At 38.6% G+C, this 288,358-nt stretch overlaps 7 protein-coding genes and 2 pseudogenes across 14 annotated transcripts; 5 read left to right on the top strand and 4 right to left on the bottom strand.

Annotated features, from left to right (window-relative positions):
- Window positions 1-2,912: 2,912 nt before the first annotated feature.
- LOC107652067 (olfactory receptor 7A10) lies at window positions 2,913-5,028 on the bottom strand. Of its 2 annotated transcripts, XM_056822357.1 has the most exons (2): window positions 4,127-5,028; window positions 2,913-3,007 (listed from the first exon to the last, which is right to left on the bottom strand). In XM_056822357.1, exons 1-2 carry the CDS (start codon window positions 5,026-5,028, stop codon window positions 2,980-2,982), a joined length of 930 nt encoding a protein of 309 aa, XP_056678335.1. In that variant the 3' UTR covers window positions 2,913-2,979. The 2 variants fall into 2 exon arrangements, with proteins under 2 accessions (XP_056678335.1, XP_016288187.1); XM_016432701.2 differs by lacking the exon at window positions 2,913-3,007 and having other exon boundaries at window positions 4,054-5,028.
- A 28,722-nt stretch (window positions 5,029-33,750) lies between these two features.
- On the top strand, window positions 33,751-34,745 carry LOC103096843 (olfactory receptor 7G3-like; annotated as a pseudogene).
- A 26,885-nt stretch (window positions 34,746-61,630) lies between these two features.
- On the bottom strand, window positions 61,631-63,286 carry LOC100011822 (olfactory receptor 7A10). Its single transcript, XM_007489776.2, has one exon. It carries the CDS (start codon window positions 63,284-63,286, stop codon window positions 62,348-62,350), a length of 939 nt encoding a protein of 312 aa, XP_007489838.1. The 3' UTR covers window positions 61,631-62,347.
- A 23,495-nt stretch (window positions 63,287-86,781) lies between these two features.
- On the bottom strand, window positions 86,782-87,729 carry LOC100617849 (olfactory receptor 7D4). Its single transcript, XM_007489777.1, has one exon. It carries the CDS (start codon window positions 87,718-87,720, stop codon window positions 86,782-86,784), a length of 939 nt encoding a protein of 312 aa, XP_007489839.1. The 5' UTR covers window positions 87,721-87,729.
- Window positions 87,730-135,322: 47,593 nt separating this feature from the next.
- On the top strand, window positions 135,323-186,868 carry LOC100012003 (olfactory receptor 7A10-like). Its single transcript, XM_056822355.1, has 2 exons — window positions 135,323-135,843; window positions 181,880-186,868. Exons 1-2 carry the CDS (start codon window positions 135,339-135,341, stop codon window positions 182,824-182,826), a joined length of 1,452 nt encoding a protein of 483 aa, XP_056678333.1. The 5' UTR covers window positions 135,323-135,338; the 3' UTR covers window positions 182,827-186,868.
- On the top strand, window positions 165,039-174,764 carry LOC100011956 (transcription factor E2F5-like; annotated as a pseudogene).
- On the bottom strand, window positions 186,364-239,606 carry SLC1A6 (solute carrier family 1 member 6). 6 transcript variants are annotated; one of them, XM_056822352.1, is made up of 12 exons: window positions 239,373-239,606; window positions 237,862-238,008; window positions 223,255-236,728; window positions 201,725-201,995; window positions 201,305-201,442; window positions 199,827-200,031; window positions 195,207-195,249; window positions 194,529-194,872; window positions 191,325-191,558; window positions 189,891-190,085; window positions 188,268-188,402; window positions 186,364-187,369 (listed from the first exon to the last, which is right to left on the bottom strand). In XM_056822352.1, exons 4-12 carry the CDS (start codon window positions 201,930-201,932, stop codon window positions 187,177-187,179), a joined length of 1,695 nt encoding a protein of 564 aa, XP_056678330.1. In that variant the 5' UTR covers window positions 201,933-201,995; window positions 223,255-236,728; window positions 237,862-238,008; window positions 239,373-239,606; the 3' UTR covers window positions 186,364-187,176. The 6 variants fall into 6 exon arrangements, with proteins under 6 accessions (XP_056678330.1, XP_056678331.1, XP_016287823.1 ...); XM_056822353.1 differs by lacking the exon at window positions 239,373-239,606 and having other exon boundaries at window positions 223,255-223,369; window positions 237,862-238,347; XM_016432337.2 differs by lacking the exons at window positions 223,255-236,728; window positions 239,373-239,606 and having other exon boundaries at window positions 237,862-238,347.
- On the top strand, window positions 216,673-239,736 carry TEKTL1 (tektin like 1). Its single transcript, XM_007489677.3, has 7 exons — window positions 216,673-221,069; window positions 221,781-221,885; window positions 224,839-225,037; window positions 228,563-228,729; window positions 229,934-230,029; window positions 230,148-230,261; window positions 239,446-239,736. Exons 1-7 carry the CDS (start codon window positions 220,500-220,502, stop codon window positions 239,644-239,646), a joined length of 1,452 nt encoding a protein of 483 aa, XP_007489739.1. The 5' UTR covers window positions 216,673-220,499; the 3' UTR covers window positions 239,647-239,736.
- A 19,152-nt stretch (window positions 239,737-258,888) lies between these two features.
- On the top strand, window positions 258,889-269,618 carry CASP14 (caspase 14). Of its 2 annotated transcripts, XM_007489669.3 has the most exons (7): window positions 258,889-259,171; window positions 262,615-262,684; window positions 262,904-263,053; window positions 263,252-263,477; window positions 263,907-264,032; window positions 264,282-264,385; window positions 266,576-269,618. In XM_007489669.3, the coding sequence occupies exons 2-7, from the start codon at window positions 262,652-262,654 to the stop codon at window positions 266,678-266,680; spliced, it is 744 nt and encodes a 247-aa protein (XP_007489731.1). In that variant the 5' UTR covers window positions 258,889-259,171; window positions 262,615-262,651; the 3' UTR covers window positions 266,681-269,618. The 2 variants fall into 2 exon arrangements, with proteins under 2 accessions (XP_007489731.1, NP_001087242.1); NM_001093773.1 differs by lacking the exon at window positions 258,889-259,171 and having other exon boundaries at window positions 262,652-262,684; window positions 266,576-266,680.
- The last annotated feature ends 18,740 nt before the right edge of the window (window positions 269,619-288,358 follow it).

The raw sequence follows: 288,358 nt of genomic DNA, 5'->3' as shown, positions 1-288,358 counted from the left end.
ACTGTTATTTCCTAACCTTCAAACCTATATTGCAATCATACATTTCATTGAATCAGTGATACTTAAGAGGTTAAATTTGACTCCTTGCCTTATTATCTCTATTTGATCTTGATTGTTAGCTATACTTTGTTCATTTCTGCACTAATTGACATAAGTGTATATAATTCTTTTTTTAAATCCTTACCTTCAGTCTTAGAATCAATGTTGTATATTGTTTCCAAGGCACAAGAGCTGTAAGGACTAGGCAATGGGGCTAATGATAGGTCATATAGGTAAGAAATGTTTAAGGCCAGATTTGAATACAGGACCTCCCATCTCAACAACTGGCTCTCAATTCACTAAGCCAATTAGCTGCTTCTGAGCATTCTTTTTGATAAGACTGTGAACTTCTGAGTTTTCCATGACTATTCTTCTTTCTACATTATAATACCACTTTATCATGTCTATCTCTGTTGATAAATTTATAAGCACATCCTCTTCCTGCTTTTTCCATTCTTCTGTGTAGCTCTGAGGGTACTGCTAAAGACTAGTGAGTGGCAGGTTCAGGGAGAGAGATTTTGACTAAATCTGATAAAGACTTTTCTCACTCTCTGAGTGGTCAAACAATGGGAATGAGCACTATGTTCTTTTATCATGGACGCTTTAGGAATTCTTTCATGATGTAGGGAGGCTGTAATGGAGAACCTCTAAGGTCACTTTCAATTCTATGCTTCTATGATTTGGGGATTCATAGAAAAAAGAGGGCTAACATTTAAGCATTGACTAGGTTCCAATTGCATATGAAGTATTGTGTTAGGTGCTTGAGATAGAAAACCAACAATAAAATAGTCTCTGCCTTCAAGGAGTGGAAAGGAGAGTATTAAAATGTGTTCAGATAATAAGTTGCAGAATTTTTGGTGGGGGAAGCACAAGGAACTGGGGAAATTAGAAAAAGACTTCATTGTAAAACACTTTAAGAGAGCCATGAATGAATTCGAAGAATGAGAGGTTAGATAGATTCAACTTTTGTTTACATAGGAGATTGCCTTTGTTAAGATACAGAGGGAAGAAATGGAATGGGATTAGAAGAAACAACAAATTATTAACTTTATTGGAATGTAGAGTATATTGGGAGATTAACATGAAATCAGAATAGAAACATATGTTGGATCTACATCATCTAAGGCATTAAATGACAAAGAAAATGAAATTATATCCTAGCTAAAAGAAAAAAGTCCTTACTCAAGAGCAGAGGAATGACATAGTAAGGACTATGTTTGAAAATGATAACAACAATGATGGTCCCAATAAAAGGAATTGTATGTTCCACGGATAGATCCATTTAGTGCCTCATTGTCAAAGGGAGTTGACTCAAGGCTATTTAATTAAGAGTTCCAACTTTTCCAGGTCTAGTCAAAGAAGAAACATTAACTCTGGTCCCAAGCAAAGTACAGAGTGACATAATGAGATGGTTGGCCACCAGGTCATATTTTTACAACAGCAACTGCTGGTGACCATTTACTAGGGCAAGGAGGAGTTAGGACTTTGCTTCTTGGAGGTATGATTCATAATGAGGAAATCCTAAATAAATTCTCTCTGATTTCATCTTTCTTTACTAAAGACATTAAACACTTTGAAGTTTACAGATCATTTTAATTTATTTATTTATTTTTGTTTAGAGTAATTTTATTTTTATTTCCATATTATTCAATTTTGTAAGTCAATAATCTTATAAAACCCCAAACCCCAAAAATATACCCAAATAAACAAGTAATAAATAATGTTTTCATCTGCATTCTGCTCCAACAGTTCTTTCTCTGGATGTGGACAGCATTCTTTTTCATAAATACCTCAGAATTCTCCTGGATCATTGCATTAGTAGCAAAGCCTATCTCATTTGATTGTTCCATAATATTGCAGCTATTGTGTATAATGTTCTCCTGGTTCTGCTTATTTCACTCTACATCCATTCACATAGGTCTTTCCAGCTCTTTCTGAAATCATTCTATTCATCATTCCTTATAGCACAGTAGTTTCCCATCACCATCATATGCTACATTCTCTTCAGCCATTTCCCAATTGACAGACATTCCTTTATTTTCCAATTCTTTGCCAACACAATAAAGAGTATCTATCAATACTTTATACAAACAAGTCCTTTCTCATTTTTTTTATCTCTTTGGTATATGGACTTAGTAGTGGCTTTACCAGATCAAAAGGTACACATTCTTTTATAGATTTTTGGGGGATAATTCCAAATTGCCCTATAGAATGGTTGGATCACTTCACAACTCCACCAGTAATGCATTGGTGTCCCAATTTTCCCCCATTCCCTCCATTATTTATCATTTCCCTTTATTGTCATATTGGCCAGTCTAATAGGTGGGAGGTAGTGCCTCAGAGTTATTTTAATGTGCATTTTTCAAATCAAGAGAGATTTAGGGAACATTTTTTTCATATGATTATTGATAACTTTGATTTCTTCACCTAAAAATTGCCTATACATATATTTTGATCATTTATCAATTAGGGAATAACTTGGGTTCTTATAAATTTGACTTGGTTCTTTATATATTTGAGAAATGAGACCTTTTTCAGAGAAATTTGTTATAAGAATCTTTTCCCAGTTGTTTTCCTTCTAATCTTAGTTGCATTGGTTTTATTTGTTCAAAACCTTTTTAATGTAATATAATCAAAATTATTCGTTTTATATCTTATAATATTCTCTATCTCTTATTTGGTTATAAAGTCTTCCCTTCTCCATACATCTGAAAGGTAAATTATTCTGTGGTCCCCTAATTTACTTGTAATTTCACTCTTTCTGTTGAAATCATATACCCATTTTTCAATCAAGTTCAAGAAAAGTTGAAAGAAGTTCAATAAAAGACCTTATCCTTGTATAGTGCAGTGATGATGAAGCTTTTAGAGGGGTGGGTGATATCCTCAGGCATGTGTGGAGAGGAAGAGAGGTTCAGCCAAACCCCATGTCCCTCTGGCTTTCTAGAAATTAACTCTGAAGAACTCTGTGCTGAGGAGATGGCATGCATGCCCACAAGAGAGAGCTTTGAGTACCCCCTCTAGCACATTTGTCATAGATTCATCACCATGGACATAGGGTATGAGATACAGATCTAAACCTAATATTTACTAGACCATTTTCCAATTTTCCCAGCAGTTTTTGTCAAATAGTAACTTCTTGTCCAAAAAGCTGTGGTCTTTGGGTTTATCAAACACTAGCTTGCTGAGGTCATTTACCTCTAGTCTATTCCATTGATCCACTCTTCTGTCTCTTAGCCAGTACCATATTGTTTTGATGGCCTCTGCTTTACCGTACAATTTAAGATCTGGTACTGCTAGGCTACCTTCCTCCACATTTCTTTCATTAGCTCCCTTGATATTTTAGACCTTTTGTTCTCCCAGATGAATTTTATTATTTTTTTTTCTAATTCAGTAAAAATGTTTCTTGGTAGCTTGATAGGTATGGCACTGAGTAAGCAAATTAATTTAGGTAGGATTGTAATTTTTATTATATTAGCTCGGCCCACCCAAAATCAATTAATTTTTTTCTAATTGCTTAGATGTAACTTTATTTGTGTTAAAAGTATGTTGTAATTCTGTTCATATAATTCCCATATTTATCTTGGCAAATAGAATCAAAACTATTTTATATTGTCTAGTACATTGCATTTTAATTTCCATCATTTTGTTTGATATGAAGAAAAATAAATGTCAGGTAGTCAGAGCAGATTTTTCAATTCCTCTTTTGGAAATGAAAATATTAAGGCACAAAAGCATGAAGTGACATGGCCAATGCATACAGCTTATAAGTGGTAGAGAGAAGACTAAAAACCCTGGGCTTGTCACTCTGTATCCTACAATATTGTGGGCTGGAAGATGTTTGGAGGAAGTCATAGGTCTTATTACAAAAATTAATGTTGGGGAATATCTAGGAACAGAAGCCATGAAGAATAAGATCATGTTCACTTACAGTAAGTAGGTCCACAGAGAGAGATGTGGGTAGGAAACTCATGTTTTCTGAGGAATTTAGTGTTTTTGCTTTCCAATGTTTTCCCACAAATACCTCAACCACCTTGCCAGGACTAGATTCTATCACGGAGATGAGGATATTCTGCTAATGAGTCTCCACAGGGCACCTTTTATATCTTTGTTCCTAAGACAATAGATGAAGGGGTTCAGCATGGGGGTGACCACAGCATACATTGCTGAGGCAACTGTACTCTTCCAGGAAGACTGGGTCACTGAGGAGCTCAAACACACTCCCAGCCCTGTGCCATAGAATAAGGAAACAACAGAGAGATGAGATCCACAGGTAGAAAAGGCTTTGTACTTACCCCCAGCAGATGGGACTTTTAAAATGGAAGAAAAGATCTGACTGTATGAGAAGAGAATCCCTGTGAGGGGGAGAACACCAAGCAGACCAGCTACAATATATAGCAAGACATAATTGATAAGGGTGTCAGAAGACGAGAGTTTTAGAATTTTATCAAGATCACAATAGAAGTGCTGGATTTCATGGACTGTACAGAAGGAGAGTCTTGTCACCATCAGACTGTGAAGGAGGGTGTTGAGAAGACTTAGTATCCAGGAGAGCAGCACCATCAGGCAGCACAGCTCAGGACTCATGATGGATGTATAGCGCAGAGGGTGACAGATAGCCACAAAACGGTCATAGGCCATTGCAGTGAGAAGGAAATTGTCCAAACCACCAAAAAACATAAATAGGGACATCTGGGCAAGACAGCCAGCATAGGAGATGGCCTTGTTTTGTGTCAAGATACTTACTAACATCTTGGGTACCGTGGTAGATACCACACAGAGATCTACAAAGGACAGGTTAGAAAGGAAAAAGTACATGGGCGTGTGGAGGTGAGAATCAGAGCCAACAGCCAACATTATGAGTATGTTTCCAAATACAGTGACCAAGTACATGCCCAAGAACAACCCAAAGATGGTCCTTTGTTGCTCTGGTGTCTCAGAAAATCCCAGGAGGATAAATTCAGTGAATTTTGTTTGGTTTCCTGGTGCCATGGGGCTAGCTTTTCTGCTGGAAAATAAAAGTGAAAACATAATATGAAATTTTGAAATTGTGAAAAAATGTGAAATAGAATTATTCTTTCATAAGAAATGAAAGAATACCAGGCTATGATTTAGAATTTCTAGATTCAGTTTTTATTGCTATCATTTATTATATTTGTGATCTTGGACAAGTCACTGTTTCCTCATTCAGCCTCAATGGAAGAGGGGTAATTTGGACCTAATGAAATCCAAGATTCCTTCAAATTCAAACCTTCTTTAAAATAGAACCAACTCCATTTAGAAATCAACAACTTGACTTCCGGTCAAGATGGCGGCTTAGAGAAAACTAAAGTTCAGATCTCCTGAAACCCTTCCTTACCAATCTCAAATGGAATGTTCCTAGGGCACCAAAATTCAAAACGATCAACAGCATAGACCCCTGGAGTCCTCCTCCTGGACCTGGACCTGGAACAAAAGGTACGGCCCCCCCAAAAACCAGAACCGGAGACCACTCAGACCTAAGAGGTAGGCAGAAGGAAGGTCCTAGCACCCATCCCCCCCCCCAACCCAGAGCGCCGAGTCTGAGTCCAAGGCAGCAGAGGCAACCTCAGAGCCCCACGGCCTGCTATTCTGAAGGCCACATCCTGAAAACAACCTGACCCAGTCGAGGGGGCACCCAGACAGCAGGGAAACAGAGAAGGATGGGGGAGCTCTTAACCCCCTCAGAGAGCAGGGTCTTCGGAAACAACAGTAACCGGCAGGGCTGGCAAAAGGACCCCAGGGCCGGCTATTCTGAAGGCCAAATCCTGAAAACAACCTGACCCAGTCAAGGGGGCACCCAGACAGCAGGGAAACGGGGGGGGGGGCTTGTAACCCCCTGGCTGGATACTTCCATCAGAGTCTCACGAAAAAAGTCCCTACCTCAAGGCATACTATTCATCCCAGGGAAAGCTAATCTCATTAGGAGCTCTCAGAGCTCCAGGAAGCCGCGGCCCCTCCCCCCACAGAGTGCTGCAGCTGCCCGGCTAAGGCACAGGAACAAGGGCCAAGTTAGGCTTAGAGCATGGAAGTAAGGCAATGGAGAAGCATCAGGAGGGTGCTGAGGAGAGGAGGGCAGTAACAGGGACACACCAGCAACTCCTGGCTTCCGGGGAAGACAGAACAACAACTGCATAGAACGGACAATCTGCCTAGGGATAAAACCTCTGAACACCAGACAGAGATAAGAAAAGCTAACCCCCCCCCCCACTCAGATAGAAATGGCAAACTCCACAGAAGCACAAAAGTCCCCAAATTAAAAAAAAAAAAAACAAGAAGAAGGGGGCAACTTTGGACACATTTTATGGAACAAAAATACAAAACACAGAGGAGATAGAAGAGGAAACACAAGCAAATGCTCCGATATCTTCCAAAGGAAATGGAAACTCTCCATAAACCCATGAAGAATTTGAATCTGAAATGAGCAAAAAGATGGAAGCCTTCTGGGAGGAAAAGTGGGAAATAATGCAAAAGAAATTCACGCATCTACAAAACCACTTTGACCAAACTGTAAAAGAAAAGCAGGCTTTAAAGCAAGAACTAATAATGCAAAGCCAAAAGACCAAGAAATTAGAAGAGAACATAAAATATCTCACTGACAAAGCAACAGATTTGGAAAATAGAGGGAGAGGAGATAATTTAAGAATAATTGGACTTCCAGAAAAGCCAGAAATAAACAGCAAGCTCGACATCGTAATACAAGAGATAATCAAAGAAAATTGCCCAGAGATTCTAGAACAAGGGGGCAATACAGCCACTGACAGAGCTCACAGAACACCTTCTACACTAAACCCCCAAAAGACAACTCCCAGGAATGTAATTGACAAATTCCAAAACTCTCAAACAAAAGAAAAAATCCTGCAAGAAGCCAGAAAAAGACAATTTAGATATAAAGGAATGCCAATCAGGGTCACACAACATCTTGTAAGTTCTACTCTAAATGATCGTAAGGCATGGAACATGATCTTCAGAAAGGCAAGAGAGCTGGGTCTTCAATCAAGAATCAGCTATCCAGCAAAACTGACTATATACTTCCAAGGGAAAGTATGGGCATTCAAAAAATAGAAGATTTTCAACTTTTTGCAATGCAAAAACAAGAGCTCTGTGGAAAGTCCGATATTGAAATGCAAAGAGCATGGAATACCTGAAAAGGTAAATATGAAGGAAAGGGAAAAGGAGAAAAGTGTTATCTCCTTTTACTCAAATTCTCTTCTATAAGGACTACATTTATATCAATCTATGTATACTAACATGTGGGGAAAATGTAATGTGTAAATAGGGGGAAAAGAAAGACCAAATAGAATAATCGTCCTCACACAAAGATTCACATGGGAAGGGGAGGGGAAGAAAACTCCTATAAGAAGGAGAGGAAGAGAGTTCTTACTTAAACCTTACTCTCAGGGAAATCAACTCTGAGAGGGAAAAACATCCAGATCCATTGGGATCTTCAATTCTATCTTACCCAACAAGGGTAGGGAGAAGGAAAAACCAAGGGGGGGAGGGGGAGAGGGAAAACAAAAGGGGAGGGAAAGAGAGGGGGGAAGGGGAGGGAACAAAAAAGGAGGGACTAAAAAGGGAAATATATCAAGGGAGGAGACAAGGGGGACCAATTTAAAGTAAATCACTGGACTAAAAGGTAGAGCCAAAGAAGAAAAGGTTATAACCAGGGAAGGATATCAAAATCCCAGGGAGTTCAAAACTGACAGTCATAACTTTGAACGTGAATGGGATGAACTCACCCATAAAATGTAGATGAATAGCAGAATGGATTACAATCCAAAACCCTACCATATGTTGTCTTCAAGAAACACACATGAGGTGGGTTGACACCCACAAGGTGAGAATAAAAGGATGGAGTAAGAACTTCTGGGCCTCAACTGACAGAAAGAAGGCAGGAGTGGTAATCATGATATCTGATAAAGCCAAAGCAAACATAGACCTGATCAAAAGGGATAGGGAAGGTAATTATATTTTGTTAAAAGGGACTTTAGATAAAGAGGAAATATCACTAATCAACATGCATGCACCATATAATATAGCACCCAAATTTCTAATGGAGAAACTAGGAGAATTGAAGGAAGAAATAGACAGTAAAACCATATTAGAGTGAGACTTAAACCAACCATTATCAAATTTAGATAAATCAAACCAAAAATGAATAAGAAAGAGGTGAAAGAAGTGAATGAAATCTTAGAAAAATTAGAATTAATAGACATATGGAGAAAAATAAATAAGGATAAAAAGGAATACACCTTCTTCTCAGCACCACATGGCACATTCACAAAAATTGACCATACATTAGGCCACAGAAACATAGCACACAAATGCAGAAAAGCAGAAATAATGAATGCAGCCTTCTCAGATCACAAGGCAATAAAAATAATGATCAGTAAAGGTACATGGAAAACAAAATAAAAAACTAATTGGAATTTAAACAATATGATACTCCAAAACCGTTTAGTTAAAGAAGAAATCATAGAAACAATTAATAATTTTATCAAGAAAAATGACAATGGTGAGACATCCTTTCAAACCTTTTGGGATGCAGCCAAAGCAGTAATCAGAGGTAAATTCATATCCCTGAGTGCATATATCAACAAACTAGGGAGAGCAGAAATCAGTCAATTGGAAATGCAAATAAAAAAACTCGAAAGCGATCAAATTAAAAACCCCCAGCAGAAAACCAAACTAGAAATCCTAAAAATTAAGGGAGAAATTAATAAAATCGAAAGTGATAGAACTATTGATTTAATAAATAAGACAAGAAGCTGGTACTTTGAAAAAACATACAAAATAGACAAATCACTAGGCAATCTAATTAGAAAAGGAAGGAAGAAAAGCAAGTTAACAGCATCAAAGATGAAAAGGGGGACAGCACCTCCAATGAAGAGGAAATTAAGGCAATCATTACAAATTACTTTGCCCAATTATATGGCAACAAATACACCAATTTAGGTGATATGGATGAATATATACAAAAATACAAACTGCCTAGACTAAAAGAAGAGGAAATAGAATTCTTAAATAATCCCATATCAGAAAATGAAATCCAACAAGACATCAAAGAACTTTCTAAGAAAAAATCCCCAGGGCCCCAGCAAAAACTAGAAAGAGAAATCCCATTCAAAATCACCTTAGACAAAATAAAATACCTAGTAATCTATCACTCGAGACAAACTCAGGAACTATATGAACACAACTACAAAACACTCTTCACACAACTAAAACTAGACTTGAACAATTAGAAAAACATTAACTGCTCATGGATAGGACGAGCCAATATAATAAAAATGACCATCCTACCCAAACTTATTTATCTATTTAGTGCCATACCCATTGAACTCCCAAAATATTTCTTTACTGATTTAGAAAAAACCATAACAAAATTCATTTGGAATAACAAAAGATCAAGGATATCCAGGGAAATAATGAAAAAAAACACACATATGATGGGGGCCATGCAGTCCCAGACCTTAAACTATATTACAAAGCAGCAGTCATCAAAACAATTTGGTACTGGCTAAGAAACAGAAAGGAAGATCAGTGGAATAGACTGGGGGAAAGCGACCTCAGCAACACAGTATACGATAAACCCAAAGATCCCAGCTTTGGGGACAAAAATCCACTATTCGATAAAAACTGCTGGGAAAATTGGAAGACAGTATGGGAGAGATTAGGAATAGATCAACACCTGACACACTACACCAAGATAAATTCAAAATGAGTGAGTGACTTAAACATAAAGAAGGAAACTATAAGTAAATTGGGTAAACACAGACTAGTATACATGTCAGACCTTTGGGAGAGGAAAGGCTTTAAAACCAAGCAAGACATAGAAAGAATCACAAAATGTAAAATAAATAATTTTGACTACATCAAACTAAAAAGCTTTTGTACAAACAAAACCAATGTAACTAAAATCAGAAGGGAAACAACAAATTGGGAAAAAATCTTCATAGAAACCTCTGACAAAGGTTTAATTACTCAAATTTATAAAGAGCTAAATCAATTGTACAAAAAATCAAGCCATTCTCCAATTGATAAATGGGCAAGGGACATGGATAGGCAGTTCTCAGATAAAGAAATCAAAACTATTAATAAGCACTGAAGAAGTGTTCTACATCTCTTATAATCAGAGAGATGCAAATCAAAACAACTCTGAGGTATCACTTCACACCAAGCAGACTGGCTAGCATGACAGCAAAGGAAAGTAATGAATGCTTGAGGGGATGTGGCAAAGTAGGGACACTAATTCATTGCTGGTGGAGTTGTGAACTGATTCAACCATTCTGGAGGGCAATTTGGAACTATGCCCAAAGGGTGACAAAAGAATGTCTACCCTTTGATCCAGCCATAGCACTGCTGGATCTGTAACCCAAAGAGAAAATGGACAAAAGACTTGTACAAAAATATTCATAGCTGCGCTCTTTGTGGTGGCCAGAAACTGGAAAGCGAGGGGATGCCCATCAATTGGGGAATGGCTGAACAAATTTTGGTATATGATGGTGATGGAATACTATTGAGCTAAAAGGAATAATAAAGTGGAGGAATTCCATGGAGACTGGAATGACCTCCAGTAAGTGATGCAGAGCGAAAGGAGCAGAACCAGGAGAACATTGTACACAGAGACTAATACACTGTGGTATAATTGAATGTAATGGACTTCTCCATTAGTGGCGGTATAATGTCCCTGAACAATCTGCAGGGATCTAGGAGAAAAAACACTATTCATAAACAGAGGACAAACTGTGGGAGTAGAAACACTGAGGAAAAACAACTCTCTAACTACAGCAGTTGAGGGGACATGACAGAAGAGAGACTCTAAACGAAACTCTAATACAAATATTGACAACATAGAAATGGGTTCGAATCAAGAACACATATGACACCCAGTGGAATCACGCCTCATCTATGGGGGGTGGGGGGGAGGAAAAGAAAATGATCTTTGTCTTTAATAAATAATGCTTGGAAATGATCAAATAAAATATTATTTTAAAAAAAAGAAATCAATAACTTAGGAAGACCATCTTCTTTTTGCTCTAAGCATCAATGACCTTTGAGCATTAGTATAAAGAAAGAAATACTATTGGAAAGGCAAGTCCACTCTTGAAGCCTACAGAAGAGATAGGACAGTATTTTAGTTTAAAAGAGGGTTTGAGCAGTCCATTCTTCAGTGAGACCCATCAAATCATATAGAGATTTAAGGATACTCATAGAATACAGTACAAAACACACTTTAAACTATACAGCAAGTGGGAATCTGTACTTTCCTCGAAGACCTCCATTGCAGGGAGACCCCTCTTCCTGAAGGAGTTCATTCCACTCTGGTATCACTCTCATTTTCCTTTATTTTGAGTCAAAATACATTGTTTTTCAATTCAATCCAGTGTTCTCATTCTACCCTCTAATTTTTGCAGAAAGAAACCCATTTCTATCCCAAATGACATCCCTTTAAATGTGTGCAAACAGTTATCCTATCCACCATGTTTCCTCTCCTTTAGGCCAAGAAAAATCTATTTCCTTCAGTTGATCTTCATAGACCCTTCACTATCCCCATTCCTCTCTCTTGGATCTTCTTCAGGCTTTCCATGTATTTTCTAAATTTTGGTACTCAGAAATAAGCAGAAAATTTCAGTTTTGGACTGACTATGGTCAAGGGCAATGGGAAGCTCACCTCCTTCTTACACAAAGCTATGACTTTGCAAACTAAATTTTCCTTAGATTATTTATCCACCATATCACTGCCAACTCACACTGAGTTTACAGTCCATGGGAAACAAACAGATTATGCTGAATGAATGAAATGAATTATGCTCTTGTTTGTGTGTGTAGTTGTGTGGAGAATATGTGTTTCCCCCTTTCTTATATGCTATAGATACACAGTCAGTAGTGGATCATTCTTCCAGAATTTGGTCAGCCTGGGTTGCTAAGACTCCTCTAAGATACCCAAGGGCTAGCATTTTATTTTATTTATTTTCTTTTTACTTGAAACTCTTATCTACAGTCTTAGAATCAATACTGTATATTGGTTCTAAGGCAGAAGAATGATAAGGGCTAGTCAATGGGGATTGAGTGACTTGCTTTGGGTCACACAGCTAATAATTTTCCAAAAGCAGATTTGAACCTCTCATCTCCAGGCCTGGTTTTTAATCCACTGAGCCTCCTACCTCCTCCACAGTTATGTATTTTAAAGACACCTACCTGAAATATTGCTCCATCAGAAAAGATTGTAGAATATCTTTCAATTCTGACATTTGTTCTATATTCCCGTGAAACGTAGATATTCTAAATTCTGATACGCATGCTCTGTTTTAAGTTCCTTTCCTTTGATTCATTTAGTTTTGAAAGAAAAAGAAAAACTCAATGGAGCATATACCTGATGTTAACAATATTGTGTATGGATGATAGATTTAGGCTTAAATGGGATTAGTCTAGGAAGGTGTTGCTAGAGAGAATGGAGTAAGATCTTCTCCTAAGACTTCAGGGAAAAGTTAGCTTCAAAGAACAACATGGTCAACTGGTATGAATTAAATTTTGAATTATATTAACTCAAAAAGCCAGGAACAGCCTGAATTAAAAGATATAGAATTTCTCAAAGTCAAATGCCATTAAAAATTCCAGAAGCATTGAATCTCAGAATTGGAATGGAGCCCAGAAATCTTCTAGTCCAACACATATCCAAATGAGAATTCTCCCTACATGACCCATGACAAATATCATATGAACATAAAGAGCAAATGCTGAGTACTTTCTACATTGTTAAGGAGTTTGCACATATTTATTAAACATTTACTGTATGCTACACACTATGCTAAGTACTAGGGATATAGACAAGAAATAATAACAATAGAGACAATGAATAATAGATAGAGACAATAAATAAGTAATAATGAAAATAAAGAAACAGAGACAAAAAGGGGGTGAGTATAGTGACTTGTTGACTGTCTGGAGATTGAGAAGCCCAGACCAGAGGAGAATGGAGTATGACAAGTCTGAGCCTTGACCCCAAATGGGGGATTCCCTCTAGGAAATCACCAGTGGAAAAAGGAAGATTAAATGGGGAGATATTCCAGGGTGAGATGGCCCCAGACAATGAGTTTTGTGTCTGAAATCCATAGAGTCAAAAATACATAAGGGAGAGTGAAGAAAGTTCATTTTACAGATGAGAAATCATTATCCAGCTGTGGCTTGAAGACCTCCCATGACCAGGTGCTCTCCACCTCTGATATAGCCTTTCCACTTTTGGATAGCTCTAGTTGTTGGGGAGTTTGCTTGTTTTTCTTTGTTTTCTAAAATCAAGTCTCAGGTCTTCCCTAGGCTAAGGAAAAGAGATCTAATTCCTCTTACTAACCCTTCAAATGTTTAAAGAGTTACCATGCAGAAAAGGTAGGAACAGAGGACATAGTGATGGTAGGCAAATATTTCACACCCCCAAAGAGGGAATAACTAGATAGATCAAGGAAAGGAGTTTTTTTCCTCATTTGAGAGTTGGTAATGGTGATCATGATAGTGGTTGCAGTTGATGGTCAGTAAGGGAGAAGACTCACCCAGATGGATTGCCATGTCTAGGCCAAATGAGGTCTGTGCTGATTCATATTTAGCTACCTTCCACTAATATTCTTAAGTCTTTTCCACATGCAGAGTTTAAACTCTCATCTTACTCTCCTAACCCACATTCAGATCAGCAAGTTGGGTCCCTAGAGAACAGCTGCTATTGTCCCCTCAAGTTTCATGGAGTAATCAAGAGGTATTTAGGGATGGTTCTTTAACATTTATAAACTTATATGCTTAAATTCTTATCAACCTCTACCAACATGCTTCCTCTATTAATTTTGATATGATATGAATTGATTAAAATGTCAGTTGGCTTCTTGAAAGGATTATTTACTAGTGTTTTATATTATGAGCAATTGCTATAAAATAGCCCACCCCTCAGAAGAAGAAAGGGAGTGATATACCCTTTCACAAGTATTTGTGAAATCTGTTTTTTTTTTTGTGAAATTTGTGAATATCACTTATATATTTCACATATAACATCCATGGGAATATGATTGCGGATATAGACTCTAAACAATCACCCTAGTACAAATATAAATAATATGGAAATGGGTCTTTATTAATGACTTATGTAAAACCCAGTGGAATTGAGCTTTGGCTATGGGAGGAGGGAGGAAGAAGGGGAGAGAAAGAACATGAATCAAGGAACAGTAGAGAAAGTTTCTTAATTTTTCTTAATTAAACAATTAAATAAAATTTAAAAAGTGTAGACCATCCAGAGGAAAGAGGAATCAATTTGAGAGTATATCTCTCACACAGATCACATAGGCTATATAAAACTTTTTTATAGAAGTCCTTTTCTTCCCTTCATGGTACCCCCAGAAAATCCTTTGTTTTTGGCCAAATTCTATAATTATTAGAAAGTTTTTTCTTTCTCTCAAGTTTAAATTTTATTTTATTTGCAATTACCATACATTTCTCTGAGTTTTGTTGTCTCAGGTCAAACAAAACACATTTTATTTTTCTCATTATAACCCTTCAAATATTTGAAAGCATTTCTCTCCCCCACCATGATAACTTATATACAATCTTACCTGTTCCTTAATACCCTTTTAGCTAGCTTCTGTCTTTCTTCCTCCATCATAACTGTTCCCACATCCATAGAGGAAGTTACTTTTGACAAGTTGATTTTTATGTGGATATTATGTGCATCCTCAGCAAAAGTCAGACCAGAAGAATGGGGAGAGGAAACAAAGGGGTAATGGAAAGACAGAAGAGTGGGAGAGAAGAATATAAGAGAATCAGAAATAACAATGAGAATTTCAGGTTGTCAGGTCTAATGCCCATCAGAAGTAGAAAAAGTAAGGAAAAAAGAGGAAGAGGACAAGGTGGATAGGAAATGATAAAATCAAAAATATTAAAATATAGGTAATTGATAGAGGATACTATGAAGCAATTTGGGAGTCAAAGAGGTAACTGCACCTATTGAATTTAAGAAAATAAGAGGAATGAGCAAAAGAATTGCACTTATGGCATGCATATCATATAATACTGTCTGTAAAATGTAAAACTAACTATCTAGAGTAAATTAGTGGTACAAGTAGCACTAGAACCCAGGTCATTGGACTCAGGCTGCATATTGCACCACACTTATGCCATGATGTTCAACAATAAAATAGATAACAAAAGGAATTTTATTTCCCTCATCTCCACAACCACAGAAGAATTCCTGCTCATTCACATGCATCAGTCTCCATTATATTTGCTTTTCCCAATCATATATAGAGTCTTTGCCTGTGTCTTCATCATTTGCTTCTTCCTGACAACCTCCCTAGGAATTCCAGTCTCCCCTCTGAAATCTCTCTTCTTGTCTACCTTTAGATCTTGGGAAATGCTTTCAGCCTACCAATCAGCTGCTATTAGGGTATTAAGTACTTCCATCTTCTCCTCAGTCCTCACTCTCACTTTCTGACCCTGTGACTTGTGTTCTGACTGATAAATTCATTGTATAATTCCATTCAGAGGTCTATAGAGTAAGGAAATATAGAAGTCTCATAGGGTCTGAATGAAGAGGGCCTTTCCATAGTCCAGTATCCTGTGTCTGAGAGAAGGGGCATATCTGCTGCTTTCCTGGTCTTTATTGGGCTTTCTGTTGGAATATCCAAACTTAACTCTGGCTAAATATATTTTCTGGTGTTCAGATTGGGCATGGCTGACATAGATTGAGTCACAATGAACTCAAAGCTCTGCCATTATGAGAAAAATTAAAATTCATTTTTCTGAAATGATTTAAGTTCAAAAATACATTCCACAGAGATGACCTTTTTTTTAACTTTCACTAAAAACCTAATGAAGTGATTACTGACTTATTTATCTCCCTTTAATGGTTCAGGGCCCAAAAAGGAAAATGATTATATTAACATCCAATTTCTAGTGGATGGCAAGAATGGAACCTGAACTTAACCCTTATTAAAGGGCCTATTCTATTCTCCTTTGCTTTTCTTCCAAACTTGGAACCATGGTGAACTCTGGACTTTCAAGTAGACTCTAGAGTAGGTCATATTCTCTTGCTCTAATGATTGGACTAGGCTAGGTTTTGAACTGTGCTAGGTTTGGGAGAATCTCCTGGAGTTTCTGAGCAACAACAAACCACTACTTCTCTTGTTTCTCACTTTTTGTTTTTCCTCTTCTTAACCTTTCCCACCTGCAATCACTTACTGAACATCACCAAGGGGACAGACTTGGTCGACTGTGTCTTTGGAATGGAGCTCAAGGAAGGCAGAAACTCTGGGTCCCAGAAAAAGTGGAGAGTTTCAGGCAGTTAGATTGATGTCTTCAGGAAGCACAAACAGACTCTCTCCTGGCTGTCAATGACTGGTCTCTGTCTGGAGACTGGAGGAACAGGGAGAATTTCTAGTGCCTAAGAGGCTTATTCCCCCAAAGTCATCATTAGAAAAATCATATAATTGTATTTCCAGTCACTGAGCAGTTTAACTCCCTAAGGCAAATATTCCCAATAATGAAAACTGTCCAACATTGCATCAGAAGTTACATACTCTGGAGATCTTGAGCAGGAAGGCACCTTTGAGGCTCTTAAGTCCAATATGAATCATTTGCCATGACCCCAACAAGGAATCCAGTCTCCCAGGACATTCAACAGCTGTTGTATTTTTATTAGAAGGAAGTTTTTGCATCTGATGAACCCAAATCTGCCTCTTTATGGAAATTCCTCATTGTTCCTTATTCTGTCTTCTGAGGCCAAGCAAAATAAGTTTAATCACTCTTCTACATCAGATAATTTGAAAGCTGCTGTCATGTTCAAGTAAGATCTTCTCTTCTTCAGGACCAACATCTCCAGTTCCTTTTAATTGGTCCATATATATATATATATATATATATATATATATATATATATATATATATATGTATATATATGTATATATATATATGTATATATATATATATATATATACATATATATATATATATATAACTTTGCCTGATCCAGATTGCACTTCAAAATTAATATTTTGGAAACTAAGTGTAAGACTAGACTTTTACTTATATTAAATTTCATCTACTTAGATTTGTTTAAATATTAGAGCTAGTCAGTGTCTTTTGTTTTAAATGCATAAATATTTCATTAAAAGTTTATAATTGAACATCAACAAAAGTAACCAAACTTTTTGGCAACTATATTTAAATCAATTCATTTCATTTCCTTTTTTTTTAGAAAAAAAAATAATAACACAATTTATTTGGAGGAACAAAAGACCAAGAAAATCACAAGAATCAATGAAAAAATATAAGGAAAGTGGGCTAATAGTACCATATTTAAAACGTATTATAAAGCAGTAATTATCAAAACCATTTGGTACTGGCTAAGAAACAGAAAGGTAGATCAATGGGACAGAACAGACATTCAAAAAATGTAAGGCTTATCGCCAGGGTCATCCAGCCCTGTGTGACCTTACTTGGGGTAACGAAATGAAGAGTAACGAAGGGACGCTATATGAAAATGCATAGCGACAAATCTTTATTGGATTCACACAAAGCATATATAGGTTAAGACACACAGGAAGATATGATGTTACCGCCCAGCAACAGCAGGAACCAATAATTGGGCAGATTGATAGGAATTCATGATGTTACCTGCCAGGCACAGGGAAGAACTGAGAAGATTCCAAACAAAGACAGAGAAATAACTTTCCCACAGCCTCTCATAATTTCTCACAACCCTTATCAGTCTTCTGCTGGCTACTCCGACCTTACAGTTTCTTTCTCACAGACCGTATCAATCATCCTGCCGCTGCTATTCCAACCTTGAGCACACAGCTGTGCAGGTCATACACAGTTCAACCCATGACCCCGACTATGCAGCCCAACTGGGGAGGAAGAGGAGGCTTAACCCTTACGGTTCTGCCTTTAAGGCAATGCCTAGACTACATTCATCCATATCACCTAGATTGGCATATTTATTGCCATATAATTGGGCAAAGTAGTTTTTAATGATTACCTAAATTTCCTCTTCATTGGAGGTGAGGTCCCCCTTTTCATCTATGATACTGTTAATTTGCTTTCCTTCTTTCCTTTTTTTAATTAGATTGACCAGTACTTAGTCCATTTTGTTTGTTTTTTCAAAGTATCAGCTCCTAGTCTTATTTATCAGTCCAATACTTCTATCACTTTTGATTTTATTAATTTCTCCCTTAATTTTTAGGATCTCTAATTTGGTTTTCTTCCAGGTGTTTTTAATTTGTTCACTTTCAATTTTTTGATTTGCATGTCCAATTCATTGATCTCTGCCCTCTCTAATTTATTAATATGATCACTCAAGGATATGAATTTTCCTCTGAGTACTGCTTTGGCTGCATCCCATAAGATTTGAAAGGATGTCTCACCCTTGTCATTTTCTTCAATGAAAGTAATTGTTTCTATGATTTGTTCTCTAACTGATTTTGGAGTATCATATTATTTAATTTCCAATTAATTTTTGATTTGGCTCTCCATGTACCCTTACTGATCATTATTTTTATTGCCTTATGATCTGAAAAGGCTGCATTTATTATTTCTGCTTTTCTCCATTTGAATGCCGTGTTTTTATGACCTAGTGTAAGGTCAATCTTTGTGAATGTGCCATGTGGTGCTGAGAAGAAGGTATATTCCTTTTTATCCCTATTTATTTTTCTCCATATATCTATTAACTCTAATTTTTCTAAGATTTCATAAATATCTTTTACCTCTTTATAATTTATTTTTTTATTTGATTTACCTAATTTGATAGTGGTTGATTCAGATTTCCCACTAATATAGTTTTACTATCTATTTCCTCCTTCAATTCTCCTAGTTTCTCTATTAGAAATTTGGGAGTTATACCATTTGGTGCATACATGTTGATTAGTGATATTTCCTTATTGTCTATACTCCCTCTTATCAGAATGTATTTACTTTCCCTACCCCTTTTAGTCAGGTCTATTATTGCTTTGGTTTTGTCAGATATCATGATTGCAACTCCTGCCTTCTTTCAATCAGTTGAGGTCCAATAGGTCTTGCTCCAACCTTTAATTCTGACCTCATGGGTATCTTCCTGCCTCATGTGTGTTTTTTGAAGACAAAATATGGTAGGGTTTTGGATTCTAATCCACTCTGCTATTCATCCACTTTTTATGGATGAGTTCATCCCATTCATGTTCAAAGTTATGATTGTCACTTGTGAATTCCATGGCATTTTGATATCCTCCCCTAATTCTGATCTTTCTTCTTTTTCTATAACCTTTTAAACCAGTGGTTTTACTTTAAATCAGTCCCCCTAGTCCCCTCCCTTGATATGCTTCCCTTTCTGTCCCCTCCCTTTTTAATACTTTCTTGTTTTATTTAGGGTCTGTTAATTTCCCTCCCCCTCTCCTTCCCTCCCTTTTTGTACTCCCTTCACCCTACCCCCCTCAATTTTCCCTTCTCCCTTACCCTGTTGGATAATATAGAATTCAAGATCCCAATGGATCTAGATGCTCTTCCCTCTCAGAGTTGATTTCACTGAGAGTAAGGTTTAAGTAATAGCAATTAGCATTCCCTTCCTCTCCTTCTCATAAGAGAATTCTTTCCTTCCCCTTCCCATGTGTATCTTTATGTGACAAAGATTATTCTGATTAATTTATTTGTATTTCTTCAAGTATATCTTGGTACCATCATCGATTCCCCTCCTCCCTTTTTCTTTCTTTTTTCTTTCTCCATATCATCTTAATGCCCCAATATTTCCCTATGTGTGATTCTCCTAATTACTCTAATAATGTATAAAGTTTTTGAGAGTTACACATAACATTTTCCCATATATTAATATATATAATTTTATCTAAATGTAGTCCTTATAGAAGAGAGTTTGAATAAAAGAAAAAAACATCTTTCTCCTTTTCCCTTTCTTTCATATTTATCTTTTCATGTTTCTCTTGCTCTTTGTGTTTGGATATCAAACTTTGCACTGAGTTCTTATCTTTTCTTTGCAAATATTTGGAAATCTTCTATTTTGTTGAATGCCCATACTTTCCCCTGGAAGTATATAGTCAGTTTTGCTGGATAGCTGATTCTTGGTTGAAGACCTAATTCTCTTGCCTTTCTGAATATCGTGTTCTAGGCCTTGCGATCATTCAGTGTGGAAACTGCCAGGACGTGGGTGATCCTGGTTGGTGCTCCTTAGTATCTGAATTGTTTCTTTTTTGGATTATTATAGGATTCTCTCCTTAGCTTGAAACCTTTGGAATTTGGCAATTACATTTCTGGGAGTTGGCTTTTGGGGATTTAGTGTAGAGGGTGTTCTATGAACTCTTTCAATGTCTATTTTGCCCCCTTGTTCTAGAATCTCAGGGCAGTTTTCATGGATCATAGCTCATATTATGATGTCCAGATTTCTGTTTATTTCTGACTTTTCAGGCAGACCAATGATTCTCATATTGTCTCTCCTTCCTCTGATTTCCTGATCTGTCACCTTGTCAGTGAGATATTTTATGTTTTCTTCTAATTTCTTAGTCTTTTGACTTTGCTTTATTAATTCTTGCTGTTTAGCAAGATCATTGTCTTCCAGTTTCCTGATTCTGGTGTTTTAAGACTGGTTTTCCATTTCAGTTTGGTCTATCCTGCTTTTTGAGGCTTCCAGCTGTTTCTCCATTTGGGAGTTCTTGTCCCTCAGATTATTGTATTCTCTTTGCATTATTTCCCATTTTTCATGCCAGAAGGCTTCCATCTTTTTGATAACCTCCAATTTAAATTCTTCAAGAACTTGTGGACAATTTCCATTTCTTTTGGAAGGGTTTGGAGCATTTATTTGGGTTTCTTCCTGTTATTTCCTCTATAGTCTGTATTTTTCCTCCATACTAACTATTCAAAGTCAACCCCTTCCTCTTGCTTTTCCTGGTGTTGGGAAGTTGTTCCCAGTCACTGTTTGCCATCTCTATGGAATTTACTTCCCTTTCTAGTCAGAAATCTGAGTGAGGAGTGCTGGCTCTCTGTGTATGGAGCTTTTGCCTCGGGCAAGCTCTCAATTCTCCACAGCTGCTCTATCTTCCCAGGGGCACCCAAGGTCTGTGCCCTGCCTGCTGGCTTTTCAGGTATTACTGCTCTCAGGGGTAGGTCCTTGGCGGTCTTAGTCAATTCCCAAGACCTATAGGTGCCCCTTGCTCACTTCAGGGGTACCCTTCACACACTCATTGATTATGGTACACTGGTTCTGAGAGCCTGAGTTCTGAGCTCCCCTTGCCCACCTGCCAGGGTTTCGGGTGTTACTGCTCTCAGGGATAAGTCCTTGGTGGTCTTAGTCAACTCCCAAGACCTGGAGCTGCCTGTTGCTCCTGGGGTGTCCCTCCCTCCCTCATTAATTCTGGCACTCCCTAACTTTAACTCTGGCTCTGTAGGTGTGATAGGGGAGGGTAGATCAGCTCAAATTTGGGTGAGAGCTTTTTCGTTCCCTTATAGTGTAGAAATGCCCAAATGCCACGTACCTTCAATGCTGCACCCTACTGTAGGGTCCCTTCATTCTTATGAGGATGGTTTTCTCAGGGTCTTTTGAGGTCATCTGTATCACTGAGTCTGAGCAGGGGAAGCGAGCCGTGTCTAATCTGCCAACATGCTTACCTGGAACTCTCTTCATTTCACTTCTTAAAGTGTCGAAAATTTTTTAATCATCCCAAGTCCTCATTGGGAGGGATATAGTGGATTGAGTGTTAGGTTTTGTTTAGGAAGCTTTTAAGAGATTGAATATAATCACTGATACTAACTAGTTATATATCTGTACAAGTCACTTCATCCTTCAAAATCTCAGTTTCTAAATCTAAAAAAAATGTTGATAATAATCTTAGATTATATATTTTTGTGAGCCTAAATTTGAATAATTTGTACAAAGGAAATTACCAACTTACATCTCTATATTTTGTTATTGTCTCTTATTGACATTATTACTATTCTTATATGATGTAGTTCAGAGCTCACAAATTCACCAAAATGATAGGTACTTGACCCAGTCCTAGATGCTGAACTCCCAAATATGACTTTCTCTTTGACTTGTTATTCCCTAGCCTCAGAATTTATTCTCAAAAAATTTATTCTCAAAAAAAATTTTTTTTAATCTTAGTTATCATTCATATCTAGAATTCCTCAAATATGGGCCAAGTGAGGCCTCAATTTGCATACAAATTCTCAAGATAACAAACTTCAGTGATACATGGAGAAAAGCCATTTCATCCCAACAAAAAAGGCATTGGTAACAAACAAAAAAGACAAGAGATCCAAGTACTTACAGTAGTCTGTAAATAACTGGTCTGCTCTTTCCCATGGAATCCTACATAGTCCCTATGTTTTAGATACCCTCAGGAAGAAAAACATACTTTGGCAGTTACCAATAAAGCTATACTCTTATTGTTGTTCCTGGATTGTCTGAATAGCTCAGTGTGGTGGAGAAGGTAGTGGTGGCAATATTCCAAGCTCTTGATTTTTCTCTTCACATGAGAAACTTTAGTCCTTCAAATATAGGAGTCATTTGGGCTTTCTTCTGTCTCCAAAATGGAATGCTATCAAAGAATTAGGGAGTCAATTCTCTTTTTTCCTTTAATCTTGGGAACTCTCAAACTCAAACTCATCCTCAGGTTATTCCTGGCCTGCATTGGCTAAGAAGTGAGATTCTGGGGTCAAATTGTCCAGCAACTCAAACTCCTTTTCCCTGCATTAGAGGTTAGGGTTCAGAGGCATAGTTCATGAAATTATCCTCTCTGACCCTGCTGGCAAGCACATATCTACTTTCACCACATGCTTCTTCAGGAACTTTACCAATGCCTTAGTAGCTTCCATCTTTTGGGCAAGATCAGGCTAATCACAAGAACTCCAGTTTCTGATCTGTTCTCAGAAATCTGTGGGTGAGAGCATATAACTCGAAGACAACCATTTCCTGTTGTAAGGAGGGTTTGAGGTATAGAAATGGAATAGGAAATACATGGATTATATATTGATTAAGATAAGAACGTTTAGAAGGTGTCTCAGGCTGAAGGCAAGACAGAATTCTGTGAGTGAGATGAGAACTTGGAAGGAGAGAAGCAGATAAACTTCTGACAGTTGGTCACTAAGTTGGTCTCTAGTTTTTGGTGGAGGCAGAAGAGACACAACTTAGTCTTGCTCTCTGGTAGTTATAGGAGAGGGAGAAATCAAACCCATCTCAAAGGTTTCTACTTGCCTGACCTTGAGAAATCATCATGGAGAAGAAGCTGACATTGCTGTGGTGAAGTGTTTTGAAGAAAGAAAGAACAAAGGCCTATTTTGCCTGAGCTCTGAGAGACATCTCAGAGATATACTTTGGTTGGTTAACCTCTGCCATATTGGCTAACTGACTATCCTTATTAGGAGACACTGTCAACAACATTAAGCTGTTTTTAATAATGATTATAGATTCGGTTTTAGTCAGATAGTGTTTTGGGTTTTTTTTAGTAAGTGCTAAGCAGATCAGAGTAGCTTGAAGAAAGAGAAGTGTTTGCTTTGAGGCAAACATAGGAAAGTGGGTGAATGTATAGTTCTCTTTAGTGTTCAGGCTTTCCTTGTTACTAATCCTTATACTCATCTCTGTTAAATACAACTAAATAAATTTTTATACAAATATATAGTCTCTAAGCAAATTACATACTGGCCTAGTGAAGGGAAGTCACTCCTGGCTTTCCTTCTGAGAGGATACAGAGGTCTGTCCAGTGGCCTCTCTGAGGACCCAGGGTCTCTCTGCCCAGGTGTGGCATCACATTCGAGTAATGAAGATGAGAAACACCAAGCATTCAACCCACTTTTGCAGGCATCACACACAGTGCCCTGCCATAGTATCATGGTTTGTTTATTATATAGGTTGTCAGATACATACACACAATCAATTCTCTATGTATGTGATATTCTACAATTTGATTGGATATTATCAAATCACCTAAAAAACACTCTTATGATGTTACTACAACAAAGAATTCTGTGATCATTTACTAGGTTTCTACAATACTCTGTGATAGATATGATTAATGTGAATAAAGCCATTTGTAGGTTAGTACCCCTTGACCTGCTGAGAGGATTATTGTCCTTTTGTTGGCTTTCTCTATCCATCATAATTGCTTGGGAGATGAACAACAAAACATTTGTATATAGGTGTGGGGACTTAAAGTAGACCAATTTGGGGGTTTTCCTCAATTTACAAGTTCTGTTTTTCTTGTGTTACTTTAAAGTGCCTAGCAATGCTGCTTGAATTCTGTTCCAACAAATTCATTGGAGTGTGGTAACTGTAGGAAAAGATTCATTATAATACTCAAGCATTTAGCCAGTGTTTATTGTAGGGCCTGGAGAAAGGAGGGGTCATAGGCAGTAATATTTGGGCTTTAGTTCTGAAACTGCAATTTTTGGGGGGGGTAATCACCTAGGGGTTTAAAGTAGGGTATATATTTATTGATCCTATAAGTATTTTCTCTCATATTATTTCTCCTGTATTGGGAAGAGAATAAAAATCATAACAAGTCCATTAGCGGGGAAAATTTGGGAAAGAAGTCACAGAGGGGAATCAGTAGGGGACTTTCATTCTGGGGTCTGATTTGCTGACCTTCCTTCCTCTGACCATGATTTTGTCAACTGGACAGGGTATGATGGACTCCAGCATCTCCTCTCTTTTTATTTTTTAAAGTAAATGACTTTATCTCGATTTGGACTTGACATATGATGGATCCGAAGCATAGGATTATAATAGGAAAGCAAACAAGAATGAGAAAAAAATAAGACAAGAGCAAATTCACAGGCAATAAGCATGTGAATGAGACTGTTATGGGATACATAAGAATAAACACTGTCATAAAACGAGTTTGCAATAGATGAGGCCAAATGAAGGGAAGTACTGGAATGGCTAATATCCATAATTTGTTTATGCAGTGTTTTCAGGTCAATAGAAAATTCTGAGTGGTTCCAAATTACAAAGATGTGTTGTTGTATATTCTCCCAAGAAATATCTGATTAATTAAAAGGACGGGGAGAATCACAAACCCATTTTTACTCAGCATGGCACTTTGATTTAAATCTCATTTTTATATTCTTTAACTGATTGCCAATAAAAATGATGGCTTCTTCTAAGACATTTAAAAGAGCCTCTAACACCTTATCTATGTGTTCTTGGGTTAAGAGGGCAAGTGAAACATTCTTAGAAAGATTGCCTACATGTTGAGCAGTGTGGACTCTTTGAGCAAGAGCAGTAGTGGATGCAGCCAAGGATGTGATTATTGAAATAAGAGCAGTTATGCCCAGAATTAGGGCTGCAATAAAGCATTTAGGATGACTTAGATTGTTAGAAATTAGTTGTAAGGCATAAACACTTGTATCATCATACCAATCAGTTGTCAAGTTGACAGGGAGCATAATAAATGGTGATTGTTTAACAATGAATGCAGTGGTTGCAGAAATAGATGGATCAATACAGTTTGTCAAAATACATCCTGAACGAGAAATATTAAAAGTGGTGGGAGATTAATGTTGTAAGGAGGAGAAACTGTAGTTTGTTTGAATAAACAAAGGATGGGGAGATCTAACACATGCGTGGACATATCTGAAGTCTTCCTTGTTGTTAGGATGTAACAAAACAGCAGGATGAAGTGAGGCATTCGATCTCCATAAAGAGAAATGAGTGATGGAAGACTAAGGGTTTTCAAAAGAGACCAAAAGAGGTGAGAGCCACCCAGGACCATACCAATGGGATATTGGCCCTTCAGAGGGAAAAATCTGATTCACTTTGATCCAATTAACCTTGGCGAATTCAGAGATAAGATTGTGAGATGTTCTAAAATCGAAACCTGGGCTAAAAATAGACTAATCAAAGATGTGGAATGAGTTATTAATTATGGGATATTGGACACCCTTATGAGGAATACACATTTTCTCCAAGTGGGAAAACCATGGTCCTCATCAATTTATTGCCAACATTTCTCTGAAAGTTGTTTTCACTCAGGAATATTTTCAGAGGGACTTTCTGGAGTTAACTGAAGGGAGAATGCATCTATTAAGGAAACAGGGGAAAACATTTGGAATAGCCACACAAGTCTCTTGTTGTCTTTGCTGGGAGATATGAATGAAAATGTACTGACAGACAGCCTGAAGTTGGGTCAGGCCCAATGGTAAAGCATAAAGGTGGCATATGGGATAATCCTGAGTATGTAAAATTAAGAGAAGACTTGTGCTGTATATAATCATCTGTGGGACCCCCAAGAAATTCAGAATCATTGGTCTATACCTGGAAATCATTGAATCATTGAAGTGGTGCACTTCACAAAGTGAGTTCAAAGACCTATAATTCAATTATTAGAACCTTGATTTATTAATAAAAGAAGAAATAAAGAATCTACCAGCTGGGACAGCCTTCCCTAGGGGAAGCTGCACTGGACTACTTTTTGGAAACAGTTCATATAGGGTTACAAGATGCAAAGTTATTTCCTCTTACATATAGGTTCTTAACCAAACAAACCTTATCACCGACCCAGGAATGTGGCTTTGGAGATGCAGAGACGATCCTCAGATTTATGAGGGGGCTATTATCTAGGGGTTGTTTATTTTCACATCCATTTAGTCATCTAGCCCTAGTTAGCCATATGTTATCTTGCTTCCATCCTTACCTCTTTGATAGTCCTGAAATTTCTTTTGCTTTCCTGCCCTTTCTAATTCTCATCCCCAAGCTAAGTAGAGACTGGTCTGCTGTCTGCATACACAGCTTGACTTCCTGGGGGAGGGAAGCCAGGTCTGTTCCCTAAAAAATGCTGACAGTGATTTATCTGCTTTATCTATTTCAAATTTACTATCCTCCCCTTTGGGGAGTGCTTCATTCCCTCCTTTTCTTGTTCATGAGTCAAACCCTTGACTCATCAGACAGAGGAGAATAATGTGATCTTAAGGTCAAAAGCTTAATAGCCTGAAGATGCTGTCGGATATAGGTCATAAGACTGTTGATCAGGCAGAGTCCTATCAAGAGGCCCACTGTTACTAACATGAGTGGTCATGCCAAGGCCATGATCAAGATCATGGTAGACAGCCAAGGACATCAAGAGAAAAGACTAGAATACCAGTTGCTGGACTGAGTATTAATCAGTTCCCTCTCTTGTATCCTTCCCTGGAGCAGGACTAGAGATTCCTGTCTAACCCCAGAATGATTAGCATAGAAACAACAGGATTCTCCCAATGCCAAACAGAGCCCCTCCCCCCTCCCCCCACTTAAAGAAAAGGAGGTCGATCCCTCTCCCCTATTTTGGAGAACCATTTCTGCCAGAGAGGATAGTGATTTTTCCAGGAAATTAATAGAAATTTCTAATTCACTAAGGTCTAAATCAATCTGTTGAGAGAGAGACTGGAAATTCTGGTTTCCCTGAATGAAGGTGGCAGTACTTAGGGCTGCAATTCCTCCTATACCCAGCCCTACCAAGATTGGGATGAGAATCAGCACTCTATAATGTCTGATAAGGTCCATCGGATGTTCACTGCTCTGCATCCCTTCCTCTCTACCTCCTTCTCCTGCATAATAGTAAACATGAGGAATAATATGAACCAGGATGCAAATTACAGTCACCTACAGCATCCTTCATTCTTAAGGTATAAGTTGATAAACAAGGCATGAAACCTGTGGTACAGGCGACTTTGGCCTCAACATCAATGATTGTGGTGATATACAAAGCATTTGGGGAGAATGGGGGAGACAGGAACCCCTGGGCCCCAATACCAACATAATATGGAGGCTGAGAGTTCAAACAGAGCCAACAGTCTGATGTTGTCTGTGGGGGGCACTTGCATTCAAGAAGGAAAAGACATTTGTGAGCATAATGAGGAGGGATTGCTCTCTGTGAGGACGCTTTATAGCAGTCTTAAATGGTCAATCAGATGTGGAGACAGCGGGAGTGGGTTCCAGTCCAAATCCTACAGAGACCTCTTGGTTCTGACCTACCGATGAGGGTTGTGTTTTGTCAACTATTTGCTGCACTGTAAATTCTATCCCTGGATCCTTGCCTTTCATCTCTAGCCTAAGTCCCCATGTCAGACCTAGTGGCCATCCCTTATCCTCTGGGTCTCTAGAAGTTAGGGAAAGGGGATTTCTGGAATCAAGGGGAGTGTCCCAGCCCATGCTTTGCTCCATTTGTAGTATGATATAGGGGTCTCTCTACTGCCATGGGGCAGTGGTTTCACATCCCCAGGCTGCATAATAGAATTCTCCTGAAGATTTGCATGATGGTGGCCCTGTAGATGGGCAAGCATAGACAGGGATTTCCGCTAGATACAGAGTCCTAGCTGGAGTTGTGCATGAAAGTGAGGGATCTATCCACTTACTCCCAAGTAAATCACACAGATCAAAAAGAATTTAGGAGGCCTTCCCCTCCCGGGTTGGTCTCACAGCAACCACTTACTTCCCATCCCCTGTTCTACTGACTACCCATCAGTATTAAACTACCTGGAAGGGTAGACTAATTTCCAAAAATCCCAAGAGTACAAGTCCAAGCATAGCCCCATGCAGTCCTAGTCCCCCCCCCCTCCAAATATCTAAGGGAAAAGGGGCAATGGTCTCAGTCTTCTGTAGCTTCTTCAGAGCTGATCTTGCCTAATCCATTTCACAGAGCAAGAAAATCTGACTCCAGAATCTACTTGAAACCCTGAATTCATCCTAGATCTCAGTTTAGAGGAAAAGGAAAGGGGAGTAGAATAAGCCCTATATTCTAAATTGGGGTCACATTCCATCCTTGTCATTAACTAGAAATGGGACTATGGTCAAATCACTTTTCCTCTTGGGCCCTAAGCCATAAAATGGGGATTAAAAAAATCACTATTCAATGCATGATTGTTTTGTGAGAGTCAAATAAAATTATTTTGTGTAATTTATTGGTTATCTTAAATTTTTATTTTTGTCATAAGAGGTGAGATATGAATCCATTGTAACCCAATCCATCTTAACCATGTAGAGTCCAAACACCAAGGAAAATCTTTAGCCAGAGTTAAGTCTCAGATACACCAATTGTCTAATAAGTAAATCTAATAAAGACAGAGGGTTTATGTCTCTATTCCTAGACACAGGGTCCTAGGCTAGGATAAAATCATTTCTATATAAACCTTAGATGACTCCTGTATCCTCTGATTCTGCAAACCTCTGAATGGCACTATAGGGTGAACTTATTATTCAGGGCAAAGGCCACAGGGTCAGGGAATTTGGGGAAAGACAGGGAGTAGAAATGGAAGGACTCCCTACCTGAATAGAGGTTGATGGGTAAGCTAAAACTATTTCCTATGATCTGAAGTTAGAGAAGAAGAGGGGGAGTTCCCAGATGAGGGACTGAAACTCCAACAGCATGTGAGGAAGAAATATATGAACATATGATGAAGACACAGACACAGACTCTATATATAACTGAGAAAAAACAAAATTGAGTCCAGTGCATCAGGAGTCAGCAAGAAATACTAGGTACTCTGGTGAGAAAGAAAATAGAATTTCCTTTCTTAAGTATATTCCTGTAGAAATGTATGATTTAAGTGTGACACAGTAAGTAGGCTAAAAGTCCAGAGACCTGTCTTAGTCCTTAGTCCTTAGTACTTAGTCCTTAGTCCTTAGTCCTATTTATGTCACTAATTCAGTCTCCTTCTAATTGTAGTTTAGTCCATTAACATACTAAGCAAACTTATTTTGCCTTCCTTTTATAGACATTATTATATGAACTATGGGCTGTCACAGGATTGCATACGTACATTTCCCAGATTTTCTATAATTCAGTAGAAGCAGTTGTTTCTCTCACTCCCACATTACTTCTTAATTTCTTCTACATACTGTCTTAATGTAATTTTTATGGAATTTCTTATCTGTTATCAATCTTGTCCTCTTGGCCTTTTTTCCTCTTCTCTGCTTCTGTTAGAGGTTAAACCAGATGATCTAAAAATATGATTCTATTATTTCTGATTCTAGTATATTCAACTCCATGTCTCTCTTATCTCTCCTTCCCTTCTACCTTCATTTCCAATTTCCATTCCTCTATATACTCAGACTTTTGCTGAGGATATTTATAATACTCACACGAAAATCAACATATCAAACAAAAGTAACTAGTATTTCTTGAGTTCTCCTATGAGTAAGATCCAGGAAGTCTTTGGTACCATACTGTTAGGTGTTACACATTACAATGAAAGATTCATCAATTTTATGTTGTTACTGCATTTTTCTGACTGCAGGGATATGGAGATGGTTGGGTTAGAGGGAGAGAGGGAGTGAGGAGCCCAAATAAAATCTAGAAGGCTTCTAAGGAATAGGTGAGAGGTTGGATATATAATATCATGATAGGGTGAAACACATGTTCTCAAGTATTTCAAGGACTGTCATGATACAAAGATCAGAGGTGTTTGTTCAACTTCAGGAAATTAAACTATGAATAATGATTGGAAGTTACAAAAAAAATTAGATCTGATAGAAGAAAAAACATCATAATAATTAAAGCATTGGGACTAATAAAAGCATAGGCAGAAATTATATCCTGCCTTGAAGGAATTTCATTTGAATTCTATGAAGGGAAGAAAATAAACTCTTGGAAAAGGATTTATGTAAGCTGTGCGTTGCCTTTGCAGCATGTACTCTCTACATTTGATCCCACTTTCTACTGGAAGATCTCTGTGCTTGTGGGAGAATATATTACCACCTTTTTAACTTTGGAGGGATGGGTTACATTTTATTTCAATTATTCATATTATATAATCGTAGTAAATATTCCTTTATAGAAACCCATTATTTTCTTCTTACTAATTAGTATCAATTCAAAATCAATCGAGAAAGTACATTGATGTAAGTTTATAGGTATTAGAGGACCTTCCTGAAACATACCAAAACTACTTGCAGAACCTTGAAGGAAATTAAATTATGGACCTTTAGGGACCCATCTTGCTTGGCTGAGTGTGGGTTAAGAGAGTTAGACCAAAGGATATTCTGCACACTTGAAAAAGATTTGAAGATCTTAGTGTTGGGTCAGCTAAAAAAGAATCAGCACAGAACTCCTTTGGCCAGGACAGAACAGCCCTTCAGGGTGAGTCATCTCTCTTACTGGTCATCAACTCCAGAAGGGTTCCTGCTAACACCACCATCAGCACGACCACCTATAGCCAGAAGAAACTCCTGTGGTTGATCTCCCCAGGTATTCTCTCATTTCAGTTTTGAGTTACTAGCATATAATACATATGTGCGCTGCTCCTATCTTTTCTGGAGTAGCAGATATCTTTAGATTTTTGAAGGGCTATCAAAGGAATTAGACCTGTTTTCCTTGACCTAGAGATGGCATGGGAAAAAAAATTAAATTTAGATGTTAGATCACAGAAAACAACAAACTTCTTAAAACCTAAATTTATCCAAATGTGGAATGGCCTAATAACAGGAGGTGATGGGTTCCTGTACATGGTAGGTTTCAAGCAATGCCTTGGTAATATTTCTCAATTATAAAATGACCAGTCATCACCTTCCCTTCTGTGTTTCTGATTCTGTGGATTTCAAAGTCATGACTCAGTGCCTGAGGCCTTTACACGCTGGAAAATTTATTCCCCTGTGCTACCATTTCTTTTCCATTAATGAGTTCCTTCAGGGAATCTCCCATTTGGGGAAAGGATTCAGATTTGTTTTTCTTCATTCTCTTCCTGTCTGTACTTTGGTGTTTCCAGATTCTGTCACCAAATATTGTACTGGTACCTTCTCCCTCCCACTTTCCCCCTTTTATTTCATTAATTTCTTTTTCTTGGCACATAAGAAAAGTTTAATAAATGGGTGCTGCCTGCCTAACAATATAGGAAGAGCTTAGTATATGCTTTTTATAGCTACCCCACATTTGCCATGAGTCATGTAGAGAGAATCTTTTTTTTGCTTATAGGTTGGAGTAGATGGTCCATTCCAATTCTATGACAGTGATTCTGGATTTCTCAGAGGGCTTGGTCTTTTAGAAATTCTTTCTCTTTGCTCAGACTATTCCTGCCTTTTCCAGTTAATAACATGAACATGCTAGATGGCCCTTTCCTTATTTCAGGTCATTAACATTATCTTAAAGTCTGAAGTGGAGGCCTGACTCCATTCTCTCTAGAAATACATTCTGGACTAAATAATCCCATGTAAACCTGCATCTACCTTCAATCCACCATATTGTTAGTCTAGACCACATGCACCAGTGAGATTGTTAATCAAAGGAAAAGAACTTGAAACAATTGGGATGAACTTTAGAATATGGAATATCTGAGTTTCGGGGAACTATAAAGAACACTGGTCTGAACTGGGTGTTATTGCCTGGAGCTGCCAAAATGCCCTCAACATCAATGAAGCAAAGTTTCAGTTGGATGCCCTTTAGAATATATAGCCCTAAGTTATCTCAGGGAAGGCTTAGCAACACAGGCTCACCAAATACTGCAAGGTTGATTCTATTCATTACCACATACCTATAGCATATAAGAAAAGGGAAAACAAACTCTCCCCAACATGGACACACAAACATACATACCTATACACACATACATGCATAAACACAAACACATGCACATGAATATAATTCATTCTAAAATGATCTGTAAATTTTGAGTATTCTGTAAACTCACTGAGGTAGCAGAGTTATGGCAACCAAAATAATATTTTTTTAAATTACCTTACATTAAATAAGCCAAAGTTTCCAGTAAGAAGGAGGTGATCATCCCATTATCCTTGTCCATAGTCATACCACTTCTGAAATTTTATGTTTAGTCCTAGATGCTACAGTTTAGAAAGGACATTGATAATTTGGAAAGGATGCTAAAAAGAGCAACCGGGATGGTGAAGGGCCAATGAAAATCAGCTGAAGGAACTAGGATGTCTTTGCCTAAAGTAGAGAAAACTTTTGCAATATGGGATAAACTGCTTTCTCATAGTTAAAGAGATTCCTGTGGAGAGAGAAATATGATTTGTTCTGCAAGGACTCAGAGTACAATGAGAGCACTGAATAGAACTTGAAAACTGGTATATTTAGGCTCGGTATAAAGGAAACTGACAGTTATTCCAAAGTGGCTTTCCCTTCCAAAGATGACTTCAAGAAAAGTCTAGCTGTGTACTTTTCGGGTATATTATAGAATAGATTTTGTGTTTCTCTATGTGTGTGTTACAGTTTTGTACTATTAGTTCCATAAGGTTTTTCCATCTCTACAAAATTTTGTGATTTCAGTTGAAGAGCAGACTCTCTAAATCATTCTGTCATATCAAATCAGTATCCCCTGTCTGCTTTTTGCAGTAGGAGTGGACTTGTTGGGCCATAGTATCTCTTCCTTTCTCCCAGTGCTAAAAGGAAATTGGAGATGGTGTCGGTAAATTATTCACTTCTAAATGTTGTTGATTTGGAATCAAATAATATATGAACTGTAAGGAATATTAGAAGTCATTTTGTCCAAGCCCACTGAAGTTGAATGAGGAAAGAGTGACTTGTCCAAGATCAAAAAGATAATAAATGAATGTAGACATTATAAATCAGAGCCTGGTCTTTCTTCTGTTTCACATACTAAGATAACTGTATTTTTTTTTGCCCTACTTATGTTACTTCTCTTTCCCAGCAGAAACATCAGCCCCATGGTACCAGGAACCAAACACAATTCATTGAATTTCTTCTCCTGGGATTTTCAAGGGCACCAGAGCAGCAGAGGTATCTCTTTGGCCTGTTCTTGAGCATGTACTTGGCTGCCATATTGGGAAACCTGCTCTTAATGCCGACCAATACCTCTGACTCTCACCTTGATACACCCATGTACTTCTTTGTCTCCCATCTGTCCTTTGTGGATCACTGTATTGTAACCACTACCGTCCCAAAGACGCTGGTGAACATCTTAACACAAAGCAAGATTATATCTTATGCTGGTTGTCTTCTCCATTTGTGCTTCTTTATGTCTTTAAACTTGTGTGGACAGTTTCCTCCTCCTTGCAATGGTCTATGACTATTTTGTGGCTATCTGTCACCCTCTGCACTATACAATCATCATGAGGTTTCTACTCTGTGTCCTCTTGGTGCTCCTCTCCTGGATAATAGGACTTGTAGAGTCCCTAATTCAGAATCTGATGGTAACAAGGCTCTTCTGTTGAGATCGTGAAATTCAGCACTTATTTTGTGAGTTTCCTTAAATTATGAAACTCTCTTGCTCTGACATCTTCATAAATTATATGACATTATATATTGTTACTGCAATACTGGGCATTGTTCCATTCACAGGGATTATTTTTTCATGCAGTAAGATCTGTTCTTCCATTGTGAAAATTCCAACTGCTATGGGTAAGTACAAAGCCTTTTCTACCTGTGGATCTCCTCTCTGTTGTTTCTTTATTCTATGGCACAGGGCTGGGAGTGTATTTCAGCTCTTCCACTACTCACTATTCCTGGAAAAGCACAATTGCTTCAGCAATATATGCTGTGGTCACACCCATATTGAACCCCTACATTTATAGCCTTAGAAATAATGACATAAAAGATGCCCTTAGGAGGCTCATTGTCAGAGTAACTAACTGGAGTTTTGGGAATACAACACTGCTACTTAAGAAAAAATTTTGGGAATCAACACTCTTGTATTCCTTAGTTCTCTCTCCAATCAAATCCATCCTCCATTTAGCTACTGAAGAGATTTTCCCAAAGTACAACTTTGACCTTTTCACCCCCACCCACCAATTCAATTAATGTTCTCTACTGTCTCCAGCCTCAAACACTAAATCATCTGTCCAAAATTCAAATTCCTTACAACCTGGCCCCTTTCTACCTTTGCAGTCTTCTACTACATTATTCGCTACCATAAATTCTTTGCTCCAGTGACATTAGTCTTTTTACTCATTCATGAATAAAACACTCCGTTTCTTGACTTCAGGTGTTTTCTAAGTCTGTTTTCCATTCTCTCTATATATATTGTCTTATTTTACTTCTTTTAAGTCCCAACTTTTTTAAAATCCCATCTTTGAAATTGTTCCCCAGTCCTCTCATTTTTATTGCCTGCCCTCTGTTGATGATATCCTGTGAATTTTATATATAGCCTGAGGGTATATGTTCCTTTATATGTTATTTCTTCTGTTAGATTATGAGGTCCTCAATGTCAGGAAATATTTTTGCCTCCTTTTGTATACCCAAAGCTTAGCACAGTGACTAACATATAATAGGTACCTCATAAATGTTAATTGATGGACATCAAGTTTCCTACATTACTAAATCTGCTCCTGTTGACTTCAAAGGACTTTGACATTTTTCTTTATTGTCTCTATTCTTGGAGTTCCCACCACAGCCATAGCTGGTTCAACACTTCTTGTTTCTTCAGGACGTTTTCCAGCTCAAAAAGTACTGGAAAAGAAATGATGAAGTCAGAATTTTGACCCTCTGTGTGCACTTATAATCTATGTGCCATTGGCAAAAATAATTTAATGTCTTTAACCCTTAAATTCTTCATTCCTAAACTGGAAATTGGAAAACCAGTCCTAACTATCAGACAGACCTTTTTCTCTACATCAAATGAAATACTGTATATGAAGGAGCTTTGTAAACTATGGAATGATATATAGCTAAAGTAAAGAAAGAAGAAAGTACAAAAAACAAATATGGGATTCCATCATTGTGAGTTTATGTCCCAACTCTTCCATGCCTTAGTAGATAACCATTATGAGTGGGAGAAAATGAAAAAAATCATCACAGAGTATTAAACATATTCTTTATAAGGTTCTTTATCCTTTGCCTGACACTACAGGTGAAGTCTTTCTAGTTTATTTGGATTGCAAAGAACTAGAGATATGGAGATATAGCCTTTAAGAAACTCATGTCAGTTCCATTTCACTATAAAACATCGTGTGTGTGTGTGTGTGTGTGTGTATACATATCACTTGAAAGTTTAATTGCTTTCATGATCATCTTTAGCATTATCATTCTCAGACATGGGTCTGAATATATCACTAATATGCTTAAGATGCTTCACTGCTTCCCTATTATATACAAGGATAAATTCCATCTCCTGTGAATTTTAAAATCCTTCATAACCTAATTACATAATATGATCTTTGCTGATTTCACATCCCTGACTCAACATATTATACCTTCATCAAACTCACCTATTTATAATAATGTTCTGAATCTTTCTTCAGTGTCCATACATGGAACAGATGTCAGTACATATTCACCTCAGTATCTTGTATTCCTTACCTCTTTTCAATGCTGAGTTCAAGTGTCAATTCCAAAAAGAATTCATGATTTCCCCAGTAGATCATGTTGCTCTCCACTCCTACCTAATTTACGGCATATAATATAAATTATTTCTCACCAAAAATGAGATCCATTTCCTCTTCTTTTCTGGCCATTATCAACTGTAAGTATGAACAAATGAATTGAACAAGGTAACATTTTTCATTTTGAAAGAACAGTAGTACAGATATGTAGTTATCAATATCTCCAAAATTCTCAATAGCCCAATTAATTACAATAGCAAACAAACATACTATCATATTTCACATAAGTTGCTGTATAGCATTTTTAAAAGCCTGTGAATTGGTGGATATTTGTGATAATTTTTACAAACATAGCAATCTTTCAACCTTGGTAATAAACATATTTTTAAACAAAGTAAAACTCATTTTGGGTTAAGAACATAATCAAGAAATCTAGAGATCATTCTGGTGGAAGTAAAGTAGTGAGCTGAAGAGTTATAAATGAAAGATGCTCCTTTTTGGAGGCTTTTTAGGGGTACAAATGCCCTGAGATTAATTGCCTCAACTTCCATTCACATATTTAGAAATGTGGGAAGGTTGGGGGTTATAAAATGTATTTCACTTCAGATCCTAGAATGGGCCTTACCTCGTGGTAGGGGCAGGCAAAATGACCAGAGATTGTTAAAAAAATTTCCAAAAATCATATTTTAAAAACCCTTAAAATCAGTTGATCTATTTAGCACAATAATTTTCCAACAGTTGTTATAGCAATTGCAACCAGTTCTGATGAAGTCCATCTATCCTCTATGTGACAATTTACAAAATCAAAATAGAAAAGCTGTTTTTTTTTCATAATGGGCTTAATTACAATGATATTTGTTCAATATAGTTATAGGGGAAAAGCAAGAGAATTTAACAGTAGTCAAAACTCAGTACATTAAAATAAATAATATAACAGAATAATATTGAATGCAGTAATAAGTGAATTTAAAATCACAAAGTTAGACCTTAAACAAAGCAAATGGTAAAATGCAATTGAATACAGAGATTTTTTAAATAAACCATTGCAGTCTGAAATGCCTTAAAATATATAACCTCCAGTCTCTTTAAAGTTCTTTGGGGTTTTTTTTTTGGGGGGGGGGGGGTTAATTATCCATTTAGGCGTCTATTGTCCGAAGGCAAATTGATAATGGGTAAGCAATGAGGTCCAAGCAATCTGCTCAGGGCCACATGGCCATGAAGTGTCTCAGGCCAGATTTCAAACAGAGACCTCCCTTCTCTGGGTCTGGCTCTCAGTCCACTTAGACACCCAGATGCCTCCCCAAAGTTAGCTAAAGGGTGGTACAGAGCTGAATATTTTCCCTGACACGCAGGTGAAGTCAATAAAAGGATCAATGCAATTAAAAGATATTCTTGTAAAATAACCACGCTTTTAAGTTCCTGTTCGTAAGTCTCTTTCTTCTCCTCTCCCTTTTCTCTCTCCCCACCTATGATCCATCCACATGGTCAATACCCACCCCCCCCGTCCATGTGGAGGCTTAGCCTAAGGGAAAATTACCCCCTTTGTTACCAGCTGGTTTTTGATCTTGAAGAAACTGGGTCTGCTAACAGCAACCTGGGTGATGAGCCAGCTGAGGTCCTGTGCGTTGGTCTGGGGTGCAGAAATAGGCAGGCATCAGCCAGTAGATGGTTGCAGGCAGGAACACAGGCAGGCAGAGCCAGGAGAGCAGGCACCAGGTGAGAACTGAGAGAACACTGGGGTGGGCAGGGCCGGGACAGGAATGCAAACAAGCAAGGCTGGGAGCCAGAGCTGGCAGCCAGGGTGGGCAGGTGAGCTTCAATCTGGGTCAAACAGCACACCAGTCTGGAACGGATGGCTGCAGGCAGGCAGGGAGAAGCAGGAGAGCCAGGTGGGGTGAGCTATCTAATGGCTGGAATGAGCAGCAGCTTTGCAAGGGTAAAAAAAAACATTGACCAGAGAAACGTGGCTTAAAAAAAATTCTAGGCTAAAAAATTTGAGAAGTTCTCATCCAATCTAGTGGTCGCCATAACTGTAACAGTTAAAAATTTATGGAAACTGAGGCAGGGTAGAAATTAGTTTCTCTCTGCAAGGAGTAGTATATTTTTAGAGGTTTATTGAAGATTAAAATATAAAGAAAATACAAGTAAGAGAGGCACGTGTATAGGCCCAAAGAGCCTATTCAAGACCACTCACATCTTGCCTGCTAGGTGGAGAGCCACGTCTGCTCCCAAGTGGAAGTAGGAAAGAGAAGAGAGCTTTTCTACAACCAGGTTAAATACCCCCATCTCGTTCTTGGCCCAAATGAGGTTACAAGGCATTCTGGGGAAGTGGAATAAGGACTTCTAGGGATTGAAGTCCTGGATTCAAGTCTCCATTTTTACACCCTTTAAACTTCAGATTTCCCTTGCTCTTGGCCATTCCCCTGTTCACGGAAGGGATTATTTAAGTATACTATTTCCTCTTTTGTTAATCTAGGCAATTTATATTTTTGTAAATATTCACCCATTTCACCTATATTGTCATGGTTAGTGCCATATAATTGAGCAAAATAGTTCTTAATAATTACCTTTATATTCTCTTTATTAGCAATGAGATCATCCTTTTCATCTTTGATACTATCAATTTGACCCTACCATCTTTCTTTTTTTATTTGATTAACCAATGATTTATCTATTTTATTTTTCTAAAGTAGCAGCTCCTTCTCTTATTTATTAGTTCAATAGTTCTTTTACTTTCAATTTTATTAATGTTTTCTTTAATTTTTATAATTTAGAATTTAGTTTTTATCTGGGGATTTTAGTTTGTTCTCTTTCTAATTATTTTTAAGATGGAAGCCCAATTTATTGATCTCTTTCCTCTCTGTTTTGTTGGTATAGACACTCAACGATATAAATGTTCCCCTGAGTACTGCTTTGAATGTATCCCATAGGTTTTGATATGTTGTCTCCTCATTGTCATTCTCTTTAATGAAGTCCATAATTGTTTCTATGATTGTTTCCTTGATCCACCTGTTTTGAAGAATTAGATTATTTTAAATTAATTTAAATTAATTTTAAATTTGCCTTTCAATGGACACTTGCTAATTATAGTTTTATTGCAATATGATATAAAAATTTTGTGTTTATTATTTCTGCTTTCTGCATTTGTTTGCAATATTTCTATGTCCTAGAACATGGTTGATCTTTGTATATTGTAAGATAAGAGATGAGAGATTTTTCCATGGACAAGAGATCATCTCTTGGAAGGGACTTGCTGAAGGAAGAGCAGAGGAAGGGAAATGAGAAGCTGAGAGTTCTAATGAAGAAACAGAGGCTGTGAGATCCAACAGACAATCACTTCTAACTTAGGGAAGGAGAGAGTGAAGTGGATTCCCAGAAGCTCAGAAGAAACCAGTTCCCTTGGAGATAAACTGCCCTTCCTGAGCCCCTGGACACCTCTAACCAGGCCCTTTGTGACAGCAATTTAAAGTCCTCAGTGGTGCTGTAGATTGGGACTTTTTGAAGAGAGCCATCCACAGATCCTTTCTCTCTCTGTCTCTCTCTGCCTTACTTGTTACTGGACTCCTATATTCAAGTTTAGTAAGCTTAAGAGTAGAGACTAAAGGCATTTGACAAGAAGAGGTATCAAGACTGAGAAGCCTTGAACCCCTAGACTTTGGAGGGCCAGTTTGCCAGAGGGGATAACTATAGGGCTTCCCTATTTACCCACTTTCCCATTTGATACCCGTGACACCTCTTCCCTACCTGAACCCCAATAAATCACCTGTCATTCAAGATTTAGGTCTGGGCCAGTCGTTAGTCAACATTGTTGAGGGGACTGAATATTTGGGGAGGGTCACACCTCTCCCCAAAGGGAGGTTGACTTCTAGGTCTCAAGGCTTCAAGGTTGCCTGATCCAAGGAATTCACATCTCTTACTGACAATTGGGTAGCCCTAAGATCTTGAAAGGGATTAACAGTTTATGTCCCTGGGGGAAGCAGAGGCATAAGAAATTAACTTACCTCTCAAGGCACCTCAGAGTGTGTGTGTGTGGGGAAATATTGTCATCTCACTAAGGCTTCCTTCTCTAGGCCCTGTCATCCATCTCCCAGAAAACTCTCTGGCGAGACATACTTCCCTTTCAAGGAGATAGGGCTAGGCTATCACCCCTCAGAAAGGAAGGGAGGAGAAGAATCTCCTCGCTCTCACAACCTTATTCCCTCTTTATCTCCATTATCTTTATCCCTTCTCCTAATCCCTATATTACAAGTAGCACCCCAGTTAGAGAACAAGAATCCCACCATTGGCAGTTACTGTCAGTTGGGAGTGACTCGGGGGGGAGAGGTAGCCATCTTGTTACATAAAATCCTGTGAACAGTGAACAGTGCTCATAGTAGGAAAGGACTTACAGGGCAGATTCAAACAAATAACTTTTTTCTTGTGGGGTAGGAAAGATCTGAGAATTGAATTGAGCAGGGTGGGAAGGAGGAGCCAAGGAAGAAGTGTGAAAGGATACAGAGGTATTAGGATTGGAGGAATCAGTAAGGTGTGAAGTAGAGGCATTAGGATAAGAAGTATGGGTAGTGTGTGAACTTAGAGTTGATTGTATAGGGTCTGAAGCATGGGTGTGGTGTGTACTTAGAGTTGAGGGTGTGGGGTTGGAAGCATGGGTGTGGTGTGTACTTAGGGTTGAGGTTGTAGGATCAGAAGCATGAGTGGGGTTTTCTGAGGCCGAGAGGATAGGGGGAGGGGTGAGTTGACTAGGAGGGTTAATGTACAGAGTTTCTGATAATGTTCTTAACTCTCTTTTAATGTTTCTCATAAAAGTTATGATCTCCCCATGACATCCCTCCATAAGCTCCTCTATAAGCTCCTGCCGAGTGTTTAGTTCTATAATTTGTTGAATATTAGAGGGAGCAACTTGTTGGTTTGACTGAGAAATGAGTTCTTCAAGGAAATACAATATTACAATTACAATAATCAAAAACTCAAAGGAAAGTAGTATGTAGATTAAATTTTGCCATAAGTTCCATGGAATAAGCCCTTTCAGAGAGACAAGGAATTCTGTATTTACAAGATTGGTCATGGGGCTGATGAGTCAGCTGTTAAGTTGCAGACCAATGCTTGTACTAAGAAAAGAACAAAGTATTTACTGAAACGCCAGTTGTTAACTAAGTTCTGAACTGGCTGTAACTCCATGTTTCTAAAGTAAACACGTGGGAAGCAGGACAAGACCAAAAGCTTTCCCAGGTTTTTCTAGTCCTAATTTAGGCAGTTGCTAGCCAGGACCTTAGGGCCCTGTTGCTAAGATCTAAAACAGCTTAATTAAGGAGAATCAAAAAGGTTTTTTACTCACCCGTTCTTGCAGCTGTATTTTTGAAGCCAAGTTAAAAAATAAAAGAAAACTGACTGATAGAGCAAGTAAGAAAGCAAAGAGATAAAGGAAAGAGATTTCACAGAAACTTTTTGAGGGTTTTCTCACCAATTTCATGGTCAGCCATAAACTGTAATAATTAAAATAGTTGAAGCCATAAACTGTAGTGATTAAAATAGTGGAGGATATAAATTGTAGTAGATAAAAGAGTGGATGAGTAAGTTGTGACCACAGGAAATATGTTTTCCCTACAGTGTCTTGTTTTAAAATCAAATATAAGGTGGTCGCCAGGGAAATATTCCCAATTATTAAATATATACCCAAGTCAGCTGGGTTTTATAAAGATTTTAATTAATACAAATGAGGAATTAAAGAAAGAGAGAAAGAGAGAAAAAAGGAAATAATGAAAAAAGGATAGGTCGGCCCAGGGCAGCCCTGGCCAACCCAGGCCTAAGCCTTAAGAGAAAGATCAGTCAGTCTTTTATCACTCACCATAAGATCTGTTCAAGCAAGGATTCAGAGGAACAGAGTCTCCTCAGAGGGAGTTCCAGCCAGAGTCAGCCTCCCTCAGACTGTCTTCAAGAGATTGTCCTCAAGAGCCTCTCCCAAGAGACTCCTTAGAGATGGTTTTTTCTCTCAGATTTCTCATCTCCTTATAAAGGGAATTTTCTCCTATGTCACCTCCCCCAAGTTCTCCCATCTACCAATCACAGTACACATTTTTCAAAGGACAGGCCATTCTTAGTTCACACCTGAGTATACTAATCTTTTGAGTAATTCACACCTGAGTAGACTAGAATCTCTGAGTAAGTTTTCATGTCTTTGCTCCTTGTAAGTTCACAAGTTGCCTGACCTTTATAGGTACTTAGCACCCCTTTGTATTAGTTCTAAAAAATAGGCATGGCTTAAGAACTTTTTGTCTTACTATAAGTATGGGTTTAAGTATCTTTCATTGTTCAGCAAAGAGTTTACAACTTTATCTTCCCCTAAGGCATGCTTAAGTATGGTGAAGTAGAGTTCTCACATTCCTGATCTAAGTAGAGTTCTCACATTCCTGATCTAAGTACCTTCACTGCCCAAATGGGGAATGGTCCCAATGGGGAATGGTCTTAACCCAACTTTATGAAGTAGGGTCTTGGAATTTTTTAAGGTTTACAATTCTAACCTTATGAAGTAGGGTCTTAGAAATTTTAAGGTTCACAGAGCAAAACCTAGGTATGCCGCAATGATAGAAAAGGGAAATGCACAGCATAACTTATAGAGCCAAGAGAAGACTATATTTAGTTGAAAAATGGTACAGGGATGCAAATCGGAGGCTAAAACACCACAAAGGGTGTTGAAAGAATTCCTGGTAAAATAAATAGAATCAGGGCACACAGAGATCAAAAACAAAAACTTATAACAGTAGGAGAGGGGAAAGGAAGAGAGGGAGTTACAAAATGAGGTATTAGACATTAAAGATTAAAAGTCTTCCAGTCACTCCTCCATCCTTCACTCCAAGTTCTGGTGACTGTTTCTTCAATCTTTTTTCCCCTCTATTTAAAGCCCTTTTTCTCTTCTTTGACCTCCTCTAAAATTTCACATCTACCAATCACAGCAGACGCTTTTCACCAGGACTGTCCATTCTTTAGTTCTCACCTTCTTTGATTAGATTATATCTTTTGGGGTTACTTAACACCTCTTTTGTTAAGTTCACCTTTTGTGGTTACTTAACACCTTTTTGTGATTAATTCACCTTTTGTAGTTGCTTAACACCTTTCTGTAGTTAAAAATTTAAAAATAGATTGTAGCTTAAAATTCTAGCTTCACTATGAAGTAAGAACTAAGTACCTTCATTGTTTCAATCAGGAGATTACAATTTTATCTTCACCATAAAGAAAGAGCTAAGTATCTTCAGGGTTACAATAAAAAAATAGCTAAATCCAATCTTCACAGGCCTTTTACCATCTTAGTTGCTCTCCCTTGCATCTTCTCCAGATTATCAATGTCCATTTTTAAATTATGGCATTCAGAACTAAACACAAAATTTCAGATGGGGTCTGACTATGGATAAGGACAATGGGATGATCATCTCCTTAATCCTGGAAACTATGGCTCCTTTAATGTAATCTAATTTTTAAAAGATTATTATCAAAACAATTTGGAACTGGCTAAGAAACAGAAAGGAAGATCAGTGGAATAGCCTGGGGGAAAGCGACCTCAGCAAGACAGTATACGATAAACCCAAAGATCACAGGTTTGGGGACAAAAATCCACTATTCTATAAAAACTGCTGGGAAAATTGGAAGACAGTGTGGGAAAGACTAGGAATAGATCAACACCTCACACCCTACACCAAGATAAATTCAAAATGGGTGAGTGACTTAAACATAAAGAAGGAAACCATAAGTAAATTGGGTAAACACAGAATAGTATGCATGTCAGACCTTTGGGAGGGGAAAGGCTTTAAAACCAAGCAAGACATAGAAAGAATCACAAAATGTAAAATAAATAATTTTGACTACATCAAACTAAAAAGCTTTTGTACAAACAAAACCAATGTAACTAAAATCAGAAGGGAAACAACAAATTGGGAAAAAATCTTCATAGAAACCTCTGACAAAGGTTTAATTACTCATATTTATAAAGAGCTAAATCAATTGTACAAAAAATCAAGCCATTCTCCAATTGATAAATGGGCAAGGGGCATGGATAGGCAGTTCTCAGATAAAGAAATCAAAACTATTAACAAGCACATGAAGAAGTGTTCTAAATCTCTTATAATCAGAGAGATGCAAATAAAAACAACTCTGAGGTATCACCTCACACCTAGCAGATTGGCTAACATAATAGCAAAGGAAAGTAATGAATGCTGGAGGGGATGTGGCAAAGTAAGGACATTAATTCATTGCTGGTGGAGTTGTGAACTGATCCAACCATTCTGGAGGGCAATTTGGAACTATGCCCAAAGGGTGACAAAAGAATATCTACCCTCTGATCCAGCCATAGCACTGCTGGGTCTGTACCCCAAAGAGATAATGGACAAAAAGACTTGTTCAAAAATATTCATAGCTGCACTCTTTGTGGTGGCCAAAAACTGGAAAACGAGGGGATGCCCATCAATTGGGGAATGGCTGAACAAACTGTAGTATATGTTGGTGATGCAATACTATTGTGCTAAAAGGAATAATAAAGTGGAGGAGTTCCATGGAGACTGGAACAACCTCCAGGAAGTGATGCAGAGCGAGAGGAGCAGAACCTAGAGAACATTGTACACAGAGACTAATACACTGTGGTACAATCAAACGTAATGGACTTCTCCATTAGTGGCGGTGTAATGTCCCTGAACAATTTGCAGGGATCTAGGAGAAAAAAACACTATTCATAAGCAGAGGATAAACTATGGGAGTGGAAACACCGAGGAAAAGCAACTGCCGGAATACAGCGGTTGAGGGGACATGACAGAGGAGAGACTCTAAATGAACACTCTAATGCAAATATTATCAACAAAGCAATGGGTTCAAATCAAGAAAACATGTAATGCCCAGTGGATTTATGCGTCGGCTATGGGAGGAGGGGGGAAGGAAAAGAAAATGATCTATGTCTTTAACGAATAATGCTTGGAAATGATCAAATAAAATATATTAAAAAAAAGATTATTTTGGGTGCCATAACACTTCCAATTCAGTGGGTTTATAGGCTACTGGAAACCTTCCGATCATTTGGGGGGGGGGGACTTTAGCTTTTATTTTTGAATGGATACTAAGTAATCATCAAAACAATCTGATTAAAAAACAGTAATGGATTGATGGGGAAAGTTTAGTTAATGGCCATAGAAACCTAATTTTGAATAAATCCTAAGATCCAAGCTATTGGAGAAAGAACTCAGTATTTGACAAAAACTGCCTGGAAAACTGGAAATCAATATGGCAAAAACTAGGCATAGATCAACATCTCACACCATACACCAAGTAAAGCCAAAATGGATATTTGATCTCTAAAGGAGCATGTCATAAACAAATTAGGGAAATATAGAAAATTTTATGTCAGACTAATGCATAAGGGAATAATTTATGAGCAAACAAAATAAATATACTGAGGTGTTTCTAGTTGTTGGAGTTTAATTTTTAAAGACTCAATTTCTTCCCTAGCTTTTTGTTCATCCTTCTCCTTCTGGTCTGATTGTCTTTGTAGGTCATCTTTCACCTTCTTTACCTCATTTTCAAGTTGGTCAATTCTGGCTTTCAAGACATGATTTTCTTGTTTTAGTTCATGTGCCTCTGTTTCCAGATGACTTATTTTGCTTTTTAAGATTTTTTTCCCAATTGTCTTCAGCCTCTCTTACTTGTTTTTTGAATTGTGTTTTGAGTGCTTCCAAAGCCTGGATCCAATTCACAGGAATTTCTGCATTTTTGCTTGGTGTTCCTTGATCCTCCTGTTTCATTTGCTCTTTGTTCATTAACTGGATAGAAGCTGTTGATTGTAATTTCTTTTTTCTTTTCCTGTTCTTTACTCATATTTCCCCCCCATTATTGGCTGTATTCATGCTTCTTGGTTTATTTGCTGGAACTGTGGGTTTGGGCTATTCTGTCCAGAGGGGGCTTCTTCTCAGCTCTGTTGATTGACTAGATTAATGAGCCCTGAGGTCTTCTGGCAGCAAAAGCTGAAGGTGTAGGTGAAAGTGTGGACACTGAAGAGAGCTGTGCTTCCTGCCTGATCCTCCAGGTTACAAGATGTTCAGTAGTGGTTTCAGCCTTCTTCCTGGGAGCTTAGTCAGGGAGGCTCTCAGTGCAGTCCCTAGGGGAAGGGTATTAGAGATTGAGTTTCTCTGTCCTCCAAAAGCTTCAGATCTGCCCTGTTGAATCCTGCAGGAGGGTCCCCCAGCTCTGTCCTGTTTTTAGATTTGTTTTTCTGTTCCCTCAAAGCACTTTGGTTTTGATTGGTGTGGAAGGGAATTCAGAGAGGTCTGGACTTTTGCTGTATCTAAACTGATCATTTTTAAAATGAATTGTGGTCATGTGTGTGTGTGTGTGTGTGTGTGTGTGTGTGTGTGTGTGTGTGTGTGTATCATAGGGGAGTGCTGTTTTCTCCTTTCTTATGTGCTATATATAAACTTAGTTAGTAGGGAATGGAATCATCCTTTCAGTAGTATTTGGGGAGCCTGTATTGCTAAGACTTCCCTGAGGTAGTCCGGGGTTATATATTTTAAAAGGCGCCTCCCTGAAATTTTGTTCCATCAGCTTTGAGAGTGTTTTGGGAATAACACCTTCTCATTCTGACAAGTGTTCTATGGCCTCTTGAAATTCAGACATTTTATATTCTAAAGTTCATCCCAACTGGCACTACGTTTTAAGTTGCTTCTTTATGATTCATCTGGTTTTGAAAAGGGGAAAATTCTCACTAGAGCACATAGCCCAGGCTATCAATATTGTGAATGGAAGATAGATCAAAGATTAAATGGGATTATTCAGTCTAGGAAGGTCCTTCTATAAAGACTGGAAGAAAGTCACTACAAGACTTTAGGATAGAGTTTACAACTTCAAACAAGGACAGGGCCACCTGTTATGTACTTATATTAACTTGAATAGTCAGGAGCAGTATGAACAAAAGAGACAGAGTTTCGAGAAGACTAAGCCCTCTGAGAATTCCAGAAACACATTCTCAAAATTAGAAAGCACCTCATAAGTCATTTAGTGCAACCCATACTCAAATAATAATTGTTCCTACATGATCCATGACAAATATGTTATGGCTATGAAAAATATATACTCCGCTATTTCTACATGGTCAGGCAGGGAGCATCCATTTATTAAACTTTTAATATATGCCAGACATCCTGCTAAGTGATAGGGATACAGATAAAAGACATAAGAGATGTATGAGAGTTACAGGGAAGGTACCAATATAAGGGCATGGTGACAAGAGTCTTTAGTCTCAGGAGCACAGATAGGAGGAGGAAGAAGAGTGATAAACCCGAGCCATTCCTAAAAATGGGGAATTCTGTGTAGGAACTCACTAATGAGAAAAGGCAGAGAGCATGGGAGAATGATGTTTCAAAGTTAGAAATTCCCAGGAACTGATTCATGATTTTGAAATCCACAGAGGTCAGAAATACAGCAGGGATAGTGATAATAGAACATTTTACACATAAGAAGTCATTATCCAGCTATTACTTGAAGACCTCCCTTGAGCAGAAACCCACCGTCTCCTGATATAGGCCATTCCATATTTGGATAGTTCTAGTTATTAATAAATTTGTTTGCTTGTTTCTTTGTTTTCTAAGACCAAATCTAGGCTTATATATTTACCATATCTTCTGTAGACTAAGGGTAAGATTCCTAATTCCTCTTGCTAGCCCTCAAAAAGCTTAATGATAGCTACCACTGCAAAAAAAAAAGTAACAGTAGAGAAAGTATCTTTTTAAGGTAGTAAGACTAGATCCTGCTGGAGTTGATGGCCAGTAAGAAAGAAGACTCACTAGAAGGGTTCTTTTGTCCAGGTCAAAGGAGGTCTGTTCCAGGGCCAAAGGAGGTCCTTTTTAGTTTACCTTCCACCAAGATCTCAAATCTCTTTCCCTTTTAACACACACTCTGAGCAGCGGATTAAGTCTCTTGCAGATGACTAATATATTTCCCATCAAGTTTCTAGGACTAGTCTGGATTTGCTTGGGAAAGTCTCTTGAATACTTATAAACTTAAAAAATTATAAAATTCCACTAATGGACTTCCTCTATTGAGTCTGAGTTGATATCAATTAGGAAGATAATGGATTTCTAAAAAGAACTGTTCACTAGTACTAACAGCTGGTACAAAATAACCCCACTTATGATAAAACAAAACATCACTGATAGTCTCTCCCATAACTACTGGGATCATCCAGGGAAAGCAGATTAAATTTAGAGAGTATCTGCTGCAAAGGCTAACAGCTGGTAACATCCTTTTCCTAGAGGTCTTCTTCTCTTTGATTGTTAGATATATTTTGTTCATTTCTGCACAAATTGACATAAGTACATAATTTTTTTTAAAAACCCTTACCTTCAGGCTTAGAATCAATGTCATATATTGGTTCCAAGGCAGAAGAGCTGAAAGGACTAGGCAATGGGGCTCATGATAGGTCATATAAGTAAAAAGTGTTTAAGGCCAGATTTGAATGCAGGACCTCCCAAATCTAGAATGTAAACCTCAAAATTCCTTAGACTTATAAATGTTGGAAATTTCACCATTGGGATATTTCATACTTGGAAAATTTCTTACTGATAGTCTATTGGAATGGGAACCCCATTGGCATGGGAGGTTCTTTCTCTTCCCTTCTTAAGATTACTTTAGGACAGAGACCCTTTGCTGAACAATGGAAAGGACTTTGACCTATGCTTAAGCATAGAACAGGAATTTCTTTGAGTCTTGATTGATTTTAGAATTGATACAATGGAGATACTTGGAATAAATCTCCACCCTATTCAGTCCTAATAGGATTGAGTAAGGGCTGCAGCCTAGATCAAAATTTAATTATTCCAATCTCTACCATACTCAAGTTAATAGGATTTAGAAAGGGCTGTAACAAAGGAGTAAAGATTTAATCATTTGAAAATATAACCTTCAACAGACATGTGCAAAAGCCAGAAACCTCTGGGCGGTCCTGGGTTAAGCTAGAGCCTCCATTGGCATAGGGAAATTGATGAAGAGTGATTGGTAGATGGGAGAACTGGGAGGAGGAACTTGGAGGTTTTCCTAAAAGATAGGAGGGTCTGGAGACTGAGGGGAGAAGGTGGTTGAGTTTTTGGTCGGTGTGGTTCCTGGGCTCTGAGGAAGCTTGCTCTGAAGGAAGCTGAAGGTGGGGGCCTCTGAGACTGTTTCTCCATTTTGGACACGTGAGTAATAGGGACTGATCTCTTTTCTTTGCCCCAGCTATCTAAGGGCTTGGGCCTTTTGGCCCAGCCTAAACAGAAGGGGTATTTAAGCCCTATTCCCTTCTCTCCCCTTTTCTCTCTCTATATATATCTCTAATTCCTTTCTTGCTCCTATTGTAATTAAACTCCAAAAAAGGCTGACGGCTGACTTGAGTTTTTCATTTAGGAATTACATAGCTGATTTCTTGGCGACCTTAAATTAATATATATCAGTCTTTTAAAGTGATTCCCTTGTAACATTGTTGCGACCACGAAGGGACACTATTTTTACACCATTTTCTGTTTTAACTTGCATTCAACAGTAGCTAGCCCTTCAAGCTAACAATGGACTTTAGCTCTACACATTGAATCTGCCTCCACCTACTATATAAGAAGATAGCAAGGTTTAGAAGGCCAGTAGAGGACTTGGTGGAGCCAAAATGGCAGCTTAGTAGCAGCAACAACTAGAAAGGCTCCAAGAATTCTTCCAAACCAGCCTTAAAAGAGATGAATGGTCCTCAAGAAAGTCTGATACTCCCTCCAAAAACCCTAATTTCTCATTTCCCATAAAGTAATACCTCTATTCTACTTCAACTATACCTAGAGATGGTCATACTCTTGACTTTGTTATCACCCACAAGTCTTCCACTTTATTGTCAAGAACTCCAAAATTCCTTTTTCTAAACATTTATAAGTCTAAGGAATTTTGAGGTTTACAATCCCCCCTGATGATCATTGGGAGACTAGTCTCCCCATTGATCATTTAACATAATCATTTTGTAGTTCTAAATTCACTTCTAACTAAAGATATACACAATATTCAATTTTCTAGGAGAAATTAGAATAGTGAGAGAGGAAATAGAAAAGAAAAGAAAGCAAAACCAATGTTTGCTAGGCGCATTGACAGAAGCCAAATTAGGGGCAGTCCCTTTTGGCATAAATGTTACAATAAATGTTCAATCAAAAGTTCAGTCCAATCAATCACATCCAAAGTTCATTCTTGATCTTCTTGATGAAGTGTAGGTTTTCGGCATCTTTCTGCAACAGTTCATTCTCTGGATATAAAAGTTTCAAGCTTCTTTCTTGAAGATCTTTTCTTGAACAAAATCAAAATCTTTGAAAATTTTTTATAACAGTAAAATCTTAAACAAAAGTCTTGGATTTTTATAAAAATAAAATCTCAAACAAAAAAAAATTCAAAAATTCTTAGATTTTAAATTAAAATACAAGAACTGGCTCTCAATTCACTAAACCAATTAGCTGCTTCTAAGAATTCTTTTTGATAAGACTATGAACTTCTGAGTTTTCAATGACTATTCTTTCTACATTATAATACCACTTTATCATGTCTATCTCTGTTGATAAATTTATAAACACATCCTCTTCCTGCTTTTTCCATTCTCCTGTGTAGCTCAGAGGGTACTGCTAAAGACTAGTGAGTGGCAGTTTCAGGGAGAGAGATTTTGACTAAATTTGATGAAGACTTTTCTCACTCTCTGAGTGGTCAAACAATGGGAATGAGCACTATTTTAGGTAACAAGTTATCCATACCTGGAAGAGTTCAACAAGAGATGGATTGCCACTCTTTTCATGGATGCTTTAGGAGGAATTTTTTCAAGATGTAGGGAGGCTGCAATAGAGAACATCTAAGGTCACTTCCAACTCTATACTTCTATGACATGGGGATTCATAGAAAAGAGAGGGCTAACAATGAATCAATTCATATTAAGCATTGAGTAAGTTCCTATTCTATATGAAGTGTTGTGTTAGGTGCTTGAGATAGAAAACCAACATTAAAATAGTCTCTGCCTTCAAGGAGTAAAAAGGAGAGGATTAAGATGTGTTCAGATAATACATAGTTGCAGAATTTTGGTGGGGGAAGCACAAGGAACTGGGGAAATTAGAAAAAGCCTTCTTTGTAATAACATTTGAAGAGGGTCATGAATAAAGCTAGGGATTCCAAGAATGAGAGGTTAGATGGATTCACCTTTTCCTTGCATAGGAGATTGCCTTTGCTAAGATACAGAGGGAAGAAATAGAATGGAATTTGTGGTAGAGGCATGAAGAGAGAGAGGACTTGTAAGCTAAGATGCAAGAAACAAGCTGGGGACTTAGCCTTCCTGTCAATCAAGAGGAAGGTTCCAAACAGAATGTTCTCAGGAGTGGCAGTTGGGGCTTCTGGCCACAGAAAGGAAGAATGAGAAACTTGGCTTTTGGCTTTGACTCTAGCTCTCTGGCTTTGGGCAATTGAACCTGACCAGGGGAGAAACTTTGGACTTTGTTTCCCTCTCTGGCAGTTGAGGCTGGCTGAGGACCCTTGTAGGGCTGACTTGGTTTTGGGGGGCTCTCTGACCAAAGGAGAAACCTCTGAGATTGAACTGACCAACAGTTGGAGGAAAGCCAGGCTGAAGGAGAGACTTTGGACTTTGTTTTCTCTCTGGTGTTAAGCTGAGAGATCATTGCTGACTTTGGGAAGAAGAAAGAAGATTTTAAACAGCTGTTGTCCTCCATCTCTCTAATTGTCTTAGAATCACAGTTTGTGACTGGACTCTTTCTCAAACCCTCAAATTCTCCCTCATTAAAGATTGGGGGGGGGCAGCTGGGTAGCTCAGTGAATTGAGAGCCAGGCCTAGAGATGGGAGGTCCTAGGTTCAAATCTGGCATTAGACACTTCCCAGCTGTGTGACCCTGGGCAAGTCACTTGACCCCCATTGCCTAGCCCTTACCACTCTTCTGCCTTGGAGCCAATACACAGAAGGTAAGGGTTTAAAAAAAAAGATTAGGGACACCCTCATCCCTCTTACCTCAGTTTCCTATCCTGTTATCCCAATAAACCCCTTGACTTGAAAAAGGAAAAGAAAAGAGTTTCTTTAGAGCTTACTCAAGGGGGGAGGGAAGAAGCCAAAGGCTTTAAGAAGAACAAGGAAGTGAGGGAGGCAGAAAGGAGAGGGTTAGAGAAGGGAGGGAGTAAAGTGGGGAGGAGGTTAGAAAGATATACTGATCCATCAGCTATCAATAGGGATCAGTAGGCAAATCCCAGAGCAGTTCCCCTGAGTGGCAGCTTCCCTGTACTAGCATCCCTCAGCATTTCTCATTCCTACCTCCATTACAAATAAGCAGCTTCAGATTACTTCCGGTTAAGATGGCGGCTTAGAGAAAGCTGAAGTTCAGATCTCCGGAAAACCCTTCCCGACCGATCTCAAACTAGAAGCTCCTAAGGCGCCGAAATTCAAAACGATCAACAGCACAGACCCTGGGAACCCTCCTCCTGGACCTGGACCCGGTTCAAAAGGTACGGCTCCCCTTAAAAGCCAGAACCCGAGATCCCTCGGACCTCAGGGGTAGGAGCGCAGAGTCCAAGGCTCCCGGAAGCGGCAGCCGCGCGGGGCTCAGAGAGCAGGGTCTGAGGAACAACAACCCTCAGGGTCTTCTACCCAAGTCCCAGTCCGGGTGAAAGTTACTGCCTGGGGCTTCCGCTGCAAAGAGCCTGTCGGTCAAAGAGCCGATAGGTCCGGGTGAAAATTACTGCCTGGGGCTTCCGCTGCAGAGAGCCGGTTGGTCCGGGTGAAAGTTACTGCCTGGGGCCTCCGCTGCAGAGAGCTGGTCAAAACAACAGCAACCCTCAGGGCGGGCAAGACAGCCTCACGGGCTGGATCCTGCTATCCAAGTCTCAGTGAAAGTCTGTGCTCTCGGAGCTTGGGGAAGCGGCAGCCCATCCCCCCGCAGGCCGACGAAACAGCCTCACGGCCAGGGATTCTGAAGGCAACTTCCGGAAATCGAGCCAGGGGGAGAGTGTGGCCTTGTGGTCCGACCCTTCCATTCCAGTTCCAGTGAGGCATATTCAGTTTAACCCAGGGAATCAACATCTGCCCAGGACTAAAGCCTCTGATCACCAGATAAAGACAAGAAAAGCCAATCCTCCACGTTCAGAGATGACAAATTCCACAGAAGCACAGAAGCCCCAAAATACCAAGAAAAATAAGAAGAAAGGGGCGACTCTGGACACATTCTATGGAGCCAAAATACAAAATACAGAGCAGATAGAAGAAGATATACAAGAAAATTCTCCAAAATCTTCCAAAGGAAATAGAAACTCTCCACAAACCCATGAAGAATTTGAATCAGAAAGGACCAAAAAGATGGAAGCCCTCTGGGAGGAAAAGTGGGAAATGATGCAAAAGAAATTCACGCATCTACAAAACCAGTTTGACCAAACTGTAAAAGAAAACCAGGCTTTAAAGCAAGAACTAATAAAGCAAAGCCAAAACACCAAGAAATTAGAAGAGAACATAAAATATCTCACCGACAAGGTGATAGATCTGGAAAACAGGGGGAGAAGAGAAAATTTAAGAATAATTGGACTCCCAGAAAAGCCAGAAATAAACACCAAACTGGACATGGTGATACAAGATATAATCAAAGAAAATTGCCCAGAGATTCTAGAACAAGGGGGCAATACATCCACTGACAGAGCTCACAGAACACCTTCTACACTAAACCCCCAAAAGACAACTCCCAGGAATGTAATTGCCAAATTCCAAAGCTATCAAACAAAAGAAAAAATTCTACAGGAAGCCAGAAAAAGACAATTTAGATATAAAGGAATGCCAATCAGGGTCACACAAGACCTTGCAAGTTCTACGCTGAATGATCGTAAGGCATGGAACATGATCTTCAGAAAGGCAAGAGAGCTGGGTCTCCAACCAAGAATCAGCTACCCAGCAAAACTGACTATATACTTCCAGGGGAAAGTATGGGCATTCAACAAAATAGAAGACTTCCAACTTTTTGCAAAGAAAAGACCAGAGCTCTGTGGAAAGTTTGATACCGAAAATCAAAGAGCAAGGAATACCTGAAAAGGTAAATATTAAGGAAAGGGGAAAAATGTTATCTTCTTTTACTCAAACTCTCTTCTATAAGGACTACATTTATATCAACCTATGTATACTAATATGTGGGGAAAATGTAATGTATAAATAGGGGGTAAAGAAAGACCAAATAGAATAATGGTTCTCACACAAAGATTCACAGGGGAAGGGGAGGGGAAGAAAACTCCTATAAGAAGGAGAGGAAGAGAGGGGGGGGGGTTTACTTAAACCTCAATCTCAGGGAAATCAACTCTGAGAGGGAAAAACATCCAGATCCATTGGGATCTTGAATTCTATCTTACCCAACAAGGGTAAGGAGAAGGGAAAACCAAGGGGGGGAGGGGGAGAGGGAGAACAAAAAGGGAGGGAAAGAGAGGGGGGAGGGGGAGGGAACAAAAAGGGAGGGACTAAAAAGGGAAACATCAAGGGAGGGGACAAGGGGGACTGATTCAAAGTAAATCACTGGACTAAAAGGTAGAGCCGAAGAAGAAAAGGTTAGAATTAGGGAAGGCAATCAAAATGCCAGGGAGTCCACAAATGACAATCATAACTTTGAACGTGAATGGGATGAACTCACCCATAAAACGTAGACGAATAGCTGAATGGATTAGAATCCAAAACCCTACCATATGTTGTCTTCAAGAAACACACATGAGGCGGGTTGACACCCACAAGGTCAGAATTAAAGGATGGAGTAAGACCTTCTGGGCCTCAACTGATAGAAAGAAGGCAGGAGTGGTAATCATGATATCTGATAAAGCCAATGCAAAAATAGACCTGATCAAAAGGGATAGGGAAGGTAATTATATTTTGTTAAAAGGGACTCTAGACAATGAGGAAATATCATTAATCAACATGTATGCACCAAATAATATAGCACCCAAATTTCTAATGGAGAAACTAGGAGAATTGAAGGAAGAAATAGACAATAAAACCATACTAGTGGGAGACTTAAACCAACCATTATCAAATTTAGATAAATCAAATCAAAAAATAAATAAGAAAGAGGTAAAAGAAGTGAATGAAATCTTAGAAAAATTAGAATTAATAGACATATGGAGAAAAATAAATAGGGATAAAAAGGAATACACCTTCTTCTCAGCACCACATGGCACATTCACAAAAATTGACCATACATTAGGTCACAGAAACATAGCACACAAATGCAAAAAAGCAGAAATAATGAATGCAGCCTTCTCAGATCACAAGGCAATAAAAATAATTATTAGTAATGGTACATGGAAAACCAAATCTAAAACCAATTGGAAATTAAACAATATGATACTCCAAAACCGTTTAGCTAAAGAAGAAATCATAGAAACAATTAATAATTTCAACAAGGAAAATGACAATGGCGAAACATCCTTTCAAACCTTTTGGGATGCAGCCAAAGCGGTAATCAGAGGCAAATTCATATCCCTGAAAGCTCATATTAACAAACAAGGGAGAGCAGAGATCAATCAATTGGAAATGCAATTGAAAAAACTCGAAAGCGATCAAATTAAAAACCCCCAGCAGAAAACCAAATTAGAAATCCTAAAAATTAAGGGAGAAATTAATAAAATCGAAAGTGATAGAACTATCGATTTAATAAATAAGACAAGAAGCTGGTACTTTGAAAAAACAAACAAAATAGACAAAGTACTGGTCAATCTAATTAAAAAAAGGAAGGAAGGAAAGCAAATTCACAGCATTAAAGATGAAAAGGGGGACAGCACCTCCAATGAGGAGGAAATTAAGGCAATCATTAGAAATTACTTTGCCCAATTATATGGCAATAAATACACCAATTTAGGAGAAATGGATGAATATATACAAAAATACAAACTGCCTAGACTAACAGAAGAGGAAATAGAATTCTTAAATAATCCCATATCAGAAATTGAAATCCATCAAGCCATCAAAGAACTTCCTAAGAAAAAATCCCCAGGGCCTGATGGATTCACCTGTGAATTCTATCAAACATTCAGAGAACAATTAACCCCAATACTATACAAACTATTTGACATAATAAGCAAAGAGGGAGTTCTACCAAACTCCTTTTACGACACAAACATGGTACTGATTCCAAAACCAGGCAGGTCAAAAACAGAGAAAGAAAACTATAGACCAATCTCCCTAATGAATATAGATGCAAAAATTTTAAATAGGATACTAGCAAAAAGACTCCAGCAAGTGATCAGAAGGATCATTCACCATGATCAAGTAGGATTCATACCAGGGATGCAGGGCTGGTTCAACATTAGGAAAACCATCCACATAATTGACCACATCAACAAGCAAACTAGCAAGAACCACATGATTATCTCAATAGATGCAGAAAAAGCCTTTGATAAAATACAACACCCATTCCTATTAAAAACACTAGAAAGCATAGGAATAGAAGGGTCATTCCTAAAAATAATAAACAGTATATATCTAAAACCAACAGCTAATATCATCTGCAATGGGGATAAACTAGATGCATTCCCAATAAGATCAGGAGTGAAACAAGGATGCCCATTATCACCTCTACTATTTGACATTGTACTAGAAACACTAGCAGTAGCAATTAGAGAAGATAAAGAAATTGAAGGCATCAGAATAGGCAAGGAGGAGACCAAGTTATCACTCTTTGCGGATGACATGATGGTCTACTTAAAGAATCCTAGAGATTCAACCAAAAAGCTAATTGAAATAATCAACAACTTTAGCAAAGTTGCAGGATACAAAATAAACCCACATAAATCATCAGCTTTTCTATATATCTCCAACACAGCTCAGCAGCAAGAACTAGAAAGAGAAATCCCATTCAAAATCACCTTAGACAAAATAAAATACCTAGGAATCTATCTCCCAAGACAAACACAGGAACTATATGAACACAACTACAAAACACTCGCCACACAACTAAAACTAGACTTGAACAATTGGAAAAACATTAACTGCTCATGGATAGGACGAGCCAATATAATAAAAATGACCATCCTACCCAAACTTATTTATCTATTTAGTGCCATACCCATTGAACTACCAAAATACTTCTTCACCGATTTAGAAAAAACCATAACAAAGTTCATTTGGAAGAACAAAAGATCAAGGATATCCAGGGAAATAATGAAAAAAAACACATATGATGGGGGCCTTGCAGTCCCAGACCTCAAACTATATTACAAAGCAGCAGTCATCAAAACAATTTGGTACTGGCTAAGAAACAGAAAGGAAGATCAGTGGAATAGACTGGGGGAAAACGACCTCAGCAAGACAGTATACGATAAACCCAAAGATCCCAGCTTTTGGGACAAAAATCCACTATTCGATAAAAACTGCTGGGAAAATTGGAAGACAGTGTGGGAGAGACTAGGAATAGATCAACACCTCACACCCTACACCAAGATAAATTCAAAATGGGTGAGTGACTTAAACATAAAGAAGGAAACCATAAGTAAATTGGGTAAACACAGAATAGTATACATGTCAGACCTTTGGGAGGGGAAAGGCTTTAAAACCAAGCAAGATATAGAAAGAATCACAAAATGTAAAATAAATAATTTTGACTACATCAAACTAAAAAGCTTTTGTACAAACAAAACCAATATAACTAAAATCAGAAGGGAAACAACAAATTGGGAAAAAATCTTCATAGAAACCTCTGACAAAGGTTTAATTGCTCATATTTATAATGAGCTAAATCAATTGTACAAAAAATCAAGCCATTCTCCAATTGATAAATGGGCAAGGGAAATGGATAGGCAGTTCTCAGATAAAGAAATCAAAACTATTAACAAGCACATGAAGAAGTGTTCTACATCTCTTATAATCAGAGAGATGCAAATCAAAACAACTCTGAGGTATCACCTCACACCTAGCAGATTGGCTAACATAACAGCAAAGGAAAGTAATGAATGCTGGAGGGGATGTGGCAAAGTAGGGACATTAATTCATTGCTGGTGGAGTTGTGAACTGATCCAACCATTCTGGAGGGCAATTTGGAACTATGCCCAAAGGGCGACAAAAGAATATCTACCCTTTGACCCAGCCATAGCACTGCTGGGTCTGTACCCCAAAGAGATAATGGACACAAAGACTTGTACAAAAATATTCATAGCTGCGCTCTTTGTGGTGGCCCAAAACTGGAAAACGAGGGGATGCCCATCAATTGGGGAATGGCTGAACAAACTGTGGTATATGTTGGTGATGGAATACTATTGTGCTCAAAGGAATAATAAAGTGGAGAAGTTCCATGGAGACTGGAACAACCTCCAGGAAGTGATGCAGAGCGAGAGGAGCAGAACCAGGAGAACATTGTACACAGAGACTAATACACTGTGGTATAATCGAACGTAATGGACTTCTCCATTAGGGGCGGTGTAATGTCCCTGAACAACTTTCAGGGATCCAGGAGAAAAAAAAAAACACCATTCATAAGCAAAGGATAAACTATGGGAGTGGAAACACCGAGAAAAAGCAACTGCCTGAATACAGAGGTTGAGGGGACATGACAGAGGATAGACTCTAAATGAACACTCTAATGCAAATACTATCAACAAAGCAATGGGTTCAAATCAAGAAAACATCTAATGCCCAGTGGACTTACGCGTCGGCTATGGGGGGTGGGGGGGAGGAAAAGAAAATGATCTATGTATTTAACGAATAATGCTTGGAAATGATCAAATAAAATATATTAAAAAAAAAAAATAAGCAGCTTCAGGTTCCCCTCTAGCAGTTCTTTAGTAAACCAGAGTGCATCCAGTTAGTTCAACCAGAAACCGTTTCCTCCTTTTACATTCTATATTTCAGATTAGAAGAAACAACAAATTATTAACTTTGCTGGAATGTAGAGTATATTGGGAGATTAACATGAAATCAGACCAAAATTATATATTGGATCTATATCCTCTAAGGCAGTGGTTCTCAACCTTTCTAATGCCGTGACCCCACAATACATTTCCTCATGTTGCAGTGACCCCAAACCAAAAAATTATTTTGGTGGCTACTTCAAAACTGTAATTTTCCTACAGTTATGATTAAGAATGTAAATACCTGATAGGCACTATGTATTCTCATTGCTACAAATTGAGAGTTTGAGAACCACTGCTCTAAGGCATTAAATGACAAAGGAAATGAAATTTTATCCTAGCTAAAAGAAAAAGTCCTTACTCAAGAGCAGAGGAATGACATGGTTAGGACTATGTGTGAAGATGATAACAACAATGGTCACAATAAAAGGAATGGTATGTTCCATGCATATATCCATTTAATGCCTCATTGTCAAATGGAGTTGACTCAAGGCTATTCAGTTAAGAGTTCCAACTTTTCCAGGTCTGGTCAAAGAAGAAACACTAACTCTGGTCCCAAGCAAAGTAGAGTTACATCATGAGATGGTTGGCCACCAGGTCATATTTTTACAACAGCAACTGCTAGTGACCATTTACTAGGGCAAGGAGGAGTTAGGACTTTGCTTCTTGGAAGTATGATTCTTAATGAAGAAATCCTATATAAATTTTCTCTAATTTCTTTTTTCTTTACTAAAGCCATGAAACACTTTGAAGTTTAAAGAACATTTTAATTAAGTAATTCATTTTTGTTTAGAGTAATTTTCTTTTTATTTCCATATTATTCATTTTTGTAAGTCAATAATCTTATAAAACCCAAAACATATACCCTAATAAACCAGTGATAAATCATATTTTCATCTGCATTCTGTTCCAACAGTTCTTTCTCTCGAGATGGACAGCATTATTTTTTATAAATCCCTCAGAATTCTCCTGGATCATTGAATTAGTAGCAAAGCCTATCTCATTTGATAATTCCACAATATTGCAGGTATTGTGTATAATGTTCTCCTGGTTCTGCTTATTTCACTCTACATCCATTCACATAGGTCTTTCCAGCTCTTTCTGAAATCATTCTATTCATAATTAATTATAGCACAGTAGTTTTCCATCACCATCATACACCACATTCTGTTCAACCATTTCCCAATTGACAGACATCCCTTTAGTTTCCAATTCTTTGCCACCACAAAAAGAGTATCTATCAATATTTTTATACAAACAGGTCCTTTCTCATTTTTTTTTATCTCTTTGGGATATGGACTTAGTAGTGGCATTACCAGATCAAAAGGTACACATTGTTTTATAGCTCTTTGGGTATAATTCCAAATTGCCCTCTAGAATGGTTGGAGCATTTCACAACTCCACCAGCAAATGCATTAGTGTCCCAATTTTGTCACATTCCTTCCAACATTTATCATTTCCCTTTAATGTCATATTGGCCAGTCTAACAGGTGTGAGGTGGTGCCTCAGAATTGTTTTAATATGCATTTTTCTAATCAAGAGAGATTTGGAGGACATTTTTTTCATATGATTATTGATAGCTTTGGTTTCTTCACCTAAATACTGCCTATACATATCCTTTGATCATTTATCATTTGGGGAATAACTTGGGTTCTTATAAATTTGACTTAGTTCTTTGTATATTTGAGAAATGAGACCTTTATCAGAGAAATTTGTTATAAGAGTCTTTTCCCAGTGTGTTATATTCCTTCTAATATTAGTTGAATTGGTTTTATTTGTATAAAACCTTTTTAATTTAATATAATCAAAACTATGAATTTTATATCATGGAATGTTCGCTATCTCTTGTTCAGTTAAAAAGTCTTCCCTTCTCCATACATCTAAAAGGTAAACTATTCTATGTTCCTCTAATTTACTTATAATATCACTCTGTTTAAATCATATATCCATTTTTCAATGAAGTTCAATAAAAGTCCAAAGAAGATCAATAAAAGACCTTATCTTTGTACAGAGCAGTGATGGTGAACCTTTAAGAGAGGTGGGTGATGTCCTCAGGCATGCATGGAGAGGAAAAGGGGTGCCGCTCAGCCCCATGTCCCTCTGGCTTTCTAGTAATGAACTCTGAAGAATTCTGTGTTGAGGAAATGGTATACATGCACACAAGAGAGAACTCTGAGTACCCCCCTCTGGCACATGTGCCATAGATTCATCACCATGGACATAGGGTGTGAGATATTGATCTAAACCTAATATTTATCGGACCATTTTCCAATTTCCCCAGTAGATTTTGTCGAATAGTGAGTTCTTGTGCCAAAGGCTGGGGTCTTTGGATTTATCGAATACTAGCTTGCTGAGGTCATTTACCCCTAGTCTATTCCATTGATCCACCCTTCTGTCTCTTAGCCAGTACCATATAGTTTTGATGGCCACTGCTTTATAGTACAATTTAAAATCTGGTACTGCTAGGCTACCTTCCTCCACATTTTTTTCATTAGTTCCCTTGATATTCTAGACCTTTTGTTCACCCAGATGAATTTTGTTATTATTTTTTCTAATTCAGTAAAAAAGTTTCTTGGTAGTTTAATAAGAATGGCACTGAGTAAGCAAATTAATTTAGGTAGGATTGTCATTTTTATTATATTAGCTCAGTGTACCCAAAATCATTTGATGTTTTTCCAATTGCTTAGATGTAACTTTATTTGTGTGGAAAGTATTTTGTAATTCTATTCACATAATTCCCATATTTGTCTTGGCATATAGAATCAAAACTATTTTATATTGTCTAGTATATTGCATTTTATTTTCCATCATTTTCTTTGATATGAAGAAAAATAAAGGTCAGTTAGTCAAAGCAGATTTTCCAATTCCTCTTTTGGAAATGAAAATATTAAGGCACAAAAGCATGACGTGACATGGCCAATGCATACAACTTATAAGTGGTAGTCAGAGGACTAAAAACCCTGGGCTTGTCACTCTGTATCCTACAATTTTATGAGTTGGACGATGTTCTGAGGAAGCCATAGGTGTTATTACAGAAGTTAATATTGGGGAAAATCCAGGAATAGAGGCCATGAAGAATAAGATCATGTTCCATTACAGTAAATAGGTCCAGAGAGAGACATGAGGGTAGGAAACTTGTGATTTGTGAGGAATTTAGTGTTTTTGCTTTCCAATATTTTCCCACAAATACCTCAACCACCTTGCCAGGACTAGGTTCTTTCACTGAGAGGAGCATATTCTGCTAATGAGTCTCCACAGGGCACCTTTTATATCTTTGTTCCTAAGACAATAGATGAAGGGGTTCAGCATGGGGGTGACCACAGCATACATTGCTGAGGCAACTGTACTCTTCCAGGAAGACTGGGTCACTGAGGAGCTGAAATACACTCCCATCGCTGTGCCATAGAATAAGGAAACAACAGAGAGATGAGATCCACAGGTAGAAAATGCTTTGTACTTACCCCCAGCAGATGGGACTTTCAAAATGGAAGAAAAGATCTGACTATATGAGAAGAGAATCCCTGTGAGGGGGAGAATACCAAGCAGACCAGCTAAAATATATAGCAAGACATAATTGATAAGAGTGTCAGAACATGAGAGTTTTAGAACTTGATCAAGATCACAAAAGAAGTGCTGGATTTCATGGCCTGTACAGAAGGAGAGCCTTGTCACCATCAGACTGTGAAGGAGGGTGTTGAGAAGACTTAGTATCCAGGAGAGCAGCACCATCAGGCAGCACAACTCAGGACTCATGATGTATGTATAGCGCAGAGGGTGACAGATAGCCACAAAACGGTCATAGGCCATTGCAGTGAGAAGGAAATTGTCCAAACCAACAAAAACTATAAAGAAGTACATCTGGGCAAGGCAGCCAGCATAGGAGATGGCCTTGTTTTGTGTCAAGATGCCCACTAACATCTTGGGTACCGTGGTAGATACCACACAAAGATCTACAAAGGACAGGTTAGAAAGGAAGAAGTACATGGGGGTGTGGAGGTGAGAATCAAAGCCAACAGCCAACATTATGAGTATGTTTCCAAATACAGTGACCAAGTACATGCCCAAGAACAGCCCAAAGATGGTCCCTTGTTGCTCTGGTGTCTCAGAAAATCCCAGGAGGATAAATTCAATGAATTTTGTTTGGTTTCCTGGTGCCATTGGGCTGGTTTTTCTGCTTGAAAAGAAAAGTGAAAATATTATGTGAAAATACAATTATTCTTGAAATGAAAGGATACCAGGATATGACTTAGAATTTCTAGGTTGAGATTTTAGTGCTATCATTTATTACATTTGTGATCTTGGACAAGTCACTGTTTCCTCATTCAGCCTCAATACAAGAGGGAGGATTTGGACCTAATGAAATCCAAGATTCCTTCCAATTCATACCTTCTTTAAAATAACAACAACTCCATTTAGAAACCAACAAGTTATGAAGACCATCTTCTTTTAGCTCTAAATATCAATGTCCTTTGAGCATTAGGATAAAGAATGAAATACTATGGAAAAGGCAAGTCCTCTTTTGCAGCCCACAGCAGAGAGAGGACAATGTTCTAGTTTAACAAAAGGGTTTGAGCAGTCCATTCTTCAGTGAGACCCATCAAATCACATAGAGATTTGAGGATCATCGTGAAATACAGTACAAAACACACTTTACACTATACAGAGTGTGGGAATCTATACTTTCCTTGAAGACCTCCATTGAAGGGAGATCCCTCAGCTTCCTGAAGGAGTTTATTCCACTCTGGTATCACTCTCATTTTCCTTTATTATGAGCAAAAATATACTTTTTCAATTCTATACAATTTTCTAATTCTACCCCCCTCTGATTTTTGCAGAACAAATCCCATTTCTATCCCAAATGACATCCCTTTAAATGTGTGAAAACAGTTATCCTATACCCCTATATGTTTCCTCTCCTTTAGGTTTAAGAAAATCTAGTTCCTTCAGTTGATCTTCATAAACCCTTCACCATCCCAGTTGCTCTCTCTTGGATCTTCTTCAGGCTTTCCATGTATTTTCTAAATTTTGGTACTCAGAAGTAAACAGAAAATTTCAGTTTTGGACTGACTGTGGTCAAGGGCAAATGGAAGTTCACCTCCTTTTTACCCAAAGCTATGACTTTGCAAACTAAGTTTTCTTAAGATTATTTGTCCACCATATCACTGCCAACTCACACTGAGCTTACAGTCCATGGGAAACAAATAGATTATTTTCAAATGCATTATGCTCTTGTTTGTGTGTGTAGTAGTGTGGCAATTATGTGTTTCCCCCTTTCTTATATGCTATAGACACACATAGTAGTAGATCAAGCTTCCAGGATTTGGTGAGCCTGTGTTGCTAAGGCTCCTCTGAGGCCATGTATTTTATTTTATTTATTTTATTTTTACTTAAAACTCTTATCTACAATCTTAGAATCAATACTGTATATTGGTTCTAAGGCAGAAGAATGATAAGAGCTAGGCAAGGTAAAGTGACTTGCTCAGGGTCACACAGCTAATAATTGTCCAAGACCAAATTTGAACCCAGGACCTCTCATCTCCAGGCCTGGCTTTCAATCCACTGAGCCACCTACCTGCTCCACAGCTATGTATTTTAAAGACAGGTTCCTGAAATATTAGTCCATCAGAAAAGATAGTTTTTTGGAAGCTTGTAGAATATCTTCAGTTCTGACATTTGTTCTATATCCCCTTGAAATGTAGATATTCTAAATTCTCAAGCCCATGCTCTGTTTTAAGTTCCTTTCCTTTGATTCATTTGGTTTTGAAAGAAAAAGGAAAACTCAGTGGACCATATACCTGACGTTAACAATATTGTGGATGGATGATAGATCCAGGTTTAAATGGGATTAGTCTAGGAAGGTGTTACTAGAGAGAATGTAGTAAGATTTTCTCCTAAGACTTTAGGGAAAAGTTAACTGCAAAGAACAACACGGTCAACTGGTATGAATTAAATTTTGAATTATATTAACTCAAAAATTCAGGAACAGCCTGAATTAAAAGAGACAGGATTTCTAGAAGACAAATCCCATTTAAAATTCTAAAACCATTGAATATCAGAATTGGAATGGAGACCAAAAGTCTTCTAGTTCAACATATACCCAAATGAGAATTCTCCCTGCATGACCCATGACAAATATCATATGAATATAAAGAGCAAATGCTGAGTACTTTCTACATTGTTAAGCAGTTTGCACATTTTTATTAAAAATTTTTGGTATGCTACACAGTGTGCTATGTACTAGTGATATAGACAAGGAATAAAAACAATAGAAATAGAGACAATAAATAAGTAATAATGACAATAAAGAAATATAAGCAAAAAGGGGGTGTGTACAGTGATTTGTTGACTGTCTCGAGATTGAAAAGCCCAGACAAGAGGAGAATGAAGGGTAACAAGTCTAAGCACTTCCCCAAAATGGGGGATTCCCTCTGGAAATCACCAGTGGCAAAATGAAGATTAAATGGGGAGATATTCCAGGGTGAGTTGGCCCCAGACAATGAGTTTTGTGTCTGAAATCCAGAGAGTCAAAACTACATAAGGGAGAGTGAAGAAAGTTCATTTTATAGATGGGAAATCATTATCCAGCTGTGGCTTGAAGACCTCCCATGACCACTAACTCTCCACCCCTGATATAGCCTTTCAACTTTTGGATAGCTCTAGTTGTCGGGGAGTTTGCTTGTTTTTCTTTGTTTTCTGAAATCAAGTCTCAGGTCTTCCCTAGGATAAGGAAAAGAAATCTAATTCCTCTTACTAACCCTTCAAATGCTTAAAGAGAGTTACCATGCAGAAAAAGTAGGAGCAGAGGACATAGTGATGGTAGGCAAATATTTCACAACCCCAAAGAGGGAATACCTAGATAGATCAAGGAAAGGAGGATTTTTCCTCATTTGAGAGGAGATAATGGTGGTTATGATAGTGGTTGGAGTTGATGGTCAGTAAGTGAGAAGACTCACCCAAATGGATTGCCATGTCTACACCAAATAAGGTCTGTGCTGATTCATATTTAGCTACATTCCATTAATATTCTTAAGTCTTTTTCACATGCAGAGTTTAAACTCTCATCTTACTCACCTAACCCACATTCAGACCAGCAAGTTGGGTCCCTGGAGAACAGCTACTATTCTGCCCTTAAGTTTCATGGAGGAATCAAGAGATATTTAGGGATGGTACATTAACATTTATAAACTTATATGCTTAAAATCTTATAAACCTCTACCAATGTGCTTCCTCTATTAAGTCTGAGATGATATGAATTAATTAGAATGTCAGTTGTCTTCCTGAAAGGAATGTTTACTAGTGTTCTATATTATGAGCATTTGCTACAAAATACCACACCCATCAAAAGAAGAAAGGGAGTGATATACTCTTTCACAAGTATAGACCATCCATGGGAATATGATTGGGAATGTAGATTCCCAATCTAGTGCAAATATCAATAATATGGAAATAGGTCTTGATTAATGATGCATGTAAAACCCAGTGAAATTGAGCATTGGCTATGGGAAGAGGGAGGGAGAAGGTGAGACAAAGAACATGAATCATGTCACCATAGAAAATTTTTCTTAATTAAAAAATGTAATTTAATTTAAAAAAAACAAGTATAGACCATCCAGAGGAAAGAGGGATCAGTTTGAGAGTGTATGTCTCACATAGGTCACATAGGTTGTATAAATTTTTTTTATAGAAGTCCTCTTCTTCCCTTCATGGTATCCCCATGAAAATTCTTTGTTTTTTGGCCAAATTCTATAATTATTAGAAGTTTTCCTTTCCATGAAGTTTAAATTTTATTTTATTTTATTTGCAATTACCATACATTGCTATGAGTTGTGTTGTCTCAGGTCAAACAAAACACATTTTATTTTTCTCATTACAGCCCTTCAAATACTTGAAAGCCCCCCCAACATGATAACTTATATCCAGTCTTACCTGTTCCTTCCTACTCTTTTAGCTAGGTTCTGTCTCTCTCCCTCCATCATAACTGTTCCCACATAAATGGAGGCAGTTACATTTGACAGGTTGAATTTTATGTGGATAGTATATGCATGCTCAGCAAAAGTCAGACTAGAGGAATGGGGATAGGAAACAAGAGGAGAATGGAAAGACAGAAGAGAGGGAGAGAGGAATAAAAGAGAATCAGAAATAACAGATTCAGAATTTCAGGTTGTCATGTCTAATGCCCATCAGAAGGAGAAAGAGAAAGGAAAAAAGAACAAGTGGTCAAGGTGGATAGGAGATGATAAAATCAATAAATATTAAAATAGAGGTAATAGATAGAGGATACTATGAAGCAATTTGGGACTCAAAGGGGTAACTGCACCTACTGAATTTAAGAAAATAAGAGGAATGAGCAAAAGAATTGTACTTATGGCATGCATATCATACAATACTGTCTGTAAAAGGTAAAACTAACTATCTAGAGTAAGTTGGAGGTACAAGTAGCATTAGAACTCAGGTCATTGGACTCTGCCTTCTTATTGCACCACACTTATGCCATGATGTTCAACAATAAGATAGAAAACAAAGAAAATTTTGTTTCCCTCATCTCCACAAGCTTAGAAAAATTCCTGCTCATTCACATGCACCAGTCTCTGTTCTATTTGCTTTTCCCAATCAAATATAGAGTCTTTGCCTGTGTCTTCATCATATCTTTCTCCCTGAAAACCTCCCTAGGAATTCCAGTCTCCCCTCTGAAAACTACTTCTCTTCTTGTCTACCTTTAGATCTTGGGAAATGCTTTGAGCCTACCTATCAGTTGCTATTAGGGTAGTAAGTCCTTCCATCTTCTTTTCAGCCCTCACTCACACTTTCTGACCCTGTGACTTGTGTCCTGACTGATAAATTCATTGTATAATTCCATTCAGAGGTCTATAGAGTCAGGAAATATAGGAGTCTTCTAAGGTCTCTATGAAGAGGGCCTTGCCATAGGCCAGTATCCTGTGTCTGAGAAAAGGGGCATAACTGCTTCTTTCCTGGTCTTTATTGGGCTTTCTGTTGGAATATCCAAGACGTAACTCTGGCTAAATATATTTCTGGCATTTGGATTGGGCATGGATGACACAGATATAGTCATAATGAACTCAAAGCTCTGCCATTATGAGAAAAATTTAACTTTATTTTTCTGAAATGATTTAAGTTCAAAAATACATTCCACAAAGATGACTTTTTTAACTTTCACAAAAAACCCTATGAAGGGTTCAACACTGAATGTTTTATCTCTCCTTAATGGCTCAGGGCCCAAAAGGGAAAATGATTGGATTAACATCCTATTTCTAATTAATGGCAAGAATTGAACCTGAACTTAACACTGATTATAGGGCTTATTCTACTCTCCTTTGTTTTTCTTCCAAACTTGGCACCATGGTGAACTCTGGACTTTCAAGTAGACTCTGGAGTGGGTCACATTTTCTTGCTCTAATGATTGGACTAGGCTAGGCCTTGAACTGCTAGGTTTGGGAGAATCTCCTAGAGTTTCTCTGAGCAACAACAAACTGCTACTCCTCTTCTTACTTTATGTATTCCTCTTCTTAACCTTTCCAACTTGCAATCACTTACTGAACATCACCAAGGGAACAGAATTTCTTGACTGTGTCTTTTGAATGGAGCTCAAGCAAGGCAGAAACTCTGGGTTCCAGGAAAAGTGGAGCCTTTTAGGCAGTTACACTGGTGTCTTCAGGAAGGACAGACTCTCTTCTGGTTTGCAGTGGCTGGCCTCTGGTCCTGCAGAGGCACAGGGAGAATTTCTAGTGCCTAAGAGGCTCAATCCCCCAAACTCATCATTAGAAAAATCATATAATTGTATTTCCAGTCACTGAGCAGTTGAACTCCCTAAGGGGAATAGTTCTAATAATGAAAACTGTCCAACATTGCATTGGAAGGTACCAAACTCTGGAGATCTTGAGCAGGAAGGCACTTCTAAGGCTCTTAAATCCAATCTGAAACATCTGCCATAATCCCAAAAAAGAATCCAGTCTCCCAAGACATCCAACAGCTATAGTATTTTAATCAGAAGGAAGATTTTGCATCTGAATGAGCCAAAATCTGCCTCTTTATGGAAATTCCTCATTGTTCCTTATTCTGTCTTCTGAGGCCAAGCAGAATGAGTTGAATCACTCTTCCACATCAGATAATTTGAAAGCAGCCCTCATGTTCAAGTAAAATCTTTTCTTCTCCAAGACCAAGATCACCAGTTCCTTTTAATTGGTTCTTATATAGATTACTTTGCCTGGCCCAGATTGTACTTAAAAAATTAATATTTTGAAACATAAATATTAGACTAGAATTTTACTTATATTAAATTTCATCTATTTAGATCGGTTTAAATATTAAAGCTAGTCAGAGTGTTTTTTATTAATGTTTGAATATTTCATTAAAAGCTCATCATTGAACATCAACACAACTAACCAAACTTTTTGGCAACTATATTTAAATCAATTCAATAAAGTTCTGAAAGTGTCAATAATTTTTAATCATCCCAAGACCTCATTTGGAGGGATATAGTGGCTCAAGTGTTAGGTTTTGTTTAGGAAGCTTTTAAGAGTTTGAATATAATTACAGATACTTACTAGCTATATATCTTCACAAGTCACTGCATCTTTCAAAGTCTCAGTTTCTAAATATAAAAAATATTAATAATAATCCTAGATTATGTTTTGTGAACCTTATCTAGAATAATATATGCAAAGAAAATTATCAACTTGAATTTCTATACTTTTATTGTTTTTTATTGACATTATTACTATTCCTATATAATGTAGTTTAGAGTTCCCAAATTCACATAAATGATAGGTACTTGGCCCAGTCCTAGATGCTGAACTCCAAAATATGACTTTCTCATTGACTTGTTATTCCCTAGCCTCAGAATTTATTCTCAAGAAAAAAAGTTTTTTAAAATCTTAGTTATCATTCATATCTAGAATTCCCCAAATGTGGGCCAAGTGAGTCTTCAGTTTGCATACACACACCCAAGATAACAAATTTCAGTGATACATGGAGAAAAATTCATTTCATCCCAACTGAAAACGCAAAAGATCCAAGTACTTACAGTAGTCTCCAAATAACTGGTCTGCTCTTTCACATGGAATCCTACATAGTCCCTATGTTTTAGATACCCTCAGGAAGGAAAACATACTTTGGCAGTTACCAATAAAGTCATACTTTTATTGTTGTTCCTGGATTGTCTGAATAGCTCAGTGTGATAGAGAAGGTGGTGGTGGCAAGACTCCAAGCTCTTAATTTTTCTTTCTGCATGAAAGAAAGTAACTGCTAAGCAGATCAGAGTACTTTGAAGAAACAGAAGAGTTTGCTTTGAGGCAAACATAGGAAAATGGGTGGGTGTATAGTTCTCTTTAGTGTTCAGGCTTTCCTTGTTACTAATCCTTATACTCATATCTGTTAAATATAACTAAATAAATTTTTATACATGTAAACCTTAAAATTTCTTAGACTTATAAATGTTGGAAATTTCACCATTGGGAAATTTCATACTTGAAAAATTTCTTACTGATACTCTATTGGAATGTGAACCCCATTGGCATGGGAGGTTCCTCCTCCTCCCTTCTTAAAATTACTTTAGGACAGAACCCTTTTGCTGAACAATGGAAAGGGCTTTGACCTATGCTTAAGCATAGAACAGGAATTTCTTTGAGTCATGATTGATTTTAGAATTGATACAATAGAGATACTTGGAATGACAGAACCAGGTCTTGGAAATTACAATCTCCACCCCACTCAGTCCTAACAGGATTTAGGAAGGGCTGCAGCATAGATCAAAATTTAATTATTTGAGAATATGACCTTCAACAGACATGTGCAAAGCCACAGACCTCTGGGCGGTCCTGGGTTAAGGTAGAGCCACCATTGGCACAGGGAAGACATGGACAGTGATTGGTAGATGTGAGAACTGAGGGGAGGGAACTTGGATGGTTTCCTTAAAGATAAAGGGGTCTGAGGACCAGGGGGGGGTTGGTTGGAGAGATTTTGGCTCTGAGAGGTTGTGCTGGCTCTGAAGGAAGCTGCTCTGAAGGAAGCTGGAGGTGGAGGCCCCTGAGACTGTTTCTCCATTTTGGTCACGTGAGTAATAGGGACTGATCTCCTTTCTTTGCCTCAGCTATCTAAGGGCTTGGGCCTTTTGGCCCAGCCTAACAGAAGGGGTATTTAAGCCCTATTCCCTTCTCTCCCCTGTATTTCTCCCTCTCTCTCTCTCTCTATCTCTAATACCTTTCTTCATCCTGTTTGTAATTAAACTCCATAAAAGGTTGACTGCTGACTTGAGTTTTCATTTAGGAATTACATAGCTGAATTCCTTAGCGACCTTAAATTAATATATATCAGTCTTTTAAAGTGATTTCCTTGTCACATACAAATATATAGTCTCCAAGAAAATTACATACTGGCCTAGTGAAGGGAAGTCACTCCTGGATTTCCTTCTGAGAGGATACAGAAGATACAGAGAAAATACATCCAACAGCCTCCCTGAGGACCCAGGGTCTCTGCCCAGGTGTGACATGAAGATGAGAAACCCCATGCATTCAATCCACATATGAAGACATCACACACAGTGCTCTGCCATAGTATCATGGTTTGTTTATTATATAGTATTTTTGTTTATTATCAGATACATACACACAATCAGTTCTCTATGTATGTGACATTCTACAATTTGATCGGATATTATCAAATCACCTAAACAACACTCTTATGATGTGAATGAGACTGTTATGAGATACATAAGAAGAAACAGTGTCATAAAATGAATTTACAATAGATGAGGGAAAATAAAGGGAAGTCCTGGAATTACTAATATCAATAATTTGTTTATGCATTGTTTTCAGGTCAATAGAAAATTCTGAGTGGTTCCAAATTCCAAATATGTGTTGTATATACTCCCAAGATATATCTGATTAATTATAAGGAAGGGGAGAAACACAATATTCTGTAAAGGATTGCTAATATAAATGATGGCTTCTTCTAAGACATTTAAACGAGCCTCTTGGGTTAAGAGGGCAAGTAAAATGCTCTTAGAAAGATTGTCTACATGTTGTGCCGTGTGGACTGTTTGAGCAAGAGCAGTAGTGGATGTAGCCAAGGATGTGATCACTGAAATAAGAGCAGTTATGCCCAGAATTAAGGCTGCAATAAAACATTTATGATGACTTAGATTGTTAGAAATTACTTGCAAGGCATTAACACCTGTATCATCATACCAATCAGTTGTCAAGTTCACAGGGAGTATAAAGTGGTGATTGTTTAACGATGAATACAGTGGTTTCAGAAATAGATGAATCAATACAGTTTGTGAAAATACATCCTGAACAAGAAATTTTAAAAGTTGTGGGAGATTCACGTTGTAAGGAGGAGAAACTGTTGCTTGTTTGAATAAGAAAAGCATAGGGAGATCTAACATATGCGTGGACATATTTGAAGTCTTCCTTGTTGTTGGGGCATAATAAACAGCAGGACAAAGTGAGGCAATCAATCTCCATGAAGAGAAATGAGTGATGGAAGACTGGGGGTTTTCAAAAAAGACCAAAAGGGGTGAGAGCCACCCAGGACCATACCAACAGGATATTGGCTTTTCAGAGGGAAAAAAATCTGATTAACTTTGGTCCAATTAACCTTGGTGAATTCAGAGATAAGACTGTGAAATGTTCTAAAATCGAAACCCAGGCTAAAAATAGACCAATCAAAGATGTGGAATAAGTTATTAATTATAGGATATTGGACATCCTTATGGGGGAATCCACATTCTCTCCAAGGGGGAAAACCATGTACCTCATCAATTTCTTGCCAATATTTGTCTGAGAGTTCTTTACACTCAGGGATGTTTTCAGGGGAACATTCAAGAGTTAACTGAATGGAGAATGTATCTGTTGAGAAAATAAGGGATAACATTTGGAATAGCCACACAAGTCTCTTATTCTCTTTGCTGGGAGAATCAGTGAGATATACATGAAAATCTACTGACAGGCAAAGGTGGCCTATAGGATAATCCTGAGTATGTAAAATTAAGAGAACACTTGTGCTGTACATAATCATCTCTGGGACTCCCAAGAAATTCAGAATCATTGCTATATACCTGGAAATCATTAAGCCATGTGGCAGAGTGAAGAATGGGAGGTTCTGGAAAGCAAGCCTAGTGACCCTTAGCAGAAATTGACTTTACCTGATAGGCAAGAATTGCAAGCATAGCAACAAAAACCATGTTTGGAGTTGGATCCTGGTTATGTTTCCTAACTACATCTGTACTTGTTGTGAGAGGGCTTTCAGTTTCCCCCAAGACAGAGAACCTAAGGTGCAGGTCGAAGCAGCAAGATGTCACTGAAGAGACCAGAATGGAGGCAATTCATATGGATGTAGAGATAGTTGGCCTACAACTTGGATCATCTTGTTGGCAGGGACAGGTGGAGATGGGGTCATAGATGATGATGAAGCTCTGCTAGGAGGTGGTGTGGGTGGGTAGGGAGGCAGGTTGGGAAGCTTTGGATGCTGGCTGGACATATGGTTGAATGAACCAGTCAGGGATCCAGATAGGTGAGTCAGAATTCTGTGGAAAAACACAAGCAAAGCCTTGTCCGCTTGTTAGCAGTGGATCTAGACCTTTTCACAAACCTGATAATACATCTGTCTATTTTACTAAAGGTTTTGGAGAGGCTTTATCCAAATTCCAATGTCTATCCATTGGAAAAAATTCTTCACTGTTGAGGTTTAAATGATTAATTACAAACATAGCATGAGTTAGAATGAAGTAGGGAGAGAAATCTGAGAAATTTACCACTGTAATTTAGAAATTTGTGCTTTGAGTGTTTGGTGTGCCCATTCTGTGATCACCTGTTGCTGGGGGTTGCAGGGGATTTCTATTGAGTGAGAAATTTGAAAAGTGGCACAAAGTTTTGCAAAGGCTTTGGAGGTATATGCAGGTCCATTGTCTGTTTTGACTGCTTTTGGCATACCTAGATATGAGAAGCATATAAATAAATACTGAGACACATCCTTACATGCTTCACCTGTGTGTGCTGTGGCTACAATTACATGAGAAAATGTATCTTTTGAGACATGTACATGAGATAAATGGCCAAAGGAAGGGATGTGTGTCATGTCCATCTGCCAAAGGGGTTTTGGTCAGAGGCCTCTGGGGTTAACACCATAGCTAAGCAAATGAAGATGTAAAGGACAATGTGGACAATTATGAAAGATAGTCCTGGCTGCTTCTCTGGTTATATGAAATTGGTGACGTAGTGCAGAGGCATTCTTGTGGTGTATTTTATGGCTGACCTAAGCATCCTCTATAGCTTTAAAGACTGCATGGGTTAGGCTACCAGCAAGGTGGTTACCCTCGTGACTAGGGCCTGGTAATGATGAATGGGCCCTGACATGGATCAATGTCTGAAGCTCTGACAGGAGTGGAAAGATAGAGCTTTTGGATCAAGGTAGATAACCTGTTTCAATGTGAGGAAAAAGTTTGACCACATACTGAGAATCCGAATACAGATTAAAAGGTGCAGTGGCTAGTTTCTGAAAGGCAAAATTCAGAAAGTCACATGACATATGAGGAAATAACTTTGTGAATACGGTTTGGCAAATGTAGCCACTTGAGAAGGACATTTTGCCACAAACACCCAATGGGAATGTATATTCCCATTGGAAGTATTATTAATGTCAATGGCTGGTTGTAATCTAAGTGAGAGGGCTTTTGGTTGTTAATTGCTTGGTTTACCAGAGCTACAGCTTTCTTCCCCTCTTACATGAGAGCTTGAGGGGAAGTGGGGGAGGCATTTCCTTTCATGAAGATTGGATTTAGCTATCTCCTGATTTTAACAATGAAGATACTTAGTATAACAAAATCAGGAATGTCTTGGGAACTTTAAATTACTCCACCCTACTTATATCTTACTTCATGAGGAAGATAAAGTTGTAATCTCCTGATTGAACAATGAAGGTACTTAGCTCTTATCTTATAGTGAAGCTAGAACTTTAACCTAAGTCTATTTTAAATCTTAATACAAAAAGGTGTTAAGTAACTATGAAGGTTAAATTAATCACAAACAGGTCAAGTAACTAACAAAAGGTGATCTTAACAAAGAAGGGTTAAGTAACTCTAAACATATAACCTAATCAAAGAAGATGAGAACTAAAGAATGGACATTTAGAGGAGGGGCCAAAAGAGTGAAAGGTCTATATATTTGGCTCACTTCCTCTCTCCGGGATTTTGCGGGGGAGGTGGGTGGGGGGGTTTGGGGGGGTGGCAGACAGTTAACTGGTGGCAGCATGCTGGGCCTTTCAGCATCTTGGCATGGCTACAAGTTATTGTCCAGTTTGGTGGTGAGTTTTCCCTTGATACTACACTGGGAGAAGCTTAGTAGTTAATTCAAGTTCAGGCATCTTAGCTAAGCCCTCTCGGGGTTTAGACTAATTCCTTCCTCCTTTACCTTCCAAACACTATCCTCTTAGAGAAGCTTCTAATCTTCCCCTTGGCACAGGCCAGGTGGGAGAAATCCTACACCCTTTGCCTCTCCCTTCTCCTTAATTTCTTTCTTCAATATTAATTAATATCATCATAAACTTCCAAACTGACTTGCGTATTTTATATGAGATTTCCTTGGTGACCAAATTAATTTAGATTTTAAGTCACAACCCTGAAATTATCCATTAAAGTCTGGCTAATTCAAGGAGGGTGTGACGAAAAGCTTCAAGTTTCTGTCAAATCTCTTTCCTTTCTCTCTTTATTACATGCTTAAGTCTGTCAGTCTTTTTAAATAGCTAACTCAGCTTCAAAACACAGTTGCTAGAGCACATGAGTATAAACATTTTTATTTCTCTCTGTTCTCCTTAATTTGAATTGAATACAGCTGGGGGTTTTTTTTAAACCCAAAGTGGCAGGACTGGGGAAGCTGTTTAGCTATGAATCCCCTTTCCCTCAGGGAACAACTGCCTTGATTATTCCTAATTAGGAGTGAGGGAGACCTGGAGAGAGAGATTTGGCCTTGTCTTGCTCCCCACATTGTTTTATGAAACCCTCTAGGAAAATTTAAAAAATAACAGGCAACTTAATGTTTGACTTTAGAAATATGTGGTTACAGTTAGTTCAGGACTTATTTAACAACTGGCTTATTTGCTCCATGACCAAATTTGTAAATATATTATTCCTTGTCACTCTGAAATGGCTCATCCCATGGGACTTATGGCAAAGTCTAATCAATACACTACTCCCCCTGGGGATTTTAATTGTTGTAGCTATAATATTGTATCTCCTTAGAAAACATTTCCCAGCCAAACCAATCAATTGATCCTTCTACTATTCAGAAATATGTGGAACACAATACTCAGCTTGAGCTTATAGAGAAAAGTTTGGGGGAGATCATAGCTTCTATAAAAAGCATTAAAAGAGACTTAAGAATATCCTGAGATAGGAGTGATTTATCTCTCCATACTCCATCATTATCCGAATCCCAGTACCACCCTGTTCTACACAATATGGCTCCTATTTCTTAAACCTCCCCTTCCCATACCTAACCCTCTCCACCACCTGCCCATTTCCCCTGCCCTGTACCCTTGGCCCTTGCACCTCCCAGCCCTAACCAACCCACTCCTAACCAACCCACTTCTCCCCCTGCCCATTCCCCATGCCCCACCAATGCCTCCTGCCCCACCCCTCAACCCATGTCCCTCCCCCTGCCTATGCCACCTACCTCACCCCCTCCACCCTAACTTCACAACCTCCCCATGCCTCCTATCCCACTCCCTCCACCCTAAGTTCACATCCTGCCCATGCTTCCTACAATAACCCCTCTGCATCCTTTCCCCAAGCTACTGACCCTTCTTCCTCTGTCCCTCCTTCCCACCTTGCCCAATTCATTTCTCATACCATTCCTACCTCTCATCCATCTGGCACTATGGGACGACAACAAACCCCACTCAGCATGCCAAACCCTTCCCTTTCTCATACCTAGCACATTGAGAATGAAGCAAGAAGCCTAGAAACAGAAACATGAGAAAATTCAGATAATTTATTTCCTTTAATGGAAGTTCCAACTTTCAATAAAAATGGGAACTTGGAGTCTATAAGACACCATACACCTTTTAACCCTAAAGAGTGAAACCTTTGATTTTCCAGACCCTGATATTTTAATGCCAGTAATCCCTATACATGCACCACACACACACATACTAAGGTACCTCATGTCACTTTAAAGGTGGGAAATTCATACTATGATTGTCTTTTGGACACTGGGGCATCTAGGTCAGTTTTGGTAAACAAACCAGATGCAAAATGTGACTCTATTGGCTCTCCAAATGTAGTAGTTATATCAGGAACACTTTTAAAGGTCCCAAAACATTCTCCTCACATGGTATGCATGAAACCCCTAACTGTTGAACATTCTTTTCTTTTAAAGCCTGGATCCCCCACAAACTTTCTGGGGAGGGATTTACTATGCAAACCACAAGCCACAATAATTTTCACCCCAGATGGCTCCTTATCATTGGAAGTACCTGAGGAATATTTAAAATTACTTCCTGTAGTTCTCTCAGAGAGTCAGGAGGCAAAAGAGCCTCCAACCTTTGAAATACCTACAGATCTCTTTGGGCTACATCTTCTTCCAATGTAGGCCTACTTAAATCAACTGTTCCTGTGCAGATAAAAACTAAATCTAGCCCATCTCCTTCCATTCCTCAGTATCCCATCTCAAAAGAGGCAATTGATGGTATTACGCAAGTAATACACTCATTAAATGACCAGGGAATAATAATCCCTTGTAAATCTGAATACAACATGCCATCCTGCCCATTAGATAAACCAAAATGGGAGACCGATGGAAAGAACCTCTATAGATTCGTACAGGATCTGAGGGCTATGAACAATCACATTATAAAGAAACAATCCATAGTTTCCAACATAAATGCTATTCTTTCCTCTATTCCTAGCACAGCTACATAATTTACAATAGTAGACTTGTGCTCAGTCATGTTTTCCATACCCATATAGGAGAACTCCAGGCATATATTTGCTGTTACCTAGACAAGCAACCATATACATGGAGTCATCTGCCCCAGGGGTACATGGAAAGCCTGAGTTTATTTGCACAAAATTTGAGCCAAGACACATAATATAAGATTTTAAAATAGCAAATTAATCAAATACGTAGATGATCTACTATTGGCTTCAACAGATACAGAAACAAGTCAGGAAGATAGCTAACACCTTCTTTTGGAATTGTACAAAAGAGGGTATAAGATCTCGAAGGATAAAGTTCAGTGGTGTCTCCCTAAAGTAGGGTTCAGCCTGACTGTGGGTGCCTGCTCTATTTCTCCAAAACGAATTGAAAATATTTTAAAATTGTGTGCTCCTACCATTAAGAAATAGTTGAGAGCAATTTTAGGAGCAAAAGGGTTTTGTAGACAATGGATTCCTTACTATAGGGAAATTACTAAACCCCTTCTAACACTAACAAGGGGTTTGGTACCTGAACCCCTCTAATTAGAACCAGAACACTTGTCAGCTCTAACAGATCTAAAACAGTCTATTCTCTCTGCCCCCACACTAGGCATCCCAGATAACAAGTCATTTACTTTATATGTACATGAGTGAAGAGGGGTAGCTTCAGGTGTTTTAAATCACACTTTGGACCTTCTCAGGGCCCAATTTCTTATTCTTCTGCTCAACTGGACCCAGTAGCATCGGGAGCATCACCATGTCTTAGAGGAGTAGCTGCTACAGCCTTACTAGTGACAAAAACTGTTGATCTAGTGTCAGAATGCCCATTAATAATTATGTGCCCACATGAGGTAGAAGCATTCTTGCTAAGACATAGAACACAGGCATTCTCAGATCAGTGAATTACAAGGTATAAAATAACATTGTTAAAAAGCAAAAACATTACCTTGAAATGCTGTACAACCCTTAATCCTGCTACCTTGTTTCCAGATCTACCTACATCAGGAGAACAATTAAACAATTGTTAAACACTATTTTCCATGGCAGAAAAGCCTCAAGATAATCTCTTGGAATATCTACCCTTTGACCCAGCCATAGCACTGCTGGGTCTGTACCCCAAAGAGATAATGGACAAAAAGACTTGTACAAAAATATTCATAGCTGCACTCTTTGTGGTGGCCCAAAACTGGAAAACAAGGGGATGCCCATCAATTGGGGAATGGCTGAACAAACTGTGGTATATGTTGGTGATGGAATACTATTGTGCTAAAAGGAATAATAAAGTGGAGGAGTTCCATGGAGACTGGAACAACCTCCAGGAAGTGATGCAGAGCGAGAGGAGCAGAACCAGGAGAACATTGTACACAGAGACTAATACACTGTGGTATAATCGAATGTAATGGACTTCTCCATTAGTGGCGGTGTAATGTCCCTGAACAACTTGCAGGGATCCAGGAGAAAAAAACACCATTCATAAGCAAAGGATAAACTATGGGAGTGGAAACACCGAGAAAAAGCAACTGCCTGAATACAGAGGTTGAGGGGACATGACAGAGGATAGACTCTAAATGAACACTCTAATGCAAATACTATCAACAAAGCAATGGGTTCAAATCAAGAAAACATCTAATGCCCAGTGGACTTACGCATCGGCTATGGGGGGTGGGGGGGAGGAAAAGAAAATGATTTATGTCTTTAACGAATAATGCTTGGAAATGATCAAATAAAATATATTTTTAAAAAAAGATAATCTCTTGGACACTCCCTTAGATAATCCATATCTGGTCTTATTTACTGATGGTTCCTCTTTTATAAGGGATGTCATATACTACACTGGAGCTGCTGTAATCACAGAATTTGACACTGAGTGGTCAGCTTCACTGCCCTCTAATATTAGCTCTCAAGGACTAGAACACATAGCTCTGAAACACGTCTCTTTAATTGCCAAGGATAAAAACGCATCAATGTATATGGATTCTAGATATGCTTATGGCATTTGTTACTCAGTCAGGATGCTATGGCTCCAGAGAGGATTTTTAACCTCAGCTGGAAAATCTAAAGCTAATGCAGAAATTATTAATGAAGTTCTTTCTATTCTCCAGCTGCCTGAAGACCTAGCTGTAGTTCATTTTTCTGCCCATACAGGCAGCACCAACCTTATCTCTAGGGGAAATGATCGAGCAGATGCCACTACAAAGCTAGGAGCCATAGAAGGGCCTGAATTAATTTTAACATTAACAACCACTGATGACTTAAATTTATCACTTTCATATAATGAAAATGAAGTGGGAAAATGGAAGAAAAAAATCAAAGCAAAACAGATAAATGGAGTATGGGTGTCATCTGAAGGAAAACCCCTAATCCCTAGAAGTTTCTATCACCAAATTTGCCAATCTATTCATAAAAATGGCCACTTTGGTATCCAGTGCATCATGGACCCTGGTATAACTGCTATAGCCTCTAAAGTGTGTATAGCCTGCTCTACCTGCCAAGCATATAACCAACATGCCTTTCGTGGCAAAGCCTTTGGTGGGCATCCTCTGGCTTACACACCTTTTGAGCACCTACATATAGATTTCATAACAATGCCAAAGACTGGACATTATAAATTTTGTCTATTCATAGTAGATCAGCTGACCAGATAGCAGGAAGCATTTCCTACAGTCTGAGCCACAGCGACTTTTGTTGCTAACGTGCTTTTAAAAGAAATTATTCCTCACTTTGGTCAGCCAGCACATATTGATTCAGATAGAGGAAGTCATTTTACTGATTCTGACCTAAATCAGGTATATTCTTTCTTGGGGATATCTCCCAAATTTCATGTACCATATCATCCCCAGAGCTCAGGCCAAGTTGAAAGGATGAACAGAGAACTTAAACCTAGGATTGGAAAATTATGCACTGAGACCCATTTAAAATGGCCTGAAATTCTCCCTCTAGCCCTATTTTTTCTTGTAAGCAGGCGTAGAGAAGACCTATACACCTCACCATTTCAGATGCTTTTTGGACAACCACCTATACAAGCTAAGCCTTTCTCCCTTGCATATACATCACTATTAGGGGGAGATACTACTCTTGCTTCTTATATACAGGAATTATAGCACAAACTGCGTGAACTCCATGAATCTGGAGCTGCAGTACAAGACAGACCACTGGACTTTTCACTTCATAATCTGAACCCAGGAGACAACGTGTATATAAAGAACTTCCAACATACAGGAGCAACTCAGTCTTCCTGGGAAAGGCCAATCCAAATATTGTTATCTACTCCAACATCTATAAAATTGGAGAGAAGGACTCTTGGATTCATTGCTCACATGTAAAGAGAGCATCTTCTGTTGAGACTGATTGACTGTATCCTATCACATGCATTGGAGATAATAATCCATTGACAAATAGATGATGTTTTTCAAGGACACAATAAATTATTGATTTTCCCCCTTATTTTTATTATTGCTTTTCTTTTTTTATCAGAATATTTTATTTTTTTCCTTTTTCTCATTTCTTATACAAAAGGTACATACAATTAATATTATTTTTATGCTGTAATACAACTTTAACATATATATACATATATGTGTGTATATATATATATACATATATGTATATACTTGCTATAATATCAATGCATACCTAAAAGCTTTAAACTCTGGGAACCTACCCATTATTGATTAAATGTTATGGAACTCTTATTAATATTTGTGCCTGATTCTAGGAAATGGGATGAAAACAAGCTTAGCACATACTTAACCTGAATAGTGTAAAAAAGAGCACACAAGAAAAACTAGTGTGAGACTTGAGGTTGTGATGCTTGACATATGTTAAGTTGTAGGACTTCCTTGTATCTACACTCTTTGTGAAATACTCAGACAAGTAACAAAATTTGATTATCATCCTGGCTCTATCCAGAGGAGCTAGGGGGATGGTGAAAAAACAATCCTGCAAATCAATTCTTATGATCTCATATCCTTTGGGGATGACTATAGGGGAGGGGAGCCCTGGCTGAAGGTTACCTATGGTTACCATGGTGTTGTTCACTGCCCTGAGGTCCTGGAATAGTCTCCACTTCTCTGATTTTTTCTTGATAACAAAAACCAGTGTGTTCCATGGGCTATTACTTGGTTCTATGTGCCCTAATTTTAATTGTGTTTGATCTAACTCCTCTAGAGCCTGTATTTTCTCTTTTTTGGGGGGGGGCACTGATCAATGCATAGAGGCTCCTCATTTTTCCAAATTATGGGATCAGCAGTTATTCCAATAGTGGTCACTATGAAAAAACTGAAGATCCTTCCTCCAGGGATGTCTAACTTTCATTAAATGTGACTAGAGAGACTTTCATTTGTGACAAGATGTCTCTTCCCCATATGGTTAGAGGGAGAAAAGGAACTACATATGGGCAGAATTGTCCTGACAATTTCCCATCAGACCAGGTTATGATCTGAGAACTTTGAGTAACATTAGTGGCCTGTCCTATGCCTATAAGATTGGAGGGGGTGTCTTTAATGGGCCAAGCTTGGGGCAAGTCTTTCCCTGCTATATACAGCTCAAGTCTGCTCCTGTGTCCAGTAATCCTCTAATATGTTTATGATTAACTGTGAGACTCTATGGCTTGCAAGACTCATCCACAGGGTCGGCCAGTCCTGTGACATCCTGCTTGGGGTAACGAAAAATGAAGAGTAACAAAAGAAGAGATGGACACTATATGAAAAGAGAGAAATAGTGCCAATTTTATTTGCTTCACACAAAACTTTTATAGGCAAAGACTACTTAGTCAAAACCCACAGGAATTTATGACTCTTCATCCCAGAGACCCTAACCTTGGTCCAGGGATAGGCAGGTGTTCAAAGGTTAACCCACATCCTTCGTTTAATACAAATCCAAACAAGGGGAAGAGGAGCAAACAAGGGGATAGGCGCCCACCTAATCACAATTTGCCTTTCATAAATGTTATCCTGCTTCCTTCATGTTTACTATTCCATCCTTTGTGCCAGGATGGGTAAACGTTAATCCTCATCTTTGTCTGAAGCAAAGACAAGCAAATCCACAACTTTATCTTAAGCAAATACAAATAAAGAAAAGAGGAGGTAATCCTCTACTACAATTAACTTTAATATCTTTCATGGGCCTTGAATTTTTCAGGTCCCTGTTTGGGTGCCATTTACAGAGGTCTGTCCAGTGGCCTCTCTGAGGACCCATGATCTCTCTGCCCAAGTGTGACGTCAAGGTCAAGTAATGAAGATGAGAAACACCGTGCATTCAACCCAAGTATGCAAGCATCACACACAGTGCTCTGCCATAGTATCATGGTTTGTTTATTATATAGGTTTTCAGATACATATACACAATCAATTCTCTAAGAATATGACATTCTACAATTTGATTTAATATTATCACATCACCTATACAAAACTCTTATGATGTTACTACAACAAGGAATTCTCTGATCATTTACTAGGTTTCTACAGCACTCTGTGATAGAAATGATTAATGTGAATAAAGTCAATTGTAGGTTAGTACGCTTTGACCTGCTGAGAGCATCATTGTGCTATTGGTCAGCTTTCACTATGCATCATAATTGCTTGGGAAATTAACAACAAAGCATTTCAATCAAGTTGTGGGGACTTAAAGCAGACCAGCTTGGGGGTTTTCCTCAATTTAGAAGTTCTGTTTTTCTTGTGTTACTTTAAAGTGCCTAGCAATGCTGCTTGGCTTCTGTTCCAACAAAGTCATTGGAGTGTGGTAACTGTAGGAAAAGATTCATTATAATACTCAAGCTATTAGCCAGTGTTCATTGTAGGGTCTTGAAGCATGTCTAAGGCATTAAATGACAAAGGAAATGAAATTTTATCCTAGCTAAAAGAAAAAGTCCTTACTCAAGAGCAGAGGAATGACATGGTTAGGACTATGTGTGAAGATGATAACAAAGATAGTCCCAATAAAAGGAATTGCATGTTCCATGCATATATCCATTTAATGCCTCATTGTCAAATGGAGTTGACTCAAGGCTATTTAATTAAGAGTTCCAACTTTTCCAGGTCTAGTCAAAGAAGAAACACTAACTCTGGTCCCAAGCAAAATAGAGTTCCATCATGAGATGGTTGGCCACCAGGTCATATTTTTACAACAGCAACTGCTAGTGACCATTTACTAGGGCAAGGAGGAGTTAGGACTTTGCTTCTTGGAGGTATGATTCTTAATGAGGAAATCCTATATAAATTTTCTCTAATTTCTTCTTTCTTTACTAAAGCCATGAAACACTTTGAAGTTTAAAGAACATTTTAATTAAGTAATTCATTTTTGTTTAGAGTAATTTTCTTTTTATTTCCATATTATTCAGTTTTGTAAGGGAATAATCTTATAAAACCCAAAACATATACCCAAATAAACCAGTGATAAATCATGTTTTCATCTGCATTTTGTTCGAACAGTTCTTCCTCTGGAGGTGGACAGCATTCTTTTTATAAATCCCTCAGAATTCTCCTGGATCATTGCATTAGTAGCAAAGCCTATCTCATTTGATCATTCCGCTATATTGCCGCTACTGTGTATAATGTTCTCCTGGTTCTGCTTATTTTACTCTACAGCCATTCACATGCATCTTTTCAGCTCTTTCTGAAACCATTCTATTCATCATTCTTTATAGCACAGTAGTTTTCTATCACCATCATATACCACATTCTGTTCAACCATTTCCCAATTGACAGACATCCCTTCAATTTCCAATTCTTTGCCACCACAAAAAGAGTATCTATCAATATTTTTATACAAACAGGTCCTTTCTCATTTTTTTATCTCTTTGGGATATGGACTTAGTAGTGGAATGACCAAATCAAAAGGTACACATTCTTTTATAGCTCTTTAGGGATAATTCCAAATTGTCCTCTAGAATGGTTGGAGCAGTTCACAACTCCACCAGCAATGCATTAGTGTCCCCAATTTTACCACATTCCTTCTAATATTTATCATTTCACTTTATTGTCATATTGGCCATTCTAATATGTGTGAGGTGGTGCCTCAGAGTTGTTTTAGTGTGCATTTTTATAATCAAGAGAGATTCAAAAGACATTTTATATGATTATTGACAGCTTTGATTTCTTCACCTAAAAACTACCTATATATATCCTTTCATCATTTATCAATTGGGGAATAACTTGGATTCTTATTCATTTGACTTAGTTCTTTATATATTTGAGAAATGAGACCTTTATCATAGAAATTTGTTATAAGAATCTTTTCCCAGTTTGTTGTTTTCCTTCTAATCTTAGTTGCATTTGATTTATTTGCATAAAACCTTTTTAATTTAATATAATCAAAATTATTCATTTCATATCGTGTAATGTTCTCTATCTCTTGTTTGGTTAAAAAGTCTTTCCTTCTCCATACATCTAAAAGGTAAACGATTCTATGTTCCCCTAATTTACATATATTATCACTCTTTCTGTTGAAATCATATACCCATATTTCAATGATGATCAATAAATATCCAAAGAAGTTCAATAAAAGACCTTATCTTTCTACAGAGCAGGGATGGTGAACCTTTTAGAGGGTTGGGTGATGTCCTCAGTCATGCATGGAGAGGAGGAGGGGTGAGGCCCAGACCCATGTCCCTCTGGCTTTCTAATAATGAACTCTGAAGAATTCTGTGTTGAGGAAATGGCATGCATGCACACAAGAGAGAGCTCTGAGTACCCCCTCTGGCACACTTGCCATAGATTCATCACTGTAAACATAGGGTGTAAGATATTGATCTAAACCTAATATTTACCACACCATTTTCCAATTTCCCCAGCAGTTTTTGTCAAATAGTTCTTCTACCAATGGCTGGGGTCTTTGGGTTTATCAAAACACCAGCTTGCTGAGGTCATTTACCTCTAGTCTATTCCATTGATCCAGCCTTCTGTCTCTTAGCCAGTACCATATTGTTTTGAGGGCCACTGCTATATAGTACAATTTAAAATATGGTACTGCTAGGCTACCTTCCTCCACATTTCTTTCATTAGCTCCCTTGATATTCTAGATCTTTTGTTCACCCAGATGAATTTTGTTATTATTTTTTCTAATTCAGTAAAAAAGTTTCTTGGTAGTTTAATAGGAATGGCACTGAGTAACCAAATTAATTTAGGTAGGATTGCCATTTTTATTATATTAGCTCAGCATACCCAAAATCATTTGATGTTTTTCCAATTGCTTAGATGTAACTTTATTTGTGTGAAAAGTATTTTGTAATTCTGTTCATATAATTCCCATATTTGTCTTGGCATATAGAATCAAAACTATTTTTAAATGTCTAGTACATTATATTTTAATTTCCATCATTTTCTTTGATATGAAGAAAAAAGAAATGTCAGGTAGTCAAAGCAGATTTTCCAATTCCACTTTTGGAAATGAAAATATGTAGGCACAAAAGCATGAAGTGACATAGCCAATGCATATAGCTTATAAGTGGTAGAGAGAGGACTAAAAACCCTGGGTTTGTCACTCTGTATCCTACAATTTTGTGAGCTGGAAGATGTTCTGAGGAAGCCATAGGTGTTATTACAGAAGTTAATGTTGGGGAAAATCCAGGAACAGAATCCATGAAGAATAAGATCATGTTCACTTACAGTAAATAGATCCAGAGAGAGACATGAGGGTAAGAAACTTGTTATTTCTGAGGAATTTAGTGTTTTTGCTTTCCAAAGTTTTCCCACATATACCTCAACCTCCTTCCCAGGACTAGGTTCTATCACTGAGAGGAGGATATTCTGCTAATGAGTCTCCACAGGGCACCTTTTATATCGTTATTCCTAAGACAATAGATGAAGGGGTTCAACATGGGGGTGACCACAGCATACATTGCTGAGGCAACTGTACTCTTCCAGGAAGAGTGGGTCACTGAGGAACTGAAATACACTCCCAGCTCTGTGCCATATAATAAGAAAACAACAGAGAGATGAGATCCACAGGTAGAAAAGGCTTTGTACTTACCCCCAGCAGATGGGACTTTCAAAATGGAAGAAAAGATCTGACTGTATGAGAAGAGAATCCCTGTGAGGGGGAAAATACCAAGCAGACCGGCTACAATATATATCAAGACATAATTGATAAGGGTGTCAGAACATGAGAGTTTTAGAACTTGATCAAGATCACAAAAGAAGTGCTGGATTTCATGGCCTGTACAGAAGGAGAGCCTTGTCATCATCAGGCTGTGAATGAGGGCATTGAGAAGAGTTAGTGTCCAGGAGATCAGCACCAGCAGGCAACACAGCTCAGGACTCATGATGGATGTATAGCGCAGAGGGTGACAGATAGCCACAAAACGGTCATAGGCCATTGCAGTGAGAAGGAAATTGTCCAAACCAGCAAAAACTATAAAGAAGTACATCTGGGCAAGGCAGCCAGCATAGGAGATGGCCTTGTTTTGTGTCAAGATTCCCACTAACATCTTGGGTACTGTGGTAGATACCACACAGAGATCTACAAAGGACAGGTTAGAAATGAAAAAGTACATAGGGGTGTGGAGGTGAAAATCAAAGCTAACAGCCAACATTATGAGTATGTTTCCAAATACAGTGACCAAGTACATGCCCAAGAACAGCCCAAAGATGGCCCCTTGTTGCTCTGGTATCTCAGAAAATCCCAGGAGGATCAATTCAGTGAATTTTGTTTGGTTTTCTGATGCCATGGGGCTGGCTTTTCTGCTGGAAAAGGAAAGTGAAAACATGATGTGAAAATGTAATTATTCTTTCATAAGAAATGAAAGAGACTTCCGGGTAATCATGGCTGTAATCTAGAAGCCATACGTTTCCTCTCCCCGGCACCGAACAAAATAGACTACATCAAAGGAGCATAAAAATCTGGAGGAGGAACTTTGGAGGAACAGAAGGACTCCCCAGTACCCCACAGAGGTGGAAGGTACGTGGGGTTTGAACATTTCCACACTATAATAAGAAGGAGGAAAAGCTTGCACAGAAACATGAACTGAGCCACCCTTCCCCCCCCCCACCTCCCCCACCAAACCAGAGTGAGCTACCGGAGCTCTCACTGAGACAGCGAGTGAGTGGGGAAAATCTCTGTCTGGGTGGGGGGGGGGGCACTCCAGGGTGCTTGGGATCTGGGGACTGCCAGGAAAAACATCTCATGGTGGTTTCATGGGAGAATCCTGTGCTGATCACAGGGGGCCCTGGAAGCCATACTCAGGGTGGTTGCGCTGAGCATCTGGGCTGAGCTAAACACCAGGGGCGGACCACGCGCTGATTATCTGGGCAGAGCTGAACACCTGGGCAATTTGGCTGTGATCAGGGGCCCAGTGCTCTAAGAAACCTCAGAGGCTGGGAAGAACTAGTCTGAGGCAACCTAAATTCACAGAAAACCCACCCATATAACCCAGACCCCAGACTAAAAAGGAAAGGGGAATAATACCACCAAAGGGATGGCTCACATGGCCCAAAATCTAGCCTCCAGGAAGAAAGGGGAAAAGGTGATTATTGAAAACTTTTATGGTGGAAGTACCCAAGGAAAAGAAGAGAATGAGGATGAAATCAAAAAAAAAAAAATCAGAACATGCCTTGCAAAATGGAAATTATCAACAAGCTCTGGAAGATCTCAAACTGGAGCTTACCCAAAAGATGGAAACCTTCTGGAAAGAAAAATGGGAGAAAGAGATCAGCAATCTGACAGATAAGACTGCTCAACTGGAAAAAGAGCTCAAAGCATCCAATAGAAGGGCAGACAAAGCTGAAAAGCAAAACCAGTCCCTAACGACCAGAATTAAGCAATTCGAAAAAAGTGAGATCATAAAGCAGCAAGAATCAATAAAGCAAACCCATAAAATTAATGAATTAGAGAAAACATAAAATATCTCACTGAAAAGGTCACAGATTTCGAAAACAGAGGGAGAAGAGACAACCTCCGAATTATCGGTCTCCCAGAAAAACCAGAGATAAACAATAAACTCGATATTATTCTATAGGAGATTATAAAAGAAAATTGCCCACACATTCTGGAGCAAGGGGGCAAAATAGAATTAGAAAGGGTTCATAGAACACTCTCTTTACTAAATCCCCAAAAGACAACCCCTAGGAATGTAATTGCCAAATTCAAGAGCTTCCAAGAAAAGGAGAAAATCCTACAAAACCCAAGATATAGGGGGGGCTACCATAAGGATCACACACGACTTAGCGGCTAACACACTAAGAGACCGCAAAGCATGGAACACGATATTTAGAAAGGCAAGAGAGCTGGGTCTCCAACCAAGAATCAACTACCCAGCAAAAATGACTATATACTTCCAGGGGAAAGTATGGGCATTCAACAAAATGGAAGATTTCCAAGCATTTGCTAAGAAAAGGCCAGAACTTAGTGGAAAATTTGATATCCAAGCACAGAAAGCAAGATAAACATGAAAAGGTAAATATGAAAGAAAGGGAAAAGGAGATAAATCTTATCTTTTTCTTTAAGTCAAACTCTCTTCTATAAGGACTATATTTAAATCAAATTACATACATTAATATGTGGGGGAAATGTTTTGTGTAACTCTCAAAAATTGTATGCATCATAAGAGTAGTTAGAAGAAACATGCATAGGGAAAGATTGGGGCATTAAGAAGATTTGGGGAAAGTGGGGGCAAAGAAAGGAAAAGGGAGGGAGGGAACCATAGATAACACTAAGATTTACTTCAAGAAATAGGGGGGGGACTTAATAGAATAATCTTGCCCATATAAAGATACACATGGGAAAGAGAGGGGAAGAACTCCCATATGAGAAGGAGAGGAAGAGAGAGTGAAGTGGAATTACTTAAACCTTACTCTCAGTGAAATCAAATCTGAGAGGGAAGAACATCTAGATCCAGTGGGATCCTGAATTCTATCTTATCCATTAGGGCAAGAAAGAAAGGAAAATTAAGGGGGGGGGAGTATAATAAAAGAGGGAAGGAGAGGGGGGAGGGGAAGGGAGCATAAAAAGGGAGGGGCTAGAAAGGGAAGCATATCAAGGGAGGGGACTAAGGGGACTGACCTAAAGTAAATCACTGGTTCAAAAGAAGAAAGCTTAAGAAGAAAGGTCAGAACTAGGGGAAGATATCAAAATGCAAGCGAATCCACAAAGGACAATCATAACTTTGAACGTGAATGGGATGAACTCACCCATAAAACATAGACAAATAGCAGATTGGATTAGAACCCAAAACCCTACCATTTGTTGTCTTCAAGAAACACATATGAGGCGGGTTGACACTCACAAGGTTAGAATTAAAGGTTGGAGTAAGACCTTTTGGGCCTCAACTGATAGAAAGAAGGCAGGAGTTGCAATCATGATATCTGACGAAGCCAAAGCACAAATAGACCTGATCAAAAGGGATAGGGAAGGTAAATATATTCTGTTAAAAAGGAGTATAGACAATGAGGAAATATCACTAATCAACATGTATGCACCAAATGGTATAGCATCCAAATTTTTAATAGAGAAACTAGGAGAATTGAAGCAGGAAATAGACAGTAAAACCATATTAGTGGGAGACTTCAACCACTATCAAATTTAGATAAATCAAACCAAAAAATAAACAAGAAAGAGGTAAAAGAGGTGAATGAAATCTTAGAAAAATTAGAGTTAATATACATATGGAGAAAAATAAATAGGGACAAAAAGGAATACACCTTCTTTTCAGCACCACATGGCACATTCACAAAAATAGATCATACACTAGGTCACAGAAACATGGCGCTCAAATGCAGAAAAGCAGAAATAATAAATGCAGCCTTTTCAGATCACAAGGCAATAAAAATATTGATTGGTAAGGGTACATGGAGAGCCAAATCAAAAGTTAATTGGAAATTAAATAATATGATACTCCAAAATCTGTTAGTTAGAGAAGAAATCATAGAAACAATTAATAATTTCATTGAGGAAAATGACAACGGCAAAACATCCTTTCAAACCTTATGGGATGCAGCCAAGGCACTACGTAGAGGAAAATTCATATTCCTGAGTGCATATATTAACAAATTAGGGAGGACAGAGATCAAGGAATTGGAAATGCAAATCAAAAAACTTGAGAACAAACAAATTAAAAAACCCCAGAAGAAAATCAAACTAGAGATCCTAAAAATTAAGGGAGAAATTAATAAAATCAAAAGTGACAGAACTATTGAGCTAATAAACAAGACTTGAAGCTGGTACTTTGAAAAAAACAGACAAAATAGACAAAGTACTGGTCAATCTAATTAAAAAAAGGAAAGAAGAAATGCAAATTAACAGCATCAAGGATGAAAAGGGGGATCTCACCTCCAATGAAGAGGAAATTAAGGCAATCATTAAAAAATACTTTGCCCAACTATATGGCAATAAATATACCAACCTAGGTGATATGGATGAATATTTACAAAAATATAAATTGCCTAGACTAACAGAAGAAGAAATAGATTTCTCAAATAATCCCATATCAGAAAAAGAAATCCAACAGGCCATCAAAGAACTTCCTAAGAAAAAATCCCCAGGGCCTGACGGATTCACCAGTGAATTCTATCAAACATTCAAAGAACAGCTAACTCCAATACTATACACACTATTTGACATAATAAGCAAAGAGGGAGTTCTACCAAACTCCTTTTATGACACAAACATGGTACTAATTCCAAAGCCAGGCAGGCCAAAAACAGAGAAAGAAAATTATAGACCAATCTCCCTAATGAATATAGATGCAAAAATCTTAAATAGGATACTAGCAAAAAGACTCCAGCAAGTGATCAGAAGGGTCATCCACCATGATCAAGTTGGATTTATACCAGGGATGCAGGGCTGGTTCAACATTAGGAAAACTATCCACATAATTGACCACATCAACAAGCAAACCAACAAGAACCACGTGATTATCTCAATAGATGCAGAAAAAGCCTTTGATAAAATACAACACCCATTCCTACTAAAAACACTAGAAAGCATAGGATAGAAGGGTCATTCCTAAAAATAATAAACAGTATATATCTAAAACCATCAGCTAATATCATCTGCAATGGGGATAAACTAAATCCATTCCCATTAAGATCAGGAGTGAAACAAGGATGCCCATTATCACCTCTATTATTTGACATTGTATTAGAAACACTAGCAGTAGCAATTAGAGAAGAAAAAGAAATTGAAGGCATTAAAATAGGCAAGGAGGAGACCAAGTTATCACTCTTTGCAGATGACATGATGGTCTACTTAAAGAATCCTAGAGATTCAACCAAAAAGCTAATCGAAATAATCAACAACTTTAGCAAAGTTGCAGGATACAAAATAAACCCACATAAGTCATCAGCATTTCTATATAATTCCAACACAGCTCAGCAGCAAGAACTAGAAAGAGAAATCCCATTCAAAATTACCTTAGACATAATAAAATGCTTAGGAATCTATCTCCTGAGACAAACACAGGAACTATATGAGCACAACTACAAAACACTTTCCACACAACTAAAACTAGACTTGAACAATTGGAAGAACATTAACTGCTCATGGGTAGGACAAGCCAATATAATAAAAATGACCATCCTACCCAAACTCAGCTATCTATTTAGTGCCATACCCATGGAACTTCCAAAATTTTTTTTTACTGATTTAGAAAAAAACATAACAAAGTTCATTTGGAAGAACAAAAGATCAAGGATATCCAGGGAAATAATGGAAAAAAAAATACAAAGAAAGGGGGTCTTGCAGTCCCAGATCTCAGACTATATTATAAAGCAGCGGTCATCAAAACAATTTGGTACTAGCTAAGAGACAGAAAGGAGGATCAGTGGAATAGACTGGGGGCAAGCAACCTCAGCAAGACAGTATATGACAAACCCAAAGATCCCAGCTTTTGGAACAAAAATCCACTATTTCATAAAAACTGCTGGGAAAATTGGAGGACAGTGTGGGAAAAATTAGGTTTAGATCAACACCTCACACGCTACACCAAGATAAATTTAAAATGGGTGAATGACTTGAACATAAAGAAGGAAACTATAAGAAAATTAGGCGAACACAGAATAGCATAGATGTCAGACCTTTGGGAAAGGAAAGACTTCAAAACCAAGCAAGAATTAGAAAGAGTTACAAAATGCAAAATAAATAATCTAAATAATACATCAAATTAAAAAGTTTTTGTACAAACAAAACCAATGTAACCAAAATCAGAATGGTAGCAACAAATTGGGAAACAATCTTCATATAAACCTCTGACAAAGGTTTAATTACACAAATTTACAAAGAACTAAATCAATTGTACAAAAAATCAAGCCATTCTCCAATTGATAAATGGGCAAGGGACATGAACAAGCAGTTCTCAGCCAAAGAAATCAAAACTATTAATAAGCACATGAAAAAGTGTTCTACATCTCTTATAATCAGAGAGATGCAAATCAAAACAACTCTGAGGTATCACCTCACACCTAGCAGATTGGCTAACATGACAGCTATGGAAAGTAATGAATGCTGGAGGGGATGTGGCAAAGTGGGGACACTAATTCATTGCTGGTGGAGTTGTGAATTGATCCAGCCATTCTGGAGGGCAATTTGGAACTATGCCCAAAGGGTGATAAGGGACTGTCTGCCCTTTGATCCAGCTATAGCACTGCTGGGCTTGTACCCCAAAGAGATAATAAGGAAAAAGACTTGTACAAGAATATTCATAGCTGCGCTCTTTGTGGTGGCCAAAAATTGGAAAACAAGGGGATGCCCATCAATTGGGGAATGGCTTAACAAATTGTGGTATATGTTGGTGATGGAATACTATTGTGCTAAAAGGAATAATAAAGTAGAGGAATTCCATGGAGACTGGAACAACCTCCAGGAAGTGATGCAGAGCAAAAGGAGCAGAACCAGGAAAACATTGTACACAGAGACTGATACATTGTGGTACAATCGAAGGTGATGGACTTCGCTATTAGTGGCAATGCCATGTCCCTGAACAATCTGCAGGGATCTAAAAAATATTATTCACAAGCAGAGGATAAACTGTGAGAGTAAAAACACCGATGAAAAGCAACTGCTTATCTACAGGGTTGGAGGGGATATGACTGAGGAGAGACTCTAAATGAACACTCTAATGCAAATACCAACAACAGGGAAATGGGTTCGAGTCAAGAACACATGTGATAACCAGTGGAATCGTGTGTTGGCTATGGGAGAGGGAAAGGTGGTGGGAGGGGGGGAGGGGAGGAAAAGAAAATGATCTTTGTTTCCAGTGAATAATGTTTGGAAATGACCAAATAAAATGATGTTTAAAATTTTTTAAAAAATGAAAGAATACCAGCCTATGATTTAGAATTTCTATGTTCAGTTTTTATCACTATCATTTATTACATTTGTGATCTTGGACAAGTTGTCAAATGACAAGTGTCAATACACAGTATTGACTCCAAGATGGAAGGTAAGGGTTTAAAAAAAAAAAAGGAGGGGGCCTCATTCAGCCTCAATGCAAGAGGGAGGGTTTGGACCTAATGAAATCCAAGTTTCCTTCCAACTCAGACCTTCTTTAAAATACCACTAACTCCATTTAGAAATGGAGTTAATCAACAAGTTATGAAGACCATCTTCTTTTAGCTCTAAATATCAATGTCCTTTGAGCATTGGGTTAAAGAACGAAATACTATGGAAAAGGCAAGTCCACTCTTGCAGCCTACAGCAGAGAGAGGACAGTGTTCTAGTTTAACAGAAGGGTTTGAGTAATCCATTCTTCAGTGAGACCCATCAAATCACATAGAGATTTAAGGATCATCATAGAATACGTACAAAACACACTTTACACTATACAGCAAGTGGGAATCTATACTTTCCTTGAAGACCTCCATTGAAACTTTATGAAGGAGGTCATTCCACTCTTGTATCACTCTCATTTTCTTTATATTGTTTCTTCAATTCTATACAATGTTCTCATTTTACCCTCTGATTTTTGCAGAACAAATCAGATTTCTATTCCAAATGGCATCCCTTTAAATGTGTGAAGACAGTTATCCTATACCCTCATATGTTTCCTCTCCTTTAGGTCAAGAAAATCTAGTTCTTTCAGTTGATCTTCATAGACCCTTCCCCATCCCAGTTTCTCTCTCTTGGATCTTCTCCAGACTTTCCATGTCTTTTCTAAATTTTGGCACTCAGACGTAAAAAGAGAATTTCAGTTTTGGACAGACTGTGGTCAAGAGCAATGGGAAGATCACCTCCTTCTTACTCAAAGCTATAATGTTGCAAATTAAGTTTTCTTTAGATTATTTATCTACCATATCACTGCCAACTAACACTGAGTTTACAGTCCATGGAAAACAAACATTATTTTTCAAATGAATTATGCTCTTCTTTGTGTGTGTAGTTGTGTGGAGATTGTGTTTCCCCCTTTCTTACATGCTATAGACACACATAGTCTGTAGTGGATCAACCTTCCAGGATTTTTTGCTAAGGCTCCTCTGAGATAGCCTAGGGCTATGTATTTTATTTCATTTATTTTATTTTTACTGATAACTCTTATCTACAATCTTAGAATCAATACTGTATATTGGTTTTAAGGCAGAAGAATGATAAGAGGTAGGCAAGGGGGGTTAAATGACTTGCTCAAGGTCACAGAGCTAATAATTGTCCGAGAGCATCTCTTAACCCAGGACCTCTAATCTCCAGGCCTGCTTTCAATCCACTGAGCCACCTACCTGCTCCACAGCTATGTATTTTAAAGACACCTTCCTGAAATATTGCTCCATCAGAAAAGATAGTTTTTTGGGAGTTTGTAGAATATCTTTCAGTTCTGACATTTATTCTATATCCCCTTGAAACTTAGATATTCTAAATTCTCAAGCCCATGCTCTGTTTTATCTTCCTTTCCTTTGATTCATTTGGTTTTGAAAAAAAAAGAAAAATTCAGTGGAGCATATAGCTGATGATAACAATATTGTGGATGGATGATAGATCCAGGCTAAAATGGGATTAGTCTAGGAAGGTGTTACTAGAGAGAATGGAGTAAGATCTTCTCCTAAGACTTTAGGGAAAAGTTAACTTCAAAGAACAACACGGTCAAATGGTATGAATTAAATTTTGAATTATATTCACTCAAAAAGTCAGGAATAGCCTGAATTAAAATAGTCAGAATGTCTCAAAGACAAATACAATTTAAAATATATATAGCCCACCCATCAAAAGAAGAAAGGGCATGATATACTCTTTCACAAGTATAGACCATCCATGGGAATATGATTGAGGATCTACACTCTAAACAATCACCCTAGTGCAAATATCAATAATATGGAAATAGGTCTTGATTAATGATGCATGTAAAACCCAGTGAAATTGAGCATTGGGTATGGGAGGAGGGAGGGAGAAGGGGAGAAAAAGAACATGAATCATGTAACCATGGAAAGATTTTCTTAGTTTTTCTTAATTAAAAAATTTAATTTAATTTAAAAAAAAAACCAAGAATAGACCATGCAGAGTAAAGAGGGGTCAATTTGAGAGTGTATGTCTCACACAGGTCACATAGGTTGTATAATTTTTTTATAGAAGTACTTTTCTTCCCTTCATGGTACCCCCATGAAAATTCTTTGCTTTTTGGCCAAACTCTATAATTATTAGAAAGTTTTCCTTTCTATGAAGTTTAAATTTTATTTTATTTTATATGCAATTACCATACATTCCTCTGAGTTGAGTTCAAATGAAACACATTTTATTTATTTTTCTCATTATAACCCTTAAAATACTTGAAAGCATTGCTCTCCCCCACCATTATGACATATATCCAGTCTTACCTGTTCCTTAATACCCTTTTAGCTAGCTTCTGTCCTTCTCCCTCCATCATAACTGTTCCCACATCCATAGAAGCAGTTACTTCTGACAGGTTGATTTTTATGTGGATATAACATGCATCCTCAGCAAAAGTCAGACCAGAAGAGTGGGGATAGGAAACAAGGGGGGAATGGAAAGACAGAAGAGAGGGGGAGAGGAATAAAAGAATCAGAAATAACATAATCAGAATTTCAGGTTGTCAGGTCTAATGCCCATCAGAAGGAGAAAGAGAAAGGAAAAAAGAGCAAGTGATCAAGGTGGATAGGAGATGATAAAATCAATAAATATTAAAATATAGGTAATTGATAGAGGATACTATGAAGCAATTTGGGAGCCAAAGGGGTAACTGCACCTACTGAATTTAAGAAAATAAGAGGAATGAGCAAATGAATTGCACTTATGACATGCATATCATAGAGTTCTGTCTGTAAAAGGTAAAACTAACTATCTAGAGGAAATTAGTGATACAAGTAGCATTGGAATTCAGGTCATTGGACTCAGCCTGCTTATTGCACCACACCTATGCCATGATGTTCAACAATAAAAAAGATAACAAAGGAAATTTTATTTCCCTCATCTCCCCAAGCTCAGAAAAATTCCTGCTCATTCACATGCATCAGTCTCCATTCTATTTGCTTTTCCCAATCATATATAGTCTTTGCCTGTGTCTTCATCATATGTTTCTCCCTGAAAACCTCCCTAGGAATTCCAGTCTCCCCTCTGAAAACTACCTCTCTTCTTGTCTACTTTAAGATATTGGGAAATGCTTTGAGCTTACCTATCAGTTGCTATTAGGGTAGTAAGTCATTCCATCTTCTCCTCAGCCCTCACTCTCACTTTCTGACCCTGTGACTTGTGTCCTGACTGATAAATTCATTGTATAATTCCATTCAGAGGTCTATAGAGGCAGGAAATATAGGAGTCTTTTAAGGTTTGTATGAACAGGGCCTTGCCATAGGCCAATATCCTCTGTCTCAGAGAAAGGGTATAACTGCTGCTTTCCTGGTCTTTATTGGGCTTTCTGTTGGAATATCCAAGACTTAACTCTGGCTAAATATTTTTTTCTGGCATTTGGATTGGGCATGGCTGACACAGATATAGTCATAATGAACTCAAAGCTCTGCCATTATGAGAAAAATTTAACTTTATTTTTCCGAAATGATTTAAGTTCAAAAATACATTCCACAAAGATGACTTTTTTAACTTTCACAAAAAACCCTATGAAGGGTTCAACACTGAATGTTTTATCTCCCTTTAATGGCTCAGGGCCCAAAAGGGAAAATGATTGGATTAACATCCTATTTCTAATTAATGGCAAGAATTGAACCTGAACTTAACACTGATTATAGGGCTTATTCTACTCTCCTTTGCTTTTCTTCCAAACTTGGAACCATGGTGAACTCTGGACTTTCAAGTAGACTCTGGAGTGGGTCACATTTTCTTGCTGTAATGATTGGACTAGTCTAGGCCTTGAACTGCTAGGTTTGGGAGAATCTCCTAGAGTTTCTCTGAGCAACAACAAACTGCTACTCCTCTTCTCACTTTATGTATTCCTCTTCTTAACCTTTCCCACCTGCAATCACTTACTGAACATAACCAAGGGAATAGACTTGGTTGACTGTGTCTTTTGAATGAAGCTCAAGGAAGGCAGAAACTCTGGGTCCCAGAAATTGTAGAGCATTTCAGGCAGACTGATGTCTTTAGGAAGCACAGAGTCTCTTCTGGCTTGCAATGACTTGTCTCTGGTCCTGTAGATGCCCAGGGAGAATTTCTAGTGCCTAAGAGGCTCAATCCCCCAAACTCATCATTAGAAAAATCATATAATTGCATTTCCAGTCACTGAGCAGTTGAACTCCCCAAGGGGAATAGTTCCAATAATGAAAACTGTCCAACATTGCATCAGAAGTTACCAAACTCTAGAGATCTTGAGAAGGAAGGCACCTCTAAGGCTCTTAAATCCAATCTGAAGCATCTGCCATAATCCCAAAAAGGAATCCAGTCTCCCAGGACATCCAAGAGCTGTAGTATTTTAATCAGAAGGAAGATTTTGCATCTGAATAAGCCAAAATCTGCCTCTTGATGGAAATTCCTCATTGTTCCTTATTCTGTCTTCTGAGGCCAAGCAGAATGAGTCGAATCACTATTCCACATCAGATAATTTGAAAGCAGCTCTCATGTTCAAGTAAAATCTTCTCTGCTCTAGGAACATCTCCAGTTCCTTTTAATTGGTCCTTATATAGAATACTTTGCCTGCCTCAGATTGTACTTAAAAAATTAATATTTTGAAACATAAATATAAGACTAGACTTTTACTTATATTAAATTTCATCTACTTAGATTGGTTTAAATATTAGAGGTAGTCAGTGTCTTTTTATTTAAATGCTTGAATATTTCATTAAAAGCTCATCATTGAACATCAACACAACTAACAAAACTTTTTGGAAACTATATTTAAATCAATTCAATTCAGTTATGAAAGTGTCAATAGTTTTTTAATCATCCCAAAACCTCATTGGGAGTAATATAGTAGATCAGGTGTTAGGTTCTGTTTAGGAAGCTTTTAAGAGTTTGAATATAATCACTGATACTTACTAGCTATATATCTTCACAAGTCACATCATCTTTCAAAGTCTCAGTTTTTAAATCTAAAAAATGTTACTAATAATCCTAGATTATATGTTTTGTGAGCCTTAACTGGAATAATATGTGCAAAGGAAATTATAAATTTATATCTCTAGATTTTGTTATTGATTTTTATTGGCATTATTACTATTCTTATATGATGTAGTTCAGAGCTCCCAAATTGACCTAAATCATAGGTATTTGGCCCAGTCCTAGATGCTGAACTCCAAAATATGACTTTCTCCTTGACTTGTTATTTCCTAGCCACAGAATTTATTCGCAAGAAAAAAATTTTTTTGAATCTTAGTTATCATTCATACCTAGAATTCCCCAAATGTGGGCCAAGTGAGTCCTCAGTTTGCATACAAACACCCTAGATAACAAATTTCAGTGATACATGGAGAATAAATTCATTTCACCTAACAGAAAAGGCAAGAGATCCAAGTACTTACAGTAGTCTGTAAATAAATGGTCTCCTCTTTCCCATGGAATACTACATAGTCCCTATGTTTTAGATACCTTCAGGAAGGAAAACATATTTTGGCAGTTACCAATAAAGTCATACTTTTATTTTTGTTCCTGGATTATCTGAATAGCTCAGTGTGATGGAGAAGGTGGTGGTGGCAAGACTCCAAGCTCTTAATTTTTCTTTCTGCATGGGAAACTTTAGTCCTTCAACTATAGGAGTCATTTGGGCTTTCTTCTATCTCCAAAATGAAATGCCATTAAAGAATTAGGTAGTCAATTCTCTTTTTTCCCTTTAAACTTGGGAACTCTCAAACTCAAACTCATCCTCAGGTTATTCCTGACCTGCATTGGCTAAGAAGTGAGATTCTGGGGTCATATTGCCCAGCAACTCAAACTCCCCTGCATTAGATTTTAGGATTCACAAACATAGCTCATGAAATCATCCTCTCTGGCCCTGCTGGAAAGCACATATCTACTTTCACCACATGCTTCTTCAGGAACTTTACCAATGCCTTAGTAGCTTCCATCTTTTGGGCAAGATCAGGCTAATCACAAGAACTCCAGTTTCTGATCTATTCTCAGAAATCTGATGGTGAGAGCATGTAACTCCAAGACAAACATTTCCTGTTGTAAGGAGGGTTTGAGGTATAGAAATGGAATAGGAAATACATGGATCAGGTATTTATTAAGATAAGAACTTTAAGAAGGTGTCTCTCAGGCAAAAGGTAAGACAGAATAATGTGAGTGAGATAAGACCTTGGAAGGAGAGAAGGAGATAAACTTCTGACAGTTGGTCACTAAGCTCTGAGTTGGTCTCTATTTTTTGGTGGAGACAGAACAGACACAACTTATTCTTACTCTCTGGTGGTTATAGGAGAGAGAGAAATCAAACCCATCTCAAAGGTTTCTACTTGCCTGATCTTGAGAAATCACATGGAGAAGAAGCTGACATTGCTGTGGTGAACTATTTTGAAGAAAGGAAGTTCAATGGCTTGTTTGGCCTGAGCTCTGAGAGACATCTCAGAGATATACTTTGGTTGGTTAGCCTCTGCCATATTGGCTAACTGATTATCTTTACTGGGAGACATGTTTAAAAATATTAAATTGATTTTTTATGATGATTATAGATTAGGTTTTAGTCAGATAGCATTTTGGGTTGTTGTTGGTTTTTTTGGAAATGCTAAACAGATCAGAGTACTATGAAGAAACAGAAGAGTTTGCTTTGAGGCAAACATAGGAAAGTGGGTGGATGTATAGTTCTCTTTAGTGTTCAGGCTTTCCTTGTTACTAATCCTTATACTCATATCTGTTAAATATAACTAAATAAATTTTTATACAAATATATAGTCTCCAAGCAAATTACATACTGGCCTAGTGAAGGGAAGTCACTCCTGGCTTTCCTTCTGAGAGGATACAGAAGATACAGAGAGGATACATCCAGAAGCCTCACTGAGGACCCCGGGTTTCTCTGCCCAGGTATGACATCATGGTCGAGTAATGAAGATGAGAAACACCATGCATTCAACCCATGTATGCAGGCATCATACACAGTGTTCTGCCATAGTATCATGGTTTGTTTATTATATAGTATTTTTGTTTATTATATAGTTTTTCAGATACATATACACAATCAATTCTCTATGTATGTGACATTTTACAATTTTGTTGGATATTATCAAATCACCTAAACAACACTCTTATGATGTGAATGAGACTGTTGTGGGATAAATAAGAAGAAACACTGTCATAAAAAGAATTTGCAATAGATGAGACCAAATAAAGGGAAGTACTGAAATGACGAAATCCATAATTTGTTCATGCAGTATTTTCAGGTCAATAGAAAATTCTGAGTGGTTCCAAATTCCAAAGATGTGTTGTTGTATATTCTCCCAAGAGATTATCTGATTAATTATCTGATTAATTATAAGGAAGGGGAGAAACACAAACCCATTTATAGTCAGGATGGCACTTTGATTTAAATCTCATTTTTATATTCTGTAACTGATTGCCAATATAAATGATGGCTTCTTCTAAAACATTTAAAAGAGCCTCTAACCCCTTATCTATGTGTTCTTGGGTTAAAATGGCAAGTGAAACATTCTTAGAAAGATTGCCTACATGTTGTGCAGTGTGGACTCTTTGAGCAAGAGCAGTAGTGGATGCAGCCAAGGATGTGATCACTGAAATAAGAGCAGTTATGCCCAGAATTAAGGCTGCAATAAAACATTTATGATGACTTAGATTGTTAGAAATTAGTTGTAATGCATAAACACCTGTATCATCACACCAATCAGTTGTAAAGTTCACAGGGAGCATAATAAATGGTGATTGTTTAACAATGAATACAGTGGTATCAGAAATAGATGAATCAATACAGTTTGTGAAAATACATCCTGAGCAAGAAATCTTAAAAGTTGTGAGAGATTCACGTTGTAAGGAGGAGAAACTGTTGTTTGTTTGAATAAGCAAACCATGGGGAGATCTAACACATTTGTGGACATATTTGAAGTCTTCCTTGTTGTTGGGACATAACAAACAGCAGGACAAAGTGAGGCAATCAATCTCCATGAAGAGAAATGAGTGACGGAAGACTGGGGGTTTTCAAAAAAGACCAAAAGGGGTGAAAGCCACCCAGGACCATACCAACAGGATATTGGCTTTTCAGAGGGAAAAAAATCTGATTAACTTTGGTCCAATTAACCTTGGTGAATTCAGAGATAAGACTGTGAAGTGTTCTAAAATCGAAACCCAGGCTAAAAATAGACCAATCAGAGATGTGGAATGAATTATTAATTATAGGATATTGGACATCCTTATGGGGGAATCCACATTCTCTCCAAGGGGCTATGTACCTCATCAATTTTTTGCCAATATTTGTCTGAGAGTTCTTTGCACTCAGGGATATTTTCAGGGGAACATTCAGGAGTTAACTGAATGGAGAATGTATCTATTGAGAAAATAAGGGATAACATTTGGAATAGCCACACAAGTCTCTTGTTGTCTTTGCTGGGAGAATCAGTGAGATATGAGTTAAAATCTACTGACAGGCAAAGGTGGCCTATAGGATAATCCTGAGTATGTAAAATTAAGAGAACACTTGTGCTGTATATAATCATTTCTGGGACCCCCAAGAAATTCAGAATCATTGCTATATACCTGGAAATCATTAAGCCATGTGGCAGAGTGAAGAATGGGAGGTTCTGGGAAGTAAGCCCAGTGAGCTTTAGCTGAAACTGACTTTACCTGACAGGCAAGAATTGTAAGCATAGCAACAAAAACCATGTTTGGAGTTGGTTCCTGGTTATGCTTCCCAACTACATCTGTAGCTTATTGTGAGACGGCTTTCAGTTTCCCCCAAGACAGAGAACCTAAGGTGCAGGTCAAAGCAGCAAGATGTCACTGAAGAGACCAGAATGAAGGCAATGCATATGTATGTAGAGATAGTTGGCCTACAACTTGGATCATCTTGTTGGCAGGGACAGGTGGAGGTGGGGTCATAGATGAAGAAGAAGCTCTCCTAGGAGGTGGTGGTGTGGGTGGGCAGAGAGGGAGGTTGGGAAGCTGTGGCTGCTGGCTGGACATATGGTTGAATGAGCTAGTCAGGGATCCAGATAGGTGTCAGAATTTTGAGGAAAAACACAAGCAAAGCCTTGTCAGCTTCTTAGCAGTGGATCTGGACCTTTTCACACACCTGATAATACATCTGTCTATTTTACGAAAGGTTTTGGAGAGGCTTTATCCAAATTCCAACGTCTATGCATTGGAAAAAATTCTTCACTGTTGAGGTTTAAATGATTAATTACAAAAATAGCATGAGTTGGAATGAGGTAGGGAGAGAAATGTGAGAAATCACCATCCTGTAATGTAGCAATTTGAGCTTTGAGTGTTTGCTGTGCCCATTCTGTGATCACCTGTTGCTGGGGGTTGTAGGAGATTTCTATGGAGTGAGAAATTTGAAAAGAGGCACAAAGTTTTGCAAAGACTTTGGAGGTATATGCAGGTATATGCAGGTTGTCTGTTTTGATTGCTTTTGCCATACCTAGATATGGGAAGCATATAAATAAATGCTGAGACACATCCTTACATGCTTCACCTGTGTGTGCTGTGGCTATAATTACATGAGAAAATGTATCTTTTGAGACATGTATGTGAGATAAACGGACAAAGGAAGGGTCATATGTCATATCCATCTGCCAAAGGTGTTTTGTTTGGAGTCCTCCAGGGATAATGCCATAGCTAGGAGAATGAAGATGTAAAGGACATATGGACAATTATGGAAGATGATCCTGGCTGCTTCTCTGGTTATATGAAATTGGTGACATAGTGGAGAGACATTCTGGTAATGTTTTTATGGCTGTCCTCAGCATCCTTTATAGTTGTAAAGACTGCATGTGTTAGGCTATCAGCAAGGTGGTTGCCCTTTTGAATACTGCCTGGTAATGATGAATAGGCCTTGACATACTCAATGAAGGAAGGAGTATCTCAGGCTTGGATCAACTTCTGAAGCTCTGACAGGAGTGGAAAGATAGAGCTTTTTGATGAAGGTAGATAAGCTGTTTCAATGTGAAGGAAAAGTTTAAGCAAATAATGAGAATCAGAATACAGGTTAAAAGGTACATTGGCTAGTTTATGAAAGGCAAAATTCAGAAAGTCGCATGACATATGAGGAAATAACTTTGTGAATACAGTTTGGTAAATGTAGCCACTTGAGAAGGGCATTTTGCCACAAAAACCCAATAGGAATGTATATTCCCATTGGAAGTATTATTAATGTCCAGGGCTGGTTGTAATCTAAGTGAGAGGGCTTTTGGTTGTTAATTGCTTGGTTTACCAGAGCTACAGCTTTCTTCCCCTCTTACATGAGAGCTTGAGGGGAAGTGGGGGAGGCATTTCCTTTTATGAAGATTGTATTTAGCTATCTCCTGGTTTTAACAATGAAGATACTTAGTATAACAAAATCAAGAATGCCTTGGGAACTTTAAATTACTCCACCCTACTTAGATCTTACTTTATGGGGAAGATAAAGTTGTAATCTCCTGATTGAACAATGAAGGTACTTAGCTCTTATCTTATAGTGAAGCTAGAACTTTAATCTAAGTCTATTCTTAGATCTTAATACAAAAAGGTGTTAAGTAACTATGAAGGTTAAATTAATCACAAACAGGTCAAGTAACTAACAAAAGGTGATCTTAACAAAGAAGGGTTAAGTAACTCTAAACATATAACCTAATCAAAGAAGATGAGAACTAAAGAATGGACATTTAGAGGAGGGGCCAAAAGAGTGAAAGGTCTATATATTTGGCTCACTTCCCCTCTCCGGGTTTTTTAGGGGGGTGTCAAGAGAGTTGACTGGTGGCAGCATGCTGGGCCTTTCAGCATCTTGGCGTGGCTACAAGTTATTGTCCAGTTTGGTGGTGAGTTTTCCCTTGATACTACACTGGGAGAAGCTTAGTAGTTAATTCAGGTTCAGGCTTCTTAGCTAAGCCCTCTCGGGGTTTAGACTGATTCCTTCCTCCTTTACCTTCCAAACACTATCCTCTTAGAGAAGCCTCTAATCTTCCCCTTGGCACAGGCCAGGTAGGAGAAATCCTATACCCTTTGCCTCTCCCTTCTCCTTAGTTTCTTTCTTCAATATTAATTAATATCATCATAAACTTCCAAACTGACTTGGATATTTTATATGAGATTTCCTTGGTGACCAAATTAATTTAGATTTTAACTGAAATTATCCATTAAAGTCTGGCTAATTCACGAAGGGTGTGATGAAAAGCTTCAAATTTCTGTGAAATCTCTTTCTTTTCTCTCGTTTTTACTTGCTCAAGTCTGTCAGTCTTTTTAAACAGCTAACTCAGCTTCAAAACACAACTGCTAGAGCATCTGGTTAAAAAACATTTTTATTTCTCTCTTTTCTCCTTAATTTGAATTGAATACAGCAGGGGTTTTTTTAAACCAAAAGCGGCAGGACTGGGGAAGCTGTTTAGCCAGGAATCCCCTTTCCCTTGGGGAACAACTGCCTTGATTACACTTAATTAGGAGTGAGGGAGACTGTAACAGTTAAAATTTAGGTGAGACTGAGGCAGGTAGAAATTAGTTTCTCTCTACAAGGAGTATTATATTTTTAGAGGTTTATTAAGGATTAAGGATTAAAGAATATACAAGTAAGAAACATGTGCCTAAGCCAGAGGCCTAGACAAAATAACCTCACATCATGGAAGAGACGCCTCTGCTCCAAAAAGGAAGTCCAAAAGAGACCCAAAAGCCTTTGCCACCAGCTTAAATCTTTCCTCGATCTTGGCCCACCTCAGAATTCCCATGAGATTACAAAGCATTTTGGGGAAGTGGAGCAAAGGCTTGTGGGGATTGTAATCCTTTATTCGAGTCTATTTTTTACATTCCTCCATTTGATCCTCTGGGAAGAAGTCCTTCCCCAAAGGATCATAAAAACATAATCAATTTAAAGATTACAATAATTTGAGGATAAGAAAAAAAACAATAATTGATGAACGCATTGACAAAAAGCCAGTTAGGGGGCAGTCCCCTTTGGCATGAAAGTATACATACAAATAAATGTTCAATCAACCACACCCAAAGTTCAATTTTGTGCAACTTGTAGACTGGAGGCATCTTCATTATGTCTTCTCCAACAGTTCAGTTTCTGGGTTCAAAGAGGTAGCATCTTCTTTACCTAAAATTCTTCTCAAAAAGAATTTAAACTTTGCAATTTAAATAATGATATTTTTTTACATTCCCCCCGTTAAGAGGGTGATTGACAAATACAGAATCACTTAGGGATGCATGGCTGAGGAATGAGGTATATGAATCAATTGGCAAGAGATATTAAAAGATATCAGAAAAATCCAAATAAAAAAGAAAAAAATTCTGGATGAAAATATAGACTATCAAAGTCTTATGTGTAAAAATTCCAAGTAAAAGAAAAATAAATCTATAACAGGTCCTTCAATCAGGGCCCAATTAAAATGATCTAAGCAATGATGCATTTATCCAGTCAATAGCCAGGACTACAGAAAAGTACCACACTATGAGAGGCAGAAAATAAAGGGTCCATATTATAAAAGCCAAGTAGGAGCCAAGTTTGGGGATACTCGTCTGTGAGTATTTTGAGAGTGAGTGTGGACACAAGGAAAGCCTATGTCGTAACATGTTAAACACAGTAACCTCGAGTCTTCACACTAGGTTCAAGACCTTTATATTGGCCTAGAAGTGCATCAGTACATCCTGGATTGGCTTTTCTTTGGCTTTGTGCAATGGCTCTTGTGTGTATATCTTGTCCTGGAATCAGACAGAATCATTAAGCAAAGTCCCATAATTTATTAAATAATTAGTGGCATCATTTTTATAGTCACAAGCCTTTTGGGGCATGCATTAGCAAATGTATCTTAAACTTATATTAATGAAAAATCAAAAGGTTAAAGAAAATCTTAATACTGGTGACATGTGCTTCAAATATAAAAAAGGAGAGAAAAATAAAAAACAAATAGTATATTGCACATGCAAGAAAAATATAATAATAAAAGAGCTTTAAAATTCAAAAATGTGGCTTATAATCATTGACACTCTGTGTCAGCTAAGAAAATATAAAATACAAGGCTTTCTCACCAAAAATGTGATCCATATCCTCTTCATGTCTGGCCATGCTCTACTGTGAGTATAAGGCAAATGAATTGAACAAGGTTAACAATTTTTCATTTTTAAAAATACAGTAGTACAAATATGTAGTTTCAATATCCCCAAAATTCTCAATAATTCCCAATTAATTACAATAGCAAACAAACACACTTTCATATTTCACATAAGTTGCTGCATGGCATTTTTTTAAACCTATGAATTGATGGACATTTGTCACAAGTTTTTTACAAACATAGCAATCTTTCAACCTTGGTAATAAACATATTTTTAAGCAAAGTAAAACTCATCTTGGATTAAGAACATAATCAAGAAATCTATATATCATTCTGGTGCAAGTAAAGTAGTGAGCTGAAGAGTATAAATAAAGGGGTGCTCCTTCTTGGAGGCTTTTAGAGATACAAATGCCCTGAGATTAACTGCCCAACTTCCATTCACATGTGGGAAGGTTGGGGTTTATAAAATGTATTTCACTTCAGCTACTAGAATGGGCCTTACCTCATGGTAGGGGCAGGCAAAATAACCAGAGATTGTTAAAAAATAATTACAAAAATCATATTTTAAAAACCCTTAAAATCATTTGAGATATTTAGCATATTAAATTTTCCAAAGGTGATTATACAATTATAACCAGTCCTGAAGTCCATCCATCCTCTATGTGAGAATTTACAAAGTCAAAATAGAAAGGCTGTTTTTTTTTCATATGGGCTTAATTACAATAATATTTGTTCAGCACAGTTATAGGGGAAAAACAACAGAATTTCAAAACTCAGTACATTCAAAATAAATTCAATAAACCTTCAGTGTAAGAGAATATTGAATCCAGTAATATATGAACTTAAAATCACAAAGTTATATCTTAAACAGGACAATCAGGAAATGCAATAGAAATAGAGAGGTTTTTTATAAACCACTGGAGTCTGAAATGCCTTAGAATATAGCCTTTACTCTCTTCAAAGTTCCTTGGGTGTGTTTTTTTTAATTATTAATTATCCATTTAAATGCCTATTGTCTGAAGGCAGAGTGGTAAGGGCTAAGCAATGGGGTCTGAGAGATCTGCTCAGTCTGCTTGGGGCCACACACCTGGGAAGTATCTGAGGCCAGATTTTAACCCAGGACCACATGTCTTTAGGTCTGGCTCTCAGTTCATTGAGCCACACATTTGCCCCTCCAAAGTTGAGTCTTTGGGCTGAATCTTTCTTCTGGCACACAGGTGAAATCAATGAAATTACCAGAACAGTCAAAAGGTATCCTTTTAAATAGCCCATTGCTTAAAAGTCTGTTTGAAAACTCTGTTTCTTCCCTTCTACCTTTTCTCTCTCCCCTGATATGATCCTTCCTCCTGCCCCAGTCCACGTGTAGCCCAGGCCACCCACGTGGAGTTAATACCCCCATCCACTTGGAGGCTTAGCCTAAGGGAAAATTACCCATACTCCTTTCCCTCTCGTCTCTCCCCTCTGCCCACGTGGCCAATACCCACATTTAGTCCTGAGCAATGAGTGAATCTGCTCTGAGGATCTGGGTGATGAGCCGGCTGGGGTCACGCTCGTGGGTCTGGGGCACAGAAACAGGCAGGCAGGCAGGGCCTGAAGGCCGGAAGATCGGGAACCAGGTGATTGCAAACAGCAAATAGGCACGCAGGGCCGGGAGCTAATGGCTAGAATAAGCAGCTTTGCAAGGGTGAAAAAAAACCTTGGCCAGAGAGATGTGTCTCAAAAAAAAAAAAATTTCTAGGTACTAGATATTAAAAGCTGAACTAAAGATCAGTAAAAAAATCAGAAGATTGAGAGTTTTTTCTCCCAATTAGGTCGCCAAAACTGTAACAGTTCAAATTTAGGTGAGACTGAGGCAGGTAGAAATTAGTTTCTCTCTGCAAGGAGTATTATATTTTTTAGAGGTTTATTAAGGATTAAGGATTAAAGAATATACAAGAAACATGTGCCTAGGCCAGAGGTCTAGACAAAATAACCTCACATCATGGAAGAGATGCCTCTGCTCCAAAACGGAAGTCCAAAAGAGACCCAAAAACCTTTGCCACAGGCTTAAATCTTTCCTCAATCTAGGCCCACCTCAGAATTCCCATGAGATTACAAAGCATTTTGGGGAAGTGGACCAAAGGCTTGTGGGGATTGTAGTCCTGTATTCGAGTCTATTTTTTACAAGACCTGGAGAGAGTTTTGGCCTTTTCCTGCTCCCAATGTTGTTTTGTGAAACCCCCTAGGAAAATTTACAACAAAATAAGACCCTTGGCAGTAGAGCCATCTCCTGAGAAAAGGAAAAATTACAGGCAACATAATGTTTGATGTTAGAAATATGTGGTTACAGTCAGTTTACAACTTCCTTAACAACTGGCTTATCAGCTCCATGTCCAAATTGGTAAATATATTATTCCTTGTCTCTCTAAAATGGCTCATCCCATGGGACTTATGGCAAAGTCTCATCGATACACTACTCCCCCTTCAGATTTTAATTGTTGTAGCTGTAATATTGTATCTCTTTAGAAAACATATTTCCCAGACAAACCAATCAATTGTTCCTTTTACTATTCAGCAATATGTGGGACCCAATTCCCAGCTTGAGCTTATAGAGGAAAGTCTGGGGGAGATCATAGTTTCTATAAAAAGCATTAAGAGAGACTTAAAAACATCCCGGGATATTAGTGATTGATCTCTTCATACTCCATCATTATGTGAATCCCTGTCCCACCCTGCTCTAGACAATTTGGCTCCTAGTTCTTAAACTGCTCCCTCCCATACCCAACCCACTCCTCCCCCTGCCCTGCACCCTTGGCCCTAGCACCCCCCCCACTACTAAAAAACCCACTCCTAACCAAAACACTTCAATACCCTGCCAATGCCCCATGCCCCACCCAAGCATCCTGCCCCACTCCTCAACTCATGTCCCTAACCCTGCCCATACCTTCTACGCCAGCCCCTCCAACCTAATTTCACAACCTGCCCATTCCTCCTACCCCACACCCTCCACCCTAAGTTCACATCTAAGTTCACTCCTCAGCATGCCCAACTCTTCCCTTTCTCATACCTACCCCATTGAGAATGGAGCAAGAAGCCTAGAAACAGAAACATGAGAAAATTCAGATAATTTATTTCCTTTAATGGAAGTTCCAACTTTCAATAAAAATGGGAACTTGGTATCTATAAGACACCATATACCTTTTAACCCTAAATATTTAAATAAATTCAAGGAAGATGTTCCATCTTTTAAGGAAGAAACAATATTAATTATAAAAAGATTGGAGAACATATTCAAAAATTTTGACCCCACTTGGATGGATGTTGGAAATTTATTAGAAAAATTTATGACAGAGAGAAAATGATGTCATCTCTCTGACTAATCATAAGTGAGGTAGAGAAGCAAATTATTGGCCAACTGAAAATCCACACTGGAACCCCAATGTTGAACTAGATCATACAAAACTAAACCAGGCCAGAGAAGCATTATTGGCAGCCATGAGCTTGATCAGATAGACCTAAAAATGGTCAAAATTTCAAAGAACCTGACAAGAAATTGATGATGCCTCTTCTCAGTTTATGAACAGATTTATTAGCATAGGAAATACATATATGGACCTTGATTTGTCCAGAGAAAGGGACATTAGGCAAATACATTAGCAATTCATTAAGAATTACTGTTCACTAGCCAAAGATTACTTTAAAACTAGCTGTCATATTTGGGACTGTAAACCTTAAAATTTCAAAGACTTATGAATGTTAAAAATTTTACTCCACATTGAGGAATCCTCAAATTACCTACTGAGAAACATTCCCCATTTTGATGTGAGAACTCACCAGGATCAGAAATGGGAGGACCTCTATTCCACCCATACTTAAGAATGCTTTAGGGCAGAAAACTCCTTGATAAACAAAGAAAGTACTTGGATCCATGCTTATGGTGGGGCAAGGAGTTCTTTGAGCCAGGCTTGTTTTTAGAATTGATACAATGGGATGCTAGGTACCTAAAAGGGTACCTTTCTCTTGATGAGATTAGTTGGCTCAGCTGTGTTTTCTCTTGTTGAGACTTACTGAGAAGATTGGTCGACACAGCAGCATTTTTTCTGATTCAGACTTACTGAGGAGATTGGTTGACTTAGCAGGAATTTAGATGGGCAGTCCTTTGGAAAGCGTCTACAGTAATTGGTAGATGTAGGGACTTAGGGGAGGTGACATGGGAGAAAAACCCCTATATAAGAAAAAGCAGAATCTCTTGAGGGAGATCCTTTTGGAGAATTCCTTTTGGAGGATCTCTGATGAGGACCACTTGGGAAGAATCTCTTGAGAGAGGCTCTGGAGAAGGGAAGCTCTTGGAGGAAAATCTCTAAGGAGGTCTCCCTGGAGCTCCTCTAAGGGGACTCTGTCACTCTGGAGGCTCTGAAGAGAGGCCCTTTTGGAACAGTCTCTCACTGGAGCTCTCTCTGGTGAAGTCAGCAGGCTCTGAAGAGAGGCCCTTTTGGAACAGTCTCTCACTGGAGCTCTCTCTGGTGAAGTCAGCAGGCTCTGGAGAGAGGCCCTTTTGGAACAGTCTCTGGGCTGGAAGGCTTTCTGGTGAAGTCAGCTGAGATGGAGCTGGCCTGATGTCACTAGGACCCTTGTTTTGTCAGACTTGTGGTGAGTGTTAAAAGACTGACCGACTGATTCTCTCTCTTAAGACTCAGGTCTAGACCATATTGGCTTGAGGCCCTTCATAATGATTCCTTTCCTACTCTTTATCTAAGTCCTCATTATATTATTAATTAAAAATCTCTATAAAACCCAGTTGACTTGGGTATTTGAATATTTGGGAATATTTCCCTGGCAACCACCTTATATTTGATTTAAAAACCAAGACACACTGTAGTGAAACATATTTTCTGCGGTCAAATTTACTCACCCTCTCTTATATCTATCACAATTTATATCTTCCACCATTTTAACTCACTACAGTTTAAGACTTCAACCATTTTAAATATCACAGGACTCTATGGACCTCGAGGAATAGAGGAGAGTAGCATCCTATATTTATAAGGGTCGTGTAAAAAGACCTGAGGAACACAATATGTCAGTGGAAGACTTAAACAAAGAATGTGAAATGTTAAAGGGACAATTGAAAAATCAGGGAGAGATCATAGACCCTTTGCAGGAATCCAGAGATAAAACATTAACATGCCTTTATTGTGGGAAGAGAGGCCATGTAATGATGGTCTGTAGGAGTTGGCTACGGGAAAAAAGAAATAATAACAATTTTAGAAATAATCTCTATAGGAATCTTAATGCCAATCAAAATAATGACAATGCTCCAAATGTGGAAAATGATAATACTCGACATAATGCCCAACAACAATATATAAAAAATGGAGATTTCCACAATATACTCTGGGTGAGAATCCCGATCAGCATTGGGGATACATAATTTGCATACATTTACATAATTTACTACAGTAGACTTGTGCTCAGTCTTCTTTTCCATACCCATATAGGAGAACTCCAGGCATATATTTGCTGTCACCTGGACAGGCAAAAGTATACATGGAGTCATCTCCCCCAGGGGTACATGGAAAGCCCAAGTTTATTTGCACAAAATTTGAGCCAAGACACAGATAACATAACATTTAAAAATAGCAAACTAATCAAATACGTAGATGATCTACTATTGGCTTCAACAGATGCAGAAACAAGTCAGGAAGATAGCCAACACCTTCTTTTGGAATTGTACAAAAGAGGGCATAGATCTCAAAGGATAAAGTTCAGTGGTGTCCCCCTAAAGTAGGGTTCAGCCTGACTGTGGTGCCCGCTCTATTTCTCCAAAATGAATTGAAAATATTTTAAAATTGAGTGCTCCTACCATTAAGTAATAGTTGAGAGCAATTTTAGGAGCAACAGGGTTTTGTAGACAATGGATTCTCTGCTATAGGGAAATTACTAAACCCCTTAAGACACTAAAAAGAGGTTATGTCCCTGAACCCCTAAAATTAGAACCAGAACACCTGTCAGCTCTAACAGATCTAAAACAGGCTATCCTCTCTGCCCCAGATCTAGGCATCCCAGATTACAAAAATTCATTTACTTTATGTGTACATGAGTGAAGAGGGGTAGCTTCAGGTGTTTTAACACACATTTTGGACCTTCTCAGGGCCCAATTTCTTATTTTTCTGCCCAACTGGACCCAGTAGCATCAGGAGCACCACCATGTCTTAGAGGAGTAGCTGCTACAGCTACTAGTGACAAAAACTGTTGATCTAATGTCAGGATACCCATTAACAATTATTTGCCCACATGAGGTAGAAGCATTCTTGCTAAGGCATAGAACACAGGCATTCTCGGATCAGTAAATTACAAGGTATAAAATAACCTTGTCAAAAGTGAAAACATTTCCTTGAAATGCTGTACAACCCTTAACCCTTCCACCTTGCTTCCAGATTTACCTACTTCAGGAGAACAATTAAACAGTTGTGAAACACTATTGTCCATGGCAGAAAAGCCTCAAGATAATCTCTTGGACACTCCCTTAGACAATCCATATCTGATATTATTTACCGATGGTTCCTCTTTTATGAGAGATGGCATATGCTACACTGGAGCTGCTGTAGTCTCAGAATTTGACACTGAGTGGTCAGTTTCACTACCCTCTAACATTAGTGCTCAAGGACCAGAACTCATATCTCTGAAACATGCCTCTTTAATTGCCAAGGATAAAAAGGCAACAATTTATATGGATTCGAGATATATTTTTGGTATTTGTGACTCAGTCGGGATACCATGGCTCCAGAGAAGATTTTTAACTTCAGCTGGAAAATCTATAGCTAATGCAGAAATTATTATTGAAGTTCTTTCTTCTCTCTAGCTGCGTGAAGACCTAGCAGTAGTTCATTACTCTGCCCATACAGGCAGCACCGACCTTATCTCTAGGGGAAATAATGGAGGAAATACTGCTACAAAGCTAGGAGCTATAGAAGGGCCTGAATTGATTATAACATTAACAACCACTGATGACTTAAATTTAGCAATTTTCTATAATGAAAATGAAGTGGAAAAATGGAAGGAAAAATTCAAAGCAAAACAGATTAATGGAGTATGGGTGTCATCTGAAGGAAAACCCCTAATCCCTAAAAGTTTCTATCACCAAATTTGCCAATCTATTCATAAAAATGGTCACTTTGGTATCCAATGCATCATGGACTCTGTTAAGAGAGTATGGAGAGCCCCTGGTATAACTACCATAGCCTCTAAAGTGTGCTCAACCTGCTCTACCTGCCAAGCATATAACCAATAAGCCTTTCATGGCAAAGCCTTTGGTGGGCATCCTCTGGCTTACACACCTTTTGAGCACCTACAGATAGATTTCATAACAATGCCAAAAGCTGGACATTATAAATTTTGTCAAGTCATAGTAGATCAACTGACCAGATAGCAGGAAGCATCTCCTACAGTCTGAGCCACAGAGACTTTTGTTGCTAAGGTGCCTTTAAAAGAAATTATTCCTCACTTTGGCCTGCCAGCACATATTGATTCAGATAGAGGAAGTCATTTTACTGATTCTGTCCTAAATCAGATATATTCTTGCTTGGGGATAACTCCCAAATTTCATGTTCCAGATCATCCTCAGAACTCAGGCCAAGTTAAAAAAATGAACAGAGAATTTAAACCTAGGATTGGAAAATTATGCACTAAGCCACATTAAAGTGGCCTGAAATACTCCCCCTGACCCTATTTTATCTTGGAAGCAGGCCTAGACATTTGAGATGCTTTTTGGATATCCACCTATACAAGCTAAGTCTTTCTCCCCTGCATATACATCACTATTAGTGGGAGATACTACTATTGCTTCCTATATACAAGAATTACTGTTTTTCAAGGACACACTGAATTACTGATTTTCCCCCTCATTTTTATTATTATTTTTCTTTTTTCTTTGAATATTTTTTCTTTTTTTCTCATTTGTTGTACAAAAAGTACATACAATTAATTTTTTCTGCGGTAATATAAATTATATATATATATATATACATATATATATATACATATATATATTCTTGCTATAATATCAATGCATACCTAAAAGCTTTAAACTTTGGGAACCTGCCATTTATTTATAAAATGTTATGGAACTCTTATTAATGTTTGTGTCTGATTCTAGGAAATGGGATGAAAACAAGGAGCACAGACTGAACCTGAATACTGCAAAAAAGAGCACACAAGAAAAACTAGTGTGAGACTTGAGGTTGTGACACTTGACATATGTTAAGTTGTAGGACTTCCTTGTATCTACACTCTTTGTGAAATACTCAGACAAGTACCAAAGTTTGACTATCATCCTGGCTCTATCCAGAGGAACTAGGGGGATGGTGAAAAAACAATACTACAAATCAATTCCTATGACCTCATATCCTTTAGTGATGGCTACAGGGGAGGGGAGCTCTGGCTGGAGGCTACCCATGGTTACCATGGTGCTATTCACTTCCCTCAGGTCCTGCAATAGTCTCAACTTCTCTGATTTTTTCTTGATAACAAAAACCAGTGTGTTCCATGGGTTATTACTTGGTTCTATGTGCCCTAATTTTAATTGTGTTTGAACTAACTCCTCTAGAGCCTGTATTTTCTCTTTTGGGAGGGGCCACAGATCAATCCATAGAGGCTCATCATTTTTCCAAATTATGGGATCAGCACTTATTCCAATAGTGATCACTATGAAAAAACTGAAGGTCCTTCCTCCAGGGATGTCTAACTTTCATTAAATGTGACTAGAGAGACTTTCATTTGTGACAAGATGTCTCTTCCCCATATGGTTAGAGGGGAAAAAAGAACTACATATGGGCAGAATTGTCCTGACAATTTCCCATCAGACCAGGTTAAGATTTGAGAACTTTGAGTAACATTAGTGGCCTGTCCTTTGCCTATAAGATTGGAGGGGGTGTCTTTAATGGGCCAAGCTTGGGGCAAGTCTTTCCCCCCTATACAGCTCAAGTCTGCTCCTGTGTCCAGTAATCCTCCAATATGTTTATGATTAACTTTAATATCTTTCATGGGCCTTGAATTTTTCAGGTCCCTGTTTGGGTGCCATTTACAGAGGTCTGTCCAGTGGCCTCTCTGAGGAACCAGAATCTCTCTGCCAGGTGTCACATCATGGACGAGTAATGAAGATGAGAAACACCATGCATTCAATCCAAGTATGCAGGCATCACACACAGTGCTCTGCCATAGTATCATGGTTTGTTTATTATATAGGTTTTCAGATACATACACACAATCAATTCTCTATGTATGTGATATTCTATAATTTGATTGGATATTATCAAATCACCTTAACAACACTCTTATGATGTTACTATAACAAATAATTCTGTGATCTGTGATCTAGTAAATACTAGATTTCTACAATACTATGTGATAGTTATGATTAATGTGAATGAAGCCATTTGTAGGTTAGTACCCCTTGACCTGCTGAGAGGATCATTGTACTTTTGGTCAGCTTTCACTATCCAACATAATTGCTTGGGAGATGAACAACAAAGCATTTGAATCTAGGTGTGGGGGCTTAATGCAGACCACTTTGGGGGGTTTCCTCAATTACAAGTTCCATTTTTTTTGTTACTTTAAAGTGCCTAGCAATGCTGCTTGGCTTCTGTTCCAACAAAGTCATTGGAGTGTGATAACTGTAGGAAAAGATTCATTATAGTACTCAAGCTGTTAGCCAGTATTTATTTTAGGGTCTTGGAGTGTGTCTAGTGCTTGAGAAAGGAAGGGTCATGGGAAGTAATCTTTGGGCTTTAATTGTGTAATGGCAATCTTTTGGGGGTAATAACCTAGGGGGACTTAAAATAGGGTATATATTTATTGATCCTATAAGTATTTACTCTCATATTATTTCTCCTGTATTGGGGAGAGAATAATAATAATCATAGCACATCCATTAGTGGGGAAAATTTGTGGAGAGAAGTCACAGAGGGGGATCAGCAGGGGGCCTTCATACTGGGGTCTGCTTTGCTGACCTTCCTTCCTCAGACTGTGACTTTGTCAACCAGTCAGGGTATGATGGCCTCCATCAAGAGGAGAGCTGAAAGATACTTTTGTGAACATCAAACCACGTATTTTACTACAACATCCTCCTCAACAACATCATTAATAATCCCATTACTTCAAAAGGAGACTGTACTCAGACTCAAATTGTATCCATCCAAGAACTAGACTTGCCCTTATCTATTCTGGTTCAACTTCTGAACAAGGGAAAGATAAAACAGGGACAAGGAAAAAGAAGAATTTATAATGTGTTGTCAATTCTTTCATAAATCAGTGAAAATGGATACATTTTCTGAAAACCTGGGTCCCAGAAAGCCAGACATATTGGAGGATGCTTTAGTGAAAACCTAATCAGGAATTCCTGTCAATCTCAATTAGGGGCTATTAGGCACACACTTTTGATAGAGAGGTACTTCTCCTCAGCTACCTCCAAAACAAAGGTTGATAGCCCATAATGCCAGCAATCAGACTGAAAACCTAATCACATTTGTGAATTATAGAGGAATCCATTAACTATCCCCTTTACTTTTATTATTTTCTTTTGTCCATTCAGTCCCAATCTTTTTACTCTCATATGATTGTAGTTAGAGTTTATTCTATCCTTTCAGTTCTATTTCTTTTTGTATTATTTCATCAATATCTCCCTATGTTTATTTGTACTCTCCATATTTACTTATCTTAATTTCATTTTTTAACATTGTTTTATTTTGTCATTTCCAAACATTATTCATTGGAAACAAAGATCATTTTCTTTTCTTCCCTCCCCCGCCCCACCTCTCCCATAGCTGATGTGCAATTTCACTGGGTATCACATGTGTTCTTGATTCGAACCCATTTCCATGTTGTTGGTATCTGCATTAGAGTGTTCATTTAGAGTCTCTCCTCAGTCATATCTCCTTCACCCCTGCAGTAAAGCAGTTGCTTTTCATCAGTGTTTTTACTCCCACTGTTTATCCTCTGCTTGTGGATAGTGTTTTTTAGATCCCTGCAGATTGTTCGGGGACACTGCATAGGCACCAATGGAGAAGTCTATTACCTTCGATTGTACCACAGTGTGTCAGTCTCTGTGTACAGTGTTTTCCTGGTTCTGCTCCTCTCGTTCTGCATCAATTCCTGGAGGCTGTTCCAGTCTCCATGGAATTCCTCCACTTTATTATTCCTTTTAGCACAATAGTATTCCATCACCAACATATACCACAATTTGTTCAGCCATTCTCCAATTGATGGGCATTCCCTCATTTTCCAATTTTTGGCCACCACAAAGAGCGCAGCTATGAATATTCTTGTACAAGTATTCTTCCTTATTATCTCTTTGGGGTACAAACCCAGAAGTGCTATGGCTGGATCAAAGGGCAGACAGTCTTTTATCGCCCTTTGGGCATGGTTCCAAATTGTCCTCCAGAATGGTTGGATCAATTCACAACTCCACCAGCAATGAATTAGTGTCTCCAATTTGCCACATCCCCTCCAGCATTCATTACTTTCCATAGCTGTCATGTTAGCCAATCTGCTAGGTGTGAGGTGATATCTCAGAGTTTTTTTGATTTGCATCTCTCTAATTATAAGAGATGTAGAACACTTTTTCATGTGCTTATTAATAGTTTTGATTTCTTTATCTGAGAACTGCCTATCCATGTCCCTTGCCCATTTATCAATTGGAGAATGGCTTGATTTTTTGTACAATTGATTTAGCTCTTTATAAATTTGAGTTATTAAACCTTTGTCAGAGGTTTTTATGAAGATCATTTCCCAATTTGTTGCTTCCCTTCTGATTTTAGTTACATTGGTTTTGTTTGTACAAAAACTTTTTAATTTGATGTAGTCAAAATTATTGATTTTACATTTTGTTACCCTTTCTAAGTTTTGCTTGGTTTTAAAGTCTTTCCCTTCCCAAAGGTCTGACATGTATACTATTTTGTGTTCACCTAATTTACTTATAGTTTCCTTCTTTACGTTCAAGTCATTCACCCATTTTGAATTTATCTTGGTGTAGGGTGTGAGGTGTTGATCCAAACCTAATCTCTCCCACACTGTCTTCCAATTTTCCCAGCAGTTTTTATCAAATAATGGATTTTTGCCCCAAAAGCTGGGGTCTTTGGGTTTGTCATAAACTGTCTTGCTGAGATCATTTACGCCAAGTCTATTCCACTGATCCTCCTTTCTCTCTCTTAGCCAGTACCAAATTGTTTTGATAACCACTGCTTTATAGTATAGTTTGAGATCTGGGACTGCAAGTCCTCCTTCCTTTGTATTTTTTTTTCATGATTTCCCTGGATATCCTTTTGTTCTTTTGTTCTTTCAAATGAACTTACTTATGGTTTTTTTCTAATTCAGTAAAGAAGTTTTTTGGAAGTTCCATGGGTATGGCACTAAATAAGTAAATTAATTTGGGTAGGATTGTCATTTTTATTATGTTAGCTCATCCCACCCATGAGCAATCAATGTTTTTCCAATTGTTTAGATCTAGTTTTAACTGTGTGGAAAGTGTTTTGTAATTGTGTTCATATAGTTCCTGTGTTTGTCTTGGCAGATAGATTCCTAAGTATTTTATATTGTCTAGGGTGATTTTAAATGGAATTTCTCTTTCTAATTCTTGCTGCTGAAATGGGTTAGAGATATATAGAAATGCTGATGACTTATGCTGGTTTCTTTTGTATCCTGCAACTTTGCTAAAGTTGTTGATTATTTCAAGTAACTTTTTGGTTGATTCTCCAGGATTCCTTAAGTAAACCATCATATCATCTGCAAAGAGTGATAGCTTGGTCTCCTCATTGCCAATTTTAATACCTTCAATTTCTTTTTCTTCTCTAATTGCTATTGCTAGTGTTTCTAGTACAATGTTAAATAATAGAGGTGACAATGGGCATCCTTGTTTTACTCCTGATCTTATTGGGAAGGCTTCTAGTTTATCCCCATTGCAGATGATGTTTGCTGATGGTTTTAGATATATACTGTTTATTATTTTTAGAAAAGGCCCTTCTATTCCTATGCTTTCTAGTGTTTTCAATAGGAATGGGTGTTGTATTTTTATCAAAGGCTTTTTTCTACATCTATTCAGAAATTCATATGATTTTTGTCAGTTTTCTTGTTAATATGGTCAATTATGTGGATGGTTTTCCTAATATTGAACCATCCTTGCATTCCTGGTATAGAGGATATTTCTAATTCAGTAAAGAAGTTTTTTGGAAGTTCCATGGGTATGGCACTAAATAAGTAAATTAATTTGGGTAGGATTGTCATTTTTATTATGTTAGCTCATCCCACCCATGAGCAATCAATGTTTTTCCAATTGTTTAGATCTAGTTTTAACTGTGTGGAAAGTGTTTTGTAATTGTGTTCATATAGTTCCTGTGTTTGTCTTGGCAGATAGATTCCTAAGTATTTTATATTGTCTAGGTCATAGAGGATGACCTGGTCATAGAGGATGACCCTTGTGATGACGTCCTGGAGTCTTTTTGCTAGTATCCTATTTAAGATTTTTGCGTCTATATTCATTAGGGAGATTGGTCTATAGTTTTCTTTCTCTGTTTTTGACCTGCCTGGCTTTGGGATCAGTACCATGTTTGTGTCGTAAAATGAATTTGGTAGAACTCGTTCTTGGCTTATTCTGTCAAATAGTTTGTTTAATATTGGGATTAGTTGTTCTTTGAATGTTTGATAGAATTCACTGGTGAATCCATGTGGACCTGGGGATTTTTTCTTAGGGAGTTCTTTGATGGCTTGTTCAATTTCTTTTTCTGATATGGGGTTGTTAAGGTAATTTATTTCTTCCTCTTTAAGTCTAGCAATTTATATTTTTGTAAATATTCATCCATATCACCTAGATTGCCATATTTGTTGCCATATAATTGGGCATAGTAGTTTTTAATGATTGCCTTAATTTCCTCTTCATTAGAGGTGAGGTCTCCTTTTTCATCTTGGATGCTGTCAATTTGGATTATTTCTTTACTTTTTTTAATTAGACTGACTAATACTTTGTCTATTTTATTTGTTTTTTCAAAGTACCAGCTTCTAGTCCTATTTATTAAATCAATAGTTCTTTGACTTTCAATTTTATTAATTTCTCCTTTGAGTTTTAGGATCTCTAATTTAGTCTTCATCGGAGGATTTTTAATTTGTTCGCTTTCTTATTTTTAAATTTGCATGCCCATTTCATTGACCTCTGCCCTTCTTAATTTGTTAATATATGAACTCAAGGATCTAAATTTCCCCCTGAGTACTGCTTTAGCTGCATCCCATAGGTTTTGAAAGGATGTCTCATCATTGTCATTTTCTTCAATGAAGTTATTAATTGTTTCTACGATTTGTTCTTTAACTAACTGTTTTGGGGAATCATATTGTTTAATTTCCAATTAATTTTTTATTTACCTCTACATGTTCCCTTACTAATTATTATTTTCATTTCATTGTGATCTGAGAAAGTTCCATTTATTATTTCTGCTCTTTTGCACTTGTTTGCAATGTTTTTATGCCCTAATACATGGTCAATTTTTGTGAATGTACCATATGCTGATGAAAAGAAAGTATATTCCTTTTTGTCCCTATTTATTTTTCTCCACATGTCTACTAACTCTAATTTTTCTAAGATTTTATTCACTTCTCTTACCTCTTTCTTATTTATTTTTTGGTTTGATTTATCTAATTCGGATAGAGGAAGGTTCAGGTCTCCCACTAGTATAGTTTTTCTATCTATTTCATCCTTGAGCTCCTCTAGTTTCTCCTTTAGAAATTTGATGCTATGCCATTTGGTGCATACATGTTGAGTACAGATATTTCCTCACTGTCTATACTGCCTTTTATCAGGCCTTTTATCAGGATGTAATTACCTTCCCTATCTCTTTAAACTAGATTTATTTTTACTTTGGCTTTGTTGGATATCATGATTGTGACTCCTACCTTCTTTTTGTCAGTTGATGCCCAATAGATTTGGCTCCACCCACTTCCTTTCACCCTATGTGTATCTACCTTCCTCATGTGTGTTTCTTGTAGACATTATATGATAGGGTTTTGGATTCTAATCCACTCTGCTATTTGCTTGCATTTTATGGGTGAGTTCATTCCATTCACATTGAGAGTTATGATTAGTAGCTGTGTATTTCCCAGCATTTTGATTTCTACTCCTGTTCCTGCCTTTTCTTCTTTCACTATTTCCTTCTACACCAATGTTTGCTTTTAAAGTCCCCCTTGTTCCCACCCTTATTTTACTTCCCTTTCTACCCCCCTCCCTTCTTATTCCCCCCCTTATTTTCCCTGTAGTCTTTCTAAAACTAACCCCCCACTCCCTCCCTCCATTGTACTGCTTCCCTCCCTACCAGACCATTTGTTACCCTTCTACTCCCCTATAGGGCACAAATCTATTCTCTGCCCCCAATGGATTGGATTGTTTTTCCCTCTTTGAGTCAATTTCAATGCACGAAAAAGTTGAGTATTTCCTGTCTCCGACCTCTTTACCCTTCCAGTGTATTGATGTTCTCTCCCCTCCCACCATGAGCTTCTTTGTGACATATAAATTTACCCCCATTTGTTTCTTTTCCCATTTCTTTTAATATTAACCTATTTTAAGCTCTAGTTATATATATGTATATATATATGCACACTCATGTGTATGTATTTATGCATGCATATATCTATATACCTATTTATGTCTTGTCCTTTCATCCTATACAGTTTGTCAGTATTCCTTCTAAGTGTACTTCTTTTTGCTGTCCAGGTAATAACAACAGTTTTTTAGAGTTACCAATGACCTCTTTTCTTATAGGGTTACATATCATTTTTACTTATTGAGTCTCTTAAAATTTTTTTTGTTTTGTTTTGTTTTTCTTTTTTCCCTCTTTTTTAATTACCTTTTGATGATTCTTTTGAGTTCTGTGCTTGGACATCAAATTTTCTGTTCAGGTCTGGTCTTTTCTTCAAGAATTCTTGAAATTCTTCTATTTTGTTGAATGACCATACTTTCCCCTGTAAGAATATAGTCAGTTTTGCTGGGTAGTTGATTCTTGGTTGTGGACCTAGTTCCCTTGCTTTCCAGAATATTTCCATGCTTTTCTTTTTTTCAGTGTGGATGCAGCCAGATCCTGAGTTATCCTCATTGTGGTTCCTTGGTATCTGAACGACTTCTTCTTAGCAGCTTGTAATATCTTTTCCTTTGGTCTGAGAGTTCTTGAATTTGGCTATAACATTCCTGGGTGTTGTCAGTTGGGGATTAAGTACAGGAGGTGATCTGTGGATTCTTTCAATCTCTACTTTTCCCTCTTGTTCTAGGATATCGGGGGAGTTTTCTTTAATAATATCCTGTAAAATAATGTCCAGGCTTTTTCTTTTGTCATGGTTTTCTGGTAGGCCAATGATTCTTAAATTGCCTCTCCTTGAACAATTTTCTAAGTCCTCTGTTTTGTGAATGAGATGCTTCATATTTTCCTCAATTTTTTCATTCTTTTGGTTTTGTTTTATATTATCCTGCTGCCTTGTGAGGTCACTTGATTCTAGTTGTTGAATTCTGGTTCTTAAAGACTGAATTTCATCCTTAGCTTTTTGGTCTTCCTTTTCCTTTTGGTCTGATTTTCTTTGGAGGTCATTTTTCATCCTCTTTACCTCGTCTTTCATCTCCTTTTTCTCATCTTTCATCTTCTTCACCTCATCTTTCATCTGCTTTGCCTCATCTTCCATCTCCTTTGCCTCATTTTCCAGCTGGTTGATTTTGGCTTTCAAGACACTATTTTCTTGTTATAGTTCAAATGCCTCTGTTTCCAGATGACTTATCTTAGTTTTTAAGTTCTTTTTCCAATTGTCTTCAGCCTCTCTTAATTGTGTTTTGAATTGCATTTTGAGTTCTTCCAAAGCCTGTATCCAGTTCGCTGGGATTTCTGATTTTTCCTTTGCTGATCCCTCCCCCTCTGTTTTGTTTGCTCTTTGCTCATTACCTGTGCAGAAGCTGTCTATTATAATTTCTTTCTTCTTTTTCTGTTGTTTACTCAAGTTTACCCCTTCTTTGCTCCCCATATTTGTCTGTCCTCTTGCTCCTCTCATTTTTCTTTTTTGGTTTTGGGGCTGTCAGTCTCCCCTCTTGGAGCTTTGTCAGATCTCTTGGTACAGTCTCTAGGGGAGGAACGTTAGCTTCCCTGTCCTCTGGAGGCTTTTGATCAGATTAAGTTCAACTGGGTTGGGCTATATCTGCTCTGAGGCTGAAGACTCCTGGAAGGCTGGGCCTCCCAGGCTCTCTCCAGTTCTCTCCAGCTGCTTCTCCACTGTCCGCAAGGTTCCCCAATGCCTTTGCCTGCCCCGAGGTGTAGTGGCTGCCAGAGTGTAGTGGCCTCCCTGAGCTCTGAGGAGTCCTGATGGGATTAGGTTCTACTGGATTGGTCTGGATGTGCCCCAAGGCAAAGGTGAGACTAGAACCAAATGGAAGGACCCAGCCATGGGCCGGTCTCTCCATGGCTTCCTCCCTGCTGTCCACGCTGGACCCGCTGAGCCCAGTACCCCACTGCTCACAAGGTAGGCCCTACAAACCAGCACCTTTACGCTCCCAGAGGTTCCTGCTGACACTAGGGGCTCAGCCCTCTGGATTGGGGGGAGAGGTCCTGGGACCTTCCCTCTGCCTTCTCCTTAGACCCAGGTATTCTCAGATTACAGTTTTTTGGGGGTGTACCTTTTGATTTGAGTCCAGAAGGAGGGTTCCTCGCCTCTGTCCTGTTGTTCAGTTTGAACTTCGGTGCCCTAGGAGCATTCAGTTTGTGATACATAAGGAAGGGTTTTCAGAGGTCTGAACTTTTGCTGCTGCTAAGCTACCATCTTGACTCCACCACCACCACCCCCCATTTATTTTTTTTATTTAAATCGAGACACTAAAAATTATCTTTACAGTTTGGTCAATTCACAGTCTTGAAACCCACATTTTTGCAGTTCTCTGTTCAGTTAACTCCTGAATGTCCCCCTGAAAATATCCCTGAGTGTAAACAATTCTCAGACAAATATTGGCAACAAATTGATGAGGAACATAGTTTTTCCCCTTGAGGGAATGTGGATTCCACCATAAGGGTGTCCAATATCCCATAATTAATAACTTATTCCACATCTTTGATTGGTCTATTTTTAGCCCAGGTTTCGATTTTAGAACATTTCACAATCTTATCTCTGAATTCACCAAGGTTAATTGGGCTAAAGTGAATCAAATTTTTTCCCTCTGAAGAGCCAATATCCTGTTGGTATGGTCCTAGGTGGTTCTCACCCCTTTTGGTCTTGTTTGAAAACCCCCAGTCTTCCATCACTCATTTCTCTTCATGGAGATTGCCTCACTTCATCTGGCTGTCTTGTTATGTCCCAACAACAAGGAAGACTTCAAATATGTCCACAAATGTGTTAGATCTCCCCATGCTTTGCTTATTCAAACAAACAGCAGTTTCTCCTTTTTGCAACATGAATCTCCCACAACTTTTAAGATTTCTTGTTCAGGATGTATTTTGACAAACTGTATTGATCCATCTATTTCTGCAACCACTGTATTCATTGTTAAACAATCACCATTTATTATGCTCCCTGTTAACTTGACAACTGATTGGTATGATGATACAGGTGTTTATGCCTTACAACTAATTTCTAACAATCTAAGCCATCCTAAATGCTTTATTTCAGCCTTAATTCTGGGCATAACTGCTCTTATTTCAGTAATCACATCCTTGGCTGCATCCACTACTGCTCTTGCTCAAACAGTCCACACTGCTCAACATGTAGGCAATCTTTCTAAGAATGTTTCACTTGCCCTCTTAACCCAAGAACACATAGATAAGGTGTTAGAGGCTCGTTTAAGTGTCTTAGAAGAAGCCATCATTTTTATAGGCAATAAGCTACAGAATATAAAAATGAGATTTAAATCAAAGTGCCATGCTGAGTAAAAAAGGATTTGTGATTCTCCCCGTCCTTTTAATTAATCAGATATTTCTTGGGATAATATACAACAACACATCTTTGTAATTTAGAACCACTCAGAATTTTCTATTGACCTGAAAACACTGCATAAACAAATTATGGATATTAGCCATTCTAGTACTTCCCTTTATTTGGCCTCATCTATTGCAAATTCATTTTATGACAGTGTTTATTGTTATGTATCCCATAACAGTCTCATTCACATCGTAAGAGTGTTGTTTAGGTGATCTGATAATATCCAATCAAATTGTAGAATGTCACATTCATAGAGGATTGATTGTGTATATGTATTTGAAAAACAATATAATAAACAAAAATACTATATAATAAACAAACCATGATACTATGGCAGAGCACTGTGTGTGATACCTGCATAAGTGGGTTAAATGCATGGTGTTTCTCTTCTTCATTACTTAACCATGATGTCACACCTGGGCAGAGAGATCCTGGTCCTCAGAGAGGCCGCTGAATGTATCCTCTCAGAAAGAAAGCCAGGAGTGACTTCCCTTCACTAGGCCAGTATATAATTGCTTGGAGACTATATATTTGTATAAAAATTATTTAGTTATATTTAACAGATATGAGTATAAGGATTAGTAACAAGGAAAGCCTGAACACTAAAGAGAACTATACATTCACCCACTTTCCTATGTTTGCCTCACAGCAAAATCTTCTGTTTCTCCAAGCTACTCTGATCTGCTTAGCACTTACTAAAAAAAAACCCAAAACGCTATCTGACTAAAACCTAATCTATAATCATTATAAAAAACGACCTAATATTGTTAACAGTGTCTCCCAGTAAAGACAGTCAGTTAGCCGATATGGCAGAGGCTAACCAACCTAAGTATGTCTCTGAGATGTCTCTCAGAACTCAGGCAAAGCAGGTCTTTGATCTTTCTTCAAAATAGTTCACCACAGCAGATATGTCAGCTTCTTCTCCATGATGATTTCTCAAGGTCAGGCAAGTAGAATCCTTTGAGATGGGTTTGATTTCTCTCTCCCCTATAACCACCAGAGAGCAAGACTAAGTTGTGTCTCTTCTGCCTCCACCAAAAACTAGAGACCAACTTAGTGACCAACTGTCAGAAGTTTATCTGCTTCTCTCCTTCCAAGTTCTCATCTCACTCACAGAATTCTGTCTTGCCATCAGCCTCAGAGACACCTTCTAAATGTTCTTATCTTAATCAATATATAATCCATGTATTTCCTATTCTATTTCTATACCTCAAACCCTTCTTACAAACAGGAAATGGTTGTCTTAGAGTTACATGCTCTCACCCACAGATTTCTGAGAATAGATCAGAAACTGAAGTTCTTGTGATTAGCCTGATCTTGCCCAAAAGATGGAAGCTACTAAGGCATTGGTAAAGTTCCTGAAGAAGCATGTGGTGAAAGTAGATATGTGCTTTCCAGCAGGGCCAGAGAGGAAAATTTCATGAACTATGTCTGTCAATCCTAACCTCTAATGCAGGGAAATGGAGCTTGAGTTGCTGGGCAATATGACCCCAGAATCTCACTTCTTAGCCAATACAGGCCAGGAATAACCTGAGGACAAGTTTGAGTTTGAGAGTTCCCAAGTTTAAAGGGAAAAAAGAGAATTGACTACCTAATTCTTTAATGGCATTTCATTTTGGAGACAGAAGAAAGCCCAAATGATTCCTATAGTTGAAGGACTAAAGTTTCTCATGCAGAAAAAAAAAAATCAAGAGCTTGGAATCTTGGCACTACCACCTTCTCCATCACACTGAGCTATTCAGACAATCCAGGAACAACAATAAAAGTATGGCTTTATTGGTAACTGCCAAAGTATGTTTTCCTTCCTGAGGGTATCTAAAACATAGGGACTATGTAGTATTCCATGGGAAAGAGGAGACCATTTATTTACAGACTACTGTAAGTACTTGGATCTCTTGCCTTTTCTGTTGGGATGAAATGAAGTTTTCTCCACGTATCACTGAAATTTGATCCCTTGGGGGTTTGTATGCAAACTGAGGACTCACTTGGCCCACATTTGGGGAATTCTAGATATGAATGATAACTAAGATTTAAATTTTTTTTTCTTGAGAACAAATTCTGAGGCTAGGGAATAACAAGTCAAAGAGAAAGTCATATTTTGGAGTTCAGCATCTAGGACTGAGTCAAGTACCTATCCTTTAGGTGAATTTGGGAGCTTTGAACTATATCATATAAGAATAGTAACAATGTCAATAAGAAACAATAACAAAATATAAAGATGCAAGTTAACAATTTCCTTTGCACATTTTATTCTAGTTGAGGCTCATAAAAACATATAATCTAGGATTATTATTAACATTTTTTACACTTAGAAAATGAGACTTTGAAAGATGAAGTGACTTGTGAAGATATATAGCTAGTAAGTATCAGTGATTATATACAAACTCTTAAAAGATTCCTAAACAAAATCTAACATTTGATCCACTATATCCCTCCCAATGAGGTCTTGGGATGATTAAAAAATTATTGAGACTTTCAGAACTGAATTGAATTGATTAAATATAGTTGCCAAAAGGTTGGTTAGTTGTGCTGATGTTCAATGATGAGCTTTTTAATGAGATATTTAAGCATTTTTTTAAAAAGACATTGACTAGATCTAATTTTTAAACATATCTAAGTAGATGAAATTTAATACAAGTAAAAGGAAATATTTAAGCATTTTTTAAAAAAGCACTGACTAGCTCTAATATTTAAACCAATCTAAATAGATGAAATTTAATATAAGTAAAAGTCTAGTCTCATACTTTGGTTTCAAAATATTAATTTCTTAAGTATAATCTGGGGCAGGCAAAGTAATCTATATAAGGACCAATTAAAAGGAACTGGAGCTGTTGTTCCTGGAGCAGAGAAGATTTTACTTGAACATGAGAGCTGCTTTCAAATTATTTGATGTGGAAGACTGATTAAACATATTCTGCTTGGCCTCAGAAGACAGAATAAGGGACAATGAGAAATTTCCATAAAGAGGCAGATTTTGGCTCATCAGATACAAAAACTTCCTTCTGATTAAAATACTACAGCTGTTGAATGCCCTGGGAGATTGTATTGCTTATTGGGATTATGGCAGATGACTCAGATTGGACTTAAGAGCCTTAGAAGTGCCTTCCTGCTCAAGATCTCCAGAGTTTGGTACCTTCTGATGCAATGTTGGACAGTTTTCATTATTAGGACTATTCCCCTTAGGGAGTTCAACTGCTCAGTGACTGGAAATAAAATTATATGATATTTCTAATGATGAGTTTGGGGGATTGAGCTTCTTAGGCACTAGAAATACATCTTGTTCCCTCTGCAGGACCAGAGACCAGCCATTGCAAGTCAGAAGAGTCTGTGCTTCCTGAAGACATCAGTCTAACAGCCTGAAATGCTCTACTATTTCTGGGACCCAGAGTTTCTACCTTGCTTGAGCTCCATTCAAAAGACACAGTCAACCAAGTCTGTTCCCTTGGTGATGTTCAGTAAGTGATTGCAGGTGGGAAAAGTTAAGAAGAGGAATACATAAAGTGAGAAACAAGAGTAGTCGTTTGTTGTTGCTCAGAGAAACTCCAGGAGATTCCCCCAAACCTAGCACAGTTCAAGGCCTAGCCTAGTCCAATCATTACAAATCTGACCCACTCCAGAGTCTACTTGAAAGTCCAGAGTTCACCATGGTGCCAAATTTGGAAGAAAAGCAAAGGAGAGTAGAATAAGCCCTATAATCAGGGTTAAGTTAAGATTCCATTCTTGCTTTTAACTAGAAATAGGATGTTAATCCAATCATTTTCCCTTTAGGTCCCTTAGCCATTAAAGGGAGATAAAACATTCAGTATTGACTTCATAGGGTTTTTTGTGAAAGTTAAAAAGGTTCATTTCTGTGGAATGTATTTTTGAACTTAAATCATTTCAGAAAAATAAAGTTTAATTTTTCTCATAATGGCAGAGCTTTGAGTTCATTATGACTATATCTGTGTCAGCCATGCCCAATCCAAACACCAGAAAAAATATTTAGCCAGAGTTAAGTTTGGATATTCCAACAGAAAGCCCAATAAAGACCAGGAAAGCAGCAGTTATACCCCTTCTCTGAGACACAGGATACTGGCCTATGGCAAGGCCCTCTTCATACAGACCTTAAAAGACTCCTATATTTCCTGACTCTATAGACCTCTGAATGGAATTATACAATGAATTTATCAGTCAGGACACAAGTCACAGGGTCAGAAAGTGTGAGTGAGGGCTGAGGAGAAGATGGAAGGATTTACTACCCTAATAGCAACTGATAGGTAGGCTCAAAGCATTTCCTAAGATCTAAAGGTAGACAAGAAGAGAGGTAGTTTTCAGAGGGGAGACTGGAATTCCTAGGGAGATTTTCAGGGAGAAAGATATGATGAAGACACAGGCAAAGACTATATATGATTGGGAAAAGCAAATAGAATGGAGACTGATGCATGTGAATGAGCAGGAATTTTTCTGAGCTTGGGGAGATGAGGGAAATAAAATTTCCTTTGTTATCTATTTTATTGTTGAACATCATGGCATAAGTGTGATGCAATAAGCTGGCTGAATCCAATAACCTGAATTCTAATGCTACTTGTATCACTAATTTACTCTAGATAGTTAGTTTTACCTTTTACAGACAGTACTATATGATATGCATGTCATAAGTACAATTCATTTGCTCATTCCTCTTATTTTCTTAAATTCAGTAGGCTCAGTTACCTCTTTGACTCCCAAATTGCTTCATAATATTCTCTATCAATTACCTATATTTTAATGTTTATTGATTTTTTCATCTCCTATCCACCTTGTCCACTTGCTGTTTTTTTTCTTTCTCTTTCTACTTCTGATGGGCATTAGACCTGACAACCTGAAATTCTGATTATGTTATTTCTGATTCTCTTATAATCCTCTCTCCCTCTTTTCTCTCTTTCCATTCTCCCTTTGTTTCCTATCTCCATTCCTCTGGTCTGATTTTTGCTGAGCATGCATATAATATCCACATAAAAATCAACCTGTCAAAAGTAACTGCCTCCATGGATGTGGGAACAGTTATGATGGAGGGAGAGAGACAGAAGCTAGCTATATGTTATCATGGTGGGATAGAGAAATGCTTGCAAATATTTGAAGGGTTATAATGAGAAAAATAAAATGTGTTTTGTTTGACCTGAGAAAACAAAACTCAGCAATGTATGGTAATTGCAAATAAAATAAAATAAAATTTAAATTGATAGAAAGAAAAACTTTCTAATAATTATAGAATTTTGCCAAAAACAAAGAATTTTCATGGGGGTACCATAAAGGGAAGAAAAGGACTTCTATAAAAAAGATTTATCTAACCTATGTGACCTGTGTGAGAAAGAAACTCTCAAATTGACCCCTCATTCCTCTAGATGGTCTATACTTGGTTTTTAAATTTTTTTTTATTTAATTGTTTAATTAAGAAAAATTAAGAAAATGTTTCCATGGTTACATGATTCATGTTCTTTCTCTCCCCTTCTCCCTCTCTCCTCCCATAGCCAAAGCTCAATTTCACTGGGATTTACATGCATCACTAATCAAGACCTATTTCCATATTATTGATATTTGCACTAGGGTGATCGTTTAGAGTCTAGATCCCCAATCATATTCCCATGGATGGTCTATACTTGTGAACGAGTATATCATTCCCTTTCTTCTTTTGATGGGTGGGCTACTTTATAGCAATTGCTCATCATATAAAACACAAGTAAACAATCCTTTCAAGAAGCCAACTGACATTCTAATTATTTCATATCATCTCAAAATTAATAGAGGAAGCATATTGGTAGAGGTTTATAAGAATTTAAGCATATAAGTTTATAAATGTTAAAGAACCATCCCTAAATACCTCTTGATTACTCCATGAAACTTAAGGGGAGAATAGTAGCTGTTCTCTAGGGACCCAACTTGCTGTTCTGAATTTTGGTTAGGAGAGTAAGATGAGAGTTTAAACTCTGCATGTGGAAAAGACTTAAGAATATTAGTGGAAGGTAGCTAAATATGAATCAGCACAGACCTCATTTGGCCTAGACATGACAATCCATCTGGGTGAGTCTTCTCCCTTACTGGCCATCAACTGCAATCACTATCATAACCACCATTAGCATCTCTCAAATGAGGAAAAAACTCCTTTCCTTGATCTATCTAGGTATTCCCTTTTGGGGGGAGTAAAATATTTGCCTACCATCACTATGTCCTCTGCTCCTGCCTTTTCTGCAAGGTAACTCTCTTTAATCGTTTGAAGGGTTAGTAGGAGGAATTAGATCTCTTTTCCTTAGCCTAGGGAAGACTTGGCAAAAAGACAAACATTTGATTTCAGAAAACAAACAAAGACAAGCAAACTCCCCAACAACTAGAGCTATCCAAAAGTGGAAAGGCTATATCAAGAGTGGAGAGTTCCTGGTCATGGGAGGTCTTTAAGCCACAGCTGGATAATGATTTCTCATCTGTAAAATGAACTTTCTTCACTCTCCCTTGTGTATTTTTCACTTTGTGGATTTCAGACACAAAACTCATTGTCTGGGGCCATCTCACCTTGGAATATCTCCCCATTTAATCTTCCTTTTGCCACTGGTGATTTCCTAGAGGGAATCCCCCATTTTGGGGAAGGGCTCAGACTTGTCATACTCCATTCTCCTCTGGTCTGGGCTTCTCAATCTCCAGACAGTCAACAAATCACTGTACACACCCCCTTTTTGTCTCTATTTCTTTATTGTCATTATTACTTATTTATTGTCTCTATTTATATTGTTTTGATTTCTTGTCTATATCCCTAGTACTTAGCACAGTGTGTAGCATACTGTAAATGTTTAAGAAAAATGTGCAAACTCCTTAACAATGTAGAAAGTACTCAGGATTTGCTCTTTATGTTCATATGATATTTGTCATGGGTCATGTAGGGAGAATTCTCATTTGGGTATATGTTGGACTAGAAGATTTCTGGGCTCCATTCCAATTCTGAGATTCAATGCTTCTGGAATTTTAAATGGGATTTGTCTTCGAGAAATTCCGTCTCTTTTAATTCAGGCTGTTCCTGACTTTTTGAGTTAATATAATTCAAAATTCAATTCATACCTGTTGACCATGTTTTTTTTTTGAAGTTAACTTTTCCCTAACGTCTTAGGAGAAGATCTTACTCCATTCTCTCTAGCAACCCTTTCCTAGACTAATACCATTTAAGCCTGCATCTATCATCCATCCACAATATTGTTAACATCAGGTATATGCTCCATTGAGTTTTTCTTTTTCTTTCGAAACCAAATGAATCATAGGAAAGGAACTTAAAACATAGTGTGGGCTTGAGAATTTAGAATATCTAAGTTTCAAATGAATATAGACCAAATGTCAGTACTGAAAGATATTCTACAAGCTTCCAAAAAACTATCTTTTCTGATGGAGCTATATTTCAGGTCGGTTTCCTTAAAATACATAACTGTGGAGCAGGTAGGTGGCTCAGTGGATTGAAAGCCAGGCCTGGAGATGAGAGGTCCTGAGTTCAAATTTTCTCTTGGACAATTTTTAGCTGTGTGACCCTGAGCAAGTCACTTAACCCACCCTAGCCTAGCCCTTATCATTCTTACGCGTTAGAACCAATATACAATAGTGATTCTAAGATTGTAGATAAGAGTTTTAAGTAAAAATAAAATAAATAAAATAAAATACATAGACTCAGAGGAATTTTAGCAACACAGACTCACCAAATCCTGGAAGGTTGATCCACTACTGACTATGTGTGTCTATAGCATATGAGAAAGGGGGAAACACATAATTTCCGCACAACTACACACACAAACAAGAGCATAATTCATTTGAAAATAATCTGTTTGTTTCCCATGGATTGCAAACTCAGTGTGAGTTGGCAGTGATATGGTAGATAAATAATCTAAGGAAAACTTAGCTTGCAAAGTCATAGTTTTGAATAAGAAGGAGGTGATCTTCCCTTTGCCCTTCACCATAGTCAGTTCAAAACTGAAATTTTCTGTTTACTTCTGAGTACCAAAATTTAGAAAATACATGGAAAGCCTCAAGAAGATCCAAGAGAGAACAACTGGGATGGTGAAGGGTCTATGAAGATCAACTGTTGGAACTAGATTTTCTTGACCTAAAGGAGAGGAAACATGGTGGATAGGATGACTGTTTGCACACATTTAAAGGGATGTCATTTGGGATAGAAATGGGACTTGTTCTGCAAAACTCAGAGGGTAGAATGAGACCATTGAATAGAATTGAAAAACAATATATTTTGACTCAAAGTAAAGGAAAATGAGAGTGATATCAGAATGGAATGAACTCCTTCAGGAAGCTGAGGGATCTCATTTCAATGGAGGCCTTTGAGGAAAGTATAGATTCCTACTTGCTCTATATTGGAAAGTTTATTTTGTACTGTATTTTATGAGGATCCTTAAATCTCTATATGATTTGATGGGTCTCACAGAAGAATGGACTGCTCAACCCTTCTGTTAACTAAAACACTGTCCTCTCTGTGTGGACTTCCCTTTCCAATAGTATTTCTTTCTTTATCCTAATGCTCCAATGTCATTGATGCTTAGAGCAAAAAGAGGATGGTCTTCATAATTTTTAATTTCTAAATGGAGTTGGTGCTATTTTAAAGAAGGTTTGAATTGGAAGGAATCTTGGATTTCATTAGGTCCAAATCATTCCTCTTGCATTGAGACTAAATGAGGAAACAGTGACTTGTCCAAGATCACAAATATAATAAATGATAGCAATAAAAACAGAACCTAGAAATTCTAAATCATAGGCTGGTATTCTTTCATTTCTTATGAAAGAATAATTGTATTTTCACATCTTGTTATCATTTTTCTTTTCCAGCAGAAAAGCCAGCCCCATGGCACCAGGAAACCAAACAAAATTCACCGAATTTATCCTCCTGGGATTTTCTGAGACACCAGAGCAACAAGGGGCCATCTTTGGGCTGTTCTTGGGCATGTACTTGGTCACTGTATTTGGAAACATACTCATAATATTGGCTTTTGGCTCTGATTCTCACCTCCACACCCCCATGTATTTCTTCCTTTCTAACCTGTCCTTTGTAGATCTCTGTATGGTATCTACCACGGTACCCAAGATGTTAGTGGGCATCTTGACACAAAACAAGGCCATCTCCTATGCTGGCTGCCTTGCCCAGATGTACTTCTTTATAGTTTTTGCTGGTTTGGACAATTTCCTTCTCACTGCAATGGCCTATGACCGTTTTGTGGCTATCTGTCACCCTCTGCACTATACATCCATCATGAGTCCTGAGCTGTGTTGCCTGCTGGTGCTGCTCTCCTGGATACTAAGTCTTCTCGATGCCCTCCTTCACAGTCTGATGGTGACAAGGCTCTCCTTCTGTACAGGCCATGAAATCCAGCACTTCTTTTGTGATCTTGATCAAGTTCTAAAACTTTCGTCTTCTGACACCCTTATCAATTATGTCTTGATATATATTGTAGTTAGTCTGCTTGATATTCTCCCTCTCACAGGGATTCTCTTCTCATACAGTCAGATCTTTTCTTCCATTTTGAATGTCCCATCTTCTGCAGGTAAGTATAAAGCCTTTTCTACCTGTGGATCTCATCTCTCTGTTGTTTCCTTATTCTATGGCACAGCGCTGGGAGTGTATTTCAGCTCCTCAGTGACCCAGTCTTCCTGGAAGAGTACAGTTGCCTCAGCAATGTATGCTGTGGTCACCCCCATGTTGAACCCCTTCATCTATTGTCTTAGGAACAAAGATATAAAAGGTGCCCTGTGGAGACTCATTAGCAGAATATCCTCCTCTCAGTGATAGAACCTAGTCCTGGCAAGGTGGTTGAGGTATTTGTGGGAAAACATTGGAAAGCAAAAACACTAAATTCCTCACAAATCACAAGTTTCCTACCCTCATGTCTCTCTCTGGACCTATTTACTGTAATGGAACATGATCTTATTCTTCATGGCCTCTGTTCCTGGATTTTCCCCAACATTGACTTTTGTAATAACACCTATGGCTTCCTCAGAACATCTTCCAGCTCACGAATTGTAGGATACAACGTGACAAGTAAAGGGTTTTTAGTCCTCTCTCTACCACTTATAAACTGTATGCATTGGCCATGCCACTTCATGCTTTAGTGCCTTAAGTTTTTCATTTCCAAAAGAGGAATTGGAAAATCTGCTCTGATTACCTGACATTTATTTTTCTTCTTATCAAGCAAAATGATGGAAATTAAAATGCAATATACTAGACAATATAAAGTAGTTTTGATTCTATTTGCTAAGACAAATACAGGAATTATATGGACACTGTTACAAAGTACTTTTCACACAAATAAAGTTATATTTAAGCAATTGGAAAAACATTAATTGATTTTGGGTAGGCCGGGCTAATATAATAAAAATGATAATCCTACCTAAATTAATTTGCTTACTCAGTGCCATACCTATCAAACTACCAAGAAACTTTTTTACTGAATTAGAAAAATTAATAACAAAATTAATCTGGAACAACAAAAAGTCTAGAATATCAAGGGAACTAATGAAAAAAATGTGGAAGAAGGTAACTTAGTAGTACAAGATCTTAAATTGTATTATAAAGCAGTGGTCATCAAAACAACATGGTACTGACTAAGAGACATAAGGGTGGATCAATGGAATAGACTAGGAGTAAATGACCTCATGAAGCTAGTATTTGATAAACACAAAGATCCCAGCCTTTGGTACAAGAACTCATTATTTGACAAAAACTGCTGGAGAAATTGGAAAATAGTATGGTAAAAATTAGGTTTAGATCAATATCTCAAACCCTATGTCCATGGTGATGAATCTATGACAGATGTGCCAGAGGGGGTACTCAGAGGTCTCTCTTGTGGGCATGCATGCCATCTCCTCAGCACAGAGTTCTTCAGAGTTAATTTCTAGAAAGCCAGAGGGACATGGGGCTGGGCCACACCCCTCCTCCTCTCCATGCATGCCTGAGGACATCACCCACCCCTCTAAATGGTTCACCATCACTGCTCTGTACAAATATAAGGTCTTTTATTGAACTTCTTTGGACTTTTAATGAACTTCGTTGAAAAATGGGTATTTGGTTTAAATAGAAAGAGTGATATTATAAGTAAATTAGAGAAATATATTATAGTTTACCTTTTATATGTATGGAGAAGGGAAGACTTTTTAACCAAACAAGAGATAGAGAACATTACATGATATAAAATGAATAATTTTGATTATATTAAATTAAAATATTTTTATACAAATAAAACAAATGCAACTAATATTAGAAGGAAAACAACACACTAGGAAAAGATTCATATAACAAATTTCTCTGATAAAGGTCTCATTTCTCAAATATATAAAGAACTAAGTCAAGTTAGTAAGAACCCAAGTTATTTCCCAATTGATAAATGATCGAAGGTATAAAAATGATGATTTGCACCCCAGACTTCAATTCCCAGGAGTTCTTGATAGCTCCCAGAGTTCCCCATAATCTCAGGTGAGGTCATCACCTGGGCTGGGAGGAGAGAGTGGTTTTTAAAATGGTCTCCCCCTTCTTCTCTCTCTCTCTCTCTTCCTACTTCCGCTTCCAAGGAGAGGCGTCTCTCATGATGTAGTGTAAGTGAATGGGATATTCAGCCCTGCTAGGCATGTGCTTTCTTATTTTGTATTTTATTTAGTTCTTAATCTTTAATAAACCTCTAAAAAATATAATACTTCTAACAGAAAAACCTAATTTTTAACTGCTACAAAGGATATTGTGATATTGAAATTACTTTAAAAGACTGATATATATTAATTTAAGGTCTCCAAGGAATTCACTTATGTAATTCCTAAATGAAACACTCAAGTCATCTGCCAACTTTTTAAATGGTGTTTAATTACAAACAGGAGGAAGAAAGTATAATATGGAGAGAGAGAGAGAGAGAGAGAGAGAGAGAGAGAGAGAGAGAGAGAGAGAGAGAGAGAGAGAGAGAAGGAAAAGGGGTTTAAATACCCACTTTGGCTTAGCCAAACTGGGCTTTAAGGCCCTGGATAGCCAAGGCAAGGAAAGAGATCAGTCCTTATCACTCACATGACCAATCTGGAGAAAAACAGTCCATGGGCTCCTCCCACTCTAAGTACCAGCCTCCAACTGACTCTCACCCTCCTCACAGGATGTCCTGAGAACTCCCAATGCTGTTCTCTACCTCACTTCCTGCATCTCACATGTGCCAATGGTGGCTCTAGCTTGACCTAGGACCACCCAGAGGTCTGTCCTTTTTGCACATGTCTGTTGAAGGTCATATTCTCAAATAATTAAATCTTGAGTTTTGCTGCAGCCCTTCCTAATCTTGTTACCCTGAGTAGGGTGGAGGTTGTAGTTTCCAAGACCTGATTCTGTTATTCCAAGTATCTCTATTGTTATTGATCAGAAAATAGCTAAATCCCATCTTCTAAAGAATGGTCTGAATAGGGTGGATTGTTTTGAAATTCACAGTTCTCCCTGAGGCCCAAGGAAGACTAGTCTCTCTGATGGGTCTTGTAAACTTACCAGCTATGAAATTAGAGATAAGGGAAAAATAGGAGAGATAGAGAGATAGACAGCAAAACCAATGTTTTGGTGGGCACATTGACAAAAGCTAATTAAGGGGCAGTCCCCTTTGGCAGAAGAGTGTACATTCAAAATAAATTCAATCAACCTTCAGTTCAATCAACCACACCCCAAGGTTCATTCTTGATCTTGATATAATATAGGCTTTTTCATTGTTAGCCCTCTCTTTTCTACGAATCCCCAAATCATAGAAGTGTAGAGTTGAAAGTGACCTTAGAGGTTCTCTATTACAGCCTCCCTACATCAGGAAAGAATTCCTAAAGCATCCATGAAAAAAAAGTGGCAATTCATCTCCTGTTGAACTCTTCCAGGTATGGATAACTTGTTACCTAACATAGTGCTCATTCCCATTGTTTGACCACTCAGAGAGTGAGAAAAGTCTTCATCAGATTTAGTCAAAATCTCTCTCCCTGAACCTGCCACTCACTAGTCTTTAGCAGTACCCTCAGAGCTACACAGAAGAATGGAAAAAGCAGGAAGAGGATGTGCTTATAAATTTATCAACAGAGATAGACATGATAAAGTGGTATTATAATGTAGAAAGAATAGTCATTGAAAACTCAGAAGTTCACAGTCTTATCAAAAAGAATGCTCAGAAGCAGCTAATTGGCTTAGTGAATTGAGAGCCAGTTGTAGAGATGGGAGGTCCTGCATTCAAATGTGGCCTTAAACATTTCTTACCTATATGACCTATCATGAGCCCCATTGCCTAGTCCTTACAGCTCTTCTGCCTTGGAAACAATATACAACATTGATTCTAAGACTGAAGGTAAGGATTTAAAAAAAGAATTATATACACTTATGTCAATTTGTGCAGAAATGAACAAAGTATAGCTAACGATCAAGATCAAATAGAGATAATAAGGCAAGGAGTCAAATTTAACCTCTTAAGTATCACTGATTCAATGAAATGTATGATTGCAATATAGGTTTGAAGGTTAGGAAATAACAGTATAAGTTAAGATAAGATCTCACTCTGTTTCAAAAAGAAATATTCTTGTGAGGAAATCCAGGTATCAGAGTAAAGAAGCAATGTGGAGAGGACTGGAAAAACCAGGAGAGACAAAAATCGAAGCAATTTTGTCATTGGATACACTATGGACAGAAAGAAGACTTAGATGAGTTCGTGAATTAAGTCACAGAACTGAGACATGATATAATAAGGTGTACTTCAAATGAACTGGAGCTCTCTATTTTCCTTTAAAATAGTGTTTTCTTACATATGAGGAGGGATATTTGGAGCAACTTTGATGCTAAAAGGTCATTAATAAAAACTTATTTTAAAATTTTTAAGTTTAATTACTGTTTATTTGGATTTCAGCAAGAGTTTTTGACAAAATCTCTTATTCTAGACAGAGATTTTATGAAGGGAGTGTTTCCTGAGTAACTTGATGAACTTAAAGGGTAATTTGTATTTGATGAACATTCCTCCAGGGTACATGCTTGATAACTTCTTGAGAAGACAAAACATATCAAATATTGGTAGCTGTATCTTTCACCAAGTTTGGTTATTATTGACACTTAGGAGGAAGAGCCTTTATTGGGGGGAGGTCAACCCTTTCACTAGTCCATAAAAAGGAATTTTATTTGAGAACACTGGACACATAGAATTATACTTGTCTACATGATCTGAGAAGGAAATACTTGAACCCTGGCTTCATAGTTCATTAAATGAGGTGATATTTCCAAGGCATTTTGGCCCCAGAATACAGCTAAAGAAGGGAGATTGAAAAAACAGCAAAGGTTCTGGGGATTATCTTACCAGTATCCCCTCACTGAAGACTTCAAGGATCTTGTCTAAGTTTGTTAATGAGTTCTCGGTAGTCATTCACATCAGATTTTTCATATTTCCTAAAACACTTTATTTCCCAATTTTTTCCTCCTGATCTGAACTCCTTGGAATTTGCTTTCCCAAAATCTAGGATACATGTCAGACTCTGCCCAGATAGTGTGTGTGTGACACTGGACATGGACATGGAATTCACCAATTTATTTGTACAGTTTACTTTCCTTGAGCTTAATTATTATCTTCAATCAGCCCTCACAACAGAAGTTCCATTTTGTTCTCAGAGAAGATAAGGTCAGCCACAACCATGTGGCTATGTCTGATTAGAAACTCAGAGTCCTAGAAGTAATCTTGGTGTGTGTGTAATAAATGACTAATACTTGAAACTTAAGCTTCTGAGCTCCTCATTCCATGCTTCCTATTTACACAAAATTAATAGCCATCACACCAATAACTCTTAAATATTAAACATTTATTAAATGATAAAGCTAGAAAACAAAAGCAAGAATAACCACATCACTCTGCCTATTAACGTGGGTCAAATTCCCCCATCAATGCACATTTTACCTGTGGAGAGAGAGAATTAGCATACACCTTTAGAAATCTATCAGAGAAGCAGATGAGTTAGAAATCCAGCTGCCTGAATGAGTTAGAAAGAGAAATTCCATTTAAAATCACCCTACACAACATAAAATACTTAAGAATCTATTTGCCAAGACAAACAGAGGAATTATATGAACACAACTACAAAACACTCTCCACACAATTAAAACTAGATCTAAACAGTTGGAAAAGACATTAATTGCTCATGGGTAGGACACGCTAACAATAAAAATGACAATCATAACCAAATTAATTTATTCATTCAGAGTCATACCTATCAAACTACCAAGAAACTTTTTACTGAATTAGAAAATACTATAACAAAAGTTCATTTGGAAGAAACCCAGCTGCCTGGGATAACTCACAACTCTAGCCAGCAGGTCTTGATGTATGTGGTCCCTTTACGGGTAATAAGAACCACACAAAGTTATTTCCTCTGCTATTTGATCCTCTTCTGGTCCTAAATTGCCTACTGCTAGAAAATTGTAGCCCCATTTACTCTCAAGCTGATGAAGCAGTGACAATCTCCTTTTGCCTCTCCCCCAGTCATTTTTAACAAGGCACTAAGAAAAGATTTTTTTTTCCAGCAACAAGATGTTCCTTAATCTGGAGAATGTCCAAACTCATCTAACCTAGTAATAGTCAGAGATGCTAATTTATTCTCTTTTCATAAAGCACAATTCACAATAAAAAATGCAAATTTTGTCTTCCCCCTCTTTACTCTTAACTCTCTGTCATAAACATCTTCAGCATGAATACTTTTTTAAAAACAATGCTTGTTGCCAACATTCATAATTTAAGTGAATGTTAAATTTCAGTTAATAGTAAGTGAAAATAAACATGTTTTTTCTAAGATAGAGTTCTTGAAATCTATCCATATAACCATTATGAGTAGATCCATGGACTCCTGCTTAAGAAACCATTCTCATCGTAGAAGCTATGAGAGGGCCATCAGGTTCCCCTTGAGAGACATTCCCTCTCCACAGTTATAGATATTATTCAAGTACAATAAAGCCTAAGAGCTCTTCACAAAACATTAGGATTGAACTTTCTTTAAGAACCTATTGGAGTCAACAGCCCCCCAGACTTTCCAAACAATTTTCAAAGTAATGGCTCTATTTCAAGGAGAAAGTTTTCAACAAAGGTGTTAATGTATCAGCAATTCTTTCTTTCTGACTGAAATATTTTTCTTCTACTTAGAAGTCTGAATTTTGACTCTCATATTCCAGGGATCTTCTGTTCAGAGGTTTCTTTCAGAAGGTGACTATTGCTTTCTTTCTTTTTATACTTTTCCCTCTGGTTCTAAGACCACTTCCATTAAATCGCTTAAAATATAATTTCTATGATCCTTTCTTTGATCATGGTTTTTGAAGATTCAAAACTCATTTTTTCTTTATCTTGCTTTCCAGCTCATTTACAGTGAACTACATTACATTTTCTTCTATTTTTGAGACTTTGGTTTTCTTTTAATATTTCTTATTGTATCAAAGGTTATTGACTAATATTATATATTATACATAGTTCCTCCTTAAGTAATGCTGTGCAACTTTTGTTTTAAGCTCTTATTTCTCTTTCCAAATCTTTCTTTCAGATCTCTCATTTCTTTTCCTGTTTTATTCATCTAATTGTTTTTAGCTCTTTTTAAAGTCTTCCTTCATTTCTTCAAGGGATTCCAGTTAGATTGGTGTCCAAACTAGAGTTTTCTTAGAGGCATTTATTAAGAGCTTATTTCTTAAGTGTCCCCATCACCATAATAGATATAGCTCTTTCTGGTAGGATTCTTTTTTTTTTGTATTGTGTTTCCTTTTTCCCTTTCTTTTCTTCTTTTTTTTTTAGCCTGCTTATTTATTTTGGAATTTGTATTAGGGCTACACTCTGTACTTACCTGGAGGGAATGCTTCACTTTTATTATTATTTATACTTTATTATTTAAGTATTTTTCCAAGGTTACATGATTCATGTTCTCTCCTTCCCCTCTTCCTTCCCCACTCCTGGAGCTGACAAGCAATTTTACTGGGTTATATATGTATTATCACTTAATACCTATTTTCACATTATTTATTTTCATAATGGAGTAGTCCTTTAAAACCAAATCCCAAAATCATATTCCTATACAAAGAAATGATAAATCGTGTTTTATTTCTGAGTTTCTGCTCATGTTCTTTCTCTTGATATGGATAGTATTCCTTCTCATAAGGAGGACAGATGAAGCTAAATATCTACAAGCTTTTGATGCTCCTCAAATGGTCTGGTGCAGAGCAATGCCTGACATTGACTTGTTCTACAAGTTCCTGATCTGGATTTGGATCATCACGATGCTGATTTTGGATTGACTGTTATTTTTGGTTACAAACACTATTTCTGGATTCAGCCTCAGAAAGTTCTGCAGGTTCTGAGTAAGAGAAATGGTTTCTCCCTTTCTTTGGTATTCCCATCTTGGATAGACTTCTGCAGACTTCATACAGGTCTGAAGGCTTGAAATAAGATCTTGCTTGACTACTGGGGTCAGAATCACACAGTTGCTATTTGCTTCTGACCTTGTTCCTATCTGAGTCCACAACCTATGGCCAATGACTGTTCCACGTCCATGAATGCCATTCCCAGGAACAGATCATCTCCTTAATTTTCCCTGGATCATAAATTGGATACTAAACAATCAGCACCACTCCCTTGACTTGTGGCAGGTCATGGGACACTCTTGGTGATACATCATCCTCAATATCCCTACACCTTTCTGTTTTGATATGTTGACCTAGACTGGAAATGTGATTCATGCTCTTTTAAAAACTGAATTTATGCATGAAGAATCTGTCTGATACATATCCTAGATCTTTATGGAATAAATATCTTGACATGGAGAGCTTGGCTATACATTTTCATTTTATTCTATTATCCTGGATCTGCTTCTTCCTTCTTGTAGTGTTAAATGCCTCAAATTAGAGCCTTCTGGTGATGTAAGGAACTAAGAACTCAGACAAGGTAAAAACTCAATGAAGCAGCAACAGAAAAGGCTCGTCTCTAATTTCTAATGAGCTGATTGAGTACTTTCTCCTCTCATTGATCACAAATGGCAGGACTACAATGATTAGTCACAAGGATGTTCAACATTCAACTCAATACCCCATTTCCCCAGCACTCCCAGGGAAGCATTGAGAAATGAAATAGCAACAAGGAATGATAGTCCCCTATGTTACAACATCCCTCTATAACATGGCAGAATTCAGAAACCTGAGGACCAGAGAAAATTTGGGCCAAGGACATGAGAGGTAGGAGTAGTTCTCATGTGGCACTTCAATAATCTTGAAGGAAATAACTGAACATGCTCTAGTTCTGACTCAGTAGAAGTAACCTGGGTCAGAGACCTAGACAGGTGAACCATGAATTACCCAGTATGGAAAAGGCTGATACAACTTGGAGATATAGCCTCCAGTAAAACTGCCATCAAAGTAGAAAAGTTCAAAAAGTGAGAAATTAGGAGAAATATAAGACATCATGAGGGGGGTAAAATGGAAAAAACTAACAGGGAAGATTCAAAATACAGAAGGGGAAATATTCTCCAAATTGAGCAAAAGAGTTTAGATATCTACAAATAAATATAATACCAAGGAAAATGAACCAATGCCTGATAAGGCAAGGAACTCTGTGGATTGTGAAGTAAACATAATACTACAGAAGAATTTTCCTGAATGATTTAAATGAGAAATAAGAATTTTAAAAGAAGAATTTAGGGATCTCACAGCCAAAATATTCCATACAGAAAAATTAGAATCCTGCTTTGAGAGCTGAGCCAGCAGTCTCTCAGAGGGGTCCTACTGTCTAGAATGTGGCTATTAAGTCAGATAAAAAATGAGGGGCACTGTATGCTCAATCCCATGTCAGGCATCATATAGTGCTTTGCCATGGCACAGAGGTTGATTTATTTTATAGATTCAGTGAGTACATACCTTTTTGTCTCACAATCATGTCTCAACTTACATGTTTCCATAAAACCTAACAACAGATGTGAAACTTAAGGAGATAGTCAATGAAACATTGTAGCAATATCAGAACTAGATAAATGACATAAACAGGGCAATCTGGAGGTTAGTCCCTCTTGACCTTAGGGATGAGCAATTAGGGGGATCATTGTTACTTTTAGTCAGCTTTCACAATCAATCACAATTACTTGGGATATGGGTAACAAAACATTTCAAATGTAGGTACAGGGTTAGAGGTTAATTTAAGACAGACCAGAATTGGGATTTTCCTCAATTCCCAAGTTGTATATTTCTTGTGCTTGATTCAGGCACCTGGCAAGGTTGCTTGGTTATGAACCAGCAAAGTGTCTCAAAGAAATGATTAATTTACCTGTCATGCTTTACCTAAAATGGGTGTGGAGTGTTTAAGTGTGACTTTGCTTGAGAGAGAAGGGAGGGAAAGTGGGTATTGGTCTTTAGGTTTTAATTCTGTGATTATAATCTTTTGGGGTAATAATCTGGGGGGAGTTATATATATGTTAATCTTGTAAGTATTTGCTCTCATGTTATTTATTTTTCCTGCATTGGGGAGAGATCAATAATCATAACAATTCCATTAGTAGGGGAAGTTAGAGGTAGAAGTCACACAGAAGTGGGTTCAGTAGGTGCCTTATTTTCTGGGGGCTGCTTTGCAATCTCCATTTCCCCAGACTGTAACTCTGTCAGACCTGTGTGGAAAGAAAAACTGAATAGAAATGCAAATGCACTGAAGTGAAATATAATCTGGAAGAAGACAATCAAAAAGCAATAACATTAAAAGAAAGATCACCATATGAGCAAAACATCAGTCTCTTGAAGACAGGATGTGCAGAGACAATTTACAGATGAGAGGACCCTCAGAAGAACACATCAAGAACAGAAATTTGAATACAATAAGGAGGTAAATAATATAAGAAAAATACTCACAACTTCTGATCACAGAAAACAAAGTGACAATCAAAAGAATCTACAAATTACCTGCAGAAAAAAAATGTTGAAAACTCTAAGACACCATACTCATTCTATATAACAATTCCTCTGGCAAACAAAATATTTTACAAGTGACCAAGAGAAATAACTTCAAATGAAAAGGACATTTGAATGACACAAGACAAGTGGCACCAATGCCACTACCACCTCCAAGCCACAGGAGGGTATCGAAATCATGTTCTGAAGAGTGATGGAGCTCAAAAAGGAGTCCCAGGTCACCTACCTACAAATCTGAGCTTAGCCAATAATGAAAAAGATGAACATGTAATTAAAAGATGCCTTCAAAATAATACTACACAAAAAGCCAGGCCTGACAAATTATTTTCCCCAGAAAAAAGGAATACAAGAAATGCAAATGAAAAGGACAGCAGCAATAGCAATAACAAAAGAACATAATGAAGATTTTTTTTTTTCCTAAATGTGAACAAGGTGACAAAGATAAAGGCAAAAATCAGATAGAAGTGATAAAGTCTGGCCTACGAACACATGAGCTAAACCACACAAGGGTCCAGTTTTGTTGAGTCAATGTTTTTATCGGACTAAATTATAAAAAGGGGGTACATAAAATGGGGAGAAAATGAAGCAGATAGACATAAAGGTAATGTATTCTAATCAAATCAAATGCTAAAAATAAAAAGAAAATTAACTTCTATAGTAGCTTCCCAAAAAGAAGAGTGCCTATAGGAGAATGGGTGAGGAAGCTAAGAAAGAGATTGGAAAAAAGAAATGGGAGGAAATAATAATAATAGCTTCAATAACATATGAAGATACAAAGGAAATTAACAAAGAATGTTAGTTTTTCTGTATATCAATAGCCAAACCTGAGGAAAAATAAGAGAAAGGGAAATCTATTCAAAATTATTCCAAAATTCATGAATTGTCCAGAAGTAAATATACCAAGTCACTCTCAGAAAATTATAAAACACTCTTTAAATTTAAAGAATGACTTAAATGATTTGGTGTTATAGCATTCACACTACGAAGAGGAAATTATAACTTGTTTTGTTATTTTCCGTTTTTTACTACCTTTGACTCTATTTGGGGTTTTCTTGTCAAAGATACTGGAGTTGTTCACCATTTTCTTCTCCAGTTTATTTTACACATTAGAAAACTAAAATAAATATGGTTAAGTGACTCGCCCAAAGTCAGACAGCTGATAAGTTTCTAAAACCAAATCTGTCCTTGGAAAGATACAACTTTCTGATTCAAAACCTGGCACTCTATCCATTGCACCACATATTTGGCCGCTTTATAGAAGTATTTAAATGATAAAATTGTTTTATATGAATAAAAGAATTGCAATCTGAAAGGAAATATTGAGTAAAATAGAAGTAATGAAATTTTCATACACCAAATTAAATTATTAAGTAATTACCATGAAAATTATTTTGTATTTTAATAGAAAAATATGAATGAATAGTTCTACCAACTAGGTAAGTTAGAATTTGAAACAATCGAACTAAATAACACAATGTTTATTAAATAAGTCTCTGTATACAGAGACTGATATACTGTGGTACAATCAAATGTAATGGACTTCTCCATTTGTGGAAGTGCAGTGATCCTGAACAACTTGGAGGAATCTAAAAGAAAAAACCACTATCCACATTCAGAGGAAAAACTGTGGAAGTAGAAACAAAGAAGAAAAACAACTGCTGGAATACATGAATCAAGGGGATATGGGTAGGGATGTAGACTCTAAATGAAGATACTAATGTAAACACCAACAACATGGAAATGGGTTCTGATCAAGGACACGTGTAATGCCCAATGAAATTTTGCGATGGCTTCAGGAAAGGTGGGAGGAGGGGAGGGAGGGAAATAATGTGATTCTTTTAACCAAGGAATGATGTTCTAAATTGACTAAATAAATTAATTTAAAAAAAGAATTATTGGGCTACCTAAAAATCATGATCATATGTAAATAAAAAGAACTGAGAATAGCAAAAGAACATACTAATGTAAAAAGGGAACTGTTGTCATATGATCTACTTCTTTGAATGGACTTTTTTTTTTGCTTTTATTTTTTTTAATTTTTTGAATTAATTTATTTAGCCAATTTAGAACAAGGACTTGTGTTCTTGATCAGAACATATTTCCATGTTGTTTATGTTTGTACTAGGATGTTCATTTAGAGTCTACATCCTCAATCATATCCCCTTGACCCATGATTCAAGAAGTTGTATTTCTTTGGTGTTTCTACTCCCACAGTTTTCCCTCTGAATGTGGATAGTGGTTTTTCTCATAGATTCCTCCAAGTTGTTCAGGATCATTGCATGGTGAATTGACTTTTAAAGGAGAGTTAATAGCACATCCTGGGTTATTGGGGACTGAGTGTCACAAGAGGAGTCTCAATGAAAGATGGTGGCAGAATACAACAAAGGGTTAAACAGAGAGACATTCACATTGACAGGTTTTAGCAGCCTTGATTTATTCCACCATGCTTTTTTTCTGGCAAGGCCAGAAGCAACCTATATAATATTTCTTAGCATGAGAGCTTCAAGCAAGTAAGTGTGGGAATTAAAATTGTTTTTCTTCTAGCCAGAGTAAGGGGGTAGGGGGAATTCCCTTATCTCAGGGTCTCTTTCTCAAAGTTATGTTTTTTTTTTTTCTATGAAGCTGTGCCCTTTTCCTTACTCCCTCAAGAATGCCAAGAGGAGAGGAGGGAAGTGTTTGGGGAGGATTTAGCCTCTTGGTTAAAAACTGGGCATCTGGTGCTGTGGTGGTTAGAGTACCAGGGACAGAGTCAAGAAAACTCATCTTCTGGTGTTCATGTTATGAGGATGATATTAGAAATTAAATATTGTTATATTAGTTTAGTAATAAGAAGTAGAGAAGGTAGCTTGAGAAAGAATTGGAGTTTCAAACAGCTGAGACAGAGTGTCAGTTTCAAGTCTAATGGTTTTTGTGCTACAGTTGCTCTCTATGTGTCAGAGTTGGTCTCTGGCAGTTGGCAGAGTTAGACTCTCTCTCTCTGAGGGCTTGGAGGAGGTAACTACTTTTCTCTCCCTCCTTACTGTCTGAGAAGGAAAGGAGTAAAAGACCTGAAGGAGCTAAGTGTTTTCCTTTTACAACTTGGGAAACACTAGTGACTATTGCTGTTTTCATAGGTTGTTTATATCTGAGAAGACCAAAGAAAGACCTGTTCTTTGAGTTGGACTCTGAGACTGTTAAGACTCAGAATCCTAACTTTGTTCTTGCTGAGGCTCAACCAACTAGCCTTTATTATTTTTATAACTTGGAAGCAAAGTTAAGAATTATAAGGATAATAGTGTTAGTTTATTTAGAATAGTAAAAATTTGGGTTAGTCAGATCAGGAAGGATCAGTGTAGCCTATGGAAATAAGAGAAGCGGTTCAAGAGTTTTATTTGTGTGGAGTTAGAATCCCTTAGAGTTAGAAATTCTTTTTATCCTTTTTCATATTTTATTTTTTATAACAAGAGTATCTTTAGCATCCTTGAACCTAATACTATGGCAGAAAGGGTATAAAGAGATCACAAAATGTATGAACTTCTTTAATGGCATAAGAACTTTTAGAATCATCCTGGGTCTCCTGTGAAGAAATGTTTCCATGACCTTTAAACATGAAAAAGGGCTCTCAACCTCCACTGTTTGCAGAGGTGCTGACTGAATTGCCAGAAGAGAAATTCACTTTGAGCTTCACTTCACTTATATAAACTGAAGATACTTTGTAAGCACAGGAATTAGAGTATCGAAATCAGTTTAAACCCATAATCAATTCATTGCTTAATTAGTTTTACAGTTTAATTATTATTTTTACAAGGTCTAGCCTCAGACACTTAACTTACTAGCTGGCTGACCCTAGGCAAGTCACTTAACTGTGTTTGCCTCCTCATAAAATAAACTAGAGAGGGAAATGGCAAATCACTGCAGTATCTTTGCCAACAATAACCCAAATGGGGTCAGGAAGAGTCAGTCATGACTGAAATGACTGAACAACAATATCTAACTACATTATTAGCCCCTTTTTCCTTTTGCCTACTTTGTCTTTCCCTTCTTCAAAAGATGGACCACTATACCTTAGGCCAATTTTCTTCTTAGACGAATAAAATTTGAGCCCAAGCACAGATTTAACCCAACCCCTTGGCAACTAGAAACACCTGCCTTGAAGCCATAGTAATTGTATGCCCTCACCCACAGATTTCTGAGTACAAATCAGAAACTAGGGTTCTTGTGATGAGCCTATCCCAGTCCAAGATTTTGAAATAACCAGAGTATTGATAAATTTCCTAAAGAAGCATGTGGTGGAAGCAGGTATGTACTTGCCTGCATGGTCAGAGACCATGGACAATGCCTGTCCAGAGGCTCATGGACAATGCCTGTGAATAACAGCCTCTGCGGCAGAGGAAAAGGAATTTTGAGTTCCAAGTCAGTTAGCTTAAGGATAAGCCTGTGTTTGAGAGAACCTAAGTTCAAGTTAAAAAAGGATTACCTACATAATTGCTGAAAAAATATCTAGTTTTGGAGATTTAAAAATAGCTCAAATGACACCATTCACTATAGAACTAATGTCACATGGGGAAAGGAGCATGAAGAAGTTTGCATCTTGCCACTATTGCCCTCTCCATTACAGTGAGCTATTCAAAATATACAGGAACAATGTGAAGGATATTACTAGTTTAGTAAGCACTAAAATATATCTCCCTTCTTGAGTGTGTCCAAACAATAGAGAACTCTGTAGGACTGTTTGAATCTGATCTAAAAGCACAGAAATAACAGCCCAGTGGAATGTGAGAAAGTTGCTCCTCTTATTGGTAATATTGATCTTGTTATTCATTATTGATATAGATATCTGATTTATTCTTATCAATTGGGATATATGGGCTTGGGCTGTTAGAGTCACCTAGTTGTAGATGGTGAATGAATTTGCTGGACATACCTTAATCCAACCCTTATTTGATCATTAATTATCGGAAGAGGCAGGGACAGGATAAAGGAGGTAGAGATAAAGCAGGAAAACTCTTATCCTAATTTTAAGATTTGTAAATATAACCCACACACACACACTAATCTTCAAGGATTTGCTTCTTGTTCTCCAAAGGTGAACCTCCTTAAACCTATTCTCAATTGTCTACCTAAAACTCAATTCTATCTATCTAACCTTATTCTGATATATAAACCTCAAATATTCTTAACCTCCTTTAAATATATTTCAAAAATCACAAGTTGCCTTCTCTAAATGTATAGATCTGACAGTTGGAACTCAATGGCTTCCTTTGACTCTTCCCAGCAGGGAGTCAGACCTCACACTGTTCCAGTGAGAGTCAAACAGAGCACCCCACTGGCAGCTGCTTCTCCCTTCATAACAACAAGTCTGACAACAAACAGGACTCTTCTCACCTTCACAGATGTTCTTATAAGGTTTCAAAGTTGTTAACCAAAATTACTATCTGATAGCATCCAGAGAAAAGTCACCAACCACTTCTCAAACTAGTGAGTTCAAGAGAGTGGCCAAGAGTTCTCTGACAGTCTTCCCAGCATGTCAGTCTTCCTTAAAGTGACCACTGTGATTTTTCCCTAGCCATTCATTACAGGGAAAAGAAAAGAATCCTTTCTGTGGTATTTATCTCTCTGCTTCTACTTCTGCTATATAACTAATTAATAACTAATTAAACATAAAACTCTCCAATGTTATTTCCAATTCTATTTGCCTTCCAATCAGAACTTATGACTACTGTGAGGGTTTTAATGGGTTTTCTGTACCTGGTTATAAGTTCCAAGAAAGAGTGGTTCAAATATCTCATATGCTTTCCATGTCTGTTTATAGGCTCCTGTAGGTCTTTGGAATTCTTGCATTTTTATAGGATAAAATAAAGTTTGCTTTATATCTCATTGGAATTTGTTATCTTGAGGGTTTCTATGGGAGCTTGGGACTTACTTGGCCCACATTTGGGGAATTATATACATGAACTATAATTTAACTTATTTTTAACTTTTCCTGAGAAAACTTTTGAGACCAGAGTATAATAAGTCAAAAAAAAAGTGATATTTATTTATTTATTTATGATTGGACCAAGTATCTATACATTACTGTTATAATAATAATAATAATAATGAGGAGGAGGAGAAGAAGAAGAAGAAGAAATAGCAATAAAATATTAGTTTCATTTACATACATTACATTTGATGCTCACAAACTCATATAATGTAGGTTTATCAACATTTTATAGATTTATAAATTAAAGCAATAAAATACAAAACCCCAAGAGATAGTGGAATGCTTTATGAGTGTGATGAGAGACTGGCCAGCAGCCCTCACACAAGAGGAAAGATAGATAGAAGTTTATCTCTGGGGGAACTGTAAACCTTAAAATTTCTTAGACTTATAAATGTTGGAAATTTCACCATTGGGAAATTTCATACTTGGAAAATTTCTTAGTGATAGTCTATTGGAATGTGAACCCCATTGGCATAGGAGGTTCCTCCTCCTCCCTTCTTAAGATTACTTTAGGACAGAAACCTTTTGCTGAACAATGGAAAGGACTTTGACCTATGCTTAAGCATAGAACAGGAAGTTCTTTGAGTCATGATTGATTTTAGAATTGATACAATAGAGATACTTGGAATGACAGAACCAGGTCTTGGAACTTACAATCTCCACCCTACTCAGTCCTAACAGGATTTAGGAAGGGCTGCAGCAAAGGATCAAGATTTAATTATTTGAGAATATGACCTTCAACAGACATGTGCAAAGCCACAGACCTCTGGGCGGTCCTGGGTTAAGCTAGAGCCACCACTGGCACAGGGAAGACATAGACAGTGATTGGTAGATGTGAGAACTGAGGGGAGGGAACTTGGATGGTTTCCTTAAAGATAGAGGGGTCTGAGGACTGGGGTGGTTGGTTGGAGAGTTTTGGCTCTGAGTGGTTGGAGAGGTGCTCTGAGAAGCTTGCTCTGAAGGAAGCTGGAAGTGGAGGCCCCTGAGACTGTTTCTCCATTTTGGTCACGTGAGTAATAGGGATTGATCTCCTTTCTTTGCCCCAGCTATCTAAGGGCTTGGGCCTTTTGGCCCAGCCTAAACAGAAGGGGTATTTAAGCCCTATTCCCTTCTCTCCCCTTCTCTCTCTCTCTCTCTCTCTCTCTCTCTCTCTCTCTCTCTCTCTCTCTCTCTCTCTCTCTCTCTCTCTCTCTCATTCCTTTCTTCCTCCTGTTTGTAATTAAACTCTATAAAAGGTTGATGGCTGACTTGAGTTTTCATTTAGGAATTACATAGCTGAATTCCTTGGCGACCTTAAATTAATATATATCAGTCTTTTAAAGTGATTTCCTTGTCACAGAACCAGGATCTGAAGCCAGGAGGGATGGCAAGAGAGAGAACCAGACACCAAATACATAAATCGAGCCCACAGACTTTAGCTCCGGCCTTCCACTTCATAGATACATGAGACAGTGAGAAGACCATAACACAACATCATGGGCAACAGAAATAAGCTTAGAGATCAATAAAGACAAGCCACAGTCCTTAAACCCGTGCTATTAGCATGGACTGTTACGGCTTAATGATAGGGATTAGAGAAACAGAGGTGCAAGAATGAGCATGGCCAGAGGCCTGCTCCATGAGAGAGAGAGAGAGATAGTAGTAAGGAAGAAAGATAAGTGGGTAAAAGCTGGGCTGGGCCTGTGGGCTCGTCTATTTATTGATTATCATATGCAAAGATACATAATGCATAGTAATTAATGACAGAAGGGATTATCATTGGTAGAAAGGTATATTGTCATAAGATAAGGGCTGATCCTTTTTCAGCCTGGGGAGAACAAAGAAACCTACTTTCTCACCCAAACTAGTTGAGATCAAAGTTCATTGCCTTACTGGCCATGCACAGGACAGAGAATGCGCTCTCCTCAGGCCTAACTTTATGGCTTAATTATCTGTCTTGAGTAAACAAAGCTGTGGACTGCTACATCTCCCCCTTTTTGTTTAACATAAAAACAAAGGAGTACAATAATAAAAATGTAACAAGATTATAGCATTAAAAAATATAAATATAGTGGTGCATAATCATATCTTGATTCAAGAGTAAAGATCAAATCAGATTATAAAACTTAGATATAAAAATTAAGTGTGACCATCAGCAAAAACTGATTGAGTGCTCAATCTAAAAGGTAAAAGTGATTTTCTCATCTACTTATTAAAAAGAAATGTAACCTTCGTAATAATACTAAAAACATTAAGAAAATAATTTTCACTGCAATGATCCTTGTTGGATGATGTAGAAGTTTGATGGCTCACAGGACAGGTGCAATAGACAATCATGCCACACTTCACAAGTCATGACTATAGGAAGTTGTCAGATCTTATAACAGGTGACAAAAGGACTATTTCTGGAGATGAAAGATAAATCCTTCCCTTCTCTCGTACTGATTCTGCATCTTAGGGATCCATACATGCTCTTCCAGATGCCTGCCACATAGAAAACTGGTTGAAAGTTCAATGCCAGGACAACCAGTGAATGAGAGCGTCAGAACACCATATCCCTGAATCCCCAACCTTGAACATCCATCTCACATGGAATATGCATCTGCATGTGGCTATGGCTGTCTGTTTCATGAAGAGACACTCATTATGATTTCCTTTACGTGCAATCAGACTCCACTTACCAGAATAGTCATCTGAAATTTAACAAATACTGTCAGGTTCTTGTAGTCTCATACTTTCGGGTGCCTGCAACAGTAAAATACTTGCACCTTTGTAATCCAGGATCAGAGTATTAACGGTACTTGCCATTTACTAAAACTTTTTGGCCATAGCTGTGCCAAAGAAAAATCAAAATTGAATAATAGAAAGTGAATCAAAAGTGTACTAAAAAGTGAAAATACTGACATCTTTAAGATTATTCTCCCCCCTTTTTTTTTGTTTGTTGGGAGAGATCCCTTCAAAGAAAAACATCCTCTCTGAACAATTCTGGAGGATCATGTGCATAACATACAAAATAATCTGAGAAAATGATCCTGGGAACATGATCCCAAAATTAACACCAAATTTTTAGACTCTTGGCTCACTGTTTATGTGGTGTGGTTGAAGTTGAGCCAATATGTAATATCAGAATTTACATTCCAAATGATTTCTAATTCCTAATCTAAATTGACCAAAATTCGCCTTGTACATGAGCATAATTTTTCCACCATTAAAAGCTTTGTAAAAACATTAATACAACAATTATTGTGAAATTTTTTAACAAATACCAATATTCCCATACACTTTACATTCTGATTTGCTGTTTAAATACCCAGGATGATGATAATGAAGTGACATTTCAAGTTCTGGCTGCATATTTCTTATCTCATCCTTATTAAGATTTCTGCTTGTCTAAATAAACTCATCAATATGATAACCAAGCATGTAACATTACCAATGTTTGCAAAATTCATTCCACCGAACCAATGTTTGGGTAAATAGAAGCTTAAGTTGTTATTCATGTAGAAACAATTTCTACAGGTTCTTTACTTATGGACTTTGATGTAGCTTTTTCTTTCCTAGTTGTTAATGTATAATATTCAATGTGTTTTTTCTACAAGCTTATCCGTGCCTATTTTTTCATATTTACAATACATACTCCAAAAAAGGGAAACACAGGGTTTCAGGAGTAATGGTTAACAATGGTATTAACACTTAAGTACACCCATGGTGGTTGGAATGTAACGTCCACCTAGGTATTGTCAGGAACATAATCTTTGCATGGATGAAAATGATCTTTTTCAATAACTTGGGTTCCTGATTAAAGATTTCAGAGTGCATTTTGCCTGATTTCTCATCCTTTTTTGAAAGTAACATCAGGATCATCTGTCCATTAAACATGCCTGTGTAGCATCTTCTGCTTAGCACCCCATTTTTTGTTGTCAGAGGTATTAGAACTATGCTATGAATGAAAGTTTTCTATCTCCTGCTCTTTGGAGAGTCATACCAATGTCTATACCCTTGTTGATAATAGTATTTCTTTCAATACAAGTAGTAGTTTTACAATGCATACAAAATAAATTCCTTTTGACAGTATCATAGACATACAAAATGAAAGGTATACATAATGTCTAAACAATTGTAGCTATTTCCTTTCAATTCCTTAATAAAGACTTTGGAGTGTGGGATTTATCTGGCGTCTTAGACAGACACAAGTGTGGTTTAGTCTTTGTGAGTTAGCATACTTGCTGTTGGTTTGGGTACAATATATCAATGGATGTCAGCATGACAAGTGTCCCTCAGTAGCCTAATAGCAAATGTCTTGTGTGTGGTTAGCTGATGTCATCAACGTCCGTCTGCTTCTCTTCCTGGTCTGTGTCAGCTGGCATGAACTGCATTGTGGATGACCAGATGTTTTCACTATCTGTGAACATACAAACAAGACCTTGACCCAATGTTATCATCCCCTTGGGTCCCTTACAGTCTTAATTTCTTGGTAATATTCAACCCAATTCAGGTATATCATACAATGTAATCTTTATCATTACATTCAAGCTATTATTGCATAGCTTTAAATTATGTTCCTTCTGGGGTGTAGAAGAGATAGATGGTTAGTGATACCATATCCACCCTTTTTTCTTATGAAAGTTGGAATGCCACAGCTTAACAAAATTGACTTTTAGATAAGTCTGATTCTAATAAAGACATGTTGTTGTTTGCAAATATAATGGACCCTTTAAGACAATAATCATATATACATTTTGGATGAGAACAACAGTTTGTGCTGCAATTGGACAGTATTTATTGTACTGTCATAACCTTCCCAATTGTACCATTTGATATTTGATCATATTTGGGTAACATGGAACAATTCCACTAAAATAATTGTAAGTTACATACTGTACCAATACCATTTGAAATCTTTAGGTGTGTGATAAAGCTCGATCTTACAATAAATACCCATATATTTGTAGAACAGAATATCTGTCAGTGACGTGACGATATTCTTCTGTAGGCAAATTGTTTTTCATACAATTACATGTGCATGGATAGTGTGTTAGACCTGCCTATAGGGCAGTGATAATCTTTTCAGCTCATTTGCTGTTTTTCCCGGTGTCCTGTGCCAGACACCTCTGCAGTCTGTCCTTTTTCTGGGCAGATTTTCTTGCCATCAGATGCTTTTGGTCATCCTCCATGGACTTCACATATCTGAGAAAATAAACAGAAAATCTCGACCCCAAATGAAAACCTCATTGGGTCTTATAAAGTTAGAAAGTAACGGAACATATATACCTTCAGTTTTTGAACCTTGGGGCTTATAAATTCCTTTGAGCTCTTTTTGCCATAGCTTGCATATAAGCCATGAGCTATCCAATTAAGCCCATCTATTGCTGTTAAAAGCACTGCTATAAGATGCAGAAAAAGCCTTTGATAAAATACAACACCCATTCCTACTAAAAACACTAGAAAGCATAGGAATAGAAGGGTCGTTCCTAAAAATAATAAACAGTATATATCTAAAACCATCAACTAATATCATCTGCAATGGGTATAAACTAAATCCATTCCCATTAAGATCAGGAGTGAAACAAGGATGCCCATTATCACCTCTATTATTTGACATTGTATTAGAAACACTAGCAGTAGCAATTAGAGAAGAAAAAGAAATTGAAGGCATTAAAATAGGCAAGGAGGAGACCAAATTATCACTCTTTGCAGATGACATGATGGTCTACTTAAAGAATCCTAGAGATTCAACCAAAAAGCTAATCGAAATAATCAACAACTTTAGCAAAGTTGCAGGATACAAAATAAACCCACATAAGTCATCAGCATTTCTATATAATTCCAACACAGCTCAGCAGCAAGAACTAGAAAGAGAAATCCCATTCAAAATTACCTTAGACATAATAAAATACTTAGGAATCTATCTCCTGAGACAAACACAGGATCTATATGAACACAACTACAAAACACTTCCCACACAACTAAAAATAGACTTGAACAATTGGAAGAACATTAACTGCTCATGGGTAGGACGAGCCAATATAATAAAAATTACCATCCTACCCAAACTCATCTATCTATTTAGTGCCATACCCATGGAACTTCCAAAAAATTGTTTTTACTGATTTAGAAAAAACTATAACAAAGTTCATTTGGAAGAACAAAAGATCAAGGATATTCAGGGAAATAATGAAAAAAAATACAAAGGAAGGGGGACTTGCAGTCCCAGATCTCAGACTATATTATAAAGCAGCGGTCATCAAAACAATTTGGGACTGGCTAAGAGAAAGAAAGGAGGATCAGTGGAATAGACTGGGGGCAAGCAACCTCAGCAAGACAGTATATGACAAACCCAAAGATCCCAGCTTTTGGGACAAAAATCCACTATTTCATAAAAACTGCTGGGAAAATTGGAGGACAGTGTGGGAAAGATTAGGTTTAGATCAACACCTCACACCCTACACCAAGATAAATTCAAAATGGGTGAATGACTTGAACATAAAGAAGGAAACTATAAGAAAATTAGGCGAACACAGAATAGTATACATGTCAGACCTTTGGGAAGGGAAAGACTTCAAAACCAAGCAAGAATTAGAAAGAGTTACAAAATGCAAAATAAATAATCTGGAATACATCAAATTAAAAAGTTTTTGTACAAACAAAACCAAAGTAACCAAAATCAGAAGGGTAGCAACAAATTGGGAAACAATCTTCATAAAAACCTCTGACAAAGGTTTAATTATTCAAATTTACAAAGAACTAAATCAATTGTACAAAAAATCAAGCCATTCTCCGATTGACAAATGGGCAAAGGACATGAACAGGCAGTTCTCAGCCAAAGAAATCAAAATTATTAATAAGCACATGAAAAAGTGCTCTACATCTCTTATAATCAGAGAGATGCAAATCAAAACAACTCTGAAGTATCACCTCACACCTAGCAGATTGGCTAAGATGACAGCTATGGAAAGTAATGAATGCTGGAGGGGATGTGGCAAAGTGGGGACACTAATTCATTGCTGGTGGAGTTGTGAATTGATCCAACCATTCTGGAGGGCAATTTGGAACTATGCCCAAAGGGTGATAAGGGACTGTCTGCCCTTTGATCCAGCTATAGCACTGCTGGGCTTGTACCCCAAAGAGATAATAAGGAAAAAGACTTGTACAAGAATATTCATAGCTGCGCTCTTTTTGGTGGCCAAAAATTGGAAAACGAGGGGATGCCCATCAATTGGGGAATGGCTGAACAAACTGTGGTATGTTGGTGATGGAATACTATTGTGCTAAAAGGAATAATAAAGTAGAGGAATTCCATGGAGACTGGAACAACCTCCAGGAAGTGATGTAGAACGAAAGGAGCAGAACCAGGAAAACATTGTACACAGAGACTGATACACTGTGGTACAATCGAAGGTGATGGACTTCTCCATTAGTGTCGATGCAATGTCCCTGAACAATCTGCAGGGATCTAAAAAATTCTATCCACAAGCAGAGGATAAACAGTGGGAGTAAAAACACCAATGAAAAGCAACTGCTTGACTACAGGGGTTGAGGGAATATGACTGAGGAGAGACTCTAATACAAATACCAACAACAGGGAAATGGGTTTGAGTCAAGAACACATGTGATAACCAGTGGAATGATGCGTCAGCTATGGGAGAGGGAAAGGTGGTGGGAGGGGGGGAAGGGGAGGAAAAGAAAATGATCTTTGTTTCCAGTGAATAATGTTTGGAAATGACCAAATAAAATAATGTTCAAAATTTAAAAAAAGAAAAAAGAAAGAAAAAGCACTGCTATCCCAAGATGTTCGGAATAGACAACTGTGCACAATTATTTACAAGTTCTGTCAACACTTTGCACACTTTTTCACTTTGAGCTTAAGCCCATAAATCAGGAGAGTAACTATCTCCCATCACCTTTCAGTGTTCAACTTTTTAATCTCAGAAGCATGTTGGAATGCATCCTTTGTTCCACAATGTGCAGTGGATATCTTTCAGAGGTGAAAATAATCGACAACATTTTGCACTGGCTTTAAAACGTTTTACTCTTGACTTTGCAAGACCACATACATAGATGCTTAATATTTGCCTTTTTCAAACCAATAATCATAAAAACATCATACCATAAATCACGTGTGATTTTACCAACGTGTGCTGTGATCTTGAACATTTGTCTATTTGCACACAATTTTTGCTTTTTGCAAAATTTTATCTATTGCCATCATTAACATTATAGCACTGTCTTATGCTGTAAAAGTATATGCACCATTATCAAACAGCTGCATAGGTGTTATTATTTCTAAACTATAATAGTTAAATCCATAACTAAAAGATTTTGATATTGTGACTAGAATTGTTAATTTTATCTACCAACTTTGCAAAATTTCACTGCAAAAATAGATCACATTGTGCAGATAATATTTGAATTTGCATTATTATCATAGGTCTTACATTAATATCATGATCAGCTTCAATATCTGTAATTTGAGTAAGTGGTAGTATTGCCCATTTTAAATCACTAATAAATCATTTTAGTGGTTAACAAATTACTTAATAACCTTGATAATTAACTACTGGTTAACAGATTGAATCCTTTCTACTATGTGTCCACACTGCTGGGAGTGTCTCATTTTTATAATTGAAGCTATACTAATTATAAATAATTTGCTTTCCGGATACAGTTGCATTAATACATCTTGTGTAAAGTTTCTGAACTGCATTCAGGTGTTTTAACTAATCTCTGCCAAATTTTTATCTTGTTGCTCTTATGTCCTGCTTAAGAGATTTTTAATAATTCCAACATATTTAAAATTTGAATGTATTAGAAATTTCTTTAAAGCATACACTAATTCATGCTTGTCATAGAAGCAATTACACCTAGTAATAATTTGCCTTATGATAATATTCAGTGTTTGTGATAAAAGTTTGTAACCTCAGTTGCAGGGATGCTTCCCTCTAGGTGGCTTAGGTAAACCACGTGGTTCCATGCAGCTTCATATCTAATCCCAAAACCTTAAAAAGTCCTGTTTGCACCTTGGTGATTAATTTACAGTTAACATTTCATTGGAGAGAAAACATCTCTCATCGTCCGGATATTCTGTAGCATGTGCCAAAAGTCAGATAGAGATTTTTAACTTTTTAACCTTCTCTATTAAGAAATATAATTAGATGTTCCTTTATAACTTTGCCATGTCCAATATGAATTAGAACAATTTAATTTTTTAAATTTTATTTTACTGTAATTTCATCCTGTTGTAATTATCTTTTTAAAGTCAGATTTTTCCTCCTGCCTTAGTAAAGCTATACAGACTTTGTAACCTCAGGAGATCCAGGTGGGGGAGGGATGGCTACAGCATAGTATTGCACTGCCTACACCTGATCCAGTGGTGGGGGAGGGGAGTGGCATTCCTTGGCCGAGATAGAGTGAGTAGGGGAGGAAATTTCTGAACTTTTAAATCACTCATTTGAATCAATCCCTTCTGGGGGATTGTTTAGAGCTGTGGGCAGCTTTTGATTGTTCCTGCTTCCAGCCTTTGCTGAAGCCTCAGAATTGCCGTATTCTAAAGCCTGCCACTCTGATTCTGGAGTTTGCACGGCCTTTTTCTCTGTTAACTCAGAAGTTTGGATAGCTCGATCAACTATCCATTATCCATTATTTGATAAAAACTGCTGGGAAAACTGGAAGACAGTGTGGGAGAGATTAGGTTTGGATCAACACCTCACACCCTACACCAAGATAAACTCAGAATGGGTGAATGACTTGAACCTAAAGAAGGAAACTATAAGTAAATTAGGTGATCACAGAATAATATACATGTCAGACCTGTGGGAAGGGAAAGACTTTAAAACCAAGCAAGACATAGAAAGAGTCACAAAATGTAAAATAAACAATTTTGATTACATCAAATTAAAAAGTTTTTGTACAAACAAAACCAATGCAACCAAATTGAGAAGGGAAGCAACAAATTGGGAAACAATTTTCATAACAAAAACCTCTGACAAAGGTTTAATTACTCAAATTTATAAAGAGCTAAATCAATTGTACCAAAAATCAAGCCATTCTCCAATTGATAAATGGGCAAGGGATATGAACAGGCAGATTTCAGCCAAAGAAATCAATACTATTAATAAGGACATGAAAAAGTGCTCTAAATCTCTTGTAATCAGAGAGATACAAATCAAAACAACTCTGAGGTATCACCTCACACCTAGCAGATTGGCTAATATGACAGCAAAGGAAAGTAATGAATGCTGGAGGAGATGTGGCAAAGTCAGGACATTAATTCATTGCTGGTAGAGTTGTAAATTGATCCAACCATTCTGGAGGGCAATTTGGAACTATGCCCAAAAGACCATAAAAGAATGTCTGCCCTATGATCCAGCCATAGCACTGCTGGGCTTGTACCCCAAAGAGATAATAAGGAAAAAGACTTGCACAAGAATATTCATAGCTGCGCTCTTTGTGGTGGCCAAAAATTGGAAAATGAGGAGATGCCCTCCAATTGGGGAATGGCTGAACAAATTGTGGTATATGTTGGTGATGGAATACTATTGTGCTAAAAGGAATAATAAAGTGGAGGAATTCCATGGCGACTGGAACAACCTCCAGGAAGTTATGCAGAGTGAGAGGAGCAGAACCAGGAAAACATTGTACACAGAGACTGACACACTGTGGTACAGGAAAACATAATAGACTTCTCCATTAGTGTCAATGCAATGTCCCTGAACATTCTGCAGGGATTCAGAAGAAAAAAACACTATCCACAAGCAAAGGACAAACAATGGGAGTAAAAACACCGAAGATAAGCAACTGCTTGACTACAGGGGTGGAAGGGACAGGAATGAGGAGAGACTCTAAATAAACACCCTAATACAAATACCAACAACATGCAAATGGGTTTGAAGCAAGGACACATGTGATACCCAGTGGAATCTTGAGTTGGCTAGGGGAGGGGCAGTGGAAGGGGGGGAGGATAAGAAAATGATCTTTGTTTCCAAGGAATATTGTTTGAAAATAACCAAATAATGTTTAAATTGGAAAAAAAGAAAATAGTGTAAATAAATTATCATAAGTTCCATTTACTTTAGTAATTCATTTTGGGATTTAGAAATTAAATACCTGGCAACCATATATATAAATATTCAGAGTCCAACCACAATTAATTTTAACACCCTTTATTTTATTCCTTAATATCTTCCCTGTATTATAAATAAAACTTTAAAAAGGACCACCAATTTAATAATTCAAGTCCAAATATAAATTTAACATAGTATTAGTAATCACTCAAATCAGAAAAAGATCTCAACAATTAATTGGTTGTGATCCTGATACCATTCATCTCCCTATCACAGAAGAACAAATTCAAAATTTATTTGCACAGTCCCTACCATGGCAAATTACTCTTGCAGATTTTACAGGAAAATTTGATAATCACATTCTTAGTGACAAAATATTACAATTTGTAAAATTAACTCCTATTATTTTTCCAAAAATAACATCTATGCATCCTATTATCAATTCTGTAAATATCTTCACTGGTGCATCAAAAAATGGGAAAGCAGGAGTTTTATAAACAATCATGTGGTATTAATACACACACAATACAGTTCACCACAAAAAGCTGAATTAACAGCAGTCAGGAATTAACTTAAAGATATAACAGAACCTTGCAACATCATATGTGATTCATTGAATGTTGTGAATTTAGTTAACTCCTTAGAAACAGCAAAACTAAACCTGTCCATGATGAAGAATTATTCCTTTAATTTTGTACCACGCAAAATGTAATCCTAAAAAGACAAAATAAAATTTTTATGACACACATTCATTCTCACACAAACCTCCTCAGACCTCTGTCTAAGGGAAATTCAAAAGTGGATGTATTGGTAGCTTCTGCCTTTTAGAAAGCAGTTAATTCACACACTCTATTACATCAGAATGCTAAATCTCTGAAATCTCAATTTGATATAACCAAAATACAGGTGAAGGAAATAATTCAGCACTGCAGTTCTTGTGCACCTTTCTCTTCCACTCCCCTTCAGCAGGAGTAAACCCAAAAGGTTTAAAAGCCAATCAACTATGGCAAATAGATGTGACTCAACATGCTCCTTATCGAAGACTAAAATATATATATGTAATTGTTGATACCTTTTCTCATGTTATGTGGGCTACAGTTCAAAATGGAGAAAAAGTATGTCATGTTATTGCACATCTTTTGGAATCATTTGCACATTTGGGCATTCCTAAACAAATTAAAACAGATAATGGAACCAGCAAAATTTTGCAAATTATGGAATATATCAATAAAACAGACATTCCAGGTAACTCCACAGGACAAGCTATTGTGGAAAAGGCTAACAGAACTCTTAAGGCCCACATTCAAAAACAAAAAGGAGAGTACCAGACAATTTATGAAGGCAATACTATGAAACCTAAGCCTATTAATCCCAACAAATTATTAAAAATGGTACTCCTAACCATCAATCACTTCTCCATCCCAGAAGGGCTATCTGCTACTCCTATGCAAAAGCATTTTGAGTGTAATGATAGCAGCCCTGAGTTTTTTAGAGATTACCAGGAGATAAAGACTATAGGGGACCCAACAGGATGATAATATTGGGTCCAGGGTTTGCTTGTATTTCTACAGATAATGGAAACATTTGGACATTCACCAAGAACATCAAACCATGGAGAGAACCAGATCCAGAAACAGATGGAGCAAATATGCATCCAGGATCAAGCACAACACTCCATGTGGCCCAGGCCTGGGAAGAAAAGCAAACAACACAGATGACATCAATCACCTGCACACCAGCCTCACTCAAGACAAACCTGGTGAGATGCTCACTGGTGACTACACACATGCCAAAGACTGACATTATACCTGTCTTAATTATATTCACTATTATTGCCCTGATGGACAGTTGTCATGCTGAAATCTATTGGTCTGTCATACCTAACCCCACGATATTAAAAATGTTAACTTGGATAGAAAAGCCCCCACTTGTGTATGTTAATGACACCAAATGGCTACCATTCCCAATTTTAGCCAAACACATTCCCATGGAGTCAGAAGGGGATAGCTACAATTATTCAGGCACTATTGTAGGCATGTATGTATTTTGTATCTAAGTTACATACTGACAAAAATAATTCATTTTGCATACCTCGAGAATTCAAGCTTGGATTGTAAGAAATGCTACTGATAACAAGAATATAGGCATAGGTATGGGTGCCACAGGAAAAGGAGATAGAATATATCACCCACCACATGAACCTAACCAACCCGAGAAAAAAAAATTGTGTTTTAATCAGGCAAAGACACTGCACAGGGATTTATCATGGACAGATTGTTCTGTTTAAACTCCTAGAAAGGTTGAGAGGACATGAGAGATGGCAAATTCCATGCACAATACAGCATAAGATTGAAGGATTTACACAGGCTGAGGTATCAGGTCCCAGACTTGCTATTGATGCAGGTCCCATTCAAAATACTCACTGGAAAATCATGGCTGCCACCCAGTCAATTTGTAAATTTCAGGTCAATATTACATATATCAGGATTGATTTCAAAAATGCTACTCACATCAATATCACAGCTTGTGCATTTGCTCCTTATATAATGTTAGTAGGTAGTACACTTAACATCTCTGTAAACAATAAGGGACTGTATGAGATTCAATGCCTAAACTGTCATTTACATCAATGTATAGATTTTATGCATGACAATACCTATATAGTTATTATGTACCAACCACCATTGGTGTGGTTACTTGTGAATCTTATAGAGAAATGAGCATCTACTCTAATTGTCCATTTTGTTCACAAAGCATTTACTATCATTATGCATTGCTCCAAACATTTTATATTGACAATTTTAGGAGCAGTAGTTCCCATCATTTCTGTGATTACAGCATTAACTATAGCCACAAATGCATTGACTAACTCAATACAAAACCAAGGTTTTATACAAGAGGTTGTGTCGAATTCATCTGAACTGTGGCACACACAATAAAGTCTTGACCTTGCTTTTAAGGATGAATTAGAAACTTTGAAAGATGCTGTATTTTGACTAGGAAAAGAGGTTGAGGCTTTACACACTAGAATTACTTATCCATGTCATTTCAACCAAACAAGATATTGTATTACACATTTAAAATATGATAATGTTTCATGTGAATGGCAATCTGTAGTGGAGCACATTAAAGGTGCTTGGGGACATCATAACAGCACATTGGATATTATACATTTACAACAAGAAATTAATAAGTTAGATCAAATTATATATAAAAAAGAAGCTATAAAAATTGTTTCCAAATGGGAAGAAACTTTAGCTTCTATGAACCCTAAAAATTGGTTTGGCACAAGGAATTTAACAAACATTGGCAATGTCATAGTCTTGGTTGTTAACTTTATTGATTTATTCATACTATGCAGAAAAAATTGTATAAATAAGGCTCATATTAGAAATATGCAGTCAGAAGTTGCAATGTCTCATCATTCTCGTTGTTTAAAACATGATGATATAGAGTAACAAGCACACAGAATGTAATGTTTATGGGAATATTGGAATCTTTTAAAATTCATATTGTTGTATTAATGTTTTTGAAAAGCTTTTACATGCTGAAATATTTTGTACACTCACACTGTGAATCTTGACCAGCTTGCATTAGGAAAATAGAAATCATTTTTGAATATAAATATAAATATAATATAAATCCTTCCTGTTACACACTGGATTAGCTAACACTTTGCCACATGTCATGTACAACATGAATTTTCAAATTTTTGCATCAATTTTATTCTTATTTTGAATGACATTTAATTTTTATCCTTTTCTCTTATTTCCTTTGTCCTGAATATTTTTTCTTATTATTTTTACAATATATCTTCTTTTCTAAGTACTTGAAGTATATTGAAAGAAGTATTAATATTCCAATCCTAAAATATGAGTTTTCAATATCTCTAAGCTTTAATATATATCCATACCCAAAAGTTTGAGACTTGAGAACATGCAAGCATTTGTTAAACCTCATAGGACTAATATGAGTTACTGTGTCCGATTGCAGAAAAAGGGGTTGTAATGAATATATTACACTTTGCCAGAAAGCCTAAGACATAGAGAGGCCTAAAATCCATTCAAGATGGATAAATATTGGTTGCCAAGGTCTTGTTGGATGTTGGATGACATCCTCAAACACAAGATGACCTGATACCACAGTTCCAACCAAATATCTATGTGGCTGACATCATGACATCAAAATCCCTAAGAATCTATGTATGATCAGACAAAAGGAAAGACTTCCCACTCACCTCAAACTATAGTCCCTTCTTTCAATTTAAAGGTCTGACAACTTCCTACCATCCTGGCTGAACATGGGTAAAATGCTACATTAATGCACCTGTCCTACAGGACTGTGGGACTGATATCACATTATTCAGGATCACTAGTGAGTTAAGGTAATTATTATTTTTTATTATTATTGGTCTTACATAAACTTTTTTATTTAATTTTGCTATTTGATTTAGAATTCTTTTTTATTTTGTTATGTTTATCTCTGTTATGCTCATTATTCTTATTATTTTTATTGTTATTTTTGTTTAGTTTATAATTTCTTTTTACCATTATACACTTGCATCTTAATTTTTAAACAAAAGGGAGAATATGTAGCATCCCAGGTATTTTAGCATCTTGAAAGTATTATTGATGTATTGATATTGTAACCTATTTGTTCATATACCAGATTCATGGTCATGTTACTTCTCGATTATTGTATTTCCAAATCTTCAGTCCAAAGGACAAAAGAATTCCTGAGCAGGGCATTAGTTGTCACAGGGTCCTAGCTCCCATCTTGTTAGACCACATTCCATACCAAGTCACATGTATAACTAACCTCCTCCTCTATGATCATGTGGTTGTCAGTTAAGCCAGTGATAAATCCTATGCCATGTGACATGTTCATTAGCTGCCTCCCACTCCACATTCCTGAATTCTTCAATAAAAAGTTTGGGTACACCTGTAGCTCTCTGAGAATACCATCAGAGGATCACGCTGGAGACCATGTGTTTTAACTTTGTTCCCATGTTATGCTCTCTCTCTCTCTCTGTCTCTGTCTCTTGTCTCTCTCTCTCTCTCTCTGTCTCTGTCTCTTGTCTCTCTCTCTCTCTTTCTCTCTCTCTCTCTCTCTCTCTCTCTCTCTCTCTCTTTCTCTCTCTCTCTCTCTCTCTCTCTCTCTCTCTCTCTCTCTCTCTCTTTCTCTCTCTCTCTCTCTCTCTCTCTCTCTCTCTCTCTCTCTCTCTCTCTCTCTCTCTCTCTCTCTCTCTCTCTCACCCCTTCACCCATTTTTCCTTCAGTCTTCATTCTCCTCCTCTGGTGTCCACACATCATATTCATCATTCCTTAGAGCACAATAGTATTTCATGTCCATCATATAACACAGTTTGTTCAGTCATTCCTCAATTGAACCATATCCTTTTAGTGTACTTAAGATTTGATGATCTACTAATCACACCTAAACTGGAATCATTAAGAACTTTAAGGGTTATTGTTCAGTCAGAGACAAAGTCAGTGTGGGGCAGTTCTCAAGGGACAGGTGCAAACTTGAGGTTTCCAGAAATAAAGCTGACAAAAATAACACCTCAAAATGAACTTTGGAATAGCAGAAACCACAAAAGGATGAGATGAACAAAATCTTAGTCCAAGACAATTTAGGAAATCAGCAGGCAAGGTTTGTCACACAAGTTGAGAGTGCAGGGCAATGCAGCCCCATCCAAGTTGCACCAGGGAAGGTCCCAACTCAGCAAACCTGTGCAGCCCTTGAGGGCAACTGAATCAGTAGCAGAGACTTCTGACCTCCAGAGCTCTCAGCCTACAGAGTATGAGTATTAGACAACAATGATTCAGAAGATTACAGAGAATACTTTGCTGGAACTGGGTACAGAACTCTATTAACAGACCTGGGTTGTGGTCCCAGGGGAAGAAGAGGAATTAGCGCCCTGGAGCTGGCTGCCACAGGGGAGGGGAGATTGTGGTCACAGTTCCATGGGGGAAAAGTGTACTTCCAGTTGCTCATGGACCAGGGCATAAGATAGAAGAGTAGTAAATACACCTCTTTTTAGATCATACAACTTGGGAAGAACTGAAAACGTATTGATCCCCAGAACTAACTTTGAAAACAGTTGCACAAAAAACAATAACAAAAACAAACCCAAAAAACCCTGAAGCTTAGGACAACTCTCTCTCCACTCCAATAGCACAAGCCGACTTTAAGAGTTCATTTTTAGTTGAAAGTTGTAAAAAAAGTTAATATTAATTTTCACCCTATTAGCCCACAAAACAGCCTGTTGGTTTTTAAAACTCTTTTAGCGCTAAAGCTCAAACTGACTCTCCCTAAGGCTATGTTGGGTCATCCCTTCTTTGGTCTAGATGTAAAAACTTTCCAGGTGGATATCAACTCCTTGTTCCATATATAAACAAGAACTCTCTTGGGTAATGAAGTAGCTGGGGAGACAGTGGGGAAGAGTGCAGCCATTCCAGATTGCCACATCTCCTGGCATCCAAAAGATCTGCCTCTTGTCCCAGTTGAGGTCTGAGTCCTCCAATCCTAGAGGCCCTGGAAAGGGACATTGCAAAAGACATAAATTGACAGAAGAAACAGTAAGTTAGGGCTTTTTCTGGAAACCAGTCTCTCAGGAGGCTTCAAAGTCTGGCTCTGGGTTTCCTCAGCTGCTCACAGAGAAGCACTGACTGGCCAGGATGCCCCAGGCTCTCACTATCCCAGCTAGCCAGCCAGGTACTTTTTGCTTCTCTCTCTATTTCTCTCTCCCTCCCTGTGCCGCTTCTTGCTATTTAATAAATGGCTATAAAATGAAGATATGGTCCCTATAGAATTTTAATCAGTACAAAGTCAGAATATAGACCAGAAAATTAACAAAAAAATACTGTAAATATTTACTAGGGGAACAGGGAAGAGCAAAGCAATATCATAGAAGAAGACAGCAAAGTCAAAATTGCCACAACCAAAGCCTCAGTGAAAAATATTTATTGGTCTCTGTAGCATACTAGGCATGTTAGCATCTGGGAAGTATGATTGAGGTATTGATATTGTATCCTGTTTTTGCATTTACCAAGCACATGGTCTGACACATGGTCTGTATTTTAATTTAAAATCCAATATTTTTGATTTTTTGTTTGAGATTCTTTTTTTATAAAAATCCAAGATTTTGATTTTTGTTTGAGAAAAGATCTTCAAGGAAGAAGCTTGATAACTCCTAAATCTAAAGAATGAACTGTTGCAGAAAGATGCTAGAAAACCCACACTACATCAAGAAGATCAAGAATGAACTTTGGATTTGGTTGATTGAACTGAAGTTTGATTGAACATTTATTGTAAATGTATACTTTTTATGCCAAAAGGTACTGCCCCTAATTTGGCTTTCTGTCAAAGCACCTAGCAAAACATTGGTTTTGCTTTCTTTCTTTTCTATTTCCTCCCTCACTACTCTAATTTCCTCTTAGAAAATTGAATATTGTATATATCTGTAGTTAGAAGTGTGTTTAGGACCACAAGATGATTATGTTAAATGATCAATGGGGAGACTAGTCTCCCAATGATCATCAGTGGGGATTGTGAATCTTAAAATTTCTCAGACTTGTGAATCGTAAAAATTCTCAAACTCTACCTTAGAACATTTGGTTAGGACTGTTTCCCATTTTAAAACAATGAAGGGACTTTGGTCAGGAAGGTGGGAACTCTAACATTACTCCAGCCATACTTAGTCATACTTTAGGGGAAGATAAAATTGTAAACTCTTGATTGAACAATGAAAAGTCCCCAACCCATACTTAAAGTGAAGCAAGAACCCTTAAGCTAGGTCTATTTTTAGATCTAATAAAAGGGATGCTAAGTACCTATGAAGATCAAATTAATCAGGCAACTTGCAAAGGACAAGATAAGTCTACTCAGGTGTGAATTACTCAAAAGTTTTAGTCTACTCAGGTGTGAATTACTCAAAAGTTTTAGTCTACTCAGGTGTGAATTACTCAAAAGTTTTAGTCTACTCAGGTGTGAATTAAGAATGGTCAGTCCTTTGGAAAACATCCACTGTGATTGGTAGATGTGAAAAGTTAGGGGAGGTGACATAGGAGAAAATTCTCTTTAAAAGGAGCTCAGAAAGCCTCTGAAAAGTAAATTCATCTTTGGAGCTGAATTGGAGGCTGGTCTCTCTCTCAGTGGCTGAAGTAAATTCATCTTTGGTAGCTGAAGTTGGAGCTTGGACTAGTTGGAGTAGCTGGATCTCTGAACACTAGAGTTTTGTTTGGAAAGATCTTGTGGTGAGTGATTAAAGACTGATTTAGCTTTCTCTCTTAAAAAGAAAAGGCCTAGGCATTGGCCTAGGCCCTAGCCTTCCTATTATTTCCACTTACTGTCTCTTTCTCTTTTCATAAATTCCTTTATTTGTGTTAATTAAAATCTCCATAAAACCCAGTTGACTTGGGTATATTTCATATTTAGGAATTTTCCCATGGTGACTACTTTATTTTTAATACAAAGTCAAGACACTAAAAATTATCTTTACAGTTTTGGCAATTCAAAGTCTTGAAACCATATTTTTGTGGTCACAGTTCATGGCAAATACTCTTTTATCTGTAACAGGTCAGACCTCTTAATGTTCATTGTATGGTAAGAGATGGTCCAAAGGACTAGCATAGGATGGGCAAATTCATGGGCTGGGCCTTGATAGCCATGCTGCCTCAGCTCGGACTACATTCATTTGCAAAGCGCGGGTTGGATTAATCTTCACCTCTTTGATCTCATCATTGTCAATTCAACCAATGTTAAAACCTATGTCATGTTAGGTATTCGAGGATCATCTCCCAATACACATTCCTAAAACCTCCAATAAATACTGGGGAACTAGTGCAAAACTCTCTCTCTTACTCTTACTCTTACTTTCCCTCTCTTCCCTCTTTGTATCCTACTCCTCTTCTCTTACAGGTCTTACTTCCTGTATTTTCAAAGTGCTTCCTACCAATGCTCAGACTCTCTTGTCTATAAGAGGCATCAAGGAGTTGTGACTCCCCCCCCTTTTCTAGCTACATCGTCGCCCCCAAAGCTTCCTATTAATGCTCAGACTCTTGTATATAAGAGTATCAAGGAGTTGGTACTCCCCACCTATTCTCTTATTCCTCATATTTCCTCGGAGTTCACGTTACTCCCTATGTGTTATATCTCGCTGTCTTTGAGTCTTTATTATTTCCCCATTTCCTTAGTCTCCATTCTCCATCTCAGGTTATTACCCACAGTTAAATAGCATAGGACTCCCATGGAGGGTTGCTATAGTCTCAAGCCCAAAAACAATTCCTGGAAAACGCAAAAGGAATTTTAAAATCAAATAAGAGAGATAGAAGAAAAATTGGGAATAGAAGTTATAATAATGAAAGAAAATAATGAAAAAGGGGTGAACATGGTAAAGGAGAAATAATATTTTCTGAAGAAAATAATATTTTAAAAAAGAAAATAAACCAAATTGTAAAAGAGACACAGAAGTCCACGAAACAAAAGAACTGCCTAAAAAGTAGAACTGGCCAAATGAGTAAAGACATACAAAAATTCACTGAAAAGAAGAACTCCTTAGAGAGTAGAAATGGTCAAATGGAAAAGAAGACACAAAATCTCACTGAGGAAAATAATCCTTTAAAAATTAGAATTCAGCAAGTGGAAGCTAATGATTCCATGAGATAGCAAAAAACAATAAAATCAAATAAAAGGAAGAAGAAAATATGAAAGATATCATTGAAAAACTGACCTGCAAAATGGGTCCAGAAGAGATAATGTAAGAATTATTGGTCTATGTGAAATTCAGGATCAAAACAAGAGCCTAGACATTATCTTTCAAGAAGTTATCAAGGAAAATTGCCCAGACATTCTAGAACCAAAGGGTAAAATAGAAATTGAAAGAATCCACCAAACACCTCCTAAAAGAGATCCCAAAGGATAACTCCCAGAAATATTATACCCAAATTCCATAACTCCTAGATCAAAGAGAAAATATTGCAGGCAGCCAAAAAGAAACAATTCAAATATTGTGGAGCCACAGTGCAGATGACACAAGATTTAGTAACCTCTACATTAAAGGAGTAGAAGACTAGGAATATGACTTTCGACAGGGCAAAGGAACTAGGATTACAACTGAGAGTCAAACACCCAGTAAAACTGATTATTATCTTTGGGAGGGAGAGAATGGACATTCAATGGAAAACAGGCCTTTCAAACATTCCTGATGAAAAGACCAGAACTGAATAAAAAATTTAACTTTCAAATACAAGACACAAGAGTAGCATAAAAAGATACACAGAAGAACTGATAAGAGCTTCAATAAAGACAAGCTTTTTAAATTCCTATACATAAAGATGATATTTGTAATTCCTAAGAGCTTTACCATTATTATGGCATTTAAAAGGAGTATTCATAGCAGGGCCAACAGAGCCCCCAAGTAATGGCTGAGGCAGCAGCTGCCAGGAGAAAATCCTAGGGCGGCTCACCATCAAGTTCATGTCGCTGCTGCAGGAGGCCAAGGACAGGTTACTGGATCTCAAGGTGGCTGCAAATACTTTGGCTGTCAGGCTAAAAAGAAGAATTTATGATATTACCAATGTTTTGGAAGGAATTGATTTAATTGAAAAAAAAGTCCAAAAATAGCATCCAGTGGAAAGGTGTAGGTGCTGGATGTAATACAAAGGAAGTTATTGATAGACTGAGATATCTCAAAGCAGAAATTGAGGATCTGGAGCTAAAAGAAAGAGAACTTGCTCAACAGAAATTATGGCTACAGCAGAGCATCAAAAATGTAATGGATGATTCCATTAACAACATTAACATTTTTTTTATGTTACTCGTGAAGATATCTGTAATTGTTTTAATGGGGATACACTTCTTGCAATTAGAGCACCTTCTGGTACACAGCTGAAGGTACCTATTCCTGAAATGGGCCAGAATGGACAAAAGAAATACCAGATCAATTTAAAGCATCACACAGGACCTATCCACGTATTGCTTATTAATAAAGAATCCAGTTCCTCTAAGTCAGTGGTTTTTCTTGTTCCTCTACCTGATGACCTCACACAACCTCTTTCTCAAGTCTCAACTCCAGTGACTCCACAGAAACCTAATACAGAGACCCAGAATTTGCCTGAACAACACACCCTTGCCGTAGGTCAACATCTTCAGCAGACACTAGTTTCAGACACACTCTCAGGATCTATTAGTGGTGATATCATTGATGAATTAATGTCTTCAGATGTGTTTCCTCTGTTATGGCTTTCTCCTACTCCTGCTGATGACTACAACTTTAACCTGGATGAGAATGAAGGCATGTGCGATCTCTTTGATGTATAGATACTAAATTATTAGATTCTGTGAGAATTATTTGGCCAGTTGTCTACCTCTAACTATATAACACCCTAAACTTCTTCATAACCTAAGTATTTAAAATAATTAATGTAACAACTTTTTAGTTCACTTCCTCTGGGAATATTTTTCCTTTTGTTTATTTACTTCACGAAACTCTACCCAAAAGAACAAGAGGGATTTGATCTCTTCAGGGCAAAAAGTGACTTTGCAAGCTTGATTTTTCCCCCAGAACAAAATTATAGTCTCAGAATTGGGGGGGGGGGGAGATCATCATCATCATCATCCCAAAGCCCTCTTATCTTATTTTCCCTTGTGTAGAAAGCAAGTTTAATATTTAAAAGTAGCATTTTTAGGTCATTACAAAATAAATGACTTAGGACTCATTACTTAAAATATCATTTTTTACCATTACTGCCACCAGCTGCCCATATTTTTCTTTGTCCTTCTAATCAGTTTTTCACTACCATTTGCAAAATGAAGGATATAAACGGATACATTGAATTGTTTCAGTGAACAAATTTTGTGAAGTGCCTTCAGTTTTAACACTTTAAGTTTTTCGTGTTTTGTTGACTTCTTGACAATCCACTTTCCTAGATTTTAGGAAAGCTCTTTCTAAATAGTTTCCATTAAAATATGTCAATGCCTGTAAATTAACAAGATTTTTTTAATTGTGCAAACATAAAAAGGAGTATTCATAGAAAGAGGGCAGGGATGTGAACTGACTATGATGGGATGATAACTAAAAATATATAATTAAGGCAAGAGAAGGAGGAATACAGAAAAGAAGAATGCAGAAAGAAGGAAGAAAGGAAGTGGAGATAGTATTGGATAAGTTATCTCATCTAAAAGAGGCATGAAAAGAGTTTTTACAGTGGATAGGATGATAGGGAAACTGAGGGGGAGCACTTGAACTTTATTCTCATTGGAATTGGCTCAAAAAGGAAATAACCTACATGCTCATCTAGGTATAGAAACCAATCTTACTCTACAAAAAAAAGTAGGAGGAAAAAGAGATAGGACAAGAGGGGGTACAGATACAAGGGAGGGTGGATAGAAGGAGGCAGTGGTCAATAGCAAAATACTTTTGAGGATAAATAGAGTGAAAAGAGAATGAAGAGGAAAAACAAAGAGGAAAACAGGATGGAGGGAAATTCACAGTAATGAGAAATGTGAAAAAAAAATTTACAGCAAGGCTTCCTTTCTCAAATACATAGAGAATTAAGTACAATGTTTAAGGATAAAAGGCATTTCCCCTACTGAAGAATGATCAAAAGATAAAATCAGGCAGGTTTCCAGAAAAGTAATCAAAGCTCTCTTTGATAATGTGAAAAAATAAGTTCTAAATTACTATCAATTAGAGAAATGAAAATTAAAACAACTGTGAGGTACTACTCTATACCTATTATTTTGGCTAATATGACAGAAAAGAAAAAAGACAAATGTTGGGGGATTGGGAAAAACTGATGCACTAATGGAATTGTGAACTGATCTATATTCTCTCCTCTCCAACCATTCTAGAAAAAAAGTTAAAAACTAAAATCAAGATGCTATAAAGCTATACATACTTTTTAATCCAGCATTACTCTACTATATCTGAAGGATCAAAGAAAAGTGAAAAACATCTAGGCAGACAAAATGTTTATAGTCACTTTTTGTGGTGGCAAGGAATTGAAAATTGAGGGGGATATCCATTAACTGGGGAATGGCTGAATACATTTAGAGTATATAATTATTATGGAACACCATTATATTATAAGAAAAGATGAACAGGATGCTCTCAAAAAAAACTTGGAAAACATACATAAATTGATGCCAAGTGAAATGAGAACCAGGAAAACTTTATACACAGTTAAGAGCAATATTGTAGAATGATCTATTGTAAAATATTTATCCAGAGACAGAACTGATGGAGTTTGACTACAGATTGAAAAATAATATTTTACATTCAACTTTCTTCATGATTTCTAGTTTATATATGAATCTTCTCTCACAACATGACCAATACAAAAACATGTTTTGCATGCTTGCACATGTATAGCTTGTATTAAGTTGCTTGCCATCTTGGGGAAGGGGAAGGAGAGGGAGAAGAGAGACCTTGGAACTCAAAATTTTGGAAAAGATGTTAAAATTGTTTTGCGTGTAATTGGAAAAAGAAAATATTATATTAGGAAACATAAAAAGGAAAAAAAGAAATTACCTCACCTAGGAGAGTGATTAGATTTGTTTTTCTTGGCCTCAGAGAAAGTAACAAGGAACAATGAGGAAAATCCACAGAGGCATATTTTGGCTCATCAGAAGCCAAAAATTTCCTTGTAATTAAAATAATACAATAGCACAATGGGAAGCTCTGGGAGACAGGGAATTCCTTCCTGGGAATGTCATAAATGATTAGGATTGGACCAAAGAGTCTCTAATGTGCCTTTCTGCTCAAGATCTCCACTGTCTTGTAACTTCCTATGCAATGTTGGACTTTTCTTATTGTTAGCAAGATTGGTGCTATGGTTTCCTTGCCCACAGGGAATTTAGCTGCAAAAGAATTGGAAATACAATTATATGGTTTTTCAGATGAAGAGTTTGGGGACTGAGTCTCCTGGGCATTAGAAATTACAAATATTCTTCCATGTTCCTCCACATGACTAGATACCAGCTATCTCAGGCAAGGAGATAGTCTGCTAGTACTTCCTGGAGATATCAGTCCAACTACCTGAAACTCTCCATTTTTTTCTGGGACCCACAGTTTCTGCCTTCTTGTCCTCTCTTTCAACAGATACCATCAGCAAAACTTATTCCTTTGGTGATGTTCAGTAAGTGACTGGAGGTGGGAAGGGTTGGGAAGGGAAAGAAGTAAAGAGGAGGTGCAAAGTAAGGGAAAGACAAGCAGCTTGTGCTTGCTCATAAATTGAAGGAGATTTTTCCAAACTCAGCATAGCTCAAATTATATCCTAATCCACTCCAGAGAGGAAGAAAATCTAAACCATGCCAGAATCTACTTGAAACCCAGAATTCACTCTAGGTCCAAGTCTAGAGGAAAAGGAAAGAAGAGTAGAATAAGCCCTATATTCTAAGTTAGGTTCACATTCCATTCATGTCATTAACTAGAAGTAGGACTATGGTCCAATCACTTTTCCTCTTGGGCCCTAAGCCATAAAATGGAGATAAAAAATTCACTATTCACTTCATGGTGGTTTTTCTGGGAGTCAAACAAGATCCTCTTTTTTGAGTTTTTTTATAATGGTAATTTTTTGGTCATAAGAGTAGAGATATGAGCCCATTGTGACCCAGTCCATCTTAGCCAACTATAGTCCAAACTCTAGTCCAGGGGAAATCTTTAGCCAAAGTTATGTCTCAGATACACCAATGGGAAGTCTAATAAAGACAGAGGGTTTATGTCCCTGTTCCTAAACATAGGGTCCATGGCTAGAATAAAAGGTTTTCTATACAAACCTTAGATGACTCCTGTATCTTCTGATTCTGCAAACCTCTGAATGGTACTGTAGGGTGAATCTATTACTCAGGTCACAGACCACAGTGTCAGAGAGCATGGGTGAATACAGGGAGCAGAGATGGAAGAACTCCCTACCCAAAGAGTGACTGATGGGAAAGCTAAAACTATTTCCCATCATCTGAAGTTAGAGAAGAGGAGTTTTCAGATGAGGGACTGGAATTCCTAGGAAGAGTGTGAGGAAGAAATATATCAACATATGATGAAGACATAGCCCCAAACCTTATACATAATTGGGAAAAGCAAACAGAACTGATTCCAATGCATCAAGAATTCCTAGGTACTCTGGAGATGAAGAAAATACAATTTCCTTTCTTAACTATAAGTGTGGTACAGTAAGTAAGTAGGCTAAAAGTCCAATGACATGGGTCTAGTACTACTTGTATCACTAATTCAGTCTCCCTCTATTTGTAGTTTAGTCCATTAATGTACCAAGCAAGCTGATATTGCCTCTGATAGACATTATTATACAAGCTATGGGCCATCATAGCATTGCATATGCACATTTTCAGATTTTCTTTTACTCAGGAGAAGCAATTGTTTCTTTCACTCCCACATCACTTCCTAATTACTTCTATCTACTGTCCTAATGTAATTTTTATGAAATTTCCCATCTCTTATCAATCTTGTCCCCTTTGTTGTTTTTTCCTCTCTCTGCTTCTGATGATCTAAAACTGGTTCTATTATTTCTGATTCTAGTATATTCATCTCTTATCTCTCCTTCCCTTCTACCTTCAATTCCTCTCTCCATTCCTCTGCATACTCAGACTTTTGCTGAGGATATTTATAATACTCATGCAAAAATCAACATATCAAAAGTAACTAGTATTTCTTGAGTTCTCCTGTGAGTAAGATCCAGGAAGTATTTGGTACCATGTTGTTAGGTGATAAACAGTGCAATGAGAGACTCAATTATTATGTAGTTACTGCATTTTTCTTACTCCAGGGATGTGGAAATAGTTGAGTCAGGGGGGAGAGAGGGAGTGAGGAGCCCAAATAAAAGCTAGAAGGCTTCTAAGGGACAGGGGAGGTTGGATATGTGATATCATGATAGGGCGAAACACATGTTTTCAAGTATTTCAAGGACTGTCATGATAGAAAGATCAGAAATGTTTCTTCAACTTCAGAAAACTAAATTATGCATAATGATTAGGATTTGCAAAAAAAATAGACTCAATAGAAGGAAAAACTTCCTAATATTAAAGCATTGGAACTCTAATAAAAGCACAGGCAGAAATTATACCATGTCTAGGAGGAATTTCATTTGAATTTTATGAAGGGGAGAAAAGAATCTCTTGAAAAGATCTTACACAAGCTGTGTTAACCTTTGCAGCATGTACACTCTCAATCTGATCCCACTTTCTGCCAGAAGATCTCTGTGCTTTTGGGAGGATATATCATCACCTTTTTAACTTTGGAAGGGTGGGTTATATTTTATATCCATTATTCACATTATACAATCTGAGTAACTACCCCTTTCTAGAAATCCATTAAGTTTGTGTTACTTTTTGATATCAACTCGAAAGCAATAGAGGAAGCACATTGATGGAAGTTTATAGGTATTAGAGAATCTTTCCCAAACATAAAGTCTACTTGTAGAACCTTGAGGAAAAGTATAATTGTGGTCCTCTAGGGACCCAACTTGCTTGTCTGAGTGTGAGTTAAGAGAGTTAGACCAAAGGATATTCTACACATTTGAAAAAGATTTGAGGACCTTCATGGAAGGTAAACTAAAAAGAAATAGCTCAGAACTCCTTTGGCCAGGGCAGAACAATCCTTGAGGGTGAATCTTCTCTTATTGGTCATCAACTTCCGTAAGGTTTCTGCTACCACCACCACTATAATCACCACCATCACCATCATGCCCCACCCATAGGAGGAAAACACTCCTTTTGTTGATGGCCTCAGATATTCTCTCTTTGGGGGCTTCAGGGTATCTACCTACAAAAGATATGTGTCCTGCTCCTATCTTTTCTGGATTGGCATGTATTTTTAAGTTTTCAAAGGACTATCAAAAGGAATTAGACCTGTTTTCCCTAACCTAGAGAGAGCATGGCAAAAAAAAACCAAAAAATCTAATTTAGATGTTATATCTCAGAAAACAACAAATATCTTAAAACCTAAATTTATTCAAATGTGGAATGGCCAATTAACTGGAGGGGATGGATTCCTGTACATAATAGGCTTCAAGCAATGGCTGGATAATATTTCTCAATTATAAAAATGACCAATCATCACCTTCACTGTTATGTTTCTGATTCTGTGGATTTCAAATTCATGACTCAGTGTCTGGGGTCTTTTCACCTGGAATTTCATTTCCCCATGCTACCCTTCTTTTCTCATTGGTGAGTTCCTTCAGGGAATTCCCCATTTTGGGGAAGGACTCAGGTTTGTTGCTCTTCATTCTTCTCCTGTCTGTACTTCTGAGTCTCCAGATTGTGTCACCAAATGTTGTGCTGATACTTTCTCCCTCCCCATCTCACCCCTCTTATTTCTTTACTTTCTATCACTAGCATTTAGCACAGTGTCTGACACAAGAAAAGTTTAATAAATGAGTGCTGCCTGCCTAACCATGTAGGAAGAGCTCAGTATATGCTTTTCATAGCCATGCCACATTTTCCATGGATCATGTAGAGATAATTTTTTTTACACTGTAGGTTATTAAAGGAGTCATAGCTTCCAATAAGAAAAAGGTGATCATCCCCTTGCCCTTGGCCATAGTAAGACCAGCATCTGAAATTCTCTATTTAGCTCTGGGTACCATAATTTAGAAAGGACAATAATCTTATATCTGATATTGATTGATAATTGATAATCTGAAGAATCCAAGGGAGAGCAACCAGACTGGTAAAAGGCCTGTGAGGGTTGGCTGAAGGAAGTTTAATTTCTTTGCCTACAGTAGAGAAAACATTTGGAATATGGGATCACTGTCTTCACATATTCAAAGGGATTCCTTAGGAAAGAATAATGATATTTGTTCTGCAAGGACTCAGAGAATAAAAATAAAGCATTGGAAAGAACCATAAAATGGTCATATTTTGGCTCAATAAAAAGGAAAATGAGAATGTAATAGGCTTCCTCAGGAAGTTGAGAGATTTCCCTCCAATGGAAGTCTTCAAGGAAAGGATACATGCCCAATTGCCAGGTATATTTTCTAGTGGATTTTTTGTGTGATATAGTTCTTTTCTGTTGAAAAATCAACTGCCCAAAAGCTTTATGTCATATCAGATTAGTGTATTCTCTATCTGCTCTAGGATTCAGGAGTCGACTTACCTGGCTGATAGTATCCCTTTCTTTATTCCACTGCTCAAAGTCATTGATGCTTAGAGCAAATTGGAGATGGTGTTAGTAAATGGTCCATTTCTAAATGTGGTTTAATCTATTTCAAAGAATGTCTGAACTAAAAAGTATCTTGGGTCATTAAATCCCATGTCCTTCATCTTGCACTGAAGTTGAATGAGTAAATAGTGACTTGTCCAAGATCACAAATCAAGTAAGTATCAGAGACAGGAACTGAACCTAAAAATTCTCAACCAGTGTTCTTCCCACTAAATATAAGGATAACTGTATTTTCACATAAATTTTTTTTCACTCTTCTTTCTCAGCAGAAAAGTCAGCCGCATGGTACCAGGAAACCAAACACAATTCACTGGGTTTATTCTCCTGGGATTTTCTGAGACACCAGAGGAGCAGGGGCCCCTCTTTGGGCTATTCTTGGGCATGTACTTAGTCACTGTCCTTGGAAATCTGTTCATCATGTTGGCCATTGGCTCTGACTCTCATCTGCACACCCCCATGTACTTCTTCCTCTCCAATCTTTCCTTTGTGGATCTCTGTGTGGTATCTACCACAGTACCCAAGATGCTGGTGAACATCTTGACACAGAACAAGGCAATCCCCTATGCTGACTGTTTTGCCCAAATGTACTTCTTTATCATTTTTGCTAGTTTGGACAATTTCCTTCTCACTGTAATGGCCTATGACCGTTTTGTGGCTATCTGCCATCCTCTACACTATGCAGCCATCATGAGCCCTAGGCTCTGTGTCCTGTTGGTGCTGCTCTCCTGGATATTAAGCCTTCTAGACTCCCTCCTTCACTGTCTAATGGTAACACGGCTCTCCTTTTGTGCTCATAAAATTCAGCACTTCTTTTGTGATCTTGATCAAGTTATGAAGCTCTCTTGTGCTGGCACCTTTATCAATTATGTGCTAGTATATTTAGCAATAGGACTTCTGGGTATTATCCCCCTCACTGGGATCCTTTTCTCTTATAGTCAGATCTGTTCTTCCATTTTGAAAGTCCCATCTTCTGGGGGCAAGTATAAAGCCTTTTCTACCTGTGGATCTCATCTCTCTGTTGTTTCTTTATTCTACGGCACAGGGTTGGGAGTATATTTAAGCTCCTCAACTACCCACTCTTCCTGGAAGAGCACAATTGCCTCAGTAATGTATGCTGTGGTGACCCCCATGTTGAACCCCTTTATTTATAGTCTGAGAAACAAAGATATAAAGAATGCCCTGAGAAGACTCATTAGCAAAATAATCTCCTCTCGGTCATAAAGCCTGGTCCTAGGAAGGTGGTACAGGTAATTTTGTGAAAATATAGGGAAATAGAAATCCTGGATTCCTCACAAATCTCAAATTTCCTATCCTCTTGGCTCTTCTCTAGATCTGTTTATTTTAAGTGGACATCATCTTATTCTTTATGGTCTCTGTTCCTGGATTTTCCATAACACTGACATTGGTATAACACCTCCTACTCCCTCAGAACATCTTCCAGCTCACAAATTTGCTGGAAACAGAATAACAAGTCCAGGGTTTTAGTCCTCTCTCTACCACTTATAAGCTCTATGCCCTTGGCCAAGTTACTTCATGTTTTTGTGCCTCCAGTTCTTTATTTCCAAAATGGGAATTGGAAAATCTACTCTGACCACATTCTATGTTTATTTTTCTTCACATAAAACAATATAATGGACATTAAAATGATCTGTAAACTTCCAGGTATTCTATGACATCAGGAAAGAAAGAAGAAATTAGAGAAAAGTGACTGATTTCATCATTGTGAGCCATGGCTTCACAAATTGTGGTTCCAATCTTTTTTGCCTTAATATATGGCCATCATCAGTTGCAACAGTCAAAAACATCACCTGATGGCCAACCATCTCATGATAAAAACTCTTTGTACTTTGCCTGGGCCCATAGGTAAAGTTTGTTCTTTGAATGAGCATGGGAAATCTGGAACTCTAATGAAATAGTCTTGGAGAAATTAGAGTAAACTCCATTTGACAATGAGGCATCAAATGTATATATCTCTGGAACATACAAGTGCTTTTATAGTGACCATCATCATCATCATCCTCATACATAGTTCTGACCATGCCACTCCATTTGCTCTTGAGTTTCTTTTTTTAACTAGGATAAAAATCCATCTCTTATGACTTAATGTCCTAAATGATGTAGATCCAACATATGCTTCTGGTCTGATTTAACATTAATCTCCCAATATGCTCTACATTCCAATCAAACATATTTGTTGTTTCTTCTAAACCCATTCCAAAGGGAGGTGAATTCTTCTTACAACTGATTCTGAGAATCTCTTCATGCCTTAGCTCAAGTGCAAACTACTACAAGAGTCTTTTCTGATTTCTCCTGCTGTGTTTTCCCCACCAAAATAACTGCATCTATATTATATTTGCTTATCTGTATACATCTTAAATGCCCCCTCTTAGTGGAATGTGAAATCCTTGGAAGGTAGAGTATGTTTGGTTTGGTTTGGTTTTGGATCTCAAGTACCTAGTCCAATGGCTCATATATGTTATTTTTCAGTTTTTTCAGTCATGTCTGGATCTTTGGAACCCCATTAGGGATTTTCATGGCAAAGATACTAGAGTGGTTTGTCTTTTCTTTCTCCATCTCATTTTACAGTTGAGGAAACTCAAGTTAACTGAGGGTTAAGTTGCTTGCCACAGGTCACACAGCTAGTGTCTACAGCCAAATTTGAATTCAGATTTTTCTGACTCCAGACACAGTGCTCTCTATCCATTCTGCCACTGACTGCCCATCCATGAGAGGCATTGATTCATTGTTAGCCTTCTCTTTTCTATGAATCCCTGAATCATAGAAGTATAGAGTTAGAAGTCCTCTACTTCTACGTACCCTTACTCATCTTGATCTTGGAAATTGACATTTTGTGCCCAAATGGAAGACTTTATCCAGGTTGAATTTCATTTAAGCATCTAATTTCATCTTAGTTGTCAATTGTAAAATCATAATTTTTTCCTTCCTTTCACAACTTTGTATTCTACAAAGTTGATGACCTCTATCCAAATCACTGTTAAAAAACATTGAATGGCTCAAGCACATCATAGATCCTTGGGACAGTCTTCTGAAGACTCTCTGTTGACCACTGCACTATTAAAGTGTACTCAGAGTCTGACCATTCATATTGTTCTTAATTCGTGTAATTGTGTATCATCTATGATATTGTATTATCTTGTCTTAAAGAAAAAAAATAGTATGAGATACTATTCCTAGACTCTATGTAAACTGTATTCATCCCAAAACTTTGTTTTGCTTTTTATGTGTAGAATAACCCTACTGGGAGAATAACAAGATGGCTCTTGACCTTGGCTCCTATGGAAGCAGGAGTAAAGATTGTTGAAACAATTCCTTTCCTTTCTCCCTATGGACTTCAAAAATTGGGTGTTGAAAAGCACTTTCATGAAGGTCATCCAGGTGTATCTAGGAACACCTGTCTGGAGAATGGGACTGGGAGCAAATCTGTAGACTTCAGGCCTGATTGAGGCAGTCATTTTGTCAGCTGTGGGGGGATGTCTGTGGTTCTGATTTCGGATATCATTCAGGAAATGGGCTCTAACCTACTGTGGGAGTGCATAATCCTTTGAGTCACATAAAGTCAGAGAGGAAATAAGAATCATCATAGGATAGGATTTTGATTATGTTCTGAGATACCATGCATTAAGTTGTATATCTTGGAGCCTAGATCAGTGGTTCTTAAACTTTTTGGTCTCAGAACCTATTTGAATACTTCAAAATTATTAAGGATGTTAAAGAGCTTTGTTTGGCATTTGTGGGTTATGCCCATCAATTTTCATCAAAGTAGAAATTAAAATGTCAGTATTATTATGAAAAGGTTTTGCCACATTTGTTTAGTCATTTTTTTTTCAATCATATCCAACTCACTGTGACCCCTTTTAGGGTTTTCTTGGCAAAGATTCTGGAATGATTTGTCATTTCCTTCTCCAACTGATTTTACAATAAGGAAATTGAGGCAAACAGGGTATAAGTGGTTTGCCCAGGGTCATATAGCTAGTCTGAAGCAGGATTTAAACTCATGTCTTCCTGACTCCAAGCCTGGCACTTTATTCTCTGTGCCACCTAGCTGCTCTTTTACCTCATAGAACCCCCCAAAAGAATCTCACAATTTGAGAACCATTGGTCAAAACCAAACAAGATAGGCTGGAAGGATCAATATTTTCACATGTGAAAGCAGGCAAGGGAGCCAGAATACCTCAAGCACAAACTACCATTTAGTGAGTAGTTATCCCAGCCCTACCCACTGGCCCACCCACTCATAGGATCCATGTAAGGAAATAACAAATGGGATTTGGACTCGGTGTCCTCTAATATCCCTTCCAGTTCTAAATCTGTAGTCCTGTGAGGCATCCTATTTCCCCTGAAACTGTAACCCCAAGATACCTTCTTCTCCCAAACACCCCTTTATTTATTCATTTTCAGTCATGTCTGATTCTTTGTGTTCTCTTTGGGGATTTTCTTGGTGAAGATGATGAAGTGGTTTGCCATTTCCTTCTCCAGTTCACTTTACAGATAAGGAAACTGAGGCAGATGGGATTAAGTGACTTGCCCAGGATCACATGGCTAAGAAGTGTCTAAGGCCAAATTTAAACTCAGATCTGCTTGATTCCAAGCCTGGCACTCTATGCACAAGGTCATTTAGCTGCCCCCAAAGACCCCTTTATCTTACTGCAAATTATGAGAAATTTTGGAGGAACAGGAGGCAGGGGAATGACCTAAGAAGTTAGGAGATAGAAGAGAGAATTCTTATTCCAGTACAGGTTGGGCTAGATGGCTTTAATTCTGAAATACTGTAAAAGCTATAGGGGAGTCTTTGGGGTGTGGGTAAGGTAGCATAGGGAAAGGACACAGGATTCAACCTATGACCCAGGGAGTGTGCCCTGTAGGACACCTCCACCTTACATATGAAGGCTATGGGGAATGAAGAAAAGAACACATAGGGAGGTGGAGGGGGGGATTCTAAGGGGACTAAAACTAGGGGGAGGGGAATCAGTACCAGCAGGAGGCCTGGGTCCTCAAGCAGAGAAATAAAGATCATTCCTCTTGCATCTCTCTCCCCTTACTTCTCCCTTCTCAAGGAATCCTAGATCAGGGACTATTGCTACATAGCCTCCCCATCTCTTTCTTCCCCTTCCCTCCCAGGAGATACACTATCACCTTCTCTTCCTCCTTCCTCCCTGAGGACACTGGCACAAGGGCTCCTCCTCCCCTACCTTCTCCAGCATCATAGGGAAAGAGGCGTTTCCCATTCCCTCTCTTCCCCCAGGACACATTTGGACAGGGGCTGCTCCCTGCCTCTCCCCTCCCAAGAGATCCTAGAACAAGATCTGTTTCCTATTTCACCATATTACCCTGTGTCCCCAGACTATGAAAGTTAACTCCAAAGACACTGAACAAGAACAGAGACCTCATATAAACTTTCATTTTTTTCTTCTAAAAGATCCAAGTATGGCTGAGCAGCTGGTGCCTTTGGGCTCAAAACCAGATGGGCCATGAACCCCACTGTAAGGGTCTCTAGCTCCTCCAGCTATGGGCAATTTGACTCTGGCTCTAGCCTGGGGACCCATCAGTCATTCACATGTTGCTTTCATTGCCTCCTCGAGCTCTGTTGGCTCCCTTCTCCTGGGCGATGAGCTGGTAAGACTTTCCAAGGCTTGGGAGGCTTAGCTCAGCATCCTGTAGCTCCAGCTCCTTCCGAGACAGATGCTCAATGATGGCAGCACCTACTGAGTCCCCCAGAACATTAGTAGTAGTTCGGAGACGGTCCCTGAGGGCAGACAGGAGGAAATACATGGGAAAACTCATAGACTCCAATAAAATGTAGGGTCTGAAGAAATAGTAATTATTGGTAGAGGACAGGTAGGCAAGTCTAGATTGCCCTTCCCCTAGATGCATTTATAGGAGTATTCCACAGCTGGGTTAAGTCATTTTCCAATCATGTTCAATTCCTTATGACCCCATTTTATGGCCTTCTTGGCAAAGACACAGGAGTGATTTGTCATTTCTATCTCCAGCCCATTTTATAAATGGAGAAACTGAGGAAAACAGAGTTAAATGATTTGCTCAGGATCACACAGCTAGGAAGTATCTGAGACCAGACTCAAACTCAGAAAGCTGCATCTTCCTGATTCCAGCCCTGGCACTCTATATACCATATTACCTAACTGTCCTTATTCCATAGTGAGGAAGATGAAAAAAAAATTAATTGTGTAGTTGCAGAACCAAAAAATAGAAGCTAGATATCTTGAATCACTCTGTGACCCAGAGCAAGTTATTATCCCTCTTTGGGTCTCAATTTCTTTCTTTCTTGTCTCAAATATCAAGCTCTGATATTATATGTTCTAAGTTCCAAGGTCCTTCCAACTCTGACATTCTATGTCCTTGGTGAAATCGGAGCTAGAAACACACTGAGAGTGAAAGACAATGGTGCCTCTGTGGATTGAGAGCCAGGTCCAGAAGTGGGAAGTCCTGGTTTCAAATCTGGCTTCAGACATTTTCTAGCTGTGTAACACTGAACAAGTCACATAACCACTATTGCTGGCACTTTTCTGCCTTGGGACCAACACACAATATTGAATCTAAGATAGAAGGTTAAGGGTTAAAAAAAGAAGAAAGAAAGACAACGACTACACGGCAGCAAGGTCCCAACCCTGGCGTGTACTTACAAGAACCAATCCACAGCTATAATGAGTGTGATGTCCTCAGTTGGGAGCCCAACTGATGTAAGCACAATGACCATGGTCACAAGGCCAGCCTGAGGAATGCCTGCTGCCCCTATACTGGCAGCAGTGGCCGTGATGCTGCCAAGCAGAGACAGATCACAGGGAACATAGGAAGGAAGGAAGGAAGGAAGGAAGGAAGGAAGGAAGGAAGGAAGGAAGGAAGGAAGGAAGGAAGGAAGGAAGGAAGGAAGGAAGGAAGGAAGGAAGGAAGGAAGGGAGGAAGGAAGGAAGGGAGGGAGGGAGGGAGGGAGGGAGGGAGGGAGGGAGGGAGGGAGGGAGGGATGGAGGGAGGGAGGGAGGGAGGGTGGGAGGAAGGGAGGGAGGGAGGGAGGGAGGGAGGGAGGGAGGAAGGAAGGAAGGAAGGGAGGAAGGAAGGAAGGAAGGAAGGAAGGAAGGAAGGAAGGAAGGAAGGAAGGAAGGAAGGGAGGGAGGGAGGGAGGGAGGGAGGGAGGGAGGAAAAGGAGAAGGAATAGAGAAAGATTAGTGTTCTGGAAATAACATGTCTATGAACAGCAAATAACACTAAATAAAAAGCATTCATTGGCCACCTGTTGTATGCATTTGAGACTCCTCTTTCCTTGCTGAGAGCTACTTATGATTTCATAGAATCTCAGAGTTGGGTAAGGCTTTGGGGGCCGTCTAATCTAACCTGTATCCAGGCAAAATTATTATCATGGGGGAAAGAATTATTATGTGAAAATTTTTGAAATGGCTTGCTTTTGCCTCAGACAGAAAAAGTATGAGCAACAGATATAAATCGCAGGCAGGCCAAGTACAGGTTAAAATAAAGAAAAGGTTTCTAAGAACTAGAGCACGTGAAAATAGGTTGTCTTCTGAGGCAGAGTACTACTGATCACTGGAGGTGACCCTGAATGACCACTTGTCAAGGTTGTTGGAGAAGAGGATCCCGCATCATGTCAAAGGTGGTACTATGTAGATCCCTCTTAATATTCCTTCCAATCCCAAGATCCTGGGATTTTGCTCTGTGAAGGGAATTTGTTGAAAAGCTAATCTGAGTGTTCTGATCATTCTGCTCAGATATATTTATTTCTCATTGTGAATCAAACATACCAAATCTGGTTTATGAATCAGTCTCATAGGAGGAAAAAGCAGTCACCCAGAGTCAAAGAGTAAATCCAATTTACTCCTGAAGTTACAAAGATCCTAGACTGCCACGACCCCAGCAAGATTCAGGAGACTTTAAGAAGTCCACCCTAAAGCAGTCTGTGCCTACTATCCATTTTTACATTTCTCATCTCTGAGCTCCCGATCACTCACTTCTTCCCTTCACTAGTACCCCAATACAGCAAATCCTCTTATCTCTACCCCTTTCCCTTCTCCTTTATCCAATGAATGAATCGCTCTCAATTTTGTCCCCTCAGCATCCTATCATTCACTGATTCCTCTGTTCCCATTACTCAGCCCAACCTCAATCCCACTCCTTTCCCTTCTGACATCAGTAAAGACTCTCTTCTCACAACTCCATCAGTTTCTTATTCCATACTCTCACCTCCATCACTCATCTCTCTTCCTAAAATCAAGCACAACACCAATGGAAGCACTCACCTGATGGTGGTGATCTGTCCCAGGTTGAGTTCATAGTTGTTGACTTGGGCAATGAAGATAGCTGCCAAGGCTTCATAGAGGGCAGTGCCATCCATGTTGATGGTTGCTCCAACAGGCAGGACAAACCTGGTGATGCGTCTATCCACACCAAGGTTCTCCTCCAAGCATCGGAAGGTGATGGGCAGAGTTGCTGAGCTGGGGAGATAGGACTCCAGGAGCATTTCATGGGCACCTCCCAGGAGGGTCCACAGAATGCCTTGGATGGCTATGGGTCAAGAAGAGCCTAAAAGCCCAGGCCGTCTGGCTTTAAGAAAGTACATTTTTAATTTCAATAAGCACAGTTGTAAATGCTGAAAGCCAGCAGAGAGGCTAACCTAGATAGTCCTTTGTGCAGATAAATCAGGAAGTTACTGTGAATGAAGGGGGTGCCAGAGATCTCTCAACCACACACACACCTAGAAAGAACTCTCTCATTACTTTCTGCAGCCCCAAATTCCCACATCTCTCATTCTTCTGGCAGTGGAAAAGCCTCAGGCTAAAGGATGACATACTAGTATAAATTATCTCATCATTTTGGCAAAATTCTTTCAGATTTTTTGGGGGGTGGAGTCCTGAGGAAAGGGGGAGGAAAGGCTGTCTGGAGAGGATAGACTTAGGGAGCAGCAGTTTGAGGCAGTTTGAAAGCTCAGAGCAGGATTGGGACATGGAAAAAGGAGAAAGGAGTGAGAAAGAATCAAAGAAAATCATAACCCAGTGGGAGTCTAGGCATCTTAATCCCATAGGTGCTTGATTCCCTAGTGGGGTAATTTCATCCTAGAATCTCAAAATATTAGAGATAAAGAGAACCCTAAACATCTCTGAGTCTACACTCATTTTTCAAGTGGGAAAACTGAGGCATTGGCAGGGGAAGAAACTTGCCCAAGGTCACCCAGTAGATTAGCAGCAGACACAGGATTTGAGTCTATGACTCTCCTTCCAATAGTCTATAGGGCTTCCATAGCCATAGGGCTATGGCCCCATATATCATCTCCTGCATAGCCCAGGAATCCATTGAGCCCAAGCTATTAAATAAGTACCCCCAAAATAAGGGCCCTGGAGAGCTTGTCCCTTTGACCCTGGAAAAAGATCCAGGACTCTTTTTTGTAAATTTAGAGTTCTAAAGTGATATGAATTCTGTATTAACTTGTCTATATATATATATATATATGTGTGTGTGTGTGTGTGTGTGTGTGTGTGTGTGTGTCTTTTTTTTTCTTCCTTCCTCTACTACACAGAATTAATAAATCAATGTAGCCAAAAAAAAAAAAAACACATCATAACAATTCATTCACCAGAGACCGATCTTCTGGCAATGAACTAGAAGGGACAGTTAGAAAAGAGGGGCTGAAACTGAACTGAAGGTAGATGAGGGGCCCATGGTTGGGGAGTCAGTACCTGGAGGAAGTGCCCATGGCTGTGATGAGAGCCTGCAGCATACCAGCGATGAAGGGGAAGGGATTCTTGTGTGTGATGAGGAAGTAGAGGAGTGGAAGAACACCCCCAGCATGGATGAGCAAGCCCACGATGACCGTCAGTGTGTACATGCCCAACTGGCCACCAACCACTGCTGTATCCTCCATCTCTAGAATCTTCCCAGCAATGAGGAAAAGGATACCCACAGGAGCATACCTGGATCCCAGACCAAAGTACATGTCAGAGAACTCCCTGGTTTCACTCCTAGCCAAGGCCAGATCTTTTGGGGGGAAACTTCTCCGAGGTATTGCTGGTTCAGCTCCCCAGGACCCAGAGCCAAAAGTACTGATTCCTGTAGCCATTCTCCTCTAGCCATCTCCACCTAGGCCTAGATGGCTGCCATCTCAGGGACCCAGGTGTCCATTTCCCTCCTTCCTTCCTTCCTTCCCACTCTATTCTACAAGTGGAGGGAGAGCTTTCTAATCTCTGGGGGCAAAAGGGGTTTGGACAGAACCCTAGGTAGTCAGTGTTGATCCCATGACATAGGGAAATCATTGAAATGGCTGCACCTGCATCCTCCAACGTCTCCCCCCCCCCCACCAAGACATCCTGACAACCTCAGAGCCAGGGTCAGCCTTCAGAAGCACCCAACTTCTACTACCCATTCTCTGTTCATTTTCTCTGAACAAAAAGTGAGAAGAAGAACTGATTCCCATTCCTTTTCTCCTTAACTGCCTCTCCTCTTGTCACTTGCCTAGCCAAGCTCAGTCTCAGTCTTGGAGACTCTTCATCTATATAATTATGATAATACTAGCAATTATCTCCAAGAATTGTTGTGAGAATAAGAGCGTCCTCAGAACCCTTCAACCTATAGAAGCTCACTCAAATATCCTCTACAGTCAGGGGGTCCTTGTCTCTAGGGCTTCTCTTTCAACCCATTCTGGGACTTTTGCAAGAACAAAAGGAAATAGATTTTGAACTGGATTGTGCTCAACCCTCTCATTTTATAGGTAAGAATATTTGCAATGTGATGTGCAAACCTTAAAACTCTATAAAATGCTAATTTTGATATATTTACTTATTATCATCTAAGCCTCAATTTACTCATTTGAAAATAAGAAGGTTGAATTAGATCAAGGATTCTAAGCCTGGATTCCATGAAATTGGAGGAATGGTTAACATCTATTTTCACTAACCTCTAACTGAAATTTAGCATTCCTTTTCATTATGAATGTGGGCAACAAACCACAGAAATATTAGCCTTCATCAGATTGCCAATGTGTTCAAGACATACAAAAAAAGGCTAAGAATAACTGAGCTAAATGAGAGTTATGGGCCCTTCCCAGTGGTGAATCTCACGAAATGAGTACATTTATATAAAAGTATTGATTAATGTAGCCTGGGTTTGAAACAGCTTAGGTTCCCCACCCCTGCACAGTCCCCTGTATTTGTTAGAAGCTAGGCAAGGAGGGGAAATGCATGGGTTTGGGAGTGAATTATCAGGAATTGGTAACATGAAACCTAATCAGATGACCTTTTTGGAATTTCCAAAAGGTCCTTTCATGTTGCATGGAGTAAAATAAAAGACATTCAGTGACCAAGTGAGGAATCAGACCAATGTGACCAAGAATGCCAGGCACTATGGACCTCAAGTTTACCACCAAGTGGTGGCTGCTCAGCCTATAATTAAGGCATGCCAGCAGAAGCCAAGATAAGGAGGCCACACAAAGAAGAGGCAGCAGGAGATGGATGATGAACATAGATTGCCACTTAAATTTATAGGAGTCCTCTGGGGGCCCCCAGGAGCAGAAGATGCTGACCTGGTGATCAGCTAAGAAAAATCAGGAGTCGGTGCTGTTAAAAGGATTCTCTCCTTCCCTCATTTTCTGTGAAAGTGGAGCATAGGAATAGTCTCCTCAAAGAGATGTTGTGAATATTTAGCCAAAGATAAGGAGGTAGGCAGGGTGGAGGATAGAAATGGCTTTCATAACTTTACCATAATGAGATATTTGGTCTGGAGTTTCAATAATATCTCTCTTCAATTTTGATTCCTTTCAGCAAATGTACTCTGTAATACAAACATTTACTTCTTTGGGTCATATGAAGTTGGAGAAGAGATAAGAATCTGAATAGAAAATGAGGAGTCCTAGCCAATTTTGAAAAGTTTAGGATATTATATTTTAAATCCAGTATTAATTGAGCCAATACAGATCCTAGCCAGGCACTGGAAAGCTAAGTCTCTGTCCAGAGATCCAGGAAAGGAAAACTTACTCATGGAAATACACTGGAAACTTAGAGCACCTCCTAGAGTAACTTGGGCTCAGAGTATCCTCTAGTGATCTATGTAGCAATTGCATCCCTGCTAGCTATTCCCAATCACAATCCTAGGAAGCACAGGTTTTCCTTCTCCTGTTTAGAGCTAGAAATCATCTAATCTAGTCCCCTCCTCTCACAGAGGGAGAAACTAAGATACAAAGAGGGAAAGGTTACACAAAGAGTAGCAACTAAGTCAGGATTTATACCCAGATCCCAATTCTAAATTCAATGGTTTTCCCTAATGCCTGATGCTACTTGCCTGACTCCCATGTACATATATGGGAAGGGGGCATCAGCAAAGAGAAAAATTGTCTAAATCAGGAAAACCCTTACATAAATTTTTTAAGTACAATAATAATGGGTTTCATTTCTATGGATTTTGATGGCTTTATGAATCCTGGCAACAGTTCTGGGAGGCTGATAGGACAAGCATTATTCTCATCTCTTCCTCATTACAAATAAAGAAATGAAAACTTAAGAGGTTTAAGGGATTTGCCCATAATCACACAGCTGGTAATTATGGAATAGATACAAGATCTGAATCCAGATCTCCTAGTCCCAAGGCCAAAGCTCTTTCTTACATAGGCCTAATCCCTTTTAATTCTAGTGTCCTCCCTCTATTAATTATTTCCTAGTCATCCTGTATTTAACTTGCTTTTTGTATATTTGCTTGTATGTTGTCTCCCACATTAGATTGTAAGCTCCTGGAGGACAGTGCATTTTGTCTCTTTTTTTTATTCCCAACCTTAGCACAGTATCTAGCACACAATAGGTACCTAATAAATGTATATTGATTGTCAATAATATCCTGTTAGCATCTTCTTTCCTTCCCAACCACTCTTAAGCATGAATCCATTTTATTTCACTCACCAGATAATGACACCAACGAGTCTCATGATAGCTTCATTGAGGCTGTTGAAGAATACCTTCAGGGCATGGCCTTTTTGTTTCATGCTCCCAGTGACCAGGCCAAAGCTGACTGAGAACACCACCAAGCCCAGAGCATTGATGCCACTAGCTGAGCCAGGTACAGGCACAGTCTCCTCAAAACTCATTACCTCCTGGAGGGTGCCAAGGGCACGGGTAACATTGTCCAAGACACTGGTACCATTGTCCATCAGAGAAAAAGGTGAAGGGGAGATACCCAATCCTGTCCTGTTTTCCATCTTCATGACAGTCCTCGTCACTACCCTGGTGCTGTACTGTGTCTTGAACTGAAATCAGAGAGATCAGGCTTCACCCACCACCAAGAATGAACTAAATGTCTGTCTCTTTGAGTTTCTGTGACTATTTCAAAAATTCCCCCAACCCAAGACCTTCAGCCTTTATGTCACCCTTTGGGAGGTCCTGGCACATGAGAACCTCTCTAGACCTTAGCTTGGATATTGAGGGACATATTCACCTACAAGAGTCCTTCTGAGGGATCTGGCCCACTACCCTATTTTAGAAGGACCTCCCCCCCTCCCTCCCATCCCTGGTCCCCCTGGCCATCATCCCTTCCATCCATCCCTTATCCGCATGAACAGAGCCTTGTCCCTCCTCCCTCACCTGTTTGAAGCAGGCTTCCACAAGATTGGGTGGGAACATATTCCTGTAAAGAACCAGAGGTGGGAAAGCCTGTGAGGCTCAAACATAAGGAGCAGGGACCTATGATGACCACAAAACATAGAACCTTCTAGGTGGACAGGATCTTAACACAAAGAACATAACAAAGACAGCTGGAAGAGACTACAGAGAATAGACTTTCAGAGTTGCAAAGAGCCTTAGAACACAGAACATTCTAGCTAGAGAAGACCTTAGCTATCTATCCCCTAATCCAACCCTGTCATTTTATAGATGAGAAAACTGAAACTTAAAAGGAAATGAGCGACCCAAATCATCTAGTTGATAGAACAAAAATTCTAACCCAGGGCTTCTTATACTAGGTATAGTGCTCTTTCTACCACATTTGCTGCCTCCAGTTGAAGTGGGGATGGAGAGAGACCAGAAACAGGGAAAATGTCATCTTTTCCCTCCAATATCTTTTATTCACCAATTTTCTGAGTGATATGTTCTGCCTCTCTCCTCTTTTCATCACCTGCACTTATCCTCAGTGACTTCCATGCATATATGATATCCTATCAAAAATCTCAACTGTATGATTCCTCAAGGTAATAGATCACACCAACCTGTCTCTTCACCCCATGTTAACCACGACCTACTAGGATACACTTTGGCCATCATCATCAAAGGACAGTGCTCTGAATATGTATCCTCTTTCCTAATAGCAGCCTCAATCTCTCCTTCAAAACAGGTTCCTTTCCTTCTGTTTTCAAAAATGGGCCCTCCTCTGTGCTATATCAGGGTGGAGGAAGCAGAAATGGAAACAAAAAGTGCCTTTGTGCCATATAGCTCCTTTGTGGATCAACACTAAATATCTTTCCTTCTTAGTGTTGTCATTCTGTATGAATTTGAAGTCTAACCCACTGTCTTTCCCTCTCTACTTCCTTTCTTAAAATCCTATGATTTGCATCCAGAGAAAGAACTGTGGGAGCAGAAACACAGAAGAAAAATTACTGCCTGATCACATGCATCGATGGGGATATGATTGGGGATGTAGACCCTAAACAATCGTCCTAGTACAAATAATAATATGGAAATAGGTCTTGATCAATGACACATGTAAAACCCAAGGGAATTGCTCATTGGCTATGGGGGGGTGGGAGGCGGGGAGGGAAAGAACATGAATCATGTAACCATCAGAAAATATTCTAAATTAATTAATTAATTAATTTTTTTTCTAAACAAAATAAAATCCTGTGATTTAGCTTCAATCTCCACCACTCTACTGAAACTATTCTCTCCAAAGTTACTAATGACATCTTTGCTGCCAAATCCCAATAGCCTTCTCTAGGTCCTAATTCTGCTTGACCTCATGAAGACCATGTTGGCATCACTGGTCAGCTAAGTTAGTATTTAGCTTGCTATCAGGACCACTAAGATTCATGTGCCTCTATCCACCTACACACACACACACACACACACACACACACATCCTTGCCTGATCACACATGCTAACAACCAACCTTGAGTCATTTCCATTGTCTACATTCCTTGAGCTGTGGATAATACTAAAGAAATTCAAAGAACTCAACACAGCCCTGACCTCAAAACTATTACAAATGAGATGAGTGGGGCTTTATCCCAGGGTTCCAAAATTTAGACTATACTGTTAGCATCTGCATTTCATCAGTAATATTGAAACAATTGTGTTTAGCACCTATTTAACAAGAATAATTAAATAGGAAGCTAATGTAAGGGAAATATGGCAACTTGGGCAAGGTCTTCCATGCACTGGTCCATTCCTGCTTCCCACCAGTACTGGTTGCCATGACTGCACCTCTGTCTTCTCCCCTTCAACTGAATTTGTCTTTAAAAGCTGGTTTCAGGGCATTTCATAATGCCTGCCCCATGCCAAAATTGCTAGCTGCAGCTTTCTCTGACCTGTGAGGATGATAGTCTCCAGCCACACAATGGCCCCTGAATAGCAGCAACCCAGCTATTTAAATAGATCAGCTATTCTCTAACTCCCTCCAGCAGGTGTCCCAGGTGTCTTCTCTGTCCTTGACAGGACTCCTTGTCCATTCCTCTACCCTTTTTTCTTTCTTCACAACAATAATCTTTTGCAAATTGCCCTCACCTTCATCTCAATATATACCAGCTTCTATTAATTCACATAACATAGGCAGCAGAGCACTGGACTTAGATAGTCAGAAGACTTCTCCTGTTCTGGGTTGTGGGGGCCATTGGTCAGTGACAGAAATAGTTTTTAAGAATCAATAAAACATTTTTATAAAAACAAAATAAAATAGTCAAAATAACTAGATTTAAGGTCTAAGCTACACCACTCACTAGCTGTGAGACCAGGGGCAAGTCATTTAATCACTTAGAGACTCAGTTGTAAGCTCCTTGAGGATAGGGTCTGCTTTTAGAGCCAAAAGATCTGGGTTCAAATTCTGGTTCTGATACATACTACCTATGTAAACTTGGGGTAAATAATTTCACTTATCCAGGTCCATTCTCCTCATAACTAAAATGAGATAATTAAATTAGATAATCTTTCCAATTCCTTCTAACTCTAAAACCTAAGGATGCTTGTAATGCCAATGGCCTAACTATTCACAAAGGAAAAACCAAGTGGAAAAGAATGACTGTTGTCCAGAGTATGACACACATTTGGATGGATCAGGTTCATCAGAACATGGATCTTGACAGCAACCATAAATGGATAATGAGCTGGGCCTAGTACTAAATAAAAGAGAACTGGATTCTTGCTTTTGGGGAATTGTATAATGTTTTTAATAACTACATAGTCCTTCAGGAAACAAAACACATTTTAAAAAACAATATTCTCCTGGTGATTTTACATAACTTTGATTCATTGAAAACTATAATATACAAAGAATTAAAGATGCAAGTTATCCAAAGGGTAAACCATACCCTTTATTCAGTACAGCATAGTCAAAAATTGGATACAATATATATTATCCATGAGGAATTACACAGAAAGTATATTGTAAAAAATGTCATAAGAAGGTGTAATGGTCATACCAGCCATCCAGCCAACAACAAAAATAAATGCCCACTATGTGATATAGACAGTGTGCGAAGTGCTGGGAATACAAAGAAAAGCCACAAAAAAAAGTCTTGTTCTCAAAGACCTCATGGCCTCATGGACCCAGAGCAAGGGATAGATGATAAACAGTCAGTGTGCTCTACTGATATACATGCAATGTCAAGCAACTTGGAAGGAACCTCCCAGCAGGGTGAGTGGACCTGTGGTGGATTTATGAGAAAATAAGGACAAGAATGGGCAATGAAGTAATGCAATGGATAGAATGTCCAATCTGGAAACAAGAATACCCATCTTTCTGAGTTCAAATCTGTCCTCAGATACTTACTAGCTGTACGACCCTGGGCAACCCATTTAACCCTGAATGCTTCAGTTCCTCATCTTTTAAAATAAGCTAGAGAAGGAAATAGTAAAACACTTCAATATCTTTGCCAAGAAACCCCAAATAGAGTCCCAAATACTGAAATGACTAAACGGCAATAACAAAGGACAAGAATAAGACAAAATGAGAAGGTATGGATGAGTTATGATCTAAAGTGATGGAGGTGTATGACCCAGATCAAAGTGCTTGCCAGCTCCAGGAGCAGAGAAATAGAAAGACAATTTGAATCATATAACTTCAGAAAACTTCCATGGAAATTTGTTATTATATATAATTGGTTTTTAAAAGTTCATAATAAAATAAATAACTAAATAAAGTATGGAAGGTATCCCTACACTGAGAAGATCTCAGATCCACTGGCATACTGACTGGTATTATGAGAGTTGGGTTCTGGGCCTGACATTGCCATGAACTATTTACCCAACATAGGGGAAATCACATCAAATTTCCCTCCTGTAAAAAAGAGTGACTTGGACCAGTAGGTCTTTCTTTTCCCTATTATATTCATTTAAAATTAGGTATGTCTTTCCATACCTATATTCTAGTCATAGCTCCATCCCACAAAGTTTCTCACCTTGAGGGATAGTAGTAGGATCAGGTAGGATGGGACTGAATATGAGCACTTCCTTGAGTATCTGTAAGGTCGCTATGCTGTATGAATAAAGGTTTGAACTTGCTCTTGTCTCAGGAGGTAGAATTAGGCATAAACTGAAGAGAGGTAGATTTCAGCTCAATATGAAGGAAAGTTAATAATAATTAGAGCTATCCAAAAGTGAATTGATTTTCCAGTGAGATATGTAGTGAACCTATTATTAGCATCCCACTTTAAAAATGAGGAAATTAGAGCTCAGAAAGGTGATGCCACTTGCCCAGTCACTAAGAGAAGAATCAAACAATTATTTAAGCAAGAAATATTTATGAAAGACTTTTTTCTGAATTCTGATGCTGAGAAACATTAAAACTCAGTCACTGCCCTCAACATATTCGCAGGAGGCTACAGGAAATGAATTCCTCATCAAATAATAAGGAAACCCAAGAGACAGCATGGAGATTAGTGCCCCAAGGTGGAAGGTCAACTGGCAATGAAACAAGGAAAGAGACATGTGCCTACTGATGCAGGGAGATAGGAAAAAGAGTGTTTCTAGATCTAACAGGAAAAGAGGGGAACACTAACCTGACAAGGTCCATGAAGGCATCAGCTGTTGGGATAGATTCAATGCGGCCCTCTCGATGCAGTCCTTCCTTGGATCCTTTGCCAGGGTGGATGATTGTGACCATGAGGATTCCAATGAAGACTGCAATGACTGTTGTCACCATGTAGTAAACAGCAGCCCGCATCCCCATTCTCCCTGAAGCTTTGTTGTCCAGGGATGCCATACCTAGGAGAAGTCACAGTGCAACCCCTTGCCCCACTCTCTCCAGCAGGTCAGTTCCTCTATGTTTCACCTACCTTATTTGCCCCTAGTCTATCCTCCATTGATACAATTCTTCCATTGATTCCCTTCCCTTCACCTCTCTCTCCTCCCTATCCCAACAATTGTATTCTTATCTCCTATCCAAATTCCACTGGACTTCTCAAATCCCACTCCATCCCTGATTCATTGTCTCTCCTCATTCCTAACCAATACTGACCTAACCCAGCTCTCCTGCTGTCCAAAGTCTGCAATGGTACTCCTGGCTCTAGGATGTAGATTATTTTCTCCTGTTGGGGGGGGGGGATTTTTTTCCATTTAAAAATGTTTTAATCCCCTTATTGTAAAAATTTTAGGATTTTCCAGTCAAGAAGCAGAGTAGGACATGTTCCAACTTTCCTTCTGCCCTAAATATAATGAATGGTTTTAATGGGTTACTTCATGGATGGCCTTACAGAAGAAGAACTCACCAAATACTCATTAACCAAGTTACTGTAGGGCCACAGAATTGTCTTCATCACAGGATGCCTGAGAGTTGAATTTTCTGGAGCTCAGAGTTAACTCCTAATAAGGAGAGTACTAGACTCGTGTTCTTTGGTACCCTACTCCAAAACTGTATGGGACTCATGTATATGTACTCTTTAACCATTCATATTGCCATTCCAATATCATAGGACCAATCTCAGCATAGACACTCTCAGACCCCCCATATAAGCTACCACTAACCACTTCCATCTGAAAACTACATTTTGACTCCCCTTCTTCACCCTACCAACATTCCCCTAACTCTATTTTTACTTCTTTCCCTCATAACATGAAATAACATAACATGCATCCTGAAAGTCCAGCATTCTTACATTATTTCATAAATAAATCTGACCCATGCATGCTCTCACCATCTCACTAGTGAAGAGATATGGGAAGAAACAAAAAAGAAAAGAGGCAACTCCTTAGAGCCAAAGGGAACTGGAGTTTGGTTCTTCCATGGAAGATTCAGGGCCAGGTGGTCTGAGTAGTTGGTGTGGGTTTGATTTGAACAGAAGAGCTTGAGTCCCTAACCAGAGTAATGGTTCTAGGTTGAGTTATGGTTCCCACACTAGGTCAGTGATGACTCTGGACTCAAAGATCTGGGTCAAGGTAGTAGCTATGTATATGCAGAGATGAACCAAGATAAGATCCCCTGATGTGGGATACTGAGAAGGGAGTGATAGTTCTGGAGGTGGATCTAGAATCACCTTACCTGTGATTAGACTGGAAACAATGAGGGGCAACACCAACATCTGCAGCATCCTCATCAAAAGTTCTCCAGGAAAAGAGAAGTATTTAATCTGTCGATAGGTCAGCTGGTAAGGACGCAGGGCAAAGGCAAGACTGATCCCTAGGGGCCAAGAAGAAAATGGGAACTGAGGGGTATCTGTAGGGAGCTCTGCTGAAAGGAAATTATCCAAGTTGCAGTCTATCAACAGGACAGCCTAGAACAAGACTTCTTCAGAAATCCTTATGTATGTAATAAAGATGATCTGTTTTCTAAGGTTTGTAATATGATCCAGTTTCAACTACTTCCCAAACCAAGTAAGTATAAACTTTACTCCAAAGGACCATCCATCCAATACATATACTCCCCTGACTGAAGCATCTCTACCCTCTCCCCCATGCTTACCTATGACCACAGCACTGACTGTGAGAAGGATGAAGGCATTTCTCTTCAGGAATCTGAGCACTCTCTCCCGGTTCATAGTCTGGATTTGCAGCCGGGTTCGGGCAGCACGCTGTTGCATGGAGTCCTGAAACCCTTGTAGCCAACTCTGCCCCCCAAGGCGTTGGGAAACACTTTCCCTCAGGAAAAGACTATTGGCGTGGCTACTCATCCTTAGAACTAGTGCTCAGGCCTGTGGGGACTTTGGAGGGAAATCACACAGGAAGCCTCAGCTCTAGGGAGAAAAGAACAAGGGGCTGAAAGGAAGGCAGCAATGATAAGGAGGTGGAGAGAACAGGAAAGAAATGGGAAAGGGGGATAACATGGAGAAAATGCATTAAACTCCTCAGTACATAGTTGTTAGGTGCACATAAGGGTGAATGAAGCTATGAGAAATTCTAGGCTAAGATTCAATCTGCAAGGTTGAGGTAGAAGTGGCTAGAATGATGAAATGGAATAGCTGGAGATGAGGACAGAAGTAGCTAGCTTCCCAGGGTCCTGCATGAGCCAACGAACAAATCATTCATTCCCTTATGGAGCTGAGAAATATGTGTGGGAATGATGATAGCATCACCTGCATCAGCAAATTCTCTGTGCTGGCAAAGAACTCTAGGACAAGGATTCTTAAGATCTTTTTGTATCATGACTATGGAAACCCATGGACCCCTCCTCAAAATTATGTTTTTAAATTATTTAGTTAAAATAAATGTTTATAACAATTACATAGGATTACAAAAGAAACCAATTATCCTGAAATATAATTATCGAAATATTTTTAAACAAACTCACTGTGTGACCCTGTGCAAGTCACTTAACCCTAATTGCCTAGGCTTTACCACTTTTCCATCTTAGAACTATTACTTGGTATCAATTCATGCCCATGAGAATGTGATACCAGCTGGATCACATAGAAAACTTCTTTCCACTTGGCATATGCCCAACCCTTTGGATATTTCCATTCTTTCAAGTGGCTCTGATGGCCATAATTGCATAATATCAACTGATTGTACCCAAAGTTGCTGATGTTCTACTGGGCACCTGTTTTGTGGTCATTGTTTTCCTATTATCAACTGCAAAGAAATTAGGCTACTGTCAATATACCCCTTTCCAGGCCTTTTTGGGGTACTATTGGTTGAAGGATGAATATTTGCTACTTTTTCTATGGCCCATGGTTCTTTCATTCAATCAAGTGATGCCCCTGCCCCCACCAATTATCTTGTAATTAAGAGTTGCTTGCAAGAATATTCTACCTTATTCCTCACTTGGACTCAGACCAGGAACTCACAATGTCATATGAAGGTATGAATAGGAAGGACTAATTTCACATTAGGAATATAGGATTTAGAGATGAAAAAAGACCTCAAAATCAGGCTTCTCACGTTACAGATGAAACAGGTGGAATCCAAAGAAGGAGAAGTGACTTGCCCAAGGTCATATAGGTATTAAAAAGCAATGTCAGGATTCAAACCCATAATCCTAACTACAAAGTAAGTGCCCTTTCCATTATGCTATGAATCTTAAGAGTCACTGCTGTTTCCTGACTCAATACATCAGGCACTAAGGTAGTGGAATCCAAATGTACCATTTCTACAAAAGTTAGTAATGACACTGGATTACACTATAAATCCTATAGATTTGTTCTTTATCAAGTGTATTAGTTATTCTTCTAATTTTGTCTACAAAAGTTCTTGGAATGATTTTATTCACTTGGGTCTAACACCAAACTCTTTACAAGTTAATTCTCCCCTCAAATGTTTCTTTTGGTTTGGAGAGAAAACATTGTACTTAATCTTCTCACGTTCTCTTCTATAATGTTTTCAGAAGTCTATCTCCAATACAATTGGGGACGTAGACTCTAAGTGACTACCCTAGTGCAAATATTAGTAATAGGGAAATGGGTCTTGATCAATGACACACGTAAAACCCAGTGGAATTGCTTGTTGGCTATGGGAGGGGGTGGGAGGAGTGGGAGGGCAGAACATGAATCTTGTAACCATGGAAAAATATTATAAATTATCAAATAAACTTAATTATTAAAAAAAATGTTTGTCCCCAAATCTCTTCTGTCCATGGATACCATGCCTCTGAGCTTGCCAAGTATGTTAATCATTTCTTATCAGAGGCAGTTTTATGCTTCCTTTGGCTTTCTCCTGTGATGAGTATTGGGTACCAACTAAATTTCTCTAAGAAATGGTGATAGATGATAATCGATATGATACAGATCAAACTGCTTACCATCTCTGACAGTGAGGAGAGAAGGTAGGGAGGAAGACAATTTGAATCTTATGATTTCCAGGAAATGTCCGTTGAAAATTGTTATTACATGTAATTAGGAAAATAAAATATCTTTGAATTAATAAAAGAAATGGTGATGGTGTCAGGTCTTTATTTTGGGCTACTTTCTATTTCAGGGAATCAACCACTTGCTTATATTCATATTGGTTCTGATTATTGCTCCAATTAGTCCATGAACTGACTATACAAAGAGAGCTGATTCTCAAATGGCTCCCACATCAATAGCCAGTGATTATCTCTGTCAAATATTTTGTCAACTTGTCCTGCTGGGTGGTGCAGCATAACAAAATGCTAGATTCATAATCCAAAGGACTCCCACCTTTGACATTTCTGTAATCATGTTGTATAACCATGTGCAAATTGCTTAACCACTCCAAGTCTCAAGTCCTGCTTCATTTTTTTGTCTACTAAATTATAGTTCATTTACAGTCTGCATTAGTATAAGCAATTCCTATTTCTATGAAATTCCAGATCTTTGACTTTTAAGGAACAGTGAAGGTGAGAAGTTTAAGGAAGCTGAGTGGAAAAGGTCCAAGGAAATTGGAGAGAGAGGAAAGGTTACAACCTAGTGCACTAATGAAATGTAGGGAGACCCTGAAACAATAGACCTATACACCTCCACCTCCAGGATCAGCCAGAACTTCCCCTACACACCCTACACACAGCCTTCCCAAAGGCTCCTTTTCTCAAAGTCCATTTTCCTTTAGAGGAGGGGTTTTCTCTTGGTCAGCAGAGAAGCCTGGGGTTTGGGTCCAGGAAACAGAAAATACATTATGATATAATGTGGATATGGGTTTCACTTCCATCTCAGTTATTTACATCTGTGGGACCTTGGGCAACTCACTTTCCCTTTCTAAGCTTCCGTTTCTTTATCTGTAAATTGAGGGATCTCTAAAATCAGGTCTAAATCCCCAGAACAAAGTCTCATGGGATTGGGCTGTGCAAAACTGGTCAGTCCTTGGGGCCCCTGAGGCATTTTAAATTCACTCTCTCCCCCACTCTCAGGTGCATTCCCTCCCCCTAGCCCTCAGGCATCCAGCCCCTTCAGCCACTGGCAATATCAAGTATTTAAGACTGCTGCCCTCTATAGGTCCCAAGAATTTCCTTCAAATAGAGAGCCGGAGGCACAGGTAAATGTACACAGAGAAAGGAAACAGAGGCAGTGATGTGTAGGATATAGACACAGGGACATCAGGATAGGGGCATGGACACAGAGAGGACATGACAACTAAGCTAAGAACTTTGGACTTTGAGATAGAAACACTTTGAGATAGAAGAGGAGGGATATAGATATGGGGTTAAGGATGTAAACAGGGATAGAGCCAGAGACAGAAATAGAGAAAAGATGGAGACATAGATGGACACCCAAATGGCGATAGAGTCATGGAAACATGGACATAGTTGGAGATACAGGGGCATGGACATGAGAGAAAGGACAGAGACGGAAATGTGGATAAGGAGATGAAGACAAAGACAGAAATCAGGATGGGGACAAGAACACAGAGATAGAACTCCATATACAGAGGCATTATATAGACATGGCAAGAAGGAAGATAACAAGGCTGAAAAGATGGGGGCACAAATATGGGGGAAAGGACACAGGTGGGAAAATGACAGAGAGAAGAGGATCCAGAAACAGAACCAGATACAATTGGATTTAGGGACATGGAGATAAGGATGGGGGTGGGGGGAGAGAGGGAAGGGAGAGAGAGAGAGAGAGAGAGAGAGAGAGAGAGAGAGAGAGAGAGAGAGAGAGAGAGAGAGAGAGAGAGAGAGAGAGAGAGAGAGAGAGAGAGAGAGAGAGAGAGAGAGAGAGAGAAGACACAGAAATAGAGATGTGGATGTAAGCACAGACACAGAGAGAAGACTTTGGACATGAGAGAAGGGGGACATAAGCAAAGTGATAACACAGACACCAAGCTGGGGACAGAGGGATAATAATATGGCATTTGAGGATGGGAGCATAGGCATGAGGAGAGAGGCACAAAAAGGAAGCAAGGATCTAGAAATGGATTCACTGATGGGGTTGCGAAGACAGAAGCACAGTCATAGGATTAAGGACAAAGAAATGGATATATGGATGTAGAAATGAGAGTGTGTACCTGTAGTATGGACACAGAAAAGGTGATATGAACATAAAGATGAAGATATAAGCACAGGAATAGGAATCCAGAGACAAGAATATAGACACAGAGATGGGGATACATACAAAGACATGGAAAAACGAGCACATAGATAGGGTCATGGATATGGGAGTGAGAGCACAGACAGACTCAGACTGAGGAATAAGTCAGAAGCAGGGAGATGGGAAGTCGGTGTGTCCATATGCATACCCAGGTCCTTCCCCATCCTCCCATCTCCCAAAACCTTAGAGCCCAGGGCAGGATTCCACAGAACCCAGGATGGATCCGACTCACCCGGTGCCCTGGGGGCAGCCTCAGCCCAGATGCAGCTGTGCTGCAGCTTCCCAGGTAGGCTGTTCACAGCCTCAGGGAGTAGGTGGGAATGGACCAGATGGGAAAGACTGAGCAGAACCGAGGACTTACTGCCCTGGAGATGGCTGAGATGGGAGAAGAAGGGCAGCTCCGAGGAGGAAGATGAGAATGGGAAGCCACAGAGTGATTCGGGCTGTCCCTGCACTCACGTGTAGGCAGGGGGAGGGAGAAAAGGAGGGGGATTGACTCTGGGGGACCAGGATTCCCCCGCCCACCCCTGATCCTTGGCCTCTCTCCTGTAAGCAGGGAGGAAGCCTAGCTAGTGGGAAAGGGGTGGGGAGGGAAATGTCTTTCTGTTGTCATGCTCCTGCTAAACCTTAGCAACTCCTATTCTTCTCTTCTCTCCTCTCCTCCCTTTCCCCTCCTAACTGCTGTGTCAGCCATACACAAGATGCTCAGGGAAGAGAAGGAAATAACAGACACAGTAAATGTCCTTCCAGTTTCTGGAAGGACATAGACAGTCATAAACTCATAGAATATTAGACCTGGAAGAGATCTTAGTACAGAAGACAGAATATCAGAGATGGAAGAGACCCACAATTATCATCCAGTACCACCACCCCCCAATAAATTTACAGATAAAGAACTGAGGTCCAGAGAGAAAAAGTAATTTATCACAAACAAGTTATCAATAGGGCCAAGACAAGAACCCAAGTCTCTTGACTCTCACATTTGGGATGTTCCTCTTACAGCACCCTAGAATTGGTGATGGCCTGAATTGGGTCTGAACTCTACAAAATCCTCTGTCCTGAAGGAGATGGGTTGTTGTTATTCTTTTTGGCTGCTTACTTGCTTTGGTGGAGCAAGGGGAAGAAATATGGGGAGAGTAAAGACCAAAAAAAAAACAAAACTCTAATTCGTCCTTAGACTGCAGAATAGAGAGGCAGTGTCCAGGATGAGTGGCAGGGTAGCACCCTCTTCTACTCTGGAATGTCAAGTTTCATTCTACACATCATTTTAGGAAGACATTAATTAGCTAAATAATGTCCAAAGGAGGATGCTGGATGTCAAATTCCTGCATTAGAAGGATCTCTTGAAGGACTGAAGGTGGAGAAGTGAAGGCTTAAGGTCATCAGTTTGGAAATGTAAGGGACCTTGGAGGTCATCTCCTCCAAACTCTTCATTTTAGAGATAAGAAAATATACACCCAGAGAAAGTTGAAGTGACTTGGCCATCCTCACAAGATAGAGGAGACATGGAATCTGATGAACTGGGGAAGGATTAGACATACCTTGCTTCACCCCAAAGAGCAAAACAGGGAGGCCTATTTGAGCTCAACTAGAGCTGCCCAAAAGAAGAATGAGATGCATCATGAGTTCTCAATCAATAGCAACTTTAGACAAACCATTCCTAGGTATATTGTAGAGGGGATTTTTATTCAAACTGGACTAGATGATGACCTTCCTGTTCTCTGAAGCTGGTGGTACAATGGATGGTGTGCTAAGCCTGGAGTCAGGAGGCTGTTCAGTCATTTTTCAGTCATGTCTGACCCTCTATGTGCTCATTTGAGTTTTCTTGGTAAAGATACTAAACTTGTCATTTTCTTCTCCAGGTCATTTTCCAGATAAGGAAACTGAGGGAAATTTGGATAAGTGACTTGCCCAGGATTGTTCATCTAGTGTCTGATGCTAGATTTGAATTCATGTCTTTCTGACACTCAGCATAGTATCCACTCTACCTCCTATCTAGCTGTCCCCAGAGTTGGGAGAACTTGAGTTCAAATCCAGCCTCCAACACTAGCTAAGTGATCCTAGACAACTTAGCCTCCACCTGCCTCCGTTTCTTTATCTGTAAAATGAGGATAATAATAGTGATCAAATGAGATAATGTTAATAAAGTTTTTGTAGACCTTATGATGTTATTGCTATAATTGTGAGTCAGAGACACTTATTCTTGAGTTCCTAATAGCCAGGAACTCTAAGATCAGTGGAGATGACTAGGCTCTGGTAGTGGGCCAGGCTGGCTCAGGAAGCCACTACTCAGGCCAAGCTACAGGACAAGCATTTGAGGGATATAAAAGTCTCTAGTTCATTTGATTCTGAGATAGAAATACCTCCCTTCCTGTCCCGTGACATAACTTCACTACCCTGGAGGCCAAACCAGCCCAGCTCAGATTGAAATGGCCCACAGATGACCAATAGGGTTTACTACATGTATTTGCAAGTTTATTGTTGCTGTTCAATTATTTCAGTAGCATCTGATCCTTTGTGATCCCATTTAGAGTTTTCCTGGCAAAAATACTAGACTGGTTTGCCATTTCTTTCTCCAGATCATTTTATAGATGAGGAAACAAGGCAAACAGGGTTAAATGACTTGCCAAGGGTCACTCAGCTACTAAATGTCATAGTTGAACTCAGATCTTCCTGACTTGAATCCCAGCTCTCCATGCACCACCAAGCTGCCCCATTTGCAAGTCTGAGGGTCAGTCATTGTGTATATGAAAGGTGTAGAGACTAAAAATGAGAAGAATTCCTATTTCTAGAATGCATTATGTATCTGACCATTCATACCAGTCTTGTGAAGGGGACAGTAAAAGTTCATTTTACATTTTTTTTTATAGGATATGTCCACAGTCCAGTAATTTATTTTAAATTTGAGTAATTTCAAATTGCACAACCAAAACTGAACAGCAATATTTTGTTTGAATTCTCTCTTCTGTACACTCAGTGATCTAAAACACCACAATATCCAACATACACAAACCTCAGGGAAGGGTTAGTAAATACACATGGATTGGAATCATGGTGCTCTTTGTTCCTGAATGGAATGGTCCCACAAAAAAAGCACAGGATACAGCACAACATAAGGGCATCTGTTACATGTGGAGTGAGCAAAACACACTAGCACTTCTATATGCGTAACTTTAAACCTGCATAGGTTAGAGGGCCTTTGAATATGCTCACTTTAAAATATCCGGCAAAGTTGTCTGTATGCATTTTAAAGTAATTTGAAGAGCTATGCGATCCAACCAGTGTAGGAGATGCTGATTAGTGTTGTCTTTGTTGTCACTGGCAGTCCTGCATGGTCAAATACCCATTTTTGCTTTAGCTTTTCTTTGAATATACAAGACAAATGCATTTAGACAGTACATATTTTAAGCTGCTTGCATACATTGAATTTAAGAGATTTGATATTAGAGTTTGTTTCTGTTTTGTTTTGTTTTTTTTAATAAACACTACAGAGTGCAAATCAGGTTCTTCACAACAGACTGAATGTTAAGCAGTTCTGTAAAAGAGGAGGGGGAGGAAAAAAGCCCACAGAAGAAAACTGAATCTGAAAGATTTTTAAAAACTTGCTGCAAAGCATAGAGTTAGTTAGTGATTAAGTTAAAATTCAAGCCAGGCCTCTTGTCTCTAAACCATATAATAACCTCCAATTCTGCCATTCTATTTTTGTTCATTCTATTGTTGTTTTGCGGCATTTTTGGTGTTATAGTAGTAATTGTTTTTACTGGATCTATGATTTCATTGATGCAGAGAACACTTAGTAAAGGATGAAAGTTTCTTTCAAAAAATATTTTTTTATTTTACAGATTACATGCTGGTACAATTTTTAAAAATTACTTTCTGATATTTTGTGATCTGTATTCTCTCTCCCTCCTTCCCACCCTTCCCCTCCAAGACAGCAGGTAGCATGATATAGATTGTACATATATATATTTACATGCAATATATATTTACATGTTCATCATATTGGAAAAAACAAAACATATCACTTCCACTAGAGGAAAATTCATGGAGGAAGTAAAATGAGATGAACATTTCCTCTACAACTTAGTCTTATAGAGTTGCATGGTACAGTGAGACACTAAATGACTTGGTCTTCTCACAACAGCCCTATGAGGGAGATAACACCAAAATTATTTCAGAGATGAGAACAAGTCCAAAGAGGCAGCGTTACTTGCCAAAGGTCGCAAAGCTAATAAGTGACTGTCAGGACTGGAACCCAGGCCTTCTGACTTCCAATCTGGACGTTGATCCCTTACTCTAAGGAAAAAATTGAGGCTAATCCCTCAGCGGGGAAAGGCACAGGACTAATTATGGTAGGCTCCATCTGGGCCATCCCTAAGGCCCCCAGAGCTCATTATAAGAAAGAAAGAAACTCATTATTAGATGTTGTATTGGTTTTTCAGTATCCTCACCAGGGACCCAAAACCCAGAGGCTAAAACAAGACTCAGCAAGTGCAAGGGTAGCAAGGACTCCCTCCCTCCCAGAATTCATTCCTTCTCAGCTGTACTGCTAGAAATGACCGTCTAGGTCTTGGGGGAAGGTTCAATTGAACCAAGTCAAATGCATAGAGACAAGGGACAATGAGCAGGTTTGAGAAATAGTCTTAATTGAAAATATTTTAAAATAGTTGTCCCATTCCAGAAGTTCTTCTCTTTCTCTTCCTTCTGTATGCTGTTTTCTGTGCCCTTTGCTGGATCCTCTTTCTCTTCATGACCCCAAATTGTATCTCTGAGGTCTCTAGCCTTGGCTTTCTTCTCTTTACTCCCTACACTCTCTACTTTGACAAACTTATCCACTTCCATTCTGTAAATGTTAAATTTAATGGTTAGACTTAAATTATATGAAATAACATGGTCACCAAAATTATTATAGAAGTTTATTTACCAAAATAGAGGGGAAACAATAAAGCAGAGAAATGTGAAAGAGTTTAGAGAAAATACTTATACTAGTCCTCAGCCAGGAGGGCCAGAAGTGTGTAACCACATGGCCTCCTCCAAGATGGAAGCTAGTCTCTTAGGAAACTAGGAAGAGTCATCCTTTTCACTTACCTAATGAAGTAGTCCAGGAGTCAGAGTCTAATTTGAAGTCATTATCCATGCTGCTATCTCCAGTGATGTTCCCTCAAAGATGATTTGCAGGAGACATTCTCCATAGAGACTCCATTACACGAGACTGCCCCAACAGAAGGATTTTGTGGCATTTATGGTGGTTTCCTGCCCCTGTCCCTTTTCACAGGGGTCAATCACAGTTTCCAAATTGTCCAGCACTGCTCAGGGGCAAGTGTCTATGGGATCAACTTCTCACCTCTAAAGGTGTTAACTCTCTTCTTAGGATTCGCATGTTTCTGAGTTGTCACCTTTGGATTCACATGTTTCTGAGTATGTAAACTCTTAAAAGAATCCAAAAGTTTCTGGCTGATTGAGTTAGAAAAAAGGGTGCAGCTCTCCAAGTATCTTACTGGCTTCTCACCTAGCACTAAGTAGGTAGGGTGTGAATTCACTAAGTGGTTTTTGAGCTCTTCCACCTAGTTCAAGCTTGTGTTGATTCAATCAAAAGGTAGACAAAGGAGAGTTAATCAATCCTGTCTGTGTTAACCAAGTTAACCAAGTTTTAACTCTAACTAGACAAAGAGAATAAAGGATTCCCTTTTCACAAGTGCAAACTCAGAATAGACAAAGAGAACCAAGAATTTCCTTTCACAATTCCCTCAACATTGGTTATCCAAAATCTGTTATTTTCAAATTGGTAACTTACAAAACTCTGACCACTATCTGGTCCTGAGTTTTCCAATTACTTACACTGTAAGACCTCTCCTTGATACAGAGTTTAGATTCTACAAGAAGGATCTAGCCTTGAACCTAAGTCCTTGCCTGTCCAAGTCAGAGTCCTAAGCAATCTATCTCCCTCTCTCAGAACACTAGGGCACTTTGCCATTCACCTAAGAGCCTTCTCCTTTCACTATTTTTTTTTAAATCTTCACTGGTCACTGCCCCATAACTTTAATTCAAGGCATTAAACTTTCTTTTGTTAACTACCTGGGATCTAACATCTGCTGCACTCAATTTCTATTCCATGCCAGCCCACAGAAAGGTTAAAGGAACTGGAGGGCTAATCCTCAAGAAAAGAAGGCTATTGGGAGTTGAGAGATAACCTATAGCCTTTGAAATACCTGAAAGTCTCTCGTGTAAAAGAGGGTACAGAGTAGGTACTTAATAAATGTTTGGTGATTGGTTTACTGATTCTTGGCCCCAAGAGGTAGAACTAGGAACAATGGAAGGGGAGGGACTATGAGGATATATATTTAAGATAAATATAAGGAAGAAAAAATCCTAACAATTAAATCTGTCCAGAAATGGAATGTCTTGCCTCCAGAGATAATGAGTTCCCTATCAATATAGATCTTTAATCACAGTCTAGTTGATCACTTGTCAATCTTGTAGAGGATATTTCTGTTCAGTTTGGACTAAATTACCTCTAAAATCTTCTCTAGCTCTGAGATTCTTTGAGTTTTACAGAGCATACTCATCTGCATTGGCATTAGGCTAGGTATAGTCCCTACAACTTCCAAATAGCAACAGTTACTTGATGGATCCAGCTGCAGGCTGTAAATTCCTATTCAGGACCAAGGCTAACAATGAATTACCTTGTTACTTATTGGCTGATTTGGGGATGAAGGATTCTCAGGAAGCAAACTAGGAAAGGAGTCCAGTATAATCCCATAGCCTCCAGGTAGAGGCAGAAGGCAAATTATGTTGTCATTGTCAGAAGGAGTTGGAAGGCAACTCAAAGGATATCTGAATCTTTAGGTTTTTCTGAACTTGGCAAACAAACAATTCTCATAACAAATAAACAGAAAAAATTCTCTATTGTATATAAATTGTATATAAATTGTTCTTTTAATATGTAATAAATTGAATGTATTAGTTTCAAAGCTGTCTTACTTATCTCACTCTTTCTCTCTCTCTATCTCTCTCTCTCTCTCTCTCTCTCTCTCTCTCTCTGAACTTTCTTCTGCTGTTTTCTGTGCATTTTTAAAATGTTTCATTGGTGCTCTTTTCTTTCCTTTTTCTGATAAGACCACCCACCCATAATTTTGCTTCCCCCACTATTAAAAAAAATCCCTTCTGACAAATAAGCAGAGTCAAGAAAAACAAAATGCTTCCTTACTACATTTAAAACTGTCACCCTCAGAAGATTTTTTTTCTGTAATATTTGGCCTCTAGTCATTCTTCCCAAATTCATTTACTTAAATGTGATTGTCACCTAATATATAGGGATCTAAGGCAAGAGAGGAAAGAAGAAAATAGTGTTTTAAATAGACCTAGTCCTAATCAGGGGTTTAATTCTATAATCTATGATCCCATGCAGATTAAATTAAGAGAATATTATTGCAAGTGAAAGCCAAGTCATCACACAAAATGTTTCTTCCCAAATAGATCACAAACTATCTAAAGACATTGAGTATGACATCACTAGCAAGGGCAAGACATTTTTTTGAAACTATTACTTTCCGCCTTAGAATCAATGATGCCAAGGCAGAAGAGTGGTAAAGGCTAGGCAATGGGAGTTAAGTGACTTGTCCAGGGTCACACAGTTAGAAAATGTGAGGTCAGATTTGAACCCAGGATCTCCCATCTTTAGGCCTGGCTCTCAATCCACTGAGCTACCCAGCTGCCCCCAAGGCATTTTTTTCACGTAGGTCACTACCTTCATCTTTCTCCCAGACTTACTTGCCTCTCAAAATTTCTCCATAAGGGTATTCCTCTTTAGGCTTTAGTAAAGTTGAAGCTCACAAAGGACACAGACAATGAAATGTGAGGAAAAAGATCCTTTCAGGTATAAAGGAATCATCCTATATTTTGGAAGGAATCCTTGATTTGAGTAATTCAGTTATATAAAAAAGGCCAGCAGACACTGAACTTGCCTTCTGGATGTTTCATTACTTTGTCTTCAGCCTCTAATATTCAGTAAGACTCAACAAAAACCTAGAAAATGTACTGTAGTCTTCATAAGTTAGGGTGAGGTCCCTGACTCAGAGAATACATCTCTGAACCAGAAAAAAAATTGTGGAATAAGAGAAGTTACACTTGTCCTAATCCTTGTAGGTAACAAATTCAGAGCCCAAACCCTGAGGGAGCAGAAATGGAAAGGATTCTGCCAGTCCTAAGCCTAGTCTCCTCTCTTTCTGAAATTGCACAGTAGCCCTACAAAAAGTAATAATACTAGAGCTGAAAGAGTACTCAATTTAATCTAAGGCTGGAGGCAATAGAGATAGTGATAATAGCATATTAGAATAATATAATGCATTATAATATCATTATATTTAATAATCACAGTTTATATTCACATAGTACTTTACCATGTGCAGCTATCCAAACCCAGAGAGTCCAGCCAATCTACCTACCATTCAGCACAATCCCACCAACAAAACAACCTACCTGACTCAAGATATTCAGAAGATAATATCTTGACCCATGAGAAGTCAACCCAGAAGCCAAGAAATCTACCCCATCTCACATAACAAATGATCAAATAATCTGCAAAGAGAAGCAAGCCTAACTAAGCCTTCCATCCAAGTGAAATGCAATGTTCTGGAGGAAGACTGTACAACCTATCAGCACAACAATCACTGATGTTGACTTAATGAATCCCATAATGAATTTCAGGAAATCTACATAGAGAAGACATCAAGGATCTGCCGTTTGGAGTTATGCATTGCCTTGGTCACTTGTGTTCCCTACACACGTATCTCATTGCCACTATACTTTGTTTCCACTATCAAACTGGAGAAACTGAGTCAAGAAAAATTCAATAAGCATCTTATTTGGACAGATCAAAGTACTCAGGAGCTGAGACTATACATATACTGGGTATAAGGAGGCATTCACAATTGAGTTACATGGAGTTTAAAAAGGGGGAAACCATGAAGGTTTGAGTAAGGCACACAGGGTGATAATAACCTTTTGGTTGCAGATGATACAGAAATGAGGAAAGAACAAAAGTTAGGGTCACATAATGTTTCTTGGAAAGGAGCACAGCTAGATATAGGTGGAGCACACATAGCAAAAGGCTAAAGGGGAAAGTTCATTCTGATCCATCAACATATTCTGCATGAACTAAAATTCTGAGAGACCCCAAAAGGGTACTATGAAGGGTACAAAAATCAGCTTCATACCACTCTGGATAGGAATTCAATGGGTGGAGAGTTGGAGAAAGAACATTCTAAACATAGGAAACAACATCAGCAAATTCACAGATACATGAGAATGTTTGGAGGATGGAAAGTCATCGAGTTTAGCTGTTGCCTAGAGAGCACGCCGGGGGAAGAGATACAAGAGAATAATATGACCCCAGGTCAAAATTGTAGCATAGAACCAGACCATGGAGAAACTTGAATATCAGGAGAAAAGTTCAAAATGTGTTCTGTAGGCAGTAACAGGGAACATTTGGGGAACTTTGACATGTAAGAAAGATATTTTGACAGTAATATAAAGGAAGGATCTGAAGGGCCAGAAAGCAGAGACAGAAATACCTGGTAGAGGGGTACAGCTAGGTGACTCAGTGGATTGAGAGCCAGACCTAGAGACAGCATGTCCTGGGTTCAAATATGACCTCAGACCCTTCCTAGCTGTGTGACCCTGGGCAAGTCATTTAATTCCCATTGCCTAGCTCTTACCACTCTTTTGCCTTGGAACCAATACACAGTATTGAGTCTAATATGGAAAGGTTTAAAAAATCCTGTTAGGAAGCTACAGAAATAGTGTAAGGGGGTGATAATTAAGGCCTTAACTTGGAAGCTGGGGAGTAGGGTTGATAGACCAGCAATTGTGGAAGTGGAATTGCTAGGACTTGATCTCAGACTAACTATGAGAAATAAGAAGAAACAAAGAATCTCTATGTTGTGAATTTGGCAAACTATATGTTTGTCTCACTCTGGACAAGTTGGCTTTCATGGTATGTTCACAGAAAGCCCAATAAAGAAACACTGATAGGACAGAAATATCTGAAAATTCTGTTAACTTTCCCATTGTGATCAAAGGCCATGTACATGTATTCTCTTGCACTGCTGCAAGAGGGAGGAGGCAGGCCTACTTTCCACCCACAGACCAGTTCATCCTACATCTATATACTGCACTTACAGGGTCCCTCACTGGCTCTTGACTCTCTTCTAAGGGAAGTGACCTTATTTCTCAAAGATAGAACTGATTCTAGGTCACATCCCTGTGGAATGCATGAGCCACCAATATGCTTAACTCAAGGAGAAAGGGAAGTATTTCCTAAAAGTAGATCCTGATGCCCCAGAAGAGAAGCCACAAGAGGCCCTGGAAAGGGGTCTTTGATAATTAGCTGCAGAGGGATAATGCAGAAGCTCATGCCATGCTTTACTGAGAGAAAAGGAAAAGGGGGGAAAAACTAAAAAATGGTCAAAAGATGTGAATCTGAATTGACTCTGACTCTAACCAGTAATGTGACCTTGATCAGGTCACCCAAGCCTGGTTTCCTCATCTGCTGTATGAGGAAATACACTAAATTAAGGATCCCTTCTAGCTCTGACAGTCTATAATTATAAAATCCTCCCCTTAAGTTAACCTCATCCCTAGAAAATATTGCTGAAGATCATTAAACTAAAGATTTTAGGAGGAGTGGTGTTTTCTTTATTCCTGCTTTCTAAAGATAAAGGATACAGAAGATATAAGAATGTCTGGGAGTTGAGAAGTAATTGATTCTGCCTCAGGAAGCTCTCAAGTGAAATTCCAAAAATATAAACAAACAGCTTCAGTAAGGAAGAAGGAGAGAAGACACCTGAGTGATGAAGAGGACACATTCTGAAAGACATTTCACTCCTCCCATGGTGAGTGACCACAGGTGCAGAATCCCATTATCTCTGCATCAATTGGCCTTCTTAAACTAAAACATTTCTTTAAATAGGAATATCAGGAAATAAATGTGGAAAAAAAGAAAAACCCATTCATTATAAAAGCTTTTAAAAATGGAGAGATCAATGTGACTACAATATGGAAATAAGGATTGAATGTATATTGTCGTGATAGATTTTATAGACTTCTATTTAGTATCTAACTTAGCCTTTCGATTCCATGACCACCACTCTGTTTAAGCAGCCACCTGAATTACTGTAAGAGCTTTCTCTTTTCCTTGCTGCCTCTTCCCAGTCTTCATCTTTCTCTTCCATCCTTCTGGAACCTCTGCTCTGCAACCTTCTAAGCCACAAATCCCAGAAGGTCAGATTGTTCTCAAACTCCTATTCTGTTGTTATTAATAAATAAAATTCTCTTTATCTTACTTTTTCCTTCTTGTACTCATGAAAACTTGATATTGGCTGCCACTCTTTGGTCCTCATTGATGCTTCTAGACATTCCCCTTGCTATCATTGCAAGTCACATCATTTAAGGTTCATTCCATTTGCCTAGATAACTCAGACCAGACTCTGAAGAGGCCCTATATTGCTCTATCTTCCCTTCCCACTGAGCTCATTCTCCTTAACAAATTTTCCTTGGTGTTCAGAGCTCTGCCCTACATACTCCATCCACCTTCTTTCACTAAAGGACTTCCCCAGAGCATACTGCATCCCCATCCATTGTCCCACTGTCCCCTTGGTACTGAGTACTGGGCCAGGCACAGGAGAAGTAAGCACATTTCTTTCTCCTCACTGCCAACTTAAAGACTCTCCCTCTACTGCCATTATCCATCAACCTCTTCTTTGAAGATAGAGTCTTCCTGGTAAGGAATGCCTTAGATCAAATCAAACCTTAGCAATAGCTAGATTCCTGGGCAAGTCATTTAACCCTTGTTTGCCTTAGTTTCCCCACATCTGTAAAATGAAGATAATAATAGCACCTACTACTTCCCAGAGTTGTGAGGATCAAGTTAGATAAAAATTGTAAAGCACTTAGCACAATGTCTGGTACATAATAAGCACTATATAAATGTTAGCTATTATTATTAAATAACAACACTAATAATAATTTACAGTTTGCAAAAGACTTTATATACATGTTTTCATTTATGCTTCAACAACATCTATATGAAACAAGTCTACATTGACTTTAAAAAAACTATTCCTGCTTTATAAATAGGGAGACTGAGGCAAAGATCAAATGATTTTCCAATTATTACTAAGCTTAAAAAAATGTCTAAGGAACATGAATCCAGCCCTTCTTGAATCTGCCTTTCTTCTTTTCTCAAGGAGCTTAACACATGGCTCAATATCATCCTTTCCATCCCAGCCACTTCCCTCTTACTCAGGGACTTTAAAATTCTCTTAAACCCAAAGGACTCACTCTGAAGAGCCTCCTTGTCATTAACCAAAAGTATCTGACCTGTACTTTAACCACATCCTCCTCTCTTCACTCCAGGATTTGGCATTCAGGAAAGTTCGAGAAGCCTAGCAGAGGAAGAAAAGGTCCTCTGGATGGTTAATCATGAAGGATAAGGAGGGTTGTCACTCTGGCCCATGTGTGATCACCAGGCTGCATCAATCCCCCAGGGCAGGCTCTGAGGGAGAAGAGAAGGAACCCTTGACAAGAAGCCAACAGGCAAGTTTCCCAGGGCTCTGTCCTGGGCTGCTTTCTATTCTTTGTATTTTTTCCTCCTTTAGGATTCTCACTAATTTCCATAGTTTCGAGTATTCTTTATGCAGATTCCTCCTTAAATCTATCTCCATCACCTTAATGTTTCTTGAATTCAAGTCTCTTATCACCAATAGCCTAATGAACACCTATTTCTGGATGCCCCATAGCCATCTTAAACTCAACAATTCCCAAAATAGAATTCACTATCTTCTCTCCTAAACCTTCCTCTCCACATTTTTCCAGTTTCTGTTGAAGGGCCTAGGTTTGTGATTCCACTGTCATCTTTTAATCTTCCCTCTCCTTCACCATTCCATCAGTTGCCAGGTTCCAATTCAATTCATTCCAATTCAATAATATCTCTCATTTCTATCTCCTCACTCTACTTGGCTCCTACTTCAGGTTCTCATAACCTCTGACCTAGACTGTTACAATAACCTTCTAATTGGTCTCCCTGCTTCTGATCTCTTGATTCTTCCATCCATTTTCCTCATAGCTGCCAAAATATATTTACTAAGATGAAAGTCTGACCTCCTAAGTAAGGATGCGAACACTCTTCTCAAAAATCTTCAGTGATTTCCCATTGCCACTATGAAACAGCAATGTCATCAGGCCCATATTCAAAGCTTTTTCAAGTGATAGAATACCCGAGAGCCTGGGCTCTACCACCATAACCCAGCCTTCCAGAATATAAGATCACCCTTGCGTCATCTTTTGATGGGGCAAGAGAAAAGGACATTAGAGGAGGAACATATACAAAACCAAGCATATTCTGTTTCCTCCTCAGCTGCTCCTCTTTTTGATTTCACTATTATTGTCACTGGCACTGCCAGTCACCTATATTCATGGCCATGGAGTTTTCCTCAACCCATTACCTCAGTCAGCTGGGAAAGAAACAGTAGGCTTAGAATCAATAGTGTTTGCCAACTGATTGGGTGTGAGTGTTGAAGGAGAGAAGAGTTGAAAGTATAACCCTAGATTGTATGAGGGGTGTATAGCTAAAGGGGTGAGTGGGTGGTGAGGAAAGGAGGTGGAAAGCCAGTCTTTCTCCTCATTGCCACTTACAGACTGTTTGGCAGTGAAGGAAAGGAAAGAAATTGGATGACAGCTTGAAGGTGGGGTTAGGACCAAAGAAGGAGTTTTTAGGTTAGAGAAGATTTGATCATATTTGCAGAATGGAAGGAAAAAGGAAACGGAGATGAAGACAGAGAGGGGCAGAGAGAGAAAGACAAAGGCAGAGAGATAGAGACCCAGCGAGCTCCCGGGGGAGCCAGGCAGGAATAGAATCAAGGACATAGTTGGTTCTCCTAGCAAGAAGGGCCACTTCTTCCTCTGAGACCAGAGCAAAGGAAGAGTAAATGGAAGGAGATGCAGGGATGAGGAAAAGGGTGTCTGCTCTGTATGGAGACCAAAAAATGACAAAAGGAGGTAGAAGTCTAGGGTGGTTATGGGAGGGGTAAGAGGACTGAGGAAGTGTCCCCCTCCCCCACTTATGGAACCTCTTTCCTGAGTGGTAGCCCCAGTCACCATGGTGATGGCAGGACTGGACTGAATTCACTTATCTGAAGAAGGAAAGAGTCTCTTGCCGTCCCCCTACTGTGGGGCCCCAGGTGGGGGGCGGCAACTAGGGCCATGCCTGTGCTCCTGCATCCCCTGGAGCCTGAGTCTGAGGACCGGGTGGGTGCCCCAGAATGGCGACAAAATATTCGGAATAAAGTGAATGCTGCCCAGCAGCTGGCAGATCGATGCAGCACCAAGGCAGTGTCCTTATGGCAGCCTCGCGACAGCGCCTCATTTCCCAACATTGCCAACAAACAGTGTCGGAAAACTTACATGGCCCCCTGGCGTTTCCGTGTGGAGATGCTCAAGGGTGGCGGCACAGTGGAGCAGCCTCCCCCCGCAGATGGGGTCACCCTCTGGAAGGAGAAGCTTAAACCCCCCGCGTGGAAGGCAAACGTCCCCCTGCCACTGAACAGGGATGCCAGGACCATACAAACTAATGAATACATCCAGAACTACGTGCGAGGCGTCAGGCTTTTGGCCGCACGCCTGCGCCAGGCAGAGCAGGAGGTCAATTCGATGCTCCAGACAGTCCTTCGGCAGAGAGAGATCATAGACCAAAGGCTCAGTGATATCCGAAAGTCTTTGCTCATCAATGAGCAGAGCAGGAAAATGCGGAGCTACCGGCCATCCTCAGAACAGGTGAGATCCTCTCTTCCTCAAACCTCCCTCCAAATCTGCCAGGCCAGTACAGACAACCAGACCTTCTAGGCACTCAAAGCCCCAAGGTGGTCAAATAGTCCCTGGTCCAAACTGCCTTGGAGGCCAGTAACAAACCTAGCCAAACACTCAGAAGTCCAGATCTCAAAGTCCCCATCCTCCTCAAACTCTCCACTCAAACAGCCCCTCAACTCGCGCTCCCAGGAGGGCATAGTCCCTTCTAGAACAGCCTGCAGGATTTCAGATTCCCCACCTCCACCCATGAGAACACCCCGCCCCCCCCCAAGGCAGCCACAGCCACCGGGAGATTAAATAGTTCTTACCCCTAACCCCCGTGAAAGAAAAAACTCCTCAGAACAAACGGCCTTCCAGCCATCCACAGCCTCCAAGAGATCAAAGAGTCCCCCCCAAAAAAAACCCTTAGGGCATCACACAACCCTGCCAGTCACCTACAACCCCATGGCAGCCAAACATTTTTTTCTCCTCACAGCTCCAAATTCATCCATCCCTATCCCTCATATTCCCAAAATCAGATACCCCTTCATCCCTCAGGAGTCCAGGCGTTTCCTTTCCCGAACCCTCAAAGTCGGGGCCACCTTCCCTGTTCAAGGCTCAGGAGATCATATTTCCATCCCCTCTGGTCCTTTCTCTCGCCATACAAGACAGACATCTCTTCCCTCCCTCTTTTTCTAGATCCCAGACAAAGTTGACTCTCTGGTTTTGTGGGAGAAAGAGGAGCTGCGGACCCTGAAAAGGAGAATGGAAAAGGACATGGAGGCCTCAGAGACCTTTCTCAGGGTAGGAGGATCCCTTCTCTCCTCTTTCCCACCTGCCCTAGGCTTTTGGAATGCGGTCACTTTTGGGAACATACAAGGGAAATCTCCAGGGAGAACAGTTCATTGGTTATTGCTTTTTAAAGTAGTTGATTTGCTGAAAAGAGAATTAGCCCTCAAATTTAAAAAGGAAAAAAAAAACAGATTTGAGTTCTGCCTAAGAGAACTTGAGTAAATGATTTCCTCTCTCCATGACTCAGTTTTCCCACTCATAAAATAGGGATAATAGTTGTCTCATTTAGATGCTGCTGAACAGAGTTGAAAAATATAATGAAACTGTGCTGCCTGGGTCCATTATAAACTTATGTTACATAATCACAATCACAGCAGCAAGGCAATCCTTTTACAAATGCCTAAATGATTTGCTATCCCACTCATCACAGTGCCTATTCTAAACCTTTTCATACACCCTGAAGTCTTCCCCCACCCAGCCTCTGAGTACTTTACAGAATACTTCACCAAAAAATTGAGGCCATTTTCTGAGAGCTTCTCTTCTCTCTGATTTCAATCACTTTTCTCTCTTTCTCTCCTCCTTCCTCCCTGTCTTGTCTGAATAAGCAAGGAGGAAAACCACTCTGTCTTTTGAGTCAGGGGGGAAAGTAGTCCTTCATACCAAGGCAAATAAACCCACCTCTCTAAATGCACTCTTTTTTTTTTAAACCTTACCTACTATCTTAGAATCAATACTGTGTATTGGTTCTAATCAGAGGGGTGGTAAGGACTAGGCAATGGTGGTTAAGTGACTTGTCCAGGATCACAAGTCTGAGACCAGATTTGAACCCAGGACCTCCTGTCTCTAGGCCTGGCTCTCGGTCCACTGAGCCACGTAGCTGCCCCCATCTACATGCATTCTTGATTTCTTCTCCTCATCTTCTCCAGCAGTTTGTTCCCTTTACCATCCCCACTCTCTTTCTAACCTCTAATCTTTCCTAACTGTCTCATCTGCTGCCTACAAACATACCCATGTCTCCCTAACCCTGAAGAAAACCTTAGCTACTAAAGTTATTTTCCTAAAAACGTCTGACCACAATACTTCCTTACTTAATAAAATCTAGTAGCTCCTTATTACCTCAGTCCATTATAAAATCCTCTTTCTGATATTTAAAATTCTCCATACCTCTTGTCCCCTTTCCAGTCTTCTCCCACTTTACTCCCTTTGAGGTAGGATCTATAAAATCCAGCTTCATTAGTGTATTTACTGATCCTCACAGTCACACTCCCATCTCCTGTCTCTTTGTCTTTGCACTGGCTGTACCCCATACCTGGAATGCACTGCCCCTTCACCTCTACCTTTTAGTTCCTGTGCTTTCTTCCAGATTCATTTCAAATCTCACCTTCAGCAGGCAGCTTTTCTAGTCTCCACCCAAAAGCTCTGGGAGTCTTTTTTGAGATTATTTTCCTCTTGCCTTGTCTTGACTGCTGCTTCCATCTAAAGCAACTAGGTGGGTCCTGTGGAAGCAGCAAGCAAAACAAAGCTATGTGACAGCTCAAGTTTTTCATGAAGAAACTAGGTGGCCCAGTACCACAGTCCAGAGCAATAGACCTGAGGTCCAGAAGATTTGACTGGCCTTGGACATTTACTGAGGGGCCCTGGGCAAGTTACTTGACTTCTATGTGCCTCAGGTTCCTCATCTGTAAAATGGGAATAATAGCACCTACCTCCAAGGGATGTTGTAAGCTTCAAACGAGATAATTGTAAAGTGCTTAGCATAATGCCTGATATGTAGTAAGTGCTATATAAATGTTAAATATTAATTATTATTCTTATTCAAACATTTGAAGAGAACTAGAATGTTTTCCTTGACTATTCTCTTCTCTAGACTAAACATCCCCAAATCCCCATGCAGCATGGTTGCCCTCCTCTGGACAAGCTCTTGAGGATATTAACTCCAATTCAATAGGTAATCTGGTATAGGAACCACAAATCATTACATTTGGAAGATTAACCTTAGAAATCATCTAGTCCAATAGTGGCCAACTAGAAAAGAAATTTGACACCTCTGCTTCTATTCCAACTGAACAACAGTCAAAGGAAGCCAGTGAGCATCCTAACTTGCACTGATCCAGCATTGTGGTCATATCCCCATTGCCACCACTCTAGGGATTATGCAATGCTTTCTTCCCAATAACTGCAAGATAAGTATCCATATGCCCACCAAATGGAGAAGGAAAACTGAGTCAGGGAAATGATTTATTGATCACAAAGTCAGTGATAGGGCAGGTACTCAATGCATGGGACTCCAAGGCTATCACTCTTTGCCCTCAAAGATAAAGCTATCCCTTTAGCTGTTTTCCACTGGTCTCTCAGCATCCATATCCCTAGCCACCCTGGTCTTCTCAGGCATCCTGGCAGCAGTAAGAGGGGCTTTCCCTTCCCCCCTCATAAAACCAGGTTTTCTTGGGATAGGAAGTAGATTTCATCAGTTTAGGAAACTCTTATTCAAGGGGCACCTTTGGCTAATGAAAATGATGAGACTTTAGCCTTGTTTAGTCATGGAAAGTTGCCTAGAGAAACAGAGTTTAAACAATTTGCTCAGTCACAAAGCCAGTAAGTATCAGGCAATACTCAAATGCAGATCTCACCAATTCCAAAGCTACCTCTATCTGCCACCTCATCCTGCCTCTTGGTGTCTTCATGTACTAAACCTGTCTCACTCTAGTGTGAGTTAGGTCCAGGGTGAGGTGATCTTACCACTCTCCCAAAGAATGAGACCAAAGAGGAAGGCCAGGGAAGTGGAGGGAGAGTTTCTTATCTTCTCCTAGTCTGACTCTTCCCAGAAGCCCCTGACCACCCCCCCATCCCACCTTCAGCATCTCCCTCTCTATCTAGAGAAGATCCCTATGACTTCTCCCTACTTGCTTTCATCTTTACCCCAAAGACCTTTTTGACCTGCCCTCCTCTTTTCCCTCTCCTCCAGGCCCTGGCCAAATCCCGTGAGAATCTGAAAACTTGCTGTGAAGAGAGGCTCCAGGCGGTGGATCTCATGAACCACTGCTTCGATTCAGTGCTGTTGGAGGCTGGGCGCCAGTCCTGGATCGATATCAGCCGACTACACACTCCTAAGGTGCAGGGTACTGCCAGCCCACCAGTTGACCCTTTGGGGGTCAACCCCCCAGGTGCGTCCTACCCCAGTGCGGGGTCACCCTTCTTCCTACAATCCCCATGACACTGGACAGACTTACACTCCTGTATCCCAATCCATTCCCAGTAACCCTCAGCATCTAATGACATGGTCAGTGGCCCTTCATCATTTGAGAGGAAGTATGGCAGAATGAAAGAAAAGGCTTTCCTTGGAGCCAGGGAAACTCAGATTCAAATTCTACCTGACACTTACTAGTGCTATGACCCCGAGCCTCAGTTTCCTCATCAGCCAAATGAGAGGGTTGGGTCAGAAGGCCTTTATGGTCTCTTTCAGCTCTAAACCTATGATTCTATGATCCTATTCCTCCAATATCCTAACAGCCTTGTGGGCATCTACCCACCCACTAATACTTAAAAGCAACCCTCTCCAATAGCATTTGGGGAAGCCATTGCCCCAGGCAACTCTTCTACTGTCATGAGATATGGTGCTGCATCTGTGGAGGGAGTTTCCCAGGGAGAAATGTAAAAGTCTTAGACTTGGGTTCAAGAAATTCACTTCAGAGGTCAAAGATAGGGGATTCATTGCTAAATAGCAAAGTGCTATGGAAAAGACTCAAAATTGTAGTTACAGGGCTTGACTTCAGTCTTGGATCTTTTGCTTGCTACTTATGGAATTTTGGGCCAACTATTTCCTATGGCTGGACCTCAGTTTTCTTATCTGTAGAATGAAAGGGTTGGACCATATGGCCTCTGAGGCCCCTTCTAGCTCTCCATCTTTGGTTGTACACTGCTCTGACTTGACAAGTACAAGTTGGAGAGATGCAACTAGAGAACATACTGGCTAAGAAACATCTGAGAGCTTTGTTGACCTCAAGTTCAGTATGAATCAACAGCCAAGAAAGACAGCTTAATCCCTCTCTGTCTTAAGAGAGGTACAGCCTCCTGGGATAAGGGGGCAATAGATAATTCTGTTGTTACTGGTATCAAACTGAAAAAACATAGAACCACCAAAGCAGTGACAAAAGAACACTGTCTTTAATCAGGACAAGGGAGACAATTTTCATAAGACCACCACACAGAGTCACACAACAGAGCCACCCAGCTCCAAAGACTCACCCTGTAATCTCTATCAAAATAAAGAATTTAGGGTTATAATTATGTGTTAGAGAATATATGAAAGTAAAGACAACTGGCTGGTTATGTAGAGGCTTGGGAAAGAGTGTAACCCAAAGCTAGAGTACCTGGGAAAGGCCTAAATGCAATAAAAGAAACCAAAAAGGCAAGAGTACTTAAGACTTGACTACATCCACCACTCCTATCCAGGGTGCTCAAAGAGAGCTTGAAGGCCTATTGTTTAGTCTGGGACAGTGTTTCTGGGGTTTCTTGAAGGTAAGTTCCCATGGAATAAGAGTAATTTGGGTGTAAAACAAGGTTGTCATTGATAAGATCAAATTTGAGGTTTCATAAAACAAGGTTGTCACTGACAAGATTATAGCTGAACTATTGCATTTATTCAAGGAACCAGAGTTTAGGAAGGATCTTGAAAAGCTGAGAAGTGGGGGTAGCTGGGTGACTCAGTGAATTGAGAGCCAGGCCCAGAGATAGAAGGTCCTTGGTTCAAATCTGGCCTCAGATACTTCCCAGCTGTGTGACTCTGGACAAGTCATTTAATTCCCATTTCCTAGCCCTTACCTCTCATCTGCCTTAGAACCAACACACAGTATTGATTTACACAGTACTGATTCTAAGACAGAAGGTAAGCTTTTTTAAAAGAAAAGAAAAAAAGCTGAGAAGTGTCCAGAGGAGGTCCAGAATGATGAACGACCGATCTCAAGTCTATCTCATAAACAATATATTCCATCTTTCAGCTCCAGGTCTTTTTGTCTGGCTACTGCCATGCCTGGAAAGTTCTATTCTGCCCTGCTCTACCCACTGACTTCCTTGAAGTCTCAACTAAAATCCCACCTTCTATAGAAATCCTTTCCCAGCCATTCTTGATTCTAGTATCTTCCCTCTGTTAATTATTTCCTAGTTTGCTTATATTGTTTTCCCCAGCTTCCTGGGGGCAGGGAGAATTTTTTGCCTCTTTTTATAGCCCCACAATTTAGAATAGTACTGGGCACATAGTAGCTGCTTAATAAAAGTTAACTTATTGGTGAGTGAAGGAGATACAAAGTTAGCCTAGAGAGAAGAAGGCTGGGGTGGAAGAAGCAGGAGGAAGTTTATAACCACCTTCAAGTATTTAAAATGTTGCCATGTGGAGGTGAGATTAGATTTATTCAAAGGGGCATGTAGGAAAGAGTGTCAGACTTGGAAATAGGATGGCCTGAATTAGAATACCGCCCGCCACTAACACTTATTAGCTGTGTGACCCTGCGCAAGGTCACTTGACCTCTGTTTGTTTCCTTCACTTTCCTCAGCTGTAAAATGGGAATAATAATAGCACTTACCTACCAAGATGGCTGTGAGGATAAAAATGAGATATTTATAAAGAAATGTCTGGCATATAGTAAATGCTACATAAATGCTGTCTTTTGCTACTAAGTAGTATTATTTAACCTCTATCTTGCCTCATTTTCCTCACCTTTAAAGTGGGGGTAACAGTATCATCTACCTGTCAGGATTGCTGTGAGGATCAAATGAGATAGCATATGCAAAGTACTTTGCAAACCTTAAAAACACTATATAAAAATAGCTATTGCTATTGTTGTTTTTATTGCTGTTGTTATTGTTACTATGCTTCAAAGGGCAGAATTAGGCAAAAGAATGGGCAAAAGCTACAAAGAGAAACTGAGGCATGAGATAAGGAGAAGCTACCTAAAAATGACAACTATACAAAAATGGAATAGATTCAGGACATAGTGGGCTCCCCCCCTCAGTAAAGGTCTTCAAGTAAAGGCTGAGGCACCATTTGTGTTTTCAAGGAGATCAGATGGGTTGGTCTAAAGAGCCACTGAGGTCCCTTCTAACAGGAACTCCTTGATTCAGGGACTACCTCATTAACCCTATGAACCTCTTCCCCCACCCCTGCCCCAGAACCACATGCACATATTAGCACTCCTGGTCACTCTGTAAGTAGCTGCTATCCCCACTAATGCCCTCTGGGAGTTTTAAAGTCTTTATCTCCTCCTCAATAATCTCTCCCCTGGTCCCACTGAACTCTTCTGGCATACTGTCTAACAATCATAACAATAATAAAAGCCCTCATTTCTATAGCACAGAAACTTTACAACATCCTTTCCTGGCCACAACCCTATGGCCTAGTAGCAAGTATTATTTCCCACATCCTTTAAAGATTAGGAAACCAAGGGCTTCAGTGACTTGTCCAAAGACATGCGACCTATAAAAATCAGAGGAGAAATTTTGGGGTACCGATTCTGTATGTGAAGAGAGACCTACAGAAAAACAAAGAAAGTGAGAGAGAGAGAGAAAGATACCTGAAAGAGACATAGACAAGCCTCCACGGACATAAACAGAGTGATGATGGGGAAGAAAATGGTGGAAACTCAGTTGTCTTGGAAAGGTCTTCCAACAGGCACTACCTACTTCTATCCCCTCAGAGTGTAACTTGGCTCTGACTGAGGCCAAACGACTAATTAGTGATGGAAAAACAATGCTGGCGAACTTCGTAAAGAGCCAGAATCATGCCCACATCTGGCAAATGCACATCAACAAGACTGTGGGGAGTACTTTGAACCGAAAGATGCAAGAAACCACACAACTCAACGTGAGTTGGGCTAGGGGTTAAGACCATGCACAGAGCTGGCTGTGGGGCTGTCTAGGGGCAAGAGTTGGATGGCAATTATGAAAGAGGGAAACATTTATTAAGCAGTTACTCTTGTCTACACACCACACTAAGAACCAGAGATATTGATACGAGCCAAAAAGTGCCACTGCTCTAAAGGAGCTTAACTTCTGGTAGGGGAAGAAAATATGCCAAAGGGAGCTGAGTGTGGGGATGAGTGGAGAAGAAACCCAGGGCATGTGCTTAAAAGTCTGGAAGCCAGGAACAGGGGCAGGAAAATGGTGCCACCACAAAATGGAGACTTAGTAGATTATCATGTGAAGAATTGGTTGGTAAAGTATTTGGGGATTAGTGTGAGTATATGTAGTTATGTTTATATGGATGGATGAGAGCCACATATAAGGCTCAGTGGGAGCTATATTTGGAACTGATTTGAGGGAACAGATAATTTGGAGGCTGGTTGAGGGTCACAGGTGCAGTTGATTAGGGCTTTGCATGGAGTTAGATGGAGATGCCATATGAAAAGTTGATTTGGGGGTAGTTGGAGGTCCAATAAAAGAGTACATGAGAAAGCATTAGTATAACTTATATCTGACTAATTACTACCTCAGGGAAGTAGGGAAAAAGAGAATCTGAATGGTAAATGGCAGAAAACAATTGTCAAAAGTTGTTTCTATGTGTAATTTAAAAAAAAACTTTTAAATTAAATTTAAAAAGTAAATGTAGAAGTATTTGAACAACTGATGGAGCACTATACATGGAATTCATGTGTAAAGTTGATTTGGGGGGCATTTCACTGCTAACTGGGGGCACTGTGGAGTTGTCTAGGGGCTTGTGTAGATTTGGTCTGGAGGATAGTTAGGGATTGTGGTCTCAAATTAATTTAAAGACAGTTAGGAGCAGGTGGAGATAGTTGATGCCACCAATGGAACATGGAAGGCAGAGTGCCTACCTATGCTTATTAAACTGATCATGATAGGATCACAAGATCATAGATTTAAACTTGGAAGGACCTTAGAGGTCATTGAGGGCAACCCCCTCATTTCATTGGTGAAAAAATAGATACAAAGAGGTTAGATGACTTGCCTAAGGTTACACAGCTAGTATATGAAGACATATTTGAATTCAAGAATCAATGATTCCAAGTCCAGCATCCTATCCACTGTGCCACACTGTCTTCCCTCAGGATAGGTTGAAAATAATGTCTGGGCTCCTTCGAGGGACCATCCACCGATGCAACAAGTTCAAGCATGAGATGTCTATCACCCAGGGACTCAATAAGGTAGGAAGAGGTCTTCCTTGAGGGTAGGCATGAAGGGAGGACAGGGGAAGATAGAGGTATATATGATGGAGGGAGAGAGGAGCTCTTAATCCTCAATAACCCTCTACTTCATCCCTAGGGTCCTTTGTGTCACACTCACCTTTCGGCCCGAGAGAAACTGGATAGACCTATGGTTCGTGTTTTCCAAAGGCATGTTGGCACCCAGCTTCCAGAAGCCAGTCACCTTTCTATGGTACTACCTCAGCTTCCTATCTGCAGAACCTACCCATCTTTCCCCTCCACTCCAACTCTTCCTCTCCCATCATCTTTCCTTTCCCTATATGCAGCCCCTTTCTTCCTTCTCCTCTCCAAATTCTTCCTCAATCAATCTATCAATCGAAAAACATTTATTAACTACTTACTGAATGAAGGGGGCCTATAGCAGGTGCTAGGAGTGGTGCAAAGTTTAGATAAGACATGATCCTTGCACTTAAATATAATTTGAATATATATCCTGAGATAAGTGCATCAGACAAGTGGAAATGCTTGTGGGGTTCTAAGGAAAGCTACTAATAGCAAGAGGCTTTTTGGAAATGATGATATTTGAGGTGAGTTTTGAAATATAGGTAGGAATATGACAGGAGAGGGGGAAGGGAGAGAGGAAGGGAGGGAGAGAGACAGACAGAAACAGAGAGACAAAGAGATAGAGACAGAGAGAGCACTACAGGCATGGGGAAGCAACTCAATGATAGTATGGAAGACTAGGGGCACAGGTAGGTATCTTCATGGAGCAAAGAAATGTTTAGTCTGGCTGGAACATAGAAGACATAGGAAATAGTCACGAGCTAAGGTTGGAACAATAGGATTGTGCAATAGGCTATGGAGGATTTTTAGTGGTACCATCAGAGGAATTCAAACTTTACTCAGTAAGCAATAGATTGGCTTCAGATACTTCCTGATTGTGACCCTGGACAAGTCACTTAACCCCCATTGCCTAGCCCTCACTGATCTTCTGCCTTGGAACCAATACTAAGTATTGATTCTAAGTTAGAAGATAAGAGTTTAGGGGCCAGCTGGGTAGCTCAGTGGATTGAGAACCAGACCTAGAGATGGGAGGTCCTAGGTTCAAATCTGGCCTCAGCCACTTCCTAGCTGTGTGACCCTGGGCAAGTCACTTGACCCCCATTGCCTAGCCCTTACCACTCTTCTGCCTTGGAGCCAATACACAGTATTGACTCCAAGACGGAAGGTAAGGGTTTAAAAAAAAAAAAAGATAAGAGTTTAGAAAAAAGAAGTAGGCAATAGATAGCCACTGAAGATTTTTGAGCAAAGGAGTGACATGACCAAATGTATTAAGAAGAATGATTCTTCTAACAGTATAAAGGATATATTTTTGGCATTGTCATCATTCAATCAGATCAGACTTTTCTTAGCACAGATACTAGATTGATTTGCCATTTTCTTCTCCAGTGTGTCCCCATTTTAGAGATAAGGAATTAAGAAAGATAGGGGTTAAGTGACTTGCCCAGAGTTAGTAAGTCTCTAATAAGGCTAGTTTTGACCTCATATCCTCTTAACTCCAGGTTTGGTGCTCTATCCACCATAGCAGCTAACTAACCTTAGAGTGACTAGGATGAAGAATGGACAAAAAAGGAAAAATAATATATATATATATATATATATTTTTCCAAATATATCCCTCCTTAACAATAAGTCATTACTTATAACAAAGAGATGAGAAAGCCTTTAATAAGGGTATTGCAAAAGGCCAGGCAATTATAATCACATGAAAAAGTGTTCTAAATCTCTACTGATTAAGAGAAATGCAAATGAAAACAACTCTGAGGTACCACCTCACACCTAGCAGATTGGCCAATATGACAGCAAAGGAAAGTAATAAATATTGAAGGGGATGTGGCAAAATTGGGACACTAATGCACTGCTGGTGGAGTTGTGAATTGATCCGACCATTCTGGAGGGCAACTTGGAATTATGCTCAAAGGGCACTAAAAGACTGCCTGCCTACATCCAGCAATACTACTACTGGGTTTGCACCCCAAAGAGATAAAAAAAAGTTTGTACAAAAATATTTATAACTGCACTTTTGGTGGTGGCAAAAAATTGGAAAATGAGAGGATGGCTGAACAAATTGTGGTATATGATGGTGATGGAATACTATTGTGCTATATGGAATAATGAACGACTTGATTTCTATATGAACTGGAAGAACCTCCATGAACTGATAAGGAATGAAATGAGCAGAACCAGAAGAATATTGTACACAGTAACTGAAACATTGTGGGATGATCAAATATAAGCAGCTTAGCTACTAGTAGCAATGCAATGATCCAGGACAGTTCTGAGAGACTTATGAGAAAGATGCTATCCACATCCAGAGGAAGAACTGTGGGAGCAGAAACACAGAAGAAAAATATATGATTTATCACTCAGTTATATGGGTATATGATTTGGGGTTTTGGTTTTAAAAGATTACTTTATTACAAATATGAATAATATGGAAATGGGTTTTGAGTAAGAAGATATGTAAAACCCAGTGGAATTGCTTGTCAGCTCTGGGAGGGGGGAGGGCAGAGGTGAGGGAGACAACATAAATCATGTAACCAAGGAAAAAGTCTAAAAAAATTAATTTAAAGAAGTTTAAGTCCAGGTGAGCAGAAAAGAAAACCTATTCCAAAATGTTAGTAGTGAAACTAGAGAAAGGATGTGATGGAGATGGAATTGAGACTTAGTCATTAAGTAGGTATAAGAGGTGGAAGAAAACAGGGCTAGAAGGGTCCTTTCAAGACCATCTAGTCCAACTGACTTAACAATTGATATTAAGTGTCTTGGTCAAGGTCACTCAGGTAGTAAGAAGGATGCAGAGCTGGGATCTCTCAGTATATAAGTCATGATGAACTAACTCATTGTACTGCCTGTATAACTACATATCAAAATTCAAGCCATAACGTACTCTTCTGCCACTTAGTTTTTCTTGCATAGATGGTTAGATCAATTTCTTTAGGACAGTCATGGATGTCATCAAGGAAACTCTATAATAACCTAGAGTTTTGTGCTGTTATTACAACGTAATCTAAAAACAGGAACATCTGGAAGAACTCATCATCTACAAGGAAGTCTTCTTCCATTTGGAATCAGCATAGGACATCCTTAGGTGGTGAACACTTTGGCAGACACATCTTTTACATAGTGATAATAGTAATAATAGTGGCTAGCATTATTGTAGTGCTTCAAAGTAGGCAGCATGTTTTTTATAAACAGGGGACAGCTAGGTCGCTCAGTGAATAGAGAGCCAGGCCTACAGATGGGAGGTCCCAGATTCAAATAAGGCCTCTGACACTTCCTAGCTGGGTCAGATCCTGGGCAAGTCACTTAACCCTCATTGCCTAGCCCTTACCACTCTTCTACCTTAAAGCCAATACACAGCATTGATTCTAAGACAAAGGATAATAATTTTTTTTAAATGCATCTCATGTAATCCTCATAACAAGCCTAAGAGGTAGTACTATTAACTCCATTTTATAGATGAGGAAACTTGAGACAGGAAAAAGTGAAGTAACTTGCCCAAGGTTACTTGTCTAGTGTCTAAGGCTAGATTTTAACACAGGTCTTCCTGACTCCAAGTCTAACCACTTAGCTGCCTCTAACTTTAACAGCTTAGAAGACTGTTGAAGTTATTTCTGTGGGTGCATTTAGCAAAGAAACCAGTATGATCTTAAGCAATTTCATAGGAGAATTCATTAACTCCTTGAGGGCAGGAACTGTCTTTTGCCACCTTTTGTATTCCCAATACTTAGCACCATGCCTGGAACATTAGGCAATTAATTAAAGTTTGTTGACTGACAAAATTGTTAGAAGAGAGTCTCTACTTTGCCCTATTCAGGGCTTTTTTATATAATCATCAACTAAGTTATGCATGGTGAGATTCTTTTTTATTTTGCATATGTCTCAGTAAATTTTAAGAGCATTAGATGGGATTGTCAATGAAAAATCATCCAGGCAAGCATGCCTCATTCTTTTCTACTCTCTTCTATTTTCATCAAGGCTACCCTCCATGTATGTATATACCATCCTCAGGAAGGAATATATTGAAATGAGAAAGTATGTGTTCTAGTCAGTAGTTGCTGAGATAAGGGGAAGCAGACTGGTACAGTGCAAAGAAGATTCAAGTTAGAGTCAGGGGACACTGAGTTCCTTTTCAGACCTGCTGAAACTTCTTGAAACTGTTTTCTCCAAAGTTACTAGAGTTCTCTTAATTGTCAAATCTCATGAACTTTTCTCAGTCCTCATATTTCATGATCATCTTACAGACTTTATCCATCACTCTCTTCTCCTTGATAACACTCTTCTCTCCTCTTCTGGTTTCCATGACACTGCCCTCTCCTGGTTCTCCCACCTACTTCTTCCCAGTCTCTTTGGCTGACACATCTTTATCCAAGTCACTCCCACCAACCTTGGGTGTTCCTCAGGGTTCTGCTGGAGGCCTTCCCCCTTCTAGGTTATTTTGCTTGGTGACCTCATCAGTTCCCTCTATGCTGATGATTCTCAAGTCTACTTATTCAGCCCTAACCTCTCCCCTGACTTCCAGTCTCCTATATCCAACTGCCTATTGAACATCTCAAAACTAGATTCCCATAAGTATTTTAAACTCAATATATCCAAAACCAACCTCATTATCTTTCAAAAAAAAAAAACTTCCTTCTCTTCCAAACTTCTCTGTTACTATTGAGGGCACCACCATCCTCCCAGTTACAGAGGCTCACCATTGTTGACTCATCCCTCATATCTAATTAGTTGCCAAGTTTTGCTATTTCTACTTTCATAACGTCTCTTGTATAAATTTCCTTCTCTTCTCTGACACCATCATCACCCTGGTGCAGGCTCTATATCACCTCATCTCTGGATAATTGCAGTAGCCTGCTGGTTGGTCTCTCTACCTCACCTCTTCCCATTTCAATTCATCTTCCAATAAGCTGTCAAAGTAATCTTCAAGCTCAGGTCTAACCATTTCATACACACACACCCTTATCAATCAACTCTAGTGGCTCCCTATTGCCTCCAGGATCAAATTTAAATCATCTGTTTGGCTTTCAAAGATCTTCATAATTTGGCTCCTTTCTACCTTTCCAGTCTTCTTTTACCTTCCACCACATACTTCTGCCCTCCACTGACATTGATTTCACTGTTTTTTTGTACATGATTCTCCATTTCCTTGCATTTTTCCTGGCTATCTTCCATACCTGGAATTCTCTCCCTTCTCATCTCCATTTTCTGGTTTCCTTGGCTTCCTTCAAGTCTCATCTAAAATCCTACCTTCTACAAAAAGCCTTTCCCAATTCCCTTTAATGTTAATGCCTTTCCTATTTTTATTATCACCAATTATCCTCTTCATATTGCTTATGGATATAGTTTAAATATTGTCTCTCCCAGTAGACTGTGAACTACTTGAGAAGAGGGATTTGTCTTTTGCCTTTCTTTGTACCTCGAGCACTCAGCACTGTGCTTGGCATACACTGGGCCCTTATTAACTGCTTTTTTTTTTTACTGATTAACAGAAATTACTTCATATTAGTTAAGCTGCTCTATGAAATGATCATCAGAATCAGAACTGATCCTTACTTTTATCTATTTCTTTTTTTTCAGTAAACAACTTCTTTGACCTTCATAGTGTTGGAGATATTGTAACTGCAATGTATTGTAATTGCTCCTTTCACCAACAGGATCAAATACAAAATCCTCTACTTGGCATTCAAAGCCCTGCTCTCCTGCACATACTTTTGCAGTCTCCTTACAGTCTTATTGGCCTCCTTGCTCTTCCATGAACAAAACTGCATCCCTGAGCTCCGGTCATTTTCTCCTACTATCCCCCCATGCCTGCAAAGCTCTCCCTACTCATCTCTACTTCCTAATCTCCATGGCTTTCTTCAAGTCCCAACTAAAATCTCATTTTCTATAGGAAACGTTTCCAAATCTCTCTTAATCCTAGTGCTTTCCTTCTATTAATTATCTCTGATCTGTCCATATATAGCTTGTTTATACATTTTTTGTTTTCTCCAAGATCATGAACTCTTTGAGGCCAGGAACTCTTTTTTGCCCCAAAGCTTAACACAGTGCCTGGCATATACTAGGCACTTCATAATGCCTATTCACTGACTGATTAATAGGAGTCTGGCACAGGCATAGAACCTGTCAGCTTGCTCAGCTGACATCCCTCCACATGGAGGCATGAGAGAGCTTCTTATTGGACAATTTTGATGACATTTAAGAAGAGTGCCTTAAAGAAGAGACTAGGCCAGACATGCTGTAACTCTTTCTGGTTGCCTTTTCAGATTGACAGTGAAGTCAGAACTGTTAGTATCTTCAAAAGTCTGAGTCAGCTTTGGACAGGTCTTGGATTCTTTGTCTTAACTTTGCATTGTTGATGTGACAGCATGTGGTGTAGAGATTGTGCTATGAGGGGAATGTCCTTCTTAGGACATTTAGCCCTCAAGAAATGGGGAGTTCTTGACCTTTTCATCTTTTTCCCATTCTAGAGAAGGAAATCAAGACTCCAACTTTGGCTAAGAGACAAAGAAATCTAGGTGGGTCTGGCAGCTACCACAACATTGATGTCCTGAGAAGGAAGGAATGGTACTTGCCTTTCAGGAGCAACCTCTGGAACTCCATCTCAACAGGAGGATTTGTCTAGCAGCCATACTCCACCTAGACATGAAACTGGTGGGGCTAAATCAATATAGGAATGGAGCTAAGTTATGAGGTTCATCCCCATCAAAGATGGAGATGATAACAGAAGATGCAAACTATGTCCCTGAAGCGTTTGGGGAGAGTGTTAGTATATTTATTCTTGCTTTATCTTTGAAGTAATTATCTCTTCATAAAAACCTAACCAATCTTAAGTGGTTCACTAGAACTGTCAGTCCCCTAACAAATGGGGGAATACAGATGGAAGGGGCTTGAGACAATGGCAGAGAGAAGAGTCACCCCACAATCTCCTCTGGATACCCTGAAAACCTAACCAGTAATGTAATCACAACATCTATGTTACATATGCATTTGGTGTCTATTTTGACCTTGCTGTAATCAGCCAATGATTGTCTGACTGCACACATCTGATTTGGAAATGACTCTCACCTTGGCAATTCTTTTAAGATACAGTCAATGGCCTTTTTTGTGATTTTCAGTGCTCACCATTACCATTGCTTTCTGAATCTTCTTGAGATATCCATGATATCATTAATCAAGGTTTCTAAGTGGTACACAAATTCTCTTCACTGTTTAATCCTAAACCATGTTTTCCTAAAGATTTTACATGTTCTTTCCCTGGACATTAAAGTCACCAAGTATCAAGAGATATATTTGGACTGACTATTTGGAGGCTCTTTTCAGTTCTTTGTGAAATTTCTCTACTTCTCCATCTTCTTCAAAATCAGTTCAATTTGACATCCCATGTCCTGCCACTGTGCACTCTTATAAATTGTCTCCTATAAATGAAATACAATCTCTCCTCATTTTGGCCTTTTGGAATTTTCAACTTCCATCAAGATTCAAATCAGGGGCTACTTCCTCTATGAAATCTTCCCTAAACACTGGGCTGTGAGTGCTCTCTTCTCAATTTCTATTAGACTACATTTCTCTATGTACATGTTGAATCTCTCCTACATACATATACACAAATATCAGTTTTTTTAGGACAGAACGATTTCATTTTTGTCTTTGTATTCCTAACAGAATGCCTCACACACAGTAGGTATTTCATATTGATCCTGTCTCTCCCATTGTGATCAATGCTCATTTGAATAGAATACTGCTGGGAAATGGGATATGTACATACATACCTCTTTGCCTTGTGAGCTGGAGATAAAAAGAGGAATTGCCTCCATTGGAGAGCTCCATGAGTGTGGTATCCTCAAAGGAGAATCACGTTTCTCTCAAAGTAAGATCAAAAAGACTTGGTTGAGAAGTGTGAGGAAGCAAATGAGTTTCTGAAGAATAAAGCAGAGGATCCAAAGGGCATGGTGTAATTAGATAAGTGACAGGAACAAGGTCAAAGTTGAACTGGGAGTAGTAAAGGTATGAGTGAAAGAAGGAAGATAATAGCATAGGCTGGTCAGTCCCTTGTACCAAAAGCAGTGAGGTTAGACACCAGACACAATAGGAGTTAGACTGATATGATTTGCCCCTTGGCATGGTAATCCAATAAAGGATTTGTAGATTTAATCCTCCCTAGAATTCTCGATAGCATTTAAAACCTTAGTGTATCAAGGACGAAGGGAAGATAGGAGGGAGGGAGGGAGGGAGGGAGGAAGGTAGGAAGGTAGGAAGGAAGGAAGGAAGGAAGGAACGAAGGAACGAAGGAACGAAGGAACGAAGGAACGAAGGAACGAAGGAACGAAGGAACGAAGGAACGAAGGAACGAAGGAAGAAGGGAGGGAGGGAGGGAGAGAGGAAAAAGAAAGAAAGAAAGAAAGAAAGAAAGAAAGAAAGAAAGAAAGAAAGAAAGAAAGAAAGAAAGAAAGAAAGAAAGAAAGAAAGAAAGAAAGAAAGAAAGAAAGAAAGAAAGAAAGAAAGAAAGAAAGAAAGAAAGAAAGAAAGAAAGAAAGAAAGAAAGGAAGGAAGGAAGGAAGGAAGGAAGGAAGGAAGGAAGGAAGGAAGGAAGGAAGGAAGGAAGGAAGGAAGGAGGGAAGGAGGGAGGGAAGGAGGGAGGGAAGGAGAGAAAGAAAGGAACTACAGTAGAGATTCCATCCTCAAAGTTTCTCTTCTTTGTGGTCCATGACACACTGCATTGATGATAGGAGGTAGCACATACATGTGCCTTTGTAGAAAGTGAGAAAGAGCACGGGCACTTTCAGGTTTGCAAAGTGTTTTCTCATTTCATCCTCACAATCACCCTGTAAGGTATATATGCTATTTTCCCATTTTTACAGATAGAGAAACTGAGGCTGGAAGAAGCTTAGTGGCTTGCCCAGGGTCACACAGTTAATGTCTGAGCCTGGATTTGAACTCAGTTTTTCCAGACTCCAAGTCCTTCCATGTAGCTGCACTGCTACTGATGGAACACAGCCGTGGAGTTGGGCATATAGCATGCTTCCCAATGTAGTTTCCAGGTTTGTCAGTCCCCTATCCCCATTCCTGCTGTTGGCTGGTTGATCTAGAAAAGCAGAAGCCGACTGTGGTTACTCCCAACAGGAAAACTTCCCCTACCCATGAAGATGGGTGTCCGGTGTGCAATGCCAATGTAGCAAGGGGTCCCAGATCTCCCTGGTCCAGCTCTCTAGCCCTTCGGGCACACTGCCTCTCTGCTAGCCGTCACTCCTCCTTCCCTTCCCTTTTCTCCACTGTCTCACACCTGGCAGGTTCCACCTGATCCCAGGTCATCCTTCCCTCGACTCACGCTGTGTCTCCCCCGCCTCTCCCCACAGGACAGTGAGAAGCTGAAGCACTACACCAACAAGTTGCAGGAGGATCTGGACAAACTGAACACTACTAGGAACAACCTGACTGCTTCCCTGCGCAACAAGGACACTGGGCGCAACGTGGATTATGACGTGCTGCGCCTGCGCATTCGCCATAGCCATCCTCACGTATCCTACGAACAAGCCCAGCGCTTGAGTTTTGACTGACCACCCCCACCCCCGACCCCGACCCTAACCCCGATCCTAACTGTTACACACACACCCCCAACCAATAAAAAATCAGGCTGAAAATGGAAAGAGCTGTCTGGTGTGTGTAACTCTGCGGCGTTGTTGTAGCTCAGAGCAAGAGCGGACCTTAGAGATCAACTAGTCCGACCTCCTCCTTGTACAGATGGGGAAATCGAAACACGCGGAGAGCAAAGTCTCAGGAAGAGTCATTGGCAGGGACAGGTTTCGAAACCTCTTCTCTCCTCGGAAGATCTTTGATTTAAGTCACTATGTGAGAGGAAGGAAGCATCCTGTTGGTAGAGGCTGAAGACACATCCTTTTGGGAAAGTAAGATTTACAAGGGCAACCTGTTTCATCAAATGTCAGCACTGCGAGAACAGAAAAAGAGTAGCCCTTAAAACACGGAATGACAGAGCTGGAAGGTCCTGGAGAAAACCCCTGGTACATCTTCATTATTTTCAGACTGAACGTGGAAATCTAGAAGTCCCCAGTTTATTTAGAGGGTAGAAACCCCAGGTTTTGACCTTGTCACAAGAGAGGTTTCCCCCTGAGGGAAGGTCCCACTTCGCCAGACAATAGACATCCACTTCAGGTGGGAGGTAGACCCCATCCGAAGTCAAATAGCTCTTTTTTTGTCTCCAGAAGCCTTTCCCAGTATATCACACACACCCCTTCCGCCTTGAGACCTTCAGCTTGCGAGACTGATACGCTACCTAATGTGTCAAAGCTGAAGTGGATGTCTATTGTCTGGCGAAGTGGGAATCTTCCCTCAGGGAGAAAACTCTCCCGTGACAAGGTCAAAACCTGGGGTTTCTACCTCCCAACTAAATAAACTGGGGACTTCTAGATTTCCATGTTGACAAAACCGAGATACTGGAGGCCAGTTAAGGGAAGGAACTTCCTCTAAGTCACAAAATAAGTTGGTGGGAATGTGACTATATAACACAGATCTAAGATCTCTTTCTGATCTAGGGCTCAGGAATGCTGAATTATTAGAATTGCAAGGAACTATAAATATTATCTTAGCCTAAGAAATGATGAGCAAGTTAATTTTTTAAAACATGGAAAGAATCAAGAGAATCTAGAGCTACAGAATTAATATTTGAAGGATAACTTGTGAATGTCCATCTCCAGAGAAAGAAATGATAAATAGAAACATGAAAGGCATAATTTGCATGTACTTTTTTTTTGTCGGAGATGCCTTCTATGGTTCAAAGAGAATCATGTTTTTAAGTGCATAAAATAAAATTTGGAGGATTGCACAGTAAACCATATCTAAATACTTACCAATTTTTTTAAAAATAAAAACAAGCTCACAGGGGTAGCTAGGTAGTTCAGTGGATAGAAAGACAGACTAGAGAGGTCCTGGGTTCAAATTTGTACTCAGATATTTCCTAGCTGTGTTACCCTGGACAAGTCACTTAGCCCCAATTGCCTAAGATCTTACTGTTCTTCCACCTTGGAACTGATATTTAATATCAATTCTAAGACATAAAGTAAAGGCTAAAAATAAAAATTTACAATTCCCAGTTTAAGAATCTCAACCTAGTCAAAACATAGATTTTATAGAAAAATAGGATGAGAAAGAAGGAAGAAGAGTGCCCAAAGTCAAATAGAACAGAATTGAGGGAAGAAGGGTCTAGAACTCTGGCCTCCTGACTCCTGGTCCTCCCCTTCCTCTTGTCAAAGTACCAGGCAAACTCAGTGGAACTAATGAAGCAAGACATGAGTAATAGGAATAATGGTGACAGGTAAAAAATTATCAAATGGAATGACATCATTGAGGCAAAGTTTCCTCTAACAATTAAAGTTTTCTAGGAATTTTAAGGGAGACTGTTGGAATATAATATAAAGAGGCCTGGACTAAATCATGAGACTATGGTTTGGATCTAAACTGTTTGTTTTTTTAACCCTTACCTTCTATCTTAGAATCAATTCAAAAAGGAGTTCCAAAGCAGAAGAACAGCAAGGGTGAGGCAAATGGGGTTAAGTGACCTCCCCAGAGTCACATAGCTAAAAAATGCCTGAAGTCAAATTTGAACCCAAGACCTCTCCTTTCTAGGCCTGTCTCTCTATCCACTGAATCATCTGCCTGCTCCTTAGTAATGACAATTTTATTATATTGGTATGGCATGGCTGTGAGTACTCAATATACCTCCAGCTATTTCATTTGTTCTTTATTTTTTTAAGGAAAATTATGCAATTGAATTTATACACATCTTTTTGTGCTTTGGTAAATCAATCTCCAGGTATTTTATATATTTCATAGTTATTTGGAATTAGATTCCCTTTTCTATTATTTCTTAGATTTTTCTATCATTATATAGAAATACAGTTGATTTTTGAGGGGTTTTTTGTAGCCTTCAACTGTGCTCAAAGTCATTGTCTTGATTAATATCTTTGCTTATTCCCTAGAATTTTTCAAGCATATCATCATATAACTAGCAAATAAGGATAATTCTATCTTTTCTTTAACCTATCTTTATTTCTTTTCTTTCATCTTATTGTTGTTGCTATCCTTTCTAGAAATACATATCAATATATGTGTATATTCTAAGATCCCTTTAATATTAAAATTTTCCCTCTCTGCCTATAATTTGTAGGGTTCTTAAAGGTATAAGTGTTTTATTCAAATATTTTTTGGCATATAAATATAGTCATGATGGAGCATATGAGGTTTTTATATATAGATTGTTTTCCTAATGTTGAACTCAACATACCCTTTTTAAGTTAAATCTGTATTATTAACTCTAAAGTCTAGACAATTGACAAAATAATAAATCAAGCCCTGATCTGTAGTGATTGCTTTTTCTAAGGTATAAAGGCTCACAATGAAATTTTAACAATGGGTTCTTGAGTTGATTTCATCTTTGTCCTTGTTCTCTCAGATATCATACATGAGAATTTTCCAACATGCTACAGCTTTCCTCTAAGGCTTTTTTTTTTATCTTTGCCTTCTGTCTTAGAATCAAAACTAAATATTGATTTCAAAACAGAAGAATGATAAGATTTAGGCAACTGGGGTTGAGTGACTTGCCTAGGGTCACACAGCTAGGAAATATGAGATCAGATTTGAACCCAGGACCTACCATTTCCAAGCCACCTAGCTGCCTCTCCTCTAGGCTTTTTGAAGTGTCTTGGGGAAGAGTGCAGCATTCAGACTGTTATCACTTACTCCTGGATACATGACTAAGCCACTTCCTTCTCTGATCTAATACCTCCTGAGTGGTATCTTTTTAGCAGTCTTGTGGTACCAGTCATCACTGGTAATGTGCTACTAATTTACTTATGCCCACCATGCCCATCTTGATATTGTTCTTTGGTTCCCCTACACATAATAGTACATAAGGTCATCTTAGGAGAATAAACAAGATGCTGTATATAAGGTACAAAGTGGGCAAGATCATTTCCTAGAAGAGGGATTTAGGAAAAGAAAATTAAGGTCACCAGGATAATGAGGTGACTAGAGAATAAATCATATGAGGATGAACCAAAGGGTAAGGCAATAGGCACTTTTTTAGGTGCTAAGCACAGTACTAAATGCCAGCGATACAAATATAAGCAATAAGAAAGGATCCCTGTCTTCAAAGAGCTTATATTGTAATTAGTATGAAAAATAATAATACCTAACATTTCTATAGCACTTACATATTCCAGGTACTGTCTTAAGCACTTTACAATTATTATCTCATTTGATCCTCACAACAACCCTGGGAAATAGGTATTATTATCCCCCATTTTACAGATGAGGAAACTGAGGTAGAAAGAGGAGTGGGGTTTTTTGGGTTTGTTTTTATCAAGTTCTAAGGGTGTCACACAGCTAGTATCTGAGGCTAGATTTGAACTTAGGTCTTCTAGACTCTAGGTCTGCACCATTGCACCAACACAAAAATAGCTAGAAATGAGGGTGAATGAAGTAACCCTCATTTGAGGGCACAGTAGCAGTATTCAGAAAGTCAGAAGCACAAGTAGGTGGAGAATGAAGACCAGCCTGGATCTCTCCCAAAATGGAAGCCTCAGAAAGAACTCACTAATTCTAGGAGACCAGCTTGGTGAAGGGATGCTCCAAGGTGAAACCATGTGGACAGCTGGATGGTCCAGAGTAAGCAGGCACCATTTTGCCCTGAGAGAATTTTCAAGGTGAGACAGCAGCTGAGGCACAGGGACAAAGTCCAAAGAGTCAGCAACAGAGCCAAAAGGGCAGAGGGCTCCTTAGTTTGGGGAACAGAAACTTTGCAGGGTCATGGTCTTCAAGAAGGGTTTGATGGAGAAGAGAAGAGAAGAGAAGAGAAGAGAAGAGAAGAGAAGAGAAGAGAAGAGAAGAGAAGAGAAGAGAAGAGAAGAGAAGAGAAGAGAAGAGAAGAGCAAGAGAAGAGAAGAGAAGAGAAGAGAAGAGAAGAGAAGAGGAAGAGAAGAGAAGAGAAGAGAAGAGAAGAGAAGAGAAGAGAAGAGAAGAGAAGAAGAGAAATTAGACTTGTTCTGCTTGGCCTCCATGGCCTGAACCATAACTAGCACCAGCTAGTAGAAACTCAAAGAAGGCAGTTTTCTGCTCAAAGCACAGACACACTGCCTAACAAAGCTATACAAAAAAATGGAATGAGCTGCCTCCGGTGGCCATGGGCTTCTCATGGCTGGAGGTCTTCAAGACAATATGGGAAATTACAATATGGGACAATATGGGGATTCTTGGCCAGGTACCTACACTCTGAGGTAAACCAAACCTGAGACGCTGAGCTACTGTGACAACAGGTGAGGCGATTATCATTGACGATAGCATGGTTCTCTGACAATATGGAAGGAGTTGGCATGGAGACAATAATAGTAAGCACCTTCTTGGCCCTGTGAACATTCCAGCAGAGGGAGTCCCCACCTTATTGTGGCAACTTTTCCCAGCCCAGGCTTTGAACTCCCTCCAATCTGTTGACAAATTCGGCCTCCAGCTATCTCCCTCCCTTCTGTGAGGCAGGTATTTTTCAACAGGTTGTCAAGTGGTAATCCCCCCCTCCCCACTCTTTCCCTTCCCTCCACCTACCATGGATTTTGACTGGCAATTTCTTTACCACAAGAAACCTGGCAAAATGGTGTCAACACTGAATGAGGGTTAGGCTCCATTGTTTTCTCATTCTTAATAGTCCTCAGCTGCCTCAACTCCTCCATCCTTGCTGATAAAATCGGCTTGCTATTGGAAAGTGAGCTAAGCTTCTAATTAACTCCCATCTTTTGAGCTCTTCCCAACTCATATTCATTGCCCAGCAGCCCTGTAAGAGAAGCAAGGCAGGGTGAGGATCTCATTTTCAAGTGAGGAAACTGAGGTTTAGAAGAAGTGATTCACCCAAGGTACACAACAAGTTATTCATCTACTTAGCAAAGCACTGTCAAGAAAAGAAAAAGAGGGATGGCTGCCAAACACAACTCCACTTAGGATATAATTAACTCATTTGTAAAATCCTATGAAGAAGGGTCAATCAGTCAATAAGTATTTTGTGCCAGACCCTGGGAACACAGAGACACAAATTAAGCCATCCATGCCTTTGAGAAGCTTAGGATCTCTAGGGGGAAACAACATATTGATATATGGTCATACAAAGTGCTCATAGATTTACTATGCACCAGCCTCTGTTAAGCACTGGGGATACAAAGGCAAAGGTGATAAATGCCTGCCCTCAGGAAGTGCACATTCTAATAGGGGCCACAACACATATATACAGAATATACACAAAATGAAATAGAAGATTTCAGAGCGAGAACACTAGCAGCTAGAAGAATCAGAAAAGGCTTCATCTAGAAGAAGGTGCTCTTGAGTTGAGCTTTGAAAGAAGCCAGGGGTTCCAAGAGATTTAAGATATCGATATTTATTACCTATGGAGCAGTCATCCCAGAAAGCTAAAGTGGGAGAGATGGGTAGCTTTAGAGTGAACCATTTCAGAGGAGAGCTTAGTTTAGGGAGATGTGAATAAAGGAGTATGCAGTGGCAGGGTGGAAGGCAAGATTTGAACCTTGGGGTGGGATGAGTTTGATGGGGTGGAAGTACATAAAGTTTTTAAACCCTTACTTTCTGTCCTAGAAACAATATTAAGTAATGGTTCCAAGGCAGAAGAGCAATAAGCATTAGGCAATTGGGGTTAAGTGACTTGCCCAGGGTCACTTAGCTAGGAAGTTTCTGAGGCCAGATTTGAACCCAGGATCTCCCATCTCCAGGCCTGGCTCACTATCTACCCAGCTGCCCTGAAATATGTTAATTTTCAACAAACAAGTTCAGGTAGAGAATTCTTGTAGGTAGATTACACTTATCCATAAGAGTTTGGCTTTGATGGAGTTACACTTGGGCATCTGGCCTTCCTATCAGTTCTGAGCTCTTTAAGGCAATATCCAATAGCCTTTCCATTTTCTTATACAAATCAATCAGGGTCAGGAATCTCTTCCTGATGTCCAATGTCTGCTATCCCTCTCCTGATCAAAAATCTTCAGTAGCCCCGCAGTGCAAAAATTCAAACTCATGCAATTAAGGTCTTCCACCATCTGATTCCAATCTACCTTTCAAGCCTTATTTATTCATTCATTCAATAAACACTTATTAAGCATCTACTATTTCATAAACTTCCTTCATAAACTTCATGTTCCTGCCAATGGTATTCCTTTTTGTCTTCCTCTGATTTCCTCTGTCTCCAGGCATTCACATAAACAGAGAAATCTCTTCTTATAATGCAATCTCCCTTGGCCATTGGTAGCCTTTACTTTCTTCAAGGTTTTTCCCAAGAAGTCATGGGATTTTGAGCTAAGAGAAGACTCAGAAATCCAATATTTTTTTAAGAATGTAAAACATTTCCCCATATTCATCATTTTGTGGAAGAGAACCTGAACAAACAAAAAACAAAGTGAGATATCCTATGTCTTGGGCTGTACTCAACAGGAGGTGGATGGCATTTTTCAACATGAGTCCTTGGGAATTGTCTTGGATCATTGCTCTGCTAAGAATAGTAAAGTCATTCCAAATTGTTCACAATATAATATTGTGGTTGCTGTGTAGAATGTTTCCCTGACCCTGCTCACTTCACTTTGCAGCAATTCATATAAGTCCAGATTTTTCTAAAAATCATTCTCATCATTTCTTATAGGACAATAATATTCTATCACCATCATATGCCACATTTTATTCAGTCATTCATTCCCTAATTGATGGGCATCCCTTTTGATTCCCAATTCTTTGCCACCACAAAAAGAACTACTATAAATATTTTTGTACAAATAAGCCCTTTGCCCTTTTTTTTTTCATTTCTTTGGGATACAGACCTAGTAGTGATATTGCTGGATCAAAGTATATGCATAGTTTTAAAGCCCTTCAGGATAGTTCCAAATCACTCTCTAGAATGGTTGGATTAATTACTAACGTGTTCAATTTGCCCATACCCCCTCCAGCATTTGAAAAATTTTATTTGTTATTATAATAAAATAATATTTGTTATTTTCCTTTCCTATCACAATCAATCCGATAGGTGTATGGTGATTCTTCAGAGTTGGTTTAATTTATATTTCTCTAATCAAGAAGAATTTAGAGCATTTTCTTCATGTGACTACAGATAGTCTTGATTTCTGAAAAGTGCTTATTCATATCCTTTGAATTGTATTCAGAGATTTAATCTTGGAGCTAAAGAAGTTTATCTTTTCTTCCTGAATTTCTCAGGCCCCTCTCTTTGACCTTTTCCAGTGCATTTCATTATTTTCTAACATTTTTAACCACCACATTAAAGCCTGATCCTGTTCAGTAAAATGAGGATCTGACTCTCGGCTTATTCAATATTTGCTCTGGTGATTATATGCATTTATCCTCCTGGCAGAAGAACTTGGGAAGGTTTAGGATCAAATGACTAACGATCTCCAACTTGGTGGAACTTTAAAGGCTATCTAACTCTACTTGATTTTACAAATGAGGAAACCCAAAATGGTTAGATGACTTGTCCAAAGTTACATAGGCAATTATAGAGGAAAGATTTGAACTCAGGTCCTTTGAATCTAAAGCCAGTGCTCTTTCCTTGACACAATGTCTATGGGTCAATTCCAATTGGTGGTGATAGAGGTTGTTGTCCTTCATATTCACTGGTATCACTGGTGATGTCTTTTGACTCAAACATAAATTAGATTTAAACAAGGCAGAATTGTACAAAGTCATCAGTCTCAACTTTTTTTTTTCCAGTTATCAAGGTTCAGTGGCAAGACAAAAATCAAGATGATTGGCTGTAGCTCAGGATGTAGTGGATGGCCTTGTCTTCTTTGTTGTCCCAAACAAGTTCTAAGTACTCCACAGCACCTACTTCTTCCATTTTTCATAGTGGTTGGTTTGTACAAGATATTCAGGGAAGACTAGCATCTGGGTTGTGAGGGCTTGTCCAACTCTTTTCAAGATAGCTTTCCTCCTGTGGTATGCCACCCTGCTCTCCCCCATGGCTCCAAGAAACTGTAGCAGGCACAATGACTACACTCCTATAAACCATCTTGGCAGGTAAGCTAAACAAGCTGAGGGTAACCAATGGACCTCAGACCCATCAGTGAAGTAAAGTGGTGTCTACCCCAGGCATATGAAGGCTTCACACCCCAGCAGAATGGATGGGTGAGAATAATTTGTTCCAACAATCATGAACTAATTATCAAGTAAAATGGTGTCAAACTAAAATAGAAATAAGGGGCTATTGTATATACATTTGATTAATACATGAACTCATTCAAATAAGATTGCAACTACATTTTAATCTTGCTCAAGTCTTACTAGAGAGGATTGTGGGATACATGTAGTCCGTGTGCAACACCTCTGATCTAGTGTATGTGAATTATTTACCCAATTAGGACAGCTCTGAGTTGCCACCTAATGGCAAATCTAACTCCTTCTTTGACTAGATACATTTCCATAAGATCTAGTTATATAATCTTGGCATAATGGAGCTAACTTCCCACAAGAAACAAGAATGTTTGCAACATGTGAATAGGAAAGATAAAAGCAGTAAATAATACATAATAAATCCCTTAAGCTCTCTAAGATACCAATAGTCCCAAATGGTAGTTATATCACCTTATCCAAACATAGGAGCTATCATCATCACCATTATCATCATTATTGCCATCATTATCACCATTGATAATGAGAAGTTAACATTTATATAGTACTTTAAGGTTTACAAAACGTATATACATATATATATATATATATATAAAACCTCATTTGATCTTCACAATAGTTCTATGAGGTTAATGCTGTTATTTTATAGATATGAAAACTAAGGTTGACAGAGATTAAATAATTTTCCCAAGATCACACAGCTTATAAATATCTGAGTCTGAATTGAAATTCATCTTCCTGACACCAAATCCCATATTTAATCTCTCATGTCACCATTTAAATGAGCTAACCGTAACAATACCTCTATGAATGGTCAAAGAAATGCAGATAATATAACAAAATCCCTACCCAGGATCCAACAGGACAAGTCATCAGATGAAGACAGAAGGACTCTGAAGGAAGTCTGAACCAAGGAATCATGGCAAGAGAATTGTACTTGGAATCTAGATGGCAGAAGACAAAAGGTCCCAAGGCCAGTGATTTTCTCAGTCTCAGCTGATCTGTCAATGGCAAGGACTTCTGACCTCATCTTACTATATTTAGTTCATCATTCATGGAGAAGTTTGAATGGATCCAGCAACCTTCCCCAATAAGGATAAATCTGTTGCCACTATGCCATCCTAATGTCTCACTCTTTCTCTCAGCCCTCCTCTGTCATAGCTGGGTCATGGTATTGGTTAACTCCTCTAGACCTCAGTGTCCCCATCTATAAAATGAGAGCTCTGTTTTACAATCTCTAACTTTCCTCCTAGCTCTAAATCTAGTCATATCACTTCTTCTTTCACTCCTCATTCAACAGTCAAATTTAGTTGTTTCTATAACCTCTCTCAACACTGAAGTGAAGGAAAAAGGTTGGGTGGAGTAGGTTCAATCTATCATATAGCCATTTGTGTACTTGACTCATCTTCCTACTAGATTTCAAACTCCTTGAGGGTAGGGACTATGGACTATTTCACCTTTGTATTTCAAGTATTCCAGTTAAGAGAGAATTTCATTTAATAGGTGCTTATTAGTACTAGTAATAATAATACAATAACAATAGCTGATACTTATGCAATTCTTTAAGGTTTGAAATTGTTTTTTAAGTCTTTATCTCACTGGAGTCCTTGTTGAACTGCACTGAGATAATTCATCCCTTTCCACCCCTTGACTCTCCTCATTCTCCTCCTCCTACTACTACTACAACCTTACTCCTTTTGCCCTCTCCCTTGACCCAAACTCTGATCACTCCCCAAAGTTCAGTCCTCCATCCTTGGGACCTTCCTTTCTCCCTTCATCCATTCTCTTGACTTCAACCATCAATAAATATTTGGTGCATAGGGGGCAGCTGGGTAGCTCAGTGCATTGAGAACCAGAGCTAGAGACGGGAGGTCCTAGGTTCAAATCCAGCCTCAGACACTTCCTAGCTGTGTGACCCTGGGCAAGTCACTTGACCCCCATTGCCTAGCCCTTACCACTCTTCTGCCTTGGAGCCAATACACAGTATTGACTCCAAGACAGAAGGTAAGGGTTTAAAAAAAAAATTGGTGCATAGAATAACTCCCCCCAACACCATGACTGTCATGTTATTGGGTTTAGAGCTAAAAAGTGATCTCAGAGAATGTCTAGTACAACAATACTTCATTTTATGGATGAGAAAACTGAGGTCTAAAGAAAGAAACAGACTGACCCAAGGTCAAATATGTATGATATAGCAGAATGATTTTATCCAGTTCTAAATCCAAATCCTGATTTCTTTTCACTATATCATTCTATTTCTCTGTCTTTACACCCAAACTCTAACCTCTTATCTTTAATTATGTACCAGAACACTTTAGGTCTCTTACATTTTCTAGGTGCAAATAAGAAATCTAGATCACTGCCAGGAGATTTGATGGGAGTATGAATTCTGTCTCTGCTACTCATTTCTTATGTGGCCTTAACTAAGTTATTTAACCCCTCTCAGTCTCAGTTTCCTTTGTAAAATGGAGTTAAATTAGATGATTTCTAAGGTTCCATCTATCTCTAAATCTAAAACTATGATCCTATGAATACCAACATTCCCTCCCACCCCAACCTCAAAGACCAAGGATGATTTAAAAAATTTTAAATGGATGGTTTAAGGTACATTTGAGTTATCTGGAATGCCTCTAGTAGATGACCCCCTGAGGAAGGGTCATCTAGGCTGAAGTCCCCCATATCTAGATAGGTCCTATGGAGATGAGTTTGACTTGCTGTATCTGCAAGAGATGGTGATTTCTGAGACTTTCTAAGAGCTGGAGGCAGGAGAGGAGACAGACAGACAGAGACAAAGAGAATCTAGGGACCCGACGATGGAGACCAGGTTGATGAATGAGAAGTGATAATCAAATAATAGTGGAAAGCCTTGGAATGGACCAAGAAATAAGGTGAAGCAGATGGTGAGAAGTTTCCAGGATAGAGGGAAGAGGGAAACATTTCTATGAAGGTTTGCTGAAGACTCTGCTCTATATAGATCCCTAGGGGAACCAAAAGACTTTGGGGGGCTGAAGTCAAAGGGATCATTAATATGATTAGAGCCCTATATGCTATATCAAGGGAACAGAAGCTGTACAGAGAATCCCTGGGGCCAGAGAAGGATAGATTATCAGTGGAAGAGCCTGAGTCAGAATGGGCTCCCTCAGTGGGAGTTCCCAGGTCTTAAAGATCTCTGGGCAGAGAGTGAATGTCTACTTTTCCTCTTCCATGATGGATTGGCCAAATGACCTCTGAGGTACTTCCTAACTCTGAGAATCTATGATTCCACCAGGACAGACAATACTTGGAGCTTGTGACATTCTGAGCTATGGCTACAAGAAGCAAACTTAGAATGGTGACAGAGCTCCCTCACCCCCATTCCCAATCTCAGATTTTAAAAAATCCCATTCCTTCCACCTTCTACTCTTCCCCTCCTTCTCGAAGTGCATGGGATTAGGGGTGCTATAGAGACTAAGGAGGCCCCCAGAGCCATGCTCCCAAAGCTCAGCAATGGTCATGTCTCTCCTCAGCTCAAAACTACTGAATTCCTCAGTATGAAGAATTATCAACAAAGCAAGTTTCCAAGATAACCCCAAGGGACTCATAGTGAAAAATGTTCTCCACACCCAAAGAAAGAACTATTGGAGTCTTTTGCAGGTCAAAGCATGGCATCTTCTACTTTATTTCCTTCATAAGCTTTTTATTATATTGTGATATGTCTTCTATTACCACATGAGTAATATTGAAATATGTATTGCAAGAAAGCAGTGGTAAACCTCTCTCAGACTATTTACCACTTCAAGTGGGAGGGAGGGGAAAAAAAATATGAATCCTAAAATGCCAGAAAACAATTGTCAAAATTTGTTTCTACATGTAACTGAAAAAAAAAGAAATAAATAAGAGGTAGGTTGAATGGTCAGCACTGGAAAGTACTTTAGAGATCATATAGTCTGGTCCCTTTATTTTCTATATGGAGAAACTGAGAGGTGGGAGATGACGAGTCAGCCAGTAACAGAGTCCAAGTCCAATGTTTGAAGCTGTTGAGGGTTTTTTACCCTAATCCTACCAATCAAAGCACCTATGCTGACTTCCCAGGCCCTTCACAAACTTACTCCACCCCACCTGCCTGACCTCATTTCTCAATATCCAATTGTCTACTCCAGTTGGGTGAGTTGAGTTTGTTGTCATAAGAACACACCTTGCTCTTCCTTGCTTCTCTGTCACCAACATATGACACCATGTTGCTCTCTTTCCAGAAGTGCCCTACCCACTGTTCTCGATCCATGAAAATCCTGTCTTCTCTCTGAAGCCTGGCTTTCTAACCATCCCTCCATCCCTTCCTTCCCAAAAGAGGTTCAAGCCCTCAGAAATATACTCTCCAAACTAGAAGAAACATCAAGGCTCATTGACTCTAACTTTACTCCCTTCTCTAACCTGCCCTTCAAGTGGTCAACCAGGGAAAGAGAACCTGCTTCCTGTGGAAGCAGCTCATTCCATTTCAGTATGGCTCTAATTGTTGGGAAGTTTTTCCTGATATCAAAACTATATATGGAACCTGCATCAATTGTTCCTAGTTCTGGTCTCTGGAGTCAAGTAGAACAAGATTGATTGCAGCCTTTTGAATAATTAAAGAAAGGGGAGAAACAAGCATTTATGTGTCAGTCACTATGCTAAGAGCTTTACGAAAATGATCTCATTTTATCCTCACAATAACCCTAAAAGATAAGTGCTCTTATTATCCCCATTTTGAAGATGAGGAAACTGAGACTTATATGAAAAAAGTGTGTATATGATTTATCCAGGGACACACAGCTAGTAAGTATCTGAGCCTGGATTTGAACTGGTCCCAGTTCTCAATCCTCTTTGGACAGTTATCCTGTCTCTCCCCTTCACAAGTTTGCTCTCTCCTTCATGCAAAACATCAGCAGGACCTTCCCCTGAGACTCATCAAGCAAGTTGACCTCCTCTAAACATGATTAAGTTTTTAAACAATTATTTATCTATTTTTATAATCATATATCTCTCCCTTCCCATACCCCCATTGAACAAAAAGAAAAGAACCCTGATAACAAATATACATAATGCAGCAAAACAGACCCCTTCATTGGCTATCCCTGAAAAATGTATATCTCATTTTGCATTTTAAAGTTCATTGCCTCCTGGCAGGAGGTGAGTGACATGTAATTCACCTTAAGTCTTCAATTTGGTTTTTTTTTTATTGCTATAGTTACCTTTTTTTTTTGCATGCTAGCACATATCGGGACTCAATAAATGTTTCTTGACTTCACTCTTCTGGATCTGTAATTTATCTTGCATTGATAAAGTTCTTAAGTCTTTAAAAGTTGTATTTCCTCAATAATGTTCTTATCACTGCATAAATCGTTCTAGTTGTACTCACTTGTCTCTGCAATAATTCATAAAGGTCTTCCCACTTTCCCCTGAAGCTATCCATTTCATCATTTCTTATGGCGCAGTAATATTCCATTACATTCATTTACCACAGTTTGTTTAGTCATTCCTCAACAAGGTAACACCCCTCTTCATTGCCAGTCTGGGGCTTCAATGAAATTAGTTTAGAAATAGAAACTAGGAAAATAGTTGCTATAAATATTTTTTTAATATAGGGGTCCTTTCCCCCTTTCTTGAATGCCTCTGGGGTATAATAATAGTAGCTCTGACTCAGATATGCACAGTTTGGTAACTTTTTGTTATACTTCAGTTTTTCAAGGTCTTTTTTCTAAATATGACATCCTGCCTAAAATAAGGAGCTCCAGATGTGGTCTTAATGCCCATCCAAGGCATTGAGCTTCTTTGGTGGTCATATTACATTACCAAAATCGAGCTTGCAGTCCATTAAAATGCCCAGATTTTATTCATCTTAAATGTGGCCTGACCACACCTTTTCTGTCCTGTATTTGAACAATTGATTTCTTGAGATCAACATATATTTGTTCCTATTAAAGTTCATCTCATTCTATTAAGCCAATCATATCTGTAAAGCACTTTGAAAACCTTAGTCCTATATAAATGTTAGTTATTATTATTATAACTGGTTGAGATTTCTTCAGATCATGACTCTGTCATAAAATACATTGGTTATCCTTCCTACAATTGTATTACCTACAAAGTCAATAAACATTCCTTCTATAGCTTCATCCAAGTCACTGATAAAAACAAATCAAAATCCAGGTACTTTGAATACTCAATTTCCTTTCTCATTAGACCATTCCTAACAGCACAATCAAAGCTGCACAAATAAGCCCAGACCCTGTGTTCATATTCAGGGGACCCTAGAGGTCCCCATTTTACACAGGAATAAACAAACTGGAAAGGGCAAAGGGCATAGCATTACAGGACAGACATTTGAACAGTTCTTATAGATAAATATAGGAAAACAACAATCATCCTTGCCTCTCTTTCCTCCAATTCTACTTTCCCATCAGCCCTGACCTTTCATTACCTTGTCTTCTATCTTTATCAAAAAGGTAGGATGGGGAAGATAGGTGGCTCAGTGAATAGAGCACCAGGCCTGGATTTGGGTGCACCTAGGTTCAAATCTGACCTCATACACACTTCCTAGCTGTTTGACTTTGAATAAATTTAATTCTGTTTGCCAAGCCCTTGTCTTTCTGCCTCAGAGTTGTTACTAAGACAGAAAGAAGAGGAGAGGAGGAAGAGGATGGGGAGAGTAAGAAGGAAGAGAAGAAAAAAGGAGGAGGAGGAGGAGGAGGAGGAGGAGGAGGAGGAGGAGGAGGAGGAGGAGGAGGAGGAGGAGGAGGAGGAGGAGGAGGAGGAGGAGGAGAAGAAGAAGAAGAAGAAGAAGAAGAAGAAGAAGAAGAAGAAGAAGAAGAAGAAGAAGAAGAAGAAGAAGAAGAAGAAGAAGAAGAAGAAGAAGAAGAAGAAGAAGAAGAAGAAGAAGAAGAAGAAGAAGAAGAAGAAGAAGAAGAAGAAGAAGAAGAAGAAGAAGAAGAAGAAGAAGAAGAAGAAGAAGAAGAAGAAGAAGAAGAAGAAGAAGAAGAAGAAGAAGAAGAAGAAGAAGAAGAAGAAGAAGAAGAAGAAGAAGAAGAAGAAGAAGAAGAAGAAGAAGAAGAAGAAGAAGAAGAAGAAGAAGAAGAAGAAGAAGAAGAAGAAGAAGAAGGAGAAGGAGAAGAAGAAGAAGAAGAAGAAGAAGAAGAAGGAGAAGGAGAAGGAGAAGAAGAAGAAGAAGAAGGAGAAGGAGAAGGAGAAGGAGAAGAAGAAGGAGAAGGAGAAGGAGAAGGAGAAGAAGAAGAAGAAGGAGAAGGAGAAGGAGAAGGAGAAGAAGAAGAAGAAGAAGAAGAAGAAGAAGAAGAAGAAGAAGAAGAAGAAGAAGAAGAAGAAGAAGAAGAAGAAGAAGAAGAAGAAGAAGAAGAAGAAGAAGAAGAAGAAGAAGAAGAAGAAGAAGAAGAAGAAGAAGGAGAAGGAGAAGGAGAAGGAGAAGGAGAAGAAGAAGGAGAAGAAAAGATGAAGGCAAGCATTTTTGCTAGTAATAACCCTGAGGAGGGTCCTATTCTCTCTCATCTCATCTTCTGTAGTCAAGGAATAAAACTAGAGCTTGGGAAGGGGTGAATAAACATATATATATATATATATATATATATATATATATATATGTATATATATATATTCTACTATGTGCCAGCTACTGTGCTAAGCACTTTACAAATATTACTACCTAATTCACACAACATTCCTGAGACTTAGATGCTGTTACAATGTCCATTTTACAGTTGAAGAAACTGAGACAAAGATTAAATGACTTGCCTAAGACCACACAGCCAGTGAGTATCTGATGCTAGATTTGAACTCTGGTCTTCCTGACTCCAACACCAGTGCTCTAATTCTGCCTCTAATAGATAGCCCAGGCTATTATTTAGATTGGTGATTCTAAACTAATCCTTATTCTTCCTGGTTATCAGAAAGGAGAGGTAAAGAATGCCAGAGATTAAATGAAGAATGTTGTGTGGATTCTGGAGAGTTCAGGTACATCATGGAATTTTCCTGTATGTCTGTGTTTATGTTTCCCTATGCTATGTCTCCCTCAGGAGAGTCACATGCAGTGGGATGTAATGGAAGTATCTGGAGGTCTTCAAACAGACATATACTTCCAGCAATAATGATTCCATTCAGCTCTCCCTATTCTCTTGAACATGCTTGGGGCAAAAGCCATGGGATGCTGGCAGTCAAGAACCATGGGACCTGACACTCATCTTCTGCAGGAACTGCCTCACAATTCACAACTGAGCTCTCCAGGATTAGCTCAATGATTCAATAGGGGATGCCTGCTCTGAAAGAACCAGCCTTGTGTCTCTATACCACTGGTCCAATTCTCTGGGTATCAATACTTCTTTTTAGAACCCTTTCCCGGGGCCCCAGGATTTCTAACTTTTGCTGTTTTCTGAATTTCCCTAATCCTTAAACCCCAAATCATGATGCCCAAACTTTCTGGCCCCTTGCTTTCTTGGCTTCCTGGGTTCTGAGAACAGCCTCATCTAATCCCTAATTCCCTGTCCCCTATGGAGATGAGGGAATCTTAGATTTTATAGTTGGACAGAATCTTAGCCTAACCTCTTCATTTTAAAGGAGAGGAAACCAAGGCCAAGAGAATATAAATGATAGAGCCAAGATCTGAACTGAAGTCCTCATACTGGATGGGCAGTACTCTACCCACTGTCCTGAACTTCCATACCATGGCCCCATATGGGAATCAAATAATTTTTTCAGAATATTCCAAAACTGATTTAGAGATTTCTCTCACCTCAGTTCTTTGCCTCAAGCTCATTGATTCATTCTTTTTTCCCCTCCTTCTTACAAAAAGGAATATAGAAGAGAAACCTGACTGGTGGGTGGAAAAGAATATTTGGCTAGAGTACTGGGGTTCAAGGCCCAATTCAACCACACACTCTAACTTGTGTGACCTTGGGCAGTACTTAACCTCAATTTCTTTACCTATAAAATTGAAGGGAGTGTTTGGCCTAGACTACCTTTAAGGTTCTTTTTAGCTCTCAATCTAATAAACTCTTTTTTTTTATTAAAACCCTTACCTTCTGTCTTAGATTCAATACTGTGTATTGGCTCCAAGGCAGAAGAGTGGTAAGGGCTAGGCAATGGGGGTCAAGTGACTTGCCCAGGGTCACACAGCTAAGGAAGTGTCTGAGGCCAGATTTGAACCTAGGACCTCCCATCTCTAGGTCTGGTTCTCAATCCACTGAGCTACCCAGCTGCCCCCCTAATAAACTCTTAAAAGAGTTTTCACCATCTTAGAAAGATTGGAATTCATCCCAGCACACATCATCCCCCAGATTTGTGGAAGACAACCTCATTTTTAGTTTGGCTCCTCATCTCTCCATTGCAGTTCCCTAACGACAGTGCATCCAGCTATTTGTCATTTCTCACAAATTCTATGATTAAGTAGGCTGCTTCTACAGGTTGGCTTCCCAGGCACCCCAAACTTTAGATGAGGAATGATGTTAAAACAGCAGTTAGAAGATTCCTCACAGATCACCTAACCAAATCTTCCACCTAGGAGAGATATCCCTTCTACAGTATCTCTGAAAAGTAATTATTCAGCCACTCCTTGAAATTTTCCAATAATGAGAAGCTGGTTACCATTCAATCTGACCACCTCAATTTTGGTTAGCTCTGATTCTTAGAATGTTTTTCATATAATGAACTGGAATCTTCCTCTCTACTCCTACTTCTGACCTCTTGGGCTAAGCAGAATGAATTTAAACCCTTAAAATACTTGAGGGGAATTACTGTGTCTCCTCAAAGCTTTTACTTCTCTAGGCAAAACATCCCTAGTTCCTTTATTATATCAAATCTTTTCTTCATCTTGGTTGCTCCACTTTGAATGGGTCCTGGCTTATCAATGACCTTATTAAAAAGTGGTACCCCAAACCTTAAAGATTGGGAATTAAGAAGATTGAGGATTTGGGCAGCTTCATTAGGGTGTGAAAGATAACATAGTGGAAAGAATAAACTGAGGGAAAGAGAACCAGGAAGAGAGGAAAATCAAAAAGGGTTGAGTTTTGTTCAGGGCTAGATACAACAACGATACTAAATGATGGGGGAAGGCATGATTATTCAACTTTTCTATGATTCTGGATGAGATTGCTGATGAGAGCAATGAAGACAACTGTGGGCAAGGCATAGATGATGGTGATAATAAAATTTATGAATTTATAAATATAAATATCCCAGAATCTCCTGATGTCAAGGAGAGGGAAGATGTTAGGAGTGAGGCTGAAGGGGAGGATGACAAGGGTGGGGATGGGAGAAAGGTAGACAATGGGAAAGGTAGAGAAGATAAGGATGGAAGAGGCTGAGGAGATGATAAAGTTCTGCACATGAAACATTTAATAAATGTTTATTAAATTTAAATTTTGAAGACCTGACTGATAGAAGTCATTCGAGTGAGCAGGCTCTTAAGACTGTCTGTGAACTGCTAAATTTCAAGATTCTTGGCCTCAGTGCTCCTAGTTTTGCCATTCTTCCCCCAGGCGGTAGGTCCTGGGTGAGCCTTGTTTGGGTGGTGGCAAGAGCCTGCCTGTCTGGGCATTTAGCCGAGTTTCCTTATTCAGGCCCCTGTATAGGGAGTTTCCTTTTCTCTCCACTAGTACAAAAGGAAGTCAGGAAGAGCATTAAAGTCACTGGCAGTCAAGGTGACAGCCAGCCTAATATAGACTGGACTCTCTCCTCGCAACACAAGGCATATTTCTTCTGCAGTGTGGCCAAAGGTGAGACACAGAAAAAGGAGGGAATTTGATGATGCACCTGTGACCTGGGTTGTCTCCAACACCAAATACCTAGGCTCAGGACCAGGACTGAAGCCTCCTTTTTCCTTCCCCAAGACCATCTTCTTCCTGACCCATCTCTGTGGGGCTGCTGCTCTCAGAGTAGGTAAGTGAAGCCCTCCATACCGGGATTTGCTCAAGGGATTCTTTCCTCTTGACCTATTTCTTCTCTGCTCCTTCTTCTCCCTTCTGGGAAAAGCATCCTTGTCTGATGGGACTAAAACCAGGTCAGAGCAAGTCATTCATTCATTCAAGAACTATGTACTTACCCATGGGCTCCTCTGGGCAGGGCCCCGTGCTGGGTCCTATGGGAGATTCAGAGGAAAAGTACGCAGTCTTTTCTTTACACAAAGATGTAAGATTAATCTGCAAATTACTACAATACAAAATTGCCTGAGAGGGACAATGTGTCCTGGGGGTTTAGAGAGTGTCCTAGGGGTTCAGATCATTCAGGAGTCCCAACCAGAGGAGTCAGGAAGGTTTCTGGGGCAGATGACATTTGAACTGGGACTCCAAAATTTCAGTAAATAGATGTGATGGAGAAGGCGTCGTGACAATGGATTGAAAATAGAATCATAATCATGAGTCAAAGCTATAGGTGGGAATTTGAAAGCAAGTGTGTGTCCCCTGAGGCAGAGAAAGCTAAGGTTGTGTGGACTTGGAAGAGCTTCGAAATGAGTCAATGTGGCTCTGAACCCCAAAATGGCTCTTTCCATCTTTCCTGATAGTCCCATCTTTTATTTCTCCCTCTTCTTGCCCACAATGTACCTTTTTAAGCTGCTTCCCTTGCTATATTCATGTATTCATGGTCTTTACTCATTTGGGTTTTTAGCCTTCCTGGCATTATTCTCTCAGGACTGTATCCATTGTCTCTATATTTTTTAGCCCTGTTTCTACATTCCCTCTCTGTGCAAGCTCTCCAATGAGGCCAAGCTGACCTTCTTGCTCTTCTTCACACAAGTAACTCTCCACCTATTTCCCCTGTGTCTTTGCAGTGGCAGATCCCATGCCCGAATGCCTTTTCCCCGATCACCAGTCAGTCAACAAGCATTTGTTAAGCATTTTCTAGGTGCTACACTGTGCTAAGTGCAAGACTTATAAAGAAAGAAAAAATGTGGTCCCTGGGGAAGCTAAGTGACCCGTGGTTAGCCAGTCCTGGAAATAGGAGATCCTGAGTTCAAATATGACCTCAGATTCTTCCTAAATATTTAACCTTGGGCAAGTCAACCCCAATTGCCTAGTCCATATGGCTCTTCTACCTTGGAATCCATATTTGCTATCAATTCTAAGATAGAAGATAAAAGTGTGTTGGTTTGTTTTTTAAATGTGGTCCTTGCACTCAAGGAACTCACAATCTCATAGGGGAGACAACATGCAAAAACTGTATATACAAAAATATGGAGAAGATAAATAGAGGGAAGGCACTCACAGTAAAGGGGACAGGGTGGAGTTGGGGACTGGCAAAGATGCACAGATTTCAGATGAGTCGTGAAGGAAACCAAGGAAACCAGAAGGCAGAGGTGAGAACAGAACACTTTCTAGGAACAGAGGATAGTCTAGAAATGGAAAGTCAGGATTGAGGAAAAGCAAGAAAATCATTGTTACTAGATCCTAGAATATGTGACGGGAAATAAAAAAGAAGCCTGGAAATGTAGGAAGGGATCAGCTTGTGAAGGGTATTAAAAGACAAAGAGAATTTTCTATTTGATCCTGAAAGCAATAAGGAAGTCACTGGAGTTTTTTTGTGGAGCAGGGTGCCATGGTAAGACCTGCACTTTAGGAAAGTCATTTTGGTAACTGCCATCTCTTGGAAGCCCTTGTTTCCTTCAAAACTCTCCCCAAGCACCATTCTCTATTTGCAGCCTTTGGTGATCTCTGCTTTGGTAATCCCTCCCAGCTGCCAAGGTCTTCCCTTCAAAATGTATCTTCTATTTACTTTGTATAAGGGCACCTAGTTAGTACAGGGGATTGAGCATTGGGCTTGGCGTCAAGAAAATTCATCTTCATGAGTTCAAATCCAGCTCTAGACACTTACTAGCTATGTGGCCCTGGGCAAGTCACTCAACTCTGTTTGCCTCAGTTACCTAGTCTGTAAAATGAGCCAGAGAAGGAAATGGTAAACTCCTCCAGTATCTCTGCCAAGAAAACCCCAAATGAGGTCATAAAGAGGCAGACATGGCTGAAAAACAACTAAGCAATAGCAAAAATTATTTTGTACACTCATATAGGTACCCATTGTTGTCCTTCCAACCCAACACACCTCCCCAAATATATGCACTTTGACAACAGAATTTTGACTTTTTATACCCACTGCCTAGTGCAGAGCCTGCTTGTTTTAGTTATTATAGAGCTCATTGTTTGGTCAATCGATTCATTCTTTCACCTCTCCTTGTTTTTGTTTCTTAAGGCCTCCTCCCTAAGCCTTGCTTTCCCCATCTGTAAAATGAAGAAGACAGAAACTAAGTAATTTCTAAGGTCTTTTCCTGTCTTACCTCCTCTACTATCTTTCTTGGCTTTCTTCAAGTTTCAACTCAAATTCCAACTTTTACAAGAAGTCTTTGACAATTCCTTCTTTCTCCTCTGGGATAGTGTCTTTCCCATGAAATTACCTTCCATTTTCACTATATCTATCTTGGATGTGCACATTTGTTTGCATGTAACCTTCCCCATTAGAATTTGAGCTCCTTGCAGGCAGCAGGGATCATGTTTTTTTGTCTTTCTTTTCAAACCCCAGAGATTGGCACCCAAAAGCACAAAATGCTTCTTGACTTGACTCTTCCAGCTCTAAATGTTTGACTCTAAAAAATCTGTCACTTGTCAGGCATTTTTTTCTGTAATGTAGAAAAAGAGATAATAGATATAGCATCAAAATTGGAAGGGATATGAGAGATGGTTTGTTTCAGACAAATGAGCAAACTGAAGACAAGAGAAATGAAAGGATTTGCCTAAAATCACATACAAAATCTGGCATCACTGGACTCTTGACTCCGAGCCCTGTTCCCTCCACATTACACTGTATATGATCTCTACTAAAAAAAAGTGGAAGAGGGGAAATGTGTTAATACATGTAATAAGATTGAGGGTTCAAGTCTCTTTGTGGTCACCAAAAATGTGAGATTAAAATTAACATCCAATAACTCCAAGTATTATATTTTATAAAATTTATTAATACTCACTTGAAGTAGAAGAAAGTAAAAACTTTCTTCTGAGTAAAGAGAAGTTTATCCTGATCCAGTTGGGGAAGAGAAGAAGAAAGAGAGCCCCAAGGGATGGGTTTCCTGAAACTTTATGTACAAAATACAAGGACATAACATGGGAATGAAAGAGGAATTCTGGGAAACAGTCTTTTAGGGTAACAAAATTCTAATTACACAATGGTAAATAAAAAATTTCAACAATTTTTTTTAAAAAGAGGAGAAAAGGACTTTCACATCAACTCAACTTCCCTGTTGAATGCAATGCGAAACATTTCCAGTCTCTGTATCCTATATCTGCATCCTTCCCCCAATTCCTCTGTACCAGCTCCATTTCCTTGCTTTTTCTTTCAAGATCCAACCTAAGGCCAAGGACAAGAGTGAGAAGAGACATGAGCTCAGAGTCTGAGTATACTTCAGATCAGGTGGGTTCATTCAGGGTGTAAGAATGGACAAGTCATAGTTCATAAAATGAGGTTGATGGTGGGGAGGGCCTGGGATTTGTGGTGAAGAGATGGGAAGAAAGTAGGAATTCCATTGAGGATGGGGAGTGGAGATGAAGGCAAAGCCAATAAGTCTGCCCAGGAGGAAAAAGGTGCCTGGGCCTATCGTGCCCTTGACTCCTGACCTGGTCTGGGCCCTAGGATGTTTACAACATGTCAGATGCCCGTCTGGCTCTGACCCTGTGTATCACCAAGAACCGAGCTGGATCAGAAACTGATGTGCAAGCCCTAGAGAAAATGTTCAAGGCCCTGAACTTTAAGAACACAGTGAGGAGGAATATTCCAGCTAAGGTATGGCACCATTCCCAATACTTCCCTTCCCCAAAGGTTCTGGTGAGGGATGGTTCCAACCCAAGTGGGGGGGGGGGGTCTAGATTCCTCTTCTCCCTTCCTCAGACACTCACTTGGGTGGTTTCTGAGCTATCTTAACCCTTTAACCCTCTGGACCTGTCTCAGGCAAGAACTCTAGACTTGAGTATCTTTTGACAGGGTTTCTGGGAGGAATTGGAAAAGTTCAGAGATGACATGGACCAGATGAAAGACCCAGTGAGCTGCTGCTTTGTAGTGCTCATGGCCCATGGTGAGGAAGGCATATTGCAAGGGGTTGATGGCAATACCATTCGACTGGATGAACTCTTTTGTATGCTCACCAACAAGAACTGCCGGGCCCTACGGGGCAAGCCAAAGGTGTTCATTGTACAAGCCTGCAGAGGAGGTAAGCAAAGGAAAATGAGGAAGAAGAAGAGGAGGAGGAGGAGGAGGCAGAATTTCTCTAACCTGCTCAGCTCAGCATGAAGCCCAGAGCTTAGGACCCAGCATAGCAAAGAGTTCAACAGAGCCCAACCCAGTGCCCAGAACCCAAAGAGTCCAGTGCCCATAGCTAAGAGCCCCGACTTGGAACACAGAGATTTTAGAAATCTCTGCACTAAGAATCCAGGTTAGTTCAGATCCTAGAATCCAAAGAATCCAGAGAACACAAAGTCCAACCTATATGACCCAGCACAGCCCCAAACCCAGCATTTGTTCCCACATCCTACTTTCCCCATTCTCAGGTATTCTCACATAATTGAGCCCTATTAGGACTAAAATGTTTTCCTACCTCACTCTTTGTTTTGAAAATGATGTCTCCACATGTATTTTTTAGATCAGAAAGATCCTGGTGAAGTGGTGAAGCCAACTTCATCTGGAGGAGATGTCCTCTTGGCAAAAGAACGACCTCCCAAACTCCCAACTTTCTCAGATTCTCTGCATGTCTATGCCACAGTGGAAGGTAGGGATTGCCCATCTTCTCCCTGGAAATTCTCCTTCCCTACCTTCCCTATCCATAACCTTTCTCATTTCTTCCTTTGTGGCCCTCCTGTGCCTCCCCAACTTCCTACCCATGAGCCTCTCCCCCAATCATGGACAATTCTATTGTTCCCCTATATTTTTCCTCTAAGATCCAATATCTCCTTCATACAATCCACTTTCTAGGGCTTGTTCCTGCTTATAATACAAATGGTCTTCTTGGCTTTCCCAGGGTACATTGCCTACCGGCATGAAGAAGATGGTTCCTTTTTCATCCAGACCCTGGTGGATGTGTTTACTAACATGAAAGGCAACATCCTGGATCTCCTAACTGAGGTAAGAGGCAGAGGAATGGATGAATCCCAAAGCTTTCCTTCTTACAGGCCCTTTCTTTTGAGACTTTCATCTTTCAGACCAGAAATCCTGTCCCTCTGAGGCTAGGGAACATGAAAAAGAATGGGATGCTGGACAGAGGAGGATGGGAGAAAGAAGAAAAGGGAAATAAGAAAGAGCACTAGAGCTGGACCTCAGATCCCAATTATGTAACTTCTAGCTATGTGACTTTGGGCAAGTCACATTTTTGGTCCTCAATTTATTTATCTCTAAAATGGAGATACTGCACTAGATATGCTCTCTGACATTCAGCTATAAATGCTATGATTCCATCAATGAATAGCTTTCCCAACTCTACCTCCCTCCTTGTAAGAATTCATCCATGTCCTCAGTCTTCAGCTCTTTCCTCCCCAACCTCTATCCCCTCCAACTCCAACCTTCCCTTCCTCTTTTTCATCTTGATATCCAAAAGCTTCCAGCCATGTCAGTCCACTGTTCAAGAATTCAATCAATCCAACTCAATAAATATTTTGTTAAGTGCCTACTATGTGCCAGGAACTGTGCTAAGCCCTGGAGATACAAAAAAAAAAAGACAAAAGACAGTACTTGCCTTCAAAGAGCTCACAATCTACTCAGGGAGACAACATGCAAACAAATATATACAAAGTTAGCTCTATTCAGGATAAATAGAAATAATTAACAGAAGGAAGACACTAAAATTAAGAGGAGTTGGGAAAGGTTTCATGTAGAAGATGGGATTATATCTGGGACTTAAAGGAATCCAGGGAAGTCAATCGTTGGAGTGGAGGGAGAAGTACTCCAGACATGGGACACAGTCAGAGAGAGAATGCCCAGAGCCAAGAGACAGAGTGACTTACTCATGAAACAGCCAGGAGGCCAATGACACTGTGTCACTAGATCAGAGAGTACATGTTGGGAAATAACATGGAAGAGCACTGGACAAGTAGAGGGGGCTTTGGTGGCTCCCTTTTGCCTTTAGAATAGAACACAGGGCAGTTAGGTGTCACAATGGATAAAGTGCTAGGCCTGGAGTCAGGAAGTCCCAATTTCAAATTCAGCCTCAGACACTTCTTAGCTGTGTGACCCTGGGCAAGTTATTTAACTTTTTTTTTTTGCCTCTGTTCCCTCATCTGTCAAATGAGTTGGAGAAGGAAATGACAAACCACTCCAGTTTATTTGCCAAGAAAATCTCAAAAGGGGTCATGAAGAGTCAATCAGAGCTGAAAACTAATGGACAACCAAATAGAGGGCAGACTCCTCGATTTCACATTTAAAACCTTTTATAATCTGGCTCCAATGTATTTTTCAAGGTGGATTATGCATGATTTCCCCTCAACAACTTGAGGCTCTAACCAGATTGCTCTACTCTACCATTCCCTATATTTGAGAGCCTACATCCTACCTAGGTACATTCACATGGGCTGTTCTCCCTTCTCAGTTCCACCTCTAGAACCTAGCTCTCTCCCAAACTCAGCTCCAGTACCTCCTCCTTCAAGAGACCTCTCTCTAGTTAATGTCCCTAGCTCAAATCACTGTATAATTATCTATTTAGACATCTTTGAAGATACCCAATCCTCATATTGTAGGATGTGTTTCCTGAGGAATTATCCCCTTTTTGTCTTTGAATCTCTAATACCTCCTAGCAAGCATATGTTTAATAAATGCTTGTTGATTGGTTAATTCAACCTCCTTCTGTCTTCCTCACCTTAATTTTTCCATTCTTTTTTCTTCTTTTCTTTCTTCCCTTCTCTTCCTTTCCCTCTCCCTTTCTTCTTCCCTCCTCTCTTCTTCTTCCTTCCTTTCTCTTTCTTCCTCCCTATTCCTCCTCTCCTGTCCCTACCTCAGAATCCTTTCAGCTAATGACTTTCCCTGGCAGACAGACCTGGAACTCTCCCTTCATAAACTCTAGTCTCTCCCCACCTCTGCTGCCATCTCTCCATCCAATAAAGTAGAAGCCCCCTTCATGGTAGTCTAAGCCAGGACCACACTGAGGAGTTTAGGGGAAAGGCAACCTTTACTTCCCCGCCCCCCATTATGTACATTGTGAGTGCCTCTGACATTCCCAGGGTCTTACTTGGATAGAGGTCCTGCCAACAGCCCTAGTAATGGCCACTCCCCAACAAGACCAACAAGAGAGACTGAGACTCATCTTGAATTTCCATGTCCATACAGGTGACTCGGCGCATGGCTGATGCTGAACTGATGGAAGAAGGCAAGCCTAGGAAAGTGAACCCTGAAGTCCAGAGCACTCTCCGAAAACTGTTGTATCTTCAATAATGGGAGGGATCTTGGATGAGGGATCTTAACCTTCTGTACTCCATTGGTCTTAATTAGGCTGACCATCACTGACCTATACTTATAGACCCTCTCCAGTTTGTGGCCAAATGACACAGCCTTCAAGTACCCAGAGTCACCCTTTTGCCACAGAAAAGCATCAGAATGGATTCATCTTCCTAAAACGTGGCATTTATCAAGTCAAACTCCCAACTGGCATTCAAGGCTTTCCACAATCTGATCCTATACTCCATCTGCAACCTTATTTTCTCCCTCTACTTCAATTAGACTGGTCTCTTTACCCCTCCACATCACACTTACTTCTTCCCTCTGTCTCCCTGACCACCACATTCCTGCCCCCTCCCATACCCCAGATCAAGTAGGCTAGTTGCTTCAGTGTGCATACTGGAACTCCATAGGCAAATGTAACCTCCTCAAAGGCAGACTTTTCTTTCTTGACTTTGTACCCCCAGTGCCTAGCACAGAATGCGGCACACATAAGGTGCCTAATAAATGCTTGTTAAGAAGAATTATCTATCTTCCAAGGCCCAGCTCAGGCCCCACCTCCTCAGAGCCTTTCCTGATTGCTCCAGTCCATGTTGATCTTGCCTCTTTTGACTTAATACACAATCTGTCCCATATACCCAGCATTATACGCTTGCTTCTATGCTGTCTAGAATTGTTTCCTGTGTGAATCCTATCACTAATAGAGAAGATGATAACTTATTTCTAGAGCAGTAATGATTTCATTAAATGCTTTCATTAAATGACTGAATATTGGACCTGAAGCTGAGTGAAACTTTTACCCCAATCCCATCCCTCTTCCAAACTTCCCTGGAGGGCATCATCATCCTTCCAGACACTAAAATTTGTACCTTTGGTATCATCTTCACTCTACTTCATCCTCTGCATCCAAAAAAGAATAGCCAAATTCCATCATTTCTACATCAAAACATTTCTCATATCTGACTTTTCACTACTCACATAGCTACCATCTTAGTTCAGGCTCTCATTACCTCTCAAGTGGAACAGTAATCTCCAAACTGGCAATTCTGCCCCAGGTCTATTCTCTTTCCAACACAAACTCTGCACAGCTGCCAAAATTTTTTTCTTTAAGCTCAGACCTGATCCGGTCACTCCCCTGCTAGGAGAGGCAGATAGATAGTCGAGTGGACAGCTCACTAGACCTAGAGTCAGAAAGACCTGAGTTCAAATTCTGATTCTATTGTGTGACTGTGGACAAGTTACAACCTCTATTTGTCTCAGTTTCCTCAATTATAAAATGGGAATAATAATAGTATCTACCTCCCAGGATTGTTGAGAGGACCAAATAAACTAAAAGCTCTCAGAGCAGTGTTTGGTATTTGGTAACTACTTAATAAATGCTTCCTCTGCTTGGCATTTAAAGCTCCTTATAACATGGCCCCAACCCTTCCAGCTTTATTATAGATTAGTCTCCTTCTTATACTCTACAGACCTGACTTTGTTTGCTGTATCTTGTACCCAACACTCTATCCCTGCCTTTATCCTCACTGTCTCCCATGCCAAGAATGCATATCATCCTCATCCCCACCTTGTAAAAATCCCTTATTTCCAGGGAAGGTAGGTGGCTTCATAGATTGATAGCCAGTCCTAGAGATGAGAAGTCCTGAGTTCAAATCTGGCCTCAGATACTTCCTAACTGTGTCATTTGACCAGTCTTATCAATCCTCTGTCTTGGAATCAATATACAATATTGATTCTAATATAGAAGGTAAGGGGGTTTTATTTTTTTAACCTTCTTTAATTCAAGACCCAACTCAAACTACACTTTATAAATCTTGCTAATACTCATAACTCTATAATGCCCTCCATCCCTAAACTATCTTATTTCACTATCTTCTATTTATTTGGTATTTGGTCTGTATCTACTTGTATGTGTACAAATTGTCTCCCAGTCAGAATGGAAGTTCCTTAAGAACAGACATTGTTTCATTTTTTGTCTCTGTATCCCTAGTGCCTGCTTCACTTCTGATCTGGACAGTCATTCCTCTTTAGGTAACTTTGTGGTCTACCATTCCTTACAGCTCACCATATTGGTGCTGAAGTTAGTCTAGACCCCACCAACTAGCACAGCAAACTAAAGCCCAAATAATTCTTCAGACTCAGACTTCCTGAGAGCCAGGGCTATAGATACACACCTTTCTCCCTACCAAGTATCTGCCTCTCCTAGAGGGGGAGTGGCATGATCAGATCTGAACTTAAGGGAGCCAATCTCATCTGGTCTCCAAAACCAAGCAGGAATAGGCTTGGTTAGTTGGGTAGGTGACTGTCTGGGAATATTAGGTATTATAACCTTTTTTCTTTTCTTCTTTCTTTCCTTTTTCTTTCTTCTTCCCTTTCTTATTTCTTTTTTTTTTTTGAGAGAACATTTGGATAATAGATATAAATCAGTCTTGATGTCAGAAGAGCTCACTTTGTCAAGACCTCCCATATTGACCATATGACCCTGGGCAAGTCCCTTACTCTCAATGCTATAGGAATCTCAAGACTAAAAGTTTCAGAGAAGGTTTTGGCTTATGTTGGAAAGGGGAGCATCTCCATCTGTGAATTCCCTATACTAATGAAAACAAAGGATCAATCCTTATCCCCAGTGCCTGGCATAAAGAAGTACTGGGCACTAAATAAAAGCTTATTGATTTTTTGCTCCTTCCTCATAAGATTTTATAAAAGAGCTAATATTCTAACTAAGTATGACCTTTGGAAGTCATTTTTCTCCTTTTGGCAAATGTCAAGGGTTTACTGACTAAGGTAGCTTTCTATGTTCTTATTATCCTTTTTTGGGTATCATTTTAATCAGTGAAACTTTACTAATGGCATTAATTGTAATCTATATCAGTGTCATTTCTACTATCTATTTCTCTTTTTTCATTATCAGTCAATAAAAAAATATTTCTAAGTACCTTCTATGTGCCAGTCTGGGGACACACACACACACACACACACACACACACACACACACACACACACAGAGAGAGAGGGAGAGAGAGAGAGAGAGAGAGAGCAAAAGGCAGTCCCTACCCTCAAGGAATTTACAATTTAATTTATTTATTTATTTAAATAGTAGATTGAATTGCATAGCTTTTGAAATGCATGTCATCTTTTACTTATTATTCTTTCTAGCTTTTTACTAATTCTGATCTAATAATAATAATAATAACTAGTGCTTATATAACATTTTAAAATTTGAAAATTACTCTATCCTAGCAGATAGATATTCCTATTATACTCATTTTCCAAAGGAGCAAATAGAATTTGTGACTTGCTCAGAGTTATACAGCATCACCCACTATTGCACACGTAGGTCACAAGCAAAGCTTCAACCGTAATTGGTAGACGTAAAAGTGGAGGAAGGCCCAGGAAGTGACACAAAAGAAAGTGTCTTTTAAAGGGAGTTAAAACTTCAACTTCTGGAATTCTGAGTTCGAGTTGGAGGCTGGTGAAGAATCTGCTAACTGGCCCTGAGACACTGTACTTGGTGAGACTGATCTTAAATCTCTCCCTCTGGACTGACACATGGTGAGTGAAAAAGGCTGACTCCTTTCCTGGATTTTCTAAAGAGACCTTTCCTCTTAAGAGAGGCTCCCTGCATCCCCAAGTCCTCATCTCAAAGCTGAGGCCTCTCAGGCTAAGGACTAAGCTCCACTGCCTGGGTATAGCCAGGAGTAGGAGCAAAATACGTAGTGCTTAGGCTAGATATCTTACCCTATCCTCTCTCTGATTTCTTACTTCAATCTTTCTATATTTTTTAAATATATAAATCTCTTTGGAATTAATTAAATTCCTGGCAACCCTGTTCTTAATAATTCAGTCCAACCTTTTATTTAAAAAAAAAAAAACCTTTCTCCCCCTTACAGTAGTTAGTAGGTAGCTGAGGCTGAATTTGAATTTAGGTCTTCCTGACTTCAGATTCAGCACTCTATCATCTATCCTATTTAGCTGCCTCACCTTTATTCTGACCAATCAGGGGACAGACTGTGCACAGACAACCGACTCAAGGGTAACTCATAATCACAAGGAATCTTTCCCTGTATGTTAATGTCATTTTTACTTTTTCTGATGTTATTTAATATTCATCATGTTTGGCAACAAGGTCACATGAAATAAAAATGCTGGCTCATATTCAGCAGGCAGACCATTAAAATATCTTTTACACGTGAATTAACTGCTGAGACACATTTCGCACATCTTGTGTTTGGGCAATTGATTTTTTGGATGCAAGTATAGGACTTTATATTTATCCTCATTAAATTCCATATTATCATATTAGCCTATCTTTCTAGCTTGTCAAAATATTTCTGTAACTGGTCCTGTCTTCCAACATATGGTATTTATTTCAGATTATCTATAAATGTGATTAGAGTCCCATGAAAGACTTCATCTAAGTCTCATGAGGTTCTAGGAAGCCAGGTGGATTTAAAATTAGAGGGCCTAGGTTCAAATAACAGTCCTACCATTTACTACCCTACTTAAAAACCTTGGGGAAATTACCCCCACTTTCCTCAGCTGTGAAATGGGAGACAGGAATTACTCTACAAACTGAACTCTAAACTCCATTCTAGCTCTAAATCGAATGTTCTTTTTTTTGAATTGGAAAAAAAGAGTCCAAGCACACTCCACTCTAACTCTCTCCATGATATCAATCTATTAATCATGAATTTTTGGAGCTAGTTTCAGATGGAAAGGAATTCTTTGGAAATACCAGGAAAGGTTAACTCCCACAACATACTCATTATCTTTGGAACAAGGATTTTAGTTTAGTGAGAGTTGCAAATGATTAGCTCTTTTTTCCCCCTAGACCAATGGGTATCAATGGTCAAGAACAATTGGACCCTGTAGCACAGGAGAATGAAACCTATGCAAGGAATGATTGACAGGGTGCAGAATTCTCCCAGGGCTGTCAGGATTCCAAACTGTTGAAGGATCAATACCCTAACTGTCCCTTGGGACCTGGGAGAAGGAGGTATAATTTTGAATCATCTTGAGTTCATCCATCACACAACAATCCCTGAGCATCTTCTAGCTGTGGTGGCAGAATTTGCTACAACCCTTGAAATTGTAGCATCCAAACGTGGCAGGCTGCATTGAGATTCCTACATAGAGTTCTTCCCATTCCCCCCCCCTTCTCTGGCAGAGAGATGCAGTAGCCACTGAAGCTAGAAAACATTTTTTTTTCCTTGGGGAATAGGGAACCCAGGAATATTTTCCTTGAAGAGATAACATTCTTCATTCTCCTGCCCACACTATAGCTCTCAAAATGCTCTGGGGCTCCTCCAGGGAAGGGAAAGTGATCTTCTGGACAAGTGGTGAGTCATTGTGGCTTCAACTGAGATGTAATTCTGTAAATTGGCAAGAACACTCAGATGCCTCTAGGGCAAGCACCGCTCTAACAAAGCTGCTGGTTAAATGACAAAAAGGGATTAATACCTGGGATAAAGAGTTGTTCACAAAGATTTCTAGAATCCCAGTTTTAGAGCCCAAAGGCTCCAAATGTTAGAATGCATTAAGATCTTGGATTGGGGGTGGGAAAAAGAGAGGAGGGAGGGTGCAGTTGAGTGGCTCAGTGGATTGAGAGTCAGGCCCATAGATAGGAGGTCCTAGGTTCAAATATTACCTCAGAAACTTCCTAGCTGTGGGACCCTGGGCAAGTCACTTGACCCCCATTGCCTAGCCCTTGCTGCTCTTCTTCCTTAGAACCAATACACAGTAATGATTCTAAGGCAGATTCTAAGGCAGAAGGTAAGAGTTTAAAAAAAATCTTTGGACATAAAATACAGGATATGCAGATTTAGTGGACCTTAGAGCCTCGAATGACCAATGTGAAGCATCTGAGAAAAAAGAAGATAAGCTTCCAGACCTAGAAAAGACTTCAAAACATTAAATTATAAGACCTCAGAAATGAGCTCACTCAAACACTTTCATTTTATAGGTAAGGAAATTAAGGCCCAGAGGATGAATGAATGAATGAATGGAAAGGTACTTATTAAGTACTTACTATGTGTCAAGCACTGGGGTGTTGTTCATCCTTTCCTTCAATTTTCAAGAGGATCAATGACATCACAGGGTAATGCCTTCACTTGCTCTTGTTCATGAACTGGATTTAAGTGAGGCAGAGTTGCACAAAATTTCCAGCCTCATTCTCTCCTCCAGAATCATTGAAGTCCAAGGATACAGCGGATGGCCTTGGGATCTTCCATGTCTGACCAAGCTCTAAATGTTCTTTAGCACCAGCTTCAGCCACCTCCATGATTTTGGGGACAAATTATTCTCACCTGTCCATTCTACCATTCTACCAAGAGAAGTCTTCACATGCTTGGAACAGATATCCCCATAACTCACCTAATTCATGGATCTGAGTCCTGTTGGCTACCCTAAATCTGGTTTAGCTCATATGCCAAAATAGTTTTGCCAAGAGGTGGCCCCTGGGCATGCTACTTGCATGCATCTTCTTGCACCAAAAATGAGAACTTGGTGCAAGGTGGATACCAATGGTAAATGAGCAGCCCTGAACAGTTTTCAACAAGGGACAATTAGTGGGTTCAGTGGATTGAGAGCCATGCCTGGAGACAGGAGGTCTTGGATTCAAATGTGGTCTCAGACTAGCTGTGTGATCCTGGGCAAGTCATTCCCATTGCCTAGTCCTTACTAGTCTTCTACAAGTCTTCTGCCTTGGAACCAATACATAGTATCAATTCTAAGACAAGCATATCAGTTCTAAGATGAAAGGTAAGGGTTTAAAAAAATAAGGTCTTGGCAAGCCCTTATGCCAGATATGCTGGTCCTCCCTGAATACTCCATACACCCCAATGGAAATGCAAGCAAAAAAAAAAAAGTTAGACAGGCCCTGCTCTATAGGAACTCACACTTTGATAGTAGGGGGATGGAGACAGGAGATTGTTAAATTTATGGTTGGACTGAATATTTAATTGGTTGCCAGGAATTTAACTTCTAAATCCCCAAAATGAATTACTAGAGTAAAATGGAATCTATGGTAGTTTAATTTCACAATAGAGGGAAGATATTAAGGAAGAGAGAAAAGTGGAGAGAGTGAGAGAAAGAGAGCACAAGCTCTGGCTGAGCCAGGTAGAAATTCTAAGGCCCCAGCCAGGGGAAAGGAGTCTCAAGATGATGGGCCTTTCCTGGAGGCTCATGCCTCCAGAAAGGGCAAGGAAGGAAGTCAGCCTTTTCACTCACCACGTTGTCAGTTCAATCAGCAGATTCTTTTATCAGCCTCAACTCCAGCAGGCTCCACTCTAAGTGTGTCTCTTTCAAACTCCAAGTGTCCCTCTTCACTCCAAGTCTCTCTTCAACTGTCCCTCTTCACTCCAAGTATCTTCACTCCAAGTGACTCCCTTCAAATCTCTCTTCTCTCCAGGTGTCCCTTCTGTCCAAGTCCAAGAGTCTGTCCTCTGTGTATCTCTGTTTCCACTTTTAAAGACCTTTTTCTCTTGAGTCACTTCCCCTAAATTTTATGTCTACCAATCACAGCTGATGCTCCACTCCAGGACTACCCACTCTTTCACATGTGGGTCACAGACCTCCTACTCAAAGTATGAAATGAGTGTTCACAACTTTTTGTGGTTAAAATTCAAAATGGGTAGATGTCCATACTCAACTTTAAGTACTGTGTTTACACTTTGGATATTAAAATCTAATAATAAAGAGGGGATTACTATTTAATCTTCACAATCAAGGAAGAGCTAAGTACCTTCATTGTTACAATCAGGGGAGAGCCAAATCCAATCTTCACAAGAGAAAGGCAGAAGAAAACACATAAAAGAGAGTTCAGCTGTAGAGTGGATAGAAAGTCCCCAGGGATCTAAGGGCACAGCTATAAGGCAGATGGCAAGGACCAGGATTCTGCATAAAAGGGAAGCAAAACAGAATGTAAAGACACTTATGCAAAGAAAAGCAAGAAGGCCAGTGTTGCTAGATCACAGAGTATATAGATAGGAGTAAAATGTAAGAAGACTGGAAAGTTGGAAGGAATTAAGTTGTAGGGAACTTTAAATGCTAAACAGAGCATTTTGAAGTATTTCATTCTGTAAGTAATGACAGTCATTGGAATTTATTGAGTGAATGTGGAGAATGGAAAAAGGAGAGAAAGGAATGACATAGTCATATCAGAGCTTTAGGAAAATCACTTTGACAACTGAGTGGATGATGATTTGAACTAGGGGGAAAATTTGAGGCAGGGAGACCAATCAGAAAGTTATTGCAATAAATCCAGGCAAGTGGCAATTATGGTCTTATTTAAGAATGGTGGCTATGTGAGAGGAGAGTAGGAAATATATAGGAAAAACCTTTCTGACTGTTCTAAAGAGATTAGGTATTCCAAGATTGAGATGGAAAGAAGGGAATCACTTCCCAAATAAATGGAAGGCTAAAAGTACTGAGTACTGTGATAGCCCCTAGGATTCCCTTGCCAAAACACAATTTTCCAGGATTATTTTGTCCTGTGGTACTAGAAATGAACTTCTTGTTCCTTCTCCCATGTCTCCAGAAATTGACTTTCTTGCTCTTTCCACAAGCCCCCCTAGTTCTGTAAGATCCCTGGGGCACTGCATTAGAGACATGCCTCCAAGATGACTCTGATTCATTAATCATCACAGTTTCAGTCCTGATTTCGTTGTTCAGTCTTGTTTCAGCTATACCAATCTCTTTAGACACTTCTTCCTTTTCCCCCTCATCAGAATCAGTTTTATTTATGGCAAGTTCTGAGTCTGCTTCTGACCACTAAGAAACTGATTAACAAAGCAGAAATGATGGCAATCTTGCCAAGAAATGATTACCCATCTTAGAGTTAAGAGATAAGAGAGTAGTACCAGGTAAGTATTTGGATCCTTGTTGGGAAAGTTAGATCAAGAAGGAAGAAAAAAACTCTCAAGAACAAAACTCGGACTACATAAATACATATAATTCTGGTATTTCAAATTCTTCAAAAAGGAGGCATAGCTCTAATGCAGTGAACTAAGAATATTTACAGATACAAAGAGGTCAGTTCAGCTTCATAAGTAACTCCAAACTTGTTGGAATGTGGCTCAACTTGACTATGACTATGGAAGAGTATATAATTTAAAAAGATAACAATATAGGATATGAGGGACAGAATTGAACTAATTGTCTTATAGGGACATAGCTTTAAAAAAGTCAACTACTCCAAATTCTTCATTTTACTGATGAGGAAAATGAGTCTCAAAGATACTGATTGCCCAAGCACACAGATAGTACATGCCAGAGTCACTATTTGAACCCAGGCTAACTGACTCCAATACAAATTCTTTCCATTATACTATGTTGGTTCTTTAGTCAACCTTGTTTGCTGTTCTTTCTTTAGTCATTCACATATTGACATCTGAGATCCCAGACTTAATTGTTTCTCCTCTTCTTGGATATCATTTCCTTGGAATTATTAGTCCTCTCCACTAATATTCTCAGGCTGTACTTGTTACTCTTCATTTTATCTAAACAATGACTAAATGTGGGCAGTTTTCTCCTTCCACTTATACAATCAGATTGTCCATTATTTGGACTAAAAATTCTAAAAGAACTAACTCTAGTGGTTAGAAATTACAAACAGGTAGATTTCAGTTTAGTATGAAGAATTCCAAAAATGGAATGGGCTGCTTTGAAAAAGGATGAGTCCAGAGCTGCTAGGTGACTCAGTGGTTTAAGAGCTAGGCCTAGAGACAAGAGGTCCTGAGTTCAAAACTGGTCTGAGATTCTTCCTAGCTGGGTGACCCTACACAAATCATTTAACTCTCATTTCCTAGACCTTACCACACTCTTCGGCCAATACACTGTATTGCTTCTAAGACAGAAGGCAAGGGTTTTAAAAAGAAAGAAAAGATCATATCTTTATAAAAAAAGAAAGTGAGTCAAAATGAGTATGTGTTTTTATTCAAGTAATTGTTTATTTGAACACATAAGCTTGGAATATTCCATAGAACTGAATATGGAATCCCTCCCAGGAAATCATGTCATTCCTTTCTTCTCAAAATCCTTCAGTGGCTCCTCATTGTCTTTAGAATAAACTACACGTGCAATCCAAGTCCCAAAGCCTATTATTATGGGACTCTCCTCATTGTTGGCAATAAATACTCTGTGTCTGTGTGAGAGACTAGGCAGAGTTATCAAGAGGAGGGAAGACAAGATCACTTTAGTTTCCATATCTCACCAACTCTACCCACATGTTGTACAGGCATGTCCTTGTATGGCTTGAAGGAGACCAGCAGAGATATCTTTAGCCTCCTACCCTTCTCCAGAAGACTTGATTGTCTACCAAGAAGGCAGGAGGTTGGGGCTACAAGTTTGGTCCCACTGCTCTTCAGAGAGAGATGAGGTACTGAGATAGAATTATAACTGAAACATAAATCAAAGATAGTAGACATAGGAGAACATATACCACACAGTACAGAGCAAAGAAACTCTCCCACTGGGTTTGATATAACTCAGCTCAACCAAAAGAGAGAGTCTCAGATCTCATCCAAGGGGAAATTCTCTGAAGTCTCTAGTGCAGCAAGCTGGGAACAGAGACATGGTAGAGACTTCCAGATCCTCTCATGTTGCTTCTTCCCAGAATCCTATTTTCCTTTCAGCAACCTGAGGTGAGGTTTGCATCATCCATCTTCTCTCTGAAAGCTGGAAGCCAGCAGTACCCAAAGCCTAAAAAGACCTGAAGGAACTCTAAGAGACTTGGAGAGATTTCAAGAAATGAAAAAGTTGAAAATCTCTCTGTGTGTCTTACAGTTGTCAACTCTGCCCTGCCCTTCATGTAAGCTCAGGGTATTGATCTCTAGTAATGAGGAGAGTTTCATTCCAATGGCTTTGGGACTTGTTTTTACATTCTTCCCTTGGTCTAAAACTCTTGGATTACACGTGTAGTTTATCCTAAAAACAATGAGGAACCACTGAAGGATTTTGAGTAGAAAAGAATGACATGATTTCCTGGGAGGGATTCCATACTCAGCTCATGACAATAACAGTACAAATCTCCCAGGACTGGCATGAGGACCAAATGAGCCAATAATTTTAAAGTATTTAACCCAGTGCCTGACACATAGTAAGCCCAGTATAAATGTTATCTATCATTATTATTATTAAATAAGCATAACATCAAAATTGTTAAATACCTAAGCATGCTGTGATTCACATGTACAATAGTAAACATACAATTACATGCTAAACACTTTTTTACATAAACAATTTATATTGTTGTCATTTGGGCATATGAATAGCTACGTTTTGGGGTTTACCTGTACAATCATAACTTAGTCTAGTTATGGATCTCATTGGCTTAGTTCTCCTGTCACTGACAGATCTCTCTGCTCCAAGAAAGGAAGAAACTGGAAAGCTGTTCTCTCTCCCAATCTTAACAATCTACTCTGCCCCTCTTACCCAGACAGAGCTGATCTCCACCAATGAGGTTACACTCATTTCTCAGTTTAGCTCTGGATCTTATATACTTTTCTAACCTTATATTTTACTGCTATGGATAAGGGAGGAATTCTTGACCAAACAAGATATAAAGAGGATCGCGGGAGAGAAAACAATTTGGTTACATAATTTTTAAAAAGGTTTTTCACAAACAAAATCAACACAATGAGAATCAGAAGGAAAACCATTAATTGGGGAGGGGAGGATCTTTAAAGGTGATTTCTCCAATAAAGGAATGGATTCAAATATGTAAGGACTGGAGCAATTCATTCACAGATGGTCAAAGGGTGTCAGTAAGTTCTCAAAGGAAGAAAGGAAAATTGTTAGTAACCATATTTTTAAAAATGTGGTTGAACTGCTTAGCCTCAAAAAACTGCTGGAATTAATTGATAATGTACTTCAAATATTCTTTCTCTCTTTGGTTTTTTATCTCTGCTTGAAAATGATGAGCATTTTGCTTCTAAGTTTCTATAATCCTTTAAGTAAGTCTGTTGCAATTTCTGATTTAATTTGTTTCCTTGAAAGTGTTTTTCTCTTACATAAAATCCAGATTTAATCATGTCCAAGGCATACTGCATGTTTGTAGAGATTTATTATGTGCTAGGAAAGGGAAAGACAGTGATTTAATTGATATTCACAGAATTGAAATAGCAAGAAGTTTTCTGAACTTTAGGAATTTAAAAAATATGATCTTGAAATTCTTATTATTTCATTAATAACATCTTGTTTTACACAAACTCCTTAATGTAGGAGATAAAATAACCCATATAGACTAAGAGGCCATTTTGTGTGTAGCCTAAAACAAGTTATTGTGGGGACAGTGGGTAAAGTGTTGAGCCTGGAGTCAGGAGGACCTGGGTTCAAATCTGGCCTCTGACACTTGTTAGTTGTGTGATTCTGGGCAAGTCATTTAACTCTAATTGTCTAGCCCTTGCTGCTCTAGAAAGTAAGGATTAAAAAATAGACATGTTTTTATAGTCAGGTGTGACCAATCAGACCCCAAGAACTCCGGAGAAAAATAGAGATGTTGATCAAAAGGTAGGTTGTGGACCAAGAGAAATAGAAAGGTATAATGTGAATGGGTTCAGATCCTTTCCCTGTTCCTGGTGGGAAGGGTACTAAAAGAACCATTATCCTGCCAATTTTGCTACATGGCAATACCTACTGGGTATAAAGGTCAAAAAAGGATAAGAACTGAGAAAGTCCCACCAGATTTATCAAGTTAAAAATTGTCGATTTAGGCTGAGTAGTTAAATGTATTTCTTCAAAAGCTTTCACCAACAAAAGAGAGAAAGAACAAATAAGCTAATTAGTTTTGCAACTAAAGGAGCTAGAAAATATGAAAGAATGCTGGATTTAAACTTTTCTTTTTCAGTTTCTTTAGAAATATAAAGAAACAAATATTTTCTACAGTTTAAAACTCCTTTCTAGACTCTTCCCTTGAGAAAGTAGGTAGAACAAGTGCTAAAATCCCAAGAACTGAATCAAGGACAGAAATTATATTCATCTCTTGTCTAGATAAAATCATTGCCTTCCCACATCCCTAAAGAGATCTGTCTGGTGAGAAAAATGCTCCTTTTGCATAAAAGGTTAAAATAATGGCCCAAGGGAGGAAGTCTTTTCAATCTTTAAGGGAAGTGATCAAAGGAGTCCAGTAGTTTTGAGTAGTTTGGGTAAATTAAGTAACTTCTCTGGAATGTTAACAAAAAAACTGTATTTTAATATGTTATTACTTTTCTTTACTGTTTGAGTTACACCAAATCATTTTGCTGTAGAGAGATAAGTATGTGCTTAGAGGCAATTATGTCAGTTTGGATGTTTCTCCCTTAAAACTAGAAGTCTTGGACATTAAATAATGTTGAATTAAATAAAAATTATTTCTGGCAAACTTGTTCCTAAAACACAGAGTAAGGTATTAAGAATGTTTCTTCAGGAAACTATAAGTAAATTAGGTGAACCTAGAATGGTATGCCTGTCAGATCTATGGGAAAGGAAAGAATTTAAGACCAAGCAAGAGACAGAGAATATTATAAAATGTAAAATGAATACTTTTGATTACATTAAATTAAAAAGGTTTTGTACAAACAAAACCAATGCAACCATAATTAGAAGGGAAGCAACAAATTGGGGGAAAATCTTTATTTTAAAAAACTCTAACAAAAGTCTAATTACTCAAATTTATAAGGAGCTAAATCAATTGTACCAAAAAAAAAAAAATCGAGTCATTCCCCAGTTGATAAATGGGTAAGGGACATGAATAGGCAATTTTCAGATAAAGAAATCAAAACCATCAATAAGCATATGAAAAAGTGTTCTAAATCTCTTATAATCAGATAAATGCAAATCAAAACAACTCTAAGGTACCACATCATACCTAGCAGGTTGGCTAATATGACAACAAAGGAAAGTAATAAACATTGGAGGGGATGTGACAAAATTGGGACATTAATGCATTGCTGGTGGAGTTGTGAATTGATACAGCCATTCTGGAAGGCAATTTGGAATTATGCCCAAAGGACTTTAAAAGACTGCCCACCCTTTGATCCAGCCATACCACTATTGACTTTGTACCCCCAAAGAGATCATAAGGAAAAAGACGTGTTCAAAAATATTTATAGCCATGCTTTTTGTGGTGACAAAAAGATTGGAAAATGAGGGGATGCCCTTCAATTGGGGAATGGCTGAACAAATTGTGGTATCTGTTGGTGATAGAATACTATTGTGCTAAAAGAAATAATGAACTGGAGGAATTCCATGTGAACTGGAATGAACTCCAGGAATTGATGCGGAATGGAAGGAGCAGAAACAGGAGAACATTGTACACAGAGACTGATACACTGTGCACAGTCCATTGTAATGGACTTCTCTACTAGCGACAATGCAATGATACAAGACAATTCTGAGAGACATGAGAAAGAACGCTATCCACATCTAAAGAAAGAACTGCAGGAGTAGAAACACAGAAGAAAAACATTTGCTTAATCACATGGTTCAATGGGGATAGAGACTCAACAATCATGCTGTTGCAAATAATAATACAAAAATAGGTCTTGACCAATGATACATGTAAAACCCAGTGGAATTGCTCATTGGCTATGGGAGGGGGAGGGAAGAGGGAAAGGACATGAATCATGTAACCATGGAAAAATATTCTAAATATAAATAAATAAAATTTTTTAAAAGAATGTTTTCAATAAAAGCAAAAAAAAAAAGAAAAGAAAAATTAACTAAACATCAAATTCCAAATTCTAAAAGTCAAGGAGATTAACAAAATTGAAATATAAAACATAATTGAATAAATAAATAAAACTGAGCCAGCTTTTTTAAAAAATCTAATAAAATAGTTTTTTTAACTACTATGATTTCAAAAAAGGAATATCAAATTGTCAGAACCAAAAAGGAAAATTCGCAATTGAACATGAAATAAAGGAAACTATCAGAAAATATTTTGCCTAGTTATATTCCAACAAAACTGATAATGCAGATTAAATGGATGAATCTTCACAAAAATGTAAAATATCTATATTAAAATAAAAACAGAAAATTTAAATAGATCAATTCAGAAAAAGACTTGAGTGCACAAAGAGAAAAAAACAAGGTTATTTGGATTTACATGTGAATTCCATTAAACATTTAAAGAAAAATAAAACATTAGCAAAAAGTCTGCAACAACATATGGGGGAAATTATGTATTCAATATAAAAAGACTAAAAATACAAAGTGCTATATCAATAATAAAATAATAAAACCATGTGATTATATCAACAGATGCTAAGCAAAGGTTTGTAAAAGTTCCATACTTGTTTCTGTTTTTTAAAAAAGTAAGAAGCATAAGAATAGATATAGACCTTTTCTTCATAGAGCAAAGTACCTATCTAAAACCGAGACAACATGTAACGAGAAAAGACTGGAGTTCTTTCCAATAATATCAGGGATAAAGTAAAGTGATCCACTATTATCATGATCTTCAGAAATAGTGATAGAAATGCTAGCTATAGCAAAAAGATAAGAAAAAGAAAGTAAAGGACTATGCATAGGCAAAGAAGAAACAAAGCTATGGGAGGAGGGGGGCTCCTAATGATATGTACCCAAGAACTGTATGAATACAATTACAAGACATTCCTTGAAGAAATAAATATAAATTTTTGGAGAAATATTCATCATTTATGGTTGTTGTGCTGATATAATGAAAATTATCTACATACTACAAATTAATTCACTTATTTAGATAACTAAAGATTCAGCTAAAATAACTAATTGAAGCACTTAATAACTTCAGCAAATTTGTAGCATAGAAAATAAACACACATCATTCAAATTTCTATATATTACCAGTAAAATCCAGTGGGAAGGGGTAGAAGTCAAAATTCCATCCAAAACAGAACAACGAATTCACTTTCCCAGAGCAAGCCAGGTTTAAATTTCCCCACCCCACAGGTAGAGCATTTCTGATTCTGGGATATTCTTTCCACTGTTAACCATCTGTGATTAGTACCACTGGTCACTTAACCAATTAGCACCAATTAAACTTTTACAAAGAGATATTTTCATTGAAAATAGAGAAAAAAGGGTTTCTTGACTTCCAGGTAAGCATGGCGACAGTCTAAACGCGAGTCACTTCCTCTCCCCAGCACACACCAAAAAGGACTACCCCAAAAGATCTTAAGAATCATTTTCAGAGGAGCAGAGGAGCTGTACAGTAGAGCGCACCATTAAAGGTACATGGGATTGGGGCTTTTCCAGTCTATAAGAGGGTGAAAGGGCTTCCACCCAAACTCGAGCCAATCTACCCTCCCCCACCCCCACCTACAGAGCCAGAGCCAGTACATGCCAAGACAAGCGAGCAAGGGGCACCTCTGGAGTGAGAAAGGGGCACCTCTGGGTCCTTGGGAGCTGACTAGGACTGCAGGGGACATACCCCTGAAAGCAGCTAGGCGGGAAACCCCAGCGCATGAGGAAGCGCAGACCTTGGGTGCCTAGAGCCAGTGAGCCCACCAGAACCAGGGAGTGAGTGAGGAGCACCTCTAGAGCGAGCAAGGGGCACTTCTAGGGCCTTGGGAGCTGACTAGGACCACCAGAGAAACCACTGAAAGCAAATAGACCGGAAACTCAGGCGGGCAGGAGAGCACAGACCTTGAATGCCCCTGGGAAGGTAGCACAGAGAAGAGCTGCAAAGGACTGCTGAGAGCTTACCTCAGGCAAAATTCTTGCTCCTTAACTACATACACAGAGAACCTGCCCAGCTCACTCAGATTTCTGACTAAAGAGGGAAGGGAAAACATCCAGGAAAATGGCTAATTGTGCACAAGAGCCTCAAAATACTTTAAAAAAAAAAAACAGTCACCCTCAAAAATTTTTACAGAGGAAAAACCCAGGCTACAGAGGAAATACTGGATGAAATTCAAACAAAGGCAAAACCTAAAAAAAAAAAATCAGAAATTGTCCACAAGCCCTGGAAAAACTTCAATTGGAGTTTATCAAAAAGCTGGAAGCCTTCTGGTTACAGAAGTGGGAAATGGTTCCCAAAAAAATGAAGAAATCATAGCTGAATACCAAAAGGTTAAAGCAGAAAACCAAAAGATTATAAGAGAAAATCAGGCCTTAAGGACCAGAATTGAGCAATTGGAAACCAATGGTCTTGCAAAACAGCAAGAATTAATTAAGCAAAGTCAAAAGACTGCCAAAATAGAAGAAAACATAAAATATCGCACTGACAAGGTGACAGATAGCTCAGGAAAACAGAGGAAGGAGAGACAATTTGAGAATCATTGGTCTACCTGAAAAGCCAGAAATAAACAGAAATCTTGACATCATACTACAAGAGATGATCCAAGAAAAGCACCCTGAAGTTCTTGAACAAGGGGGAAAAATAGACAATGAAAGAGTTCATAGAACACCCTCAACACTAAACCCCCAAAAAAAACAACTCCAAGAAATATAATTGCCAAATTCCAGAGCTTTCAAGCTAAGTAGAAAATTCTAAGAAGCCAAGAAGAGGAAGTTTAGATACCAAGGAGCACCAATCAGAATCACACAGGACCTGGCAGCTTCCACACTAAAAGACCGCAAGGCCTGGAACTCGATATTCAGAAGGGCAAAAGAACTGGATCTTCAACCAAGAATCACCTATCCATCAAAACTGATTATATACTTCCAGGGGAAAGCATGGGCATTCAACAAAATAGAAGATTTCCAAGTATTTGTAAGGAAAAGACCAGAACTAAATGGAAAGTTTGATATCCAAACACAAAGATCAAGAGAAACATGAAAAGGTAAATATGAAAGAGAGGGAAAAAGAGAAAAATATTTTTAATTCAAACTCTCTTCTTTAAGGGCTACAATTAGATCAAATTTTATATATATATATGTATGTATGTATGTATGTATGTATATGTGTATATATGTATATATATATTAATATGTGGGGGAAATGTTATCTGTAATTCTCAAAAAATGTTTTCATTATTATAGTAAATAAAAGAATCATTCATAGGAAAAGATTGGGACAGTAAAGGCTATAAAATGATATGCAAAAAGGGGGGATTGATGAGGGTACCAAGAGATACTTGAAAAAATAAAATAAATAGAATAATCTTTGTCACACAAAGATACACATGGGAAGGGGAGGGGAAGAATACTCTTATAAGAGGGAGAGGAAGAGAGTGCTAATAGGTAATACTCAAATACTACTCTCAGTGAAATCAATCCTGAGAGGGAAGAGCATCTAGATCCATTGGGATCTTGAAGTCTATCTTATCCTACAGGGTAAGGAAGAAGGGAAAACTAAGGGGGGGTAGGGAGGAGTTAAAAAAAAAGGGAGGGAAGGAGGGGAGGAGGAAACTAAACAGACCCTAAAAAAACAAGAAGGGAACAAAAAGGGAGGGACCAGAAAGGGAAGCATATCAAGGGAGAGGAAAAGGGGGATTGACTAAAAGTAAACCACTGATTTAAAAGGATATAGCAAAAGAAGAAAGATCAGAACTAGGAGAGGATATCAAAATGCTAGGGAATTCAAAAGTGACGATCATAACTTTGAACGTGAATGGGATGAAATCATCCATAAAACATAGACGAATACGAGAGTGGATTAGAATTCAGAATCCTACCATATATTGTCTACAAGAAACACACATGAAGCAAGTAGATACTCACAAGGTCAGAATTAAAGGCTGGAGCAAGACCTATTGGGTCTCAACTGACAGAAAGAAGGCAGGAATTGCAATCATGATATCTGACAAAGCCAAAGTAAAAATAGACCTGATTAAAAGTGATAAGGAAGGTAAATACATCCTGATAAAAGGGAGTATAGATAATGAGGAAATATCACTAATCAACATGTATGCACCAAATAGTATAGCACCCAAATTTCTCATGGAGAAACTAGGAGAATTGAAGGAGGAAATAGATAGTAAAACTATACTAGTGGGAGATCTGAACCTACCACTATCAAATTTAGATAAATCAAATCAAAAAATAAATAAATAAGAAGTAAAAGAGGTGAATGAAATCTTAGAAAAATTAGAGTTAATAGGTATATGGAGAAAAATAAATGGGGACAAAAAAGGAATACACCTTCTTTTCATCAGCACATGGCACATTCACAGAGATTGACCATATACTAGGTCATAAAAACATGGCATACAAATACAGAAAAACAGAAATAATAAATGCAACCTTTTCAGATCATAGGCAATAAAAATAATAATCAGTAAGGGTACATAGAGAGCCAAATAAAAAATTAATTAGAAATTAAATAATATGATTCTCCAAAATCAGCTAGTCAGAGAACAAATCATAGAAACAATTAATAATTTCACTGAAGAAAATGACAATGATGAGACATCCTTTCAAACTCAATGGGATGCAGCCAAAGCAGTTCTCAGGGGAAAAGTTATATCCTTGAGTTCATATATTAACAAATTAGGGAGGGCAGAGGTCAATGAATTGGACATGCAAATCAAAAAACTTGAAAGCAAACAAATTAAAAAACCCCAGAAGAAAACCAAATTAGAGAGCCTAAAAATTAAGGGAGAAATTAATAAAATTGAAAGTGATAGAGCTATTGAACTAATAAATAAGACTAGAAGCTGGTATTTTGAAAAAACAAACAAAATAGACAAAGTATTAGTCAATCTAATAAAAAAGAGGAAAGAAGAAAATCAAATTAGCAATATCATGGATGGAAAGGGAGAACTCACCTCCAATTAAGAGGAAATCTAGGGAATCATTAAAAACTACTTTGCCCAATTATATGGCAATAAATATGCCAATCTATGTGATATGGATGAATATTTACAAAAATATAAATTGCCTAGATTAACAGGAGAAGAACTAGAATTCTTAAACAATCCCATATCAGAAAAAGAAATTGAACAGGCCATCAAAGAACTCCCCAAGAAAAAATCTCCAAGGCCTGATGGATTCATAAGTGAATTCTATCAAACATTCAAAGAACAGCTAATCCCAATACTATACAAAGTATTTGACATAATAAGCAAAGAGGGAGTTCTACCAAATTCATTTTATGACACAGATATGGTACTGATCCCAAAGCCAGGCAGGTCAAAAACGGAGAAAGAAAACTACAGACCAATCTTTTTAATTAACATGAATGCAAAAATCTTAAACAGGATACTAACAAAAAGACTCCAGCAAGTCATCATGAGGGTTATTCACTATGATCAGGTAGGATTTACACCAGGAATACAAGGATGGTTCAATATTAGGAAAACCATCCATAGAATTGACCATATCAACAAGCAAACCAACAAAAATCACATGATTATGTCAATAGATGCAGAAAAAGCTTTTGACAAAATACAACACTCATTCCTATTGAAAACACTAGAAAGTATAGGAATAGAAGGGTCTTTCCTAAAAATAATAAACAGTATCTTTCTAAAACCATTGGCCAACATCATCTGCAATGGGGATAAACTAGATGCATTCCCAATAAGATCAGGAGTGAAACAAGGATGCCCATTATCACCTTTATTATTCAACATTGTACTAGAAACACTAGCAGTAGCAATTAGAGAAGAAAAAGAAATTGAGGGTATTAAAATTGGCAATGAGGAGACCAAGCTATCACTCTTTGCCGATGATATGGTGGTCTACTTAAAGAATCCTAGAGAATCAACTAAAAAGCTAGTGGAAATAATCAACAACTTTGGCAAAGTTGCAGGATACAAAATAAACCCACATAAGTCATCAGTATTTCTATTTATCTCCAACACATCTCAGCAGCAGGAATTAGAAAGAGAAATTCCATTCAAAATCACCTTAGACAATATAAAATACTTAGGAATCTATCTGCCGAGACAAAGACAGGAACTATATGAACACAACTACAAAACACTTTCCACACAACTAAAACTAGATTTGAGCAATTGAGAAAACATTAACTGCTCATGGGTACGACAAGCCAACATAATAAAAATGACCATCCTACCCAAACTTATTTATCTATTTAGTGCCATACCCATTGAACTACCAAAATACTTCTTCACTGATTTAGAAAAAACCATAACAAAGTTCATTTGGAAGAACAAAAGATCAAGGATATCCAGGGAAATAATGAAAAAAAAACACATACGATGGGGGCCTTGCAGTCCCTGACCTAAAACTATATTACAAAGCAGCAGTCATCAAAACAATTTGGTACTGGCTAAGAAACAGAAAGGAAAATCAGTGGAATAGACTGGGGGAAAGCGACCTCAGCAAGACAGTATACGATAAACCCAAAGATCCCAGCTTTTGGGACAAAAATCCACTATTCGATAAAAACTGCTGGGAAAATTGGAAGACAGTGTGGGAGAGATTAGGTTTAGATCAACACCTCACACTGTACACCAAAATAAACTCGGAATGGGTGAATGACTTGAACATAAAGAAGGAAACAATAAGTAAATTATGTGAACACAGAATAGTATACATGTCAGACCTTTTGGGAAGGGAAAGATTTCAAAGTCAATCAAGACTTAAAAAGAGTCACAAAATGTAAAATAAATAATTTTGACTACATCAAATTAAAAATGTTTTGTACAAACAAAACCAATGTAACTAAAATCAGAAGGGAAGCAACAAATTGGGAAACAATCTTCATAATAAAACCTCTGACAAAGGTTTAATTACTCAAATTTACAAAGAGCAAAATCAATTGTACAAAAAAATCAAGCCATTCTCCAATTGATAAATGGGCAAGGG

The sequence above is a fragment of the Monodelphis domestica genome, chromosome 3, assembly GCF_027887165.1.
Source record: "Monodelphis domestica isolate mMonDom1 chromosome 3, mMonDom1.pri, whole genome shotgun sequence".
Taxonomy (NCBI): domain Eukaryota; kingdom Metazoa; phylum Chordata; class Mammalia; order Didelphimorphia; family Didelphidae; genus Monodelphis; species Monodelphis domestica.
Note: the sequence above shows the minus strand (reverse complement) of the source record. Positions and strands in the feature narration are given on the sequence as shown.

Bases quoted from the DNA above. Each gene is read 5' to 3' on its own strand.
- LOC107652067 (XM_016432701.2), bottom strand. From the start codon at position 5,028: ATGGCACCAGGAAACCAAACAAAATTCACTGAATTTATCCTCCTGGGA.
- LOC100011822 (XM_007489776.2), bottom strand. From the start codon at position 63,286: ATGGCACCAGGAAACCAAACAAAATTCATTGAATTTATCCTCCTGGGA.
- LOC100617849 (XM_007489777.1), bottom strand. From the start codon at position 87,720: ATGGCATCAGAAAACCAAACAAAATTCACTGAATTGATCCTCCTGGGA.
- LOC100012003 (XM_056822355.1), top strand. From the start codon at position 135,339: ATGGCACCAGGAAACCAAACAAAATTCACCGAATTTATCCTCCTGGGA. The intron at 135,844-181,879 runs GTACAGGCCATG...TCAGCAGAAAAG, and splicing joins GGTGACAAGGCTCTCCTTCT to TCAGCCGCATGGTACCAGGA.
- SLC1A6 (XM_056822352.1), bottom strand. From the start codon at position 201,932: ATGAGTAGCCACGCCAATAGTCTTTTCCTGAGGGAAAGTGTTTCCCAA. The intron at 191,559-194,528 runs GTGAGTGAAATA...TCTGGGATCCAG, and splicing joins CTCGTTGGTGTCATTATCTG to GTATGCTCCTGTGGGTATCC. The intron at 188,403-189,890 runs GTGAGTGCTTCC...TCTGCTTGGCAG, and splicing joins GGACAGATCACCACCATCAG to CATCACGGCCACTGCTGCCA.
- TEKTL1 (XM_007489677.3), top strand. From the start codon at position 220,500: ATGCCTGTGCTCCTGCATCCCCTGGAGCCTGAGTCTGAGGACCGGGTG. The intron at 228,730-229,933 runs GTGAGTTGGGCT...GTCTTCCCTCAG, and splicing joins AAGAAACCACACAACTCAAC to GATAGGTTGAAAATAATGTC. The intron at 230,262-239,445 runs GTACTACCTCAG...CTCTCCCCACAG, and splicing joins AAGCCAGTCACCTTTCTATG to GACAGTGAGAAGCTGAAGCA.
- CASP14 (XM_007489669.3), top strand. From the start codon at position 262,652: ATGAGCTCAGAGTCTGAGTATACTTCAGATCAG. The intron at 263,054-263,251 runs GTATGGCACCAT...ATCTTTTGACAG, and splicing joins GGAGGAATATTCCAGCTAAG to GGTTTCTGGGAGGAATTGGA. The intron at 264,033-264,281 runs GTAGGGATTGCC...TGGCTTTCCCAG, and splicing joins TGTCTATGCCACAGTGGAAG to GGTACATTGCCTACCGGCAT.